This window comes from Canis aureus, chromosome 26 (assembly GCF_053574225.1).
Source record: "Canis aureus isolate CA01 chromosome 26, VMU_Caureus_v.1.0, whole genome shotgun sequence".
In the NCBI taxonomy this organism is placed as follows: Eukaryota; Metazoa; Chordata; class Mammalia; order Carnivora; family Canidae; genus Canis; species Canis aureus.
This window is the reverse complement of record NC_135636.1, coordinates 47679902-47960899: the sequence shown is the minus strand read 5'-3', so window position 1 is coordinate 47960899 and position 280998 is coordinate 47679902. Positions and strand designations below refer to the sequence as shown.

Here is a 280998-nt window from a genome sequence, read left to right as displayed (position 1 = left end):
TTAAAACAAAAATCTAGTATGCAGAAGATGCCCAATAAAGGGCAGTTAATATTACCCCTATTGGCAAAGATGCATTAACATGCTGCCTCTCTGTTTGGATGTGCATCAGAATTCCCGAGGGAATTTTTTAAATTCTTCGAGTCCAGACCAATTGCACCAGAACCTCTGGGGTGGGGCCCAGCTCAGTATTGCTACAGCTCCCCAGGGACTCCAGCCAGCAGCCGGGTCGGAAAACCAGGCCATTTTCAGACCTACACTGGCTGTCACAGCTCAGGCGACCTCCAATGGTCCCCGGTGCTGCCACGGAGCAGACCTCTCTCCCCAGCTGTCCCTCTCAGAGAGAAAAAGAGGGCAAATGTGAGCATTGCGAAACCATTCATGAAATGCCTGAGCTCTAACAATGAGCCTTTGCTGCCTGAGCATTGACTTCCTGCTATAGATACCTGAAGGCTGGCTGGAAGCTTCTGGAAGCTTCCAGCACTCAGGCACGCAGCCCTTCAAAGTGACTGGGGTGGACTCCTCAGACCAGTGAGGGGCCAGTCCACTGAGGGTGGACTCCTCAGACCAGTAGCTCCTTTCTGTCCTCATCACCGACCCCTGGATGTTAGAGCCTGGGCGTGGGCCCCTGACACCCCCGGAGGCCCGTTCTGGCTGCTTTCCCAGTGATTACGGGTCCTTTCTGCTCCTCGTTCTGGGGGTGGGAAACCCCGGGGCTGCTGCTTCCTTGCCCGCTCTGGGGAGACACCGATATCTCAAAGCCCCAGAGGCAAGATCAGAGGGTGTTTTCATCATTAGCAACGACAAAGAAGCACACCATTTATCAGGTGGGGCAATTGTGTCCACAGACATTTATGGAGCACCTACTGCATGCAGTCTGGGGACAAGACAGGCTGAGATCTGACCCCGGGGCAGAGCTTACAGCCTAATGGCAGGAACAGACCCCAAAGAAAGAAGCCAGGGGCCTGCCCGGTGGGGCGGGTGGTGGTCGTGGCGTGGGAAGAAATAAAGCATGCATGGGCCGGTGGGGAGAAGCGGCCAGATTGAATTTTTTTTTTTTTCACTTTCCAAAAAACATTCTAACATTAGTTCCACGGAGAAAAAGACTTGAGAGACAGAGTCCATTTGAAGGAGAGGCATATGAACAGGAGGGAGAGCTCTCAGCGGGGCTGCGGCGGGGCTTGTCATCCGGCTACGACGAGGGCCGCCCCCTGGACAGCCCGGGATCGAGCCCTCCCGGGGCCACAGTTCACATACCTTCCAGGCCGGGAGGCAACCAGGATGCGCAGCAGAGAGCGGCAGGCCGCGTTGTCATGTCAACATCGCCCAGGAGCCGCACACGCCGGCCGCTAATTTGCAGTTTTTAGAAACATCCCTGTTTGCTAGAAGCGTCATGTGCGCTAGCTCTGCCCGTAGACCTTCGTCCTCCCCTCTCGGCTGGCTGCTCTGGGTGCCCTCTTAGTCCTCCTCAGAACACGGTGTCTCCCCGAGGCTTCCCATGACCCAAAAGAGCCACAGGCAGGCTATTTTTTCCAGGACTCTAACAGCACAGATCTGATGGGCCCAGGAGCCAGGCCGGGGCCAGGGCAGGAATCCTTTATTATCCACTTTCATCCAGCACTGCGGGGACTCGGGGTTGGGGTGCTGGAGTCATTCAAGGAGCCCAGGAATGGTCCCACTCATGACTGCTGGGGTGGGGGGGTCCAGGCAGCCTTTGGTGGCTATAACGAGGACACCCCACACGGGCGGAGCCCAGCAGGTCCCTGCTCCACGTCCACTCAATCTGATCCTCTCCTGGGGCCCAAGGGAGACATTTCCCTAAACATTTGCATGGCAGTTGCCTGGGTCCTCAGTCAAAATGCATGCAAATCCAAGTGCTGTGCCCCAAAGTTAATCCTTGACGGGCATTGTCTCTGAGATGCCCTGAACTGAACGCTCCAGGGAGAGGGAGCTGGTGTTCTTTCAACCCCTCAAAGCAAGCTAAGCCCTGGCTTTGCGCAGGCGACAGGGGCGGCCGTGCTGGGTGACCAGAGAGGGCAGAACGGCCCGGGCCCCCACGCCTACGGGGGACGGCCGTGCAGAACAGTCGGTGCCCCTCGCAGTAACTGGTGTTGTCTGTCAAGTGTGAGGGTAAAATCCAAAGCAGGAGCATGCCAGAATATTCTGTACAGCTTTATTCATAAGACCCTCAGACTAGAAATGCCCATCAGCCTGGGATGGGGAAACAAAGGGTGCCCTATCGTGATGGAATATTCTAGATCGCTGAGAACAGATGAGGCACCCGGCCACAGGGATGCGGCTCGGGACGTGGTGTCAAGAGAAAGAAGCCAGGCCTCGAGAGCATACTATGTGCTTCCTCACACCGATCTCCCAAAGCAGTTCGGGCCATGTATGGGGCTGGGAATAAAGACGGTGCTTAGCTGTGGGGGGGTGCGAGGCCCGGAGGGGCACGGGGGTCATCCGGGGTCACATCCCATCTCTAGATCTGGGTGCTGGCTACCCGGGGTGTGCGCTTTGTGAAATCCCACGCATCCGGTCGGTTACGATTTGCGCCCTTTTCTGTCCGCGTATTTCACTCCTCAATAAAACGTTTACACGAAATAATAAAGCGGGGGGCGGGGGGTGTCCAGGAAGTAGCGCTGAGATAAGACACAGGACATTTGAATTTCAGGTAAACGAGGGATCACTTCTCAGCATAAGGATGTCCCGAGTGTCGCCAGACCCCGCAAGCCTGTGCGTGGGCGAGGAGCGTGTCCCCGAACCGGGCCCCTCAGGCCCATCTCGCAGCCTCTGGGCGGAGGTTTGCAAACAGCACGTCTGTTCCCCAGAGGGGCCGCCTGGGGTGCTGCCCATGGACCCCAGGGCTTCCGGGGGCCCCGGGGCAGCCCGGCTCTACGCAGACACCTAGAGCTTGGGGGAGCAGAAAAGCACAGCCCAGCGCCGCCCCCGAGGACCTTGCTGCCTCCCGAGGAAATGTCAAACGGGGATGACACACGGTGTCGTGGGACCGCCAGGAGAGGTCCTGAGTGCTCCGCAGGGTCGCGGGCCTCGGCTGTGGTCAGCAGCGGCCCTCGGGGGGCGGCTGGGTGCCAACGCGAGCCGAGGGGATCCCAGCACTGACCCAGAGAGGACGTTTGGAGAGTGTCCGTCAACGGGACGAGCTGGTGGTCTGTTACCATCACCGTCGCGGGGCTGTCACAGGCGCCACATACCACACGGGCCCGGCTGCAGCAGCCTCCCCTCAGCCTTGTTCCTTCTCTGCACAACAGGTGATGACCAGGCAGGTGTCTCAGCCTCGCCAACAGCACCTTGGGCTGACTGACTCTGCTTGTGGGGCCGCCCCGCGCTGGACGGGGTGCAGCCGCGGCCTCCCCGGCCCCTACCCACAGAGGCCAGCAGCACGCCCCTCCCAGGTGCAACAGCCAACAGTCTCCAGACATCACCAAGCGCCCCCGGGGGGGACAGAAGGCCGGTTTGAGGGCCCCTGGGTTGTAATGAAGACTAAGGGGATGGGCTGATGTCCGTGAAGGACTCGGCAGGAGCCCCAGCACTTAACAATCGCTGTCAAACTGAGCAGGCAAGAATGCTGGGGCGAGGATTCGAACCCAGGGCCATCCGACCTCATGCCAGGACTTGCTTCGAAGCCTCACTGCATGCTTGGAAGCCCGGGGCCTGTCGGAGTGCAGGTTCTGAGGGGCGCATCGGGGGTGGGGGGACTGCGCCCCTGCACCTGGGGCTCCCCCCCCACTCCTGCAGTGCCTGAGTCCTTGAGGTGCTTCTGGTCCAGAGGGAGAGATAAAAAAAGGCACAGGCCACACAGGTTTTCACTGCATTAAATTCTTTCACCTTTTCTGCTTGCTGGGAAATTTACATAATAAAAACTGGCAGGTGGAGTCGGAAGCAGCACATCCACGAGAACCTTCTCTCTGTAAATTCAAATCAATGAACTATAGCCCAGGGCTGCCTTCTGTTTGTGCTAATGATGTTTACTGGCACCATCGGGTTTAGGGGGGTTTAGGGCACCGTGGGTGAGGCAGCACTGGGCCAGGGCACATCTGTAGCCTGGCTTTGTTTTATGTCTTCCTTTTTTCTACATCGTGGGGAGAAAGTAGAGCTTGGTTTTTTGTGGGGGGGGGGGGGGGGTTAATTTTTTTTTTTTTTTTGCATTTTTTTCTTTTTTGCATTTTGATTTTTTTTAATTGCATTAGAATACTATTTGTCTCCATGAGTATTTTCTGTGCCCAAGGGAGTGCCTCCCTGGCCTCACCCTAGTCTCAGCCCTGCTGGAAGGGCCCCAGATGGGCTCCGTGTGGCCACATGTAAAAAGCATGAGCCCAGAAATGACACTGCCCTGAGTCTACACCCCACTTGTGTTTCCTCCTGGCTCCGTGGCTTTGGGCAGCAGCCTGAGCTCTGTGGGGCCTCAGTCTCCCCACTGCAAAATGGGGCCGATGGTTCTCATACCGCCAGCTGGCAGGGGTATTGTGGGAATTAAGTGAGATGATATACACAGAAGCTTTAGGGAGGGTTGGTAAATAATAGTTATGGTCAACTAGAAAGCAAAGTCATATTCAGATCCGTGGTGCGGAGGCGGAGGAGACGAGGGGACAGCCGGGGATGGACTGGGTGGAGTTGTTGACCGTTACTCTGCAGTGCGTCTGGAGGATAAGGATGGGCTGAGAAAATCCATGACACTCAGGTGCAGGAGCCCCTGGAGGGCAAGGCGTGGAGAAAGGAGGAAGGAGCTCTGGAAGCAGACAGCCCACGCAGTGTGGCCGAGAGTGCAGAGGCCCTGGCTGGGGAGGCCGCGCGCCCGCACCCCAGCACGGAGCTCCCCTCTCACCACTCCGGTGAGAGAGAAGCCCCAGCCCGGCAGGGAGAGCAGCTGAGAGCAGTCACCCCGCCAGCAGCCCCCTCTCCAGGCTGCCCAGCACCCCTTCCTCTGGCACCCACGCTACACGCCGTTTTGGAGGTGACAATCTGCACGTAGGGTGGTCTAGGCCTGGGGGGAGGCAGGTACTGACTGCAGGGTGGCCTGGACGCAGGAAACCGAATTGAAAATAGAAAGCAGAGGATTTGGTGAGGGCATGGGGGGGAAGGGGGACAAGCAGCCAGCAACCTCAGAGATTTTGGCTTCGGACATGCTGAGTTTCCGGATCCATGGGGACCCCATGCAGGTCCTGGTCAGCAGCAGGACGGAGCCGGGAATGGCCAAGTCGTTCTCTGGCCTGGACAGCAGCAGATTCCTCCAGGAGAAGCAGAGTCTGATCCAGGTGATTATGCTCCAAAGGTCCCCAGGGGGGGTCCCCTATACCATAGCAAGTCACCCCAGCTCACAGGCATCACCTTCGCACACATTCCTTTGGTGTCTGGAGCCATACGGCGCACAGCCACTGAGGCAGCAACCTGTGGCATCCGTAGAATGTCGGCTTCCCACCTTGATCTGTGCCGTCAGCACCAGGATTAGCCCCTCTGGCAGGTGAGTAGGGTAGGGGTCGGAGAGGTGACAGGTGGCGCAACCTGCGCATTGGTCACCAGCCATACACGGTAGAGGGGCACCGACAGCCAGCTCTGGCCCATTCCAGAACAAACGACTCCCTCCCCACTGGCCTCTTCCCCAGAGGACTCATTTTGGCCAAATTCATCTCAAAAGATGCTCCTCAAAAGGTCTGTGAGAGCTGGAGGCTGTCGTGAGGGAAGACCCAGGCCTCAGGGCTCCTTGGAATCGGAAGAAATTGCTTCCCCCGGGACAACACACCTCCACCCACCAGCCTTCTGCCCATCGGTCCACCCAAACCCACCGGCTTTCCAAAGAGCCCACGGCGGGGAGGCGCGGCCTCCGGGAAGTCTGCGGCCCGGGCTTCAGTGTTGTGATGAGGTCTGATTTCAGCAAGGAAATTGGCCAAGTCAGATTGCAGGATGTCCGGGAAAGTTCCTCAAAAATCATGTAGCAAGGGAGGTGGGGAGGAGGGTGCTACATACCTCCCACACTTGTGGTTGAAATATGCCTCTGCGTATCTCTGTAGATACATCTCCTACAGCCGACATGCAGTCTGGACATTCTTCCAGAATTTTACTTGAACGTACAAGCAATGCCACATGGAGATCATGTGACAAAGACCACCTCACCTCTATGGTCTTTTTCCAAAACCCCAAAGCCCTGGACCAGCCATGAAAAACCTTCAGGCAGGGATCCCTGGGTGGCGCAGCGGTTTGGCGCCTGCCTTTGGCCCAGGGCGCGATCCTGGAGACCCGGGGTCTCCCGGTGCATGGAGCCTGCTTCTCCCTCTGCCTGTGTCTCTGCCTCTCTCTCTGTGTGACTATCATAAATAAATAAAAATTTAAAAAAAATAAAATAAAAAAGAAAAACCTTCAGGCAGACCCTGATTGGACAATGTGTCACCAAATTCCCGAGCTGTGCTCCCCCCAAAACGGCCAGATCACCAAAAACAAGGAATAACGGAGAAAGTGTCAGGACCCAGAGGAACAAGGACTCGGGGGCTTAGATGCACTGCATCCTGGGCCAGGCCCCGGAGCAGAAAAGCAGGGACAGGCCGGTGAGCTGCAAACAAAGCCTAGAATTTAGTGGATAATAATGTGCCAGTGTCAAGTTCTTAGCTGGGACAAATGTCCCCTGGTCATGGAGGATGATAACACTACGGGAAATCCAAACTGACTGAGGAATAGATGGGAACTCTCTGTACTGTCTTTGCAACTTTTCTTCAAAGTTCAAGGGCATCCTTGAAGTGCACAGAGAGCCCCGGGGAGCTTGGATATACAGAAATGGGCAAAACAAAACATTCTAACGTCCTTTTCAGCCCTTCTGCCCCAAATCCATCCCCTCCCTAGTAGCTCAAATGTGACGTGTGGCTTTTCCTTGCCTTTGGGAGTTCTTTTCCTTCTTTTTAATTTCTTTAAAGATTTTTTTATGTATTTGAGAGAGACACAGAGAGAGAGAGAGAGAGCATGAGATGGGGGCAGAGGGGCAGAGGAAGAGGGAGAAGCAGGCTCCCCCACTGAGTCGGGAGACATGGAGCTCGATCCCAGGACCCTGAGATCATGGCCCTGAGCCTAAGGCAGATGCTTAACCCGCTGAGCCGCCCAGTCACTCCCAGGAGTTCTTTTAAAAGACTCTTCCAATGGCGGATGACCTATCCTTGTGGAAGAGTCCTAAAGTGGGGTGGGAGGTGTCTCTGGAAAGATCCACACTTGGTCATATTTCAAATAACATAAAACCCACATGGTGTGAGACTCCCCCTGGTGCCAGCCCCTCTGCCTCCTCACGCCACCCCATCAAGCAGAGCCTGTCCTTAGCCCCATTTCCAAGAGGGGGAGACTGAGGGCCAGAGACACAGCCAGCCCGGATGGAGCTGGGATTCAGGCCTAGAGCCTGGTAGCCAAACCCAGGCCGGTCACACATCGCAGCACGTCCTGGGGCTTCTCTCCTACCGGGGTACATGCCCCGCTCCCGCTCCGGGTGCCCACACACCAGCAGCATCAGTGGCACCTGGGAGCTGGCTACAAATGCCTCCAGCTGCCCCAGGCTGTGCCTCCAGAGGAGCTTCTGGAGCACGGGTGGGCACATAGAGTCTGAGAAGTGCACTCGGACCCTCTCCCCTTGAAAGGGACTCCAGTGAGAGGCTCTGTGACTCCAGGACACGTGCTGAGAGCAGGGACAGCCGTGCCAGGAGCTCTGTGACTCGGCTCAAGGACGTTCGGGTCTCACGCTTCAGCCAGGCACTTAATTGGCATCTTCCTCTTTCCGGCCCAGGAAATGCCTTTAAAAAGCTCCCTTAGAACCCAGCCCTGGGAACCCTGGCATGGCCAGTGGCTCGAGTCCCTGGGGAGGCCACTCTGCCAGGCCGGGCAGGGCCGGGGGACGTGTGCATGCAGAGGCCCCGGGCTGCCTCTGGTACTACCACACATGGCTCCCATGCGAGTCCCGTGGGCGGCTGATTCCCCACCCCCAGCCCCCCACCTTCCCAGGGATGCAGCCACAGACACCCAGGGCTCCGGGGACTTATGCCACCTCCAGCACAGAGCAAGCGCTGGGACGGAGCCGACTGGGGAGGAGGGTGTGGACCCTCCCTCTCTCCTGTGACCCCTGCCCTTTGAGGGCTGGGAAGCTTCAGGCAAGGGTCTGGGGAGACAAGTGGAGACAAGTGCTCTTCCCACCGTGGGGGCAACCCCCAGGGCCGCCGACAGCTCCCGAATCCAAGGGCAGGGCCCAGTGACAAAAAGGAAATTCAGGGCACTTGTTTGAAAAGTTCTGAGAAAAAAAAAGTTCTGAGAATTTCAAGACCGTGAGTGCAGAGCACGGAACCGAGTGTGGGGGCCCCCGGGGTTCGGGCCCTTAGGCACCCTGCCGGGTGGAGCCGGGCACTGCCCAGGGGACCTTCCCGGAACCGCCCTGGGATGCCTCTGGCGGGTGGCAGCCAGGAGAACACACCTTGAGCCTGCAGACTGGGGGGATCCACACAGGCAAGGGCCCCTGCCTGAGACCCTGGGACCTTCTGGAGGCCTTCGGAGGGGGGCACATGGGGAAGGGAAGGAAACAAAGCAAAAAGGTTCTGGGGGTGCAGGGCTGGCTCAGTCGGGGGAGCATGTGACTCTTAAGCTCAGGGTTGTAGGTTCGAGCCCCACAGTGGATGTAGAGATTACTTTAAAAATAATAATAAGATCTTTAAAAAAAAAAAGAAGAAGAAGAAGAAGAAGGATTCTAGTAGAGGTGTCACCACAGCAGCGGGCAAGGGCCTGTGGGTGCAGAGGCCAGGTGGCAGGAGGAACATGGGAGTGCAGGCTCAGGGATCAACTCCTCACCTCACACCGGAAGCGGCGCCAGCAGAGGTGGCCACGGACAGAGACCAGGCCCCGTTCTCAGGGTGTCCAGACTCTGGGGCGATTACAGACAGCAGCAACCCCCCCCTCCAAGCATGCTCCATGCCATGCAACGGTTCTCCCCACGGGCACGGAGACCAACCACAGAGCCACCCCCGATGCTGTCCCGCACGGTCTCAACTAAGCTGGCAGCAGCTCTGTGACATGCCACTATCAATAGCCATGCCCTACAGAGGAGGAGACTGAGGGTCGGAGAGGAACCTGCTCTCTGGGCTCACACAGCTGGCCAATGGCAGCAGCAGTATAATCGCCCAGATTGAATCACACTCACTTTCCCCCTCCAGCTGCCCCCGGCGTACACAGCAAAGTCCCTCTTCCTACTCCAGCCGAGAGGAGACAGGGGCCAGGGCAGAGCCTGGGGTGACAAGGACGCAGCAGTGGGGGCAGGAGGCATCACTCGACTCAATTCTTCGAAGTCAAATGACATTTGGGTTTTGAGGGAACTGCTTGGCTCCCTCCCCCATTGTAGGTGAGCTTCCAAGGTGGGCTGTCGTGGGGGGATCACATGCCCCCCCCCCCACCGTGTGCACCCAGAAGGGCCTGCCCTTGGGTTTAATGCTCCGCTGTCAGCATCTGGGAATTTTTCTTCTTTCTTTTAAGAATTTGGGTGGTTTTTTTTTAAAGCTTTTATTTATTTATTTGAAAGAGAGAGCACAAGCAGAGTGAGGAAGTGAGGGTCAGAAGGAGAAGCAGACTCCCCGCTGAGCAGAGAGCCCGACATGGGGCTCCATCCCAGAACCTCGAGGTCAACCACTTGAGCCAAAGGCAGACACTTCACTGACTGAGCCACCCAGGCGCCCGTGGAAATTGTTAATGATTTTTGAAAGCAGGCCTGCATTTTCATTTTGCACTGGGCCCTACAAATTCAGCTCCCATCCTGCCCCACTGTCCCGGGTGTCATGCAAAGGCAGGGTCCTGCCCAGGTGGAACATTCCAGGTGCTGGCTGGCCAGACCACATTCAGTGCCTGGGTGGGCTCATTATTGGAGCCCAAATCACCCCAATGGGGTGGATCTGCAGCCTCTGGCCACGCCGGAGCTGGGAACTTGGCTGCAGACTGAGCTCCCCAAGATGAGTTGGGCCTTACTAGGTGCCCCGGGATTATGGTCCCCCCAAACATCCTGCTGTCTACCCCTCAGCCCCCCACTTCAAGGGGAAGCCAGTCGCCCTACCCTTCTCAGGCTTGAGGCAGTGTTGCTCTTCCGGGGATGTCTGCACCTCCTTTGCCCACCAGGCTTGTCCCTTGACCCACCCACCTCAGGGAGGGCCCACCCATCTCCCTCTGCACACAAGCACGCACATCCTCAGGCCGTAGAAGTTCCCAAGGTGGCTGCTTGCCCCTGGGAGGTATTTACACTCCTCCATTTGTCTCACCAAATGCAGAGACAACTGTCACCTTTGCCACCACTGTCTGCCCTCCTTCCCATCTCCCAGTGTGCATTCCCACATCTTCTGGAAAGAGCACTTAGAATGTTCTTACACGATGCCAACCCCACTTGAATCCCTGTGGCCTGGGCAGAGAAAACCCCACTCCCAGAATCCAAGGGTGGATATGCAGCCAGGCCTGGCCAATTAGCTCATTCTACCCTCTGGACCTCCATGACTGGTTCAGGGTGAAGAGCAGGACCCAAGTTGATAGGATCTGAGTTAATTCTGTGGAAGTGTTGGGAAGAAGGAATCTGACTTTCTATTGGAAAGGGAAGTGGGGAGATGTAAACCTTGAGCCATCAGGGGCCAACTGGAGAAGAAGACAGAGCCAGGGCTGGAGAGAAATCAAGTCCTGATAACAGCCCCTGGATCCAGCCATGCCTGAAGCTAGCAAAGACCATTTCAGTTATGCAAACATTGTTTTTCTTGAGTCAGCTGAGTCAAGTTTTGTGCCACTCATGCCAAAAAGAGCCTCCCTCTGTTGTGAAGGACACAGCTGTGCATGACTAGAACCCACAGTTGGCTCCCCAACACAGTTGCCAGGACTTGCAGAAATTCCTAAAGCTGGCCAGAGGAACGCTTTGGAAAGTAGTCTGCGCCTCACACTGGCTTTTCTTTCTAAGGCGGTTCGGCCCACAGTCCTTCCAAAGAGTGCTCTCGTGTTTTCTTGCAGCACAGAAGAGGCTACACCCCTCATAGCAGGGAGACTCTGGGCCCCAGGTGCGGGCCCCCTGCAGAATTCCCCTCCCTTGAATGTGAGCAGGACTGTGGATATAACTGAAGGTCACTCCCACCAGTAAGGTACTGATTCAGTGACGTGGAGCGCACCAAAACGGAGATTATCCTGGATGGGCCTGACCAAATCAGGTGAGCTCCTAAAAGGAACCAGGCCCTCCTGAAATCAGAGGCTGAAAGCATGAGGGAGCCTGAGGAGGGCAGCCACCTGGTAAAGACCTACGAGCGGCCTCTAGAAGCTGAGCACCATCCCCAGCCAAGAGCGAGCGGGACGACGGGGTCTCGCTCCTGAATCGGCAACAGCCCGCCGGAGCTTGGAGGTGGGTCCTTCCCCCGTTGAGTCTCCAGGTGAGAACACCACCCAGCCCGCAACTTGTCTGTGGCCTTGTCAGACCCGAAGCAGAGAACCCAGCTAAAACAGTGCTGACTCCTGGGTGATCTTGGGATAATAAATGGGTGTTGTGTGAGCCTCTGAGCTCATGAAGCTTCGCAGCACCCAGGGCGCCTGGATGGTTCAGTTGGTCGAGCGTCTGACTCTTCGTTTTCGGCTCACGTCATGACCGCAGAGTGGTGCGATCCGGCCCCGTGTGGGGCACTGAGTGTGAAAACTAAAGAAAATTCTGTGAAAGAAAGGAAGGAAGAGAAAAAACGAAAAAAAAAAAGAGAAGAGGACTGGAGAGGAGAAGTGTGCAGCATTAAAAACGAACACACCTCTCCTCGCCTGGCTCTCTCTCCCGACGCAGGTCTCTGCTCAAATGTCACCTCCCCAGAGGCCCTCCTCGACCTCCCCGTGTCAGGTGGGCTCCTGTCTCGTCACCCACCGCCCTGTTACCCGCCTCGACACCCTTCATGGCCCTTCCACCCACCGCCACGTCTACACCACGTGCTTGCTGATTCCATGCCAGCTCCCCTTTGGATCGGGAACTCGAGGGAAGGGGCCTTGCCCTGTCCGTGCCCCGGTGCCCAGAAACAGGCCATGAGACGGCCTCGGTGAACCCTGGCTGAACAAATGAGTGAGTGAGTGAGAGAGTGAGTGAACAAGGAAGTGAATGAAGAGCCACCATCTCAATTGCCCACGAGTGCTGCCAAGTTGCAGCTCTTGTGGGGAGCAGATAAGGCTGCGGTTTCCAAAGTTCCGGTTCCTCTTGAGCAGCTGAGGCACTCCCCATGACCCCTGTGGCCAGGGCCCCACGACTCCTCCTCTCACGGCGCAGGCCTACAGGAGGCTTGGCAGCCTTCTCCCCAGAGGCCCCAGGTGAGCCGAGGCCCCCGCTGCCCCTGCTCTGCACCCTGGGCTTGTTTACCGATCTCCCTGTGCCTTGGTCTTCTTATCTACAAAATGGGTACAGCAAGGGTCCACCTGGCTCCCACAGCTGCTGCAGGACTGATGGAGTCCTACGCGGGCAGGCTGAGAACAGCTCGAGCAAGTGTCCAGCCAGCAGGCGTTGGCACAGACACAAGCGTGCAGCACCATGGAGGAGAGTGGTTTCCCACCAATGCCTCCCCTGCCCGCCTTCTTGAGGCAAGGTGTGGCATGAGATTGGCCTGATGAGGGCACGGCCAGGCCAGAGCAGGGCACACGACAGACGCTTAGCACGCTGATGTCCCAAGGCCACGGGTAGAGGGGCCGTGTCAGCAGTCGAGGGAGTTGGTTCATCATGTTGTGGCCTCACCTCTGTGGGGGGAGTTGCCCAGACAAAGTGCCCCCCCCTTTCCTGTCCCGAGCAGACCCTGAGTCTCTCCATCCCCACTGCCTGTTGGGTTCTGGAAGACACCGCCAGAGACTGAATGCCCAGCCCCCAGCCAAGAGGCGAGGGGACGGCAGCCCTTCGGGGAGGACAAAGCCATGAGTTCCAGAAGAAGAGGGCCCGGGCCACGGGCTGCGGTGGCCGGGCCCCGGGCAGACGGACTGGGTGGCGCTGGCGTGACACCACACCGGTCCCAGCAGGGACGCCAGAGCCGTCGGGGGTGGGGGGCGGCGAGAGCCACAGCGTCGCAGGAGGGCAAGAGGAGCGTGTGCGTGTCCCACAGCGGAGGCCTGTGCGAGCCGCGCCCGTCCCTCGCTGGCTTCCACCCCAGGCCCGGCTGTGCCACCCCTTCCTTGCTCCTTCCAGCCGGTGGGAGCACAGGGCGGAGCAGAGGTGACCTGGAAGCCTTGGACGGCTCACTGCCCCCGGCAGCCCCTGCTGCCTTCCTGCCCCACCGGCCCCAGAGCCAGCCGCCCACGGATCCCGGATTCCCCGGGGACCTGCCAGCGGGCTGACAGCGGCCAAGTACAGTCGGGATCGGGCGACCCGCCAGCGGCCCCCAAGTACGGGGTCTCTCTGCCGGGCGCTGGATGCCCCCCCCGTCTCTGCAGCCCGCTTGTCACCCAGGAGGAAGGAGCGCCACCCTCGATGGAGCGGGGCTGATGGACAAGAGGGGCCCCTGTTCCCTGACAGCCACGTGTTGGCCGGTTGTACATCAGCCCTACGGCTGCCCGACCCCGGGACCCCGAGCCGGGTCACAGCCACACGGGGTGGGGGAACCGGGCCAGTGGGGGGAGGCCCACGTGTCATCGCAGCTGCCAGGCCTCTGTGACGCTCCCGTCCCTCTGTGCTACATGACTCTCTCTCCGGCCCTTCTGGATGGAGCTCCCACCTCGGCCCTCACTTGGAGTCACCCCGGGAGCCTACAAAAAATTGCCTTAGAATCTCCAGAGGTTCTAGGTATGGCCCAGGCATCAGGATTTTGGAAGCCCTTTGGATGACTCCAGGGGCAGCCGAGGTTGGGAACACAAGCTCCAGGTTCAGGAGCAGAGCCGAGGCCCACAGGCTTGAAGGCTGGGCCCCACTCCACTGCAAGGATCACACGGCCTGAGGGGTGAGCAGAGCCCTGCAGTTGTGCAGTCCTTAAGGTGTGCAACTGGACCCGGCAGCCCTGATGGGAGCACGGGAGAGAACGAGCATCCAACCTCCTTTGTTGAGAAATAACTATGCAAAGGTGCAGGTTCGACTCCCGGTCCTACTGTCCGTTCAGGAAATTTGTACTCAGTTCCTCCAACCACCAGTCATGGAGCCTGATGGTCTCAGGAAGGAGACAGACAGAAAACAAAGAATCTCACAAATGAATATATAATAACAAGTTTGACACATGGACGGGATGGAAGATATCAACAAGGTGAGTGTGGAAGGCAGAATAATGGTCTCCCAAACCCGTCCACGCCCCAATCCCCAGACCCTGGAACACCCTAGGTTGTGTGGCATGAGGGAATTAGGGCTGCACGTGGAAGTAAGGTCGCTGAACAGCTGACCTTTATTTATTTTTATTTTTTTATGTATCAACTAGATTCTTTTTTCTTGATTTTAAACATAAGGTACAGTTTAAATATGTGACAATTTTTTTTTAAGATTTTATTTATTTATTCATGAGAGACACACAGAGGGAGAGAGAGAGAGAGAGAGAGGCAGAGACACAGGCAGAGGGAGAAGCAGGCTCCATGCAGGGAGCTCGATGTGGGACTCGATCCCGGGACCCCGGGATCACGCCCTGGGCCGAAGGCAGGTGCTCAACCGCTGAGCCATACGGGTGCCCCAACCCGTGACAATTCCATATGCATAGATTAGAAGGCCTTAAAGCTGCGGGGTCACTGAGGCAGCAGACAGGATAAAGAAAGTCACGGGGAATGACAGAGTGAGAACATCTAGGCAAATTAGAATGAATCCACTTCTAAGGGAGCAGGTTAAAGACGGTGTTCGCCTCCTTTTCAATTTTACATTCCTACCCCCTTATTTTCTTTTATGTTTTCAGTCTACACTGAGGAAATCTTTATTGTTTTAAATATATCTAATTATTAAAATTATGTATTTATTCATCTATCTACTGAGGTATGACTGGCATGTAACATTATGTGAGGTTCAGGTGTGTGACGTAATGATTCGATGCACGTGTGCACCCAAAGCAATCATGATAATAGTCTGGTTAATGGCCCTGGCTATACATTGTTACAAAAAAATGTTTTTTCTTTTTTTTTCCTTGGGGTGATGAGGACTCTAAGGTCTGCTCCCTTAGCGACTTAGCAATATGCAATGTGGTATTGTTAACTCTGGCCACCGTGCTGGGCATTACATCCCCAGGACTTATTTATCTAAACAGCTGACCCAGAGGTGAAGACATTCCCCTGGATTATCCACGTGGGTCCGACGGAACCACAAAGAGCCTTCAAAGTGGAAGATAGCATATATTTAATGTTATACGTCAGTTATGCCTCAAGGAAAAAGACGGGGAAGAGAGAATTAAAAGCAGAGAGACAGCCGAGTGAGGACCTCCTCGAAGTTGCCGGCCTGAGGACAGAGGAAGGGGCCGGGAGCCATGGCACCGCATCCTGCCAACAACCCAAATGAGCAGGAAACAGGTGCTTCCCAGAGCCTCCAGACGGGAGTGCAGCCGGCCAGCTCCTCGCATCTGGCTTTGTGAGACCCTGCGCAGAGCCAGGTGAGACCCTGCACCTGTGACACACGTAAACCGTGGTAATGTGTTGTGATGGGAAGTAGAAAGTGTGTATAGTGTAGTGTGGTTTGGGGGTCAGGGAAGGAGGCTGCCAAAGGAGTGGAGTTTGAGCTGAGACCCACAGAATGAATAAACATCGGCCCAGCAAAGGGAGGAGGCAGAGATGCAAGGGCCCTGGGGCCAGAGGGGACCTGGTCTGAGGAAGGGAGGAAGCGAACGAAGGCCAGTGTGATTGGAGGGCAGAGCACTTGGGGCGTCACCAAGCCTTTGGAACCCCAGATTCCTCACCTGTGAAGTGGGATTACAATGACGTTCCCTTACTGTGATGATGAACTGGGCCCTGGGACCTTGTAGCGAAGTAGCTGGAAGGATGGGCTCTGCAGTCAAACTAGAACTGGTTCAAACCCTAAGTCTTCTGGTTACAGCCTGGGTGACCTTGGCAGACTGTTCCCCTCTCTGAGCCTTAGTTTCTCCATCTGTCAGGCTGCTGTGAGTTTTAGATAAGAATGTGTCAGGCACGCTCAACAAACACTGGGTGTCATTGTTAGGAGACTGCGGGACAGAGCTGGAGAGGAATGTGCTCAAGGTCACACGCCCTGGTGGCTGAGCTGGATGGAAACGAGTCTCCTGACCCTGGCCTTGGACCTGCACAGCTTCTCTGCCTGCAGGGCCACAGCCAACTGAGGCTGGGAAACTCAAACCCAGAGAGCTGTGTGTAGCACATGTGTTGCAAGAGCATGGGGTGTGCTACAGAATGCATGTGTGCAAATGTGCACATGAGAGTGTGCACATGAGTGTGCATGCAAGTGTGAGTGTACAGCAGGGTGTACATGGGCAAGGGTGAGTGTGAGAGATGGCAAGTGTGTCTGCATGTAAACAGGCATATGTGCCTGCGAGTGTGTGTGCACATGTGCATGTGCAGGTGAGTGTGTATGTGAATTCACACACATGAATAGGAGTGTGCATGTGCAAATGTGCTTGGCGGTGTTGAATGGAAAAGTGAGGACACCTACATGGCTTGGGGGACAGACAGACAGAGGCCAGTGAGTCCTTATGTCTGAACAACTTCAGTCCAGCTAAACAAGGGAAGTGGAAGAAATAGTTAACAAAAGGCTCCCGGCCCTGGTGGGTTTCTTGCAACCATAGGTTCTCATTTTGCACAGTGTTCTTCCAGAAAGCAGCTCACCCTCCAGGCATGCTTCACAGAGATGGTGGGGAGGGGCAGGGAGCAATCCTTCCCTCCAAGGGCTTGTGGTGGCTCCAGCCCCGAGCATTCACTCTCCACTGGGCACGATGCTACTGACTTCACGCGCATAATTCACCCAACAGCCATGTCGTTCGCTTTACAAGTAACAGAACTGAGGCTCAAGGAGCTGCACGAGGCTCGGTGTGATATACTGTTTTGAAAAAGAACACTGTAATTATCCAGGCCTCTCTGTATTCAGAACGCTTGGCAAGTGACTTGGCAGCTGCCCCCATCAAAGGTAGTGTTTAGGGGCACCTGAGGGGCTCAGTTGATTGAGCATCCCATCCTTGGTCTTGGCTCAGGTCATGATCTCAGGGTCATGGGATCAAGTTCTACATCGGGCTTTGTGCTCACTGGGAGCCGGCTTAAGATTCTCTCTCTCTCTCCCTCTGCTTCCACCCCTCCCCTCGCTTGCATTCTCTTTCTCAAATAAATAAATAAATCTTAAAAAAAAAAAAAAGTAGCGTTTATGTCCCCACTTCTGGAATCTGGGTTGGTCTTGTGACTTGCTTTGGATTCCATCATTTCTAGAAATGGTGTTGCACCATACCTCAGCTTAGGGTTCAAACAGCATGCCTCTGCTCTCTCTCTCTCTCTCTCTCTCTCTCTCTCTCGGACTCTTGTCTCCATCAGGACAACAAGCCTGCTGGAGAATGAGAGACACACTACCCAGCTGTCTCCATCACCCTGGATGATGGTCAGCCACTCCCCAGAAACAGAGCCTGCAGCAGACCCAGCAGCTGACTACAAGTGCGTGAGAGATCCCAGTTCAGGCCACAAGAACCATCCAGGTGATGGTTCAAGCTAAACTGTTGACTCACCAAGTCATGTTATTTTAAACAACTAAGTTTAAGAATTGGGGGCCCCTGGGTGGCTCAGTGGTTTAGCATCTGCCTTTGGCTCAGGTCATGATCCCAGGGTCCTGGGATCCAGACCTGCATCAGGCTTCCAATGCGGAACCTGCTTCTCCTTCTGCCTGTGTCTCTGCCTCTCTCTCTGTGTCTCTAATGAATAAGTAAATAAAATCTTTTTTTTTAAATTGGGGGGGATCCCTGGGTGGCGCAGCGGTTTGGCACCTGCCTTTGGCCCAGGGCACGATCCTGGAGACCCGGGATCAAATCCCATGTCGGGCTCCCGGTGCATGGAGCCTGCTTCTCCCTCTGCCTATGTCTCTGCCTCTCTCTCTCTCTCTCTCTCTCTCTCTCTCTCTCTCTCTGTGTGTGTGACTATCATAAATAAATAAAAATTAAAAAAAAAATAAAAAAAATAAAAAAAATTGGGGATCACTTGTTACACAGCAATAGCTACCTGACATGCTCATAATTGTACAGCTGTTAAAGGTAGAGTCAGGACCCAAAGCCAGGTTTGTTTGACTCCAAGCTCTATGATCTCAACCCCTATACTCAGCCAGCTCCCCCAGAAGGGAAATAAGTAAGAAAACCCAAAGCTGCTAAAAATCCCACTCTGGCTTCCCAAATGTCAGTCTACACCTTCTTTGGAACATGCCTCATCCCTGCTGTCACCCGCCTCAAGACCTCCTGGCTGGGTCCAGCCCTTTTGCCTCCTCCTCTTCCCAGAGTGCAGGTGGGGACAGAGCATTCCTTTCAGCCCTGCATCCTCCGTGCCCCCCCCCCACCTCCCCGAGCTCCCGCTTGATGAACACCCCCCCCTGCTCTTCTGCAAAGCTCGTTCGGAGTGTTGGCAGAATGAACCCAGGGCTTCTACACGTACATATCAGCAGCTGTGATAAAAACCAGCTGTAAGGTCTAAAAATAGCCTCCCCAAGTTGCCAGAGATGCCAGGTTCTTGGCTGCGGAGAAGAATCACCCCCAAGGTGGGGGCACCGTCTTCTGGGGAGAATAACACCTGCCAAATGCCCAGGAGAGCCCTGGGCCAGGCCCAAAAACCTGCCTGCGGGCAGGCCTAGCAGACCCCCAGTCCCTGGGAGCAACACCCCTCTGAGAGGCATGCACGGGGAGCCAGGCCCTCTCCTCGGGGAAGTCGAGGCAGGGTCCAGAGAGTCCTCCAGAGCAGGGGCCTCATCTTGCCCCCCCCCCCTCCATCAAGGCTCTCTCTCCCCTTCTGCTCTTCTCTTCCCACTTCATTGCCTCCATAAATTAAAGATCAGGCTGTGGAGGGATGCCACCCAGGTCCATCCTCACGAGCTGTGGCTTCACCCCAGGAGCCTCAGCCTCCTTGGCCACCCAGAGCCCACGCCTCGCTGCGTGGTCCTCAGGGTCCAGAAGACAGGGCAGGCGCAGCGACTGGCCGATGAGCCAGTGCCTGGCAGATGTTGCTCCTTCTGAGAAGGGTGGCAATGATGGCGACCCCTCCTTTCTTTCTCTCCCTAATCCTTACCCTCCTTTTGGCCCCCAGTCCTCCGGCTGCTGCCCTTGGGCACCTGTCCTGCCCCCCGCCCGGCAGGCTCGGAGCGGGGGCCGGTCTTACTGAATTCCACCTGCAGCCCAGCCAGTTGCTGGGACTCGCCCCGTGTCCGGCTCGCAGGGGGAGCCCGGGCAGGCACGCTGCCCCCCCCCCACCCTGTCAACTCTCACAACAACCCCTGGGGAGCCGTTTGGTTCCCGGCCAAATCCCGGCACCCAGAGTGAAGTGTGGCACATAGTAGGTGTTCCAGCAATGTTTCTTGAGGGACCAGAGGATCCAGCCGTATTCTCACCATTCCCATTTTACAGATGAGCAACTGAGGCTCCGAGAGGGCAGCCAGCATGTAGCAAAGCACAACCCTCGGAGGCTGAGGGAACCCAGGCTTGGGTAGGTGACAGCTCCCACGGGCAGGATTCGAACCCAGTTTCACTGGCCCCAAAGCCTGAGTCTTAACGGCCGATGATTTGCCCGTTCTCCTACCTCTCCTAGCTGACGTCTCCAGTGCAACGTCCTCCAATCCAGACAGTCGTGCACGCACCGTGTGGCCTTAGGTAACTCCGCAACCTCTCTGAGCCTTGGACTCTGCATTTGTGAAACGGGAAACCAACCTAGCCGCACCCAGGCAGGATTTCCCTCAGCTCATTTTTCATCTGGTTTCTCGGTACCTAGGGCTGGCTGTGGCATGCAGTCGGGGCCAAATAAATCTCTGTCGATTAATTAATTGAAAAGACAAGTTTACTTTAGAGCACAGGAGTCTGCCCAGAAGCTCGGGGCTGATGGTCTCCGGGAACATATTTCTTCTCTCTCCACGTTAAAGAAAGAGAAACGGCAAATGGTAGGAGAGCCACTGGGCACTCGGTTTATGGGGGAAGGACGAGGGGGATCCCTTGTGTGCAGACCCCCCAGACCCGTGGAAAAAAAGATCTTCTTTCTAATCGAAAAGTAGGCAAGTGCGTGAGAAGCTTTCTTTAAAATGAAACATTGAAGGACTAGATGCCACGTTGGTTGTGATCCCAGCTCCCGGCTCTGTGGGGCTGGCTGAGCAAGGTCCCACCATCCTCCTCCACTGGAGGCCGGTCGCTCCTCCCTTGTGCGCCAGCGCAGCGCCAGGCTCTGAGAGACTCCGGTGAGAAGCTGAGCCCACTCCCCCGACCCTGAGGCAGCAATCCAGAAGGTTCAGAGCGGAATTCCTGAGGTTCCAAGAGAACAGCCACGAGTCCCCAGTGAGCACGTTCAAGCACCAAGGTGGGTGCTTTCTGGAGATCCCAGAGTGGATCTTTCCAGAGAGGTGGGGGTGCCTGCAGCAGACTGCACCCCCAGGGCCAGCATCAAAGGTGGCCCCCACCAGGGGGGCCCCAAGTCCCTTGCAGGAACTCACAGGTGGCAGCCTCCTCTTCCTACACCAAGGAGAGGCTGCGGGCTCTCAGGACATCTGGGGCCCCCTACCCTCCACTTTCCAGGGCTCCCCGGCTCGGCTGAGCTGCGCCGTCCAGTGGAGCCCATCCTGGGCACCCAGAGGGTGTGCAGCTCACGGACAGCCGTGCCCGCAGCTTCCTGGCCAGCACCTGCTGGGCCGGCTGACAGCAAGCGCCGCACACACCCACCGGCCTGCAGTCTGTGGGAGCGAGCCTCGCTCTGGGCTCAAACAGGACAGTGGGGAGGGTGCGTGTGTGGGGTGCCATGCCCTGGTGTGCAGCTCCTGGCTGCTGCCATGACTGTGGGAACGAGGGGCACTTTTACAGACTTTACAGACCCTTCCTGCTGATCCTACCAGCGCTGCCAGGCTCAAGGGGCCAGCAGGCCTGGTCAAGGCCCCATGCCCAAGCTGCCAGGGAGAGGGAGGGGACAGGGGCCGGGCGGTCACACAGGCCCACTCATGCTCAGGAGGGCCCCACCCTTGGTTTAATGCTCTGCCCTTGCCGTCTTGAACTTCTTGCTTCTCTCTGAATAGGAGCTGCACATTTTAATGTTGCACTAGGCCCCCAATTCTGTAGCCAGTCCCGGAAGAGGGGGCCCAGGGGCCCGGCAGGTGAGCCCCTTCCTCCTGAGATTCTCAGATTTTATGCAGAGGCTTCAGACACAGGCTCTCCATGATTAGAGATCCGGGTGCCCCCCCACCCCCACTTCTGCAAACCTCCTTGAGTGCACAGCTGGGCTCATGGGGGCTCACACACTCACTCGCACCCATGCGTGCCCACGTGTGCAACAGCAGGTCACACCAAGGCACAAACTTCCTGCTCGGGGGACCTCAAAGTGCCACTCGAGCACACCCAGAAAGCAAATAGGGCAGCACAAAGCTGGGGAGGGGGCATCGGGGACAGAGGGAGAGAGCTCCTGCCTCCCCCAGTCTCCCAGGAAAGGAGGTATCCCCCTCCCTGGCCCAGGATCCCACTCAAGCCCTTTGCACCTTATCCCATTGAATCCCTGCAGCTGCCCCTGATGTAGGTAGGGTGTGTATTATACCCATTTCCAGGATGGAAAAACTGAGGTTCCAAGAAGAGAAGAAGTTGCTTACTGGAACCAAGGCGGGCAGGCTCAGGAGCTCCATGCCACGCAGTGGCTCCTGAAATAGGACAAGCCTCCCTGCCCTCCTCTGTGCCTCTGGCAGGTGTATCCCCTCTTCCAGGTCCCTGTCTGCAGGGTGCCTGTTCCTCAGGGGGCTGCTCAAGCTGGGTCCTCCCTCCAGGGCTCCACTCCCACCTCACCATGGGCACAGGTGGAACCAGGGAAGCAGGGGTCAGTTTTTCCCAGGGTTCCCGGGCCGCCCCCACCCTATAGCCCTTTGGCTGGCCTCGCCCTCGGAACTCACGGACCGGGCCCCAGGAAGGGCTGACGGGTGTGCCTGGTGAGCCACAGGGGAGGGGAAGCAGCAGACCCCCCCCCCCCAGGGGGCAGGGGCAGGTGTGCGCGTGCAGAGCAGGGAGGGGAGGGCAGGCCGCGGCTCTGGCCAAGCTGGGAGGGGGGAGTGGGGGGGCCCCCTGTAGCTGCCCAGGAATTGCAGGAATCTTCCTCTCGAGATCCTAAATGGAGCTTCTGAAGGTTCCAAATGGAACATTCCAAGGGACCTAGTGAACCTCCTCTCCCGGGTGACGCCGGGGGCACCCCCGGCTCCGCTCGGGCCGGGCTCTCCTGCACCCAGGGACAGCGTAAGGACAGGCCTGCGGGCCGGCTGCGTGGCCAGGACGGCGGGGAGGAGGGCGGACGGGGAGGCCCGCCGCCCCCGGTGAGCCTGTCCAGGCCCCGCGGCCCCAGCCTTATTTGGTCAGAGGCTGCGCCGGCCGCTGGCCGAGCTGCTGGGGGCACCGGGGAGGCCCCGCGCCACCTCCCCACTGGGCCCCCTGGCCGGAGGCGGGCACTCGGGGGGTGCGGGGTGGCGAGGGTCAGGCCCAGGCCACCGTGGCCTCCCTGGGCTCCCAGCCGGGAGGGGACAGGGGTTCCCCGGCTTTTGCCTATATATGGCCGAGGAGAGGCGGCAGCGCTCGGCCGGGCCCCCGGGCCCCGGAGGTATTGTCTTAAGAGGGTGTTTGGCATCGGGCAGGGAGGCTTGGATTCTTGTACAATCCTGGCAGGGAAATTGTTTGACAGCTTTGACGGTGTTGGTGTTCTGGAGTCTCCGCGAGGAGCCTGGCCCCGAGGGCCGAGGGCACGCGGCCCATCACCAGGCGGGTGAGCTCCGGCGGCGGGCCTGGGGCTGCCCCACTCGGGGCTCGGGGCGGGGAGGACGTGCAGCGAGTGTAGTGGAGCCCTGAGAACGGGGGGGGGCATGGAGGGGCGCCCGGGAGGTCGCCACCGGGGGGCTGCCGGGCCCGGGGTCCCGCTGCGTGCGGCTGCAGTGAGAGGACGGGTCCACGCCTCTTAGGCCCCAAGGAGTCGGATGCTCCTGTCGTCCCTGCTGACGGACGAGGAAGCCAAGGCCCAGAGAAGGAAGGGGATTCAGGACTCCGGGCTCTTCCTCCAACCCTGTGGGGACCTCATCAGGCCAATGCTCGTTGTTCACAAACGCGTTCACAAGCGTGTCCTGAGCTCGGCTCTGGGCCGGGCATCATCCCAGGCTTGGGGCAACCACAGTGAACCAGCTAAGAAATGGCTTGTCCCCAAGAGAAACATCCTGTCAAGTAAGGTACCCAGAGAAGGTCTCTCTGTGCAGATGATCTTTAAACTGAGGCCCAAAGACAACACAGAGTCAGTCCTGGGAGTAACAGAGGTGGTGTCACAGGCGGAGGAAATAGCACGTGCAAAGGCCCTGAGGCAGGGAGAAGCATGATCAGGCCTGGGCCAGCCAGGAGGCCAGGGTGGTTGGGGCAGAAGGTGCAGTCACAGGTCGCGATCACAGGAGCTTCAAAGGTTCACGTCAGGAGGGGGGTGGGTTTTACCCCCGAGCAGTGGGAAGCTGTGTTTTAAGCAGAGATTTAATATAATCGCATGTGCTACCGTGCATGAGAGTCTGCGCTTGGCTAAGTGCTGTATGTTCATTTTCTCATCTGATCCCCCCACATCCCTGTGAGGGGAGTGGAATCCTTACCCCCATTTTACAGATGCAAGTTGAGGCTCTGAGAGCTGAAATGACTCGCTGTGTCCTTAATACGGATGGGATAGGAATCCTGCCTTCCGTCTTAGCCGGGGCAGTACAGACCCTCCCACATGCCCACCCGGCAAAGCAGCAGGGCCCGAGGGGGGGCCGACCCCGCCTCCTTCCACCTGCCATCCCTCCCGCTGCCCCCTTGCAGAGCCGGGGACCCCGCCTGTTTCCCAGGAAATCCCTCGGTGGCAGGCACAATGGGATGGTCGGTCACCTGTCCTCGGGGGCTCGGGGCCCCACTGGCTGCTTAGACTGGGGCGCAGACATCCAGGGCCGCCGCGCCCGCACACCTGGCCCCACGCCCACCCCCGCCCAGACCAGGAAGGGGCCGCAGAGAGGAAAGCAAATAGCAACCGGTGTGTTCGCAGGCCTCGGCCTCCCACCGGCGCCAGGGCAACACCACCTGCTCCCGGACAGCGGGCGGCAGGAGGACAAAAGCAGGGCTGGGGCTGCGGGCCAGGGACGCGGAGCGCGGGAGCAGGCCCGGGAACTGGCCTAGCAGGGCGGGCTGGTCCCGAGTCAAGGAGGCCTGCCTTGAACCCAGAGGTTCTGTGACCTCGAGCGTCTTCTGGGCCTCAGTCGGCCTGTTTATTAAATGGGAACGCAGGGACAGCAGGCACGGCCGGAGGTTCGCTGAATGCAGGCCCCGTGCCAGGCGGCACCTCCTGGAACGCTCGAGCCGTCCTGGAAGGAAGGGCTGTTAACTCTGTGCAGACAAACAGCAAAGCCCAGAGGCGCTGACACAGCCACCCCAGGCCACACAGCGGGAAACTGGAGCAGGGATGTGAGCCGGGGACCATCTGGCTTCAGACCCAGGCCCAGCGCGGCAGACGGTGCTCTGCAGAGGTGGGGAGCTAAGGGGCTTGACCCTAGGCCCAAGAATCGGCTTCCCGGACACCGGGACTGAGGGGAGGCCAGGAGGGGCCAGGCTGTCGAGACCCACACCATCCGGGCTGATCTTGGGGGACGGCGGTCAGGAAGGGGTCTTGTCGGTGGGTCACGAACTTGTGACCTTCAGAGGCGGGTTCTATGACTCTGACCACCTCCCTCTGACCTTCAGCTGCTTCGTATCTGTATTTAGAATGACTCGCCTTATTATTTTTCTTTTTTTACCTAAATAAGTTTATTTCAAAAGGAAATTCTCTATCACCGAGGTCAATGGAAAACCACTATTACCTGCCACTAAGAGAAGATGCCCCTGAACATGAGCACGGTGAAGACGAACCGGGTCGCTAAATACTGTTGTTTGCCCGTGGTCCTGAGCCGGAGGCTGCTCTTTCTCTGCCACAAAGGGGGTTCGGAAGGGGCTGCTGGCCGTGAAGACGCACCAAGCCTCAAGCTGAACTAAGAAGGATAGGAAAGCCGTGAGACGGGATGGCCTGGGGGTGCCTGGGGGGCTCAGGGCATGATCCCAGTCCCACACTGGGCTCCCCGCAGGGAGCCTGCTTCTCCCTCTGCCTGTGTCTCTGCCTCTCTCTGTGTCTCTCATGAATAAATAAAATCTTGGGGAAAAAAAAAAAAGAAAGAAAGAAAGAAAGGGAATGGCCTCGTCCCCGGGCCCCATGCCCACCCCGTGGCAGCCTGGGTGCCACATTTATCACACACCCATCTGGGCCGGCCCCATCCTTTAGAGATGGGGCGGACGGGCCCCTAGAGCAGGAGCCACTGTTCCCTGAGAGTTTGGGGCACGTCCGCACCCACAGCAGCCTCAAATGTGCCACCAGGATGTGTCCCCTCCTGTCCCCTGCTCAGGAGGCCCAGGGACTCCAAGCTCTGCCCTGTGCCAAGTACATCTCCAAAATGTCATGCCCTCCCTGACGCCGTAGGTGCCTAGACTGTCACTGTGCTTCCAGCATTTTCCGCCCACGAGGCCGCTGGCATTTCTGCCCAGTGGCAACCCTGAGAGGTTCTAGGCAGCGGCTCAACGGCTCAAGTCCCAGGAAGGCGGCGGCGTGAAGGGTGTTGGCTTGGTTCCCTGGGGCGTTCAACGCGCGGTGGGGCTGCCGGCCGGTCCACGGGCTGGGACCCTCTGTCTCGAGAGCAGCCGACCAGGCCGGCCTCCGGGGGGGTGGCTCGCCCACATTCCAGAACCGCAGGCCGGGGCTTGCCTGCCAGGCAGCCGGCTTGCGTTTATCACCGGGCAAAGGCAGAAAGAAGCCCTTCTGCCTTCAGGTGGCATCCCGGTGACAGACGCCCCCACGGAGCTGCGTGTCACCTTCTCTTTGGGGGACAATTCTGCCCTCGGGTTAGAGAACCGTAGCGTGGAGTTGGGACGCCCCACCCCCCCCCCCGCCCCGCAGCCAGGTGAGGCCCGGCAGCCCGCGCTCACACCTCAGCTCTGCTGCAAACCGCCCGAGTGACCGCAGAGACGGGGGCCGGCTCCCTGCACCCCCAGATCCTCGTCTGTGACTTGGGGGCTCATAAAACACACCACTCTCCAAGGACTAAAGAAGTAAAACACGTTCTGCGTTTCAGATAGTGCGAGCCCTCCACGAAGGCTGGCCCAGGCCATCTGGGGTTTTTGGTCTTTGTTTTCCACCCTCTCCCACTTTTAAATAAGGCAACTGTAAATGTTTTTGTCCCCGAGGATCAAAACATTTTGCCAAACAACAGAATGCTGGATCAGAGGGCACGGGCGGTTCCACGGCAGTTGTTCCTTGCACGGAGATTGACCTTCCACGTCGGAATGTGTTTACAGCAAGAGCCGATTGTGTCATTTTCTCCGCATCCCTGCCAGCACTGGGTTTTACCACTTTATAACTGTTCCCTAATTTGATCAAAGTGGAGAGGGGCTTTGTCCGCATTTCTTTCTTTCTTTGTCTACAAGTCTGTGCATTCTTTCATGTTACAATTAACTGCTATTTCCTTGGGAATACACGGTGTGGCGGCCTCCTTGGAATGTTTCTCAAGTGGCATCTGCGATGCCAAAGTCCCCTTGTCAGGTCCACCTTAGAAGCGTCTTCTGAGCAGGGGAGACAGGAGAGGTTGTCGCTCGGGGTGGCAGTGAAAGCCTCTCCCCTGCCTACCCCAACCCGTGCCTTCCCGTCACCTGATTATCCTCAGAGCCTCCCCAATGGAGGAAATCCTCTCCTGGGACTGCGGCTGCAGGCATGGAGGCCGGAGGAGGAAGAGTCGATTGCATTCTTGGAGCTAACAAGTGAGCCAGTGAGGCAGAAGGGTAACAGACGCCACCCCTGTACCTCCCACCACTGCCCTCCTGCACCGCCCTCCACGCTCCTCCAGGGACCCCTGGGTCCCAAGAAACTTTCCTTCCAAACCATGAGGTCAGAGCAAAACCCCTCCACCGAGTCGTGATAAGGTGATGACTCTCTGTATTCCTTTTTTTTTTTTTTTTAAGATTTTATTCATTCATGAGAGACACACACAGAGAGAGGCAGAGACACAGGCAGAGGGAGAAGCAGGCTCCCTGTGGGGAGCCCAATGTGGGACTCGATCCCGGGTCTCCAGGATCACGCCCTGGGCTGAAGGCAGATGCTAAACCGCTGAGCCACCCAGGGATCCCCAACTCTCTATATCCCTTAATCATTTCAGTTCCTGGTGTCCTATTAGCAAGACACCCAGAGCTCCTTCTTGGGTCCTCCCTCCCCCCGAATTATCCAAGGACCCCACAGTCATCCTCAGCAGGTGGAGCTGCCACTGGCTCCCCAGCGAACGTCCCTGCTGTTATGACATCTTGCCACCGCATGGGGTGGCTGTTGGAGACGGCGCCAGAACAGTCCTGCAGACCTTTGCCCATTGGGCAAGGACGTCTGAGCTGGTTAAGCCCTTGCCTGGGGCCTGGGGTCACTCATACTCGAGACTTGAGTTCATGGCTCTCGGGGGTCACCCTTTCAACACTTAGCAGAGTGACGTGCCCCACCCGCACCCTACACACACCCTAGGTCCCGACATCTAGCACCTTGCTGACCCTGCCCAGAGCCCCCTGGGAGGACAGGATGGCAACACGGCCCCTACTTTGATAGAGGGGGACCTGAGGCCCCCAGAGGGTAATTTTTCCAAAGTCACTTGGCCAGTTAGCCCCACTTCAAGCTGAAACCCAAGGTCTGGACTCCCCTTTCACTAGAAGCTCCCAGTGAAAGTCCTCTTCCGGCCCCCCGAACCAGAGCACCCTCACCACCCCCCAGTCGTGACACCAAAGAATATCTGCAGATTGCCCGGTGTCCCCTGGGGAGCAGAATCAGCCTCAGCGGAGAACCTCTGCTCCTAGACTCCAGCAGTGGCCTCTCCTGACCTTGGGAGCCGGGGCCTGTCCTGGTGGCCCCGGGGGCCCTGCTGACCTCAGCCACTCTGTCTTCCAGCCCGGGCACACGCTGTCCCCTCCGTCTCCGGTCACCCTCAAATCTCCGGTCCCGTTCAAGACCCTTCACACCCTGGGGGCCAGCGGAGAGCACCCCTGACCACGCCGCTCGAGTGACCCCCGCCCATCAGCCTCTCCATCCTTCTCCCTGATTTATCAACCTCTTTGCCTTTTCTTAAATCCCTCTGTTTCTGTTTTGTCGTTTACGGATGAGCTTATTTCTGCCTCGGCTCCGTGGGGCAGGGGCCTGCGTGTCCCGTTCGCCGCGAGCGGCCCCGGCTGCACAGCAGACATCAGGAAACCCGAGTTTCATGACTGAATGAATGAGCTGGGTGGACTTCTCTCGGCTTCTAGAAATGGATCCTGTGTGTCCCCAGGGCTGCGAAGGTAGGGAGAGCCAGGAGAGCCAGAGGGGGCCCCTTCCGTGGGCCTCGGGCCCTGCACACACAGCCTTGACCCAGGCTTTCTGGGGTTCTTGGAGACGAGAGGGGAAACCCGTCCCCTGGGCTTAAGGAGCCGCAGGCCCGGCCCTACTCACCAGGGCCCGGCTCGGATGGTGAGGCCCGGGGCCTAATTATAGAAGGCAGGTCTGAGAGGAAGTGGCTGCTCTGATTAACACCCTGAGGTTTGTTCACCCCTCACTGAGACAGTCCCCACGGGGAGAGGAAACCTGTGAAATGAACCCAGCCGCCGGGCCGGGGGGCCTCCGGTTCCTGGCTGAGGGGCGGCCGGAAGCCGGCTCTGCCTCCCGCGGCTTGTCCACGTGAGCGAGCCTCACCCCCTCTGCACCTTGGTTTGAGACAAAGGGACCCGGGCCACATTTGATCTTCGAGGGGGCTGTCCCGCGGGGGTTCAGGCAGGGGCACCACTGTCAGGAGCCCTCTCCAACCTCAGTTTACTCAACCGCAGAATGGGCTGACGGGGACCCCGCCTTGCAGAGAGTCTCTGGGAGGATTCAGGGGGGAGGCTCGTGCCGCCAGCTGGCCCAGGACGGGGTCTGGCACAGGATGAGCGCTCGGCCGGCGCTTCCCGTCGTCAGATTGGCGGGGCCCAGTCAGAATGAGAATGTGGGGCCCCTTGCTCAAGAGAAACTGAGAACTTCGAGATGGAGACAGCAGAGCGTTAAGTGGGGCAGGGCCCTTCTGAGCCCCGCGTGACTGCCCGGGCTGCACACCCCGGGGTTGGGGAGGGTGGCCCGAGGGGTGAGGGGGGTGGGGTGGGAGTAGGGGCAGCTGCTCCTTACAAGGATGCATCCCTCCCCACGACCATCAGCAGCAGACCTCAGCCCGCGGTCAGATGGAAAATCCCGCATCAGAGCGCCACGCACAGCACCAGGCGGCGCGCGCAGGACGATGCAGTAAGTGGACACTCATCATACATATTTGGGTGAAGACCAGGGCAGGAGGCCGAGGCTCCCACCTCCTCTCCCCGTGCGGCTCGCTCAGAGCGGGGGCGGGGTGCAGTTAGAGCAGAATTCACCTGTATCTGTAACATTTTATTTCTTAAAGAAAAAAAACAGCTCAGCACCTACTGTGACGTCATAAGCATGTTAAAAACTGGGTGGCGGTGGTGGCGGTTGTATTCTTTTTCTGAAAGCTTTCCCTTGTCTTTGCAGTTTTAAAAGATTTCACCACTTTTAAAAATGTGGAAACCCTCAGATTAGAAAGTATCTATTCTTTTACTACCATCCGGTGAGTAAGGGGCCTCAGAAACTCTCAAGCATTAATTGAGCACCTACTACGTTGCCTGGCCCCGTAGGCAGGGAGGCAAAACCAAGCATTTTGCCCCTCAGGAGCCCAGGGCCCAGCAAGGGGAGACAGAAAGGAGACCTGCCTGCCCTGTGCCCACACGACGGGACCCACACGACACGGCCCCGACCCTGGCATGGGGCTGCCACTTGGCTACTTTCACAGGAAAGCGGCACCCGGTGTTTTTTGCCTCCTGCAGAAGGAGCCCGGGAGCCTTGCAGGAGCCTGGTAGGTACCGAGGGCTATGGGCAGCAGCAGCAGGTACATTCAGCCCCAGTCTCGGGTGGGTGGAGGGGAGCCCCCGGGGCGGCCCCCACCACTGCCGAGCCCCTTAGGTGAATGAGAGGCATCCCCCTGAATTTTCGGCAGCCTCTCTGGCGCTAATGGGGAAACTGACCCCAGTCAGGGCCACCCGCCCATCCCCCCAGCCCAGGGTCTAATTTTGCCGAGGCCTGGGCTGGTGGTCCCTGCTGGGGAGCAAGGCAGCCCCCGGCCCCCTGCCACTCCTTGTCATTTCTGTCTTCTTGGTTAATTTTTTATTTTGAAATATTTCAAAAAAAAAAAAAAACAAATAATTTCAGACTTGCAGAAAACGTGCAGAGAAAAATGTGCGTATCCCCGCCCCCCAGCTTCTCCTAATAGTAACAGTCTATGTGATGGCACAACTGTCAGGACCAAGAAACTCCACATCGATGCAGGACCGTTAACTGAGCTTCAGACTTTATTTGGAGTTCACCAATTTCCCCCCTCACGTCTCCTTTCTGTTCCGGATGCACATGGCCTTTGGGCATCCACCCTCCGTCTCTAGCAGCGGGGGGGGGGGGGGGGCATGGGGGAGGTTCTCTGCTCCTTTCTGGTCTTTCATGGCCTTGCCCTGTTCGAAGAGTGTCAGTCCTGTATTTTGTAGATTCTACTTCAATTTGGGTTTGTCAGATGTCCCCTTGTGTTTTAAAACGAGACATAATTCACATTCCACAAAATGCACCCTCTTACAGCGTACAACGCCGCGGCTCTGGGTATGCACAAGATTGTGCAACAGTCACCACGATCAAGCCCCAGGACATCTCCCTCACCCCAGGAGGACGGCCCCGGCCCCCTTCCCACCCCCCCAAACCCCCCACCCCCCACCCTCCGCCAGCCATGGCACTTTCTCTGGTTCCCTCTCTCCACGACTCTGTTCCTGCTTTTCTTTCGGTTTCTGTTTGTGTCTCTGCCTGTGAGTCACGCTGTTGCTCTCACACACGTTCTACTTTTCTCTGTGTCTGCATCTGTCTCCCTCTTTCATTCTGAAGGGGACACAGGCAAAGCCAAGAAAACAAATAAAGAGCAACCAGAGGGCAAGCTGGGGGCTCTGGAGACAGACTGGTAGGGACAGAGAATGTCTGAGGGTTCCAGCTAGATGGGGCAGCCCCGGGGACCCCTCCAAGGAGGTGACGATGAAGTCAATCCTACAGGAAGGAAAGCAGCCACTGCTGGGACACATCCAGGCAGGAGGGCAGCTTGAGCCAAGGCCCTGGGGTGGGAAGAACCCCAAGGGACAAGCCAGGGAGATACAGGGGGGCTAGTCAGGGGTCTCCCTATGCACCAGGATCACAGGCTCTGAGGTGGGAACCCCAGCCAGCCCACAGTGCATAAGTCACTGGTGAACCTCTGAGAACCTTCCATAACCTTCCAGGCAGAGCCAGACGATCTGCTCAGCACTGGGGACCCTGGGATAGACATGATCCACCTCTACCTTATAAGAAGCTGCAGGGGGAAGGTACAACCCAGGCTCTAAACAAAGTTTGTGGGTTGATTTGCTCAATATTTACCTCGGAAACACTTAGTGAGCGTTTGCTGCAGGCCAGAACCATAAGTGGGCATGGGCAGTGCCCCGGCCTCACGGGGCTCCGAGTCTAGAAGGAGAAGCAGCTCCCCGCGCCCCCTGACCTGTGCCGAGAAGGCCGCTCACTCACCCAGCACACAGCTGCTGCTGCTCCCTGCACGGTGGACACACACAGTTGACCCCCGAGGGGGATCCCACGTCCACAGTGCAGTTTCTAGAGCAGAATGGCGTGGGTTCCTGTCCGTGTCCTGTGGGGCATGATTCGTTGAGCAGCAGCCTTGGGCATATCAGTCCCCCTCTCTGAGGCTCGGCCCCTCCTCTGTAGAGCGGCCTGGCATGAGCTCAGAGAAAAAGATGTCAAGTGCCGAGCCCCGTCCACCCCTCCACTGCCCACATTCAGAGAGCACCCCCCACCCCACCCCACGCCCTGCCCTTGACCGGCGCTGAGGGGGCAGGCTGGCCAGGAGGATCCCGGGCAGGCTGGAGGGTCCGCACCTCCCTGGGGGAGGGGGCAGCAGGGGCAGCAGCTGGATCCTGGCTCGTGTCCTTAAGTCACCGAGGGCAGCACCAGGCCGGCTGGCTGGAGCCCAACAGCCTGGGTCTCATTTGTGATGCAAATGGCTGGCCGTGGCTTGGGGCCAGGGCACATGTCCCCAGCCAGGGCCCCAGCTTTTATTCTGAGCGGAGCCTGGGGAGGGAGGGAGGGAGGGAGGGAGGGAGGCAGGGAGGGAGGGGAGCCTCCCCAGGCAGCCACGAGAGACCTTCCCAGGTGGGTTAGGGGTGAGCAGGGACCCCAAGGCAAGGGGACCCATTTCCAGAGGCGGACAGGGAAGGCTGAGGCTGGGGCCACCCTCTGATTGCTCAATGGGACGAGGGGGACCGTGGTGGCTGGCAGAGGGCCCCGTCCCGCTGGAACCCAAAGGTCACCCGTCTGGGCGTTCTCCCTGCAATCCCGCAGAAACCAGGGCACCGCTGTGTCACAGCCCGTCATTTCCTGGCCAGTGCGCGGTGGCTCTGCGGCCCCTCCTGGATCCCCTGCAAAGCTGTGGCCACGCAGACCTTCTCCCTCGTCTTTCTCTGGCTCCCGGTCACCGCCAGCCCTTCCCACGAGCTGCTTCTTGCGTTTGGAGGATCTTTGCTTTCACTGACGCCAGTCTGGCTTTGGGTCTCTGCCCTAATGCTCTACGTGTAACTGTATGTAGATTCTTTTTCTTAAAGACGGTCCCACAAAACCCGCATCTCTCCCCAGTGGTGGGAAAATGTCCCCTGACACTCTTCCCCGGTTGCCGGGTCAGCTGAGTAGGTCCCCCGTTAGGTCATTCATTCATTCAACACATACATACTGAGCAGCTCTTCTGTACCGGGCACTGTTCTAGGCACTGGAGACAGACCAATGGACAAGACAGACAAAAATGCCTGCCCCGTGGACCTACGATCCCCCGGGGGTACAGGCAATCGACAGAAAAATAAGGAATATTCGAGTAATAATAACTGACGAATGTCGGCTTGAGGTGTGACGAGAGCTGCAGGGGAAAATGAGCGGGGAGCGTGGGGCTGTAATTTTTAATGGAACAAGGTAGGAGGTGGACACCTGGGGATGAGCGGTCTAGGTAAAGGGAATAGCATGTGCAAAGGCCCTGAGGCAGAGGCTCACCTGGGAGGGCTCAGCACTTCTCTGTGGTGTTTACCAGCCAGAAATTAAACAATCATTCCGGTGATGATTTACACACTTTCTGGCATACCCACTAGGGTCTTGTATTCGGTGCTTGTTCACTAAATAAATGGAGAAAGGACTTACGCGTGTTTTTATTTGAAGGGAGGGGTTGGGGCTAGTGAAGTTGTCGTGGAGCCTCACCCCACCCTGAGGCACAGGGGCAGCTCACAGGCTGGAGCTCTGCGGGCACATGCAGGCCAAGGCACTAGTGGCAGGCGACAGGGACAGCAGGCAGCTTTTTTCAGGAGCCTGGGGGCGGCAGGCACGAGCGGCTGAGAGCAAAGCAGGGAAAAGAAGAACAGGGAAGACTCCACATTCTCCAGGCTTGGCTTGAGGCTTCCGTGAGCCCCGTTTAGACACCCCAGAAGGAACCGGGAAACCACTTGCGGGGGGAGGGAGGGGGTCCAGGTTCCTGCCCGGTCACTGAATTTGGAAAATGAATTTTAAAAATGTGGCCGTGACGCCCCTTGTGTGCGCTTCCAGGTGGCCGCCTAGCAGGGCTGAGCCAGGACAGGGGAGGCGCGTGCAGGGGGGTCCCAGCAGGTGTGCACCGACCCAGACCGCGTCCTCCCCTTCCGCCCACATCCCAGGGGACCGGTGACAGAGAAGCCCCACCCACCTGGCGGGACACCCCACAGCCAGCAAGGGAGCCAGAGCAAGCCGCGTGGGGGCTGATGGGAGCCCTTGGAGAGGGTTCCAGGGGCTGGCGCGTCGTTGAGCGCATGCACGTGCTCCGCCAGGCGAGGACGGAGGGCCCTGGGCGCAAGACGCAGGTGTGTCCAAGCTGGAGGCGCTGATGCTGGCTGTGGGACAGGATGGGTCCGACCTGCCTCCGTGACGCCGAGCCCGTGCGCTGGTAGACACAAGCTGTGCGACTCTCCTGATAAAAATGCCACCATGATTCATGGCAGGGAGGTGACCGCCCAAGCGGGAGGCTGGAGAAACTGCTGGGCTGGGGTGCAATGGAGGCTGGGACGATGCGGCTCACCCCCCAGGGGGACTTGCCTGTCCCCTCCTGTCCCACTAAACCAACCATCCCCGCAACCCGTCCCCACCAGAGAACAGCAGCGCGCCCCCTCCTCTCCGGGGAGGACGGTTGGGTGGAGACAGCCACCAACGGCAGGTGGGGACCTCAGGGAGGTGTCAAATGCTATCCTGGGTGGCCGCACAGAAGCAGGAGGGGAAGACATGCTGGTGATGGGCTCTGGCTGTAGTGAGGAGCAAGTGAAGAGATGCTGGGGGAGTGGTGCCTGGGGGGAGGGGAGAAAACAAAGATGCCAGAGAGTCCTCCCAGTCCGCCCGTGAGTCCTCCCAACCCGCGGGAGGCTGTGCCAAAGCCACGCCAGGTGCCAGCTTTTGTTTGGGGTTGGGGGGAGGAGCGGCTCCATGCGTTCATCCCCACCCAGTGTCCTACCTATATCCCCTGTGCCAACCTCAGCCTCCGCTCCCAGGCTACACTCTTGCTTTGCAGGCCTCCCTGCCGGCCAACCTGGCTGGACACATCCGACCTCAGGCCCTTTGCACGTGCTTGTGACCACATCGGGAACGCTCTTCCCACGCTTGCCTCTGCATAGGATCTCTGTCCAGTGAGCCTTCCGCGGGGCCCACCTCCCACCTGGACCCTCCTGATTCTTCTCCATCCACTCACCTGTTCGTCTCCTTCACAAATTTGTGATTCAGTGATTTCTTTGCTCGCCTTCCTGATCAGGCAAGCTTCAGTCAGGGCACTGCCTGGCCCGGGCATTCGGAGAAGGAGCAAAAGGATCTGGAGCCACCGGGGACCCAGGGCAGGTGCCCCGGAGGAAAAGAAGGGTCGTTACAGGAAGCAGCCCCAGGGCAGGAAGAGCCCCAGGCCAGGCTGGGGAGGGTGATTTAGAACCAGACGGCTCCCCAGCTGAGCCCAGGTCTCCTGCCCCAGAGCCTCGTTCCCAAACTTATGCAAGAACAAACAGGGAGGCCTCTCCTGACTCAGAAGCACGCTTTACTGGGACAAAGAGTAAATAAACTGATATTTATACCACGGCCCCATCGGGTGGCCACTTGGCGCGGAGGCAAATATGGTCAAAACTGCGCTCGGAGGCCCTCGGGGAAGAGCGAGGCTGTCCCGAGAGGAGCCCGGTGGGAGGTGTCCGCAGCCCACACTCCCACAGATGCCTCTGATCGCCCAGGACAGGTCCGGGGTGGGGGGGGGGTCACCTCTGGATTCCTGTAGACCTTTCCCAGGTCAGCTGCTGCCTGGGTCCCGGGCCCGTGGGCAGGGTCCCCATGTCCCCCCTGAACTTTCTCCTGAGGACACACCCCCACGCTGCCTCAGGTGACTTCTCAGCTTGGAAGATGATTTCATTTAAATACTTTAGAATCCATACGTTCAGCAAGAACTATGAGTCACCCTGCTGTGCCCGGCTCCCGCGCAGTGGCTGGCTCGTAGGCGGCTCTGACACGCTCCTGATCCACCCCAGCAACCAGTCTGAGATGGGAGACAGGGACTACATGAGCAAACAACGCCCTACACTGAGAAGCCCCCGCCCAGTGGGTGCTCTGGAGGAGGTGGGCGAGGGCAGGTGGCAGAGAGCGGCCGAGGGTGGGCACACGCAGGAACACGCCCTCCAGGGCAGGGGGAGCTGCTCGTGCAAAGGCCCTGGGACTTCCTTCCCAGCTCCTCCCTGGTTCTCTGATTATCCTGGTTACTCATGTCCTTGTTTACTGTCCATCTCCAGGGGGCACCTGGGAGGCTCACTGGGTGAAGCCTCTGCCTTTGGCTCAGGTCATGATCCCGGGGTCCTGGGATCGAGTCCCACATTGGGCTCCCCACACGGAGCCTGCTTCTCCCCACACATCTCTGCCTCTCTCTGTGTCTCTCATGAATAAATAAATAAAATCTTTGGAAAAAAAAAAAAGAAAACCGGTGAGGTTCCACTGACAAAGTATTTATGGCCGTGTCACCAGGTTCTAGGAGAGAAAGCCAGAGGAGCAAACAGAAGCGTCATCTCCAGGGGCTGGCATTGCAGGGAATCCCTCATTGCACTTTGCCAGCTCCCAGCGTTTTACCGTGAGGTTCTATTTATTTTTAATCTGTTCTGTTTTTCTGTAATTACAGAAGCAACATGCGTCTGTGGCACCACGTTCAAACAAGGTGTAAAGTAAGAAGAAAAGTTCATATTCGCCAGACACAGCGCCTCAGCCTGCCCTGAATTCCCGGAATGCACCTTTCATCAGACCCCCTGACCTCCCGGGGTCACGCCTGCAGGTTGGGGGAGGAGTTTGCCCCCCCACCCGTGTCCACCCATGGGCCACAGAGCCAGGGGCTCGGGGTGGGGGGTGAGTGTGGGCGGGGGCCTGGGAGGGCCGAGCCCGTCCGCAGTGTTGTTAAACGCCGGCCACCTCCCTCCCTGTGCGTCCTGGGGACACCGCCCCCCATGGCAACCCACTCCCTGTTGAGGGCTGGTGCTGCCCCCGGTCACGGCCTCTACCCTGTGACCTTGGGTACAGACATCGAGAAGGACGGGGTGACTCTCCAACACGTCTTCCAAAACAGAAGCGACAGGTAGGTATAAATCAGTGCAGGGAGGGCCCCCAGAGTTCTGGGTTTCCCCCCTGGTGGTTTCTGTTGCTCTTTTCTGGAATATTCTTTCAGTATTTCCTCGTTTTTTCCAGAGCCACTGCCATCCTGGTTTCCGAGGAGCTGCTTGGTGAGCGGCGGACACCCCCCAACCCCCCAGCGCCGGCACCCACCCTGCCCTCTGTGCCTGCAGCCCCGGCGGCCCCAGCCCCAGCAACCAGCACACGACTCGCTGTCTGGACGCTTCGTGGGAATGGGGCGCACAGGACGCCCCCATGGCGGGCTTCTTTCATTTAGGTGCGTCCTCGAGGTCCGTCTGCGTTGTGGCGTCTATCAGAAGTTCATTCCTTGTTATGGCCAAATAATAATATACCTGTTGTGCGGCTGGACCGTTTTTGTTCATCCATTTCTCAACTGATGGACATTTAGGTTGTTCCCACTTTCTGGCCACTAGGAATAGTGCTGCCGTGAGCACTCAGGGTCGAGACTGCTGTGTGGATGTTTGCTTTGACTGGTCTCAGGTGGGCACCTGGGGCGGAATTTCTGGGTCATATGGTAGCTCTATGTTTGATCACCTGAAGCCCCTCCAGGCTGTTTTCCGTCTGACACTCCCTCCAGTAGGAGGCTTTCAACTCTCCATATTCCTACCCACCAACACTCACCAACTTACCAACACCCTCCAACACCCACCAGCATCCACAACACCCACCAACACCCACCAACACCCACCAGCATCCACAACACCCACCAACACCTACCAACACCCACCAGCATCCACAACACCCACCAGCACCCGCCAACACCCACCAGCACCCGCCAACACCCCCCACATGTGGTATCGTCTGGCTTTTCATTCCAGCTATTCTATGGGCGTGAAGTAGAATCTTACTTTTTTTGCTTTGATTTGCACTTAGTGTTATTCTACTTTTTAAAGATTTTATTTACTGATTTGCGAGACACAGAGGCAGAGAGGGAGCACGCACACACGTGGGGGGAGGGGCAGAGGGGGAACGTCAAGCAGACTGTGCTGAGCAAGGAGCCGGACACAAGGCTCGATCTCCCGACCCGAGACCATGACCTGAGCCAAAATCAGGAGGCGGATGCTCAACCGACGGAGCCCCCAGGCGCCCCGCGCTTAGCGTTATCCTCCTAAGCCAGGTGAAGCTGTCCTGGGAGGGAGCCCAGGCTACCCTCAGGCGGACGTTAGAGCCCCAGAAAGGAAAAAGACGGGGCCCCCATCTCCCCAGCTTTAACCGGCTGTTCTCCAAGAGGATTCACAAAAAATATTTTTTAAACTGAACCATCGAGACCCTAAAAAGGAAACAAATTCAAATTTTCCTCTGGCAACAGGGAGCAGAGTCTTTCTCAATCTCTGAAGAAGCTTAAGAGAAAAACTGGGGGGGGGAATGGCCAGGTGGCAACATACAAAATTGACAAGCACTAAACACAGTGGTTCTTGGGCCCAGCTTTACCGTAGAATCATCTAGAAGCTCTTAAACGCATAGCCATGCCCAGGCCCTGCTCCCTGGGATCCCGGGTGGGGTCTGGGCAGTGTTGTTTTGAGAAGCTCCCAGAGGCAGGTCCTGAGGTGCAACCGCGACTGGAGCCCTGATAACAGGGATTGCTTGGGGTGGGGCTGCAAGGGCCTTTCTAGATTCCACGGCTGAGTATGGACCGGGCGTCTGGGCGCCTTACTCCCATCCCGCGGGGTTGAAGCCAGCCAGCAAGCGATGCTGCCGGTGGTGTTGCTCCAGTGCGATCCTGAGATCCCCAGAACTGGAGGGGTGGGAGGCGCTGAGCTCCCCGGAGCTGCCCTGTTTTCTCAGCACGGGGCAGCCAGGACGGCAGCCCAAGCAGCCTGGGAGCAACCAAGGACCCCCTGGGGCTCCTCCCTCAACCCCGGCCCTAAATGCTCCTTCCACGCGTGTCCCATGACGCACAACGAGCTATGACTATCCTTTTTTTTTTTTAATTGATGGAGAAACCGAGGACCAGAGGGGGTGAGTGGCTCGCCCAAGGTCACACAGCGTGTAAGGAAAGGGACTCCAATTCAAGCTGGGGTCTGATTCCAAACCCTTGAATAATCAACCCATGCACCCAGCCACCTCCGGAGGCAAAGCCGACTTCCAGGTGTGGCAGTCCATCTACCTGTCCGTCCCTCCCTCCGTCCACTCAGGGCCAAACCATCCCTAGTTGGACGTCGGGCCGACGAAACCCATGTGGATGCGATGCGGCCCCGGTTGTCCCCCGGCCCCTCTCCCGTGGCTCGTGGCCGACAAGCGGGGCCCCGAGAGCTTGGGGAGAGGCTCGGCAGGGCCTGCTGGAGACGGTGGCAAACCGGGGAGTGCACCAGCTGGTCGCTGTAGGGGAAGGCAGCCCAAGAGATATGCCCCCACCTCATGGTCCCTCGTGGCTGCACCCGGCATCGCGTCACTGCTCCCTCCAGCGGGGAGCCTGCAGCTGGCCGAGGGGCTGGCTTTGGGGTCTGCCAACTACCGGGCCCCTGGCCTTGAGCACGCCCCCCAGCTACTTCGAGACTCAGCTTCTGCATCTGCACAACGGGGACAGGGTACACGCGTCCTGCACAGAGTTGTGTGGATTCGAGGAGCAGACACCGCTGGGCGGTGGGCACAGGGCCTGGCACCAGCTGGGTGCTCAGTAGGCACAGGGTTGTCTGACCTGCCCGCCCCAGGAGGAGGAGCACGGCTGCCCCACACCCCTGCTCACCTCGGACACCTCCTAACACCTTGCCTGCAGATTCAGGGCAGTGGTCTTACCCACAAGCCGCTCCCAGCCCGGGCCCCTGGGAGCCACGCAGCCTCCTGCAGTGTGCACCCCTGCCTTGGCCCAGCAGGGTTCAGGCCGCCAGCTGGTCGGCGACTGGGCCCCACCGGTGCGCTGACCGTGGACGAGCAGGGTAGTGGAAGGCCTAGGCTCGGGCAGGGGCGAGGCCCACCCTCCGCGGGCGGGGGCATCGGGGGCACGCGGCCCAGAGAGCCAGGTCAGCTCCAAGGAGGAGCAAGAGGGGCTCAGGCTCACCCCCCGATGTGCTGAGGCCGGGCCCGGGCCCTCTTACGGGACGCCGCCAACAGAGGAAGAGACAGCTGCTCAGGGGGAATAAAAGAAAGAAAAATGAGAGAGAACAGGGATGGGGGTGGACAAGGAGACCCAGGAAGGTCCGGGGGTCTGGGGGTGGGGGTGACATCTGAGCTGACACCTGGTGACCCCGGAGCTAGGGCTAAGAGACGGGGAGGAGCCAGGGCAGGACATGGGGCAGGAGAAGGGACCTGAGGGCTGGCAGGGCCAGTTCAAGCCCGCCACGGAGGCTGCGACGGGGACCGGGGTTTCTTCCAGGGCAGTGGGGAGCCACAGAGGGCTCTATCCAGCGAACAGCGGATTCGGAGTTACCTTCTCAGACAATCGAGTCCGCTGCTATAGATGAGAGGCGGGAGGGGGTAAGAACAGCCGCCGGACCCCCCCCTCCCCGGCTTGGGCTCTGGCACCCGGATCAGAATGAGCAACTCAGCCGCAGAAAGAACCCCTGCCCGCTAGTGTCTGCAAGAGGCTCACACGGGCTCCATCCCGACTGTCACCCAGCTCTAAGCACACACAGCTCTGCTAGGAACAGGCCTCGGGCGCCCGGGGGCTCAGCGGTCCAGCGTCCGCCTTAGGCCCAGGGCGTGACCTCAGGGTCCGGGGATCGAGTCCCCCATCGGGTTCCCCGCAGGGAGCCTGCTTCTCCCTCTGCCTGTGTCTCTGCCTCTCTCTGTGTCTCTCATGAATAAATAAATATTTTTTAAAAAACCAAAACCAAAGAACGAAGCCTCTCCTGTAGTCCTGATGCCATTAACACGGGCTGTTTCCTTCCGTGTTTCTACATGTGTGCAGAGTATCTTAATACATTTACTTTATTTTAGAATTTTCCCGCAACAGTACTAACTTTAAAATTGAAAAAAAAAAAAAACTTTATTTTTTATTTTCTCTAAAACTACCCCCATCACGGGACGGGGAAGCCAGCAGGCGGCACCCAGCACCCAGCGAAAGACGACCTGGGTCGTGCCTGAGGCCCCGGGCTCAGTGGGCCGCAGGGCCGGGCCTGGGGAGGTTCACCCATCAGGGGCGGCCAGGCTGCAGCGCACCGATGCCCAGGCCGGGCTCCGGCGACAGCGGGCAGGGGGCGCGGCCGATAAGCAGAGCCGGGCACTTATCGGCCGGCGCAGCAGGCCCCGGAGGTATCGGGAGGGCCAGGTGCCCGCCGCACACGTGCCCGTGCAGACGCCCAGCCCCCACCCCGGGCGGCCCCCCTGTCCCCCTGGCTGGGCCTGGGTGGCCCCCAAGCCAGGGGCTCCCGGTCTGCTGTTTATGTGTCTGGGACACAAACACAAGTGTGACTCAGCAGCCAGGGCAGCGAACGGGGAGGTCCCACCCCAGGCGGGCTGTGGGGTGAGGCAGTGACCGGGCCCAGGCCTCGAGCGGGCGGCATGGGGCCTCCTGATGCGGAATTCTCCTCCCGAATCCTGGCTCTGCCCCAAGTGGCTGCGCCCACCCAGCCTTGGTTTCCTGTCTGTGAATGGGGTGCAGTCGACCTCTGGCCCCGCCTGCGGCTAGGAGGGGTCAGGGAGGGAGGAGCCCCAGAGCCCGGGCAGGGGTGCAGTCAACCTCCTCCCCTCACCCACGGCTAGGAGGGGTCAGGGAGGAAGGAGCCCCAGAGCTTGGGTAGAGGTGCAGTCAAACCCCTCCCTGCAGCCAGGAGAGGTCAGGGAGGGAGGGGCCCTAGGGCACAGGCAGGGGTGCAGTCAACCTCCCCCCCACCCTGCGGCCAGGAGGGTCAAGGAGGGAGGGGCCCCAGAGCCAGGGCAGGGGTACCGTCAACCTTCCCCCTACCCCTCCCCACCCCGCCCTGCAGCCAGGAGGGGTCAGGGAGGGAGGAGCCCCAGAGCCCAGTTCTCACGCGCCCTGGGGCTTCAAGGACCCCAGGCCCAGGCTGGCAGAGGCCATCATGTTGGACCCGAAACACGGGGTCCCTCGTCTACACGCACGACGCCGAGGGGCAGGGGGCAGAGGCGTAGCCTTAAGGCGCTTCTCTCACCCCCACCATCCTGCTTGCCCGGCTTCCCTGCGGCCCCCCCGTGAGCGCCCCCCGCCCGCCCCGCCTGCCCTTTGCCCCCCGCCCGTGCAGGGGGAGGCGGCCACAGTCATCCTCCCAGGGGCAGGGGACACAGCCGCCACCCCAGGACAGGCGGGAACCAGGCGGCCGCACAGCCCGGGGTGCCCAAGCACTGGCCCTCCGCACCGCCGCGATGGCTCCCGGAGCAGGGGTGCGGGCCGGAGGGCGCGGGGGGCCCTGGGGCACAGACGGTCCACCACGAGCTTCCAGGGGGCAGGTGGCGGAGGCCGGTGACACGGCAGCCTGGAGCCGCCGGCAGCTGCCCCCTTGTCCCAGACGGGAGCCTCAGTCATCCCTTCTGTCAAACGGGACGTCGACCCACTCTGCGAGGGCACTTCGGGCACCCTGGGCCGAAGCCCCACCCGAGCTCTCCCTGCGTGGAGGCGCTTCGGGTCCCAAGTCCCGCTGAGTGGGGGCGCCCGTGAGACTTGAACACGTCAGTGAGGAAGCCCAGCTGCCCCCAAGGGAGGGACCCAGGCGACCCAGGGCACCCCGGTCCCTGAGCACGCCGAGCCTCAGTTTCCCCGGGGGTGAAATGGGCGCCCAGCGATGACAGGCCCGGCTCTGCCGGGGGGGCCCGAAGGTAGAGAGAGAGGCCCCAGGCCACCAGGGACAGTCTCCGCAAACCCCCATGTGACCCTTATGCCCCGGGATGCGGGGAACCCGCCAGCAGTCTGGGTGAGGGGCTTCTGTCTCCCCTTGGGAATAGTCCGGCCTCCCGTATTCCAGGCAGCCTTGATCCGCTGCCCGCCCAAGCTCCCCACCCTCCCTTGCACTTAGCTCCGGCCGAGTGACTACGTTCTGAACGATGAGGTGGACGAGGAACACGCTGTGCAACGCCCGGGAAGTCTCCTTGGGACATCTCAGCTTGAGGTACTCCCTTCACCTTCCTCTTCTTCCTTTTGCCGCCTGGAACTTGCACATGAGGGCTGGAGCTACTGCAGCTATTTTGTGCCATGAGACGGTCTTGAGAAAGTAAGCCTCGCAGTAAAATAGTTTAATGGGGAGTTAAAAGGAGCATGAGTTCCTGATGACTGCAGCACCATCACTGAAGCTCTGGACCGCCTGCTTCAGATTTTTTTTTTTTTTTTACATGGGGAAAGAAATGAACGTGTAAGTAGCTAAGAACCAGTGTTATTTTGTGGTTTTCTCTTGTGTGTCACTCAGGCTAATTCTAAGTAATGCAGGCACGTTGAGACGGTGTATGTCCAGAGTTCTGGATGCCAGGGACAGAAGAATAAAATTAAATAGGTTTATGCAGAAGGAGGAATTTATTAGTGCTTTTAACAGAAAAGCCCAGGACCTAGCTTCAGGCATAGCTGGATCAAGGGGCCCCCAACGGTGTCACCAAGACCCTCTCTCTTCTCCGCTCCTCAGCTCTCCCTGCCCCTGTGCTGGCTTCCTTGTCAGGCAGTGTCTCCATAAGCACAAATCATCCCTCCCCATCCCCACCGGGTCCCTGCGGCTCTAGGCTTATCTGCTCCCAGCCTGGCTTCCCAGCAGAAAGCGCTTCCTTCCCCAGGAGTTCTAGTAGAAGTCCGGGACTGACTCTCGGTGACCCAAACCACGTCACATGCGTATCCCTGGGAGCCAATCACAGGGGCCCGGCGGGGGCGGGGGGGTCCGTCTGAGCTGTGGGGCTGAGTGAGGGGTGGCCCATCCATCAGGGAGGCAGGCCAGCTCCTCAAAGGAAAACCTGGGGGGTGTTCAGTGAGGAAGGGGTGAATCCTGGGAGGCAGGACCAGCCGGTGCCACCAGGGATCACCTCATCTGTGCAAGAAGCCGAGGATCAGGGAGGCCTGGGGCTGGTGGGCCCCAACCCCGCCCCAGCGTGGAGGTGACGCCGTGCGGCCCCGGCCCTGGCCCAGTCCCTCGTGACTATGCCCCCAGGTTGCGAACAACAAGCCAGTGGTCTCGGAAGCCCTCCCCTCCTCTTTAGCCGTCAGTCTGCTCATCAGGAAAGTGGGATAATGAGGCTCCATCTGGTAAAGGAAGTGCCCCCCCGCCCCCCACTGCTGGCTGGAATCCCCATGGCTCACGTGGCAGCCTGGAAGTCCAGGGGGGCCGCTCCCGGCCTGGGCATCCTGCCCTGGCCCCGCCCCCTGCCAGCTCAGACACCTGCCCACGCACGAACTGCACCTGTGGGCCTCGCACCTGTCTCCACCTCCGGGAGGGGAGGAACATCCCCCCTTCCAGGAGCGGCCGAAGGATTGGTGGGGAGCGGGGGCCCAGGGGATTTTCAGCACAGCCCTGACTCCCCCACTGTGGGGCTCAGGATCACGCTCAGCTGGCTAGATGGGCACCCCCCGTGAGCAGCGTGTCCGGGGCCCAGGACCCCAAGGAGCTGGGCACAGAGTGGGGCCATGTGGGAAGGAAGGTGTGTTACAGAGCCAGTGATCGCTGCGGGCCCCCGGAGCTCCATCCCCAGGGAGCTTGCACCCCAGGTATCCCCAACCCCAGCCCCACCGCCACCCAGCCCTGTTGGGGCCACTCCTGGGGGCTCATCCCCACCCCCGAGGTCAGAGGGAGAGAGCAGGGCAGCGGGCAGTGCAGCCGGTGGCCCTCGGGTGTGCCAGGAGGACACGGTGCCCGGCACATCCTGTGTCCGCAGCCGCAACCTGGGCGCGTCCCCCTCTTCCCCTTCTGCCCCCGGGGCACAACTTCTCTCCCTCTCCTCCCTGCCAGGCTGGCCGGGACAACTCACCACTCACACTTATGGCTCTGCTGTCCCCTGAGCCCAGGCCCGGTCACCACCACCCTCATCCCCGCCCGCACCCCCAAGCCACGCGGCCCTGGTGGGCCAGACCTGCGAGCTCTGCACAAGCCTGGATGCTGCTGACACACTTAGTGTGGCCCTCGGACCACGGTGGCAGCTCCAGGCTTGCCAGCACGCGTGTCTGGGAGCGAATGTGTGCGCACCTGTGTGAGTGGGCACGTTTGTGTGTCCACAGTGCATCTGTATGTCTGTCTCTGCACATACACACATGTGTGTCTGGTGTGTGGAGCGTGTATGAGGTGGCTCTGTGTGCATGAGCGACTGTGTGTGTCTGGGTGTGTGCACGTATACGTGCCTGTGTACACGTGCACGGGGGCCTGTTCCTGTATATACGGGTGTGAGTGTCCGTGTGTAGCATAGAGATGCAGGGGTGAGTGTGTGACTTGTGTGGTGCATCTGTGTGTGTGCATCTCTGAGCGTGTATGTGTCTGTATGTGTCTGTGTGGGGATTGGGGAGAAAAGGAGAAAGTGTGAGTGTGAGTGTGTGTGTACACCTGGCCCTCTAGCACCCAGGATGACGGCACAGGTGCAGCTGAGGAAGGAGCTGGGGCCCCCTTGGCCCCGTACACTGGCTGCTAGGGACACAGGCCAAGAAGGGACAAGGGGTGCCACCCCTGCAGGACGGTCACTGCGCGTCCTCGGAGAGGCAGACGGGGGTGGAGGCAGCCGCGCTCTCCCTGGCGGCCTGGGTGGGGCTGGGGTCCCTCACCCTCGGGGCAGCCCCCCTCCAGGGCAACGCGGACACTCCGAATGTTCCCTGCGAGGGTAACGGAGACCATCCGTGAAGAGCTTCCAGCGCGGTGCCCGGCCCAGGGCAGCCCCCCGAGGTCGGCGGCTGTGCCCATCGTCATTATTTACGGTCCCTGCGGTCCCCACCACCCCGGCTCAGCCGCGGCCGCCCTGCCCTCCCCTTGGAGCCGGTGACTTTGGAAACTCTCTTCCGTGTGCCACCCCCCGGAGCCCTCGGGCCTGGGACCCAGGCGGGTGTTTTCAAGGCCCCAAGGCCTGTCCCCGAGGCTGCCACACGTCGATAGCGACAGGAAGTGGGCTGGCAGCGTGTGGCCCCGCAGATAACCCTGGCAGCGCCCGCAGCCCCTGCCCAGCCCCCAAGCCCTTATCAGCCGCAGCAAATGTGTCCCCGAGCTGGGAGCCCCACGCTGACCTCCCTGACCCCTGGCCGGTGCGGGCAGGGAGGGGGGCGGGGGGGGGGGTGGGTGACGGGGACAGAGCCGGGTCCCTGGTGAGAAAAGCCACCCTGCCTGGCCGGCCTCACCTGACCTGACCCTGGGAGCCCCGACTCCTCCTGGGCAGAGGCCAGGGGTTCTGAACCACAGAAAAGAGGGAATCAGTAGACCTCAAAGTGGAAGAGGCCCGAGGAGGTCACTGGGGGGTCCCAGGGAGGCCCCCTCCCCACCCCAGTGAGACCCCATCTCACTCCCCAGCCCAGAGCCGACCACATGCAGTGACGGCCGCCGGGTTCCGGGGTCGGGCTCACCACGCTTCCTTCTGCCCCATTCCAGCGGACGTCGCCGTGACGTTCTCCGTGCCTCCCTCCGTCCCCTGGCCCAGCCTCTCCGGGCTCAGGTCGACCCCACCACACACTCTACCTGGAATGGGTGGTCCTGAAGCCCCTGCCACAAATCTCTGACGCCCACTCATCACTCCCTGAATCAGATTCAGAACGCTGGCAGGCTCCAGGGTCCCCGAACTCAGACTTTTGGGCTGAGAGCTGAAGGAGGGACTCAGCTGGTGGAGGCTAGAGGACTCCGTAGCACGTGCAAAGGGCCTGTGGTGAGCTGGGACTGGTGATTCCAGCTGACAGGGAGGAGGTGAGCGTGGGTCCCAGTCCACAGTGATGGCACTGGCTGTTCCTTCAAGGCCCACAGGGAGCCACAGGGGGCTCTGAGCTGACAGGCGTGATCTCTCTGTCTGCGTGTGGAGCACGGACTGCAGGACGAGGACAGCAGCTGGGCAGGGACCATAGCCAGGGGCAGAAGAGAAGAGGCGGTGCCTGGCAAGGGGTGGGGGGCAGGTTCCGCATAGGCTTAGCCGGCAGAAACTTCCAGGCCCAGCAGTGGGTCAGATGTGAAGGTGAGGGAGAGAACGGAGGTGAGAGCAACTCGAATCTCTGGCTCAGCCAGTGAGGGAGGTGACACCTGGGGAGGCGATGGAAGGACAAGGGGACAGATGGCATGGGAGGGGGCCTGGCTCTGCTCTGCAGGGTTGACTGTCTCCTGCCACTTTCTCCAGCCACACTGGCCTCCTTGTTCCGTGCACCCTACCCCAGGGCCTTTGCACTTGCTGCTGTCGGCCCACAACTGTCATTCTCCATCCCCCGTGATACCTGCTTCATAGGGCCCATCAGTCTCCGAGATCACCCCATACACATTTGTCACGGTCCCCTGCTACACCGTAAGCCCCAATGGGCAGCATCGTGTCTGTTAGGACTTTCCCCAGTGCTCTGCTTCTATACCGGTCCGTGTTTCTTGGAGTGAACGTATCTCCAGCCTTAACACCTCCTCTGTGAGTCTCCCGTGATTTCTCCAGTACGGAGTCGTGGCTCCAGCCAAGTTCTGTGAAACACCGGGACTATCCCCGGGCCGGACCCTCAGCCCCAGACCACGATCGCCCTTCCTGGGACCTTGCCCCCTGCCTCAGTACCCCTCGGGCAGCTACCCAGGTTCTTGTAAACACCCTCCCTCCTCTTGGGGAACTGACCCTCATCCCATGGGATTCTGGGGAGCCGCCCATCACACCACGCCCACCTCTGCCCCCAGCCGCCGCTCCCAGGACACTGAGTTGGTCAGTCCTCCCCTGGACGTGCAGCGGGTGAGCAGCACCCGGAGTGGGGGTTGGGGGCTCCAGTCCTCCCCTGGACGTGCAGCGGGTGAGCAGCACCCGAGGTGGGGGTGGGGGTGTGTCCAGTCCTCCCCCAGATGTGCAGCGGGGCCACAGATGAGCAGCGCCCGGGGTGGGGGGAGCATCCATCCCTTGCCAGCTTCAGCGATGAGGTGGGTGGTGATGGTGGGGGGGATGGTCTGTCCCTTCCCTCTGGAGGCCCTTAGGCCCATGCGGGGCGGGGGCAGGGGGGCTCAAGGAACTGATGGAATCCCCCCACCCCCAAGCTGTGACACCAGGTGTGACCTTGCCCCAGAGCAACACCCCCGTGATCACCGTGGCAGAGGGCGGGGGACAGTGTTAAAGGCTCCCACTTGACAGAGAAAAACCAGAGACCAACTTTTTCTTTAAAGAAAACAAGTTTTATTTTTATAATCAGAACGTTCTAATAAAAATATTATTATAATATTAGCTACCTTTAACTTCTGGGCCTTGACTCTGTACCAGGCGTGCCGCGAAGTGCTTGCCCACGTCAGTCAGCCCCTGAGACCCCCCACTTCCCTGAGGTAGGTCCAAAGGAATACCCCCAGTGCCCCCCACTCTGCGGCCCGCCCCTCCCAAATCCCTCTGCCAGTCTGGCCCTCGGCTCACTCCCCTCCTCCGCTGAGCGGGGCCCCCCCCGATGGCCCCCGGAACATCTCACCTCCACCCAGGACTGAGCCCCCAGGGGAGGGGTGGGTGTCTCAGCTCAGCCCCACCACCCAGGCTGGTATACAGCAGGGGACACCACACGGGGGGCAGGGCAGGTGCGGCCGTGTGGTTCTGCACTCGGGGACCCCGTCGCTGGCCAGGATGCTGCGTTCCGGCCCCTCAGCCGGCACCACCTCGGGCCCCGCTCCTCCTGCCCTTTGTGAACAAGGAGGGGACCAAGCTCTGAGACGACTTGCCGTCGCCTGCAGACACCCGCCCCCCAGCTGGCAGAGGCTTTATCCCACGGAAACACTGTCACCGGGTTCCTCGGGCGGAGCCATCGACAAAGGTGTCTCTCCGAGTCAAAAATAGGTTCTGGATTCTTGGTGGTGGGAGTTCCGGTTGAAAAAATAGACTAGACATTCTGAAATCATCTTAGTAGCAAAACAACGACGGTAAGAAAAAGAGTTGCAGCTTTGACAGGAAAGGACGTCGCCAGCGGCCCTGCTGTGCCCGGGAGCCCCGGGCGGGGTGGGGTGCGGGCTGCGGTCTAGAAGATGCGGATTCCGGAGGCAGGTGCCCCCCGACACCTCCTACGGCGGCGGCTCGTGGATGCACCTGCGGCGCGGCCTGCCCCCCGTGGTGCTCTCGGGCGGCCCCGGGCTAAGGCATCTCTGAGCAGGACGCGGTGTCTCCGCAGCCCAGCGGGCAGCCAGTCTGTGGAGGGTGAGAGGGCCCGGCCGGGTGCTGGGGGGACAGGCCTGGGGGCACGGGGGGAGCGGGGACGGGCGAGAGGTGCAGGAAGAAGGCTGGCGGTGTGCGCGAGGTCTGGGTTGCATCTTCGAAGACCTTCCAGGCGTTCTTCCTCCCTAAGGCCGCCCTGGAGACGCAGCGGGGCCTGGATTTATAAAGAAGCGGTCTCCAGTCCGTCCGGGGTCCCGCGGGGTCCCTGGAGACACACGTGGGGCCGCGCAGCCCGCAGCTGGCCAGCCGCCCGGCCGGCGTGTGGGTCCCTCACTGCATCCTGTCGGGCTGCAGCTGCGGAGGCTGGTACTGCACGAAGGCGGTGCCCGCGGGGGCCGCGGCCGACAGCGCCTGGGGCAGGGCGGCCGGGTAGCCGTAGCCCACGAAGCCGGCGGCCGTGGCGGGCGAGGCGGCGTACGGGTACTGGTCAAAGGCGGCCGGCGGGTACTGGGCGTAGGCCGGGCTGGCCGGCGTGTACTCGATGTAGGGCGAGGACAGCGACGGGACCGGGGCAGCCGGGATCACCACACTGGGCTGGACGATGGCTTGCGGATAGATGTAGTGGGGGGTCAGCCTGTGGGCCAAACACAGAGGGTCAGGGCCAGGGTCAGGCGGCAGAGCTGGGGACAGCGGGCTCCGGCGGGGAGTGAGGGAGCGGGGTGAGGCTCCGTTCCCCTGCCCGGTCTATTCCTCATCTGTAAAATGGGGACAGCAACAACACACCAGATGTGCTCCTACCCCAGGGCCTTTGCACTGGCTGTTCCCACTGCCTGCCACCCACTTTCCCCGGCTGTCCAGAGCTCCCCTTCTCAAAAAGCCCCTCCCAGACACCCCCAGCCCAACCCAACGCTCCACACTCCCACCATCCCCCAGAGGGTCAGCTATGTGATTTCGAGGGGGCCCAGGTTTAAAAATGACTTCTGATTTTCAGAAGGTGTCAGCAAACATCGAGTCCGGCACGGGCTTCTGAGCCTGGGTCCTGTGGGACCCCACCCCTCCATGTCCCCGATTGTCTCCCCAGTGTCTGCCACCTGCCGGGTGACACCCGCAGGATGTGCGGCCTAGCACGCCTTGCCCCGCACCTGGGAGCCTCACCTGGTCATTGACAGCAGGGCCCAGCCCAGGGCACGGCGAACGTGGCTGAGTGAGCACCACGTGAGGGCGATGCACCGAGGGCGTCGACGAAGACAAAGAGGACAGGAGGGACCCTAGAAGCAAGGCCCCAGGCAGCCCTGGGCCCCAAACACCCTCAACACACTGAGTGGGGACACCTGCGGTCAGGCTGCCCTTCGGGTCCTCATCCTGTCTCATGACAGACGGGGCTCAGGGGTTCGGGGGCTCCCAAGGCCACACAGCCATCCCACACAGGGGACCCTCTGAACCCGTGCACGCCAGCCTTCCAGGCAGGGACGGGGTCCCACGCGTCGCCAGCGGGGAGACGCTCAGGAAGGCAGGATCGGCGCGGCGCGGGCCTGCTGTGCCAACCAGCGCTGGGCGTCCCTGGGCGGGTGGCGGGGCCTCCCTGGGCGTCCCGGCCTGTCAGGTCCCAGCAGCCTCATCGGGCAGGATGGAGCGGCTGTCAGCATCGGCCTCTCCTCACACCCGCACGAGGGGCACAGGACAGGGCCACACCTGGGGCAACAGGGAACCCCAACTCCTCCCAGCACCTATCAGCCACCGCCCCCCGCCCCCGCCCCCGCCAGGAGAAGCAGTTTTGAAAGACCAGGCTCCTGCCATTCCCTCCCGCTCGACACTCAGCAGGGGCGGACCCTGGGGCGGCCTTGGGAGCAGGTGGACAGGACTCAGGCGCCCCCCTCGCCCTCGCTCCGGCACCAAGTACATAGCGGGCCACGGCAGCGTCCACGGGACCGGCGACCAAGCAGAAAAAGCCGAGCGTCCCCCGAGGCCACCGAGCAACACCCCACGTCCCTCCAGGGCCTGCCGCACACGGTGGCGGGGGCGACCAGGCGGCCCGCGCTCGGCCCACGCCTCCGCCCTCCACGCCGTCGGGAGAGCGAACCAGCAGCTGAACAGACGTGCTGCCTCTGCAAAACCTCGACGTGCGTGCTCCACGTGACATCGTGGACGCTAAAACCACCAGATGTGTATCTGCGACCACGCCAAGAGAGGAGAGGCTGACCCGGATGAAACCCCTGCTTTTACGGGTCCAAGAGCTGATGGAACGTTCTCGGCACCGTGTTCCAGGTGCTCAGGGGGATCTGGAGGCCGCCGGAGGGTGCTGCCGGGCCCTGCGGCTGCTACCGGGCGCACGACTTCCCAGGCATAAGCAGGAAAAGGGGCCGTGAAGCAGAAGCCCCGCGGGCGCCCCCCACGGCGGCACAGACACACCAACGGGGTGTGCCCAGGCCGCGAAGAGCAGGGCCGCTGCGCACGCCAGCGCAGTGAGCCAGGCCGCACGCACTGCAAACCCGAGGCAAGAGTGGTTTGTTAACCGCCGGGGGCTCTGCGAGGGGGCCGGGACGGAGAACAAGGGCCATCGGGGCTCCTCCTGGGGAGACAAGGTCCGGAGGAAGACGTGCCAGCGTCCACCCGCGTCTGCAAGCGCACGTTGTGCCTGGAGGTGGTGGATGTTCGGGGACCCGTCCTTCCCCCCAAGGGCAGATCCAGAGGAACGAATCCTGCACCTGTGAGCCCCCGGGAAGGCCAGAGCGCCCACAGGGCCTGGTGTGGGCAGGGCTGCAGCCCCAGGGCCCTGGGGGGAAGGAGGGGCAGGCTGGGGCAGCAACACCCCTGCTGACCACAGGCTGTGCCCCCCGACGCCCCACCCTCTGCTGTGCTTGTCAGGAGGCCTGGGGGACGGACACACCAACCATCCGACCCATGAACCAGAGATGAGACTGCAGAGAGTGGTCAGGGAAGGCCTCTCGGAGGAGGAAGCATCTGCACAGAGCCCGGAAGACAAGACGGAGGTGGCTGCAGGGAACAGCATTCCCAGAAGGGGAAGAGCATGGAAGAGGCAGGTGCGTGCACTGCAGGAGCAGGCCAAGGTGCCAGCCTGTCCTCTGAGGCCGGCCTGTCCCGCCCCAGCGGCACGCACCCTGCGTGCTCACACCGCCCTACCAGGGTCTGTACGTGCCTCTGCCTCCCTGGAGCCCCCACCCCCAGGCGTCCTCCTGACCCCACCTGAGGCCGGCCCATGCCCCTGTCAGGAAAGGAGCAGAACGGAGCCACGACGGAGCGGATCTTGGTACAGTGCCTACCGGGACGCCCCCGGCACCGTCAGGGCCCCTGCTTGGCTCCTGGAACCTCATGAACATTCCTGAGTTTGAGGCCACGGAAGCCTAAAGCCCAGAACTTCTCCAAACATGGGCAGGGACACCCCTGCCGGAGACACCCCCAAGCGTTTGCTAAAAATGTGTCTCCCCTGCAGACGGAGGAGTCAGATGGCATCTGGGCATCTGCAGTTGGCGGCCCCTGGGGACTCTGATGCCCACCCTCACGCCAGCAGCGCTGCCCAGACCCACGCCTCACGCCGCCGCCCGCTCAGAAGGACCAGGTCTCTGGCCACGTGACCCCAAGGTCAGCCGGGAGGGCCGTGGTCACACGATGCAGGTTCCACACCGTCCACTGCCAGGACCAGACCTCTGTCCCGGCCAGCACAGGGACGCTGCCACGTGGTGCGAGCAAATACTGTTTAGGTCGGGAAGGAAGGGAGCCCCCGTTCGCGGACGCGCTGGGACGGTGCACATTGGCATCTGTTCACCCCCTTCCCTGGAGGGCTCTGCCCCCACCGCCCCTGCCCTCTGCAAAAAGCCCGATAACTTAGATTTCACGCCACGAGAGGTGCCCTGTTACCCCATTTCCCAGAGATGGAAGCTGAGGCTCAGAGAGGCCCGGGTGACATGCTCGATCACACGCCGGGGTGTGGCAAAGCTGCCTGGGCCCTGTGCCCCCAGGGACGGGCTGCTGGCTGGAGCCTGCGACCCCGGACCCACCTCGGGGGCCAGCCCAGGTCTCCGGGAGGCCACCCAGAGGGCAGAGCGGCGCCCGTCCTCAACCCGGCAGCCCCCAGTGCCTCTCCCCTGGAGAGAGGAGCTCAGCATCTCCAGAGACTGGGCCCAAGACAGGTGCGTGCGCCCAGACCGGGGTCCAGAGGAAAAGGAGGATTGGCAGGTCCTGCCACACAGCGAGGCCGGGACAGGTGAGTGGGGGAGGAAGCCGCAAGCCCCCCAGGAGGGGACGGACCCTCAGCTCTGCCCACTGGGAGGCCGGGGACGTCCACCCCAAGAGCGGGCTCCTCTCCGCCTGGGCAACTGTGCCCCTCCAGAACATCAGGCCATGCCTGGAACATTCCTGGTTGTCGCTTTCGTGACCAGATGCCCTGGCTGGGTGGAGACGGAGAAGCGGAGCTGCAGGGGTGCAGGTGAGCCGCACACAGCCCACGGGGAACCCTCCGAGCTCCCGGTGGGAGGGCCCCTCCCAGGCCCGCACACGAGCTCCTGGCCGCCGGGCACCCGGGGGAAAAGGGCGGGAGTGTCCAGGCGGCTCCTTGCCGCCCCACCTCGCTGCCCAGAAAACTCGGGGCGCTGCCAACCTCCACACGCCTCATCTTCAGGCCCCTGGAAAGGGCCCGGGCCTCACAACACCCTGTGCTGACCAAGGCTGGCCTGTCGGCCCTGCCCACGCTCCGCCAGGCGCTCCTCACTCCCACCCTGGCCCCCCGAGTTTCCCCACCATCTCTTCAGGTCAAGCCTCCACCCACAACACATCATAGCAGGTCCACTGTCCCCACCTCTGCCCCCATCTGGTGGCCAGAGGATCATCTTAAGAGCATGAAGGAGACCAGGTCCCCCCCCAGGACCAAGCTGTTCGCCCCACGGCTTCCCACGGCACCAGGCCTCAACTTCCCCCAATTATTCTCACTCAGTGTCCTCATTCCCGCCACCTCCAGCTCCCTTCTGTTCCCCAGACTCAACGAGCGCCTCTACCCCAGGACCTTTGCACCTGCTATTCCCTCTCGTTTGCTTCTTCCTCCTTCCCTCAAACCTCACCTCCTCAGAGGCCTTCCCTGACCAAACCCCAGGCCAACACCAGCACACCCCATGCACCACCAGCTCTACTGCCTTCTTGGTTATTTACCGTTATTTACCGTCTGGTTATTTACCGTCTTGTTCTGTTATTTCCTCCACGAAAACATAAGCCCTATGAGGAAAGGGACTGGGTCCCAACCACTGAGCACATCACCTGTCGAGTGCAGAGGGCCCCTCCTGGCACTGCTGGCACCCGGGTGGCAAAGGAGCCTCCCCCAGGATTGCCGACCGTTTCCTGGACCCTCTGAAGGCAACAGAGGCAGCCCTGCCTGGCACAGCTGGGGGACTCTGGGGAGGCGAGACCTGCCGGCTCAGTTCACGGCTGGCCTTGGCGCTTGCTCTGTGCCTGGCGGCCTCAGCTCTGCCTCTGTGGGTGGGATCCCCCCCAAGGGGCTGCCCTGAGGATTTAAGGCTCTGCGTGCCCTAGAGCCATCCGGGGGTCTGAGGGAGGGTGAGGACCAGCCCCTAGGAGTGCAGCCGGGAGCCCTGGAGCGACAAGCGGACTGGCCGGGGGGGACAGTCAGGCCCAGGGTCAGAAGCTAAAGGTCAGGTCACCAACGCCCACCAGGGCTGCTCCTGCCCCGTGCGACCTACTGAACGGGGGTCTCGGGGCCTCACTCCCATCCCCCGGGGGCCGTGAGTCTGCTGGCGCCTGCGGCACCCCAATTAATGACGCTGCTGACTTGGCCCCCAGGAGGCCCCGGGGTCCAGAGGCGAGAACCCTGAGTCTGAGGCCTGGCGTCTGACCTGTTTCCCTCTCTGTAAGCCGAGGCTGCACTGAGCCCGACAGAGCGGCCCTGGGTCCCCGGAGCCCCCATAGAAGGCAGGGGTCTCAGGGCTCCGAGCAGCAGGGCCAGGAAGGCCTGGGCACACGGGGTCAGCACCCGACCGCAGCCAAGGGCAGCAGCGGCGCGGACAACGGCCGGGGACAACGGCCGCACGCCACACACTCAGAGCAAGACTCGGGAGGGAATCGCCAGGGCCCCGGAGGGACCCGTTTCTGAACACAAAGCCACCCCCAAAAATAAAAGCAAGAAAGGCAAATGAGCCCGTTTCACTTTTTCTGCCGTCTGGAGGTTTTCGCCTGCCTCGCCTGCCGTGCTGGACGCGCAGGCAGCGCTGGGGGCGCAGGGAGGGGCCCCAAGAGGCCGCCAGCGCAGGCAGGAAACCGGGCCGTGCAGGAACCCCCACAGGGGACACGAATGCTCCCCGGGGCCATCAGACAGCAGGCCCAGGTGGGGGCGGCAGGTGTGGGACAGTGTCAGGCCCTGGCTCGCATCCCCACCCAACTTGTCCGAACCTGAAATCCTCCCGTTCCCCCAAACCCTCAGCCTCACCTGCCCCCCTTCCCCAAGGCCGAGCCACCCCTCCATGTGCTCAGCCCGGAGCTCTGGAAGCTTCCCGGCTCCTCTTCCACACATTCTTTAAAATGTACTCGGAATCCTGCAGCTGCTCACCCTGGCGCCGGAGCCAGCAGCACCACGGCCTTGCACGGGGACTGCGGGGGGGCGCGGGGGGCCTGCCTAGGAGGGCGCTTTCAGGACACAAGGGACCCAGCCCTCCTCCGCTCAGGGGCCCCCTCAGGCCCGCAGCCCTCAGAACAATCTAAAGGCACCCCTGGGCCCCCACTGCCCACTTCCTCCCGCTGCTCACGCTGGTGCTGCAGCCCAATCGCCGCCCCCGCCTGCTGCCACCTGGTCCCCCTGCACACACTCCTCTGCTACAGGCCCCTCCGCACCCCTAACCTGGCTCTGCTCTCCGTCATCCCCACGGCACCCTCGGCCCTGCCACGGAGCATCTGCTGACCACACTGGCTGAACGCACTCCCGGCCTCCTCCTCCCACCACGTGGGGGTGGGGGCACGAAGGCAGAGACCCCCACAACCCTCCAGGGCCCTCATCACGTCCACACGGACAACAGGGAAGCTGGGGCTCCCCGAGAAGTCACGGCAACGAGGCATCGCACTCGCCAGTTGTGAAGAAGGCCCCCTGGGAAGCCCTTCCCCCCCCAGGACACACCCATGGGGGTGCTCAGACACCCCTCGGCCTCCTCCGTCTGTGCTCAGGCCCCATGCCTCGGCCCGAGCCTGCTGGTCGGGGCTCTCCGGGCCTCAGCAGAAGGCCCTTCCTGCCAGGGCAGTGGGTCGGAGCGAGGGCTCATCCTCCAGGAGCCCCAGAGCCGCCCCGAGGGGCTGGTTTCTGTTCCAGCCGTGGGGCAAACAACAGGTGCGCGCGGGCCGCCCCCGGGGGAGGGCCACACGCCAGCCCACGCCTCGCTCCAGTGGCTGCCAAACAGGAAGCTACAGTGTGGGGAGCAGGGCCACCCCAGGCACCCTGAAAGTAAAAACAAGCCAGGTGACGCCACAGCAGGCACCAGCTTCCTCCCAGCCCCCATGGCCTCCGGCTCTGACCTCACTTCCTGCCGCACCCCCAAGATGCTGACACCCCCCCAGCCTCTCCCACTCCCTCCCCACCCAACCCTTTATTTCCTCCGGATTATGAAATAATGGTACAAGCCCCAGAAGTTGCAAGGACGGCGCTGGGAGGTCCCGTGTACCTCCTGCACTGTCCCCCGGGTGGTGACATCACCCCGCGCGTTACCAAAACCAGGAACCCGATGCTGGCACGCCGTTAGCTAGGCTGCGGGCCCCGGGCAGGTGTTTTCTTGGTGTGTCCTGGTGTCAGCCCAGGACACTCTATCACATGTGCAGGCGGCCCGCCCACCACGACACGCACCACACAGAACCGCTCCCCGATGGGGAACCGCCCCCGGCCAGCCACCCCGGCCGCGACACCGGGCACCGCCTCGGGACCCTCGGGGGCACAGAAGAGTTTTTAATAGTCTGATGTCCCCACTGGAAAGGGAGCGCCCACGAGTGGGGAACCGACTCTGTGTCTCTCTTACATAAAGCATCCTGGACACGGCTCCTGGCGTACAACACCCCCAACATGAGGAGTGAATGAATGAATAAATGAATGACCCTTTACTCCTGGGGACACTGGTACGTTCCCGTCACTCCCCAGCCCCTCTCCTATCCTGGTAACCCAGGGATGGGCTCAGACCCCTGCCTCAGCGTGCACACACACGTGGCCCCGTGATGGCAAGGGCAGTGGGGGCGTCACAAGGGGCGCAGGGCTCCCGGAAAGTCAGGGCACGTGCCGCCCCCAAGAGGATTCCGGGACAGTGGTCTGTCCTGGGGCGCCTGGCTCCCATTTGTTCGGAGCTGGCCAGGGGGAGGCAGCCGTTCACCCCCCTCCCCGCCTGCCCCCGACACCGTGTGAGCTCGGGCAGGTTCCTCACCCACCACCGCCACAGGCCTTGTCAGGGCGCTGCGGGAGACGGTCACTGACAAACCCGGAGTCATCCCGGGAAGGCCAGGCCCCAACTGGCTCTGCCCATGGGGGCCGCTCAGTGCTCAAGGCCGCCCTGTGTGGCTGCAGCATCCTGGTCCCCACCTCGCGGACGGGGAGGTGAGCCCAGGCAGGCCCCGGGATCCTCACTCCAGCACCCGGCGATGCTGCTATCTGGGACCCGGGGCCTGGCCGCACGCCTGGCACAGAGCGGGGCTTGTGGTCAACTGGCACGAAGGCCTCAGCAAGGCCCCCTTAAGAACAGGGGTGGGGGCTGTGCCCAGAGAAGCAGCTGGCCCTTCAAAAATAACCCAAGGAGAGGCTCCAAGTACAGCCAGGCCCAGGACAAACCTCAGATCCTGGCAGGCCTCGGGCCCAGGCGTGGACACAGCCTCTGACACCAGGAGGTCCCTTCCAGGCCAGACCCAAGCTCTGCCTACACATGCGCCCTCTCCCAACAGCCCGGAACCTGCCTGCCTGCAGGCTGCGGACGGTCCCACCAGGGCAGCTGAGCCGTTCGCTGGAGGCCTATGTGGAGGCCGGAGTCCTGTCATTAAGTCCCTTGTCACCTGCCAAGGAAGGACCCTGCAAGCCTCAGGCCTTGGCCCCCCCACGTATAGTTCCGTGACACAGAGCCCAAGGCAGGTCCCAAAAGACCCCGACCCACTTGGAAAAACCGAGGGCAGGGGCATCCCAGCAAGAAGCCTAACGTGTAAAACATCTCGGGCGAACCTTCCGCACCGAGGTGTCCGGCCCAGCGGGCAAGGCTTCGGCCGTGGCCCAGCCCCAAAGTGGGGCCGTGGACTCTTTGGAGCCGCCCAAGGCAGGGGATGGGAGCCAGGAAGGCTGTGGGGAAGTCCAGCCGGGCAGGAGAGGGGTTAACGGGCGCCAGCTCCCACCGTGCCCCCGGGTCCCACGGCGCCCTGGCCAGCGACAGGCCTGCCCCGCCACCAGCCCGCAGCGCACCACGCCGACTGCTGAGTCAGGCCGGCCGCGCTCCCGCCCGATTGTTCTTGTTCCGCAAAGACAAAAGACAAAAGGGACGCTGACGGCCCAACTCTCCCAGCTGAGGGGCGCTGCGGGGAGGACAGCTGACCCCGGGCCGCCCGGCCCCAACCCCCGGGCCAGCACCCCCAGGGCCCCACCCGCCACCCTGCCGCCCAGACTAAGGCCTGGTGGGAGGCGGCGTGACCCGGAGAGGCTTCGGTCCGCTGGCCGCTGGCAACGAGGAGCTGGACGGTCCCTCTGACCCCTTGTGCCGGTTGGGTCCCCGCCCCTTGGCAACCAGCAAACAGAACTGGCCGCCTCCTCGTCACGGGTATCCGGTGCCAGCCAGAGATCTAGTTACAAAACACCGTCACCTGAAGTCGGGAAGACGCCGCGGCAAAAGCCGGGTTGACCCCTGCCCCAACCTCACGTGGGTGGCACTGGGGGCACCATGAGGGCAAGGCCGGGGCACCCTTCCTACCCGCCCACCCCAGAGAGCGGCGGTGCAGTGTGGCCTCGGAGCCAGCCAGCCCGGTTTCAGATCGCGCCACTCAGGGCACCCTGGCGGTCTGCGAACCTGTCTCAGCTTCCTCATCTACGGAGTGAGGACCACGTCAGTCCTGACCTCAGAAGGCTGCTGTGAGGGCAGGAGGGAAGGGGGGGCAGGGGCACGGAGCCCCACGCTCGCACCATGGGACGCACTTGGTTTCGGTCGGGGGAACAACAGACGAGGCACCTGGAGGCTCCAGAAGGCCCAACAGCCCCAGAGGGAACCAGGATTTGAACCCAGGTCTGCAGGCTCCAGAGGCCGAGTCCTGACAGTTACTGGAGCCTTAGAGACAGGCTCAGAGGACCAGTGACGACCTAGAACTTGGGAGGGGAAGGCTCTGCTGCATTTGAAGCAACAGAGCTGCAGGTGCTCCAGGCCTGTGCCCCAGCTCTGCGGGGCCAGCACCCGCCCCACCCCACCCCAGGCGCCGGGGATGGACCTGGGGAACAGAGCCAAGGCTACAGAAAATGAGGAACGCCCTCCCCCTGTGACCTAAACTCCAAAGAGGAAGGACCTAGGGTGATGGCAGGTGTCCCCAAATACCTTCCAAGACGGCTCCAGACACTGATGAAGCTGATCCCGGGGCCAGAAGGAAACCCAGAACCACCTGCTCCCAGCCGCCCCCCGGGCTCCGTCTCCGGAGAACAGACCAAGAGCTGAGCTCCCACACACGCCAATCCACGCCAAGGCCACCACGCAGACACAGATGCTGCCTGTCTGGGCCAGCACCCCCAAATCAGAGGCATGTAGCAACTCCCCGGCCATCTGTCTGACCCGCTCCGTGTCCCCACCCACCCCAGCCCAGCTCCCACCCCTGCCAGCGAGCCAGGTTGCTCCTCTTTCCAGGGCAGACACACACTCCTGCAGACACACACACTCACACAACTTGAAGCACACGACCTAGAGGCTGGGATGTGGTCTCTGACAGCTCAAGTGCTAGTGTCCTGACAGGGGCCACCTGTTTTATAACTGCCCTCATCACCCCCGCCCCCCGCCCCCAACAATCAACCTGCTCCCGGTACTGGGGCACACAGCCGACATCAATCATGGGGCCGGGAAGTCACACCGCATGGCAGGCTCCTTTGTGCCCCTGAAGCGTGTGTGTCTTTCCACGAGCAGCTGCCAAGACTTATTAGAAGTTTAAAAAAAAAACGGCGAAGGGAGGGAGGGATGAGCACTCCTGACAAAAGGCCCACAGGCCGGGCCACTCGTGCTGGACAGCTGGCCCCGGTGCGGTCTCACCTGCTGCAGCTCTCATAAACACCAGACCTGGATGGCAGTGACCTGCCGCCACCATCTGTCACCCACCAGAGCGGGTCACCAGGCACCCTGACAAGAGCCCAGCCGCGGTTCCACGGAATGTGGGGCACACTCCCAGAGCTCACGTGCCCCCAGTAGGCCCATCCTAAGCGCTCCACCCACACAACTCCCAGATGCCATTACCACCCCCGTTTCCCAGAGAAGAACACTGAGGCACACACGGAACCGTGCCACCATGTAAGCTACCAGAGGTCACACAACTCATCAAAGGGAAGCCAGGATCTGAGACCAGGCTGGCAGGCTGTCGGGAGTGGAGAAGTGCCCCCCGCCCTCCCAACCCCCAGAACGCAATCACATTTCTGGAAGATCAGAGAAAGGGATGGTTCTCAGACACAGGAAGGCGGATTTGAACATGACAACCAAAGCTGTGGGGCTGGCGGTCCTGGGGTGAGACTCCCTGGGAACACGGGGCGCCTATGGCCTGCCCTGGCTGGCCTGCCACCCCTCCTCCAGCCCTGCCCCCAGCAGCCACATCCACTCACCCATAAGTCCGCTGGATCAAGGTGGGGTGCAGCTGCTGCACGCCGATGGCAAAGCCTAAAACCAGACACCAGTTAGAGGCTCGGCCTCACCAGGGGAGCAGAAACACACAGCCCTACCCATCCACCCCCCCCACCCCCCAACAAAAGTTGGAGATAGATAAGGGGCTTTGCCTACACTCCCAGGCCACCCTCCTCCCACCCACCGGAAAGCTCCCTGCCGAAGCGAGCCCAGGGAGCAGGGCAGCAGCACCCTCTGGGTGTGGGTCCTCGTCTCCAGCCCCGGGGACCAACTTCCTCCTTCCCTCGGGGACAGCCGATGCGCCCTCCTCCCCCTGCCCCACCGGCCCATGTGCCCAGACGCAGGGGTCCAGCTCCCGAGCTAGAGGATGGCGGCCCTGTGACGGCTCTGCGAGCACATGATAGCTGACAGCCACTCCTGGGGCCGGGCCGGGCGGGGGGGCCTCCTCCACCGCACAGATACCAGCACTGAATATAGCAGTCGAGGCGAGCCAGGGAAGGAGAACACGGGCTCTCTCACCCGTCTGGAGGCTCCTCGGCTTGGCGCCCAGATACGCCAGGTTCACATTGGCCTTGCGGCCGTCGATGTTGGGGTTCGGGTCTTTGCAAGCTCTCTCGGCCGCCGCCCGGTCGGCCATGGTCACCTGCAGGAGCACAGGGGCATCAGGGGTTTCCCTCAGGCGCTGGGAGGAGCACAGGGCTGCCTGCTCCGGGGAGGGGCCCCCACTTCCCCCTGGGGGGGGGCTCTCCCACCCTCGGGGCCCTCCCACCAAGGTGCTCCTGGATTCCTCTGCTCCCTCCGAGCTCAGGCGCTGGGGAACCTGCCTTCAAGGGCAGAGCTCCCCAGGGGAGACACGGCACCCTGCCCCCTCCCCTCCCCTCCCCTCCCCCTCCCCCAGAAGGGGGAGGGGCGGGGCAGCCCTCCTGCCTGCCTGTTGCGGGGGCCTGGGGGGCACTAGTTAGAAGGGGAACAGGACACGAGTCTTCAGGTCGTCTCCGACTTGAGCTGCTGTTTATTTGGGGCCCTGAGCGGAACTCCCAGGACACGGTGAGGGAGGGGGTGCTCGCGGCCTCCAGGGCGCCCGGGGGGGGGGCGGGAGCCTGAGCTCCCGCTTGCTTGTTGCTCCAGGAAGTCCCGGCAGCGTCCGACCGTCCCCAAAAGCTCCCCGCAAACTCCCAAGTGCTAATTGGACGCAGCGGCTCCGCCTCTGAAGCCGGGAGCGGGGTGGGTGGGGGCAGGGCGGCGGGCGGCCGAGCGCGCACCTCGGCGGGGCCCGGGCGGGGGCGGCAGGTGCGGGGCGCGGCGGGGCGCGGCGGGGCGGGGCGCGGGGCCACTTACGAAGCCGTAGCCGCGGGACTTGCCCGTCTGGCGGTCGGTGATGACCACGGCCTCCTCGATGTCCCCGAAGCCCTCGAAGTACTTCCTGAGCGAGGCGTCGGTGGTGTGGTAGGGCAGGCCGCCCACGAAGATCTTGGTGAACGTGGTGTCCTTCTGCGAGCCGTGCATGGCGCCGGGGGCGGCCGGGGGCCGCGGGAAGCCCGCGCTCGGGGCGCACGGCGCGGGCTGCAGCAGCATGGGGGGCGCCCCACCGCCTACGGACCCGGGCCGCGCGGCGCCGCGCTCATGGGCGGCGGCGGGCAGCGAGCAGCGAGCAGGGCAGCGGCGGCGCCGCTCCGGCCCCCGGGCCCGTCCGCTCGCGGGGCCGCTCCCGCCTGCGCGCTGGCTGCGCTGCGCTGCGCTCCGGCCGGCGCTCGGGGCACTCTGCGCCGCGCCGCCCGCCCCCGGGCTTTGTAGGCGGCCCCGCCCCCGCCGCCGCGCCCCGCCCCCCGCCGCCGCCCGCCCCGCCCCGGGCGCGCAGGGGCCGCCGGGAGCCGTAGTCCGGGCCGGGCCCAGGGAGCCCCGCGGCGGGGCGGGGCGGGGCGGGGCGGGGCGGGGCGCGGCTCGCAGCGGGGCTGGGGGTTGCCCTGTGCGCGCCCCCCGGAGTCCGGCCCCCGCCCTCGTGGCGCGCACAGCCTGGTGCACCAGAGGTAAGCGGCGACCGGCATCAGGGGTCCCGAGCCAACGGGACGAGCCACGCAGGATGCGGCAACGTGTATTAAAAGCTGAGATGCGGGATCCCTGGGTGGCGCAGCGGTTTGGCGCCTGCCTTTGGCCCAGGGCGCGATCCTGGAGACCCGGGATCGAATCCCGCGTCGGGCTCCCGGTGCATGGAGCCTGCTTCTCCCTCTGCCTGTGTCTCTGCCTCTCTCTCTCTCTCTCTCTGTGTGACTATCATAAATAAATAAAAGAAAAAAATTTAAAAGCTGAGATGACCCTGGTTTCGTCTACAAGCAAGATTCATTCGACGAAAGCCTCCCAGGGCCCCTCGTGCGGCGGGCACGGCAGGATGGGGGCCGCCTGGATGCCCGGCACCCACACCCTCGCTCCGCGGACCAGGCAACGTTGAGCCCACAGTGCACAACCGGGAGGGACGCAAACCAGGGACCCGCCATCCGGGAGGGTCCCCGGAGGAGGTGGCTCTGGCCTCTCCAGCCCGGCCGGCATCAGGGATTCCTTCCTCCGTCTGCGTGGACGACCCTGCCGCGCGGCAGTCCGGCCCCTCCGTCCCCGTCCCCAGCCGCGGAAGCAGGCCATGCCAGGGCCTCTGTGAGCTCCACACCAGGCAGGACCGGCCACAGAACTTGTTCCAAGTTTTTAGAAATTTCATACCAAACCCAGCGTGGGGCCCTTCTGAGCTCGGGGGGGGGGGGGGGGGGGGGGGAGAGGGTCCCACCTCCACGCGGTGCAGAGCGTGGCTCTGGGCGCCCCAAACACTCCGCACGTCCGTCCGGGCACAGCTGTGCACCCACTTGTACGGTGGAGACCTGCGGCGCTAAGTGGGGTCCCTTCGGGCCGACTCTGTGACCCTTGAGCCTCCTCTGGGGCCGAGGGATACAGGCCGGGGCCTGCGGGACTGGGGGTGGCGCGGCGGGGAGGCGAACCACGTCCCCTGGTCTTTCGGGCGTTACCCGGCACCTGCTGAGTCCAGGCCCTGGGCCCCTTGGCCCTCCTCGCCCGCCTTCAGCAGCTCCCTGTCCCATCTAACTCCTGCCTCGGCCCTGCGGCTCACGTTCCTCCCACACCCCAGGCACAGTCCTGCCTCCTCCAGGCCCTTGGCCTCATTCTTGGGCTCTTCATCCTGCCTTCTCATCCCCTTCGCTGTACTTCTTTCCCGAAGCCCTGGTTGCCTGCACCTGCCTGTACGGCCTCCCCCTTCTGCTCGGAGGGACCTTGGACGTCTTGCTCAAGCGGCAAGGCCTGGCAAGCAGGGGGCCCTCGGCAAGTGTTTGTTGAGTGAATGCACGATGGAACGGAGGTGAGGCAAGCTCTGCACGGGGTTTTCCAGAGCGCCCTCTGGAAACTTTTAAGTGAGGCCCAGACTTCTTTCCGAGAGGCCAGGGAGGGCGGCCAGCAGCCGGCCGCGTGATCTGGGGCGCGCTGAGTGCCTTCGCCGGCCTCAACCTCCCCTTGCGCGGCGGACAGGGCCTCTCGGAGGCCACCCAGCCTTGGCCGGACAGACCCGGGCGGGGCGGGCTGCGCCTTGGCCCCGAGGCGCCCGCCGCCGAGACTCTCCGCCTACAAGTCCCAGAGCCGCCCGCGCCCGGCCCCGCCCCCCGCCCCGGCCCCGCCCCCGCGCCCCGGGCCCCTCCCGGCGAAAGCCCCGCGCGGCAGGAGCGCCGGCCTGGAGCTCGGCTGCACGCGGGGCGGCGGCGGCTGCGGAGCACGTGCTGGCGCCGCGGGGTCCGGGGCTCCCCAGCCGGGGGAGGGGGGGCGGGGGGGGCCTCCCGGGGCGGGAACACGGGCTCGGGCGGGGCGGGGCGGCCGCGTGCACCTCGCGCCCCTGCCCGGCCCGGGGCCGCGTGCGCCCGAGCGCGCGGGTGCCTGGAGTGCGTGGGGCGGGAGGGGGCTTCACCGGTTCAGCCTGCGGCCCCTAGTAGGGCTTCTGCATTCCCCACCTCTCCTCGCGCCAGGTGGCCCCACGGGCTCCCACTTCGCCTTGGGAATCAGCTCTTCCCCCAGCACATCCCTATTAATGGCCCATCAGGTGTCAGGCCAGGGCTCCAGGCCTCAGGACAGGGCGGGCAGGAAACAAGCAGACACCCCCCACCACCACCACCACCTCCAGGGCTTACATTTCATTTCCGGGGAGTGGAGAGACCATGAATGAATAGAATGGTGAATAGTAGGTTTAGGTTTGGGTAGGTTTTTCTAGTCCAGGGGTGGAAGGGGGACACCGAAGAGGAGCAGACAGTGATACCTGTTCTCGAGAGTCAGGGAAGGCCTGTGGGATTGGTGACAGCCAGGGCCCCTGGAGGACAGGGGACGGCAGAGAGAAGGGAATGCAAAGGCTCAGAACACTTTTTGAGTGTTGGGCACACACACCGCCAATAATGATAAAGTTACTTTGTTTGGAGCTGGGTCCTTGACTAGGTGACTTACACAGATTAGATGATTTAAACTCAAAATAATCATTATCATCAGTGGGTACTACTAGCCCAGTGTTAAGAGGGAGGGCGGCGAGGCTCAGAGTGGCTTCCCCAAGGCCACGGAGGGCAGCAAATGGTGGCCAGTCCACTGTCCCATTTATTCTTCGCACAGCCTCTAATGGAAGACTTGTCTGCTCTGGTTGAAGCCTGCGCAGGTGGGACCTCAGAGATGTCAAGTGAAGCGAGAATGAAACAGAAGTCAGGGGGAAGGACCAGACTCAGGACCCTACTCCGCAAATGCCAGCCCTTGTCTGAGAGCATGCCTGGGTGAGGGCCCTTGTTGTGCTCGAATTGTGTCCCCCCCAAAATGAGTTCACATCCTAATCTCCGGTCCTCATGAATGTGACCTTATTTGGATGTAGGGGCTTCTTTAATAATCTAATCTATTTAAGAGAAAGTCATATTGGATTAGTATGGGGCCTAATACCATGACTGTTGTCCTCACAAGAAGCCCACGTGAAGATGCACACACCAGTGACAACAGAGCAGAGGCTGGAGAGATACACGGGCCAGAGAGCGCCGGCTGCAGAGTACAGCCCCACTGAACGCCGTGACTTTGCACTCGTGGCCTCTAGGGCTGCGTTGGGGCAGCCCCACAAGACTCGGCGCTGAAGGGACGGGCAAGGCAGAGCCCCAGCAGATGGAATCCCACAGCCTGTCACTCTTGGGATGGGGAAGCGCCATCAGGGCCTTGGGGGGAGGGGCGGGCCCCCCAGTGTCCTCCCAGGACTCAGGCGTGGGAGGCAGCTCCGCTCCCAGCCTTCCTGCTCAGCTGGGGAAGGTGGGGATCCAAGGGTGCCAGGCGCGAGGAAAACACTCAGGAGAGGTGTGTGGAGGGGGGCACGGAGCACAGCCAGAAGGTGGGGAGCAGGGGGCATGCAGAGGGATCCCCAAAGCCTGCTTATCTTCATGGAGGCCCGAGTGACTCGGGGTTTCTGTGGACTCAGGCCAGGGGTGCATTCACCTCAAAGCCAGGCTGCAAGGTGGAAGCGTGCGGGTCCCCTGCTGCCACCTCAGCCCCAACTGGAGGCTTGGGGGACCCCAAAATAAAACATCAACATGACAAACAAAAAGAGGAAGCGAGGGGGACCTCCGCTGGCCAGCGACTTTCACACATCCCTTAAGCCCGATTGGCCTATTTCGGCCCCCCTCGACAGGTGATGAAAGCCACTTTCTTTGCAGGCTGTGGGGGGCCAGGCGGGGAGAGAGAGGGCAGGCCAAGGCCAGACAGCCCTACTTTCGTGTCCTGCACACATCACACGTCTGCCGGTGACAACCACGTCCCCAGGCCTCAGTCTCTTCAGCTCTAAAATGGGTGTAATGGTAGCAGCTTCGTCACAGGGGCCCATGGGAAGCTGCAGGAGGAAAACACAGAAAGTGCTGAGGTCATCCTCACACTGAGTGGGAACTCAGTAAATGCAGACTCCTGCAATTTTCGGTTTTTTTCCAGCACGCCTCGGCTCCAGCCTACACAGCAGCCTGGGGCCAGGTGGGGAGGTGGGGCCGTGCCAGCCCCTCCCACGCAGGCTCCTTCAGGCCTTCCCATTGCCTGGGGGATGCAGTCCCAAATCCCGCTGTTGGAGATGGCCTCCTGCCCCCAGCCAGCTGGAAAAGCCCATCCTGCCCTTGCAGGCCACGTCCCCTCTCGGGGACCCTGGGCAGTCAGCTGAGGCCTAAGGCCCCTCCTCCGACGATGGTGTCAAACAGCAAAGTGGCTAGAGATGCAAAGGAAAATAATCACATTAAAATGCAGCTATTAGGGACGCCTGGGTGGCTCAGGGGTTGAGCATCTCCTTTGGCTCAGGGAGTGATCCTGGAGTCCTGGGATCGAGTCCCCCATCGGGCTCCCTGCGAGGAGCCTGCTTCTCCCTCTGCCTGTGTCTCTGCCTCGCTCTCTGTGTCTCTCATGAATAAACAAATAAAATATTTTTTAAAAATAAATAATAAAATGCAGCTATTAAAATATTTTTAAAAAACCATAAGCGTGTGAGATAGGAAGGCGTGTGCTCTTTTGCTGATGCATTAAGCCACAAGAGCCGATGGTGGCTGTGAGGGGGCTGTGGTCGCAAAGGGGGTCTCTCCGGATAGAGTCAAGGTGTTGACAGGGCTGGCTCCTTCTGGAGGCTCTGGGGGGCAATCCGAGCCCTGCCCCGTCTCAGCTTCTGGAGGCTGCTGGGTTCGTGGCTCGGGGGCCCTGCCACCAACTTCAGGGCCAGCTGCCCGGGGTCTGTCTCAGGCCACACCACCCGGACGCTCTCTCCCTCTGCCTCCTGCTTCCCTTGCTAAGTGGAAGGTGATCTCCCTGTCTCAAGGTCCGGAGCCTTACTCACCTCTGCGACGACCCTTTGCCATGTGGGCAGCACGGAGAGCAGTGGCCCCCTTTGGAGCTGACGGTGGGGTTTCCTCGGTGGACATCCCAGGGCAGGGCACCGCCTCGGTGAACCCTAGAAAGGTGACCAGTGCTGATCTGAAAACGTAGATCCACTCCCCGGCGATTCCCCTGCTGAAGGCCGCACACTTTCTGGCACTCTACAGGTTAGCGGGTGTGCTGGGAAGCTCCTCAGCCCGGCGTGCATGTGGCTTCGAGAACTCCGTGAGACCAAGGCCAGGCAGAGGCCGATCCTGTCTGTGCCATGGGAGTGAGGGTGCCGGCCTGGTCCCCAGGGAGCCCAGGAGTGTGCTGGTGAAGGTGCCTGCAGGTACGGCGTGGACCCGGGGTCCGTGTTGGGGTGGGGGACACCGTGTCACACAGTTGAGAAGCGAATGGCTACCTGGGAACACTGTCCTGGTCAGCTTGGGCTGCTGTGAAGACCACATGCTGCGGGGGTTAAAGACAGAAATTACTTCCTCACAGGTCAGAAGTCAAGATGAAGGTATTGGCAGGGTTGGTTTTTTATGAGGCCCCTGTCCTTGGCTTGCAGGTGACTGTCCTCCCCGTGTCCTCACGTGGTCTTTCCTGTGTGTCTGTGTCCTGATCTCTTCTTAGAAGCCATAGTGATGACCTCACTGAATTTAATCACCCCTGTAACGACCCCAACTCCCAGTGTGGTCACACTCTGATGCATTGGGGGTTGGGACTCACCACAGGAATTTTGGCGGGGGGGACACAATTCAGTCCATACTGTATACCTACCTCGCTTTTGCAGGCAACTCAGAATTGTGCTTGGGGCCTCCCATGCTGGTCAAGGGGCCCCTCCTGCAAAGTCCCCCGGAGGCGGCCAAGGACTGGGGTCATGTTGCACGAGGTCCCACATGAGATGGAGACCCCCGGCATCACGGGACATGCCTTGAACCTAAAGACAGTGGGGAACACATGCCTCAAATAATTCCCTCACTAAAACTCATCATCTACTGCACTTTTGCTTTAAAGGTCAAGCCCAGTGTCGGAAAGATCCAGAATGGAAATGATGGCCTACCTGGAGCTGGAGGAGGCCCAAGGTCAGGAAGGGTGGGGCTCAGCCCTGCTGGGGAAGGCCCCGGGTTGCAGAGAGTCCCAGCCAGCCCCTCCAGGCCTTGGGGTGATGGTGACACTGCCCATCCCGCTACCAGGGGCCGAAGGGCCCCAAGTTTCCGACCCGTCCTGCAGGAAGCAGCATTGCCAGTGCCTGGATGACCCGAAGGGCAGTGTGGGTTTGGCACGCGGGGTGCTGGTGGCTGAGCTGCTTCTCAGCACTTCCATCCACCCCCCTCCTCACCCCCCACCCCAGGGGGAAACTCCAAGGATAAGCTCGCCTGCCAGCTCTCTTTAGGGGCTGACTCACGTTTTAAGCAAGTAAGCAACAGGCTTTTATTTGCTTTGGAAACAGCCCTCACCTTAGTAGTTCTCTGAATATTGATGCAAAATTCACGACAGACTTAGTTACAACCGGCTCTAAGATGAGTTGCTCAGCATCTACGGGCCTTGTGGGGACCTCACGCCTGTTGTGATAAAAACCCAAAAACAAAAACAAAAACAAAAACCACCTCTCAAAACTACATCCCCATGGTTCTCCTGCCTCCTCCCACCTCCTCCCACCTGGTGCTCGAGCTCTAGGCCATCAGGGTACCTGCACATGCCTCGTGTGCAGGGTGTCCCGCCGCTGAGCGGTGCAACGCTGGCCGCCTCTGGGCCTCCACCCGGCCCCCGTCAAGGGAACAGGATGCTCACGCTGAAACCGCCTCCTCCACCCTGCAGCCAAGATGGATTTCCCACCGACTAGCACGCGTAGGTCTAGAGCATTCAGAGTTACTAAGATTAGTCTCAAGGCGGCCCTGTTGGCCACCAGCACCCATCTGGGATGGAGATTTGCATTTCCTACTCTTTCCTCCCCAAAGCAGGGCAGAGATAATGCCAGAGGGTGAGTGGGCACTCAGAGTTGCCCACACCACGGGCAACAAAACTTCAATGTCCCATAAGGACACTGCGGGGTGGGGGTGGGGGGGGAGGATTAAATTTTAAGTAGAAAAATCAGGAACCTGACCTCTGAAAAATGATTTGACTTCAGTATTTCCTAAGGAGGCCATCAATCCTTGTAAAGATAAAAGTGTATAATGTCAGAGGATATTCTTCCAGCAGGATGAATAATCCCGACTACCTTACAAGCTTAGTAACACCACCAGGTGGAGAGCCCGCACTCCTTTGAACAAGCGCAAGTCCGCGGAGTAGCACCCAGAACACGGTCCCAGGCCTGGCACTGGGGGCGCGGGCGCCATCTGCTGGCGGCCTGGAAACCGCCTCAGGGCTGCGGGAAGCCTCCTACAGACCCCCCGGGGGTCCGGGGACAGCCCAGTCTGGGGACATTTTGGCCACTTCCCACGGATGTCATCCCACCTGGAAGTAGCACTAGGAGCTAGAACGGCATCCTGTTCCCTTGACGTGGGCCGGGTGGAGGCCCAGAGGCGGCCAGCGTTGCACCGCTCAGCGGCGGGACACCCTGCACACTGAGGCATGTGCAGGTATCCTGATGGCCTAGAGCTCGAGCACCAGGTGGGAGGAGGTGGGAGGAGGCAGGAGAACCATGGGGCTGTAGTTTTGAGAGGTGGTTTTTGTTTTTATTTTTGAGTTTCTATCACAACAGGCGTGAGGTCACCACAAGGCCATAGAGCTAGCACTTACTATGGGCCAGCCACGGAAGCACTCTGCAGGCTTTAACTCTGAATACTCCCACCAATCCTTTGGGAATGCTGGTTTTGTGTGTGTTAAGATTTTATTTATTTATTCATGAGAGACACAGGCAGAGGGAGAAGCAGGCTCCCTGCAGGGAGCCCAATGTGGGACTCGATCCCAGGACCCTGGGATCATGCCCTGAGCCAAAGGCAGACAGACACTGAAATGCTGAGCATCCCAGGCGTCCTGGGAATGCTGTTTTTAATGTCTCCCGTTATACAGATGAGGTCCCTGGGGCTGAGAAGTACCAATCACACACTCAAGGCCCCAGAGCAGGGATTCGGAGGCAGGCAGTCCATGTTAAGTGTGTACAATGTTGGGACGCCTGGGTGGCTCAGCGGTTGAGTGCCTGCCTTCGGTCCAGGGCGTGATCCAGGGGTCCTGGGATCGAGTCCCACATCGGGATCCCGCAGGGAGCCTGCTTCTCCCTCTGCCTGTGTCTCTGCCTCTCATGAATAAATAAATAAAATCTTAAAACAAACAGAATAAAGTACGTACAATGTGATGCGGGTATTTCAAACGTCCTGTTATAGTCAGTATCCCTCTCCCATTTGGGGGCAGATGCAAGGGAACACTTATGACTGGTACTCATGGCAGCGCTACTTGTCCTCGATTACGTAGGAGGTAACGGAAAAAAATCCCAGTCCAGGACGTGATTAACATCGATGACATAGATATGTGTAGACACATACACACACGCACACATAATGGTAGCACGATTACTCCGTGTGAGGTAGTGCAGTACAGAAGACATATTTTAATGCGGTCTTGCAATTCCATTACAAAAACACAAGCAGCAACAACCCATGGTCATGTCACAACCATCGAAGGGACTGTGATATAATCTGGAAAATGCCAACTTCTATGTTCCTGACGCGTTTGGCTCATTTCTCACGGAGCACCGCCTTCAAGGGAAAATCACGTTTTGGTTGAATGAAAAAAACTGACTTCCCAAGTGACTCCAAAAATGGCTGGGAGGTTCCTGTATGTGAACGTACGGGATAAGGTCCCGTTTGCAGAATTTTCCAGGGAGGTATTTTGTCCCTCGAAGATGCCAATTAGGTGGTAGAGTTTTAACTTCTGCTGTTTTATTTAGGAGCTTGTTTCTATTGCCTCATTTTCAGTGTGTTAATGTTTACGGTTACTTTCTAACTTTGGACAAAAGAGAAGTTTTCCATATATGCAATTTCCTCCCTTAAGTTTACGGCAGTGACTCATTTTGTGAGGCAACCATGCTTTTTAAAAAGTTGATCGATTAAAAAAAGTCGATCGATTTAAAGAAAAATAAGGAAATCACGGTCGAAATGGAGACCAGATGCATGTGTTTGGGAAGCTGCATGCAACGAGCCCCGTAACACACGACCAAGTGTCTGAGAAGCTGGTCACTCGTCAGACTCCTGCTCCTCGGGAAGGGCGAGGACGTACGGGACATGCTGGCCGCTCGCCCTGTGCTACTACATCCCACCCACGGCACCTCGCAGGCAGGCCCTCGCTTGGATTAGGTGAGAAGGGTTCAGTAGGCCCCGCTGACCGCAGAGGGCTCTGGGAAAGCTCGCAGGTGCGTACAAGCACCGTGAGGTCTGCCCAAACGTGGCAGGAGCAGAGCTGTGCCTTCCTGCATATGCCCCCCCTGCACAGTCCCGCCTTGACCTCTGACTCCTTTCACGCGAGTTCTTGCCGCTGGGCCATGTCCACGGTCACTACCGACTGTGGTGTCACAGGCACGGCGGGGCAGAGGCCTAGCGAAACCAGTTGGAGACATCACGTGAAAGCAACCTGCCGACTTTAGGACCTGGGTGGTAGTGTTCACTGGGAAGCTCTTCCAACTCCCCTACACGTTTGGGAATTCTCATGACAAAATACCCGAAAACGTAAGCGGACAAGACCACCTGCCTTCTCCATGAGGCTTACAGGCCCCCTTTCCATGCAAGCGGGACCTCTACCTCTGGTTCTAACTGGGTGCAAATCTCCAGTGGCACGGAGGCTTGTCGTTTATCCAAGCTATCTGGATTACGTCTGTATCTTTCTGAACTAGAAGATGCCAGCAGCATACGGTATGGGCACCTGCAGGGGTGATGCACCTGCAGAGTCTTTGAGGGGCTCCTCAAAGACTCCAGATCCCTTTAGGAAACATGTAAACAGGTATCTTAAGAAGTTCAGTGATTTTTAACAAGTATTTCCCGGCTCATCACTAGCAAACCCATTGCAGGTTTTTATGCTCTGGGTTCTGGGCGAGTGAGAAATGAGCCCCGGCGCCCCGTTCCAGGGGCTCCCTTGCTCCTGGTTTCCGGGACCCCAACCTGGGTAACCTTGGAAAATGGACTTTGGCAAGTATTTTAAATTAGCCAATGACACAAACTACCTATCCCCTTCGTAATGCGGCGAGGCCCGGTCTTGGGAAAGAACACTCTATAAAGCTCTTGGTTTAGACTCCTTTCAAGGTCACTGGCAACCACTGTCAATCACCAGCTCGTAAAGAGAATTTACAAAACTATGGCTAAACCAATGCTCACGAATCTTGCCTGCCTACCTACCGACAAAGTCAGCTACTGGGATAATCAAATTTGACTCTCAGCACAGCAGTCCTACTTGCTTTATCTTCCCACACGCACAGGGCTGACTCATGAAAAGTGAGGTGTAAATAATTAACTTGAAAATTCACACTTTTTTTCCCCAGTGCACCTGCCTTTCTCTCTCAAAAACTACATTTTTTCATGCAAACAGATAGAGCTGAAGAGTTAACAGGTCTGATGTTACTTCTGCTCTACCAAAGAATTTAAACCACTGAGCGCAGGCAATCTCTTCCAGTAGAAAATTTTATTTTCATTGCTTTTCATGAGTAGGCAAACACAACTTACAGCATTATCAAAGCCAGATTTCCAAACTCAGCAAGTTAGTTTATACACCAGCCCCAAACAGTAATGTATAAAGCAGCATTTGGGATCACAGGGTAAAAACACAGTAAGAGCCTCAAAAGTCCAATGTTAAACTGAATTTCATTTCAGATACTTACCAGTGAAGAATTTTAATGAAAATTTTTTTTTAAATTACCAGTACTGGGGCAGGAGTTAAGAGCACCTCTCATGCGGGGATGCTCAGGTCCTAACTTGCCAGCCACACATCACCCACCTGGGCTTGCCTGCAAAGGCCTGCCCTTGAGCGCACGGGACAGGCCCCGTTCCAGCCACCAGGATCTGCCCCGCAGAGCCAAAAACCACTGGGGATGTTAAAGACAGATGAAGGAAGCAAGAGAAACACACATTCAGACTCTGCCTGCCTGTGCGTGAAGCTGCAGCTAGACACTCCACGTAGTAGAAGGAATCACAGCTCAGGATTCCTTCTCTGCTAAGGGGCAAGACTGCTGCATTTCTAAGGGGGGCTCAAAACACAAATACAACCTGTGACACTGCTCAACAGGATGACAACTTCAGAGCTTATGAGGCAGGCCAGGGGAGAGACACACAAAGGGAGCTTAGTAGGGAATCTTCAAAATATTTTATTACAAAATACAGTACAGCGTTCATAGAATGTTGCCCAATGCTCTCTAACACGTACGTGGCTGAATGAAGCACTGCAGATACCTGGCAGTCGCCCACAGGAATCTAACTTCTATATGATTTCAGTCCCTGTGGAGTTACAGAAGCAACCTGTAACGGGCAGTGGAATGGAGAGACGGACAGTCACTGTGGCCGTCTGGGCTCCTGACTGCTGGTCAAGACGTCGTTTTCTCCAGGGCTTGAAATCCATGTCCAGGGCTGACAACCTACCAACACTGGGACCCAGATCCGTACAAAGACGAGGCAGAGTGGAGAGAAAACAACTCTGGACAACCCAGAAGTCTCTCGCCACTACTTCTTATTCCTGGGTTTTAGCTCTTCAGCCGCATTACGCAGGAAAATGTAGTTTTTCTTTTGGGGATTATAAAACTCATGTCCCTGAGGGGGGAAAAAAACACAACAATCTTATCATTAAAGAACAAAACTGAGCATCTTGTGGGCATTTTGTATATGCCAAGTCCTACACTATGTGCATGAAACAGAAGGTCTCCAGGGGAACAAAACAGGTTTAGGGAGAGAAAGAAAAGTCAAATGTTAAGTTTAAACTTTGGTTTTAAGAGGAAAGGTTAAGGAGGACTTAGTGGAAATCGGCCTTCGGTGTTCCACTAGGAGGGATGATCTTTTACATATTTTTCAGTGCTAAGACTGTTACCCACTGCCACTTCAAGGCCATGGTGGCCACCCACAGGAGCAAGGCTGCCAGCGAGGGCAGCGGAGCAGTGGCCCAGACTTGAGGGACACATCTGCCCTAGGACTTCCCAGGGATGATGGCAAGGTCCAGGATGAGCCGCCCCACACAGACCCAGAGAGAAATGGAAGTCCATGCGGTGGTCAGTGTCTGCTCTCATGGTGAGGGGAGAGGAGGGGAGCTGTGCAACTCTAGGAGGCCTGAAAATTAAGGACCATGAAGGGGACTGAGGCCTCTGAACACTATCCCCCAGGGAAAAGAACAGCAGCCACGGAAGTTATTAGTGGCATTAATGGTGAGAGGACAGAGGAGCGGGGTGACAGGCAAGGCAGAGGAGTGGGCACCTCAGGTGGTCAGAAGACCTGGAACAGGGAGAGGGGAATGGCCGCTGGCTGCACTCTGCCTCCTGTACCACAGCCATGGGTCTGCTCATCCTTTGACAGATATGCTGAGACAGTTCTAGAAGTTTAGCTCAATGGAGACCATAAGTTCTCATCATAATATACAAAATGCAGCTGTTCTGGGCAGTCACATTTGGGCAGCAAGCTCACGATATTCACCTTATGTGATCACGATTTCATCCCAGAGAGAAGTCTTTAAGAACAGTGTGAAATTCCCAAAGCAACTCTTTTTAAGTTAAAAAGATTATAATTTAAGGGGCACTTGGATGGCTCAGTGGGTTAAGCATCTACCTTCAGCTCACTCAGGTCATGATCTCAGAGTCCTGGGATCGAGCCTCCACTGGGCTCCCTGCTCAGTGTGTGTGTGTGTGGGGGGGTGGGGGTGGGGGGGGGAGGGGGAGTCCTGCTTCTATCTGCCCCCCTCCCTTGCTCATGCTCTCTCTCTCTCTCATGCACTATCTCAAATAAAAATATTTAAAAAAAGATTATAACTTGAACTCCTACTGCAAGCTGACATTAATTGTTCATATGAACTCACCTGGAATAGCATTCACAGCAGTGAGCATTCTCACTTCTTTCATTTACTACTGATTTTTCAATGCTTACAACACATTGCAGCCTGAGTGTGACACAGAGGCAGGTGCAGCCAGAGGCAACTGCTGGAGGAGCATGTGGACAAGGGGAGGCCGGTGGAGAAACCAAGGCCCCAGGCCACAACCTGGCTCCAGCCCCAGCCAGGCAAAACCGGAAAAGTGCACACTTTGCAAAACTGAGTGCGTGGCTTCCACAGGTAGATGGATAAACACGTGGCACACCTGTACCACAGACTGCTCGGCAGCAGCAGAAAGGAACGGATGAGGGACACATTCAACACCAGGGGTGAACCCCAGGATCCTTACTCAAGGTGAAGAAGCCAGGCAAAAAAAAGAGTATGTAGTGTAGGACTTTTTTTTACATAAAATTCTAGAAAATGCAAGCTCATCTATAATGACAAAAAAACAGACTAATGACTGTGTGGGGAGAGGATCAGAGCAACACACACGGAAACTTCTGGGGGAGATAAAAATGTTATCTTAAAACAAGGTTATCTTGACTGTGGTGATGGTTTCACAGGTATATGCAGATGTCAAAACCGCACAACTGCTGCATTTCCAGGATACCTCAGTAAAGCTGCTTCAAGAAAAACACAGCGTGGCTGCCCGACCCAAATCAGCACACACACGGAGAGCAGGCCCAGGTGCAGAGGCCGGGAGGCCTCAGAACTACCGGCCCAACAGGCAAGGGTGCTGCAGGTAAAGCCATCAGAGATTGGGGACTGCCCAGCTCTTCTGAGAAAGAGAGGATCGAAGGTGACACCAAGACCTCTGCCCCAAGTGAACGGACAGTGATTGCCTCAAAGGAGGGACCCAGGCAGGAGAGGCAGCGAGCCTGCAGGACAAAGGACGTATGCGTGGGAGTCACCAGGGCTTTCATCTGGTAAGTTAAGGTACTCCGGGCACACCGTGCATTCATCCTGTCGGGACTGGGCCACTGGAAGAGAAGCGGAGAGCGAGCTCAGGTACCAAGTTAGAGACTGAAGGGTCACTGGCTTGCCCTGGGAGAAGCAGTCAGGCTAGAGCTGAGGGGAAGGGTGGCACCCAGGATGCAGCCAAAGGAGCAGGAGCTAGTGTGTGCGAACCCTACCGATGCATTCATCAGTCGAGGAAAACAAGGCTTCCCAGCTGACTTTGGCACGGTCGAAGGCCTGAGAGTGTGCTTACAGACGGAGAGCAAGGAGCTGGTGGGCAGGGAGAGAAGGTGCTTGCAGAAGAGAACAGAGGGGTGTGAGGGTGTCTCGGGCATGTCTGGGCTGGGAGGCAAGAGGAAGGAAACAGGCTAGGGCAGGTGAAAGGGGAAGTGATTGCCTGGTCAAAGCCTTTCCAGGTGAAGCCAGCGGCCTCCCCAGTCAGGAACCTGGGCAGCAACGACAGAGCAGGGAAAGTCTGGAAGGCTGCTGTGGAGGGGGGTTCGGGGGAGGGGGGTGGCATGAGAAAAACAAACAATCCAGAAGAACCAGCAGCAACAGCTGAGAAGCAAACACACGGGCTGGCCAAGAGACATGACCATTGGCCAGCAGCCTGGAGCCCCAGGTCCCGAGTCTGCTCTCCTTACCGCCATGCTGGGACGCCTCAACAACACAGCCAGAACCCGGTAAGCCAACTCCCCTCCCCAGACAATAAACAAAAAAGCAATGCCTCCAGCAAAAGCCCCATGCCCTGGCCCTGCTGCCAGTAGCCCTGCCATGCCCCCTCGCTCTCTGGCAACCGCCCCTGAAGGACTTACACCCTCCCTGAGTGGCACCCTCTAGGTCACTTCTGCTTCTGAGCGCACAATGACCAGACCTTCCCCAGGAACAGGTTCCAAGGAAAAGGCTCCAGGGATATGATGTCACTGAGTCCCCACACCTTGTGAGGAAGGCTGGCTATTTCCCTGTGAAGTGATGTGATGGTGACCTGCCAGGGTCACGAGCAAGTCCAGAGAAGAGTCACAAGTCAAGCCCAGGCCTTCTGATTCCCAGGGCTTGGCACTGCTGCCTTGGCGCACCCACAGCAGGCCTGGTAATTCTCACCTTGGACCAGTCGTAGCTGGAAGCATAGGCAAATATGTTTCCATTGTGATTGAAGCAGCAAGCTGATATGGGTTGATCTAATTGTTCTGAAGTTTTTAGTTTTGTTCTGGCATCTTTGTCCCAAAAGCTGAATCTACCATCAGATCCCACAGTTGCAAGGGTGCCATGGACAGGATGGAACGCGATCCCATTTACCTGCAAGGATTAACAACGCACAATGAGGGGTGGCAGATGAGGGAGGAGACATCAGGTACTTACCAATACATGCCTCCTGCTTCATCAGGAAACAACACGTACGCACAGTAAATTCATGAGAGCTGACTGTCCCCAGACTGGAGACACTAGCCTCGCTTCCAGAATCAACTGCCCGCCCAGAACTGAACTGCGTCTCATTATGAACACAAGTCAGCAGAAGTTAACAAGTATGCAGCCAGTGACGGCAAGGAGGGGACATCAGGAAAGGGCCTTTTTCCTTTTTCCAGCAATCAGCAATTTCTCAGTTTTAGCTAAGTGTATGAACTGTCTGGCAGCACTCAGGAGGTGGAAGGCCCCTGAGAGAGCCCTAAGTTTGCCCTCAGCAGCAGCAGCAGTCAACGTGTCACAAAAACAGACAAGGGGGACCCAGAGCAGAAGCCAGTGATCTCTGCCCATGAACATGCACAACAACACGGATGACCTTTCCCGGCCCTGTAATGAGTCAGCCATCCACCTCCAAGTCTAGTTTCTAGAGGCGTTCTCAAGATTAAAGTTTCTTTAACCTACCGCGTAGATGTCCTGAGGAGCTGAGGTATTGGTTCCGTTCGAGCGGTGACATTTGAAGGTAAAGTTATCTTTGGCACTGAAACGCAAAGGCTCAACTAAGTTTCCCTTTCCGAAAAAGTCTCAAGTGAAAATGTGCAAGCGAATCAAGCCCACTTACGGATTGGGAGGGTTGATGTAGTGAATAGCCACCCTCCCCTCGATGCTTCCCAGGGCAAAACCAGTCGGCTTGTTCTGTTTGTCTTTAAAAATTGCCACGCATCGATGCTGCAGTTTGAAAGAAAAAAAATACTGTTATTATCATGCAAAATACAAGATTTCATAACTAAGTGAAGGTAAATAATGTCCACCTCGTTTCTGGGTTTCAGAAGAACCAGAAACATACAAACATAGTAAATTATTTCTAGTCCTCCAGTAGGCATAATTTTCTACCTTTTGAGAAACTACTTTTATTCAGCCACACGACTTTATGAACACACTGTAGACCATGTGCTGGTGTCTGGTGCTGCTCCTCCTCTGCCACTGGAAGGGCCTGCCATCACTCCAGCAGCACACGCGCCCCTCTGGATCCCATCAGTTCTTATTCTGGTGCTGGCCCCGTCACTTTGATCCACAGTCCTACACTAACCAGGCGGGCACCCTGCAGCAAATCACCCAATGTTTCTGTGCCTCTGTTTCTCCAAATGGAGAAGGGAAATAGCATCTGCCCAAATATCACAAGGTCACGTGGGACAGTGGACATGGCCAGCACTTTCTAAACTGTGACCATACCATGCAGGAGCAACACACTGCACTTGATCTAACACAGGGTCTGGAGACCCAAAGGAGGGTCTCCTGGATTCCACAAAGATCCCACAAAAGAGCCTATGACCCAGCCTCCAGGTGCAGAGGAGCAGAGGTCAGGGCCTGGGTCCTCACTTCCTTCTTCCAGTCATGACAATCTCATCTACCCCAGAGAACCGCCAACCCTACCAAACTGTTGTTTTATATTCCGTGAGTTCAGAAGGCATGGGGGCAGGACTTGAGCCTGGGGGCGAAGCCACAGAAAATGAAGATAAAGAGCAATCTGTTATTATGACACTACAGCACACAAATTTCCTAAGTAAATGGAAAAGTATATACTAGTTCTAGTTCTGTACCATTTGCCTTTTCTTGAACAACAAGCCCATTACTTTTGTGAGTGGAAAAAAGTTACTGAAAAGAGGCAAAAGTCTGTAAGTCAGCAGGAATGATGACTGTGCCTCCCCTGCTCAGCACAGAGACCGGGAACTGCACACCTCTGGGGGGCACCATTTACAAGAATACAACCACACAGCGGCCCTATGCAAAGGCTGATGGCATGCCCCAGCAAATGAAAGGCCAAGGTGCCTGGCACAGGTGGCAGGAAATGAAGCCAGTCAGACTAGGTTTTGTCAAGGAGTTCAGGATTTATCCAAAAGGAAATGAGTCAGAACTGGGTTTTTAAGCAGAAGTGTACAAAGTCAGATGTGCTATTATAAGAAAGAGCCCCTGACCCATGATCAAAGGACTGGATCAAAGGAGAGCCAAGATCTAAGCTCTTACGGTCACACAAGGAGATTTGGATTAGATGTGTGGGAGGGAAGGAGTGAAAAGAATAGATTCCAAAACACCTGGAGGATAGAAGGGAGCCTGGAGATCAGTGAGAGGAGAAAAAGGGAGCAGACTGAGGATGACTTCTAGATTTCCAGCTTAGACAAGGGCAGGTGGAGGTCCCATCTCACGAGGTGCAGAGCACAGAGGGAGGCGGTGGCTGAGGGTGGTAGGCAGGAGCAGGTTAAGATCATTTGTTCACTCAGCAAACATCTGTAGAAGACCTGGCTCTAGAAGCTGGGGATGAGACAGCAACAAACAAAGAGAAATCTCTGCTCTGAGTTGATATTCTAGTGGGCAACATGAGACAAAAATGCATAAAACACATACACATACATCTTTAAGACACACACACACAGTTTTGGGGAAAACAGGCATGGAAAAGCCTGAATAGAGGTAACATCTAAAGATGTACAGAAAGTGGTCCTGGGTTTGGTGTGAGATATTGTTGGGCTGAGATGCTGGGAGATAGGCAAAGGAGCTTTCAGATTGTGGGTGTCCCTGTAGGGATCCCAGAGGCAAGGCTCGTTGGGGATCTGAGTCCCTAGCCCACGAAGTATACCTAAGTGACAGTGAAGTCAGAGATGAGGATTCTGTTTTAGTAGAGAAGGCAGTGGCCTAGAGGAGAGGCCTGGGGAACCCCAACATGCAGTAAGAATGAGCAGGGAAGACAAAGTAGCATGTGGAGAAGCCGGGGGGGCAACGGCTGGGGTATGTAAGAACATGTAAGAACAGCACTGAATGCTGCTCTGAGATGAGGACTGGTCAGCATCCACTGCAATTATGGATAAGGAAGCTGTCTGTGGCCAAGCCAAAACCAGTTTCAGTGGAGTAATGTGGGTAGAAGTGTCAACGGAGTTGGGTGAGAAATGAGTGGGAGGTAAGGAAACCAAGAAAGCTCATGTGAGATGCTTAACGGCAAAGGAAAAGGGGTCCAGGTGGTGCCAGAGGACATGGGGCAAAAGAGATTGTTTTGTCTCCTAGCATGAATGAGACTGGAACACATGTCAGTACTAGTCATGCCAAAAGAGGCGTGTGAGTGTCCAGACACTCCCGGAGGAGGAGTTCCATGGAGTCCCACCACAGAAGCCGCCTCCACAGAGCACAGGCCTCACCTAACTGGCGGGAGAAAGGCAGAGGAAGGTGTGGACACATTCCCTAGAAAGAGGACAAGAAGTTCCCCATCACTGGTTTCTATGTTCTCCGACCAGGAGCTGATCTGATCTGCTGAGACAAAGGTTAGAGGAAAGCCTAAGAGTTATGAGAGTGAAGAAAATCTAGGAGTCTGTGGTGAGTGGGAGCCTGAAGGGAAAAGCCGGGTGCTGTGTGGGCCTGGTGAAGGCAGAGCTGAGGACAGGCGCCAGGACCCCAGATGGAGCCCATCCACGGAGGCACGCAACTGTATGTGGAAGCGTCCAGCTATCCAGCAGCACATCTAGAAAGGACAGAGAAGTCGGGCTCCTCTAGGGATGGACAGTATCTTCCCATAAAATATGTGTGCTTGTATCCTTAAATTTATCCCCTTGAAAATACTTCTAGGCATTTCAAAGTACAACTATATTCCACACATGGGGACTGAATGGCATGTGACACATGCGAGGTACATGCTTCCTTTTTTTTTTTTTTTTTTTTTTTAGGTACATGCTTCCTAATCTGACTGGGGACTCACCTGATGTTTCAGCGGAGACTCTATCCTCCTGAATTCAGAAGGTTGATTCTCTAATTGGTAGACAATCAGTCCTCTCTCTGCAGTTGCCACCACGGCCATAGGGTAGATCTAGGGAATGGAGGGAAGCAGAAACACGCTTAACATGAAGGAATGTGGTTTTGTATACCAAAATACTGGATCCATGTTTTTAGACTCACAAAAATAAGTCTGAATTTTTTTAAGTTTAGAAATCCAATGATAACCACTATACGTTTCATGAAAATCTAGAGAAAAAATTATTTGAAAGTAGAACATCCATTTTTAAAACACCGGTTTTTCAAAACTATAGGATTATTTTAAAAATATACTGAGAAAGAAGACATGAAATCACTTCCAACACCCTTTCAAATGCTAACAGCTGTTATTATCATGCTATGTTTTCCTCTGGGGTTTCTCTGAGCATTATGCATGCATATGTATGATGTATGTTCCCATATAATTCAGGGGCAGCCCAGGTGGCTCAGAGGTTTAGCACCACCTTCAGCTCAGGGCGTGATCCTGGAGTCTCAGGATCGAGTCCCATGTCGGGCTCCCTGCATGGAGCCTGCTTCTCCCTGTGTCTCTGCCTCTCTCTCTCTTTTCTCTCATGAATAAATAGAATCTTTAAAAAATAATAATAATTTATATCCTTCACTCAAGGTGTGTATTCCAATACTAGCAGTTACTGTCCGATATGCCCAGAAATGAACCTACCACCAGGTTCATTTAACCTCATTGGTCTTGTTAGCTCATCAAGCCACATCAAAGCTTTCATCACATTATACACAACGAAGACCATCCATGTCTTTATTTTTCTCATAATAAATTCCTAAAAGTGGAATTACTAACTGTTAGCATAAAACTTCAAGACTTTTAGCCAAATGGACAGAGAAAGTTCTTCAGTTTCTCTTCTACTCACAGACAGCCCCCAAAGATCTAGTACCACACCACAAAGTTATTTGCCCACTTTCCTATAGCCTCCAATAAATGACATATACCAATGGCATGTGGCTGCCTGCACATGTTCAAATGACAAACTTGACAACCACTATTTAATAATCTGGAGACAAATGCAGCATAAAAATCTGATTTAAGATGACTAAAGCAAACCTCTGTGTGTTTATTACTAAAGTTAGAGGAGTTTTTAAATTACCCTCTAATTGCAAGATGTCAGAAAGTAAGAAATTTGTTATTTCTCTTAAAAGGATATATGTTAAGTTAGAAATTCCTCACCACGTCAGCACAGTAACATCTTTCAGGGAGCTGCAAAACCATCATAGGATTTGATGATCGGGTATCCCAAAACTAAAAACAACAACAACAACAAAAAGCCAGTAAGTGACCATTCAGAACTATAGTCTAAACAGCGTAAGAATAAATGTCATTCCTGGTCAGGCCGTACAGTCCCTTCACTGGTATGCCATACCTTCAAAGTCTTATCCCAACTCCCGGTCATCACACAGCTGTAGTTTGGTGCTTTGATCCAATGTATGGTTTTAACAGGAGCATCATGCTTATAAGAAGATAAAACAAGAGAAATTTAACTATGTGCTCAGTTCTGGAAACTCAAAGAGAAAGCACCAATTTAAAAATTGAGGTCATACCAAACACCAAAGGATATCCAAGCCCTTCCCAATGACCATGACATTCAATTTAACCTAAGAACATATATCTATTTTCCATCCTGACAAACATTAATTTTATTTTACCCATAATGAGAGTAAAAATAAGCCCCTCCTTAGGAAGTTATTCAGAAATAATTAGTAGGGAACTCTACCAGTTTTTTTTTTTATTTATTTACTAAGGAGATACAAAGGAAGAGATCAAAGAGATGATTCTGGCACACAGTCACACATACTGTGAGCAGGCAATGCCTTTCTGACCAATGCCTTCTCAACCAGGTCAGACCCTCTGGTTCTTGGTTCTCTGAGCTTCGTTACTTCTCCCCTAGCGGTCCTCACATGCCTGCTGTTCCTGAACAGAGTGAAAGCCCCACGGGCATAGGAAGTGTCGCTTTTACAACGGTTGTGTCTCTACCCTACTGGCAGTGCCTGGCATATAGCAGGCATTCACTAAATACTAAACTGAATGAACAAGTGTCTACAAGCAGTTGGTAAAAGGCAAGCCACACATGGGTGTCAGAATGTCAAACACATGACTGTTGAGGCCCACTTGTAACATCTTTTATAGGTTTTAACATCACAAACTCCTTAGGACGCCCATTCTTATCTATGCGCACAAGGAAGATCCATGACAGACCAACTGTGGAATGCCAGTAGGAATGAGAATGGTTATTACCCTGGTGTTACTTTGATGCTAAAGAGGCTTCTGAAATACTCAAGTCTAACTGAGTTGGTAGAGTCAACTACATTTTTTCTATACTACGGAATTAGAATTTGAAAATCACAACCCCAGGACCAGCTTTTCTGTACAGAGTGTTTATTACCTGTGCAATCTGTATTGCTTGATTACTATTGAGGTCCCACATTTTGGCAGTTTTATCACATGATGCTGTAAATACTTTGCTCCCATCCTAAAAGAAAATAGAGAAAATTGGCTATTCTAAAAAACAAAACAAAAAACAATTTCTAACTGTATATTAGGTTGATCATATTGAGGCAGGTTTTGTTTTGCAATTTTTATTTTTCTAATTATTTACAGGCTAGCGTATTATAAACTCTGCTGTCATATATAAAACACATTTTGAGCTCTTTTATTACGGATTTATTTTTCTAAGAGATATATCAACAGGATTTAAAAAAATTCAAATAACTCATGAAGTTATACAGGAAAATGAAGTCTCCTGCTCCTGACCTCCTTTCTCACGGACCACTGAGTACCTTCTAGGAATAGTCTGCAAATCCTGCATCTATATGTAGTACCAGGCATACTAACACATTGATTTCTTGTTCTGGTTAATTTCAAGCCTTCACAAAAGTTGCAAGAATAAAACGATGAACAACCATCAACCCTTTACCTAGAATTATCAATGGTAACTGATATGTGACATTTAGTGCATCATTTTCTCTGCATACGCACATATGCATCTATAATTCATTATATGTTTGTTCAGTTATATATCTAATAGCATTCTGAAGTGCACACCATAAAACTACACTAATTTTCAATAATCATTGGCCCTATGAAAACTATAGGACAGCTTAACAAATTAGCAATCACTGTGTAGTGGTTTTAAAAATATTCAAATAAAGAACTCATAAATTAGATCAAATATAAAGAAGCACAAGACAATTTTCAGAAAGAGAAAATATTAAATGGAAAGTGTAGACCAGTCGTTAGGGTGATTTATTTAGTGAATAATTTAGTCTTTATAGGTCTCTGCTGCAACTCATTGTCACAATGGATTGAAAACAGCCATACACATTATGTAAATGAATGAGTGTAGCTGTGTGCCAATAAAACTTTATTTATAAAAATAGGCAATGGGCCATACTCTGCTGACCAGATTAACTCATCTCTGGTTCCAAAGCTAAGATTTACTGCCATCCTTCTCCAACAAAAATCTCTTCCTATGAAAAGTCACTATTTCTCTAACTCAAAGAAAAGATAAAACCTGCTTCTTTATCAGTGAAGTTATAAGGAAAACTCTATAAATCCTTAGAAGTGACCAATGTATGCAGTGGGCTACCCTGAGACTGAGTGACACACTGGCCTCCCAGAATCTCATTATAAAATGCACATCCTACCAGCTTTAACCAGCACTATATGGAGCAGCAGCACGCCAGATCCCAGTGGACAAAGAGATATGGAGGCTAATCTAGCAAAAGGCCAGGGCCGAGAAAGAGTATTTGCAAGTGCTCTCCACCCTGCTATGGCCACAGAGCAAACCATGTCCTTACAGGGCTGAAGAATTCATCTTCACCAAGTTTAGTTTATGCCTCAAAGGGAACCCTGGCCCCTTCTCGCTTCTATGCTATTAAATGTGTAGCCTCCTCTCCCGAACACTCTTCCAACCTTCCGCATTAGTCCATTAGTCCATTTCCCTTCCTGTAAGCCTCTGATGGGAGGCTGTCAAGCACATGGGTCCTGGAGCCAGGAAAGTCTAGATCTGGGCCTAGACTCAGCCATTCACTATGTTCCCTCAGGAAAAGTCTGTCAACTAACCCCAAGCTAGTTATTTTACTTAGATGTAGTCTAGCTGCCACCAAGTTCTACTATCTGCAATTCTAGATGTCTGTCTTAAGAGACCAGGAGTTTCATGGCTACTTCGCTTTCCACTCTATCCCCAGGGCTTTAGCATACTAGTAGAGCCTGATAATTATTTATCTGTTGTAATTATTATTACTTTCATTTTACAAATGAGGAAACAAACAGATTAAGTAACCTGCCAAAGTCAAAATGCTGAAGAGGCAGAGCCCATATTTGAACGTAGGCCCGAGCTGGATGACACTATGCTTAAAAAGTTGAAGGCACCTGGTTCATTTCTCTTTTAAGAGTCAGCTCAACTCGTCTCTTCAGTGCGGCATTCATTGCACCCCCCCCCAGTTGCTTTCTGTGTCCCCTACAACCCAGCACCAGGACATCCTCCCCCTCTCAGGACTTGGCTCACTATGTTAGAACTCTTCATTGCTGCGTTTGATTCCTCCACTAGATCATGCACAACTTGGAAAAAGGAAATAGGCTGTCTTCGTTTTTATAAATGCCTACAGCCACTCAGTAACATCTGGGCAACAGAATTCCTGTATCAATTAATTCCACTTCTCGCCCTACTTTATAAGAAACTACATTCTGATCCGTTACCCAATCAGTAAAAAAAACAGGGAAAATAAATCAGAAATATCTTCAACCTACTCAAGTTGCTACTTTTCCACATGTAAATTAAAAATAAGTTGTGAGGGCAGCCTGGGTGGCCCAGCGGTTTAGCGCTGCCTTCAGCCCAGGGCATGTTCCTGGAGACCTAGGATCCAGTCCCACATCAGGCTCCCTGCATGGAGCCTGCTTCTCCCTCTGCCTGTGTCTCTGCCTCTTTCTCTATCTCTCTGTGTCTCTCATGAATAAATAAATAAAATCTTAAAAAAAAAAAAAAAGTTGTGAAACAAAACAAAACAAAACAAAACACAAAAAACAAAAAAGTTGTGGGCAGCCCAGGTGGCTCGGCAGTTGAGCGCCGCGTTCAGCCCAGGACCTGATCCTGGAGACCCGGGATCGAATCCCACGTTGGGCTCCCTGCGTGGAGCCTGCTTCCCCGTCTCTCTCTGTGTCTCTCATGAATAAATAAATAAAATCTTGGGATCCCTGGGTGGCGCAGCGGTTTGGCGCCTGCCTTTGGCCCAGGGCACGATCCTGGAGACCCGGGATCAAATCCCACGTCGGGCTCCCGGTGCATGGAGCCTGCTTCTCCCTCTGCCTGTGTCTCTACCTCTCTCTCTCTCTCTGACTATCATAAATAAATAAAAATTTAAAAAATAAATAAATAAATAAGTAAAATCTTTTAAAAATAAATAAATAAATAAAATAAAAATAAGTTGTATCTGCAATACATGCATCCCTTTTCAAACTGTTTTCAGATCTATTATTAGCCTCATAATAACCCATTCAATATGTCAAGAAAACATTTTTCAGATGACAAAAATGCTCAGAGAAACCTATCACAGCTAATGATGAAAATGGGAGCAACTCTGACTCCTAAACCATCTCAAAATATTTATAAATAGAATCATTTTTTAGTTACAAATTAAGATCACATAAATGTACAGTGTAATTTAAAAATGACAACATAAAAGAAGAGTAGTTTGGCAATTTGTGAAAAGTCCCTTCGTTAAATTCTCTCCAGTCGAACACAAAAGCTCAGAGCCAAATACACTTGGAATGTATCTGCTTGTATTACTGATACTCAGGATTTGGGAGGAAAAAGAGAATTCCAAAAACCCAAAAGATTTCGAATGTCTAAGGATAGAAAAGGATTCTTTTTTTCTCTAGGACTTATTTTCTGGGATACTAAATTTCTAATTTTAAGATGAAATTCATGGTATGAATTTCAAGATAGGAAGGGCTTCCAGAAATTGTTTGCTTAAGGTAACATGTCAATAAAATAATGGAACTTTTTATGCAAGAAAAACTTTCAAATAAACTAAAGCTAATGGTCAATGACTACATTAGGAACATCAATCAATGATTATATTGACAGAAACTTAGAATTCCAACAATGTATATGTGTACATGGTTTCTGTGGTTCAAGTTATATAAAAGTAGAAATATATAAATACTCTGGATAACACATGATCTCACGTAGCAGAAAATATGAAAAATAAGATGAAACTTACATCACTCCAGCAGACATCTAACACAGGCCCCGTGTGCATCTGCTGGGCTTTTGGAATAGTCTGTCCACTGTCCTGAACTTCCCAGCAGCGAACCTACAGTAATGTGACAAATTAATGCAAACACAGCAACTCATGACATATTACATGCATTGAATACCCAGTAACTAATGGAGTACAACTTAATATACACGAACTTCTCCAATCAACCTAATTCTCTAACTTTAAGAATAAAGCAGTCAAGGGCTCCTGGGCAGCTCAGTTGGTTAAGTAGCCTCATGGTTTCAGCTCAGGTCGTGATCTCAGGGTCATGGGATCCAGCCCCGGGTTGGGCTCTATGTTCATCTTGGAGTTGGCTTGAGACTCTCTCTCCTCCTCTGCGTCTACCACTCGTGTTCCCTCTCCGAAATACATAAATAAATCTTAAAAAAAAAAAAAAAAAAAAAGTAGACTCAAGTCACTATGTTCCTATCCCTAAGCCATCAAAATATACAAATTCTTTTGCTTACACCTAAAACTGCAGATACATTTTTTATCAATTTATGAGATTTATTTTTTAAAGTAGAATGTCATCCATTACCATTCAGAGAATCAAGACCAAAGGGGAAACTTAGCTTTCGTCTCTGAATACTGCTTTTACATCATTTTTTTCCTGATTATAAATGTAATGCATTTTACTTAGAGACTTTGTAAATATGACAAGAAAAACACACCACCTAATCCCACCACAGACAACGTTAATGGTTTGTGCCTTCACTGTTCACAGGCACACATACTTTCTTCAAAAAGCTACATTATAGAATACCTTCACTCTTTAACTGAAACATTTCTTTTTTGCATTAACTACCATTAAACATTCTTCTAACATTTTTTAGCAGTTAATCATGTGAAGTCTTTCCAGAAACGACATGTAAAAAACAAACCTGCTCAACCATGACTGCCTTCCTCCCCCTACTGTTCTTTTCTCAACCCTCCAATGCCCCTGTAAAAAAATCTTTTCCAAAACTTCTAATGTGGTATTCCAGCACACAAACATACCATAATGTATATTATTAGATATTACAATTTTCAAAACTTTCACTAGCATGAAAACTTTTAAAAATGAGGCAATATCAGGTAGTAGCTAGGAGTATAGGTTCTGGGTCCTACTGGGTGGGTCAGCATCCAGGCTTTGCCACTCCCTTAGATGTGGGACCTGGGCCAGTTATTCTACTTCCCTAAGCTTCACATCCTGCATCGGAAGGTGGAGAGGACAGTACATTCACAGCACTTTAGCTACTGAGAGGCTAATTCAGTTATGCAGGTTAAGTACATTACCTGAGATCCTCGAGCCCCAAAGTGGAACCACTGAGGTGTAGAGTTTAAACTTAAGGACTTCTGATAACTATTGCCCATTAGCCTTCAGAAGAGCTGTACCAATTTACATATCTACCAGCAATCCATGTAAGGTCTCAGCTTTTCTTTGCTGGAACCAAATGTCATTCTTTGAAACTTTTCATTTTGTTAATACTGATAGAGCCCATCATGTAAGTTTGAAATTATCTGCTTATGACAGTGGCCGAATGGTTCAAGTTCACACTACTGGGCCACCTGTGCTCCTTTAGTGAGGTGCCTCTTCACATCCTTTGCTTATTTTTCTAGCAGAGTTTTAATCTTTTGTGCGCTAGGACTTCGTCTTTCTTTTTGTACACAATAGGTTAAGTGTAATGTCTATGCAGGATCTGTGTTACACCTGAAGTTGAAAAAAGTTTAACATTTGCCTTAAGAACATTTTCAGGATACTTAGAAGTCCATGTCTACCAGCATAGATAACAGTCATTTTCAATGACGCTATATTTGATTTGGAAATCCATGTCAAGTTACTGAACTACAGGAGGAATTTGAGTGATGCACATGATTACGTTTTTTTTAGCAAATATCACTGTAATAGCAGTGTAACAACTGACTCAGAAGGGTCATACCCTCTTACTGAGTTCTTTAAAAAGGCCACGAACAAGCTTTACCTCTGCTTCACTCACTTGGCAAAGAATGGAGTCAAATGGAAAGCTAACCTTACCCTTACAAAGATAAGACTTCTAGAACACACACGTAAGGAGCACTTACATCATTAGCCCATGATCCCGCAATAAGAAAGTTCCCAGGCAAGGTTGGTGGGCTAAAAGATAGACAACCAATGCTGTCATCGGGAGAGGATGTTACTTCAATATCCTAGGGAGGAAAATCAACGTTACAATGTATGCATCATCAATTTCACTCAAAATTGTCTTCTTTCTCAATGAACACTCATGGTGGACTTTCCCTGTGCTAAGAACTAAGTGAACTGGGCCTCTCTTGCTTTGATCCAAAAAACGAGTGATAAAGAAGCTAGTGGAAGGGCTAGCTCTGTGGGGACCTGAAGCAGCACTCTCAATGAAATGCCCACAATGATGTTTCCCACCTGATAGCCCACCGGTTCACCTTCGCCCCAAGTTCTCGATCAGTCACTGCCTGCCCCCCACCCCGATGGAGATTCTATCAAAGGTTGTGGGCTGGGCCCTGGGAACCTACAATTTTAATAAGGACCTTGGTTACTTAAGTATGAAGAAAGTCTGGGAGGACACTAATGCAGGGGACACACAGTTTCTGTGCTTTTGCCCCAAAGAAAGCTCCCAAGCTATCTGGGTATCTCTAACTATGAGAAACCCTGGCGTGTAATTTACAAGTCCCGTGAAACTTCATGTGGTACCTTCATAGGGTTGTGGTTATCTGTGCTTGTGCTGCCAAACATGCTGGTCCCACTAGTTCCAAAACCCGAGGTTGTTCCAAACAGACTCATTTTGGCCCTAAAAAATAATAGAAAATGTTAAGGACAGGTCCTTCAGTAAGTGGTATCATTGAGAGCTCATATAAAGCTAATTAAGTCACAAACGGGTAATAAGAGTCTAAAAATGACTTGATGCCAGGTTTCTTTTTTCTAAAGAGATCGAAATAAGCAACAAGCAAGCACTTTTTAAAAATAAACTTTATACTTTAGTTTTTGATTTATAGAAAATTGTAAAGACAGAGTTCCCATATACCCCACATCCAGCTTCCTTATTTCCCTCTTACATCTGTCACGGTTAATAAACCGATACATTGGGCAGCCCCGGCGGCTCAGCGGTTTGGCGCCGCCTTCAGCCCAGGATGTGATCCCAGAGACCTGGGATCGAGTCCCACGTCGGGCTCCTTGCATGGAGCCTGCTTCTCCCTCTACCTTTCTCTCTCTCTGTGTCTCTCGTGAATAAATAAATAAAATATTTAAAAATAATAATAAATAAACTGATACATTAAAGTGCTTTTCAGTCACCAGCTAGAAAATAAATTCACCCATTTCTTACATAGTCTCAGACACTGAGCTTATTTAGCGCCAGGAATATGATAGTAAACTGGCAGAACGCCCCATTCTTCCAGGTCAGCACTCAGTGAGAGCTTACTTTCTTCTTATCAATTTCTACACTCTGGTTTAGGTCAACATCTCTGCATGAAGCTACTAAGAAAAGCAACCAGTCCTGGCAAAGATTCAGCAATTTCTCTGTAGGAGTTTTTAAAAAAATAACCCACTTTGGTCTAATTGAGTACCAAAAGGTCTGCTACCATGTTCTGGACAACAGAGAATGGGGAAATCGCTAGGGATGCTGGAAAGGCGTTTGGGGTTCCCAACTTCATGAAGAAAATGAGTGCAGATGCTCTGGTCACAGCAACAGCTCCGAGCACATTAATATCCCGGAAAGCAACTTTGCGAGAGGAAGGGTGCATGCGACCGACCTGTGCCTCCGATGCTGGGGGTGCTCGTGCAACACCAGTCGCCTGCATGACCGGGGAGAGGAATAACCAGGCTTCTGCAGTCAGAGTCTAGCTATGTGGCTCTGGGGTGGTTACTGAGCCTCGATTCTCTCATCCACAAAAACAGAGTCACTAACACCCACTTCTCAGAATCACGGAAAGCAAGTGAGGTCGCACACGTGACGCCTGAAAATTCATCCTTCCCTTCCTTCCCCCTCTTCAGCTATCAGATCGGAAGGGAACATTTGTGCCGTTTGGGATGAACCGAGGGAGGGAGCGCGGGTCACTCAGGTATCAGCCTCCGTGGACCACACGTTGTACGGAGCACGAGGAGCCCTGGAGGAGCTCAGGGCACACAGGGGCACCCGAACCACCCTCCAGGCCTGCGCGGCTCGCTGCCTTCCAGCCTCCCGGGCTCTGGGGGCACCCGGTTCTCGGTGACCACAGCAAGCCCAGCCCTGCCCTGCAGCATTCCTACTACCTGTTCCTTCAGCCTGGGAGGCCTCGCCCTCCCCCAAGCCTCCAGCTGCCTCAGCCTCAATGTCCAGGTCCTGAGACCTTTGCGGGGTGTGGGATGGGGGGGGAGGGGCAGTGGAAATGTGTTGTTTTCATGCACTGTCGTGATGTTCCCACAACTGCCTTCAGTTTCCCAAACTTATCAAAAGGTCCGCTTTAAGAGGGCGATCGACAGCAGGGAAGCTGCCCATCCACGAACCGTGGGACCTTCTCTGTCCAGAACGGCCAGCCCCTCAGAGGCTCCCCTGCGCTCCTGCTTTAACATACCCACCTCGCACGAAACCGCCCCCCGCCTTCTTCGCGGCACCGTCACGGCCCGGTGCTGCGTGCCCCCGACCTCCTCCCCAGCTCCGAGCACAGGACGGGGCCGGGCCGGCGGCTAACACTCGCGTAGGGGCGGGCAGAACCAGGGACCCCTGGTCAGAGACGCGCGCCGGAGCCGGGGCAGCGCGGGCGGGGCCGAGGGGACGGCGTCTCCGAGGAGCCGGGGGCCGGGCTCCATCAGCAGGCGTGCTAGGGGGTCGGGCGGAGGCGACGGGCGCGGCCAGCAGCCGGACCCCCGGGGGCCTCGGTCTCCCCAGCGGACGACGGGGTCAGACCCGAGGGGCCCCCAGGGCCCGTCCCGCGGGCCGGAGTGCAGCTCGCTGCCCCGCGCACCCCGCCGGGGGCCCGGCCTCGGAGGCGCCGTGGCGGCGGGGAGGGAGGCGGCGCGGGGCCTACCTGAGAGTCACGCCACGGCCGGGCGCCGGCGGCGGGCAGCGGGAGAGGCTCGGGAGCCTGCGGGCCCGCGAGGCCGCGGAGGAGGCGAGGGCGAGGGCCGCAGCACCCCCACGCCGGGGCAGGAAACGGCCCCAGTTACCGCGGAGCCACTGCGCAGGCGCCCCGGAGCCACTTCCGGTGCCGCCCGGAAGGCAGGGGAGGAAGGGAAAGGCTTCCCCCGCCCACGAGGCGACGGCACATGCGTAGAAGCGCCTTCGACGCCGAGAGGGAGTCCCCTTGCCAGCAACTTGCGGATTGGTCGAAAGTTGGTGGGTCCGCCCCCCGAGTTGCCGAGCGGCCGTTTTCGGTGAATTCGCGGCCGCCGCTGATGGAGGGACGTTAACATTTTCTCTAGAAAATTAGAAGTCGGACCCCTGAGCGGCTCAGCGGTTTAGCGCCTGCCTTCAGCCCGGGGCGTGATCCTGGAGACCCGGGATCGAGTCCCACATCGGGCTCCCTGCGTGGAGCCTGCTTCTCCCTCTGCCTGTGTCTCTGCCTCTCTCTGTCTCTCTTGAATAAATAAATAACATCTTAAAAAAAAAAGAAATTAAAAGTCCAGCAGATTTCTGATTCCCGCCAACTCACGTCCAAAGCCATCCTCGAAGAAGCCGCCGGATCGCTGCCTCGGTGGGCGATGAGCCCGGGCCCTCTGGGCCTCAGTTTCCCTCCGTAAAACTGTCCTGAGGACGCTGACTTCTGGGGAAGTTCTTAATTAGGTGCAGGTGAAGCGACCTGAGAGGGCCGAGCGTCAGGTTCCCTAAGAATGTGAAGGGGCGGTTACGACACCCACGTGCACTCGTGCCAACTCCCAAATATTTCGGCTGGTTGCTGAATTTCTCAAGGGTTAAAAAAGAGGCAGGATCCGCCGAGGCGGTGGGGCAGACACTGAATCTCCCCTCCACTGCCCCTGTGGTTGCTCTGCGTGCAAACAGCGGCCTGGAAATCTGCAGCGAGCTCTCAGACCCGCAGCAGCACCCCTGCGCTTCCAGCAAGCCCCCAGCTGAGCACCAAGAATCTATTTGGAATCACTGGGGGAGCTTTCTGTCAAGGCCCGCTGCCTGGGCCTCACGGAAATTTCTGATTGAGTTGGTCTGCGGTGGCACAGAGGGAATTTAATGCTCTTTGCAAGCTCCCTGAGTGATTTTAAGATGCAGGCGGGATTGAGAGCCCCTCGTGTAGATCGCGACAGTCCTAACTAGCTCTCTGGAGCCCTGGACGTTGGTCTGTAATTTCCAGAGCAGCCCTAAAAAGCAGGTGCTGTGATCTCCGTTTTATAGACAGTGAGGCCGAGAGAGAAAACATACTTGTTGGACATCACACAGCTGTTAAGCAGCAGAGCCGGAGAGGTCTGCCGCGTACCTAACTCTAGCGGCATTATCTCGGAATCATCTGACAAGTACTCCCTCCTCAACGACACCTTTCCCCATTCTTTCCCAAGTGGATCATCTCCTACCATCTTTCTAACCTCTCAGAGCCTCTTCAGTGCTTATCATATCCTGTCTCATAAAACAGTCCAAGTATTTGCCTTGCCCAGCTTCCTAGATTTTAAACATTATGCCTTAACTCCAGTGCACACCCTTGCAGCACCAAGCACAGGGTCCTACGCATATATGCTGCAAAATCAATATCTGTTGAATATTTTCTGTGCCTGAGGAATATCCCAGAAACCTCTATTAGGATACAGATTCTCATATAATACTGGCCATTCAGCATACTCTAAAAACTCTTTCTGCTGTCTAGGGATGTACAACCCACCAGCTTCTTTTGCATATACCATACTGGGAAGAATAGCAGCAGCAAGCACACCCAAATGTAACAATAACTGACATTCTTTGACTTTTTCTGAACTCAATACTTTACTCAAAACACTTTACATGAATTATCTCATTTAATCCTCACAATGACACTATGGGAGTATTATTATTATTATTCCCATCTTACAGTTGACAAAACCAAGGCCAGGTTGTAACTTATCCCACTCATAGAGACAGTGAGTAGAAGAGGAATTGGGAGGGAGGCCTGGGGTGGCTCAGTGGTTGAGCGTCTGCCTTTGGCTCAGGGTATGAATAAATATTTTTTTTTTTGTAAAAAGAAGGGGAATTGGGATGCAAGCATCCTGCCCCGAAAATCAGACTCCACACCTCCACATTAGCTGACTGCAAAAGTCACCTCACTTCTTCCCCTAGAAACAAAAAGGGGGGGTCAAAACAACCTCTATGCACAAGTGTAATTATTGAGCCACAAAATATAAGCAAAAAATTATCAAAAATAAATAATTAAAATTAAATTTCGGTTATGGCAATCATTAGCATTGCCAAACACTTCCGCATTTTTTTTAAGATTTTATTTATTTATTCATGAGAGACACAGAGAGAGAGAGAGAGGCAGAGACACGGGCAGAGGGAGAAGCAGGCTCCATGCAGGGAGCCCGAAGTGGGACTTGATCCCGGGACTCCAGTATCATGCCCTGGGCCAAAGGCAGGCGCTAAACAGCTGAGTCACCCAGGGATCCCCACTTCCGCATGTTTTACCCAAGGCAATATTTATATTCCATTTCTAGATGAATAGAAACAAATTTTGCTCTGGTTTAGTACTAATTCCTTTTCATTTAAAGTGATCTTTAATTTTGAAATTTTAATTAAAAAGTTCTAATATGTAAAGGTTTTATAAAGAGCTTGGTTACCAAGAAACATACACAAAGTGCAGCTTTACAAGAAATTTGGGGCATCCAAAGCTGATGCAGAATGGACTTTTATCAAAAACTAGTATTCAATCTCACACAGAAACCCTCATGGTTCTACTCAGATTCTTTTTGCTATGTCTCAGACTCTTCTACCCCATGTCTTAACGAGTTGAAAACATATTTTTATTTTTATTATTATTTTTTGAAAACATATTTTTTAAAGATTTTATTTATTCATTTGACAGAGCACGTACACAAGTGAGGCAGGGGGGAAGAGGCAGAGAGAGAAGCAGACTCTCCACTGGGCAGGGAGCCCCACCACAGGGCTTGATTCCAGGACCCTGGGATCATGACCTGAGCCAAAGGCAGACGCTCAAACAAATGAGCTATCCAAGTGCCCCAAGTTGAAAATATTTTATTTTATTTTTTTAAAGATTTTATCTATTTATGAGAGGCACAGAGAGAGAGAGCGAGAGAGAGGCAGAGTCACAGGCAGAGGAAGAAGCAGGCTCCATGCAGGGAGCCCAATGTGGGACTCAATCCCGGGACCCCAGGATCACGACCCAGGCCAAAGGCAGACACTCAATCGCTGAGCCACCCAGGCGCCCCAAAAATATTTTAAAGAAATATCCACCCAGCGGCACCCAGGTGGCTCAGTTGGTTAAGCCACCATGACTCCTGATTTCAGCTCAGGTTGTAACCTGGGAATCCTGGAATCAAGCCTCACGTCGGGTCTGCGCTGAGCAGGGAGTCTGCTTCAGGATTCTCTCTCTCCCTCTGCACCATCCCTGCTCTCTCTCCAAAAAATCAGTAAATCTTAAAAAAAAAAAAAAAAAAGGAAAAGAAGTAAATCCCCCAAATAGTGGGAGTTGAGAGAACAGAGCTCCTGCCAGCAGAGGGCGCCCTTGGCTTATGTTTACAGGAATGTCTCCTTGGGATATAGACTTTTAAGGGTGAACCCAAGTCCAAAAAGAAGTAATGTTTCTCAATACTTTGCTACAGAAACACTCTGCTGCAAATATTTTTTAGTGCACATGTAAGTGTGGTTTAGCTCTGACAGTCTCTGTTCTTGGCATCCTTTAGCACCAATAAACAGGTACCATCAAACAGTTCAACCGAGATGCTCTAGTTAAAGGAAGTCAGAGATAAAATCCTGGAGTGTTTTTGCCTATTTTGTAGAAATTGCAGTATGTTTTTTTCCTCTATGAAATCATGACTTCTCAAGTCACTTAGTACCATCAGTGATGACAGGTAAATTTCCCAGAAACCTGGGGATATTACAAGAGCTTTTATGAGGGTGATTATGAGCTCTTAAGAATAAGATTCTCTGAACATCTTGTTGCACCAGTTTTTATTCACTTTCATTAGAAACTAATTCCAATAAAATGTTTTTTAATTAAAATTATGAAAATATTAAAAATAAACACAGTAGATGAGGTAGAGGGGATATCTGTTGTCAGTTGTCATGTTAAATAATTATCTATTTTACAGTAATCCTTTTTAGAAATAAGTCTTGAGAATTAGAATTCTAGATGGTTCCCAAATAGCTACAAATATTAGGTTTTCATCTGTGTCAAAGATAAGTAGCAAAGCCAAACCACAGCGCATTTTGCTCTCGTCTCGTTTTCTTTTCCCAAGTAAACGAAAATTATTAAGTAAATTTCCAATCATAAACTTGAAATGAATGTAATTATCTAAACTAAATGTATCTGCGAGCCCCTCTCAAATTTATTTTCAAAAAATTTTATATTTATTTTCATATTTTAATGACTACTGTCGATTTTTCATTGCTTCTCATTTTGACAGTATGTCCTAATCCAATCTTGCAGCTTGACTTTGTATTTCTAGGTTGGTGATGTTCTCCTTCACAGAACCTGTCGACATTCAAGTGATATTAGATGTAAAGGATGGTAGGAATTCAAAGAAACACTTATGATTTATAAATTATAAATTTATAAAAATGTTTTGGGCAGCCCGGTTGGCTCAGTGGTTTAGTGCCGCTTTCGGCCCGGGGCGTGATCCTAGAGATCAGGGATGGAGTCCCATGTCGGGCTCCCTGCAGGGAGCCTGCTTCCCCCTCTGCCTGTGTCTCTGTCTCTCTCTCTCTCTCTCTCTGTGTGGCTCTCATAAATAAATAAAATCTTTTAAAAAAAATAAATAAAAATGTTTTTACAAAGGTAGGATAGTCACACAAGTCAACTTGATAGTCTCACAGAATATTCTCAAAATGAAATCTGGTTCTGACATGACCAAGGAAAATAACCTAATTGTTGGCATTACAGTCTTGAAATCAGGAGGACCTGATTTGACCCCAAGCCAACAATACGAACTGCAGACCTTTTCAGAGCACTTCATATGTACTAGTGCCATGGTTAAAAGCACAAGCCGTGGATGGAGCCAGACTATGGGTTTAAATCCCAGCTCCACTGCTTAGTGGTTATGTGACCCTGGGAAAAGTTCCTTAGCATCTCTGTGCCTTTGCTGTCTTATCTTACTAACGTGGGGAGGATAAGGAAAGTACCTAAGCTCACAGAGTTTCTGTGAAGATGAAGTTAATGTTCAAAGCACTCAGAAAAATACCTGGCACATAATAGGTGCTATACAGGTATTTTATTTTCTTATTATATTACCTCATTTAATATTTACTAGAACCCCTTAAGTAGGGCTGGCTTCACAGGTGTGCAGTCATGCCAGGCCCCAAGCTAAGAAGAGCCCCCTGTGCATGTTTTAATTCTCGCTATTGTCTTGATATTCTTAGTAACTTCTGAAAGAGGACCCTACGCTTCCTTTTGCACTGGGCCCCACATATCCAGTAGCTGGTCCTGCTCTTGAGGTCAACAGTGTGAGGTGTCCTTCCTCTGCCATGTTCCGGCGATGTGGCTTTGGACAAACAACATCCCCCCTGTTCTCACCTATAACCCACGGATGTGATGACAGACCTGACAGGGCTCTTGGGAGAGTTAAAATAATGTGTAAGAAATAACTGGCTTAGGTACCTTCTCAGAAACAGGACTCACTACTATTAAGGTTTGTCTTGATAAAATAATTCACCACGTTTCTATTCTCCTATAAATACATATTCTTGCTTACCATTACAAGTAACTTCAATGCAGTTAGATGTTTGCTGAAAGTACAGAATAAAGTCATAAAACTCATCTCTGGAAAAATTCAGATAGGGTCAGAAGGATAGAAAATGGAATCTTTACTATTACAGAAAAGCCTTATTAAAATTCAAGGTTTCGGGATCCCTGGGTGGCGCAGCGGTTTAGCGCCTGCCTTTGGCCCGGGGCGCGATCCTGGAGATCCGAGATAGAATCCCACATCGGGCTCTCGGTGCATGGAGCCTGCTTCTCCCTCTGCCTATGTTTCTGCCTCTCTCTCTCTGTGACTATCATAAATAAAAAAAAAAAAAATTAAAAAAAAATTCGAGGTTTCTCTAAGTTTTGAACTTAGAGTATGGTAGGAATACCATAGGTACAAGTCTTGAACCTGTAACTAGAGGGGAGGTCAGGGGATTTGATTTTGGGTGAGGACAGATAAAACCCTGGGGAAATTTTCATATAAATTTCTAATAATAACAAGCATACTCAGAAACAAAATTAAGTGCTTCAGACTGTATCAACCCAAATTTTTATTCATAATAAATTTTACTACTTTCACAAGTGAATGAAGGGGGTACGACCCCTACACCATGAAGGCAAAACACAAAAGGGCAACTAAAAAGGAAATGCTAGACACTGTAATTCATTTGCAGCCTCTCAAATTTAGATTATTAGTTTTGATACTAAAAAGATGCTTTATGGCTTAACATTAGTTGCATTATAGAAATTAAAATATTCCTGCAGACTTTGATGGCATGTATATTTTTTCAAATAAAGTGGTAAAGCCAAAGTAACATATGCTCTTTTATAATTTACTTTAGAACATAGGATACAACTCAGTCTCTACAGAGAAGGATAAAACAAAGTCTTCTAAAGAAAGCTGTTTTGACAAAAAAGATCACCAATGGAAAATTATTTTATCTCTACAGAATCAGGAATATATGTTCTTCCCACAACAGTATCTACTACTGAAAACTAATGAAAAATCTCTTGCAAATCAAAAGATATATTCTGATATATTTTTATATCCATCCTCCAAATTTTAATTTGTTAGGTAGGTACACTCTGGAGAGATAATCTGATGATAGGAAGGTCAAAGCTTGAATTTCTGCCTTCATTTTAGAGTCTGCCATTATTTCCATCTGTCAATAAAAGCAAAGTACACTTGTGACAGAGTCCTGTGCTACCGCTCTGTTGACTCAAACTAGTAAATCTAGACTTATTTTACTCACCCAAATCATGGACAATAGGCTTCAGGTCAGCCAGAACATTCTAGAGCTGTTACAGCAAAAAATGTCAGAATACCACCCAGTTTGGATCTTCGATAACTAGGAATGATCTGGGGTCTTTATGTAATTTCTTTCTCTTCTTTCCTCCCCCTTAAACTGTGCTACAGCCATAGACAATACGCATAGAACTATGATGAGGATAATAATAGGTCAGCTCCATCCATCTGATCTTATCTATTAGCATTCATAATCCAGTGTTTCAACAGTCATTTATTGCCAAACAACACTCACTTTAGTTGAGTTATATAAAATTTCAAGAATATCTTCAAAACATTATGTGAATAGCCACCATGAAAGTTAAAAGCAATAAAACATACAATACTTGAATTTTAGAAAGAAACATACTTCTTAAAAAAAAAAAAGAAAGAAAGAAAGAAAGAAAAAAGAAACATACTTCTTTTCTCCAAAATGGTTGGCAAGTAACATAAGGTCTTTTTAGGACACTGTCAAGTTTCATTTGGTCCCGTTTTGTCAGTGGAATTAAAGTATCTCTAGGTATATTTAACCTGGAAAAAAATATATTTAAAAAAATCAGCAAAAACAAAGTGCTCCTATAACTTGAAGGGCCTGTATTTATTTGTATTTATTATACTATTTCAAGAAATGCAGAAGTAACAGATGGATCCATCATTTAAATCCAGAATTTGGGGGATCTGGCACGTCCTAGACCGGCAAGTATTCAAGTTCACAGTGGACGTCTGTCCTAAATTGTTGTTTTCCTTCACATCACACCCACAGGACAATGACAAGAACACAGACATTGGTTATAAAAACAAATGCAGGTGCCTGGGTGGCTCAGTCAGTTGAGTGGCTGCCTTCAGCTCAGGTCATGGTCTCAGGGTCCTGGGATCAAGGCCTGGGTCCAGGCTCCCTGCTCAGTGGGAAGTCTGCTTCTTACTCTGCCTCTACACCTCCTCCCACTCAGACTCTCTTGCACTGTGTTGAATGAATACATAAAATTTTTAAAAACTAAAAAAATTTTTAAAATGCCAACAGCACTAACATCAAGTATGCGGACACCAACGTGGCTCCCAGAGCACTACAGCCTTGAAGCAGTGAGCTAATTAATATACATGGGCAGCAGCAAGATTCATTGTGGGGTCTCAGGTTCTACTGGGCACTTCATTCCTTGTAATTCACTCAAACTTTTATGGGCTAAGGAAGTTTGTCTCTAACTTATTTTCATTAATATGCACACATACACACACCCCTATCTAATTTTAAATTTTAAAAAAGGTGTAATTTTTTTTCTTGGTGTGTATTTTAAAAACAGAACACAAGATTTTTTCCTATTTATGGAATAGGCTACTTTTTGAAGTCACAAATCCTGGATTTCCCAGGAGAGCTCCAGTTTCAAATAGTCTTTTTCAATTCCTCTCAATTATGATCATTTGCCAGTGGCAGCTACCAGATAGGGTGACAATTTGATTAAAAAGGGTGGGGGCGCAGAGGATTTCCCCTGAAATCGTGTTTGGGTAGCTACCACACTTTAAGAATTTTTCATTGTCCATTTCTTTGGAATGGCTCTGAGGGCACTAATGGAATTAATGAGATGCAGCTAGAGTTTCTCCAAGCCCTCCACCTTAATAATTATGAGATCATTTACCCGAGTTTGTGTTAGGAAAGCTCTTCATACAAACAGGTCACCCCCAAGAGATTTTGGCCATGACACACACACCAAATAGAAAAAAAGTTTAACTCACTAGAGTGTAAATGTTCAAAAATCAACAACTGAATGTTTTCTCTTATGCCCTCATTTTGTCAGAAGTGGCAATCACCCAAAACCTGTTCGTGTTCCAAATGTAGGAAATAAGTCCCAGGTACCGAGGTTTGCTCACTGCTTAAAGATATCCAATAAACACTTTTAAGTGCATTCACACCAGCCAATTAAAACAATAGAATATTTTAAAATAGCACGCTAGCAGAGATGAATAAAAGTGATGATGTCCTGTGCTGAGGGACAGGTGGGCTCTTACTCTCCAGGGAAAACAAAATAATTAACCTATCCAGAGGGCAGTCAGAATCTTAAAAATGTGCATACCCTTTGACCCAGCAATTCTGAGAATTCAGCCTTCAGGACTGTGGGACTAATTAAAGATGCAGGCAAAGATTTGGTTACAGAAGGGCCCATCAAAGCACTATTTATCAGAGATTTGGAAACCACCCAAATGTCGGACTCTGAGGTGCTAGCTGAATAAACACTGGTACATCCAGAATTGGAACTCAGTATTAGAAGACACTAAAAGGAGGTCATGGAACTGTATTTATTGATACGGAAAAGTGATTTCATTGTGTTGTGTGAGAAAAGCAGATTACAGAATAATGAAGTATGATCCCATTTTTGTGAAAAAGTTATGGCTATACATAGAGTAATAACTATAAGAGTAATGCTGTTGATCGGTAGGTGATATTTATCTTGTTAATTATATTTTTTCTATAATTAACACATAGAACTTGCCAAATTTAGATTTCCGAAATTTAAGTCACCTTAAAATGAGATTTTTTTTTTTTTAAGGAACTTAAAAATTTAAGTCTATGATAAAGCTGATTCATATGGCAAATGATGTTGTCAATGATGACCATTTAACTAGATTCAATGTCTTACACTTTGAGTGTAAAAATACTACAAAACCTTAAAAAAATTAAAGACTAAAATTAAAGAATAAAAATATTACAAAATCTATTAACCAAAAGGTAGAACAAAAAATATCCTCTAGCTGAAAATTCAGCTAGCCAAATTCATTTATTTTTTTATTTTTTATTTTTTGCCAAATTCATTTAAATATTTTCCTAATTGAAACAGAAACATCGATGAATTAATTCATGAATCTATAATCTTGAGTCATAGTAACAATATAAATAAAACACCTTCCCCGTGGTGACTTTTTCAGCTTATTGTTACATATTATGATGAGTCATCATTTCAAAACTCCTAGTTTTACTAAAACCAAAATTAATCTAACCGTTTAATATCAGAAGGGAGGAGACCAAGCCATCTGATAGCTGGAACTGTGAGATTATGAGCTTCAAAAGACATTGCCTAAAATAAAGAGCAAAAGTACATTAGGTGAAGCTAAACTGCAGAAAACTAGCATATCTGTTTTTACAGACACATTTTTTACTTATTAAGAAGCATAAATGGGCAGCCCGGGTGGCTGCTCAGTGGTTTAGCGCCGCCTTCGGCCCAGGGTGTGATCCTGGAGACCCAGGATCAAGTCCCATGTTGGGCTCCCTGCGTGGAGCCGCCTTCTCCCTCTGCCTGTGTCTCTGCCTCTCTCTCTTTCAAGAATAAATGAATATAATCTTTAAAAAAAAAAAGCTTAAATACTAAAGACTGCATACTCCCTGAACCCACAGAACTAAGTGAATCACCAAGACTTTTGCTAACCTGGCTTTCAGGAAGGTTTTAAAACTGCTCTAGTATTTCCACATTGATTTTATATAAAGTAAAACTACAAATGAACCTCTCTGACCTACATTTATTGTTGTTTGTGATTCTGTATTTTAACATCTTGCTTCATCATCTGTTTTGTCTAAACATGTATGTCATATAAACATATATGTCAGGAACACTCAAGGTGTATACCAGTGGTTCCCAAACTTTATCATTCATCAGAATCACTTGGGGTCCAAGCCTAGAGATTCCAATTCAGGAGACCTGGATGGGGACTGAGATGTGCATTTTTGGCAAGTGCCCTGGTAATGCCAATACTGCTTGTCTGGCATTTGAGGCCAGAACCATTGATGTACGGTAGTTCAGACACTCTAGTGGTGAAATTTGGTGATGTTTTTATTTTTCCTTACAGTGGGAGGAAAAGGAATTGGCAACGTCAGAATTCAAGGCAATATATGTAACTTTCAGGGTTTATTTGGCAATCAGACCTGTTACCCCCAAGGTCCCACAGTTAGTGCAGCAAGCTGGGAGAGTGGAGAATAACAGTGCCTCTTGTCCACAACTAATCCCACTCTGTCATCCGTGGTCACACTGGTCATGCTGGAAGCTGGAGTCACAGCCTCTGAAGCAGATTGGCCCTAAATTTGGAGAGTAGCTCCCCAGAACACTCTGGGGGTCCTCAGCTAACTATGGGCCATGAAGTGAATGCAGCAATCACTCTGATGAATATAAACTATCTCAATAGTGGAAAAGGAAAAATACTTTTCTGTACTTACCATTGATCCATACTTATAGATGCACATGATTTCTATGCCTGTGAAAAGAAAGTCACCCATACAGTTAGTCTCCTTGTACATTACAGGTCAGGGCCTGGGCACTCTCACATTTTATCTAACATCTGCAACTTTTATTTTCATAGATGCTACCAATAAAAAATTTATGGTTCAGTTTAGTGTGGCAAAAACAGCAATAAATTACCTTGAATGATTACAGTCATTAATTTTAATCTAATAATCATCTTCTTTTAAAATAATTTATGAAAGTGTTCTAAGAGTAGAAAAGCACAACTAGAAATATGATAAACAGGATTTAGGTAGGATGACTGCTTCAAATAATCCAACCACAAATCACCATGTGGATCGGCATCAACAAGAGCGAAAACAGGAATATGAAATGTATCCCACAGCTTCTTGACTAAAAGTCTCGTGTTCAGGTCAGGTACTCCTTTTCCCTAAAAACAAGATTGAAAGAAATTATGCATTTTAATTCTAGCAGAATGAAACTCACAAAACCTTTCCCTTATCTTCTTAATAATTTAGAAGTTAGAAAAGTTAGGTCACCTTCAATTTCAGATGGAAGACCAGCATGGACTGTGAAAAATGTACAGTCTACACAACAGAGTGAAAAAGCCTGCATATTTGTAACTGTGACCCAACTATCCCAGTCCTGGGAAATAATTCTAAGGAAACGTTTCAGCAAAAACGGAAATTATAAAAATCTGACATACACGAAGATGTTCACTGCAGTCTTATTTAAAACGACAAAGGCTATGTAAGTGGCCCAAGTATCTACCAACAGGGACGTGGAGGCAGCATCGCACACATCGTTTGGCCCTAGGCCAGCAGGTCTCCTTGACTGCTCCAATGTTACCAACTCTCCCATACAACTAACCCTGTAGTGGGAAGCTTACTACCCTTTGCTCAAGAGCCTGTAGCTGTCTGGGTGGCATCTCAACGTATGCTTCTGCGTTCTCTGCCCTTCTTGGTGCATATATATGTGAATGTATATATATGTATAGAAAAGCAGGCTTCCTTTGATGGAATTCATGCAATTTTCTGATCTACAAACCTGCGGAGGCAGAACACAAAGCAGCCCTTGTACGTTCAACCCACCCAGAGCTCCAGTGTTACCATATTATGTTTGAGACAAGCAGCCATGGGGGAATGGCACATAGGTGACTCTGAGAGCCCATGTAAACTCACTGTGGGATTAGAAAATGACTGGGGGACCCGGGGACTCAGTGGGTTAAGCATCTGCCTTGGGCTCAGGTCAGGATCTCAGGGTCCTGGGATCAAGCCCCATGTTGGGCTCTCTGCTTAGTGGGGAGTCTGACTCTCCCTCTGCCTCTGCCCCTTCTCTTGCTCATGCAAGCTCTCTCTAATAAATACAATCTTTTTTAAAAAAAAAAAAGAAAGAAAAAGAAAAAATCACTGGTATTTAAGAGTGGGGACCACCACCTTGATTTTAGTCAGACTTGAGGATGTTTATTTTTAAATTTTATTTATTTATTCATGAAAGACACACACAGAGAGAGAAAGAGGCAGAGACACAGGCAGAGGGAGAAGCAGGCTCCCTGCAGGAAGCCAGATGTAGGACTCAATCCTGGGACTCCAGGATCATGCCCTGAGCCAACCAGGGATCCCCAGATTTGAGGATCTTTAAATAAATGCCTTGGAAATTCTTATTCGATCACCCCAAAGGATGCACCATATTGATAACAGAATGTCGTGTAAGCTGTACAGATAATGGTATAAACCCCTCTTGCCAAACACTGAAGTAGTATGTTAGTCTTGGAACTGTAGTAAAGGGAGATAATATACCGTAATCATGATGCATGGGGACATTCTGTTGCAAAAGTTGTCATCTAGGAGTCGCTGAAATGTCGCATCTTTTTCCACAATTAATAGAAATTTTGCATCTGTAATTAAATCTGTGACATTAAGGCTGATAATTTGAAGCCAAGAGTATTTCTGTTTAATCACCAACTAAACAGCAGTGCCACATAAATCAATTCTAAAGCAGCTATAGATACAGTATATTCCTTTTTACCTTCAAATATATAGGTATGTATTTACATATTTAGATACCCATCTTTCCTACTAGAGAGGGAGCCCCTAAAGCAGGACCATGTGTGTTCATCTTGACCACTATAGGGTCTAGCTTGACAGTTACACATTATGAAGGTTTGGTTTATCAAAATAATGAACAAATGAAAATTCTACAGGCTTAAATAGTTTTCCCATTCAAAGGATACTTCGAATTCCTTGAATATTAGATGGCACAGCAACAGCCTAAATGAACAAGAGAGTTTTTATTTTAAATAAAAGCAAGTATAACCACATTTGAGAAATATGTCACAAAAATCCTATGTTTTCATTTTCCTCTGAATATACTAGTCATCAGAGATTTATTCCTCAGTAAGGAAATGCTAGGAAACAGATTTACTCCTCAATAAAAAGACAGATGCGGGATCCCTGGGTGGCGCAGCGGTTTGGCGCCTGCCTTTGGCCCAGGGCGCGATCCTGGAGACGCGGGATCGAATCCCACGTCAGGCTCCCGGTGCATGGAGCCTGCTTCTCCCTCTGCCTATGTCTCTGCCTCTCTCTCTCTCTCTCTGTGACTATCATAAACAAATAAAATCTTTAAAAAAAAAAAAAAAATAAATAAAATAAAATAAAATAAAAAGACAGATGCGCCACCCTAACTACATCCTAACGGGTGAGTATCTCTCAGAAACTTTGTGGATCTGTGGCTTAGGTGGCAGGAAGTGGTAAATTAAAGCCCTCCTATCCTAGAGCACACAAGTGTCGTCTTGCTCATTTCCAAACTGCTGTGCAGGTTAGTGCTGTGGGCTTTCCAGGTGCCAAAGCCCAGAAATAGTTCAGAATTAAACAGATCAATTTCAGAACCAGAAAACTGCAAAAAGATTACATAATTATGCTAATAGACAAGCTACATGCGACCTGAAAACAACAGTATATTTTTCAAAGGAAAGAGTATCTTTGTGTATTTCAATATGACATTGAACAATTGGTGTATTTTAAAACTGTGGCTTGAAAGACCCCCTAAAGCATATGCTTATTCACCCTTCAGTTTTATTTGAAAATCTTAAGGTTGAAACTACGTAAGAAAGCAGGAAATAAAATACACTTCAAGAACAAAGGATCTGAAAGAGAGTAAAAACATCTGAAAACATTAAAATGCTTACTGTTGCACCACAGGTACAGTGTACTCTGGTGCCATCTTCTTCGATGTACCTTAAATTGCCAGCAATTAAACCTTTTGATGTAGATAACTGAAAAAATAATAGCCATATTTGAACACTTCACTAATGTTTTTAAGTTTATTAAAGTAATCTCTACACCTAATGTGGGGCTCAAACTCACAACCCCAAGAGCAAGAGTTCATGCTCCACCGACTGAGCCAGCCAGGTGCCCCCGACCAACATACTCTACAGCTGAGCCAATCCTCGTGTTCACCTACCAGATTACGTATATTTTAACTCAGGATGGAATTTAAGAAGTAAAGGAGAAAATATGTAAGGGTATATAGGGATAAAAAATATTTAGTAATTCAGCCTTTTGGTCCATTCATCCAAGGGTATATATACTAAAAGATTATTTAAATTCATAATGAGAAAAATGTAGTATCAACTAATACGAAAACATGGCACAGATTATCTGTATTTTTCTGTTATGATTTTACACAAATCTTTTATATTAAATGCTACTTACTATATGTAGACTCATCCTCGGCACTTTTAACATACAAGAAATGTCATTGATAATATTGTCCACGACAGTCTGGTTACCGAAGAGTTGGCTGTCAGTATAATATATGTCTCTATGAAAATTAAATATATATTTTTAATTAGCCATATTCTCTTTGACTATGACAAGTATTGGAGTATTATTTGTAGGAAGCTTTGTTGAATGAAATACAACATATAAACAAAGTAACTTATTACCCATAGTCTAGTCTTATGTACCTTTTTAAAACATAATGGGAGTTAACCTAAACAACTCTCACATTGTGTCTTAAAGAGTAATTTACCATAACAAGAATTTACCTTTTGGTTGCATAAGTGTTGCTCTGTACTAGTTTATAAATCTTGGACAGTATTTTAAGAATTAGGGCTGGAAAATAAGATGCGATAAACAAGTTACTCACCATTTCACTCATTAATTCAAAACACCCACTATCAAGGATTTCAACTGCCCCCAGTTACTTTCCATAAGATCAAAAAAAATATCTTTCCAAAATAGAAGTACTGAGTACAGAATAATAATTTCCTGAAGGATCAGATAAAATTAATTGCTTTCTGAACAGCAAAACCAAAAGAATACTTTTCCACTGAATCATGTACCTTTAAAATTTGCTTCCATTGTTATTGACAATGCAAAATTTTGTAACTTTATTTCAGGTGTAAGGGTAGTCTATTATTAAAGAACAACTAAAAATCATTCAACTAGGAACAACTAGACCCAGAAGGTAACCGAACTTACTTATTTTACTACTAAAAGCTAAGAAAGATTAATTTACCAAATTTTTTAACTGATTTTAGTGAATCACTTTTGATTTTTCTTGTGGTAAAGTGAGTTACCATCTGAAGACCCACAGAATCTTCAAACCTGTCATTTTGTTGAAAGGCAAAATAAAAAAGAATTAACTTCTGAACACCAAACAATATGCATGTAATATCCTCTTCTGCACATCATCAAAATCCATATTACTTCTCAACAGAAGCACTGAAGCTTTAGGACAACTACATTTATAATTTTAGATAACTCCAGGTGGTAATTAATTGGCTTTGTGACATATAGAGGCACTAAAAGTGTTTAAAATAAGTGTATATGTGTGTATTTAGTGTATAATGTGTGATTTAGTGTATGTAAACTATTTTAGGCATTTCACTATTTTGTTAGCATTTTTCTCATTTTAATATACTCATTTTGCTCAATTAACAAGTTTTCAAATATTGCATTTCTGATTTACCTCCAAAATTACATTACATGAAATAACAAGTTGCATTAGGTTGTTAAACTGAACTGCCAAGCCTGTCCTAAAGGTGGCAGAAGGCACCAGGCAAATAGGCCAGATATTAGCTGCCTCAGGGCTTCATGAAATCCATCTTGGAAAATGATGCAAAATATGATTCAAAAGTTTACAGTTTGTACTAATTATACTGACCATAAAAGAATAGTGACTAAAGAGACTCAAAATTACTTTTATTCTGCTTCTGCAACTCTTACTGAGAACTACTGTAGTGTTTTTCATTATTTAGGTTCTACAGGCTGAGCATATGAAATACACAAACTATAGGAACAGGTTGGAGGACTTTGACAAAGCTGTTTGCAGATTTTCCCTCCTGGACACATGACTTAGCAAAGGCACAAATCTTCCAGGAGAGAGAGCCTTTGAAATGTGCTGTGTTCTGGATACATTTATTTTCATTCCAGTATCAGGATTGGTTGTAGCTTCCCTGAGCCAAGTGGTTTGCTTTTGTAGTTTCTGCAGAATTCCGCTGGTCGTATTTCCCCCCTTTGAGTGCTAGGAAGCTTAGATCCCAGTCTGGAGGCTATTTTTAGCAGAACCCTAAGACTTTATCATATACATTTTTAATTCTAAACTCTTTTGGCCCTTTCATTTGTTGTTCCTAACATTGTTTTTTTCTCTTTGCCTTATCTTCACACCCACTTCTAGTTTATATGACCTGCCTATGAGATGTGTATTTTGTAAACTTCCTTAAATCCTTCTAGGCAGGGTAAAAGCAGTAAAAAGAATGAAATCAGACTAGAACTCTAACTCGAATAAATTCAAATAATGACATAGATACTCTATTTAAAAATTTAAAAATGCAAAATGCCCACTTTATATTTTCCCAGCTTGATCTGTTGCCTATTGTGAACGCAGGTGCTTCATTCCTTGCCACGCTTGTGATTATGTCTTGGATAACACTTTCTATAGATGCAAGAACCTCAGAACTGAAACAATAAACACACTGTGATTCAGTCTTAATTCTGGATTAGGCCTTTGCAAAATGTAACATTTCACCAGATCAATACAGATAGGTTTTTGTTTCATTGGTTGTTTTTTAAGAATAGGTAATTCGCCTCCATACTGATCCCTCCCACTAAATTTTGACATCAGCGTTGCACTGAAAGAACTGTATTCATAGTAGTTTCTTGCAGAGAAATTTCATTTGCTTGTAATTTTGCTTCTCAATTACCAACTGAAGTAATATCTCCCTTTTAGACAATATTAATAACTAGACAATGATTTATAAATATATTCCAATCTCTTCATATTAACCTACTTAAATTCAAACTTGTTGGCTCGAAATACTACTGATAAATGTTTTAATTAAAAATGATGTAATACTGGCTTTGAATTTAATTTCTTTCCCAAAAATGCAATGCAAGAATATTCCAAAATAAATACTTCTTATTGTAGCACATCACCCTGATTGATCTCATGCCTTAAATCCGCCGTTTTGAATTTTAGTGATACAAAGAGAAAAAAAAAAGTTTTAATCACTACCATGGAAAGACTTGGCAACCATCTCACCACTTTACAGCAAAATATGAAGACTTAGCCCAGTTTTCTGTGAGCTGACTTTTAATTTCACAAGCCATCAGCTTCAAAAAATGCTGCTCAGTTATAAATACCATTAGTGTATTGCCTAAGAAGGGAAATCAAATTAAATCTAGAAAATGCGTAAAAATGCAGAACGTTCTAATTTCCCCCAGAAACTTCAGAGCTTGCTTTGAACATGCACCTCGTCAGAAAGCAAATTTTAAAACGATCAGTATTTTTTCTAACACAGAGAAAAACTGACTCCAAGATCTCATTCATTTTTCCAGTCTGGGGGGGAAAAAACAACTTGCAAGGTGATAGTGTGACCAACTAGAAAATAACAATTAGATTCGTTCCCATCTGAAGCCGAAACCAGGGCCTTCCATTCCCTCCTTTCCATCCCCCTCACGAATTCTTCCTCAAAGCAAATACTTTCATAAAAATCGGTTTGCTTGTAGGCTTTCCACTTTTTTTTTTTTTGGGGGGGGGGTTTGTTTGGTTTTGTTGTTGGTAGTTGGCTTAGTCTTCTTAAAAATAAGACAGCAAGCTGTTTAAGCTGAAATACTTTGCTGATCGGGGCGCATGGGTGGCTCAGCGGTTGAGCGTCTGCCTTGGGCCCAGGTCACGATCCCGGGATCTCGGGATCGAGTCCCGCGTTGGGCTCCCTGCGTGGAGTCTGCTTCTCCCTCCACCCGTGTCTCTGCTTCTGTCTCTCTCATGAATAAATAAAATCCTTAACAACAACAACAAAAGAACTCTTTTAATTTCAAAGTAGTGAGACGTGTGGGTGGCTCTGTGGTTGAGCATCTGCCTTTGGCCCAGGTCATGATCCTGGAGACCCAGGGTCGAGTCCCGCGTCGGGCTCCCTGCGTGGAGCCTGCTTCTCCCTCTGCCTGTGTGTGTCTCTCTCTCATGAATAAATAAAATCTTTAACAAAAAAAGAAAAAAAAAAAAAAAAAAAAAAGGAAACCTTTGCTGATCAACCAGAAAAGCGGATCCAGAGGGGGGAAAAAAAACAGCATTTTAAGTAAAAATGGCCAAGAACACGAACACGTTCCCCGCGGCCGCAGCACCTGCCGCCGCCAGCCGCCACTGACTTTCACAGATTTTCAATAAACCACTTCAAACGCGTGTAGACGCTGTCCTGTTCCAGGTCCGTCGCCGTCTCACCGCGACCGCGTCCTTGCTCACCTCGAGGTCTCTCCACAAGCCTCCCTCTTTCTCTCCTCACACACGCTCCTCAGAGCTTTTTTTAAGTTAAAACTATACAAAAAAAAAAAAAAAATTTTTTTTTCTTTTTAAATTGTGTTTTAAAACAAACACAAAGCCAGAGCGCGCCCCACACTCCCTGACCTCCGAGAACCTGAGGGAACCTGCGAGCGGGGCCGCGGGGGCAGCTCCTGGAACCTTCTAGGCGGGGAACATTCCAGAAGACGCCGGGAGTTGGGGGCGGGGCCTGCCCGCCGGGAAGGGAGGGGCGAGCTGAGGAAGGCCCGGCCTGGGGGTTCGGAGCGGCCTGGAGACCTGGGCCTCGCGCGCCTCCCCCCCCCCCCCCGCCACCGGGACCCGCGCCCTCTACCTCCCGAGCATGCGCGCCGCCCCGGGACCCCGGGGCCCTTCTACCTCGAGGCCTGAGGCGTCCCCCCGCCCGCGGGCTCCCCACCGCCTCTCCTCAGGGCGGCCAGCAGGGAAGCCCTGTGCTGGTCCAGAACCGCGAAGAACGAGGCCTCAGGCCCCATGGGCGCAAAGGCCATGACGGCCGACGGCGAGGGAAACCTCCGAGGGCAGCGGCTCCAGCACCGGCGCCCACGATGGCGGCGCTGCCGCCTGCTCCGCACCACACTCTCCGCGGGCACCACCGCTTCTGCGCATGCGCACACCTTGCCCCCCCCCCCCAGGCATACCACCACCTCTGCGCATGCGCACACCTTGCCCCTAGGCATGCGCATAACACCTCTCTGCGGTGAGGGGAGTGCGCAGGCGCACCTGGGGGCAGGGCAAAGTGATGGACCAGTGGGGACCCGCAGGGCGTGTTTGGGTGTTGGACCCAGTTTTCCTTGAAATGGGTTTATGAGGTTGGTTGATTGGTTGGTTGGTTGGTTGGTTGGTTGGTTGGTTGGTTGGTTGGTTGGTTGGTTGGCTTGTTGGTTGGTTGGTTAGTTGGTTGGTTAGTTGGTTACTTAGGGGTGGTTTTTAGGGAAAATAGTACTAGCGATTTTTCATGAAAATAAATCATTCTGGTGATCCGCCTCCGTGCCAGATGCAGCACTAGGCCCTGGGTTCGGCTGCGGTCAAAGCAAATAAAATTCCTGCCCTTTTTGATATGTTTACAGTAGCCGCTCTCTTAATCCTCATAACGATCCCAGGAGGTTCCTGATGCCGTCGTGGTGATTTTGCGGGAGAGGAGGAGCGTGAGGTGCATGCACAGCTCAGTCAGGCTGGGGTAGCATCCCAGCTGGATGGCCTGGAAGGGTTGCCAGATTTAGCAAATTAAAATGCAGGACACTCAGTGAAGTTTCAATTTCAGATAAATGACAAATACTCTATTATTTTTTTTTATTATTATTTATTAGAGACACCAAGACACAGGCAGAGGGAGAAGTGGGCTCCATGCAGGGAGCCCAATGCGGGACTCGATCCCGGGTCTCCAGGATAACGCCCTGGGCCGAAGGGGGTGCTAAACCGCTGGGCTACTGGGGCTGCCCTTTTAATTTTTTTTAAAGGATGACAAGGTCCCATGCAATCGTTGAGACATTCATTCTCTTGCCGAAAAATGGTTTTGTTGTTTGTCTGAAATTAGAATGTAACTGGACATCCAGTATTTTCATCCAGCAGTCCTGACATTGGATCACATCCTTACCTGGGGTGGGGGCAGATTTGGTGAGCTGCACCCCCATATGCACACTTGGAGAAGAACCTAGGAATTCTGAAGCGCCAGAGAAGGACTCTTGCCTCTGGGGGACGGTGTCCGTGAGACAGAGGACAATGGGGAAAGACTATAAAGCCTGTTAGGTCCAGGGCCTGTGGTGGCCTATGGGGGCTTATGGGGGTCTGGTCCTACAGGAATGGCAGCCCAAGGGCTATGCCCCAGAAGAGCCACCAGATATCAGGCCCCTCCAGAGAACTATTTTGTTCCCTCGCATCCTGGTTATCTGATAGTTTTGAAAGGAAAACTGTGCACTTCACTTTTTTTTTTTTAAGATTTTATTTATTTGTTTATTCATGAGAGACAGAGGCAGAGACATAGGCAGAGGGAGAAGCAGTTCCCTGCGGGGAGCCTGATGCGGGCCTCGATCCCAGGACCCCGGGAATACAACCTGAGCCAAAAGCAGATGCTCAACCACTGAGCCATCCAGGTGCCCCAAGAATTCTTATCCCCATTTCACAGATGAAGAAACTGAGGCTTAGAAAAGTTGAACAATTTGTGCAAAATCGCACTCTGGAAGCTGAGAGAGCCGAGAGGTAAATCTTGACTTGGCAGTTGAGTTGCTGGGGTTAGGAGGCACCACTGCGGGGCTGGCTGGGGTTAGGAGGCACCACTGCGGGGCTGGCTCGGGAAGGTGCAGTAATCTTGCAGCCACTTCTCTAGCGGTGGGATTACCCCTGGAGTCTGAGTTTTCTCCAGGTTTCGGTGAAGGTGGTGCCACAGGTGGGCTCTCCTTTATCATCCTCAACAAAGAAGAAACAACAGACCTTTGAAGGGACAGGGCCAGTCAGTGATATCACCTGGGTGCTTGTCTGCTGGGAAGTGCCTCTCCTGGGACTAGAACCATCTGTGTGGGTGTCTCTGCATCTCTCTCTCTTTCTCTCTCTCTTGGACAGGCCGTTCTGTATCACGTAGTGCAACGCTCTGCAGCCAGGAGCCAGTGGCCTCACTAGATCTGACATGAAATGAAAAGTCCTGAGCTGGGCAGGGGCACAGGGAGGGGATCAAAACAGAGCAGGGAACAACCCATAATAAACCTGGCATTCCTGCAGCGAGAAACCACAGGGGCAGACTTGAAAGGCCTCGCTGTGTTCCCACTGCGGCAGACCAAAGCGGGAGGCGTTAGCCGTCCTTCCAGGCAGCTGTAGTTCTGCCTTCAGGTACCAGGCTGCACTCAGGTAACTTGCAGGCTCTGCGTGCGCCACCTCCACATCAAAGTCAGCCAGCCTAGCCCCAGGCCCGGGGAGGAAGCCAGAAAAACAGATTCCGCCCCTAGCAGCAGATTGCAAATGAAACTGGCAAGTGCCACTTTGCAGGGTAGTCTCGCTCTTGGGTTCTTTCTCCTGCTGGCCGGCTGTGCTGGGCGCGGGGACAGAGAAGGGGCACAAAGCCGTGCTCTAAGCCGCTCTTGGGAAAATGAAAAGCTTTTACCCAAACCCCGCCAGTGGGCCTTTCCTCAGAACCCAACCTGACTTCCAGAAACTTGTCTGAGAGCCAGAGCCCACATGCGGACTGGCAAGGAGCGTTATTTAAATCAGGCACAATTATCGTAGGGGAGGATGGGGAGGCCCTGCCAGCAAACCAGACAGGAGGGGATGCCATACTTGTTACATTTAAGCAAGGTGGTTTCTTAGCAAATGTAAGTGGATTTTAACATATAGATTCTTGGGGGAAAAAGTAAATGCTATAATAATTTCATTTCTTGGAGCTTTAAGTGGTGTTCTCTTTTTTTTTTTATGTGTGGGGCTTTTTAGGTTTTTAAAGCATTGTAAGAGGGATATATGCTTTTTTTTTAAAGATTTTATTTATTTATTAATGAGAGAGAGAGGTAGAGACACAGGCAGAGGGAGAAGCAGGCTCCATGCAGGGAGCCCGACGTGGGACTCGATCCCGGGTCTCCAGGATCAGGCCCTGGGCTGAAGGCGGCACCAAACCGCTGAGCCACCCGGGCTGCCCGATATATGCTTTTTTAAAAAAAAGACTTTATTTATTTATTCATGAGAGACACACAGAGAGGCAGAGACACAGGCAGAGGGAAAAGCAGGCTCCCCATGGGGAGCCTGATCTGGAACTCGATCCCGGGACCCCGGGATCACAATCTAAGCCAAAGGTAGACACTCAACCACTGAGCCACCCAGGTGCTCCTAAAACTTTGTAAGAATGATATATGTTTTTCATAAAATATTTACATAATTCAGAAGATACAAAGTAAGAGTGAAAGAACCCCCCTCCCCCAATGCAGCCCTTCACTGCCCCACCTTCATGTGTCCTACTCTGGACTCTCCCATCCTCTGGACCCTGAGAATTTCTCCTTCTTGACCCCAGGGCCTTTGCACTTGCTCATCCTTTAGTAGTTTGGAATGTTTTGTCCTTTTTGTCTTCTACTGCCTGTCGTCCCTCCACTAAATCCAGCTTTGCTAATTCTCCTGTATCCTTCAGATCTCTGTCTGGACATTTCCCTGGACCACCCCCAAGTCTTGACCCCTGTGTTCTCCCTGTCTCGACATGCCTGCATGTCTTTACCCTGTCAGCCCCAGGCGCTGAGCTCATCCAGTACCCCACAGTTCCCCTGTGTCTGCCACACAGAAGGCACTCAGCAGTGTTTGTTGAATGAATGAATGACCCCTTGTGGGATTATGTCTATTATCTACTTGTAGTATTTCACCTAAGACATCTTTCTGTGCATGCCCAAATAAGCATAATTTTTTATATGAATAAGATGCTACTCTACATTCTTCTGGGATTGCTGCCACTGGTCATAATCAAAACCGCAGTTTGCTGATGGTCAGACACTGAGCCAAACGCTCCACACACAAAATCTCATTTACTCCTTCCCACTGTGTGAGGGAGAAAGTTGAGGCTTGAAGAAGTATAAAGAAAACTTCTGAAAAAAAAAAAAGAAAAAGAAAACTTCTGGGGGCACCTGGGTGGCACAGCGTTTGAGCATCTGACTTAAGCCCAGGGCGTGATCCTGGAGACCTGGGATTGAGTCCTGCATTGGGCTCCCTGCATGGAGCCTGCTGCTCCCTCTGCTTGTGGCTCTGCCTCTGTGTGTGTGTGTCTCTCATGAATAAATAAATAAAATCTTTAAAAAAGAAAATAAAACTTCTGGGTTTCTTAGAGATGCATATGACAAAGCTGAGCTGTCAGCCACTATTCAATGTCACCTCAAAGTCAAGGTAATTTAGCACTGGTGAATTATTTTGCCCATTTTTCATAGCCAGTGATTATATAACAGGATGTGTGATGTGAAGCAGATCAATGAATAGAAGACAAATCAACTTTTAATAATATCAGCAAAATATTTTGTGAGCATTTGTGGGTCATCTTACTGATGCAGGGCATGGTGGTTGTTTTGAGGGAGAGAGTGCTGTAAAATATATACACACCACCGCCAACCCAACACCAGCTTCCATGACTGTCAACTTGCAGCCAAACTTTTTCACCTACATCCACCCCCTTCCCAAACCTCCTTCCAGATTATTTGGGAGCAAGTTCCATGTGTCATATGATTTCATCTTAAGTATCTGAACGGGTAGGGCAGCCCGGGTGGCTCAGCAGTTTAGCGGCACCTTCAGCCCGGGGTGTGATCCTCAAGACCCGGGATCGAGTCCTACATCAGGCTCCCTGCATGGAGCCTCTTCTCCCTCTGCCTGTGTCTCTGCGCCTCTCTCTCTCTCTGTGTCTCTCAGAATAAATAAATAAAATCTTAAAAAAAAAAGTATCTGAACAGGTATCTTTAAAAAATAAGGACTCTTTAAAAGATAACCATAACCCCATTTTCAGAACCAATCTTCTATTCACAATCATCCTTTAATATTCCCCCAATATTCTATCACTGCTCAGTGATCTTCATTATTCCATGAATTGTTTTTATAGTTTCTTCTATTCAAAGTGCTGATAAGATCCACCCATTCAATCAGCTGTTGGCTGATATGTCTCTTAAATTCCTTTATTCTATAGGTTCCCCTCTTTTCCTTCTTTACCATTTATTTGTTGAAGATAACAAGTCATTTGTCCTGGAGAGTTTCGTGCAATTAATAGTTTGTGGATTGCACCCCTGTGGTGTCATTTAACATGTTTTTCTGTCCCTGGTATTTCCTGTAAATTGGAGGTTAGATTTAGGGGCCTGACTGGTCCTGCTTGAATCTTCCTTCCTTCCTTCCTTCCTCCCTCCCTCCCTTCCTTCCTTCCTTTCTTCCTTCCTTCCTTCCTTCCTTCAGCAAAAAATATATCATAGGTAGTTTGAAATACGTAAGATTTCCATTATAACCTTCCAGGACCTCTGTGGCTAGGGCTTCCAGGTTGATAAGCTCAGAGCCAGCTTGAGCCTCCCAATTAGCAGAAGGAGAAACTCACCCCAGGAGGCGAAGTCACACTCAGCAAAATCCCTGCCGAGTTCTGAATCCCTTCCAGGAAGACCAACTCAGAGAAGGAAGTCCACAATTTCCCTCCACTGCATGGAACTGTCCTACGGATTTGCAAGGAAGGTTTCTCCACCTGGCTGCCTCTTGGCTGGCTAACACGCAGAGTCTTCTTGCCACAGCCCAGCCTGACTCATCCTCTCGGCTTTTCATTTCTTCCTCACACCCCAACCGGGCTGCTAATCACTCCCCTCCACCCACCCCGTGTGTCGGAATTGGCGAAGCCCTGGCCTGGAGACACCCTTACCACAACTGTTTTCCAGCCCTGCTCCAACATCTAGTCTCTGCTTTATTCGAAAAATCAGTTGACACTAAACGTCGACTTGCTTTGATTTAAGAGACTTTAAAATTTTTTAAGTAGTTCTCATCCTTCCTCTCTGCCCCTTCTTTTTCTTCTTTTATTGTTTGTCTTCCTTTCTAAAGGCTTCTTGGCAACTGGTTTTGAAGGAAAGAGACCTTTGATGAAAGACCAGAAGGCATATTTGGTGCCCAAAGCCAAGGTGATGAAACTCTCCTAAGGTGATTTCCCCTTCAGTTCCTTTCTTTACTGTGCACAGGCTCACACCAGAAGGGTTTCTGGATTTACATATTGACGTGAATCATCTGGCACACAGAGACAAGCGCCTGCCTGGTGCCCAGGGCTCTTCCTGGCACCAAGATTCAACGAAGAGCAAGATCAGAGTGCCAGGCCCACATTGCTAGTACTTTGGTGGGGGAGACAGATTATAAAGGGGAAAAGCCAGATGCACGACATAATTTCAATAATGTTGTGTTGCTGGGAACACAGATCCCGATGTTAGGACAGGAAAAGCCGAACACGAAGTGAAGTGAACAGAGAAAACTTGAAAAATGAAGAAGGGCTGGGCTCAGGTGGAGGGAAGAGTACGTGCAAAGGCCCTGAGGAGAAATGGGAATCGAGAGCCCGCCAGTGTTGGTGGAGGGTGTGAAGGACAGGAAGGTGGTGGAGACGAGGTGGGCAAGGGTCAGACCATTGGAGGCCTCCCAGCCAGCAGGACAAATTGGGACATTGCTATAAGGCAGTGATTCCAACTGGGGCAATTTTGCCTCCCCAGGATATTGGGCAATGTTGGGAGATATTTTTGACTGTCAGACTTTCGGGAGGTCAGGGTTAGGGGGAAGGAGGTGTTACCGGCATGTAATAGGATGAAGGCAGGATGCTGTTAAATATCCTGCAGTGCCCAGGGCAGCCCCCACAGCAGAGAATGAGCCAATCCCAAATGCTAATAGTGCCATGGCTGAGAAAGCCTGGTCCAAAGGCGGGGGGGGGGGCGGGGGGGAGGTCATCAGAGGGTTCAGAGTGAGGGAACCACACAAGCTGGGTTAGGAACGGAGAACGGAGCATAGGGAGTGAGGGTGGAGGCAGCGAGCCCATGCAGGTGACCAGGGTGCTCCTGGACCAGGGTGCTGTCCTCCAAGGAGAGAAGGCACAGGTCTGGGGATGCATTTTATCCAGGTAAGCCATGGTCATACATGTTTTGGAAATCCAGGATAGTCCACCAAGGCCGCAGTCTAGCACAAATCCCAGAGCAAGGCGAGATGGGTTCAAACCCTGGCTTTGCCACTTGCTAGCTGTGCGATCTGGGGTAAGATTCTGCGATCTCTCTGTGCCTCAGTTTCTTCATTTCTAAAATAAGGAGAATAGTGGTACCCACCTCACAGGGTCAGTGGGGCGAGTTGATTCGTTAATGTGTGTACATGAGTGTGTATGTGCCTGGCACATGGCGGGTACTCGGCCAGCACGACCTGTTTGTAGAGCACGTCCCTCGGGGTGTCACCACGCATATCTACAAATTGAAGGCCCTGCATAAAAATCTTACCCAACCTGTTTAACCTACATTTGCCAAACTTACTTTTTCATGACTTTTCCTCACTGACACTCAGAAAAACCAGAGATCCTTAGAATACGTTTTAACAACAGCTATCCTGAGATACAATTCACCGATCACAAGATTCGCCCTTTTAAAGTTCACAGTTCCGAGGGCATTCACAGAGCTGTACAACCACCACCACTACCCACTTTCAGGACATATTTGTGTCCCTCCTCCCCACCCTCCTCCCCCCGCAAAGAACCCCCTGTACCTATTAGTCATTTCTCGTTCTTCCTTTCTAGAGTCTTGGCAAACTTCTAACTTCATTAATTTGCCTATTCTGGAAATTCATATAAATGCAGTCAGACAACATGAGGCCTTTTGTGACTGCTTCTTTCAATCAGCATGTTTTCGGGGTTTATCCATGTGTATCTGGGCTTCGTTCCGTTTTATGGCCAAGTAAATATCCCACTGTGTGGAAAGAACACTGTTTTGTTTACCCATTCATTAGCGGATGGGCACTTGGGCTGTTTCCACTTTTATGAATAATGCTGCTATGAACGTTCCCATACAAGTTTTTGTGTAGCCATGTGTTTTTGTGGCTCTTGGGTCCAGAGCTCGGAGTGAAACAGCTGGGCCAGGTGGTAGGTGTGCGTTCAGCGTTTTGCAGAAGAGGGCTTTCTTTGAGACTCATTGAAGCCCTCATTGTGTCCCCTCTGCCATCCCCCTCACGTCCCTGCCTCCTCCCCTCTCCACCGTCCAGAGTGCAGGTCAGAACTTTGCCGCTTCCCAGCTGTGTGATCTTGAGCACGTAATGTGCACCTCCCCAGCCTCGATTTTCTCATCTGTAGAGTGGGTGGCTCAGTGGTTGAGCATCTGCCTTCAGCTCAGGTCGTGATCCCGAGGTCCTGGGATCGAATCTCGCAGGGGGCTCCCTGCAGGGAGCCTGCTTCTCTCTCTGCCTATGTCTCTGCCTCTCTCTCTCTCTCTATCTCTCATGAATAAATAAATGAAATCTTAAAACACACACACACACACACACACACACACACACACACTAAAGGAGGTGGTTTATAGAAAGTGCTTGCTCCAGTGTCTGACAGTCCATCAACTGAAGCTGGTAGCATCTATGAATCCGTATTGTGAGATCTTACTGATGTGAACACTATTTCTTGGTAGAGGGGTGGATGTGATTGCAAACCTCTAAAGGATTCCCGGGCTTGTCTCTGGGCGGGACATGGGACACACACGTCCTCACCTCTGCTAGAGTTTGCCAAATGAATCTCTGAAGTGACCACCTCGAGGGACCCTCCCACAGAAGGGCCCATCACACCCATCCTTGTCCATCCGTGACAACCCTGCCTTTCTGAGGGTGTGAAATGGTGTCACTTTATGGTTTGGACTTGGGTGCCTGCCATTTCACCTGGACTATCTCACGCCTACAGACGCCCTTTGAGGTAGGTCGTTAGTATCCTCCCGTGTTGCGGATAAAGAAACCAGCTTTGAGAGGTGAAGCGCTGGCCTGTAAGTCTGGAACTCAGGCGGTCTGGCTCCGATGCCTGGGCTCTCTGCCTCGGTTTTACTATGCCTCCTGTGGAGCCCGGAGCTGGCAGCTAAACACAAGAAAGACCTCACGGTGACTATTTAAGACCATTAAGAAAATCTAAAAAACATGTTCATCCTTCCATTCAACAAATATTTATTGAGCATCTACTCTGTGCCAGGCTGTGCAAACAAAATAAAGTCCCTGTCCCAGGGCTCGCAGTCCAACGGGGGAGGGAGAGCGAATAAATCTGTGATGTCACGTGAGCTCTGTGAAGAAAAACAAAGTGGGGTTAAGGGGCTGGGGAGCGAGAGGGGTGATGTTTCTCCTGGGAGGTCAAGGCAGTCTCCTCAAGGAGGTGCCATCAGTACGGAAACACGAAGTGAGTGATGAGCCACATGGGCACTTGCCAGAAGAGCTCTTTCAGAGGAGGGGACAGCACATACAGGCATCGAGGGAGAGTACAGACGGGATGTTGGAGGAACAGAGAAGCTGCAGAATCCTCAAGCTGCCCCCGCCCCCAGATTCCCATCCTCAGCTTATTCATCCAAACTGGAATCTAGGTGCTGCTGGGCAGGGACTTTGCATCAGTAATTAAAGCCCCGAGCCGGCTGACCTTCAGGTGCAGAGGTGAGCCAGTGCACCTGACCTAATCAGGTGAGCTCTCTGGGAGCAGAAAGTGAGTTCTGGGGGTGCTGGAGGCAGGAGGAAAAGTCAGAGGGGCTGGACGCCAAGAGGATTTGATGTGCTGTTGCTGGTTGGGAGCCACAGGACATGCTGGCCCCTGGGAGCTGAGAGCTGCCCCGGGCAGAAAGCTACCAAGGAAATGGAACTACAGTCCTGCAACCATGAGGAATGGAATCCTGCCGATTATAAGAATGAGCGCGGGAGAGAACCCTCGGCTCCTGGAGGGAGCACAGCTGGCTAACACCTTGATTTCAGCCTGAGCAGAGAACCAGCTCTGCCGAGATGTACTTCCAACCTACGTGACTGTGAGCTAATGGAAAGGTGTTGTTTTAAGCTGGTAGATGTGGGTCATTTGTTATACAGCATAGAAAGCAGATGTGGAGGTGGTGTAGCTAGAACAGAGGGTGCAAATGGGAGAAGAGGTGGTGAAGCCCAAGAGGTGACAGGCCAGATCCTGCAGGGCTTTGCGTGTGTGCCGAGGACACGGGAAAGCACCACAGTTGTGTAACTCTCAGACCTCCTCACCGTCTGTTCACAGACTTGCCTTCTCTCACTTTCCATCCTGCCCAGTGTTCATTCCGTCACCACACCCTACTTCCTTATGTCTACCTACATATGGGTGTTTGTGAATCCACTGGAGCACTGTTAAGTGTGAGTGACAGGACACCACACAAATTACTTAACCTTCACATCCAGGGCCTTCAGGAGTAGCTGGATCCAGGAGCTCAAGTATAACCTTCAGAAATCTGCCTTTCCTTCCCTCCGCTTGGCTTTCTTCTGCCTTGCCCTCATTCTCAGGCAGGCTCTCCCCCACGTGGCAGCTGAAACGGTCACCGGCAGTTGTGAGTCACATCCTATCTTCTTAACAATCCAGAGAGGGCCCCCCCCCCTCCACCTTTCTACATGGCTCCTCTAAAAATCCTGGGATGACCTGGAATGGCCCAGCTTGGGTCATTGACCACCAGAGAACTGCACTGGTTCTTCTTCCCAAAGGGTGGGGGAAGGAGATGCAGTAGGGAGGCCTCAGCCATGGACCTGTTCCTGGATTTGGGGCTCAGGGGATGGGGAGTAAGGGGTCTTCTGGCCTACCTTCAAGCCCCCTGGGCTGAGAAAGAGGAGGGTTGGTCCCTTGGGGTCTTTAAGGGGGTCACCGGCAGGCTGTGAACAGCAAAAGAGGGAAGAGATGCTGGTGGGGCAAAGCCAGCAGATCTACTAGTGCCAGCTCTGCCCACGTCTCTGGGAGCTGTGGGTGCTGTGGGTGCCGTGGGAGCTGTGGGAGCTGTGGGAGCTGTGGGCGATACAGCTTCTGCATGGAGATTCCAGAGCCATACCCTGGGTTCCCCTCCAATTGTGGGGCCCCCTCTTCTCAGCCTCGTTATCTCTGCATCCTATTAGATCTTGGCACAGGCAGCGGGAGTTGTGGAAACACCACACAACCCTGCCTTTGCCCTGGTTGTTTACTGGAGAAATAAATAGGGAAAGAAATTCAGCAGAACAGATGCTTGGAGCCATGGAGCAACCCTGGGAGGCTCGTGCAACAGAGTCATCTTCATAAACAGATGCCGAGAGGAGCAGCTTGGAAGGTCTGTCCAAGCCCCAAACAAACGATGACCTGTAGCCAAGTGTGAGGCCGGCTGGAAGGTCCCAGCCACAGGGGGGAGCCCTGGGATGGGGGTGGTCCAGCAGGATGCCCCAGCCCGTGGCCTGTGTGTGTGTGTGTGTGTGTGTGTTAGGTGGGGGTGGCACCAACAGCTGCATCTTCTCTTTGTTACTTTTCTAAATGCAGTGTTGGAAACAGGTCTGGGAGGACAGGTGTGCTGGTTGGTTTGAAGACCCTCCTCTCCCCAGACACCATTGGGCTTGGCCTACAGTGGCCTACAAGGGTGTGATGGGTCCCCTCTCCCCTTCTAACTCCATTCTGCTGCTGGAGCTACTCCAGCCTCAAGGGTCTCCCTGCTGTTCCTGAAGTACACCAGTACGCTCCTGCCTCAGGACCCTTGCACCTGCAGTCCCCCCCCCCCCCCACCAGCATCACTATCCCATGCATTATCCTGTGGCTGCTCCTTCACTCTCTTTAAGCTCCTACCCCCTTAAGACATACGACTTTGGCCCAATTATGCTGCAGTTAGCAACCCCCCTAAACTCTGCATATCCAATGTCATGGCCTGGGCACTCTGATGGTCCCTCCCTCGGAGGCCCAGGCTGATCCAGCCTCCCCCACTTGCATTTTCATGGGCACAGTGGCGTGAGAAGGGACAATGATACATCACGCAGTGGCTCTGCGCTGCCACTCAGAACTGGTACCTGTCACATTTCATTGGCCAAAGCGAGTCACAAGGGTCCAAAAGAAGAACCAAGACACTTGGGGAGCAGCTCAGTGTTACCCCTCCCCGTAAGCACCTGCATCTGTGAAGCCCGCCCTGCAGGGTGCTCCGCTGCTCCGCTCCCTACCTGACGTGTGCTGCACCTAGCTGTTCATTTCTTGCCTTCTCCCCCTAAAATCTAAGCCCCATGAGGGCGGGGTTTGTCCGGTTTTGTTCACTGCCGCACTGCAGCGCTGAGAACCCTGCCTGCTACGCAGCAGGCCCTCAAGCAACACTGAGTCGAGTGGGTCACTGGTGGGAGGAATAGTCCCCGGCTGAGGATGCTTACCGGGGGTGGGTACTGCGCCCAGGGCTGTTCGTGTGTGGACTCAGCTCAGCCGCAGCTCAACCCCTGAGAGATGGAGGTCTGTCATGACCCCCATTTTCCATATGTGGCAACTGAGGCTCAGTGGGAGTCAGGACACTTGCAGGTGCTGCACAGTGAGGTAGTGGGCAGAGCCCGACCTCCCAGAGGCCCCGCTGGGCCCAGCCCTGTACGACCAGGGTGCAAGGATGGCAGCCCGTCCAGGGTGCGTGGGGACGGGGCCCGGGGCCGTGGGTGGAGGGTGGCGTCACGATGGCCTCATCATTTGTTGCCCGCCAGACACCGTGCGTGGGGAGGCACAGCTTATGTCACGCTGAGCAGAGGGGGAAACTGAGGTAGGGCTAGGTCTTTGCAGGGCACCGTCGTCTCAAGGGGAGCTGGGCCTGGGGACCTCCCCACACAGCCGTGCCGCCCCCAGCACCCCAGCTGGCCCAGCTGCCCTCACCCCAGTTCTCGTCGCCTTGCTGCCTGGCAGGGACTGCTCCGTTTTTCCAGCCCAGGAAAGCCGAGCGCTTGTAACGTTGTCTTCCCACAATGCTTGTCCTGCTGCCCGTGCGTGTCCCTGGCTCCCTTTGGGCTCTGCTTCCCCCTCCCCAGCTTTGCTGCCGCAACCCCACGGCTGAGGTGCAGAGCCTTCCCCCTTCACATGCTGGGATTCATCCCAGCCCCTCCACTTACTAGCCCTGTGACCGTGAGCCTCGCTTTGCCCATCTGTAAAGTGGGGGCGACTGCCATACACACCAGAGAGGGTCGTGAGGATAACAGGCCTCGACACTGTAACGTGTTCAACACGTAGGAGCAATCCTTGCCTCTAAGACCTCTCTGGGCACCCGGTGTCTGTTCTAAAACGTGCAGCGTTTTACGTCCGTAAAAACCGGCACAGAGGTTGCCTCATTGTTCGGAAAAGCCAGCAAGTTGCAAACACTCAAAAATATTCTCCAATACTCGATGGGCTCCACCGTCCAGATACCCAGGGGAAGCCGTTGAGGCTGATAATGGGAACTAGCGCTACCCGGGGACATTTCAGGCGAAAAGCCACTTGTGTTACATAATCCCACTTGAGTAGATTATATGTTCACCTTCCGTATTGTACATTCCTGAAATGTTTGAGTTGTTTTTTAAGGTAGGGATTATTTCATAATCAGGAAAAAGGAAAAGAGGCATGAACCTCCCAGAGTGGAAGTCACTGAGGATCTTGGTATATCTGCGACTTTGTCTCCTTCCTTCCCTGTCTCGGCTTCAGAGAGCCCCAGGGATCTCAAGGTACAAATCCTCATTCCTGCTGCTTCCTGCCTTTTCTTTTTCTTTCTTTTTTTTTTAAAGATTGTATCTATTTGACAGAGAGCGAGCACAGCAGGGGCAGCAGCAGGCAGAGGGAGAGGGAGAAGCAAGTTCCCCGCTGAGCTGGGGGCCTGATGCAGGACTCCATCCCAGATTCCTGAGATCATGACCTGAGCTGAAGGTAGCAGCCCAACTGACTCCAGGGCCCCTGCCCACCTGTTCTTAATCCTGTTATGAGTCATGGTCCTCGGTGGCCTGAGGAGAGTTGGCCCCTGTCCCCACTGTGGACAAGCAGCCATGAGGCCACATCCTCCCTACTGCACATGCTGCTTCCCCTAACTACCTAGAAAACCACACCCAGGGGCACCTGGGTGGATCAGTGGTTGAGCATCTGCCTTCGGCCCAGGGCGTGATCCCGGGGTCCTGGGATTGAGTCCTGCATCGGGCTCCCCTCTAGGAGCCTGCTTTTCCCTCTGCCTGTGTCTCTGCCTCTCTCTGTGTGTCTCTCATGAATAAATAAATAAAATCTTAAAAAAAAAAAAGAAAGAAAGAAAATCACACCCACATACTTTGGCCCTGTTATTAGTTCTATGTGTAGAGGTGGTGCTGGCAGCTGGACAACCCCTTGAACTCAATTATCCCAATGCCACTTGGCACCTGCGCATGGCCCTGCCACTCAGGCTTGTTGGCCAGTGCCAGCTCTTCTGTTGAGCAAGCGGGTTTCACTAAGAAACACTGCCAGTAAGTCAGAGCTTCTCAGCTCATTAGCATGTTGTCCAGACAAGGTAGATTCTGGAAAGAAAAGAGCAAGGAGGCAGGCAGAGGAGAGCCGTCACCAGATCTGTGGTTGGAGAGCCTCTCAGGACTGTCCCACAGCCACAAGCCTTCCAGGGTCCAAGCGCTTCCATTTCTGCTGCGTTTGTGATGAGGAGTTCGTTTGGCAACTCTTTCAAAAGATTCGTTCAAGGCCTGGCAGTCAGGACCAGAAACGAGAACATCACCCTGAGAGCAGCTCGGCTTCCCGGCGGTAGACACACAGTTCACTCTGGTTTTTGTGGCTCAGAATGTGTGCTCTGTGGCCAGAATTCCTGGGCTCTCACCCAACTTCTCCCAGTTATTAGCTGTGTGACCTTGGACAAATGATCTATCCCTCTGGGCCTCAGTTTCTCTACCTTTAAGATGGGGATGATCAGGTGTCTATGCCATAGGCTGTTTGAAGGATTAAGTGAGGTGATACACGTGAAGGGTTTAGCACAGGTCCTGGCACATAGTAAGTACTCTGTAAATATTTACCACTACTATTTATTTATTTATTTATTTATTTGATTTTTATTTATTTATTCATGAGAGACAGAGAGAGAGAGAGAGAGAGAGAGAGAAAGAAGCAGAGACACAGGCAGAGGGAGAAGCAGGCCCCATGCAGGGAGCCCGATGTGGGACTTGATCCCAGGTCTCCAGGACCATGCCCTGGGCTGAAGGTGGCACTAAACCGCTGAGCCACCCGGGCTGCTCCTCTACCACTACTTTTTAAAAAAGATTTTACTTATTTATTTGAGAGAGAGAGAGAGATGGAGAGAGAGAGAGCATGAATGGGGAGAGGGAGAGGGAGAATCAGACTCTCCACTGAGCAGGGAGCCCGATGGGGGCTCCATCCTGGGAACCCGAAACCATAACCTGAGCTGAGCTCAGATGCTTAACCGACTGAGCCACCCAGGCGCCCCACTACCACTACTTTCTGTATTAATATTATTATCATCGTCTTTTGATTGTGATGAAAATGTAGGTCAGTGTAAACACATGCTCAGACTCTAGTCTGGGTTATGCCCCGTCCTGGCCAATGAGACCCAAGGGCCTCCATACCATCAGTTTATGGGAGAGGCTTCCTGCTCCAATAAAGAGAGGCAGGAGCAAAGGCCATTTTCTAGGTAGTTAGGAGAAGCAGCACGGGAGGTAGAGAGGACATGGCCTCATGGCTGCTTGTCCACAGCGGGGACAAGAGGCCGACTCCCCTCAGGTCTTGGAGGACCAAGAACCCCAACCGTGATTAAGAACAGGTGGGCTTCTTTAGAAAAAAAAAAAAAAAGGTAGCCCGGGTGACTCAGTGGTTTAGCACTGCCTTCAGTCCAGGGCATGATCCCAGAAACCGGGGATTGAGTCCCTCATCAGGCTCCCTACATGGACCCTGCTTCTCCCTTTGCCTGTGTCTCTGCCTCTCTCTCTCTCTCTCTCTCTCTCTCTGTGTGTCTCTCATGAATAAATAAATAAATCTTAAAAAAAAAAAAAGGAACAGGTGGGCTGAGGACCAGCCTGCAGGAGGGGACCTTATATATGTCCTTATAACAAGATCACAGTCAGATCCCCGAGACCCATTTACTCTTTTTTATTCAGCAGTAAATCGGGAGTCCCCCAAAACAACAGGCATGAAAATTTGTGCTTTAAGATCTCTCAGGCTCTCTGAAGGATGTTGTCACATCTGTGTGTGATGCCTGGAGCTCCAGGAGCATCCCGTGACCCTGAGGGGATGGGCCGGTCTGAAGTAGATGGGGTGGAGCAAGATGACTCTGGATCCTTGAACAGTTCCCAGGGACACTACTGATCCCAAGTGGAGCCACCTACCAGTGGCCATCACATTCTGGGAGGAAATTCACTTTCTTATTGTTTTTTGTTGTTGTTATGTTGTTTTTGGGGGGTGGGGGGAGAAAGCGAGAATCTCCAGCAGATTCCATGCCCAGTGCAGAGCCCAACACAGGGCTCGATCTCATGACCCTGAGACCATGGTCTGCGCCAAAATCACGAGTCAGATGCCCAACTGACTGAGCCACCCAGGTGTCCCTACTTTCTTACTGTTTGATCTCCTTTTAATTGACCCTCCTGTGACCTGTCAGACCTAACCCCAGGCCCTGTGCCACAGATCCAATGCAACAATTAAGGGAGGTAGCGGTGTTTGTAAAGCACTTAGCCCAGCGCCTAGTCCTGAAGTGTTTGGCCAGCGTCAGCCCTGGGTGGCTGGAACATAAGAGCTCTTCAACATTGCACCTGTGACAGAGTTCGTGGTAAATGAGAGCACTTACGGAGCGCAGACTACATGCAAGGCTCGGGTCTGTGCTCCGTGTGCACTGTTGCACTGAGTCCTCCTAAAGGGCGTTTGAGGTGGTGTTGATCATCTTCATCTCACAGATCAGGGCCACTGAGGCACAGAGAGGTTAAGGAACTTACCCCCAAACCCCCAGCAAGAACAGAGTGAAGCTGGGACTGGGGCCCGGGCCTGTCTCCCAAACTCCAGTGTGTATCCACTGTGGAAGACAGCTTCTCCTGGGACAGGAGCCCTGCTCTTTCCTGTCCCCGGTGGAAGCACCTCTTAAGGATCAACACACCAGAGTGACACTGGCCTCGATTCCTGGGGTCCCAGCTCAGGACCTCCACTCACGATGCTCCTCCTCCCTGTGTCTGCATGGTCCTGAGGTGCTCCCCAGAGAGCACCAAAAACCCTTTGGCTCAGCTGCTTCGCTGATAGAATTAGAATGTTCTTGTGAAGATGGATTTCTTTTGGGGGTGGCCAAGCAAGCCACGTACTCAGTGCTAGAGGCAGAGGACAAACACAATGTGTCATCGGGACGTGGCTATGGCAGCTGATGCTTGTCCTTCCATCCCCAGGGCTGGGTGTGCAAAGACGGGCCGTTCTTTACATGCCAAATCCAACCTCACCGGGGGAGTTTTAGGAATAACGTTGGCCTTATCCCTCTGTCTCTGTCATTTCCTGTCTTCTCCCGAGGTGACGCACGGTGTCGGCTTGCAGACTTCAGCCACTGGGTCTCGGTGTCCTTTCACCTCCTCAGGCTGTTCAGGGAGAGCAAGGTGCTGATCTGGGGAGGGGGCCCTGGTGGTCTGCTCTGATCCCATAACGCCACCTGCTGAAGGCGATTCCACAGACTGAGTGGGAATCTGCAGCAGAAACTGCTTCTGTTTGCTAGTAACTTCCATCTCTGGCTCCCTGTGGATTTCCTCGACTGACCTCATCCAGGCTTCCACACAGCCGGTTCCCTAGGGAGCGCCAGAACTGGACACTGATGCAGTCACCACCGAGCTCCCTGGGGACTTCAGCGGACGGAGAGAAGCAGGGAGGCCATCAGCCAAGGCCGCAGCTGTCATTATGGATGACAGTCCTGCAGGACGCCACTCATGTGCCTTCGGACTCAGTGCCGGAGATAATTGCACACTGATCTGTTTTCTTTTCTTTCTTATCTGGTTATCTGCAACTCGAAGATACCCACCCTCTTTTGTGGGATTTTCAACCAGGGAAGCTGTCCATTTTGTCAGGTGCTTGTAAATCCCTGTCTTGATGAGCTTCTCGCTGTGTCCAGCAGCTGCAACCGGGGCAGGGACTGCATCTGCATTTTTGACATCATCGACCATTCCATCTGGGGGGTCTAGCTTCTTCTGTGCCAGCCACAGATGGATGGCATCAGATGTTAGGTTGTGCTCACCTCCCCACCACTCACTCAAGAGTAGGTGAAATACAGGATTCGAGAGGCACCCTTCCCAGGTCCACTAGGCAGGCTGGTGAGGTGCAGGTGGACGACCTCTGCTGGGGGCTGGTCCCTGCCTTCAACTGGGCCTTAGGCTCTGGAAGCCCAAGCAAGCAGGTGTGCTCCGAGGCTTCCCCATGAACCCCCGCCCCCCTCCCCTAGCCCAACCCCACCAACCACCTCTCCTGCTTGCCATCCCAAAACCCCTACCATTACTCTCACTGCTGTGTGCTGGCACTTAATTTCACCAAAGTGTGACAGAGTCACAAATATATTCCCTTTGGAACTTTTCTCACTGCCCCTCTCTTTCTGAAAAGTCCACACTTTGAAACAAACCATAAGTGATTCCCCTTTCGGCTCCTGTTTTTCCCTCGTCCTTGGGGCTGCTGTGTTTTCCTTCATACCGCCGTTTGGCATTAGATTACATCTGGTTCCGTATCTGACTCTCTGTCTGCTGTGGTTTCCTTCTACTGCAGTGGAAGCATCGGGACAGAGGCCTTGCTCGGCCTTGCTCCGTTCCTGGTGTCTGGAATAGTACCCTTGGCATTGCAGGAACCCCACCAGTACTTGATGATCAACGGCATGAATCCATTCTCTAAATATGAAGGAGTGAAAATCCTGTGGGGTGTGGAGGGTGCTGAGGTCAAATGCTGCAAGTTACAGACGGCTGGACGAGATGCTGTGCTGTGCGTGTGTTGCACACCCATTACGTGCTGAACTGGGGAGCTGTGGGGCATGCAGTCAGTGAGCTGGCTCTACCGTCCAACTGTCCGGGTTCGATTCTGCCCCCAGCACTTGCTACATCTGTGTCCTTGGGCAAGTTGCTCAGGCTCCCTGGTATCAATTTCCTCATCTGTAAATCCCCCTCATCTGGGGATAATGTCAGTACCCATCTCCCTGGGATGTTGTCGGATTAAATAAAGTGAGGTCTGTAGCATACATAGAAAGGTGCTCCATGCGGGGTATAGGCTCAGCCAAGGCAGCCGTTGCTAAGCCTTACAGGAGCCTTACTGAGCAGGAACCACTAGGATCCCCATTTAGCAGACTGGGAAACTAAGCAAGCCTGTCAGCAGACAGAGCCAAACAAGGCCCACCCTGCCTTCAGCGAGTTTGCAATTTAGTGGGCACGAAGAAAACAACTACACCAAAAACTCAGCTCTGCTTTACATTGCACTTAAAAAAAAAAAAAAAAAAAGTCAAATGCAGACAATGTGCCTCAGATCCCATTCCTTACAGAAGGACTGTCCAAAGCCCACACTCGTGTCACGACACTGCACTCCATGGCTTCTGGAATGCCCTGGACTGACGTCTGTGTCACTCCAAGAGAATCCCCAGTTATGCAAAGACATGGACCAGAACATGTTGAATATTTCACACAAATAGCAGGTTGTTGGAATAGTGCTCTGTGAATGGAAGAGGCTTCGTAATAGACCTCACAACCCAGCAGCATCCCCGGGGACGGTTTCGGCTAAGGGTGCTGCTCCAGTTCATTCACAGGCTACACTTGGTGATGCGGTTTCCTAGTGACCTCTAGCTAAGTCTACTCAGTGACCGTGTTCCATTTCCGCTGTAAGGGAGCTGAACCTGGGGACGAGAAGACACGGCAGAGCTCTACGTGACTCTTATTCCCTAAACTCAGATGAAATGCTCCTTGCAAGACAAAGCTGCTTGCTACAGCCTCATCGAAGACAAGCTCCGTGCCCTGCACAGCAAGCTGAAACCTGCCTTAGACTATAAGGGGTAGTCATTACCTGGTCCTGGCCTTTGAATCTTGCCGATGGTGGTATTTATATTCTTAAAATGTGGCTGAGCAGACAGGATTTCTTTGGGGTGGGCCTTGTTTGAAGAGTTAAGTCATCAGCCAACAGTGTCTCCAAATGACTCCGTGGAGACTGCCAGGGAGATGGCTCAAGGCCACCAAAGGCTATGGGCATCAAGGGGCCACATCCTGGGAAAAGGCTAGCAGTGGCAATCAACGTTGATGAGTACTTCCTACAAACTGTGCACAACTTATATATAAGATTCCTCGTGAGAAGGAATTATTATCCTTGTTTTATAGAAAAGCAAACCGAGGCTCAGAGAGGTTAAGTAATCTGCCTAGGTCACACAGCAGGGACACTGGATATCTGAAGTCTGGGTTGTCTTGAGTCCAAATTCCATCCTCTCATCCTTGATTGGCTCACAATTCTTCCTCTTAGAAAAACAGGAAAGAAAAATGGCCTCAGGAGAAGAGGGAGAAGATGGTGAGGGGACAGGAGAATTGGAGGAAGAAAGGGGTGCAGGTGTCAGGGAGGGAGGTTGGATGGCCTTGATGCTTGGCACAGGCCTCCCAGGGGAGCCCAAGCCTGTTGGGCAGGAGTGTCAGCTTGCAGTCAGGCAGCTGCGGAACTCCAAGAAGAAATCAAGGAGGTGTGGCCTCAAGAAGCCACTTCAAAAGCAACTCTGCGTGTTCTGCCTCTGGTGTTAGCAGGACACTTTAGGTTGCAAGTGACAGAAAACCTAATCAAACTGGCTTGACAGAAAAACAGAAAGATAAATATTGGCTCCCTCACTTAAAAGTGCAGAGTAGACGATTTCAGGTGCGGCTGGGTCCAGGTGCTCTAACAGTGCTGCTCTCTGCGGTGTCCCCCTTTTTCAGGCAGGCACTCTCCCGGGAAGATGGTAGCCAGTAGCTCCAGGCTTGTGTCCAGTGCTCTCAGCAACTCCAGTGGGAAGAAGTGCCTCTCCCACAATAGTTCCTTCCAACAGAAAGGCTGGGACGGGTGGCACTAACTCCAACGTTGCCTGAGTCATGTGCCCATCCCTGAACCAATCACTTTGGCCACAGGGGGATGTGACACTCTGATTGGCTCACCCATATACAGCCAGCGCCAGCCCCACCAGAGCTCCCTGGACTCAGAGGAGGGTGTGTCTCCGATGAAATTTTCAGAAAAAAAAGTGTTAAGCATACTGAGGAGAGAAGACAAAAACATCATCTCTACACCCAGCATGGGGTGGGAACTCACAGGCCCAAGATGGAGAGTCACGTGCTCTCCTGCCAGAGCCAGCCCCCAGGTGCCCCAAGCTTTTTCCTATTATAGAAAAATCTCCCATAGGTTCTACTCTTTGCCATTCCCGTTCTCAACCACCGCAGGTGCAGTAACTCTGCCATTACCCCCAGCTGCTCACCTGCTTGCAGGCTCTCACAAACCAAAAGGCAGGAAGCTCCCCCTCAGGAGCTGCTCAGGTGTTACCTGCCCAACCCACCTGTACACACCTTCAACAGTATTTTCTCCTCTGTTTATAAAGGAATATGTGACTGTGTGGAAAAATACAAAACAAACAAACAAACAAACAAACAAAATAACCTATAATCTCACACTCAGAGGAAGCCCTCCATATTACATTCCAGCGTGTTTCCTATGTACTATGAATATTTTTTCCTATAATTAAGGTCATTTTACATATCTAAGTGTGTGTGGTGCTCCTGCACGTTAGTAGTGGCACCATTTCCCTGCCCCATTAAAAGTCTTCATAAGGACGTTGGTGGCCCAGGCTGAGTCTTGTGCCGCCCGTCATGGCCAGGAGGTATGGGTTCAGGGATTGGCAGCCCCACCAGGGCTGTGCAGGGCCAGTTGAGGAAAAGCAGAGATCCCTGCTGGGAGGAGTGGTGGTTCTGCTTCGTGCAGATGAAAGGATAGAGGTTGATACTGCGTGGGGAAGTTGGAGCTGGTGTGCTGAGTTGAGATGATGCAGATTACGACCTGAGCAATGGGGTGGCTCATGCCACCCACACGGGGTTGGCAGGGAGCTCCCTCAGTAGCTGAGCTCCGCTTTGGGGAAGTGAAGGCCGCAGGGTCATCTTCATTGAAGGCAGTTTCAGTACACCTATGCCACGGAAGCAAAATTGCAAGATTTATTGCTTACAGATCCCAGAACCAAGGGAGCGCAATGTACTGGGACAAGAGCCCTCTTCCATCCCAGGCTCGAGCACTTAGTATTACTTAGAAGGTAGTTGGGGTGGAGGTCACTAACGTCACGAACTACTTCACTAAGTAGTTATTTTGAAAGAGGCCCTGGAAAAAGCAAAGCAGGGACTTAGGGCAAAATCCTCAACTCAGTACCTTGCCTAAATGTCCAGACTCGGTGTGAGCAGGGTTGTCATACTGTAAAATACCAGGGCAGCAACTCTGAGAAACAAAAGTTGTTGTCATCGTAGGTACGTAGGATTCAATCTTTCATGCCTCCTGCCAGCCTTCAACCCGGGTAGAGGATGCACTGTCCACTCAGCCTTTCTGACTGTTTGCCCCTGCCACCTTGATTCCTGGCCTTCTCTGAGGCTGGGTCCTTGTGTGTCCCCCATCAGGTGTCCTCTGTGTTTGCTGGCTGGGGGCAATTTTACCTTCCTCTCCCCTCTTACGGCAACATCATATATGGCTTTGGCCTGTCTTGACTTAGGGTTATCTGGACCACATGTCCACCTTCCCCCTTAAGGCTGGACCCTATGCAGTGGTTACTTAATGAGCATCTATCTGGGGGAGACAGTGGAGAGCAAACAGACATGGTCCTGTCCTTGTGAAGTTTACAGTCTAGATGGGTGGGCAGACATTGTCACACAGAGGATTAATGGGAAAAGTGTTTCTGGACTTTGAGGGCATGTTTAGTGGGGCGGGGAGGGATTTTATTTCCTCTGGGGAACCAGAGAAGAGTTCATGCAGGATGTGACACCTGAGCTGAGGTCTGAGGAAGAGTTACCTGGCCCAAGAGGCAGAGAAGAGAGCTCCAGGGGAAAGGAGCATGTGCAAATGGCTTGGGGAAAGCATGGTGACCTCAGAAGGTGGGCAAGGCTGGAGAGCTGGGGAAGGTGGCGAGTGGGGAAGGGGAGCTGGAGAGGACCATGGGCAAAGGCATGCAGGAGCCTGAGAGACCCGTGAGAATTTCCATCCTTTTTCTAAGAACAGGAGTGAGGTAGGGATTGGAATGATCGGAATTACATAGTATCAATGACATATCGTAGTGTATCGATAGGTATTGCACTGACTTAGTGGAGTATCAGTGTATCGATGGAGTATTATATGTACCAGTATCGTAGTTTATCAATAGAGTATTGCACTGTATCAGTGGAATATCCTAGTGTATTTATAGAGTATTATGTGTATCAATGGGGTACCATAGTGTTTCGGTAGAGTATTGTGTTTTATCGATGGAGTTTCATTTCTATCAATAGAGTATTATGTGTATCAGTGGAATATCACAGTGTATCAATAGAATATGGCAGTATCAGAGTGCCCGATCTTTGGTAGCCTACTCAGGAAGTGACATCCCACATCACAGGCCAGGCCCTACTCTCAGGGGAGGGATTCCACAAAGACATGAATACCAGAAGCTGGGGGTCACGGGGGCATCTGAGAGTCTTCCGTCCACACCTCAGCACGAAGATTTAGGGCAGGCAGAAGGATGAGCTCCTTGGCTACATATTTCTAATCTTGGGAAAGGAGACATGCACGGCCCTGTAGAGGAGGACGTCTTAACACAGAAAAGGTTTTCGTGTGTCCTGTGGCTTCCAGTGGCTGGCCCCTAGGCCGCAGGCTGCAACGGCCCCTCAAGCCTTCCTCAGTCCTGCAACCCCAAGAGAACATCTGTTGGCTGATTCCCCAGCAAGGGGACCTGTGCTGAAGTCCCCACAATGGAGGGGTCCTTCCTCCCAATTGCCAAGTGAAATGCAAAGAATTCCCTAAGTCTCCATCAGAAGAACATTGGTTTTCTTCACATGGAAGTTTCTATCTGGCTTTACTCTTGTCAGATGGATTTTCTTCTTTCTTGTTTCACATGCTCTTTGGAGTCACAAGACTAAAACGTAGGTTTTATGATCAGTTAGCTCATTGATAGACATTGGTCTGAATAATTATAGGAATACTCTTTAACATACGGCTTCAAAAGAAGTCCGAATTGTTTCCTTCTTATTTTGGAAACTTTCAGATACAGAGAAGCAGAAAAAATTGTACAGTGAACACCCATATTCCCATTTCACTAAACTCACTTCTTCTCATATCTATCCATCTCTCCTTCCCTCTGGCCACCAATCATTCCATCTGCTTTTTGGCGATCCTTTCAAAGTGAGTTGGAGATATTAGTATAAGGAAGTCCAGTCTAAAAAGGTATTCCGTGAAGTTTTCTATAAATGCTGAAATTCAATGGATTGAGGTTTTATAGGATGAGGGTGGGCAGCCCTATTATTCACTCATTTACATTTTTGAGAAATGTGTTGTCGCCATCTTCTAGGGCAAAGCCTAGCTCTTCCCCCACTAACCCAAAGAACACATCCACCTGATTTTTGATCCAGGAGTCTGAGTGACTTTGCAATGTTAAAAGTGTATTCACTCATTCACTAGCTCATTCATTCATTTAAAATACCGGCTGAGGTCCTCCCTTCAGGTGTCCCTCCTGTTGAAGTCCAAGCAGGCATTTCAGGACTGGAACAGTTGAACAGTGTGCTGCATATGGAAGAGACTCGTCAAACATTTGTTGGACGGTGCAGTGAATCTCTCAAGAGCTTGTCAGCAATGACGTTCTCAGACATTGGTGCTTTATTTACTATGTTGTGTTGTGATGGTTTCAAGGCATCATGAGCTGAAATTTCAGCTTTTACGTTTATTTATTTATTTATTTTTAAAGGTTTTATTTATTTATTCATGAGAGACACCGAGAGAGAGAGACAGAGAGAGAGAGAGAGAGGCAGAGACACAGGCAGAGGGAGAGCAGGCTCCATGCAGGGAGCCCGACGTGGAACTCGATCCTGGGGTTCCAGGATCATGCCCTGGGCCGAAGGCAGCGCTAAACTGCTAAGCCACCCAGGCTGCCCTGCTTTTACATTTTATTAAAACAGTAGCTTGTAGAAAAAAAAAAAAAAGATGTACACATTTCAAAAGTATAAATTCCACCCACTGCTTGTGATGTGTGTGATTTGGCATAAATTATTTTCAAGCGCCGAGCTTCAGGATCTTGACTCTAGAAAGGGGGAGAATGGGCTAGCCACAGTTTGTTCAGAGACGAAATAAAGTGAGTGTAATGCTGAGCGCCCAGCATCTGCTCATGGGAAGCCCTCAATTACACTGGCTCACATGATGCTCATGCACAGAGGGCTGTGAGCCATCTCAGGCACGCGCATGGCTGAGAGCGAAGGTGTGTCCCAGGGACATGGGAAGGAGAGGAGGATTCGACCTCCTTGTCTCCTGTACCCCCCTCTGGTCTTTCCTCTCCCACCTTCAAGTGGCTGCATTCCAAGGTGGGGGATGGCGGGGATGGAGACCTTGCCTGCCAAGCTCCCAGGGCCATCTCCCTGCTCTGAGGCCCCAGTAGTCCTCTCTGGGTGGCCAGGGTGCACTGACACAGGGCACCACCGGGTCCTGCTCCTTGCTTGCCTGCACCTACCTCTGGATAGTAAAACCTCTCCCAGCCACGCTCCCGGATCACCTACGTCAAAGTCACACTCAGTGTACCCAGGTTCCTTTTGCAAAGTGCGGGACAGCCCTTTCCAGGTCACTGCAGTGGAATTTGACCCCCAGAGACTGGCTCAGCCCTTTTCCAGAGTTAGGCGATTCCATGGTTTGTTCCCACCCGCCTCTCAGGAGCTCAATCTCTGTCCTCCCCTGAGGAGAGCAATTATAGCCGTTTTCATTTCCATGTAACTTTACTACTATATTGTTATTTCTAGGTTACGCAAGCCGTATAGTCTCATTTTTTAAATGTTGAAACATGAGTGAATCCCTTTCCCCAGAAATGAGCAGTTTCTGAAAAATTCTTTAGGATTTTTTGGGGTATATCCTGACTACTTGTTAAACAAACATGGGCAACACTATGTGTAATTTAGTCACTTTTTTTTTCTTTTACCTTTAGGCACATCTTTTTTTTTTTTTTTAATTTATGATAGTCACACACACACAGAGAGAGAGGCAGAGACACAGGCAGAGGGAGAAGCAGGCTCCATGCACCGGGAGCCCGACGTGGGACTCGATCCCGGGTCTCCAGGATCGCGCCCTGGGCCAAAGGCAGGCGCCAAACCGCTGCACCACCCAGGGATCCCCCTTTAGGCACATCTTAGACATCATTCCAAATCAAGTCCTTCTTTCTTTCTTTATTTTTTATTTTTAAAAATATTTTATTTATTTATTCATCAGAGACACACAGAGAGAGGCAGAGACATAGAGGGAGAGGCAGGATCCTTGTGGGGATCCTGATGCGGGACTGGATCCCGGGACCCCAGGATCACGCCCCCTCACACTGAAGGCAGACACTCAACTGCTGAGCCCCCCAGGAGTCCCAAATCCTTTTTCAACCGCTGCAAAGAATCTGTTGTAGGGATGATCTGTAATATATCATTCCCACTGCTACAGGTAGGTATTGAGTGGTTTCTAATTTTTTGCTATTACAAACACTGCTGCAATGAACAGCCTTATGCCCATATTGGAAGGCACTGGAGGAGTCATAAAATTGAAAGTTAGAATTCAAACTAGAAAAGCAGAATCAGTGGGTCAGTGAATATCATGGTAGGAATCAAGCACTTACTAGGACTGAGGCATTGTTTAATGCTTACTGTTATTAATTAATTTAATCCTTACAGTGATCTGTGCAATCTTAGCCCCGTTTACAGCTGTAGAAACGGAGTCACAGACAGGTGAAGTAATTGAGATCACAGCTGGTGAGTAGCATGTTTTAAATTTTGGCCCATATTCTATCATTGACCCCCAGAAGGATCATATCCAAGTCTTCTCCTGCCAACTGACCCTCTTTTCCTACTCTCCAACATAAGCAGGTTGCGGAGGACCGGAGCCCACACTTATGGAGCGCTTCCAAAATGCCTTGCGCATCATCCCGTTGGAATCATCACAACCCCATCACTTCACTATTGGGGAAATCAAGGCACAGAGGCCAAATGGTTGTTGCTTTAGATCACCTAGCTTGCATACAAGAGGAATTGGGATTATGACATCTGTTTAATTTTTAAATGAAAGAAAACTCACATGAAAATCTTAGGAAGTCCATGGCTCCTGGCCCCTCAGGTGATCCTTTTCCCCAGTTGTTCCTTGACTACATTGGTAGTAGGCTTGGTGTCATTGGTGGATGGCAGTGGCAGTGCCCTTGGAGGTCTACGGGGACGGCTAGGGATGATTTGGGGACAAAGCTGGGCAGGCTTCCATCCACAGAAGGGCAAGACTCTTCCTGGGCAAGGCTGTGATAGTCCTTAGCGGCCAAGAGTCCCTAAAGGTGAGGAAGCAAGCCAGGAGGGCGTTTGCACTTCCAGGTAACAAGCAGGTGAGCCCCTCTGGGAGTTCCTGGCACTCCTGGGGCAGCCACCTGTGTGCCCCTCCCCATTCGCTGTGGCTGTCGCCTGCCCGGCACACTGTCAGAACTCACCCAGTCTCCTCCGTGGCCCTGCAAACATTCCCCTCCAGGTGAGGCCTATTGTCACTCACACCTTAGTGGCAATTGCTTTACTCAGCTAATTAGATCAGCACCTTGCCTCCTAGATGTCCAAACTTCCCCTGAGGCCTTATCAGGAAAGAGACAGACTTCTTTCTCAGGGAAGCTAACCCAAGGCCGAGTGGGGACAAAGCTACTTTCAGGAACTGCAGGAGGAACAGAGGGGGCCGGGGAGGAGGGGGGGAACTTCCCAGACACTTAGAAGGGGTTGGTGCAGGCGGGAGGAAGGTGCCAGACCTGGGCATTGCTGGGAGGCATGGGAGAAAGATGTAGGGTCCCAGGTAACCGGCCAAGCCCTCTGGTGATAAGGTCACTGCCTTCACCACAGCAGGAAGGCCGAAGGCTGCCCCTGCTAGGAGGTGACTCCATCCCAGGGGGATGGGTCCTGGACACCCTGCTTCTCTGTCTTGCCTTTGACTCTGTCCTCATCCACTCCCTACCCCCTCCCTTTGCTCCCTTGGAGTGAAGACAGTAAACTCTGGGAATGGGGGTGTCCTAAGAAGTGGCCCGGGATCCCCTGTTTGCACATAATCTCCAAAATGCTGGGGTGGCGGCTCTCTCTGCCTTGTGCCCTCGCTGGTGTCCCCACCCATTCCCACCCTGCAGCACCCCCGAGCCTGTGCTTTCTGCTCCCAACCTCCACATGAGCTGTTCCTTCTTCCTGGCATGCCTCTGCCCTGAGGATCAGGTAGGGTCACCCCTCCCTGAAGCATTGGTTCCCTGTCTCCTCCACTCACCCTGGGGGAAGAGCAGCTGCTGGCCCTGGGTCTCTAGTATGAATTTGTAAAGGATGCCCCTGTACCATGATTATGTGAGACGCTAACTTTAGGGGAAGCGGGGCGAGGGGTGTACTGGAGCCCTCTGTGCTGTTCTGGCAATTTTGCTGCAAGTCTAAAATTACTTCCAAAACAAAAAGTTAACAAGAAAAGGGGCCCATTCATCCTGACGGTCCTAGAGGACTTGATTTCAGGCCCCACGGAGGGCGAGACCTCCTTATCCTGTGGGTCAAGGCCTGTCCTTTGTCTATCCACCAGCCCCGTGAGGCTCCACTAATACAAAGCAAAGCCACTCAAAATACACACATATTAGGGCTGCGGGGTGGCTCAGTTAGTTAAGTGTCTGCCTTTGGCTCAGATGGTGATCCCAGGGTCCTGAGATCGAGCCCCGCATGGGGTTCCCTGCTCTGCGAGGAGCCTGCTTCTCCTTCTGCCCCTCACTCTGCTCGTGTTCTCTCTCCTTCAAATAAATAAATAAATAAGATCTTTTAAAAAAGTACACATATTGATGCTCCAATACCCCTGCGTTTGGCTTCTCAGAACTTGAACGCAGTCAGATTGACCCCTAGCCCCAAATTGAAACCACCTTGCTAAAAGCCTCTGCATTAGGTCGAGTCCCCCTGAAGTAGCTGCTGATTCATGTGCGCGTGATTTGCTAAGGATGTGTGCCCGGGGGCAGCCAGACAAGAGAGGGAAGAAGCCAAACTTGGGGGTGGTTTTGGGCACAATGCCCGGCTGGGCCCGATCCCACAGTCCCACGGAAGGTTCTGGAGTGTGAAGGACACTCAGAGCCTAGAGGCTGCTAGCATGTCAACAACCAGGTGCTTCTTGGTCCCTGTACCTGCAAGGCAGAGGGGCCACCGCAGCCCAGGCCACGTCCTCTGAGGAGGAGGGCAGGTGCGGGGGCGTCGGGGTGTTGGAGAGGTGAGCACAGCACAGGAGGGGGATCCCAGGCAGCCTGGACACATGTGGAGGACTGGCAGGGAGCAGGGGTGCATGTAAAGTGGGGGACGACCAGACCATGCTGGGGTTGCGAGCATGAGCTGGAGTCCCTGAGGGTGGACTGGAGCCGGTCCCCTCTTGTTCTCTCTGACTTGGTGCCAGGGGGTCCTGCAACAGCCAGAATGTCCCAAAGCTGAACACAGCCTGGCCCAGGAGCTGAAGGAGGAAGCAGGGGAGAGGAGGAGGGCCAGTGGCAGGCCTGGTGCTACGGAGGTGAGCCAGGAGGTGAGTGGCGGTGAGCCAGAGAGGCTGAGCCCCACGGCGCCCTCCGGGTCTCACACGAGGATCTCTCCCGCTGCCCCCTCTTAGGGGTTGAATTGTGTCCCTGCCGAAGAGATGTTGAAGCTCTGACCTTCTGGATGTTTGAGCGTGACCTCATTTGGAAGTAGGGTCAATGCAGACGTGCTTCATTGAGGTCATAAGATGAAGTCATATCAGAGTAGGGTGTCCCGCTCTAGCTCAGTGACCTTAAAAGGAGGACATTCAGACCCAGGCATGTAGATGGCTGGTGTGACAGAGGAGGCAGATTGGAGGTGGGGGGGGCAGGCAGGCGTAAGGCAGGGAAGGCCTGAGGCCACTGGAAATGGGAAGGGGGAAGAAGGTTCCTCCCCTAAAGGCTTTTTTTGGGGATTGCAGCCCTGCCCACACCTTGATTCAGCCTTCCCGCCCCAGCACTGTGAGAGAATAGAGCCGTGTCCTGGTAAGCCATCTAAGCTTTTGGTACTTTGCTAGAGTAGCCCCAGGAAACAAATGCAACCCCCCCATACACCCCACAGAGAAGGGGGTTCCATGGCTCAGCCTGGCCACATCAGGACATCAGAGCAAGCCCAGCCTCTCAGATGAACGTCACCCCCACCAGGAGCACAGCTGAGCCAGGCCTTGCCCAGTTCCATCCTGGTGGAACCACAGCAGGACAAAGCAGAGCGTCGGGTCACTGGGCATCTCTGCCCAGCTCTCAGCTGCCCATTTGCTCCGTAAAGACAAGCGTGCCATCTGGCTCCTTCTCTTCAGTTGCCCCAGGCCTAGAAAGTCCCCAGCACATGGCAGGGCTTTTTGCACGGGGAGAGAGAAGTGACCATCCCTGTTTGGCATCGCAGCCTCGATGGGCAGGAGTGGGGCCCTCCTCTACCCAGACCCTCACTGATCAGCAGATTAACGTCTCAAAGAAAACCCAGATTTTTCTTCCTTGCTCCTGTGGGCCAGACAGCCCCAAACCCTGGCTTACCGTTTCCTCCAAGTGTTAATTTATCAGGACAATACTAATCTTTGGGATGATTGACGGCTTGGAGGGATTACCAGCCTATAGCGGAGAAGCTGATAGGCATTTATTACCTACTTAACCATTTAAATCAAACAAAAAAGAAAAGCCGCGTTGTACAAAAGGTGATGAATGTTTCTGTTAAAACTCCCTATTAAAATGATTCATTAACATGACAAAGAATTGCCTGGTCTCGGGGCGCCAGGGAGGAGGTTGGAAGATCCCACCAGTCCAGCGCTCTTGGGAGGGCTTTAAGAATTCGGGGATTTGCTTCTTTCTGCTGGGGGCGGGGGTGGGGACACATCCGCACAGGTTGCAGCCCGGCCACTTTGTGGGATTTGAGTTTTTTTTAAGAACCCTGACCCGAGTTCACCTCTGACGGCGAGGCTGCCAACTGTGTCCCGAGGGTGTAGCCACCGAAGAATCCCAGCGGTTTCCCCAAAGTCTTCTTCTCCTTGAGTCCTTTCTAAACAGCTAAGGGGCCCGGTAAGGATGTCGCGATTGTGCTGCCTGGTGAGGCTCTGAGGTCACTCAGCAGCCAACCCAGAAGAGTGGACGCTAGGCCTTTGATGAGTGGAAATGCGGGAGGCCCGGTGCCCGGGGGTGTGATGGGCAGCTGGGGCAGGGAAGGGGCCCCACGGTCTCCTCCTGCCACACCCCTGCGTGGCCAGCCGAGGAAGGGACTTCTCTCTGAGCCTCAGGTCTCATCCCTGGACCTCGCTCCCTGGGCTTTTTGCGCGGTTTAAATGAGAATCAGAGCAAATGTCCTGGGTCAGTTCCTGAGTGGAGCTTAGCTCAGCACCTGGCATAAAGCAAAGGTGCAGAGTCACCTTGGGGCTCCCTCCAGGTGGCGTCCCAGGTCTCCCACCTCCCCAGGCCCCACGGCGCCTGTGTTCTCCAGGTCAAGCCATGCCCTGTAAGGTCACCAGCTGGCTACTGTCTTCTAAAACCACAGGGACTGCCAGGTCTTCCTCCTGTACCCTCGCCGTAGCCAGCCCGAGCAGTAGGCACTGCCCTTGGCTCCATTCTCCAGGTGAGGAAGATTGACGCCCAGCAAGGGTTAAGTGACTCACTCAAGATCACGTGGCCACTCAGTGATGAGTGCTCAAATTGAACCTAATCTGTCTGAATCTTTGTCTTTGGTATTTACAAATGTGTCTTGCCAGCTGGGAGAGGCAGGAAATGGGCGAATGTTTCTTAAGGAATCACGTACCAGAATCTTTCATGCCCTTTATCTCATTGAATCACCATGGCAGCACTTCAAAGTAGGCATTTTATTAGTCTTGATTTATAGGTGCTTGCTCATAGAGCGTTAGTCCTTCGGTACAAGGAGTGACTTTGGGGAGGCAGGCGGCTTGGGAGTCAAATCATGTTCGGGTTCAGCTTCATTGTGGAGCTGTGTGACCCAGGATCAGTTGCTTGACCTCTCTGTGCCTCGGCTTCTCCCTCAGTAGTCCTGGCACCCGCCTCCTAGGGCGGTTTGAGGCCAGTGACTTTATGTCTCCACAAAGCACTCATGGTCAGGGCTCAGTACTCGTTTCCTGTGATTATTTGGTCCCAGTGGGATAGGGTCTGGCAACTCTGGTCCCCTTGTCACTGCTCAGGGTTGCAATGATCTACGGGGTTTCCACCCCTGGAAACCATCCATGCCGATTTGACCACACTGAGAACTACTGCCAACAACCTCCTTTTTTCTCTTTTATTTGAAGATGAAGTTCATATTTCTACTATCTGTTATAGGTGTGTCTGAGAAGGGGGGAAAAAAACCGTAATTTAAAAGCCTGGAATTCGAAACCCGCAAACCTTTGAAGCTACAGCCAGCTGAAAAAATTGCAGTCAACTGTAGTCACTCATGTTTATCAGGGGGAGAAAAAAAAGTTCACTCCAAACAAAAGCGCTTACCAGGGAGAGGGAAAATATGAGAAGTATTTGGTCAAACGCTTCATTTGCTCCAGACCCTGCTTCTGAGCAGCTTAACCAGCAAGGCATTTCACCCACTGGGGGCTCGGCCGCTCCCCCCAACCCCAGGAAGTTAGTAAGTTGAAAATAATTAAGGTTGCTAAGTGATTTCACGCCTGTGAAACCACTAGAAAGGAATCCTGTCATTGTTTAATTAAAAAAATGAAGAAAGAAGAGAGAAGGAAGAAGGAAGGAAGCAAGAAGGAGGGAAGGAAGGAACGAGAAGCAAAGAGGAAGGAGAAGAGGGGGAGGGGAGGAAGGAGAGCGGGTGATACTCTCAGGGGATGGGGCTCTTCTGGGGGCTGGGTAGGAACAACTCTTATCACAGAATGAGCTCATTTCCTGCTCAGCGGGAAAGTGGTTCCTGCCATGGCCCTCCCCCTGTTGCCCCCACCCCTAAATCGTGCCTCTTTCCTGCAACCAGGGCAGAACAAAGGGATTTTGAAGTTCTCTTGGCATCACATGCCAGCTTCTGAAGACTGGAAGGGTCCCAGCTAGAACACCCCGCAGAAGTTCTGGACTCAGACTGGCTCCAGGGTTTCCCAGTTGTGCGGCCTGGGGAAAGGTCCCTGGCTTTGGCCTCACTGTGATTTTACTTACGTGCAAAACAGGATCAGTAATAGAATGCTCCTGCCTACCTATTTGGACCAAACCCTCTGGAACTGCTGTTTTTGTAAGTCAAAAATGGCCAGATATCAGCAATTCCAGATGGTTGAGCCTGAATCGGTTAAAAGGGAAGAGTGCAAGGGTGTTTTGAAAATGGGTACATGTTGTACTAATGCAAGAGGTGAGCTCATCCTATAAGTAGTCGCTGAATGTCTGGGACGTGCAAGCACTAGGCTAGGTCGGCACATAACGTGGGCATCATTTAATCCTTGCAGCAACCCCAAGGTTGGATACAGCTGATCTTCACTTTGTGGATAAGTAAACTGAGGCTTATATGCCCCAAATCATGTACCCTGAGACATTCACCTAGGATGGGTAGCAGCCAGGATTTGAACCCAGGCAGTCTGGCTTTAGAACCCAAGCTCTTCACCATTCATCAACCATCAATTATTTTAAATCAATCTGTTCATTCATTCAAGAAATACTTATTGGGATTTTTTTCAATGGGCCAGGCACTCTTCTAGGCATGAGGAATATAGTGATAAAGAAGGTAAAGTTGCCAATCCCATGGGGAGAGAAAGATAACACATAGCAGATGAATAAAAAATATAGATAATGGTAGTAGCATGAAGCTAAGAGGTGGTTGGGGGAGAGGGGCTGTGATATAATGGAAGATACATATTTGGCCTTCATCCCCAGTTCCTAGCAATAGAGATCCTAAAACCTTTGTGATTTCCTGAGTAATAGGGTGATAGGAGCGTCTTTTGTTATAATATTTGGTCTTTGGCTCTGGTTCATGATACAGTGCTCCCAAATCCTTTGGAATTTAATGAGTGATAGGAACATCTTTTGTTCTAATGAGGCTACTCTCGACAGATCCCTAAATAGCTTCATGATGGGGGCTGGTCACCAGAAAGATCAAATCGTGATTAGAAACTTGGAACATTTAGCTCCAACCCCCAATCTGAGTGGAGGAGAGAGGGGTGGGAGATTGAGTTAATAAATTAAAATTGGTCATATGTATGTGATGAAATCCCCATACAAAACCCTAAATGATGGTGTCAGGGAGCTTCTTGGGTTGCTGAACACATCCACCATAATGTTGGGGGCATTATGTACCCCAATTCCACAAGAACAGAAGCTCTTGGGCTTGGGATGCTTCCAGCCCTACTTACCTCTTCATCTGGTTGATCATTTGCATTCTTTGTAATATGCCTTATAATATAGCAGTAAATATAAGTAGTACTTCCTTGAGTTATGTGAGTAATTATAGCAAATCATTAAACCTGAGGAGGGGTGTCATGCCCCCCCCTCCTCCAGTTTATAGCTGGTCAGTCAAAAGTATGGGAGGCCCAGGACTTGCAATTGGCACCTGATGTTGGCACACAGTCCTATGGGACCGAGCCCTTGTCCTGTGGGGTCTATGTTAACTCTAGGTAATATCAGAATTGAATTGAACTGCAGGACATCCAACTGGTGTCCAGAGAATTGGAGTATTGGTTGGGGTAGAAAAAAAACACACATTTAGAGAAGAAAGAGATCACAGTTGGTGTCAGAAGTGGGATTTGTCCACCTCACCCTGTTTCATGAGAACGTGTGATTTGAAAAGAGAGCAGTGGAAGCCTGAGGATTATGGCCACGCAGTCACCCATCAAACAGAGCAGCTTCTGTACTGTAATCAGTTGCTAAAGGTAAAAGCAACAGAATTCAGAGTTGGATCCAACTCTTTTTGGAGAGTTGGGTCATAGGATACGTAAGGAAAGGCAAACTAACAAGAAAAAAGCAAAATATGTAATCCCTTGGTTATTGTTATGTGTAATAGGAAAAATGAGGTTAAAAGAGAATGCTGGTGTGTATCTTTTTTTTTTTTAAGATTTTATTTATTTATTTATGAGAGACCAGAGAGAGACACAGGCAGAGGGAGAAGCAGGTCCTTGCAGGGAGCCCAATGTGGGACTCGATCCTGGGACTCCAGGATCACGCCCTGGGCTGAAGGCAGGTGCTAAATCGCTGAGCCACCCATGGATCCCGCTGGTGTGTATCTTGATGCTGGACAAAGCTCAGATTTCAGGCAGTCAGAGGTTGACCTCTAGCTTCAAAGGCACCCATAGAGGGAAAAATAGTGGAGGAATAACAGAGAATACCCCTAAACCTCTGGTCACCAGGGAGACAGTCCATGGGAAAGAAGGGAAAAAGAAAGTATTGAAGCCAAGGGGTGTAATGTGAAGGAGTCTCAGTTTGTAGATCAGTGTCACGAGCTTCCTGAAGAACTTTTACTAAAGTGGATTTTGAGAGTGACTGACACGGGGATGGTGGCCTCAATGTGTAGGGCTGCAGAGTAGAAGGCACCATGCCGATAGCGTGGAGGAGGGTGGGTGGCTGGAACGCAGGGCATAGAGCAAGAGTGGTAAAGGCAGCCAGAAGGTGGGGGTAACTGTGGACTGTGGGGCTTTGAAGGAGGCCAGCGGGGAGGCCATGGCCACGGTCCAAGCAGAGGTGGTGGTGGCCTGGATCCAGCTGCAGGTGGGAGAAGTGGGTAGAATTGGAATCTACCTCAAAGGTGGAAGCAGTAGGATTTGTTGATGGCTCAGACGTGCAGGAGAAAAGAGAAGCCTGTTGTTTTTGTTACTCCAAGTCCACAGCTACTGCGTTGTGGAGAAAGGACTAGAAATCCAGGCTCTTGGCATTGGTCAAATACTCTCTTCATCCTTCATTCATCTCACAAGCACTTTTTGAGCTCTTACTGTGTGCTGGGCCAGGTGCTGAGACCTGCTGGGTGCTCAGGGAGCTTCCAATCTCAAGGGAAGTTCAGACTCCAATCACAAACGTCCTAAGGGCCCATATAATTACATGGTGCAGAGAGGCAGGGTACCCCAAGGACACTTGCCGGGGGGGGGGGCCTCGCTGCTCCAGGCTTCTTGCAGAGGGGCAGAGCTGGACCATCAAGGTAGCTAACACCTCCTGGGTCCAGGGCCAGGAATCTCAGGGTCCAGGGAGTGTGCTGAACGATACAATCCATGATCTCATTCTGTCTTGGTGAAAACCCTACAAGGAAGGAACTATTTTTTCCCCCTTTTACAGAGGAGGCAACCCAAGTTTCGGTGGGAGGGGGTCAGCTGCCCAAGGTCACAGCCGGCAGAGCCAAGATGCAAACCATGGGATGTGGACTCTACATAGCATCCAGATCTCCGTTCAAAGTTCTTTGGTATCAGCCCCTTCCCATTACTTCCTGGAGAAAAATAGACGTGATTAATAAATCACTATGTCAAATAATAAGCATGTTCTACCTCCAGACAGTCCCCTGTGATAGAAGCAGGTGTGTTTTTTTTTGAGGGGGGTGGTGAGCATGAGGGAAACTTGATGAAAGTCCAGAATTTTCCCCGTGAAGTCCGCGTGACCTTTAATTACTTACAGATTTAATAGAATATCATTCCACATGATTTATTCCACTGAAAGATTGATTAGTAATATAACTTGAATTGTAGTCCATCGCCCCATGCAATTTTAGATGATTTAGTGCCAAATAAAGACTAACCCCCAAGCCCTTGCTTCAAAGAGCTGCAGTCCCCCTTGTTGTTCTAACGCATTTGGGAGAAATTGTGCCTCCACTGGTCAGAAAGCAATTCGATCTTTCCTAACCTTCAGCTAAATGAGGATCGGGATCCTTCTAACCTGGTGACAGAGGTGGGGGGCTTGACTGGGGTCTGGGTCACTTTCTTCTAGGCCCCGGGTTTCTCAGCTTCGGGATTATGAACATTCAGTTTGGGTCCGTGTCTGTCGTAGGAAAGTGTCCCGGACATGGTAGGATATCGATTAGCACCCTTGGCCTCCATTCCCCGGATGCCAGTAATACTCTCCCCCGGTTGGGAACACTAAAACTGTCCCCAGACATTGACACATGCACCCTGGGGGTGGGGTGGGCAGGACTGCCCCGGGTGAGAACCACTGATCTAGACTTCACTAATATGAGGAACCCACGTGTGTTCTTTAGAAAAGCAAAGAACTCTTAAACACATTTAAAATCGTGCTTACACGTGTACACACATTTCTGTCTTTTCTCTTTTCAGATTCCTTGAATACGTATGAAAAGGTTTGAATTAAAAGGAACAAATCTCTTCGACTTCATGTGTCATTTTTAGTCATTGCCCAATCGTGATCTTTCATTAGTTGATACTAAGTCAATTGTATTAAAGCTAAAAGCGGGGAAACTTTCTCCAAGGGCTAAATCACAGCTTGCATTTCCATATCTCTTTGGTCCCTGTTCTTACGGGGACCATATCCTTCCCATGCCATCTGGGAGACCCTCCCAGGATGGACACTGTGGGTCCTGGGTTTTTAACAAAGGTGCTGAGCGGGATGCACACTGGCGCCGTGGGGGGTGCTCACTGTGTTTCTTCTCTCCTGTATTCTGGATTCTGCGCGAACGAGAGCGACTCCCCAGGCCTCCAGATGAAGAGCAAAGTGGTCAGAATTGTGACTCCCTTAATGCAGTCTGAGTTCTCGGGCCAGAGGAACACATGCTGTTCCATTTAGTGGATAGGCTCCACCAGCTTCTGGGTTTTCAGCTTTTGGGAACCCCTGTCCCTCCAGGATGACTTTTGATGTCACCCTGTATGTGTGTGTGTGTGAGCCCTAACACTTTGCAAGCACTAATTACGGAAATTTGTGGGACCGTCCTGCTCCTGCCACCCCCTCCCCTTTTCCATCTTAGACAACACATAAAATAGCCCAGTTTCCTTTGTGGCAGGACCACCAAGGCTGAGCAAAGGGCCGTCGGCCCCCTCTGAGGGTTCCCCTGTGCTCTGCTCCACTTGCCTCTTTCAAGGACGTCTCAATGAGTGGCCTTGTTGAGACATCCACCAAGGCCCAGACTAGAAGGGACCATTAAAAACAGTTTAATCAGAACAAAAGGAGTTCTGTTCTTATTGTCCTCCCCCCCACCCCCATTGCGGTTTGGATGCAGCAACTGAAAATCTATCTGCACCAAGCAACAAATCTCAATCCAGCCATGCTGCAGAGTTCACCCTCCGCAGAGATTTCTGGATGGATCCTTGGAGGAGATAATTTACAACTAAAGCAAAACACAAGGAGAAGCCCTTTTATTTGGCACAAATGTTTCCTATTAAAAGCCTCCGAAAGTCCCTAGCTAACTGGAGCTCCTCATCCTGCACAGGCTCAAGGTGATCGTATTAATGTATACTGAATTCTTAAAAAAATCCTGGGTTTGGATGCTGATCCCGTCTGCGAGGAATGGTGTGGGACTGGACTGTGAGAAATTATCTGGAGGCAGAAGCCCGTGAAAGAGGAGTATCTTTGGGTTGATTCTAAATGTCTGTCCTGAAAGCTTTGTGGTTAGTAATTTTCTGCTGCTGAGAAGCTCCAAACAGGCAGGGGCCTTTGTGGTAAACCTCCAGAACCTTCCGGAAACAGGGAGAATGGCCCCAAAATGGAGCTTTCCTGTGTGTTGTGGGGGATGGGAACTTTTGTGGCCAGCTTCCTGGGACATCAGAGAAGTTCAGCACCACCTATGCTCTGGAATGGATGCCCCCCTGCCCCCCCACCGAAAAAGGCCATTTTTAAATCTTTGGGTTTTGAAATTAGTTTTTAATTCTATTATTTTATGTGCCAGCAAAGATGAAGTTCTAAGGATGACTAGGTTCGGAAACTCATCTCATGTGACCTGTGGACTCCTCCTCCACATTTCCAGAAGGGTGAGCCCAGCAGGCTGTAGGCTCTCCCTGCTGTGCAGGGCCTGATGCAGCTCACAAGTGTCTTTGTGTACGTAGTAGGCTCATGAGCACATCTAAACACAGGTCAAAGGAACCAACCTTACTGCTTGGGACTCAATTTGGGGAAAAACGTGATCCTCTTGTGCAAATACCCAAGAAGTAGCCAGAAAACTACAGAGCAATAGGAGGACTAAAACATTTCTGTGTGATGTCAAAGAAAAGCCCCAAAGAGAATCCGGTACCGGATTGGTGTTGTGGCCGCTTTCTTATCAGGGCCCAGCAACCAGGAGCGTGCAGGAGCCTGTCTTTTTTTGTCCCCCTCCGAGGAATTCCTGAGAGTGGATTGTGACAGTGATGTGAAGACCAGTACCAGTGACTTGTTGCCCTTTCTCAAGTGGTTCTCATCCGCCAGGCACTTCCACGGACTGCCTCTCTGATGCTTCCAGGCAACGTGAGGCAGATAGATGAGAGGGACGATCGTGCCCATCCTGCAGGTGGGAAACTGGAGACTCGGGAAGGGGCAGGCTCCTGCAGTGAGTAAGCACGTGTTCTGCTCCGCTGGCCCCAGATTCTGTTCCTGGCGATCGCGATGCTGCTGGTCCCCCCACCGCACTTCGAGTAGCCAGGGTTCCTAGCCCGGGTCCATAAACGTTTTCTGTAGAGTTGGATTGTAAATACTTCTGACTCTGCAGAATTGTACAGTCTCCGTCACAGCAGCTCAACGCTGCCGTGACACATGAAGGCAGGCCTAGATAAGATGTAAACGTGCGGCCGTAGCTGTGTTAATAAAACTTTATTAACTAAAATAGGCGATCGCATATGCACGCAGGATGTAGTATGCGGACCTCTGATCTAGTCCCTCGACTAGATGTCGATAGTTGCCACCTCTAGAGGATGTCAGGAGGGTGAACCGAGTCAGGCCATGGCGTACAGGGCAGATGCTGCTGGTTGCTGACCCAGTCTCCTTTCTCTCGCCTTCCTGTCTACCAGGAGCCACAAGGGGCCAGCCAGAAATACTCCCGGGTTAGCCAAGCGTGCCTGTGTGACCCTGTGCCAGCTGATGACATGTGGTCTTCCCTTGCCCTTCCCCTTGACATGTCCTGGCACGAAAGGGGTGTCATGACTCTCTACCCCTCCTGGTCGGCCAACAGCTGGAAAGCGGTGGACGAGTAGGAGGCGCGGTTCTCCCGCCACGGCAGTGTTCACGCCACCACGATTGTGGCTCTCCTTCCCCCCAAGACACGGATGGCCCCTGAATCATCCTCGTGCCCCTGGGTAGTGGTTCCGAAACTCACCCACCACATGCTCGTAGAAGTGTGGGGTGGGGCCGTCTTACCCCCCCCTCCCCGTGATCCTTAATTTTAGGTGTCACCTCGACTGGGCTGAGGGATGCCCAGCTGGCTGCTAGAACATTATTTCTGGGTGTGTCCGGAAGAGTGTTTCTGGAAGAGATTAGCATTTGAATTGGTGGATGGAGTAAAGAAGACTGCCCTCATCAATGTGGGTGGGCGCCATCCCATCCGCTGAGGGCCTAAGTACTGTGAAAATGTGGAGGAAGGGCCAATTCGACGTCTCTGTCTGAGCTGGGACACCTGTCTCCTCCTGCCCTTGGACATCTACGCTGCTGGCTCTCGGGCTTTCAGACTTGCACCAGGGCTTACACCATTGCCCCCCTGATGCTCAGACCTAGACTGAATTACACCCTGGCATTCCTGGTTCTGCCCCATGGTATAAGCCTCCGGGGAAGGTGACCTGTCACCTTGACCTCCAACCTGACTTGGGGGTGGGCAGGTGACCTAGACCAGGAAACTCAAGTGCTCCATTCCCTGGCCCACGACCTGGACGTCCTTTTTTTGGAAGCAAGAAGCTCTCCCTCTCCATCATGGTCACCAGCCAGCACGGTCCATCTGGAACAGTCGGTGGCTGAGTCTCCCTGCCATGCAAAGGAGGCCAGTCTGTGGTGGGAAATAGCGAAGCCAACATTCAGCCAGATGCCAAGTCAAAAGACAGAGCTAGAGAGACAGAGAGCATGGGGCCACGAAGACGAGGTCGCCCTGTGTGCCCCTGGACCCAGCACTGCCTGGACAGGACTCCCTCTTGGGTCTGGGCTCGTATCCTTGGCACCGGATGCACTCCTGACTTAATGCAACAGCCCAGGGAAACACTGTGCTCTAATTAAAGACTGGGAAGCTCCGAAGTGAAGAAACCTGTTTGTCTTTCTCCAGCTCATCATTTCTTGAACTGACCTGACCAGGAAGTCCTTTTTCCAAGTACTGCGTGTGCACATTTGATGAATGGACAGAAAGAGGAAAGGAGAGGAAAGGCGGCCCGGGCAGCGAGATAGCAGAGGCGGGGAGGGGATGTTCACAACATCAAACTCAACTGGAGAATGGAGCTTCCAGGTGGCTCCTCGGAAGCCAGCTGCAGAAAAGGATCTAGCTCCCCCTCATCTCTGGCTACCTCCACCTTCCTGTGTGTTTTCGGGTTCAGTTCCTGAGTGAGGAGATCTGGGTCTACACGGGGCCATTTGGACAAGAAAACCTCTGTGAGTCACATTCCGTTGTTTCATCTATAAAAATTCTGCCTCAGAGACTGACCCCTGTTTAAACACGGGACAGCTTCATCTTCTCAGCCTGTTTATCGCTGAACGCCAACAAGGATTTCAGAAGTCACACATGCCTTGAACTAACCTCTAAGAGCGACTCAGTGTGGCCACACTCAATTGATTTTTTTTTCCTCCTTCAAAAATGGAAACGAAACAACCAAACGTCTGTAATTAAATTTTCTGGTTATAATGAAGCTTTTGAAGCCCTGTAAATCATCCTTTTGTTTCTCTGGCTCCCACCCCCAACCTCCAGCAAGTTCCCACAAGGCATTTGGGAATCAAAGAATATTACCCCATAAAAACAAAATCAGGGCCATAGTGCCAGAGACATGGAGGGACACGGGACCGATGACAGCCGGGACATGGAGGTGGGGGCGGTGGCTTCTACCATTCATGGGAGCCCTGAAGAAAAATCCTCAGACTTGGTATCTAAATAGCAGCTTCCGGAAGAGGTCTAGGTCTGAGGTGACTGCGATCTTTGCAACCTCTTTGATGTCTGGGAACATCACGCTTCCTGGTTTTGAAACTGCAGATAGCTTCCTGGGAGCACGCTCTTCGAAGGTGGCCGGGGTCTGGCCCATGAGGACCCTGAGCTTCAGCCCAGAGTGGACGTACATGCAGCAATGCCCACGTCTGGGCTCTGCTGCAGGACAGGGGCACAGGCTCAGACTTTGGGCTAATTTGGCTGTAAGAATTAAGCACCCACTCAAGCCACCCCAAGAATGTGGTGGTGTCATAAAGACACCTGTGTCTGGGGATCTGGGCACAGGGAACCATCGGGCCCCAGGAAAAGCTGGAGTGAGAAGGTGTTACTGGAGTCAAGTAGACCAGATGCTCTTGGGATTCACCTCAGGGTCTTTGCAGTGGCAGTTACCTCTACCAGGAGCCCCCTTTCCCTGTGGGTCACATGCCTGGCTTCTCAGACCTCACCTTTTCAGAGAAGCCTTCCCACCTGTTGTTCTCAGCCTCTCCCTGGCCACACCTGAACACCTGAACACATGGCCGTTCTCATCTAGATCCAACCATCAGGGCCGTTTTGTCACCTGATCGCCCCAGTGACACTGGGCTATATGATGAGCCCCTCAGGGGCATGCCCACTGTCACTCAGTGCCTCCATGATAGGGTATCAGTGACCATCCCAGCTCCTGATTCTGAGTCAGGCAATGCTCCAGACAGAAACTAAGATGTGCTCTCAGGGAGTTCATTCATTCACTCAGCAAATATTTGTTGAGCGTCTATTACGCGCAAGATGCTCTCTGGGCTCTGTTTACGGGAATGAGCAAATCAGACCAAAATCCATGCCTACTTTCCTGTGAGGGAAAGACAATAAACCAATAGACATGTAACTATATATTTCGGGTGGTGGTAAGTATGCATAAGCATGTCCCACACAATTTGGAACATACTTGTATTTAAAAATTAGTCATTGTTTATCTGAAATTCAAATTTAACTGGGTGTCCTATATTTTGATTTGCTAAATCTGGCAACCTTACTCAGTGGTCAGTCATCGTGTGAGCCATGGAAATAAAAATTGTGGCTGGCTTTATATGGAGAGGTGTGGCTGGAAGAAATAAGGGAGTCAGAAGCAGGTTCCCCAGGGTCTGAATGCTGGCATTGCCCTTTGTCCTGGCCCAGCTCTTTGACTTCTGTGCCTTGATAGCTTCATCTGTGAAATGAGAGACGGAGCATCTAATTTTAGGGCTGTTAGAAGATTCGAGATAATCTGCGGTGTGCCCAGCACCAGATAGCAGCGTCATCACTGCTGACCCTCATTATTCTTTGCATCATATGCAAGATGAGCTCAAATCTGTTCATCTTTCCAAATTATCTTTTTACATGAGTCAAGACTAACTTTTTTTCAGAATGAGGGTTTACCAAGGGGGAGGCAAGAAAGATAAAACTCAAAGTAGAAGAAAGAATGTTAAAAAAAAAAAAAAAGGGGGCAGGAACACAGTGAGGCAAGGGAAAGAAGAAGAAACAGAGATGGAGAAGTGCATGATGTGGGGGAGTGAAGACCTCCTAGACCCTGGGAGCCAGGAGCTCGAATTTGAATGACAGCTCTGCCCTGACTCACTGGGAGACCTTGCACCCCCGCCCATCCCCCCGCCCCCAGGGTTTCTCTGGGTCTCAATTTCTCCATCTTCAAGATGAAGGGCAGGAACCACACATTTGCAGGATTTGAGCTGTAACTGACTAACTCAGTACAAGGTGGCTTCAACTATTGAACATCTTTTTCAATAAACAAAGAAATAAATTTTTATTTTTATTTTTTTAAAAGATTTTATTTATTTATTCATGAGAGACAGAGAGAGAGAGAGAGAGAAAGAGAGAGAGAGAGAGAGGCAGAGACACAGGCAGAGGGAGAAGCAGGCTCCATGCAGGGAGCCTGATGTGGGACTCGATCCTGGGACTCCAGGATCACGCCCTGGGCCGAAGGCAGGCGCTAAACCGCTGAGCCACCCAGGGATCCCCAGAAATAAATTTTTAGCATAAGTATGTCTCAAAGCATAGGACATACTTAGACTAAAAATTATGCATTATTTATCTGAGATTCAAATGTAACTGGGCAGCCTACGTTTTTATTTGTTAAATGTAGCAACTCTAGCTCCATTCTTGCCCTGTTTAACCACAGAAGCTCTGTCTTCTGCACTGAGCATCTGTGAAAACTTCCTTGATCAAAAGTTTCAGCTGCTGAAAAAAAGGGAAGGTCTGTACACTTTAGATTGACAGGATTTCGATGGCCCCTTCCAGCTCCCTATTGCTGTATCCCGCAGGGTTCAGAGCTGCAAGCAACAGAAGCCATCTGGGGCTGAGTGTTACAGGAAAGGAGCTCACCAGAGGATCTTGAGGGGCTCACGGAACTTGTTGGAAGGCCAGAGAAGCAGGCTGGGGGGCTCTGCAGAGTGGTCCAGGCACAGACCAGCAGCGTCTGATGGGCTGGGACTTGCTCACGTGCTCTAGTTGCAAAGCAGGCTGTGACAGTGTATCTCTGAGTGCAGCTCCTGTGGGGGCCGGGGGGGGGGGGACAGGCTCCACTTTCCAAGATGGGAGATTCCCTGGACGCAAAGAAGGGCTCCCAGACGCAGCGTGGAGGTGGGAGACACTTAGGAGCAACATCCATGAAGACTCTGCCTCCTCGAGGAAGAATTCTGGATGTTGATGTTTGTGGGTGAATTTTCCGAGCTGTGGGGAGAGCAAGTTTATGGAAAGATCAGTTACCAGGGCCAAATAGCAGGAGTGTCAGTGGGAAGGGGACCGTGGGGAGGGTTAGGGTCTGGTGGGGAGGGTGGTAGGTCTTTCCCACCTCTCTCACTCACTGAGTGCTCCATGAATAGTGTGTTAAATGGAGCTGCTTTGAAATGCACAGACCTTGGGGTCTTTCGGTTTGGGGGGTGGGGAGGCCTGATACACCCTCCAAGCCCAGCAGAGCCCTTTATAAGGCCGGAGGTACGCTGGAGTCCAGAATCTGACTGGTAGATGGGTTTTCTTTGGTCTAGTAGTTAAACAAGTTGAATTAGTTGCCAACACACGTAGACAGTTGTCACATACGAACAGATTTTCAGCTTCTCTTGAAAATCAGAACTGGGTGGTAACCTTAGAATAGGATTCTTTTTTTTTTTTTTTTTTTTAGAATGTGTTTGTTCCCTCACTTGTTTTGCTTGTTTTCTTTAGAGAGAGAGAGAGTGGGGGAGGAGCAGAGGGAGAGGGAGAGAGAATCCCAAGCAGGCTCCACACCCAGCACAAGAACTGGACACAGAGCTCGATCTCACGACCCTGAGATCGTGGCCTGAACTGAAGTCAAGATTCTATAAGGGTCAGACTGAGGCACTCAGACACCCCTAGAATACAATTCCTGGATGCCATGGGAATGTGGTTTCCAGGTCACCCTCTCCCCAGCCCTCCCTGTTATATCTAGGCCTGCGATCTGTCTCCTGTTGTCATGTCTGTCACAAGCAGGGTCTCCTACAGCGGAAGAGGAGGAACATTAGCTGTGATTTCACAACTTTGCTTCCCCACATGTGGTCCTCAGACCAGCGACATCAGCACCCCTGAGTAGAAGCGCAGAATCTTGGAGCCCACCCAGACCAGACCCGCTAAGTGGACATCTGCATTTCAAGAGCTCCCCAGGAATTTGTGTGCACAGCCGGGATGGAGAGGCGCTGCCTTCTGATCAAGCAAGGGGGAAAAACGATCTGCTCCCAGATGGCTAAACCACCAGGTGTTGAAGAACCTGGGCTGTGTAGACAGCTTCGGATAATGGCTCCATCTCGAATGAGCTGTGGGACATTGGGCAAGTTGCTGTCAGAATCTCGGTCTGCTCCGTGGCCGGAGAGGTCGAGCAGCGCCCTGCATGCGGGAGGGTGATGTGGGCTGAGGCGGTGTAGGGTGCAGCAGGTGCCTGGCTTCAAACTCGTCAGCTGCTCTCACTCACGACTGAGGGAAGGAGGAAAGGGGTCCTTCCGAAGCTGAACCGGGATTAGTAAATGCTCAAAACCAGCTCCTCTGACTGAGGGAGAAATAGAAGCCACGCTCGTGATAAAACCAAGCTTCCTCCTAGCTGTTTCAGAGATCCAGAGATCAGCTTTCTCTGGGGTGTGTGTGTGTGTGTGTGTCTGTCCGTGTCTGTATTTCCCATTTGCAACTGTGGCTACTGCCACATGTATGTAAGACGGATTGAAGAAGTTTAGTATTTTATTCCTCTGCTTAAAAAATTGTGCAAAGAAAACCCCAGACTAAGCAAGTTGGGTCTGTATGTCCAGTGCAGTGAAAGATCTGCATGGAAAGCAACATTTCATTACAGGTGTGCTAAAATAATTTCCTCTCCAGGGCAAGTGGACACGCACACAAGGATTTGCACGTGAGGATTTTAAAGCCAGCGCATGAGGAGGCTCTTGGCCCCCTACTCCCTGCTGGGGTCTGAGGCCCTGGTCGTCAGCTCCCAGACGGCCTCGGCTGGGGACGGTGCCCACAGGGAGCCCCCTGGCCTGCTGAACTTCCTCCAGGACAGGTGGTACGAGAGTCCTGCCGGTGAGGATGGGCTCCCTGCCTCCTGCCGAATGTGAGCGTCAGCAGGATTCTGTTCTTTTTCTTTTTTTTTTTTATTGCCTTCGAGACACATGCTGACTTGGTCAAAATCGCTTCGGCAAGATGTGACTGATGATGTATGAAATGAAAACCCCTGGCCCGGTGCTGGGAGGCCGGCGAGCGCGGGGTGTGGACACTCGGCTGGGCTGGCCAGACACAATGATACCCCTCAGCTTTCCAGGCTGTCTTTCAGCCGGCTGAAGCCGGCCCCAGGTGTGGAGCAGACTAGGGCAGATCGGGTTACGGAGGCCTGGGAGTCCAGCGCTGGGTGCCCCGGTGGAGAGCCACGACCGGGGTGGGGGCTGGGGCGCTGGCTGCTGGGAAATGAGATAGGCCCCGGGGAGGTTCCGGGGCCCTGGATGCACGGGGAGGGGTGGCGGGACAATGAGGGGGACAGAATGCAAGCCCTGCCCTTTCATCTCTAGTCCCGGCCGCCCGCTCACTCTGCTCTCCTGCTCTCACTCCTGCTCTGGACCTCTCCTGGTCAGGATAAATGTGTTTTTCTCCGCGTGGCCAAGAAGCAGACCATCGTGAAGAATTGTCATTTTTAACTTAGAAGGCTTTCCTGTTAACATATTTTCCTTTTCACCCAGATGGTAACAAACATTGACCAGATGCTTTCTCTGTGCCCCAGGCACCTTGCAAAGCACTTGACGCGAATTGATTTAACTTCCAAATCCTCCTGGCAACCCTAGGAGACAGGTGACCCTAGGAGAGGGGGTGCTAATAGCCTCCCATTATACAGATGGGGGAACCGAAGCTCAGAGAGTTTAAATCTCTGAGACACAAGTGCAGGCCAGGGGTGTGAAACCAGACGGACAGGCTCCCAGGGCCTGCCTGCTAGCCCCCACCCAACTTTCTCTTAAACAATCTCGAAGGGTTTGCTGGTGCCCTCAGCTCTCAAAGCAGCATCTGCTGTATTCCCAGCCAGATACTTCTTGCCTGTGTGTTTGCATTCATTCATTTGGTTCGTTCATTCATTAAGTCAAGCAAGCCTTCCCTGAGGGCCTTGTGCAGTGTTGGGCACTCCTGTGGGGCAGGAAGCAGGGAAAACAGAGACCCCTCCTCCAGCATGGATTACAGGAAAGATAAGCCTAAATGGGGCTGTGGGAATTCAAAGGGAATCTTATCTTTTCCATGAATATGGATATGGAGAACAGGTTTTCTCTTCATCTTGCATAAGAAAAGATGGCATCCCAGAGGAAGGGGCTCGGAGTGAGGGGCCTGGGAGGCACCTCAACCTGGCACCTGCCTAGCAGTGCTCTTTAGGTATCTGCTGTGCTTATTGTGATTCATTCAATGGATACTTGTGGAGCACCTGCTGTGTGCCAGGCTCCCATGGGCTCAGGTGGGATGCACAGGGGGTAAACTATAATCCTTGCTTCAGGGCCTTCCCGTGGTTGGAGGGGGTGGGGGATGGGAATAACGTGGATGCTGACCAATCAGCTGTCTTCATATGTAAACTGTTGGCACCAGCCTCCCTTGCCTGACAAAAATCCACTCCAAAAGTCTTGAGAGTGGATTAAAAAGCAGAGAAGGCGGCTGCTTTCCAGAAGCATTTCAGCTGGTGTTGGAAGGGGGCAGGGCAGTTGCAGTGATTTTGCTCCTGGAAGGTCAGCCCCGGGGGCACAGGGCAGCTCAGGGCAACAAAGCCTGGTGTCTGTGCACCTGCTGGTCGCTGGGCCTGGGAGGCCTTTCCTGGGGAAGCTGTGTCCTCCTCATTCTTCCAGGACTCAGGGCAATGGGTCTCCTCCAGGAGATCCCCTTCCCACCTCCTACTCCCTCACCCTGTTGACTTATCCCTGTCGCTTATCACAGGCCATGATGATATGGGTGGCACGCTCACCTGTGGACACAGATGGCCAGCCAGCACCCCTCTGAGTGCCCCCACAAGTCCCTGTGCTATTGGCTTCCCACTCACCATGATGCCCATCCAGGTCTTTCCTCCCTGACCCTCCTGTGCTCCCTATGCTGGGAGCGGGCTCTGGCTGTTGAGCACACCTCCTCCTTCCCTGAGAAAATCGAGGGATAGCATTGCCACCCTTCCCACCCCCAAATCCTGTTGCAGGTTCCCGCTTTGTGTCCTCTGGGCTGAAAGCCAGCTTTGTGATAGAGGCTGCCACGCGGGCCCCCTCACCTCTGTGCTCTCCAGCCCAACATGGTGCTTGGCACCAGGATGGGCCACATAATTTGCAGGGCCCAATGCAAAATGAAAACAGGGGCCCTCTGCTCACAGGCTAGGAAGAATGGCACAGGCTAGGAAGAATAGGGACGCAGCAGAACATAAGCCAAGCATGAGGCCCTTCTGAGCGTGGCAGCCTGGGCGTCCACACGGGTGTCACGCCCATGAAGCCCACCCTGCTTGCCACCCAGGAAGTACTTCACTGATTGTTGCAGAAGGAAGGAGTTAATGGATAAAGGGCAGGTGGACGGGGCTTCCCAGAGTGCCTCGACTGACAGGTGGGCAGAGGCCCAGCCCAGGGTCAGGGCGCTCAGGACCTGCTACATCTCAGAGCTGGGGCCTCAATAACGGGTGGGAGCCTGTGATATGAATGGGCATGACCTGCAAACCTTGCATCCCTCACCTCCTTGCCCACCTTCTGGCCTCACCTATCCACCTCCGTGACCCCTCAGACTGCCATCTTGTCCAAAGCCCCCAGAGGGCTACAGGGCAGAACCAGCTCTGCTCCAGAAAACTCTAGAAGGTCAGGTTTCTCTCTGCCAATCCTGGAGCTTTCTCCTGTTCCCCAGTGAGGCTTGGCCTGACTGCTCCCGCCAACCCTCGTCTCCCCACCTCAGCCATCCACCTTTCATCCCAAGCTGCCCGTGGCAACCCTCCAACTAGCCCATCATCTGGGAACCCCGAGCTGTGGATTTGCCTGGTGGGGGCAGCCCCAGGAGGGGAAGGAGGCGAGGATGCACTTTCACTTGTGGCCTCACTTGCATTGTTTTGCTCCCATTTTTGCCGTGAAGGAATGGGGTTCCTGAAGAGCAGTAACTCACAGGAGGTCTCAAGGCATGCTCCAGGCTGTCGGGGTGCCTGTGTCCATGGCCGGATGTGCTGGGCTCTAGGCAGCTCAGGATGCTGGCGGGATGGACCTCGGGCACAGGCCCTCAGAGGAGGACCGGGATGCAAGGTGACCACCTGCTCCCCAGACACTGCCGGCAGGGCAGGGCCCAGGGGTGGGGTCGGGATCCGGTATGTAGAGTCAAGCTGAAGAGTGCTTGGAAATAAGCCGGGGCCCCCAGGGGAGGAGGTGGGGAGAAATTCTGCAGTCCACACAGTCGTTCCTCAAACACTGCGCAGCTGCAGGCAGCTACGGGGACCTGGGTTCAAGGCGCTGTGGGTACAGAGGAGACCGAGAAAGCGCCAGCCTGTTCCCCCCCTTCCCCAGGCGGCACCTCTGTTTCCGTTGGAGGACACAAGACGGTAAGGGAGGCGCGAGTAACCCCAAAAGCAATTGCAGACCGTGAGGGAAGTCAGAGAAAAGAAGACAAATGTGCACAGGGGTCAGGAGGGGAGGCCACCTTCTCTCTCCCGACCTGGGAGGAAGTGGCACCCAAGTGGCACGGGGAGGTGGAGGCCACCGGAGCTAGGCGCAGATGGGGGTGGGAGGGATTAAAGGGAAGGGGATTCCAGGCAGAGGGAATGGCAAGTGCAAAGACAGCCTAGCGGTTCGTGCTGGGAGGCGCGGCGGGGTCCGCGTGGCTGGAGCAAACGGCGAGTTGGTGGAGCAGAGGGACGAGAGGGGCTCGGGGTCTCCTCCTCCGGGAAGCCTTCCCGATTGCTGCGCTGCGCCCCTCCCTCCGTCCCTCCGTCCCTCCGTCATCTTCTACCTCAGCCCCAAAACGAATCCCACGGGTCGCTCTGGCCTCCTCCCTCCCTGTCCCGACCTCGAGCCCGGAGAGGCCAGGGCCGGCTCGGATTCCCCCGTCCGCATCCCCGCGGCGCTCGGCCGGGCGCCGGGCACCCCGTGGGCACTCGGTAAATATTTGTAAAGCGCAGTAGAAGGAATGAATGAACCCATTGGGCGCAGCTGGGGGGAGGGCGGGGCCGAGGGCAGGTGGGAGGCCGCGGGCGCGGGAGGGGCCCCTGGAAGCCCGTCCTCCGCCTCCTCCTCCCAGGCCCGGGCGCGCACCAGTCTGGGGCTCCCGAGGCGGCCTCTCGTGCGATCCAGGGCGCGCGCGGCTGGGGGAGCGGCCCGGGGCCCCTGCTCCCGGCGCCGGAGTTCGGAAGAGCGCGGGTCGCCGCCGCCCGAGGGCAGAGCGCGAGCGGAGCGGGAGGAAGGAGCGCTCGCCCGCCCGCCGCCCGCCGCCCGCCGCCGCCCGCCGCCTCTCCGGCGCTCGCTCCGCGGCTCCCGGGTCTGCTGGCTGCTCCTCCCACCCGCGCCCGCCTCCTCGCCCGCCCGCCCGCCCGCTCGCTCCCTCCAGCCGGTTTCCAAGCCCCGCGGTGCGCCCGGGCGAGTGCGGGGCGAGGGGCCCGGGGCCAGCGCCGAGCGGGGGGCGGGGGTCCGGGCAGAGCGCAGCCGGCCGGGGAGGGGCCATGTCTGGCGCGGGCGCAGCGGGGCCCGTCTGCAGCAAGTGACCGAGCGGCGCGGACGGCCGCCTGCCCCCCTCCGCCACCTGGGGCGGCGCGGGGCCCGGAGCCGGGGGCCCGGAGCCCGGGTGGCGCGTAGAGCCGGCGCGATGCACGTGCGCTCGCCCTGCGCCGCGGCGCCCCGCAGCTTCGTGGCGCTCTGGGCGCCCCTGCTCCTGCTGCGCTCCGCCCTGGCCGACTTCAGCCTGGACAACGAGGTGCACTCGAGCTTCATCCACCGGCGCCTCCGCAGCCAGGAGCGGCGGGAGATGCAGCGCGAGATCCTCTCTATCCTGGGCTTGCCCCACCGCCCGCGCCCGCACCTCCAGGGCAAGCACAACTCGGCGCCCATGTTCATGCTGGACCTGTACAATGCCATGGCGGTGGAGGAGGGCGGCGGGCCCGACGGCCAGGGCTTCTCCTACCCCTACAAGGCCGTCTTCAGCACCCAGGGCCCCCCTCTGGCCAGCCTGCAAGACAGCCACTTCCTCACCGACGCCGACATGGTCATGAGCTTCGTCAACCTCGGTGAGTGAGGGCAGGAGGCGGGGTGGGGGTGGGGGCAGCGTCTCGGTCCAGGGGCGCTTTGGGACGGGGAGGGGGCCGCTGCTTGCATCTTGACGCTCGCGGCCCTTTGCAGAAGCGCAGCGCCCGCCCCGGGGGCTCCGACCCCCAGCCCCGGCGGACTCCCAGCTGTGCGCGCCCCCCAGGTAGGGCGGCCCGGGCTCGTCCGGCCTTGGGGGGGGGGGGGGGCTCGGCGGACGAGAGGGCTGCTCCGAAGCCCCCTCCGGGTCAGGTCGGCGGCCGCACCTCCGGGGCTGGAGGCGCCGGGCCGGCCGCGGCTCAGTTCAAAGCGCGGGGCTGGGTCATGTGAGCTGTGCCGGCCCGCGCGCCCCGGCTACCTGGATTTAAAGGGCCCCGCGGGGCGCAGCCGCCTTCCCGCCCTTTCGGGGCCCCCCTGGGCCCCGCCTGGACCTGGCACCCCGACGCCGCGCCCCCTCGCCGCCCCGGCCCGCCCTACCTGCGCCCTCGCGGTGCGCCCGCCCGAGCGTGCCGCGCGCCGCCTGCGCCTGGGGGGGGCCCTGCGTGCGGCCCGGCGCCCCCTGGCTCTCAGCTCTCCTGGCGGGGGCTGGGGAAGAAACGGTGCCATGGCGAGCTTTCTATTTTAAATATTTAATGATAGGTCCCGGGCGGGCACAATCCATTTTCAGCGTTTATCACGTGTGGCGCGCAGACCACGGCTTTTGGCGATGGAGTGGCGCGGAGCTCGGAGCAGCCGCCGCGGGGGGCGGCCGGGGGACCTCGCCGACGACCCGAGCCGCGGGGGCCGGGGCTGGGGGGGCCGAGGCGGGGGCGCGGGGGCTCCTCCTCCCTCCGTGCACGCACGTCCGCCAGGCTTGCTCAAACTAACCCCCGGCGGCGCGCTGCAGGGCTGGCGATCAAATATTTGGTTTCCGAGATAACACGCCCCGATAGCGTTGTTTCCTGAGCCGATTTCATTCTACTTGCGGCGAAAATCCGAACGGGATCGAGACCGCAGAGTCACGCCCACGGACGCCGCGTCACCCCGGCGGTGGTTCTGGAGCCCCTCGCTGGGGGCGCGGGGCGCGGGGCGCGCGGGTGGGGGCGCGGGGCGCCGGGGACCCACCCTGATGCTCCCAGCTGCGGAGAAGGTCGCCTTCGTCTGCCCTTCCTAATAGCCGAAAATCAAACAGTGCAACGAGTTTCAGCGAGAAAGGGGTGGGAGGTTCAGATGCCAAAATAACTTCAAGAAAGTTTAAATTATACTAAGCGGCCAGTTAGAAGGAGGCAGCTCCATATGTCCCGATTTAGAACAATCTCCAAGATGTATGAGGTGGAAAAGAGCAAGGTGCAGATCAGTGAGGTTACGTAGGCGCTTGTATATCATCTGTTCCCCCCTGGAAGAAGACACCGCCAACTGGAAGTAGGTTTTACTGGGGGGCGGGGCAGGGCAGTGGGAGCTGGGGTCTGATTTCTGATTTTTCATGGTCTGCACTTTTGTCCGTGTGATTCTTTTTTTTTTTTTTTTTTTTTTTGCAACGTGTATGTGTGACCTATACCAGAAACTAAAGACTTACACACATATATAAATATATATGAATTAATATGTAAATTAAAGCAGGACACACTCTGTAGTGTCCAGAAGCTGGTGGTTAGCTGGGGCTAGGCCCTTTCTCTGGCGAGGGATTTGTGGTATCCTCTGTCCTGTTGGGTACCCACCCACGAGTCTCAGTGAATGCCGCAGGTCCCAGTGGTGGCCTTCAGGGCCAGGCTGGGGTCATTAAAAAGGCATTTGTAAGCCCTGGCTTCTGCAAACCCAGTGCCAAAAATCACCTTGCTGCTTCTGTGGACCAGCGGTGTGGCCGGGGTTCCCCCCACCCCAGAGGAGGAGGAGGCTGCTGACTGGGTGCCTCTGGGAACCTTGGGGCAGAGCTATTTGCTCCCCCTCGGTGGTGGGAGCAAGCCGATACTTGTTTGGGAAGGCCATAGCTGGGTGGTTCTCCTCCTCTGGCTGTACACACCTTTCAACCCGTTAGCCCCATTTCTTTCATCTTGAAAGGACAAAGACCGGCTTGTCTGAGCCTCTTAATCAGTCGGGCTGGCTTTGGGCTTTGTGGGACAGTCCTGACTTTCTCAGGTCGTGCTTTCTGGAACATCACTCCAAATTAGATGGCGCAGTGGCTTTTAACAGAGTGTGCACTGGTCTTGTTTTCTTTCCCTAGCTGTCCCTAAAACTCGAGGTAATTGGTTGGGTGAAGACCTGGCCTGCAGTCTGGCAAGACTCCTCCTGTAGGCACTTTAAGGGTGGCCTTTATTTCTGCTCAGCAGCAGCATGGGACGAGTAAAGCTCCTGTCTCTTCCATTCTGTCTGGGGCTTGGGGATTTCTGTATGGCAGGGGCTTGGGGGTGGTAGTGGCGGTGGAGGGGAGTGCGTAGGAGACCAATCTGGAAGCTAAGTTTGCTAAGGAAGCACAACTGTTTTTCCTTGGACTGCAAATCATAATTGATCTGTAACATGCAAAGTTTTCTAAAGGTGCATTAAGTCTCACACTTTATCCAATAATAAGAAAATGTCATTTGTTCATATCAGACCCTTACTTGGGTAACACGTGGAGGGGGTGGAGGCCTGGGGCGACTTCGGGGGGCTGCTGAGGGAGAGGCCGACTTTCTCTACTGCCCCCTCCTTCCTCCGCCACATAGCGCTGCTGTCCTGCCGTGCCTGGGGGACCTCGGACCAGATTCTGAAGGCTTTTGCAGACCTGGTGCCTTTATTCTTCCTTCTGTCTGCAGCCAAACTGGTTTTTGTTCCTATAAGTCCTCCTCCTTGGAATTCAAGCTTTTTGCCAGGCGGAGCGGGATCTAAACTAGAGAGGGAGCTAGAGGAGAATGTACGACTAAACCAGGTGCTGAGAATGAGGACTTCAGACCCCACCTTGTGACAAAGAGTGGCCCGTCCGATGAAGCCCCGTGTAATGCTCGCCGAGCCACGGAGGGAGACCTACCTCTTCTCAGCCCGGGCCTCTTCAGTTCAATGGCGAGATTTGTAAACTGGTTTGGATTAACAAGCCCCCGACTCCTCTGTGTAGCCTTAATTTTGGAATTCAAAACAGGCTACCCTCTCTGAAATTGTCCCCAGGCAACGTGAGTTCTGCAGACCGAATCAGCTAGAGCCCCCTAACCATTCCCCCCCGCCCCTGGAGAAATCCAGCAGCTCCTTTTGGAATCTTCAAAAAGAAGCCGGCTGGCATTAGGGGTGTGTGATGCATGTTCCTCTCTGGCCCAGGTTATGAAAGAACCAAATTTGTTTTAATCTTCGAAGCTAAATTAAAAAAAAAAAATACGGAGTTGGAAGCCGGTCGTTATTGGACTCGGTGTACAAAAGTGGCTTTTGTTAATGTAGCCGAAGAGCAGTGAGAAGGCTGTGGAGTCTTTGCTTTATACCATCTGGCTGTCCTTTTCGTTGACAAGTGTTTGGCATTAAGATCTCTCCTCTTGCCCCTTTACAGGCCCTACCACTGTAGAGTATTAGAAAAAGATTCTGTTACAGTTTAAAAATTTCCTTCAGGGAGTGCTTCGTGAAGGGAGCATGGGCTGCAGGCATTTGCAGCTGTAACCTGGCTTGTGTTAAAATTTGGAAGGGGCTGTTCTACATTCCAGCACTTGGAGCGCCGGCCCTCACTGGTAAGCAGCCAGAGGTTAATATAGATGTCACACAGGCTTTCCCCCTGCTTTCTTGCTTGCTGCAGAGCGCCTTCGCTAGAGGAGTGCACCAACAGCTGTGTTTTTAGCAACCCTTTCAAAATCACTTCTTTTAAACCTCACTTTCCTGGTTCTTAAATCAAAGATCTGTCCCCCCCTCCCCCACCGCCCCCCCCTCCCTTCCCAAGGATGTATGTGACCCAGATTTGAACTTTTTTGATCTTCTTTATATTTGCCTTCTGGAAAACAGGCAGGTTAAGGCCCAGCCCCGGATGCCAGCCTGCGTGGCTATTTTCGGTTTTTATTCCGGGCCTCTCTGTTTGGTTGCGTAGTGGTCCATCCAAGGTGCAAGGGAGGCGGCCCAGATAAAGATCGATTTCCGGGCAGTAAAGGGATGATTCTGTGAATGCCCCGAGAGAAGAAGGGGCCTGTGAGCCGCGGCTCAGGGGCCTTTCATCGCGTAGTAGGGCTATCAGACCTCCGCGAGATAAACACAGCTGGTGTCCGATCCCCTGACCGCCGGAATGCCTGCAATGTGAGCGAATATCACATGTCCGCTGAACTCAGAGGCAAGTGATGACTTCATTCCGGGGAGAGTCCCATCTAAGTTGATTGATCACCCCTATCGCTTTAATATCTTTTTTCCCTATTGGGTAAGGTCATATTTGGCCCATCGCAAGCATCAGAGTGTCCTAACGCTCCCCCAGTCCCCACCCTCCCCAGCCTGCCCATCCATTTTGCCGGATGAATATTTTGAATGGAGAGCCCGAATGGCTGGCCATGTTAATTTTTTTGCAATCACTCTTCAGACCTAGCTGGGGGCTGTCGACACACTGTTTTTGGCAGGCTGCTGCAACGCTTCGCCTTAATGCACTCTGGCAGTGTCACCGGGGTTAGGGCACAGTCAGGGATGTGTGGGACCTGTCATGTTATTGTCAGAAGGAATGCGAGGATTAGCCTTTAAAACGTGGTGGTGGGAGAGTGCTGCAGCTGTGTACACTTATTATAAAAGACTTAAGTCCCACTGGTAAAATCAATATATTGAATTGCATGACCCTCTGCTTTTAATTAGTTTAAATCAAATGCGCCGGTGCCATTTTGCCTCCTCTCGCCTTCATGGGGTGAGGAAATACCAATATTTACATAGAAACTGTTAATTTGTGGTGAAAATGATAACACATTTAGCTTTACACACCCAAATTGCTCGGACTTGATGGGTCCCAGAGCAGCGTGGGGCTGCAGGGTGACGTCACCGGGGCGCGGGAGCAGGGCGGGGGCGCCTGGAACGTCCCCGGGACCCCGGGTGCCCCGCGCAGGTGGGCACAGCCGTGGGCGAGGGCCCCGGGGGGAGGCTGGGCTGGCCAGCAACCAGCCGATGCTTTCGTCGTGAGCCAGAAACGTCGAGAATCACCCACATCCTCTACGATCTTTCCTCTCAGGCACTCTTACAAAATCGTGAAGCGGGCACTTGCCTTTTTGGTCCTTTTAAGTCCTCGCTCCCGGCGTGCTGGGTCTTTTGCACGGGGCGGCTCAAGGCACAGTACTTTATTTATTCCAGAGCTTCAGATGCTTTTCTTTCCAATTCCTGAAACAGTTTATAGAGGAAGGGGGGGGGGGTTCCTTCGCTGCAAACGATCCCACGTATGACCACGGCTCTTATGTGAACCGTTTGGTATTAGCTTGTGTGTTCAGCTGCAATTGAATTCTGGGGTCTGCAGCGACTGGCACTTGACAAATAATATTTGACAAAAATGGGACTTGGTATTTCTTAATCTGGAACAGATATTTGGTCATTGACCTTCCCCGGGCGAGAGATGGCGCGTACCCAGCGTGGAGTGGCCGCGGGGACAAACCCCAGGGCCGCTGCTGTGCGCGTCTCCCCCCCACCCCAGTGGAGTGTTTATGATTTGGGGGGGATGCGAGGAGCGCATGAAGTTTGACACTTACTTATGTGCAGCTCGGAGACGCCTGTGCGATGCGTCCTTTCAGCATTTGTGGCAGAAGGCATTGTTGGGAGCCGCGCAAAGCCTCTGCTGATCCGCGTGGGGTGGATTGAATTAATGACAACTCGGAGAGCACCAGTTTTAGGGTAATTGCTTTATTGTTTTGGAGCTAGGGTGCTTATAATCCGGTTCCTGTACAAACATGTTTAACGTGTGTTAATGCATTTCCAAACCAGAGCCTCTCAGCACAACCCTGCTTTCCATTAATTGATGTCGGTAGCATGGTACAGTATTTCAAAGGGCTGGCCAAGTATAAACTGTGTTTCCAATTTCCTTCCTTTCCTGTGTTTGGAATGCCAATGTTAATTTGTTCCCATGCAGGAGAGGGGGCTGCCAACTGCGGCTTTCTATAAAGGGCTTCACAGTGAAGGCTTCCAGCCCTCGCTGATGCTTGGGGCTGCCTGGCCAAGTTTCCTGACACTTTGCAGCTAATTCTGGGTGATATATGGGGTGGGGGGTTGGGGGGCTTCACTGCCGTGTAACGGAAGTTCTCGGTGACAGCCGAGGGTGTGACTTGGCGAGGGAGAATGGACCGGCATCTACAGCGATTCTCTTTCGAGGCAGCTTAAATCCATGTGTCTGTTTCCACTGTGGGTGCCTATTAGCTGTGTGACCTTGAACAACTTACTTGACGTCTCTGAGTTTGTCTCAGAGAAAGCTGGATAATAAACTGCTCCCTCATGAAGCCAAAATCATAACATGGGTGCGTAGAGTCTCGCACCAGTAGGTGCACAATAAATCGTAGCTCTCGTTTTTATTGTGGTGGCCACATCACTACTCACTTTGCTATACCGGTCCAAATATCGGTTTTTAAAGTTTCATTTTATTTATTTGAGACACACAGAGAGAGAGAGACAGAGCATATGAGTGGGAGGGGCAGAGGGAGAGGGAGAGACACTCTCAAGCAGACTCCCCGCTGAGTGCAAGGTATATGGGGCTCAATCTCAGGCCCCCGAGATCATGACCTGATCCGAAACCAAGAGTCCAAGTCATAACTGATTGAGCTACCGGGTGCCCCCAATAGCAGTTTTAATTTTTTAAAATTTATCATTATTTTTTCCAATAGCAGTTTTTAAATACTTAATCTTAAAATGTTGAGATTAAGCCACCCACGTTATTTTGAAGATGTCAAAAAAACGGCCCCCAAAATGTGTATTTGCACACACACCTTTCCCTCTTTCAGAGATCTTTGGAATTTGAATGAGAACACTAGGGACGCCTGGGTGGCTTGGCGGTTGAGTGTCTGCCTTTGGCTCAGGGTGTGATCCCAGGATCCCGGACTGAGTCCCACATCGGGCTCCTTGCGGGGAGCCTGCTTCTCCCTCTGCTTGTGTCTCTGCCTCTGTGTCTGTCATGAATAAATAAATAAAATCTTTTTTTTTTTTTTTTTAAAGAGAACACCAAACTTATTTGAGGATAAATAGAGTATAATGCTCCTTCCCTTGCTTTTAGCATCTATAGGTATTTAAAAATTTTACTACTAGGCAAACTGAAACTCAAAGTGAGGGGTACAGAGGGAACTCTCTGTACTGTATTTGCAACTTTTCTCTAAGTCAAAAAGTATTCCAAAATCAAAAGTTTTAATTTCAAAAAAAATAAATAAATAAAAAGAAAAAAAAGCACATGACTGAAGTATTTCTTCCCACCCCTTCTGGAAGATGGTCAAAGTACAAATTGTCTTTTCCTTCAAGGGAGTGACAAGCCCAAAGCATTCATTAACAGAACAGTACAGCCTCCCCACTCTTTATTGGAGCAGGTGCAAGGCTGCCCCCCAACTCCCCCGGCTGGGGTGAGGCCACAACAAAGCCCCATGTGGATTCAGTGCGTTTAGAAGCCTCTGGAGACCCTGGGGGTGGGGGGGCAGGAGGGACGAAAGAGAACGTCTCCAGGGCCCGAGACAAGGGGTGGGCTTAATCACTCAAGGCTTCCCGTAAATTCCCTTCAGCTCTTTCTGTACTGTTTGAAAAATCTGACTCGGTGAGTATTAGGTTTCCCTGCATCTTTGAGGTCACGTGTTATTCTTTCACATCTTTATCTCCCCAGAGTAGCTTTCAAGTTCCAATCTTTTGTTGTCTGGCTTAATTAAATTTGGCTGTGAATGAAAACTTGCACTGTTTCCAAAATCGAGGACTTGCGTGTTTTTAAGCATCAGAGTTAGGCCTGTACTGTCTTGTAATGCCAGCCTCTCTGTTGCTTTTATGTAGTTTGCAAAAAAAATGAAAAAATAAAATCTAAACACTTAGCGTGACAGTCGGCTTAGACCGATTCTATCCCCGTCCCAGTGCTCATCTGCCCGGCAATGTAACGTTGCCAACAGAGGCAAGTGAGCTACTCTGTGGTTTCAATGACTTGTGTTTGGCCTTTGATAAAGGACTCCTTTCTTGACTGTTTTTTCAGACGTTCTTACTATCCTGTTCTTGCACTGCCTCGCCAAATTCTCATGGCACGGGAGGTGCTCAGATATTGGCTATTCATGTGCATGGATGCGTTGAAGGTGTTTGTTCTAAGGCAGCATCTTCTAAATGCTTTGTGATTTCATCCCCGCCAGTAAGTTTGTGGGTCCTTGCCCTAAACAGAAATAAATCCTACTGCTGTAGTCTAGTTTTCTTACTTTATACAATGTAGACTAAAATATAAAACTTAAGGAGGAGGCACTCAAGATAAAAGTTTGAATGTTAATCACATTTTAACTAATTGGTCATTATTAAGACAGACAAAATTATGCTTTTAATGAACAAGACACATTCAATTTTGCTCTCACAGAGGCACCTGGGTGGTTCAGTGGTTGAGCGTCCATCTGCCTTTGGCTCAGGTAGTGATCCCAGGGTTCCGGGATCGAGTCCTGCGTTGGCCTCCCCGTGGGGGAGCTACTACTTCTCCCTCTGCCCGTGTCTCTACCTCTCTCTCTGTGTGTCTCACGAATGAATAAAATGAAATCTTCAAAAAATTTTTTTGCCCTCATAAATGAGTTAATGTTATGGATAGAATTTGGTGTCTTTCAAAATCGTGGTTCGGCAGTGTGAGATCAGTGAGCTAAAGGCCTGGTCCTACGTTTTGATTATTTTCATCCTTCATTTGTCTGTGTGGCACAAATGAAGTCATCATGTGATAACAAAGACCTCACAGTCTTGGTGGGGTAAAGCCACAGAGGTTTTTTCTCTCGTATAAAGTTATGGCTCCATTGTGGGTTCGTAGGGGCCTCTGCACTTTGGCCAGGTGGGAGGGTGCTCAGGTCCCCTGGCTGATGGGGCTGACCCCCTCTCGAATGTCACTGGTCACCGTGTCAGAGGGAAAGACTCTGTGACTTGTGCCTGGGCTTTTAAAATTTCCACCTGGACGTGAATGCCCCACTTCTCCTCCCATGTCATTGGTCAAAGCTAGTCGGGTAGTCACATCTGCCCAGAGGTGGGTGGGAAACTATCAACCTGGGCTTGGAGAGGGAAGCCCCGGAAGGAGCCCTGGAAATGTCACCAGTGCCTGCCACACTATGGTAGGAAGACTGTCTCCCGGGAAGAATATGGAAATGGAACCCAGAGATTGTTGGCTGCAACGGGGTCCTTTCTTTTCAGTCTCATCCACCAGTTAATGCTGAGATTTTTGTCAAAGCTCCATTATGAATTTCCACCTTTCCTGATGTCCATCAGTCCTTGAAATTTATTATAATTATGATTGTAGTATTTTCCCCATATCCCAGCAGATCCCCCCAGCATCCCCCCAGGTGCTTGCCCCTCCATCCTGGAGACCAGTGTTTCTAGAAGTTTCTGCATCACCGAGGTATTCACATAGTTCAGCAAGAATAACCACTTCTCTCTATTCCCACTTGTAAAATGACTCGCCTCTTTGGGACTGGTCTTTCAGCAAAAGCATGCTTCAGCCCTAGTCCGGTTCACTACCCAGAGAATTGAGGAGGCTGACTCTGGTCCTGGCTGGAGAGGTGCGGGTCCTGGCTGGCGTTTGTGTGGGTCGTGCAGGCGATTGCCCGTCATGAAGTCTTGCCCTGAATGGGATTGCTGCCTTTTCTTCCCGGCCCTCAGAGGCAATCCCTGGTCCAGGCAGAAAGAATCTTGCAGGGCTGAATCTAGAAACGGACTTCAGAGAGTCCTTCGTTACCTACATGCGTCGCTGAAATAAATCATAGTGATAAAGTGGGAGGGTTGAGATCTTTCCGTAGCAGTGATGGATTTGTGGTACCCTTCTTTATGGGGCTTCTCGGTTAATTCTCTCGGCATTCTGCAAAGCGAGTGGGATCATTTCCATTTTAGGGAGGAAGGAACTGGTGGGAGCCCAAACTTGCCTAGAGAGGAAGTGGTGGGATTGACGTTCGAATCCAGCTCTTTTTTTTTTTTTTTTAAAGATTTTATTTATTTATTCATGAAAGACAGAGGGAGAGAGAGAGAGACAGAGACAGAGACACAGGCAGAGGGAGAAGCAGGCTCCATGAGGGAGCCCGATGTGGGACTCGATCCTGGGACTCGAGGATCACGCCTGAGCCAAAGGCAGACGCTCAATCACTGAGCCACCTAGGCGTCCCTCGAACCCAGCTCTTTCTGAAGGTAAAGCCATACACTCTTTCTTCCTACTCCCGTGGATGTGTGTGAATGGGGGTTAAGGGGGGGACACACAAGGACAGTGGTGTTGAGGCCATTGAAGCACACACCGAGCCCTTGACCTTGTGGCTTGGGGTCCTGAAGGGGAAGATAGAGGTGAGCAGTGTATACCTTTCTCTTTCTTTTTTTTTTTTTTTTTAAAGATTTTATTTATTCATAGAGACAGAGGGAGAGAGGGGCAGAGCCACAGGCAGAGGGAGAAGCAGGCTCCATACAGGAAGCCCGACGTGGGACTCGATCCCGGGTCTCCAGGATCACATCTGGCTGCAGGCGGCACTAAACCGCTGCGCCACCAGGGCTGCCCTACCTTTCTCTTTCACTCTCCGTCCCGTTTACCATCACTCCCCCTCCGCCATCTCTCTGACTTCAAACAATAGTCAGGGCTGAGGGTCCCGTCCTGAGTGCCATGTCCTGGGGCTCCTGCAGACACCCACCCTCCTTGGATGGGAAAACTCCAGAGGCAGCTGGAGATTGGCATTTTCTTTTTTTTTTTTTTAAAGAGATTTTTTTTTTAATTTTTATTTATTTATGATAGTCACAGAGAGAGAGAGGCAGAGACATAGGCAGAGGGAGAAGCAGGCTCCATGCACCGAGAGCCCGATGTGGGATTCGATCCCGGGTCTCCAGGATCGCGCCCTGGGCCAAAGGCAGGCGCCAAACCGCTGCGCCACCCAGGGATCCCGAGATTGGCATTTTCATAGCAATACCTCAAGACACTACAGATATCCATCAAGACCATGGATATACCAGAATAAATACTGCATAGTTTGTAATAGTATGAAATCATTAATAGTCTAAGTGCCCATGAACAGGAGATTGGAGAAATAGATTTGTAATAAATTTATTTGTAAATTTATAATAAATCAGAAAGGGAATGGAAGGACTTCTTTCTGAGGTATCAATACCGATTCCAGACACTGTCAAGAGGGACAGAGCAAGTTGTGGAAGGACGCTTAGGGTGTAACCATTTATCCCTGTGTCAAAACACACACACTCAGGAGGGCACCAGGTAATATTATATGTCATTCGTGGGCCATACATACGTGATCACACCAGGGGAACGTGACACGGGCAGCAGGACTCAGGCCAGCTGCCTCTAGGGAGACGGAAGGGGGTTGGGGGGCGCGGCGTGGGATGCAATTAGGGAGAAATTTTAAATAAACTCGGACTGTTCCCTTCACGGTTTTCTTTCTTTTACTAAGAAGCCATTAGGAAGTACAATGTGGTATCCTGGATTAGATCTTGGAACGGAACATGGACCGCAGTGGAAAAACTGGTGCAATTTAAAAAACAATCTGGAGTTTAGTTAATAGTAAGTGGAAATGAACAGTGATGTGCACTTCTTCGCTTTGACAAGTGTCCCATGGTTCTGGTGGATGTTGGCGCTGGGGGAAGCTGGCGAGCCTGCTCCTAATCTCTGCGGCATCTTTGCAACTTTTCTGTAAATCTGAAGTTCTTCTAAAACAAGGAGTTTATCGGCAAAGGATACAACCGGGATATTAACTCTCATTAATGCTCAGTTGTGGGCACCCGGATGCTTGTTACAGTTTTCCTCTGCCTTCTTTGTGATTATGTTTTTTTTTCCCCCCAAACCCCAAGGAACCGGGAAACCCTCCGGAGAGCCAGTCTTGGAGTGTGTTCAGGGTCTTGTGCCCCAAGGGCCAATAACCCATCAATCTGCAGACCCACTCGCACGACAGGGACTCGGCTGGCAAATGAAAACCCTGTGCAGCTGAGCCCCGAGACCTTTAAAATGCTTGCTGCCTCTGTTCATAAGATGCCCGGTGTGAAGCAGACATTCGTTTATGAGAGCGCAAGAGACGGGGTGGGGAGGTCGGGTTAGGGCTCTCGGTTTTCCTCCTGGTCCTGAACTTTGTAAAAGGCCCCCATCATCTTCCCCTTTCTCAGGTTCCACCGTCGGACTGACGTGACCTAACATTTGTTGAGAGAGAAGCCCTTAAACATGGCAGTGGGGCCTCAGAACCTTCCAGGGCTAGTAAATGTTTATAGGGTGGAGGCACCAGTTGGTCATTTCCTTTAGGAGGAAACAATAAATGAAGCTACTTGCCTTATACCAACTCGAACCCTGAGCTCCTCATTGTCTTAATATACTTGGTGGGTGGTGGGGGAGGAGGGGATGGGAAAGGGGATCCAGAAGTCTCTGGGTCTCTTGTGGCTCAAACACCCTACGACCTGGGAGATGGCTTTTTAAAGGCAGATTTAGGGCAGGGTTTCCCAGCCTTGGCACGATCACATTTTTAGCCAGACAGTTCTCTGTTGTGCGAGCCGTCCTGTGTGTTACTGGACGTGGGGCGGTATCCCTGGCTCCTACCCATCAGATGCCTGGGGCACCCCAGCCCAACGCTGGGATAGTCAAGGATGTTTCCAGACGTTGCCAGTGTCCCCGGGGTGAGGGAGGGGCGGGGAGCAAAACTGCCCCCAGTTGCAAACAGCCGGTTGAGGGTGACTTTCCTCAAACTTGGCAATTGATTTGAGAGCTTGTGCTTCAAACCCTCTGGCCCATGGCAGTGAACGGGGGAAGCCAGCATTTCTAGACTGATGGATTATTTTCCGGGTGAAAGGAACACAGATCGCGATCAAAATGTGAGCCCTGTCCTGGGATCACGGCCTGCCTGGGTTCGAAACACCCTCGGGACGAAGATGGAGATCCCGTCTCTGCAGAGAAGCATCATGTCCTGGGAACCAAGATGGTTTTACAATGCTTTTTGCTCCCTGATGCTAAAAGATGATTAAAGACACACTTAAAAATGGTCCCTCTTTTTTTTTTTTTTTTTTTGTCAGGAGCAATTAGGGCAATAACCTCTCTTACCTGTTCTCCTCTGTGGGCAGGTAACTCATGGGCGGGGGGCGGGAGGGCAGCAGAGAAGCCTCGTGTTTGCAGGGGCATCGCAGCTAGTGCCAGAGCTCCTCCGAGCAGAGAAAAAAGCTGCTGGCTTCAGACCACGGCCCACGGGCCAAATCCAAACCTCCATCTGTTTTTGCACAGCCTGTGAGCAAGAATGGTTTTTACGTAATTTTTAAAAGGGTGATAAATGATCAAAAGAAGAATAATGTTTCATGACATTTGAAAATTAGATGAAATTCAAATTCCAGCATCTGTAAGGCTTGATTGGGACATGCTCACTGATGTATCATCTGCATCTGCTTTCCCCCTGCAGCGGGAGGGAGGTCACGGCAGCAGAGGCTAGGTTCTCCAGAGCCCTGGAATACTTAGCGTCTGGCCCGTTCGAGAAGTTTGCTGACCCCTGCTTACTGCCCGGCCCCTCTACCTGGGAAGGGATAAAAATTTAAACAGCTTGATTTTACCTGCCCTCCTTACCCCTCTGCGGACGATCAGTGACACAGTGCACCCTGTGTCCTCCTGGATGTGCAGAGGGGCTCCTGTAGCTCGAGGAAACTCTGCTTTAAACAGATTGCTGCTCTGATGGCTTCTCGGCATCTGTAACGTGGGGTGTGCATCGTGTATCCCCACTAGGGTGCTGGAGCTCAGTGCTTGGCTCTTCCTAAATTTGCTTGGTCCTAGTAGCCTCATCTCCATGTTTTGTTTTTTGCTTTTTTTTTTTTTTTTTTTAATTCTCCTAAAACATCTCAGGTGGTAGTTAAGCCTGGCTCTGGGGTCGGACCCCATGACTCTAAATCCTATTTCTGCGACTTGTTAGCAGGTGATTATCTTCTGGGTCCCCGTTTCCTCCTTTGTGTTAATATTGGTGCCTGCCTCATGGGTAGCTGGGGGGTTCCCCTGCGTGGAGGCAGGAGAGCCAGGTACGGTGCCTGCGAGGCGCCAGGTGCCCAGGAACATTGGACCAGGGGGAGTGGCCTGCAGGTGCCAGGCCTGGGTGCAGCTCCTCTGGGCATCCAGGGCAGTGGGACACGCGCCGGCTCGCTCTGGGAGTGACAGTGGGGTGTGCGTGTGTCCCACCGCTGAGCTCTGCAGGGTTGGGGTTGAGGGTGGTCCACCCTTAGCTGTGATACCCCGTGGTGAAGCCGGAAGCTCAACTGTGTTACCCAGACACGAGATAAACCAGGAAGCTGGTTTTCGTACGACCAATCCTGTTATACTAGAAAGTTGCCTCTTGCCGATTACAATCTGTCTTTATCGAGGCAGAGTTTTAAGGAAACACCGAACCATCATCAGGCCCAGCTCTACGTGTGCCCACCAGCTTAGGGCACAAACAACCCCTCAGATTTATAAACTTTACCGGGAACTGGCCTATTCCTAATTAATTAATTAATTAATTAATTAATGAAAAATTCACAGTAAAGGTTTACCTGTTTTTTGTTTTTTGATTTTTTTCCCCCCTGAATCCCATGTATGTCAGTTAGTGGGGTGGCGTTTCCATCTTAGTTTGTTTGTTTGTTTATTTATTTATTTAATTTATTTCCATCTTAGTTTTTAAAATATTTTATTTGCTCATGAGAAACACAGAGAGAGGCAGAGACACAGGCAGAGGGAGAAGCAGGCTCCCTGCAGGGAGCTCCGTGTGGGACTCGATCCAGGGTCCCCGGAATCATACCCTGAGCCGAAGGCAGACGCTCAACTACTGAGCCACCCAGGAGTTTCCCATTTCTTCATCTTAAATGAGGTCCTACCCACACCAGCCGTTAGCATGATTTCACATTTGCTACTACCTGCGAGGAGAGCAGAGGTGGGGCACGACCAGTCTCTTGTCCACCTTTGGGGACAGCAGGTCCATCTGGCTTTGAGTCCCTGGGCACTGATGTGTGACCTCAGGCGGGTGACACAAGGGTGCTCAAGGCCTCAGTTTCTGCCTTGGTCAGCTTGGGCCAGAACAGAGCACGTACCCCCGGGGGCTTACAGCACAGACATGTATTTTCCCACGGCTGTGGAGGCTGGAGGTCTGAGATGAGCCTGCCAGCGTGGTTGGATCTGCTTCTCTCCCTGGCTTGCAGATGACTGGCTGCGTCCATGCTCACAAGGCTGGGAGCCAGAGCTCCAATCTCTTCCTCTTCTTTTTTAAAAGATTTTATTTATTTGACACAGAGAGAGACAGACAGACAGACAGACAGAGAAAACAAGCAGGGGGGGCAGCGGAGGCAGAGGGAGAAGCAGGCTTCCCACTGAGTAGGGACCGTGCTGCGGGACTCGATCCCAGGACCGTGAGATCATGACCTGAGCTGAAGGCAGATGCTTAACTGACTAAGCCACCCAGGTGTCCTCAGTCTCTTCTTCTTCTTTGGGGGGACACTAACTTTTGCAGGGGCCCCTATGCTCATGACCACGTCTAAACCTAGTATCTCCTGAAGACCCATCTCTTAATACCATCATTTTGAGGTTAGGACTTCAACATGTGAATTTGGGGGGCACAGTTCGGTCCATAGCAGTTATCCTGTAAGGCAGCGTGACTCAGAGCTCAGTGCCCCTGGACCAAGCCAGATATAAACAGGGAGCTCTCAGCAAACGGGGGCCGCTCCTGGGGCTGCCTCTGGAGCCCCATCTGCTGTAGTCTCTTCTAGGCCCATCCGTGAACATGGTGATGGGCTAGCCCCTGATGTGCTCACTGGTCTGCCAGCTGCAACACTCTGCGGGGTGTGGGATCGGGGGACTTTTGAATCCCTCTCTCAACCTGGCCTGGGCCCTTGTATCCAAGACGGCATTTCTGTAGGTGGACTCCACAGTTTAAAAATTATACTTCTCTTTTTTTTTACAACTCTCATTACAGATTTTTTAAAAATACTTATTCTTTTTCTATTTGACAGCACGAGTCGGGGGAGGGAGGGAGGGAGGGAGGGAGGGAGGGAGGGAGAAGGAGAGTCCTTATTGCAGACTCCTCTCTAAGTGTGGAGCCCAATGCAGGGCTCGATCCTGTGACCCCAAGATCATGACTTGAGCCAAAACCAAGAGCTGGATGCTCAACCGACTGAGCCCCCCAGCTGTGTCCCACCCCACATTGCAAACTTTGACAAGAGGCCTGTGATGTTGCAGTCACCCCTCCTGTGGGGCTAGGCTGTAGCCAGTGGGTTGGACAGAAGTTGAGCAGAGTAGAAATTACCCTTGAAATCCCTTCAGGGATGCCTGGGTGGCTCAGTGGTTGAGCGTCTGCCTTCAGCTCAGGGCATGATCCCAGAGTCCCAGGATCGAGTCCCACATCAGGCTCCCTGCATGGATCCAGCTTCTCCCCCCTCTACCTATGTCTCTGCCTCTCTCTGTGTGTATCTTGTGAATAAATAAATAAAATCTTAAAAAAACAATCCCTTCAGAAGCCACGTTGGAGCTAGATGGACACACGCTGGCTCTGTGTAGAATCCCGGAGCCAGTTTTCCTTGGGGGTCGGGCACGTTGCTGCTGCTTCCACTGCCCATGAGGTCATGTCCTTGGTTGAGGTTCAGGATTCATAGTGGATCCAAATGCTTACCTTTGACCACTAGCATCACCCTCAGGGTCGGGCGATGCTGTGAGGTATATGCCTCCCAGAGCCTGCTCCCTGCTTCAGACGTCTCCTTTAGGACGTGTTCTACGTCACAGAACACACCTGCCCAACAGTGGCTTCAGCATTAAAAACATATTATCTCCTATAACAGCAAGACTTTGGGGTGGGGGGTGATTCCAAGTTTGGAGTCATGGCGCAGTGATATCACTTTGGTATCCTTGAGGTTTATGTCTCGCTTCCATCCTCGAATTCCTCACGCCCATTACCTCATGGTTACAAGCCGGCTGCTACAGCCCCAGACATCACACCCTCACATAATCGCACCTTTAAGGCAGGAGGGAGGGGGTGGGTTCAAAGAGCTCTCCTTGCTTGCCTAGCTCTTCATTGCCTACAAGTGTCTAGAAAAGTTCTCCTCAAGTCCCGTGAGCCCAGCTGGTTGGTAAGGCCAGCTATTGCTGCAAGGGAGGGTAGGAAGGGATGAAAGGGAGAAGTGTATGGGAGGTGGTCGCAGGGTAGCCACACCCAAATTATTTAGGTTGTTTCTCTTTCTCGTTGTTGCCGAATAGTTGGATTTACATGAGTTCTTTGCACGTGTGGTTTTGCTCCTCTGTACGGCAGAGGCCCTCGGCTCGTTTCTGGTGTCCACATGAAGAGTGCGGCTCGCGAATGTAGGCGGAAGGTTGGTGGTGTGCTGACATGGGTTCAGACCCCCTGCAACCCGAGGAGAGACCCTGAGCTTCTCTTGACACTCAAACCCCTAAGTGTGTACGACCCTCTGGTCCTCACTTCGAGGGCGGCAGAGGATTCCAGCCCAACAGCCAGTTGTTTGCTGAAAACAAACTTTACCAGCTCAGCCCTCCCGATCTCCTTCGACGGGGACCCCAGGTGTTTGAGGAGAGACCCGGGAAGGTCAGGCGTTGTCGTCCCCTGGGGAGGAAGCAGAGGCCGGGCCAGGGCTTTGGATTGAGTTGTGCTTGTGGGACAGGTGGCTCCTGTGCCCTGTGGGTAGGGGACGAATAGATGGAGATCCTCAAGGCGTCACAAGAATGTGCATCTCGTGGTTTGCTAAGCCAAGGGAGGGGGGCTGCCTGGAAGGAAGGTCCGCCGGTCCCGGTGGAACCTCGTGTGCCCACGGACAGCCTGAAACTACTTCTTCCAGCAGGTGGGCTCTGGGGTCCCGGGTTGCTTCTGCTGGTTTGCAAGATTACAGTAACGTGCGAGGGTCTGAGCGCATCCTTGGGTTCACGGTTAGAATGGATGATCAGGGGCACCTGGGTGGCTCAGCGGTTGAGCATCTGCCTTTGGCCCAGGGTGTGATCCCAGAGTCACGGGATCGAGTCCCACATTGAGCTCCCCACAGGGAGCCTGCTTCTCCCTCTGCCTGTGTCTCTGCCTTGCTCTCCGTGTCTCTCATGAATAAATAAATAAAATCTTAAAAAAAAAAAAAAGGATGATCAGAGGAGAAGGAGGTAGAAGGTATTTTCAGGGATAATTTTTTGGGCGGTGTGTGTTTGGTGTGAACAAGAGTACATGAAACAGGATTCTATGGTTGCTGGCAAAATAAATCCATTCAAACGAGCTTAAATTGGGGGGGAAAAGAAGTCAGTGCATTCCCACGCCGGAGGAAAGGGCATGCCGGCAAGCTGCAGGCCCGTAGAGAATCCAAGTATTGTTCTGTCCGTGTCCCTCATCTGTCAGTGAACAGCCCCTCTTGCCTCTCTGCCTCACTGGCTTCCTCTGCTCCTCTGCCGATTGGGAGAAAGAAGGCCACCCACAGCAACTTGTAATTACAACTATCTGGCTAGCCACATACTTGCTTTCCCAACTTCCCTAGCAGGGTGGAATGGCCACAGGATGCGGTCCTAGCCAGTGAGAGACACGAGAGGAAATTTGCTAGAGGAGGAATGGGATAGGAGGTGGTTCTCCTGAAAAATATTTTGCTTTCAGATGAGTGACAGCTGAGCAAACAGAACTCTCTGTACTCTTCTTCTTCTTTCTGCCTTGAGTGTGGTTCTGTGAAGATGTGATGTTTGGAGTCGTGGCAGCCATCTTGTGATCATGAGGCCACAGGCCTAGGGATTAGATATCACGTGGAGACAATGGCAGAGCAAAGAGAAGAAACTTGGGTTCTTCTTTTTTTTTTTTTTTTTTTAATTTATTTAGGTATTCATGAGAGACACACAGAGAGAGAGAGAGAGGCAGAGACAGGCAGAGGGAGAAGCAGGGACTTGATCCTGGATCCCTCGGATCACACCTTGAGCGGAAGGCAGACACTCAACCACTGACCCACCCAGGGGTCCCAGAACTTGGCTTCTTGATGACATGATTAACCTCTTTAACTCAACTAAAATTTCTGGGGAGAGACTCTTAGGCACAGTGAATCACATGTTCATGCCCACATCAGTTCTAGAAGGTAGATCACGCTACGTAAATAAGGTTGCTGGGAGTCAGGTTCTGGTCCCTTACGGTGGTTCGAGGGCCTGGGGGTATAGCAACTATTCAGCTAGAGCAGTGTTAGCCATCACGATGATCGTCTAAGTAGGTAACATTTGTCAGGGGCTTACTGTGTGCCAAGCACCCTTGGTTCTCTTTACCTAAATTAACTTCGTGAATTTTCGTGGCCACCATTTCAGGGGGAGGCCATCCTTATCCTTCCCTATTTTATAGACCAGAAAACTGAGCACGGAGAAGTAAAGTAGCTGGCCTAGGATATAAAGCCAGGATGTGAATTTAAATTCAGAGATCCGGGATCCCTGGGTGGCGCAGCGGTTTGGCGCCTGCCTTTGGCCCAGGGCGCGATCCTGGAGACCCGGGATCGAATCCCACGTCGGGCTCCCGGTGCATGGAGCCTGCTTCTCCCTCTGCCTGTGTCTCTGCCTCTCTCTCTCTCTCACTGTGACTATCATAAATAAATAAAAAAAATTAAAAAAAATAAATAAATTCAGAGATCCAGTTCCTGAGCCCTGCCTCTTAAACTTGATCCCGAAGTGCTCCTCAGGCTCAAAGGCTGGGTTTGGAGCCAGTTAGTAAACAGCCTTGCTAGTGGGCAGGTCCTGTGTGAGGGCAGTAGGAGGCCACATAAATGTCTGCTTCAGGCATCAAACCCCCATTTCTTTGATTATCATTGTTTCTGAAACCAAAACGTCTTAACATTGATAAAGGTAGTTTTTTCCCCCAAAGAGCTGCCATGACATTGATCATACCTCTCACAACAGAGGAGATAAAGGAACAAATACTTTTCATGTTGAACTGAAGGTGGATAAAGCCAGCCGACATTTGCTACTAACACTGTTTATTGACGTGTAAATGTGTACAGAGCAGTGCACAAATCCAGAAACAGGACACAATCGGCTCCCAGAGCCGCCTTTGCGCTCACTGTCCTGTCTTGTAATGGCATAGATGAGCCTCGCCTGTTTTTAAGCTTTATATAAATTTAATTGTACAGGGGGACGCCTGGGTGGCTCAGCCTTTGGCTCAGGGCGTGATCCCGGAGTCCTGGGGTCGAGTCCTGCATGGGGCTCCCCGTAGGGAGCCTGCTTCTCCCTCTGCCTCTGTCATGAATAAATGAATAAAATCTTTTAAAAAAAAGTTTAATTGCACAGGAATTCTCTTAAATTGTTAGTCATTTCCAGTGATTTATAAGACGACCCCATTTAGAACTGCGTCATGCAAGCTGGAGACTCACTTTGCAAGCCGCCTGCACCTCTCCTGATCACATGCCGCAGATTTCGAAGCCATTCTTTGGTTTGATTGCTGATTCTCCTTCCCTTACCAGAAATAGGTTCAGAGGACAAGGCTGCGATGTGGAGGCTATTTCTGTAGTTCGGCTTGGGAATCTGAGTTCATTCAGCTGGTGGAAAATATGAACATCGGGCTGCCTGGCTGGCTCAGTCGGTGGAGCATGCGACTCTTCATCTCAGAGTCATGAGTTCGAGCCCCTTATTGGGTGTAGAGATGACTTAAAAATAAATTAAAAAAAAAAAACTTTGAATATCAAATGCCTCAGGCTCCTGAAGATTGCTGGTTTCCAGCGAACCAGCCCGCCAGCCCCTGGCACAGGCTTTGCATACCTCCGCACCATCCTGAGTGCAGATGGCTCTGTGGTGTTTTGGCCCAAGTGCAGGGCTTTAGAGAAACTCTTATTTTGAAAGGGAGACGGGAGCCCGGCACGGAGGAAACGCAGACCCATCTCTTCCGTAGCTGCACCTGTATAGCCCGGGCCTAATGAGTTTGGGTTTGATGGAACCCAGACCTCAGGAAGGATTATAAATTCTCATTTGGTTTGATTTGCTTCAAAAATACCTTAAACCAGCTGTGCCTGCCAGCTGACCCAGGAATCTCTCTGGCTGCTTTGGGGGGAGGTCTGGAGAGGCACCCTCCTGTCCCGCAGCAGCCCCCTCCCCGCCGCCAGCCGCTCCTGGGGCCTGCTCTGGTCAAGGCACATGTGTCCCCCCTCCCACGCCCCGTGATTGCTAGCCTCTGTGTCCTTGACTTCTCAGAAGGCCCCCAAACTGGAGGCCCCTTAATGTCTCCATTTTACAGAGGAGGGAAGCTGAGCCTCCCCAAGATGGGTAACTTGTCCTGAGTCTCTGCTGGTGATTGGCAACCCAGGCCGTCAGGCCCCTGGCCCACCTGAGGCCCCAGTTTTCCAGCGCTCCTTGAGCAGAGTGAGGCGAGGGGGCCTGCAGGGGTCGTTCCTGAAGGCTCTCCACTGAGATGCTCCAGACTCTGCCAAGTGCCAGGCAGGTGAGTCCAGCAGATGGAACAGTGGAGAAGAACCACATAGTGACAGCTCACGTCAACCTCCCGGGACTCCACAGACAGCCTCTATTCTAGTGATTTTCAGAGTGGGGTCCCCAGGCCATCAGCATCCCCTGAGTGTGTTAGAAATGCTGGTTTTGAAGGCTCCACCCCAGGCCCCCTGGATTCAAAATGCTGGGAGTCAGCCCCAGGGGTCTCTGTGTTGACGAGCTCCTAGGTGATTCTGGACCATGCTGGTGTTTGCAAATCCCTTGTCTGTTTTACCCCAACAACAGCCTGATGAAATAAGTATTATCATCCTCCCATTTCACAGGTGAGAAGTAACTTGCTAAGCCCCCTGGATGGGCCATGGAGCTGGGACTCTCTCACCCCAGCGTAGCTCCACGGCTGAAACCTGCTTTGTTCTATGCCCTTGCTCAGTTTGTATTCTCTTGGAGGTAAAATCTAGAAGAGAAGACAGGAAATAGGTCAGCAGGCCAATCAATAAGATAATCAGAGCAGTTAAGTTCTAGGAGGGAAACAGGACGGGCTAGCAGGGAGGGGATGTTAAGGGACGGCGGCCCTGTGGGGCTGTGACCATGAGGCTGAGCCCAGCCCAGCAAGAGGGAAGGGGCTGGGGTGCTCAGGGTAGACCTGGAGCAAAGCCCCTGCCCTGGGCTCCAGAACTTGGTGTGTCTGATGATTATCCATCGCGATGTCACTCACAAGTGACAGGTTCCCAGGGGTCCTGTAACCAGAGCAGGGGTCGTCATGCCTGTTTACGGACAGAACTGAGAGCCACGGAGTCACCAGCTTCCATCCCAGCCCTCATGCACAGCTCCAAGCTTCCATGGAATTTCTTACAGTGTCTTTGGGGTGGGATGGGGTGGGGTGAACCCCTCTTGTGCCTCTGAGAGCGTGTATTCAGACCCTGGTTTGCAGTAAGCTCTATGTATCATCTTGTTGCTCTAAGAAGCCAGCACATTGATACTGTAGAGCATTGCTGTCCGATAGAACTTTCTGGCATGATGGGAATATTGTGTATCTGTGCTAATACAGGAGCCACTAGCTTCACGTGGCCATTTAGATCCAGAGAATCACACCAGGATAAAGGTGAACACTCCGTTCCCAGCCATCCAAGCCACGTCTCCAGTGCTCATCGACATACGTGGTTAGTGGCTGTCATGCTGGAAGCACAGATATGGAATCCAAGTTTGGAGGTATTAGGCTGAACCATACAGGTCAAGATTGATAGAGTGTTGGTGACTTTCTCTGGTACAACCTAATACAAGTATGGGGAGGGGGCGAGACCAGTTAAATCCATCCCCTTTTTTTTTTTTTTTTTTTTTAAGATTTTATTTATTTGCGAGAGAGAGAACACAAATGGGGAGGAGCAGAGGGAGAGGGTGGAGCAGACTCCCCACTGAGCAGGGAGCCCAAAGTGGGACTCGATCCCAGGACCCCCAGGATCATGACCTGAGCCAAAGGCGGATGCTTAACTGACTGAACCACCCAGGTGCCCCAAATCCATCCCTTTGTTATAGAGGGAAAAACTGAGACCCACTGAGCCTGGGGACCCACCCACCTCGGTGAGAGCCTGGATGGGGTGCAAACGCAGGTTCCCAGGCGCTCTTGAGGTTGATCTGCTTGTCTGCTCAAGGATTCTCCACGTGGCATGATTGACAGTGGGGGCTGGGCCGTTCCCTGCGGTGAGGGGCCGGCCTGTGCACTGCAGGATGTTTAGCAACGTCCCTGGCCTCCACCCACTAGACGCCAGTAGCAACCCCCCCACCCCCGAGTTGTGGCAAACAGAAATGCATCCAGGCATTGCCCAACACCCCTCAGCGGGGTGGCAGGGAGGACGAGATCACCCCGGTTGCCAATGACTAGTTGAGCTGAAAATAGTAGCCAGTTTCCATTCTTCTCCCTCCTTTTCAACTGGCCGCAGATGAGCTGGGGACCCAGGGGGCCCTGGGGTGGGCCCCTGCCCCCGCGGAGCTGGGCGCCCGTGGAGGAGGGAGGGCTGCCTCGGTTTATGGCCGGAGGATCCGCGTGTGCTTACAGCCCATTTTTCTTTTCAGCTCGACCAGCGTCTGGGTCTTTTTAGGCAAACAACTGGCTTCGGCCCTAGAGATAATTAAACCCATCTTTTTTCCCCTCTCTCCACCCCATCCCCTAAACCCTTTGGTCCATTCAATTCACAATGATAACATTGTTCGGGCAACGCGGCGCACATGTTGACACTGAAGCGTTTAATCTTGCGGTACAGTGATTCCCGGCCCCACCCCCACCCACATCTGGGCCGCGGCCCCGATGACAGATGCCTGGCCTGCCAGCCGCCTGGCCTCCGCGCCTGCGTCGCTGGGCATCGAACAAGGAGGCAGTGTCTCCGAAGACCCTCTCGGAGCGCCCGGCGCTGGGACTCCAGGTGGTCTCGTTGGCAGCCCAAGTATTTGGTGGAAAGTTCGAGAGTTGAAGCGGCAGTACGGGGGGCAGGGGAGACAATGCTGCTTGTGTGCCCTCCGCCCGGCAGGGCCCTGCCCCCCGCCCTGATGTGGGGGGCTGCGGAGGGAGGATGGGGAGACAGGTTAATGCTAGGCCGTCTTCAAGCTGTCGCACCTTCCCTCGAGGGCGACTCTGGCCTTGGGCAGGCGCAAAACTTACAATCCGAAGAGGGACCTGAGTCCCGTGCAGTCTTTACGGAGTGCAGCTTTTAAGGAGATTGCTGTTGTCAGTGTGACTTGTGGGCCAAGAGCTCGCTGTCCTTCAGAGTTGTCCTTACGTGATTATCTCCACGGCTGGGATGTTGGCGGTGTCCGGTGTCTGGGAGAGAGTCTGCACGGCCGAGTGGGGAAGACCGTGTGGGGGTTCAGACCCGCCGTGTGGCTCTGGGGAAGTGACCTTGCCTCTCTGAGCCTCAGTGTCTTCATCTGTAAGACGGACACGACTCACGTGCCTGCCTCTGAGCGGGGATTTTATAAGGATTCCACCAGATGTTGCATGTGACGCATGTGATGTGGCTTCCAGGACGGTGGGAGGGCCTTTATAATCGTGACTGTCCGCCTCACCCCCAGGAGAGTGGCTACTATCAACACAAAACAAAACATCAGAAAAAAGCAGGTCGGTGCTTGTTGGTGAGGATGTGGAAAAAACTTGGGGCCCTGGCGCACGGTTGGTGGGACTGTAAAATGGTGCAGCTTCTATAGAAAACAGTATGGCCATTCCTCAAAAAATTAAAAATAGGATTGCCATATGGTCCAGTAGTTCCACCACCCAAGAGAATTGAAAGCGGGGCTCGGAGGAGACATTTGCCTACCCATGTCCACAGGAGCATTATTTACAGTAACCAGAGAGGTAGGAGCAACCGGAGTGTCCATCGACAGATTAACAGATAAACAAAATATGGTCTAAAAGACAATGGAATACTGTTCAGCCTTGAAAAGGAAGGGAATCCTGACACCTGCTACTGCGTGGATGAAGCTGGAGGATGTGATGCTCAGTGACATATACCAGGCCCGAAAAGACCTCTCATACGAGGTCCCTAGACGAGCTGGATTCATAGACACAGAAGACGGAGTGGTTGTCGCCGGGGCTTGGGGTGGACAATGAGGGGCTTGTCTGACGCATACAGTTTCACTTTTGCAAGATTGAAATAGTTCTGGATATTGGTTGTGCAGCACCGCGAGTGTATTTAACACAACCGAACTACTCACAAAAAATGCTTAAGATGGTAAATCTTAGGTCTATTTTATACCACAATTAAGAATGGAATCGAGAGGCACCTGGATGGCCCAGTTGGCTAAGCGTCCGGCTCTTGGTTTCAGCTCAGGTCATGCTCACTGGGTTGTGGGATTGAGCCCCACGTCGGGCTCTGTGCTCAGTGCGGAGTCTGTTTCAGATTCTCTTCCCTCTCCCTCTTACCCAAGCTTGCTCTCTATCAAATAAATAAATAAAATCTTTTTTAAAAAAAGAATAGATTTGAAAACACAGTAGCCATTAGCTAGCTTAGGGGTCAGCAGGTGACAGAGCTGCCATCTAACTGGGCTCTCATCTGTCTTCATCCCCGCTCTCCCTCACAAGACGACGGAGGGCTCTCCCACCTTGCTGGTGGTGGCGGGGGGGGGGGGGGGGTGGTGTCAGGAAGCGCTTGTGGAATGAGCACAGTGGGGTGTGAGGAGACGCGGAGATATTTTCCCGGTGGCATGTATCATTTTAGACTTTTATGGGGTATTCCTCCTTCCCTGTGGGTACAGGACAGCGTCCTCTCTTCTGTAACAGTGTGCAGCAGAGTGTGTCAACACTCCTGTTACCGAGCAAATGAACATTTTCCTGGTAGAGTAGTTGGATGCGTCTTGTCCGTTTTCCAGAGCTCCCAGCCTATGGCACGCCCCTGGCGGCTTTGTCAAGCTCCTGCATCTCGCCATGTAAATCTTTGAAGGAACGAAGAGCCACCGTCGAGGCTCACATCCCCAAAGCAGAGGGAACATAAATCGCCTTCCGACAGCTGCCTTGTCACAGTCCGCTCCCCCGGGTTCTGGTATGTGCATGAATTGCATCCATGGAGAAAAGAAGGGAAGCCTGTGTTGGAGGTTTTAGAGTCCAATCAGGCTGGGGGGTGATTCTGGGATATGGGATCTTAAGCCGTCAAGGGTCCTTGAAAGCTCAGTTCTAGCTTCTGGTTATATTGTGGACCCTGCTTGGCTCTCTTGATTCCCAGAGCCTCATCCTCATGAAAAAGGTTTATAACTGGAGCTCTTCGGGCCAGTCTGTTTCCTCTGCCTTTTCTCTGGGGCTGGGCAACCTCCATCCTTCCTCAGGCCTGCATCCAACATCTTCCCCTTGAAGAACTCCCTCCTACCTAAACAGACGCACTGAGGTTTACTAAAATAAACTAGAATGAACTGTTCCTTTAGGGACTATGTCTCATTTGGCCCCATTCCCTGTTACCATCAAATGCTTGACATGGAAACAGATGCGTACACTACAGACGAGCACACTCCCGCCCTGTGACCAGCAGTCCTGCTTCAAAGTGTCCACCCAATAGAAACATGTTCGCCCAAAGGCATGCTCAGGACGTTCCTCATAGCACAGTTTATAACAGCCCCAGACTGGAAACGGCCCAAAGGCCCATCCAAGAATAGATTGTGGTCTATTCATGCAGCAGGGTTCTATGCAGCAGTTAGAAACGGATGATCCACCTCTTCACGCAACTGCACAGGGGGAGGTTGAGTGACGGAAGCAGACACAGGAGGTTAGCACCCAGCAGGTGGACTGGGTCGGTGGGGTCAGGGTGCTGGGATGCTGGTCACCTTTGGGGAGGTGGGGCCTGTGTTCAAGAGGGGCCTTGTGGAGAGATCTTCAGTTCTAGGAATGAATGTACCATTTCCTGCCAGAGGTGTGTTTGGATTGAGAAAGTTGATCGAGCTTTGTGAACACTTACGATCTGTACGCTTTACAGTATGTATGTTATTTAAAGACTAGAAGGGAATTACACAAAGAATAATATATTCAGTCCAATAGACATGGAGCCCTACTGTGTGTCAGGCTGTGCTGGGCACTGGGGGTTCACGATGGGGTCAGCCATTGCTCGTGCTCCTGCAGAGCCAGATCGGGGGGTCATCTTGTATTTGGAAATTATCCAGATCTGAAGGACGCAGCTTTCGTGGCAAGTGGTCACCTGGAAAGAACCGCTATTACCTGGGTTCCATTTCCGGGTGTGGAATGGTATAACTGGGCTCATGATTATTTTGTTCAGAACTGTTTTGGTTGCAAGGGGTAGGTTGCAAACTGTCAAACTGCAAAACCTGATACCAGCTAGCGTAAAGGGGACTTGTTTGAGGGGTCCCCGCATGACTCACAGATGGGAAGAATTGAAACCCCGAACTTTAGGAAGCATGGGGATCACCGGCCCAGAGGATCAAACCTGAACGGCTTCTCTCCTCAAAGCTGATGTCTGCTCCCCTCCGCCTGGCATCTTCTTTCCCACACACCCGCTTTCTCTAGGAGCACAGCAGTGGCGTGTGGCTGCCCACAGGGCCGACTTATACCCTTAGAGTTCAGGGCAGAGAAAACAAATGGACTCTTTCCCACCAGGGTCCAGTAAAATAAAATCCCATGTTTGGCCCCGTTTGGGGCTTGTTCCCTCAACTCCGCAGAAAGGGGTCAAGGGACATGATGGCAGCTCCTTGGGACCACAAGGCTTGACCGGGGGAGCCCCATGAGACTTTCCAAGAGAAAGACATGGTACGGTCACAGCACCCACTTGTGACATCAACTGAGCTGTACTGCAGCCACTTTGCCCACCGGGGCAGGCTGGGCCCTGGCGCAAAAGAACCCATGGAGGAGAAATAGGATACCTCCTGGGTCTGTGTTCTCGCACTTGTAAGAATTTATTGTATTCTGGGGTGTATTTTTATGTATGGATGTAAGTATAAATATGTTGGGAAGTTCATATGCCTAATTTTATGGTGTCCACCCTGCGCTCAGGTACCATATAAATACATGCTGCCCTTTACAAGTCTACATGGCAAGTTGCATTCGCAAAGGGGTTGCCATGACCCCTTTGTTCCGAGGGCACTGACTTAGTGAGAGGTATGCTTGTGCAATTTGTGTAACGTTGGTGGGAGGACGAGCCCAGATGCTGAGAGGAGGCAAAACACCTCTGGACGACGCAGAGGAGCAGGCTTAGGGTCATGAGAGGGACACCCTGGTAGGCGGCTTCTGGTTGCCACCTGCCTCTACCCTTTATGGAACACTCTCCATCCCAGAATTACCCCTCTGAGGACCCGCTTTGGGGTTATTCCAGGCTTTTGTAAGAGGACGCTAGAATTGGGCTTTGGGGGGCTGGTTGCTGTCAGTCAGGATGGGGTTTTCCGGAATCCATTTTCTTGGGACTTATCTTTTGGTCTCAGGGATTTGGGCGCTTTTAATCTTTCGAAGATGAAAGTCTTCGTTAATGCCTGTGAGCTCGCTTAGCCGGTGGGGTGCTGGAATGTTAAGGGCGGTGCAGAAAGAGCTGGATTCCTAGGGTCTGGATCGCCTTGAGAAAGCTTCTCTTTATGAACAAAGGGATATATCAGCTCTAGACAGTGATTTAAAAACCCGAGTCTTGGGTAATCAAGTATGGTAGCATATGAAGGAAGCGTAAAGCTGTGTTCTCTCCCTAAAAGTACCTGCTTCTGTCTACTTTCTGGTGACCGTTGAACCGTCCTGACCCCTGACCTTGAAACGATGCAGATTCCATGCCGTGGAGAGGCTTCTGGAGAGAGTGGAAGCCTCGGAGACGTGAGAGTGGGAATTTGGTTTGGGCTTCGGATCACGAACTGCTCTTTTTAAAATATGACTCTTCTGTCTTTTGATAAATTACAGAATTATTTTTAGAACCCGCGATGATGTGGTTTCAGGAAGAGCAGGAGGCCGACGCGGTTCGTTTCTGCTCATTGTCTTAAAATAATTAATGAAGGCGATTCCCACAGAAGCCTGTTCCAGAGAGCCCGGAAAGGTTTGCGAGAAATTTAGCTGGCCACTCTCTGCGTAGGTCCTGGTAGCGAAAGAAACCTCATAACCCTGATCCCTTAACTGTCTTAACAGTTAAGATACATTTAATCTTATGCATATACACACCTGCAGGAACAGATTGATTTCTGTGATTATGTATCAGTGTTTTCTTTCTCCACTGGGTGTGACTTCAGTGGTTGCACCTGTGTTAATGTCGTGCTCATTCAAACATTTCTTTATTGTTTGGTCTGACTGTGGTATTTTTCAAATACAGTTGTCACAGCCCAACTATGCAAATACCCACTGGCGCATGAGGCTTCTGCACTGCTTGTCATCCTCCCGCCTCATTGTTTGAGAGGCCCCGAGACAAAGGCAAACATGAACGTACAGTGCCGTAAGGGCCGACTCTGTACAGCTCGGTGAGAAAGGGCCAGTATCATCCTGGGGCGAGGGGAGGCATGAGAGGGCAACCAACTTGGCCAAGACCACTCCAAGAGCGCACCTGGCTCCAGAAAGTGTAAAGGTCAAGAGTGTAAGCTGCAGAGCCCAGCCACTCACTTAACATGTGACCTTGGGCAGGTCACCTGCGTCCCTGAGCCTCAGGCTCCTCATCTGTGAAATGGGGATCAATCCCACCTCACCGGGCTCCGTCAGATGATGGCTGAGAGTGCCCAGAGCGGGACCCAACAGAGAGCAGGTGCTCTGTGAACCAGCTTCTTTGTACTTCTGGGTTCTAAAGCCCTTTTTGCTGTAAGCTGGGGGTTCTGCACCCCTTTCCTCTGGGGGAGGGCAGAGGCAGATGGTTGGAAATGGAGACTTAATTTGTGTGATCTATCAGCACCCCACCCATATCAGGGGGGTGGCCTGTGGAATGCTCCCCTGTTACTCCACTGCTCCGTGGGACTTAAATGGGGCTAGCTAAGGGAACGTTTCAAGGTATGGCCAGAGAGCTGGGGAGAAACTAGCAGTTCACACAGTACAGGAAGCCACAGGAAGACGAGGTTTTCGAAGGCCGGAAGAACCAAGTGTTGCATGCTGCTACCTGGAAGTCTGGCAAGATGGTGGCCATAAAACAGCCTTTCCATTTGGTTATGAGATGGTCTTTGGCGACCTCAGGTTGGGTAGGGTGGTGGGGCCGGGGGGCAGCTCTGGGGTGTTCATGGGAAGCTCACTTATTGAGGGAGTGCAAGTGGGGCCTGTTGCATGGTGCACACCGGCTGCTCGCTGGGGTGCAGGGCCGTTCTCCAGGGGTTGCTGTCTTACTGCCCTCACCCAGTCCACTGCAGAAAAGCACTTGGAGGGTCCCCAGATTGTGCCCCTCTCCTTAATAGGACAGACTTGTATTTTTCCATTGGGATCCTCCTGGCACGCTCTAAAAAACCCCCAGGGCGGTACGTGGGGAGAACTTGGCAGTGTGACCTGACGTGAACACACACAATGCCACCTCTGGGTGCCTAGCCGCATTCTCCAAGATGCAGGGAACACGGGTACCAGAATGCTCAGAGCCGTGCTGCTCTGAGAGCCCCCAAATGCAAACTACCCGAATGCCCACCAGCTGTATAATGGACGTGTGGACTGTGGGGTAATCCAAGTGTGGAATACTAGACAGCAGCAAGGATGGATGAGCAGCCACAGGAATGCGGAGGAACCACACAAACACTGTTGAGTAAAAGAAGCCAAGTGCAAAAGAATATGTGCCGTACTATTTCCTGTTTATGATATTCTAAAACAAGCAAAACCAGCCAGAGGCTTGAGAAGTTGGGGGAAGAGAAGAGAGGGCCTGGCGATGTTCTGGTTCTTGACCCGGGAGGAGGCTCCATGGTAGGTTCGCTTTGACGATGCGCAGACCCGCACGCGTGCAGTTTGTGTGCGCACCGGATGCATGCTGTCCCGCACGCAATGAGAACGTTCTGACAAGCAGAGGAGCTGCTCTTGCAGAGCTGTTGGCTCAGCCATTGAGATGCTAAGTGGCTAAGGGTTGGTGGGGCCTGGATTTGAGTCCCAGCTCTTTGGCCCTGGGCAGGCCACTCAACACCTCTTGGGTTCTCGGGTCTCAGGTGCATCCCCTACGAATGGCATTGCGTTCCCTTCCTAGGGTGACCCGAAGGTTGAATGAGCTAGAAGGATGACAGAGGACTGGCTTCAGGCATTTCCACAGTGACAGAGTCAAGGCTGTTTGCCATGCCCCCTCACTCTGAGGTCCCCTCCTGAGGCTCGCTTGATCCCCAGTGGGCTGCACTTCCTAGAGACTATCCAAAGATGCCTTCCTCCCTGCCTTCTACATAAATCAGAGTGGGGGCATGGGTGACGCCCCTATCAGCATTCTTTGTCCCCAGCTCAGCCTTTCTCTTAGACTGGGTCAGAAGGCAAGTGCTCTGTGTGGGTGTCGAGCACAGAGCAAGTGAGGACGACAGGTGGTGTCTGCAGGGACCACAGGACGGTTTCTGAAGAGGTCATTCCTAGGGCCCTAAGATTCCAGCAGCTGAAGGTCAGAGGTCACCCTCCTGAGATCTCTGCAGAGGCAAGGTCTCTCCTGTGCCCGGCCAGAGTCCCCTGGCCTTGAGGACTTCACCTGCCCCCTCTCTCCCAGCAGGGAACAGCCTGATGAGTGGATAACTTGTCAACGCCACTGCCCTCATCCCAGTATCTTTTGGAACTATTATTAAGGTTTAAAACAGCTTTTTTTTTTTTTTTTTTTTTTTTTTTTTTTTTTTTTTTTTTTTTTTTAAATGAAGGCCCGTAGGAGAAGCCTTGGGGCTGCCAGTGTTGGGAACCCTTTTTCCTCAAAGACGTTCATGTCCTGGTTGCAGCTCTGGCAACCCTGACCCGGCCTGAGAGCCTCTAGGGCTCATTGAGCCGAAGCTGGAACTGAAGCTGAGCGGGTTTCTCCTCTCTTCCAGCAACGCTGTTCCCACTGTTTTCCCTGTGTCTCTGGTCTCCCTCCACCCCCAGGCAGGAAGCAGAGATGGGGCTTTGTCTCCTAGGAGAAGAAAGGTGTCTGCAGATGCCACACACCTGCCTGAACTTGGCCATTCTGCTTCTCTCCAGAACGTGACGGCTCCAGTTTGGACCAGTGGATGCATGAACCTTGGGAACCACAGGCCCCCTCCCAGGAACACTCTTTTTGGGCTTATGTCCATTTCGACATTTATTATTGACGAAATGGGCATAATCTCTTAGTCGTTGCTAGTATAAAGGTGAAGGGCTTATTTTTTCCAGAAGTCACTGTCAAAAGCCACATCCCCCAACCTTGCCATTCAGTCCTTTTTCTGCTTTTAGTCTGAGGCTGTGGTTGTAAACCCCGCTGGCTGTTAGAAACATCTGGGCTGCTTTAAGGAGTAGAGGTCTCTGGGCCCCCTCCCCAAAGGTACTGAGTCAGTCGGTTGAGGGGGGGGTGAGCACAGCCGTGAGCTAGAGCCCCCCCGTGGTAGACTCCCTCCTCCATCGTCAGTGATTTCACGTCGGTAGCTTGAAATCTGCCAAGATGGAAATTGGCAAATGCTACAGACCAGGTCCCAGGGAGCCGCTTACTAAATATTTACCAGCTCACCACTGGGACAGGGCGTCGATACTTTTCAAAGCCCCCACGGCGATTCCTACATGCAGCCAGGGCTGAGCATCATTGGGCCCCGGGGACCCCCTGATAGGCAGAGTGAGGTCTGTCTACACTCCTAATAGCTCCCAGTTGTCGAGCCCCACCAGACGCTGAGCTGCTGATGTGAGTTAGGTTACTTAGCTCTCCCCATAACCCATGCAGGATTATTATCCTCATTTTTATTTTTATTTTTTTAAAAGATGTTTATTTATTTGAGAGAGAGTGAGAGAGCATGAGCTGGGAGAGAGGCAGAGGTAGAGGGAAAAAAGCAGGCTCCCCACTGCACGGGGACCCTGAATGGGGGCTCGATCCCAGGACCTGGAGACCATGACCTGAGCCGAGGGCTAACACTTAGCTGACTGAGCCACCCAAGTGCCCTAATATCTTCATATTTAGATGAGGAAATGGAGGTCCAGGGAGATTACCTCTCAGCTAGTTGGTGGCTGACCCTGGATTTGACCCAGGCCTGTGCACCCACTAACCCGGGTCTGCCCAGCGGCTCAGGATGGCTTGGTCAGTGACCCACTCTTCCCAGTGGGCTGATACAGAGTCACTCCTCTCGATGTCACGGTGACCACAGGGTCTGAGGCCATGACTGTCCAGGCTGCAGTGGGGGCAGCAAGGAAAGGGGCAGCTCGCACTAGGGACCTGTGGCCGCGGGCTTGACTCTGAGCCAGGGCCCTGAAAGGCAGTTACTAATGAGCTCCTGGTGTCGCTGTGTCTTCTTTCCCTTTCTAGTGGAGCATGACAAAGAGTTCTTCTATCCACGTTACCACCACCGGGAGTTCCGGTTCGATCTCTCCAAGATCCCAGAGGGGGAAGCTGTGACTGCAGCCGAATTCCGGATCTACAAGGACTACATTCGGGAGCGCTTCGACAACGAGACGTTCCGGATCAGCGTTTACCAGGTGCTGCAGGAGCACTTGGGCAGGTGGGTACCGTGCCGGGTGCCTGGGAGGCATGCTGAGCTGCCCTCGGCTGCAGAGGAGGAAGGGGCCGATGGCCAGAGGACGGGGCCGGGCCGGGCAGGGGCGGTCAGGGCTGCTTCTGTCATGGTCACCCACCACGGGCCAGGCCCTACACCGAACCTATTTGTTCAAGAACATTGATGGCATAGGTCGCTATTTCTTAAGACTCTCCCCGTCGGGAAACTGAGTTAGAAAAGGGGACAGCCAGCCAGGCGAGCCTGTGTGGGTATTTATGGGGGGTCTGGGTCTGCGTGTGTTCAGGGCCATGGGGGGATGGGGAGAGGGAAGAGGAAGAAACATTTCTTGGTGGAGGGTCTGCCTCTCGCCCATTGCTCGCTTCCAAACATGATGTCAGGCAACCAGGGAAGACGGCCATTGGTGATAAAATGGGATTAAAACTCCCAACCCCAGGGGGAGGGAGGGAGGGAGGGAGGGAGGGAGAGAGAGAGAGAGAGAGAGAGAGAGAGAGAGAGAACTCGGCTTTCTAAGAAGCACAAGGCCAGGAACCCAGATCCTGTGTTGAAAGACTTTACTGTCTTGAGACCCTTTAGTGTCGAGGTCTCCCGAGAGGCCAGGGGAGCTGACCCCCCAGCTGGATGGGCTGGAGCATCGAGCGAGCGTCGTGCATTCCAGAGGCGGCTGTGTTCCCGGCGGTACTGCCCAGCGGCCGGCTCGTGTCATCGCCCGATGCCATTGCTCCGTAACTCATGGCCGGGAGGTGCTGTGGGCGCTTCCTGAGGGACAGTCCTCGCATTGGCAGCCGGGATGGGGACCCGTTCCCGCCCTGGGGACAGAGGAGCGGTCACCACCTCCTTCACGAGCGCCACCGTCTCAGGGGTGGTCTTAAATACTAAGACCACCAAGCCCCACTTTCTGAGTGTTTCCAGCGTTTGCAGCTGTGAGCTGCTTTCGTATTCCCAGTAGCCCTGGGGGGTGGCGCTCATCTGTGACGCGGGAGAGTTAGGAGCTCAAAGCACAGGTGTGTCATCTGCCTGTCACCACCGTCCAGGGAGAAAGCGGCCGAATTAGGACTTGAGAAAGTCCTACAGGAACTATGTGTTTTACAAAGATATTGTTGCATAAGATGGGCTCTGGGCTCCGAGCCCCATCCCCTGCAGCCTCCCCCTACCCCAGTCTTCGGGGTCCCTCAAATCGGCGAACGTCTGTGCGCGTGTGTAGTTTTGCAGGTGGCATCTCGTCACATCCTCCCTCCTGCATCTTGCTGTGAGCACTTGACAGTGAGCCTGGGCGACCCCGTGTTGGTTCACAGAGAACATCCTTTTTCCTTGAACTGCCACACATTCCCCGAGAGGCGGGCCGCAGCCAGTTCCCTGCGTGTGCCCAGTGGGTCCCCCGTGTCTCTGTGTTGCAGGCGGCGGCCCGTTGGTTTTGTCATTATGTCACACTGCTGCGTGTCTATCACATACAGCGCTGGAAATGGAATCGTGGGGGCAGAGGGTGCACGTGTTGGCCACTGATGGATTTCGCTGAACGGCTGTGCTTGGAGGTTAGGTCCGTTTATACCCATAACCTAAGAGAGGCCAATGCCCCGCGTGCTCACGACATCCTCTCTTATCAAACTGTTTTGGTCTTTGTCAGTCTGATGGGCAACAAATGGTATCTTAGCACCAGCTGGGTTTGCATTTCAGAGCCGCCACTCGAATGCGCTGCCCTACTCCCCCTACAGAGAGGGGGGGAGCAGCAGACCCTCCTGGAGGAGAGGGTATCGGGAAGGAGGGTGTGGTGTCGGGGGCGGGGAGTGACACAGGGTCGTGGCAGTCACCTCTGAATCTTACCGTAGGCACTCGGACGCCCCAGTGCACCCTGGCATCTGTGCCTTGGCCCCCAGACCCAATGGTAGGAAGAAGCATCGAGTTCCTTCTTGGGGTGTGACACATGTTGGCTCTGTGCTCTGATAGATCCCCCCGGACTCCTGAACAAAAACATATGTTTGACTTTTCTCCTGAAGGCTGATTCATTGGAGGCGAGGCAGGTGCCCAGAGGCAATCCGTCAATAGCACTCCATCGGCCCGCTGTGCACACCCCGAGCCCTGCTGGCTCCCCACCCCCCTGGCAGGCTCCCCACACCTGCCTCAGAAGTCTCCATCAAGAGGCTTAGCCTCAGGAATGTGGCTGCTCCAAGTGGGTTTGTGGGTTTGGCGGAACAGAGCTGCAGGGTTGGCTGGTGTCACCTGCACGGCCCTCTCCGAGTTCCCACACAGGAATGCGTTTGCCCTGCCTGGCCACTGGTCGCTGGGGTTGGCTGGGCTGCTGCCACTTCTCGTGAGGGGTCCCTGCGCTGGGGACAACACCGGAGACTGAGTCAGGCCAGCCTGGCGGGACAGGCACTGGACCTCCTCTGTGGGGGACAGAGGCCACTGCATCAGGGGAGAGACGCGCGAGCCTGGCGATGTGTGTCCCCACCACCCTGAGCACCTACGTGCCGGCGCTGGCTGGGGAACTGGGCTGTGGGGACGAGCAAGCGCGGGTCATGAAGGGGGGGCCTCATCTAAGACGGTGGCTGAGGAGTGATCTCCCTTTCTGGGGCTGCCCTAACCAAGTGCCACGAGGTGTGTGGCTGAAAACAATAGAGCTGTGCTCTCCCCCGGTCCTGGAGGCCAGGAGTCTGAAGTCCAGGTGTTGGCAGGGCAGTGCTGCCTCTGAAAGCTTTGAGGGGTGGGGGGTGGGGGTCTTTCCTGCCTCTTGCAGCTCCCGGGGGTGGCCATCCGTTATCGGTGCTCTTGGCTTCCAGCTGCGTCGGTCCACTCTCTGCTCTTGCCTCGTGGCCCTGCACTTTCACATGAACTTCTCCCTTGCATTGGAAGACCTCATCTTCCTTCGCCTGTTCAGTTAATCTGCAAAGACCTTCTTTCCAAATCAGGTCAAATTTATAGGTATCAGGGGTGGGACTTGAGCCTATCTTTTTAGAGGATACAATCCAACCCAGAACAGGGGGTGAAGAAGATGGGCAGGAAGCCAGGAGACCAGCTAGCCTCATAAAGCGATTGGTCATCGATGGCCTTGTTGAGCTGGGGATGTTTGAGTGACCAGAAGGATCTGGCAATGGGGCATGGGCTAGAACAGGGGGAGTGTCAGGGGAACTGCAAAGGCCGTGGTCCTAAGGTGGGGACAAGCACGGGTCATAGGGAGGACAGTGGGACATGATGGTGCCCAGACGCGGTGAGCTACTGAGTCCTTGCTTAATGAAACTCAAGCCTTGGCTTCCCCACTGGGCTGCCATCAGCTGCTCGTCTTTCTGCCTGTGTCAACCTGCTGGCATCGTGGGCACCTGTCTCATCATGGTTTAAGGTTGCTGCCCCCTGCTTAGTTCCATGGGGTGGATCCGGAGGCCCTTGGGGAGGGAGAAGGCCTGAGTCACTGTGGTTGGGAGAAGGATGGGTGGGGCGGCTGTTGGCAGCTCCTGGCTGGTGGCGAAGGTGGGCATAATAGGTTGTCCCCAGGGAGCAGCTTGGCCACAGGCCATCTCTGGGGCTGTGAGCCTTGCTTTGGGTTCCTGACTCTGGGGGCATTTGGCTTGCTGGGAGACCAGGTCCATTGTTGGCAAATGTTTGAGTATCTGCCATGTGCTGTGCACCAGCGGAAGTAACCAGACCCACGCCCCAACCCTCCAGCTCGTGTTCAGGCAGAGGAGATAACATGGCAGGAGCAACGTATAAAAGAGGCAGGGAGTGGGGGGGGCGAGGAAGGGGCTGCTGTCTTTAGATTTCTGAATTTCCTTTTTATGCCCGAAAGAAAGAGGCAAGGCCTTTGTTCTCCAGAAATTAAAAGGTCAAACAATTTTTTAAAATTATTTATGCTTTTTTTCTGGGTGGGTTGTTTTGTTTTTTAGTCCAGAAGCAAAATGATTCAGATGCATAAATTCCTCAGGTGGGATAGCCTGGCTATTAAGAGTATGGATTCAAATCCTGACACGGCATGACCCTTGGAGCCTCAGTTTCCTCCTCTGTACAAAGGGATAATAACTGCATCTACCTCCCAGGGCTGTGGAGAGGATAAAATGGGTTAACATGCTTACTTAGAACATAGTAAGTGTTCGGTAACGGTTCACTGTTACTAGTGTCACCACCACCATCACCATCATGGCCACCACCACCACCATCACCACCATCACCACCATAATCACCACCTCCATCACCATCACCACATTCGTCATCATCTTCATCATCACCAATCACCCCCCCCACCATCTTCTTCACCATGATCACCATCATCACAGGGAATGCAGAAACCTTCTAAGGAAAATGGGGGTGGGGGGCTCCAGGTTTTGGCTGCAGCAGTGCTTTCCCCCATCTCTGCTGAATGTCTTCGTGTTGCAGTCTCCGGTAGGGATGAAGGCCTAAGCTTTTGTGGCAGTGGGGCCCTTGTTTGCATTTCCCCAACTTGGGGCAATGGGGGGTGCGGAGGGGACATGCATCTTCTTCAGGCCGATCCCCAGAGGATCCCAGACCCTGTCCCCACTACCCTGCTGTGCGGCCAGCCTGCTCCCCCTGCTGAGGGGTCTGGGCCCTTGCTGCTGCCAGCCGCCCAGCTGTGTGGAGCTGGGACATCTGGCTCTCTGGCGAGCCTCATGCCTGAGCTCCAGGAAGGCTCTGGGGTGCCGGGGATTAGCTGGCTTTGGGTTAGCCTCAGCATCTCTCCCCTTGTGGCAGCCACTTTCCACCAAGTCCTCTTGATCTCTCGGAATCCAGATTAAATTCCGATAATGAGCGGAGCTGGAGGCCTTCCACAGCCCTCGGGCCCTGCGCACCGCGTGGCCCCAGACAGCTGGAGAGGCCGCCGGAGCCGCCCTTGGCAGGCTGTGGGACTAGTGGGGCTGGGGGCCTTGGCTTCTGTGGCCTTGCCGGGGGAGCAGGCGGTGGGGGGGGCGAGGGAGCAGAGGCTTCCCTCCTTTTCTGAACCCCAAGCCTCCGGCTGGACCAGCTCGGGCCTAGTTGCGTTAGTTACCCAGTTTCATTCATGGAAAGTGGACAGGCCTACAGGGCAGCAAAACCTGCTCAAAGGCTGTCAGTCACTGCCAAGGTCGAGGGGCTGTGGGCAGCTGGAAGAAAAATGGCCCTCGGTCAGCGTCGGACTTTGGTTGCCAGGAGGGTGACCTCAGAGTGGTCTCCGGGGCCATGGTTGGATCAGCCGCAGCCTGAGTCACTGAAGAAGAAGGAGCTGTCCCTGTGACGGGCTGGAGTAGGGGCCAAGGGCTGTTTGCCAAGGCAGCCGGAGGCCAGGAGAGGGAGGAGGCAAGCATGTGCCTCTTTGCTGCCAAGTGGGGCTGTGTCACCCCCAGTGGCCCTCCCCGCGACCTCCCGGCCCCCCCAGAACACTCACACCTGCCACAGCTCTTATCTCTTCCTCTCGAGAAGGACGCCCAGCAGCATCCTTGTCCTTAAACACTTTGGTGACAAGGCTCCTGGGGATCTGGTGAAAAGATTGATAGTTCTGGTGAAAAGGTTGAGTCCACCTTTTGCAGGGGTGGGGGTGGAGGGGCCTGAGCTTCTGCATTCCTGACAAGCTCCCAGGGGATGCCCTCATGATCTGCATCTGTGGAAGCAGGGGAGAAGGGGTGTGGGTGCTGGAAGCAGAGATCTACTGGGAGAGCCGGGACGGCTCCAGGGCGCAGGTCAGTGGCCCCTGCCCCAGTCTCCCTCGTGTTAAGTGCAAGTTGAGGACTTGGTAGCGAGACTTGGACTTTTTTCTGACTTTCAGCACTGGGAGCATGTCTGGGCAGAGGGACACGGTCACACAGCAGGACCCCCCCCACCCCCCCCATGCTCTAGGCTTGTCGTCGTTTGGTGCGCTCTGGACGTGACTGTGCCGAGCCCTTCAGCTTCCTTATGTGCCTTGGAAAGGATCCTGGGAAGACTTGTCCCCATTTTCCAGGTGTGGAGGCTGGCTCAGGGAGAGGGAGTAACTTGTCTGAGGTCACGTGGCTGGAAAGTGGCAGAGCTGGATCTTGTCCTCGGGTCTCTGGGATTCCAGGGCTCACGTTCTCGGCCATGGCGGCACCATGGAGCCTCTCACTTGTACCGATTTCCTCGCCTGAGATTCCCAAGCTCCAAGCTCTGGTCAAGCTCTGGTTCTCACCCGCGGCTGTGGATTAGAATCACCGGGGGTGGGATGGCGGGGTGGGGTGGGGAGTGCCTTTAAAGCTCCTGATACGTCAGAGTCTTGGGGGCAGGGCTGGGCTTTCTTTTTTTCTTTAAGATTTTATTTATTTATTCATGAGAGACAGAGAGAGAGAGAGAGAGAGAGGCAGAGACACAGAGAGGGAGAAGCAGGCTCCATGCAGGGAGCCCGACATGGGACTCGATCCCAGGACCCCAGGATCACAGCCTGGGCCAAAGGCAGGTGCTAAACCACTGAGCCACCCGGGCTGCCCGGGGCCGGGCTTCCTTTTACTAGCTTCCAGCTCCCTTCTCCCCCATCTGTGAGCCGTGTTCTATGCCCGAGAGACGGAGGGGGACAGATCCCCTCTAGTCCAGGCCCCCATGGCTTCCCTCTCGCCTGGTCTCTCAAAGATGATTGTTTTTCTCCCCAGGACTGAGCCCAGGTGTAGTCCAGGCCCTGACTGACAATCTCAGCAGCACAGGGATGGGGCTGGCTGAGGGTAGGGGTCCCCTTGGGCTCTGGCTCCAGAGGCTTCCGGAAGCTTCTGGAACCTTTCTGCCATTCCTGAAGGCCTAAGTGCCTGGGTCCCTGTCTCTTGCCTTGCTCGCATCACTGCTACACCTCAGCCTCAGGGTGGGAGCGCTGGTTTTGAGCTGCTTTCCCAGGAGTGGCCGATTCAGCATCCTAGTAGCCTTTTCAAAGGGCAGGGAGGGAGCAGCTGGCTGCCTGGCACCAGCGAATGTTCTGGAAGGTCAGGGGAGAGCATGTCCGGGGCAGCCTGGTCAAGGACACGTTGGCACGTTTCCTTACCGCCTTTGTCAAATCCCAGCTCAGAGCTGCTTGGGCGGGAGCAGAGGCCCTGGTGCCCCTTGGAATCTCTCCCGTGTCCGGAGGGAGCACCCTGCAGGGAGCCTGCAAGCAGGGACAACCCGTTGGGCAGAGACTGTCCAGTCCAGGTAGCGCCACTGGCTTCCGGTCCTGCAGGCTGAGGCTGACTGGTGGGCCTCGGTGGATTTTCTGATCTCTGTGCTTCTGTTTCCTTCCATAATTCATCCCAAGCCTGGCCTCGTGGGGAGAATAGGGTTGTTAGGGAGTCCTTGGTGACAGGTTCCATTGGTCACATGCCTGTGACTGACCAGGTCCATACTCTCCCATTTTGTGGATGGGATCACTGGGGGCACTCAGTGGCTGAGTGACCCTCCTGAGGTCACACGCTGGAGGCAGAATTCAAACCAGGTAATAAGTAAAGATGGGGGACAGGGTCCCCGTGGAATTCTGATGTAACTGCTCCCAGTGTCACCTTGATAGTGATTTTTTTGGAGCTGCCCAGAGTGGACTTGGTCCTTGCCCTCGCTGCTCCTTTGAGGATCTGAGGGACCTTGGATGAGTCGCTTCATCCGCTCCCTGGGGGTGCACATGCCTGTCCTCCCAGGGCTCGAGGGCTGTGGACGGTGCAGCTGAGTGGCGCGGAGGGTTCCCGAGGTGAGTGGATGCGTCCAGCGGTCGTTCTGCGAGAGGACACAAACGATTCCACCCAGGGGCCCTCCTCCGCCTCTGCCCCCTTCTGATCACTCCACGTGGGCTTCACACCTGGTTGCCAAGGTCAAGGTGTGCAACGATCCCCATGAAGTGGTCCCTTTGCAGACCTGCCTGTGGGTCAGGGCTGCTGCTTGTGCATCTGCGGCGATTTGGGCGATGCCCGTCATCTCACGGGCCCGACCTTCACCCTCCCCTCGTGAGGACACTTGTCCCAACGGAGAGAAGACACGGGCCTTCTCGAACAGAAATGATGACAGGGCTAATTTTAGCCTTGAGTACTAGCCATGCAGTCCCTCCCATTATAGCACCCCCGAGGGACGTACCACCCCCCACCTCTTTTCCCAGACAGGGAAACTGAGTCACGGTACCAGCTTAGGGATTAAAGAAAGGAAGCTTGCATCTCTCTCCCATCCCATCTGTTTTTCTTCCTTGGTTGGCAGATACACATCTTCCTTTTTCCTTCACGGCAATCCTGGGAATCAGGTAATGGTGGGGGAAAGGAAACTGAGGCAGAGAAGACAAAAGACCTGGCCGGCTTATTCCACAATCCTGCGTAACAAAGAGGGAAGGACCAGAAGCTGGAGACCCTGGATCCACCCCATTCCACCACTTGGAAGCTGGGTGGGTCGGGGACCCCGGTTGAGCCTCAGAAGATCAGAGTGGGAGCTGCAGAGACGATGACGGTTGCCCAGCGGCAGAGCAGGGACAGGTGCCTCGAAGGGCAGGAGTTGGCTGCGTTTTGCCCACTGTCCTATTCTTTGTACCTGGAGCCTGGCGCACAGTAGGCCCTCAGTAAAACCTCTGTGCGTGTGATTGGAGGAAAGCGTGTGGGCCTTCTAGGGCGTGGGCCTCCTGACGCGTGGGACCAGGCTGCCTCTCGCGTGCAGCTGGCCCCTGGCCCCAGGACGCAAGCAGCAGTTACCTGTTGTCTGAGAGTGCCGGCCGAGGAGCCCTGGTCCGGCCTCGAAACTCCCCCACTGCCTCCAGCCCCGGACGGCTCCGTCCCGGCAAACCTTCCAGCGTGTTCTCTCTTCCAGAACTGAAACTTGAGAATGCCTTGTTTGCAGTCTTTCTTCGGCATTTGAGCCCAATTTCCAAAAAAGTGAAAATTGCCCGTAATTATAATACTTTTCGATCTTAGGGAAGTTTCCCTGTGATGATTATAATTATATTATTTAGAGCTGTGTGCCAGTGGGTACCCAAGGGTGGATTGGTTCTCGTCTGCAAATAAGGGAAATGTCAGCGTGTGTGCCGTGGCCCTGGGTTTCCTACACTGGAATGAATTTCGGGGAGAATGGCTTTCGCGTTGGGGGCTGGCTGTATAACTTGATCTGGCGCTTTAATTCCAAAAGCACTTCATACTTGGACCTCTGCTCGCCTATAGGAGCCTGTTTTTCCAAATGTATTAACATCTGTGTTTCATATCAGGGCCTGTAATTGCTTTAGCCTTTTTGGCAGGAGACAAAGAGAATTAATATTTTTCAATTTGGTCGCGAGCGGTCATCTGTAGCTGGGAAGTGAAGGGCCTGCTCAAATGTGAACTCAGCGAGGATGGGGAAGGAGTCACGATGTTTGAAAGGAGTCACCCGTGCTTGTGGAAGTCCTTGGTTGGTTCAGGTTCACGGCAGAGGGAGGCGTCTGGGCAAACGCTCAAGGTTCTCACAAATGCTGGTTCTTCCTTGCTTTGTCCTCTTGCCAGCCTGTCAGCACCACTCTTCCGCCCCCCTCCCCCGAGCCGCACAATGCCCACGGCTTTCCACGTTGCCACTCCAAGGATGGAGGAAGGAAAGCCGACACCTGGCCTGCATTCCCCCTCCGGGATCCAAGGCAGGCATTGCTCCTGGGGCAGGGCTCTCCCCCCTGCCCCGTGCTCAGCACCGCTCCGCGCCGGGAGGCAGCCTCTGCCGGCCGAGTGAGTGGCCATGGAGCGAAGCCCGCTGGGCACGGGGCTCGGGTCAGGCCTCCTGGAAGCTCAGCCCACGACGAGGACCGTGTGTGCAAGTGAGTAATTAGAAAATATTCCCGGCAGAGGGGAAGTGAAGGCGGTGGGCAGAGGTAGGCAGCTGGGCCGCCTAGGGTCTCAGGAGGGGGACTGTGGCTCCCTCCTCTTGCAGGGCCTTTGGGAGGTAGGTTTGCACCCCTGACCCAGCCAGGGCTCAAGACGCCTAAATGTTAGTGCCTCCACCGCCATCAGTGGGGTTTCTCAGGCTTGGCAAGACGGACACGCCGCGGTGTCACCAGGGATCACCGCGTGAGCTTGGGGGTCCTGTGCGCTGCAGGGCGTCGGGCAGCATCCTTGCCTCTCTGCCCACGATGTCACTGCCAAGTGTCAGCAGCCCAAACTATCTGCGGATGTGGTCACACGTCCCCTGCTTGAGAAGCACTGGAGTGGAGGAGACGGATGGCGGTCCCCAGGCGCTTCCACTCTGGATGCTGACGGGCGACGTGGGTGCTGGCGCCTTGTGGGGGGAAGCTCCCTGGAGCCGTGCAACCACGTCGGAGGACTGCGGTGCTGGGGTTCTGGGGCCTCGGGGGATGGTGTCGCTCTGATGCGTGCTTGCAGTAGGAAGTCCTGACCACCTTCCTGTTTGTCGTGCTGACCGCTGTCCACCCTCTAAAGCACCTGCTCACGGTTTCTCTCGGTCCCAGCATCTGGGATGGTGAGGCCTAAGCTGAGGCGTCATCAGGACCACCTGAGAACAGGTTTAAAGAGAAAAACAGAAGGGCGCCTGGATGGCTCAGTCGGTTAGGTGGCTTCCGCTCAGGTCATGATCTCAGGTACTGGGATTGAGCGAGCCCTGCGTCGGGCTCTATGCTCAGCAGGGAGTGTGTTTCAAGATTTTCTCTCCCTCTGCCCTTCCTCCTGCTTGCACACACTCTCTGTCTCTCTCTTCTTCTCTATCTTTCTTAAATAAATACATAAATCTTTAAAGAGAGAGAGAGAAAAACAGAGATTTCCATTTCCGACCCTAACAGGTCACCAGGTCAGGTGTCAAGACTAGAATTCTTCATGTGTATTCTTTTTTTTTTTTTTTTTTTTTTTTTAAGAGAAGTTTAAGGTTCACAGCAGAACTGAGGAGAGGATATACAGGGTTCCTCTCTACCTCCTGGCTCCGCACATGTACAGTGTCCTGTCCCCCATCGTCAACATCTCCAGCCACAGTGGAACAACCGTCACCGTGGATGAACCCACACGGACACGTCATCATCTCCCCAAGTCCATAGTTTACCCTATGGTTCAGTCTTGCTGGGATCCATTCTCTGGGCTTGGATAAGTGTGTAATGACTTGTATCCACCACTGTAGTGTCATATTGAATATTTGCACGGCCCTAACAATCTTCTGGGCCCCCCCTGTTCATCCCTCCCCTTCCCCAAACCCTGGCGACTACTGATCTTTTTATTGTCTTTATGATTTTGCCTTCTCCAGAGTGCCCTGTGGTTGGAATCATACAGGTTGTAGCTGTTACTATTCATTGTTAAGACCAAGTGCCTGGGACTGGCCACGTCATTAGTGAGACCCAGTGCAAAATGAAAATGTGGCTCTACTTGAATAGCTTGCATCTATACCTTGAAATTCCAATATTTGAGTCCAAGGGCACACCACCCACAGTCCAGCTCCAGCCTCATTTCCAGCTGTCTCCTGTGCAGATACACAGACACACACACACACGCCCACACAGACATGCACACACATAGACACGCACAGTCATGCACACAGACACACAAAACACAGACGTATATACAGACACACATTGATGCACACACACACCTACACACGCGTGCCTGCATGCGTGCCCTCCCATGTGGCCAGGTTGGCATTTGCACTCCCCCTTTTCTCTGGAGACCCCTCATTTTCGGGCCACTGCTTTTCTCACCCTATTTCCCTGTCTGTCCAGTCTTCTACTCTAGTTTAATTCCCACACCTACACCCCCAAACCAGATTTTTAAAAAATACACTTTTTATTAGACTTTTTTCTTTTTCTTTTTCTTTCTTTTTCTTTTTCTTTCTTTCTTTCTTTCTTTCTTTCTTTCTTTCTTTCTTTCTTTTTTTTTTCTTAGTTTCTTTTTTTTTTTTTTTAGAAATTTTAGACATAGGAAAACTGAGTAGCTAGTACAGAGAATTCCCATACTCACTGTAACCAGCTCCTCCCATTAACATCTGACATTAGTAGGGTGCATTTGTTATAAAAAATGAACCCATGATGATGCATTGTTATTTATTAACTAAGGTCAGTAATTTATCCGGACAATTTATCCAGATTTTTCTTTATCCTAATGCCTTCCTTCGGTTGCAGGATCCCGTCCAGGACACCACATGACTTTCCGTGGTCATGTCCCTTTAGGTACTTCTCTCTCTGACCTTCTTAGATGTTGCTTGTTTCTGACGACCTTCCCCAAACCAGCTTTTCACAGAGCGTCTCTCTGTCACCCTCTCCCACTGCTGCTGGTCTGTCACAATCCTACCTACATTATTATTGTTGTTGTTGTTGTTATTATTATTTTTTTTATTTTTATTTTTAAATTTTATTTATTCATGAAAGAGAGAGAGAGAGAAGAGAGAGAGAGAGAGAGAGAGAGAGAGAGAAGCAGAGACACAGGCAGAGGGAGAAGCGGGCTCCATGCAGGGAGCCTGACATGGGACTCGATCCGGGTTTCCAGGATCACGCCCTGGGCTGAAGGTGGTGCTAAACTGCTGAGCCACCCAGGGATCCCTATTATTTTTTTTTAATCTGACTCTTTCTGTATTTTATATTTTCTTTGTATTTTATTGTTTTAAGTTTACTTATTTATTATTTATTGAAGTAACCTCTGCACCCAGTGCGGGGCTCAAACCCCCGACCCCAAGGTCGAGCGCCATGTGCTGTCCTGGGTGAGCCAGCCAGGTGCCCCCACAACCTTGCCTACTTGAAAATCTAGCCCAGATCCCCCCTTGCGTTGGCGTCTCGCTGTCTTCTCAACCCGGACAGCTGGGAGTCAAGATCCCTACTAGGCCCTCAGCCTGGTGCACCATGTAGCCCTTTGGTGCTTTCACCCACCCTCCAGGGCCTGGCATAGAGCAAATGGTTTTGCTTCTTGAATGAAGACTAGATTATAAGAGCCTTTTTTTTAAATAGTAAATTTATTTTTTATTGGTGTTCAATTTGCCAACATACAGAATAACACCCAGTGCTCATCCCGTCAAGTGTCCCCCTCAGTGCCCGTCACCCATTCACCCCCACCCCCGCCCTCCTTCCCTTCCACCACCCCTAGTTCGTTTCCCAGAGTTAGGAGTCTTCATGTTCTGTCTCCCTTTCTGATATTTCCCACACATTTCTTCTCCCTCCCCTTATATTCCCTTTCACTATTATTTATATTCCCCAAATGAATGAGAACATACACTATTTGTCCTTCTCCGATTGACTTACTTCACTCAGCATAATACCCTCCAGTTCCATCCACGTTGAAGCAAATGGTGGGTATTTGTCATTTCTAATGGCTGAGGAATGTTCCATTGTATACATAAACCACATTTTCTTTATCCCAAAGATGCAGATGCAATGAAACACGGGGACGCCTGCACCCCGATGTTTCTAGCAGCAATGTCCACAATAGCCAAACTGGAAGGAGCCTCGGGGTCCGTTGAAAGATGAATGGATATAAGAGTCTTTTAAGGAATGGGTTTTTTTCCAACTCTTCTTTAGGACCTAATTAAGGACTCTTTAAAGATGATACCTGGGTCCCCAAGCAGACTTCTTTTTCCCCCTCGATGTTGTGGGGTTAGAGGTTAGCACTCAACCTTTGACTTGGGGTTTGGGCCCACGGGGTGGGGGGGGGAGTGGAGGAGGGAGGGCAGGATGGTCCGTGAGTCAGATGGGATTGTCAGAACCAGGAGCCTCCAGAGAAACCTCTTGTCAAAGGAAAGGAAATGGGGGTTCTCTTTGGAAAGTTTTTGCCGACAGAACCCGGCTTCAGATCCCTCTCCCATCGGGGGTCCAGGGGGCGCATCTCCAGAGCCTGAATCCCCAGAAAAACCTGTGACGCCCACGGTCTTGCTTCCTGGGCAGTAAAGGGGGGCTGCCTTCCTCTGTCACTGTCTCCTCTCGCTCGTGTCCCTGCCCCGAGTCTTGGAAGCAGTTTCTCCTCCGGCCCCTGCTGGCCACCCCGAGGGCAGTGACTCCTGCCATGTTGGCATCGCCAGCTGTGGCCTCGGACGGAGGCCGTCCTTCCCCCGTGAGATGGCCGGACCTGGATGCTCCCGCGCAGCACTGGCCTCTCCTGCCCCAGGGTCTCCTCTCACCCTGGGAATGTGTGCAGCCCGCGGAGGAGCCAAGGCCCCGGGGAGCAGCCCTCCGTTGCTGGTGGTCAGGGGCCCTGGAGATGAATCCCGCAGCCTCTTGTCACCGTGGGAAGCACCAGGCTGAGCTGGGTTCATGCCGTGTCCTGGGGGCCCGGGGGGGGGGGTGTGAGCCCCAGATGCACACGGTGTCCCGTTGGGCCTTTGTTCCATCCCTGCCTCGTGTTCCCTCTCCCCTCCAGGGGGTTCCTGGGGTCACTTCTCAGATTACTTGCACTTAAGTAACTCAGGATCCACTTTCAGCAGCTGGGGGGGTCCCCAAAATACGATGGAAGGTATGATGGAGGGTCCAGCTGGCAGGGCCGTTGGGGGGCTCAGCGGTGTGGGGCGCGGGCACCGGGCCTGGTGTGGGCTTCCCGAGAGCTTCCTCAGCCTCCCCTCTGGCCACCAGTCTTCTGTGTAAGGGCCCAGGGTCAGACCTTTATGGTTTTTTTTTTTTTTTTAAGATTTTATTTGTTTATTCATGACAGACACAGAGAGAGGCAGAGACACAGGCAGAGGGAGAAGCAGGCTCCAGGGACTCGATCCCGGGACTCCAGGATCACGGCCTGGGCCTAAGGCGGACGCCAAACCGCTGAGCCACCCAGGGATCCCCCGGACCTTTGTTTTTGAAAACCTTGACTTTGGTTGGTGATCGCCCGAAGCTCGCGCCAGGTTCCCTTCCCTTCCCGACGTCGGCCTGCTTCACTTTCCTGCCTCTGGCTTCGGAGTCCTAAAACAGCCTGTGGTTCTTTTAAGAAAAAGAGAGAGAGAGAAGGAGAGAGGAGAGAGGGCGGGAGGCGGGAGGGAGGGAAGATGACCCAGCAGGAAAGCTGTGTTTGTGTTGGTTTGTTTATCCCTTGAGTGTGCGTGAAAGAGGCCGACTTCACCTCGTTCTATTTTGGTCTGGAGCTGGAGGCCGGAGGAAATGGGGCGACCAGGGCAGGTCCGGGAGGATGAGTGTGTCGTCGGCGCGGCCCGCCCGCCTCCACCCCTGGGGCCACGGCCGCCCAGCAGCCCCACAGCGGCCCCCGCTCCCGCCAGCCCTGCTTTCTGGGGGGGACCCCAAGGGCCTTTCTGTTCCACCCCCGAGATGTTCCCCAGCACGGGGGTCACGGGCGTGGCTCGCTGCCGGTCTCCTGATGTTGTGTGGTTTGTGCCCGGGTTGAATGGAATGAGGGGGACACCCCCCCAGTTTCCGGAAACCCTGGGGCCCAGACTCTGGAACCCAAAGCAAAGGGGAATAAGAGTCGGGTCCAGAAGTGAATTTGCCACTGGCTTCCTGCCCGGCTGTGGTTTCCTGTCTCTCAGGGTCCCCCCGCCTGGCGCCCCCGCACTCGTGCCCATAGGGAGCTGTTGCTGATGGTGCTGAGGGTGCAAAGCTGGGGGGCGGTGAAGCCCCACGGCCTCCCCCTGGGGGTCAGCCTGGGTCAGCCGGCAGGGGCGGGTCTGCAGGGGGCACTGCGCAAGGCCTGGGACTGACCAGCTGGTGTGACCAGGGCCCCACAGTGTGCCGAGGCCCCAGGACGTGGGGGGTGAATCCATTGCTGGAAACACTGGAGTCATTAAAAAAAAAAATCGGTTCTCGTCTTTTACTAACGCAGACTGCAGAACGTGATCCCAGAATCGTGCCCCCGCTGAACCCCCAGGCTGGTGGGGTCCTCTGAAGGCACTGGCACCTTCACTCGACGTACATTTGAGACCTCCTCTGTGCGACGCCGTGTGCTGGGGCTATGGCAATAGCAAAGCGGGTTCTTGTGGCCTGGGAGCTCAGGATCTGTAGGAAAAGGGGGAACCCAAATTTAGACACCAGGCTCTGTGCGGGAAGGGAGAGGCCCCGAGCGTGTCCCGTGACAACGTGCCCATCGGGGCGTCGGTGGAGGCTTCCTGGGAGAGCTGGAGGAGGAACCGGCGTGCTGGGCATAAATGGACCAGGAACAGTGCTGCAGGTGGAGTGACGGTGTGTGCGGAGGCTGCACCCCACGAGAGGCCGGGGGGCCAAAGCAGTGGGGCCGGGCAGGCAGCCCGTGGGGTGACAGGGGGCCAGGGAAGTAGGGAAACATGTTAGGGAGCTCGGGCTTTTTATCCTAAGAGCTAATAGATGGTTGAAGGCAGGATTTGAGGTTCTGAGAGCCCTGGCCGGTTGCTGGGGACTGGGGAGGTTGGCTCAGGAAGGGAGGGCATAGGACCCCCCCCCCCGGGGCTCCTCCAGGTGGCAGCCCCCCTCCACCATCAGGAGCGCTGCTGGCTTCCCTGAGCCTCAGCCCCTGCCTCTCGGGCACTGCGGGAATCAGCAAGCTCTGGGGGTGTCACAGAGCCAGACCTCTTGTAAGATCATCTTAAGTGAGGGTCAGATCCCGGTTGTGGGCTCCTTGCTTGAGGGCCGGGGCTGCTTGCATCTGGGGGAGGGGGAGGGAAGATTAACCTTGACTTTGAGGTCTCCGCCCTGCTGTGGCCTCGTGACTCTATCATCCCACTTACTCCATTTTTAGAACAATCCTCCAATCCTCCTAGTCACCCTCACTTTGTAAATAAAAGAACTTGCAGGATAGAAGTTGGCCTGCCCAGGGTCACTCCACCTTAACTCCCCTAAGATCCACAGCCATGGGTTATAATGCCTACGTCCCTGCCCACCCAAGTGTGACCCCAAAAACCCGGGGGCTTCTTCACAAAGAGGATGCTGGGCTCCACTCAGAACTCGTGATTGTTTTCTCCTGTGGTTCTTCCATCCCCAATAGGGAAAAACCTGCTCTTCGTTCTGCTCCTCCTCATCCGCCCCCTGCCCCCCATGACCCAGGTGCACACACACGTTTGAAAGCCTCCTTATCACATGCCAAGGCCAGAGTAGACATTTCTTTGCAGCAGGACTTCTCAGAAGCTTTATAAGGAGCTAATGCACATTATGAGGTCTCTCAAGGAGCACCGATGGTGCATTGCCTCCTTATTTGAATACGGAGCCTTTTGATTTTTGACCCTCTCGTTTTCCTCTCTTGGGTGTCCGATTAATGGAGGCATTTTCTAGAACTTGGTCAACTCCAAACCCTTCCTCGCCAGGTGAGGAACCAGAGGCCCAGACATTGCTGGCTGCTGATTTGCCTCCTGACTTTCGACAACCTGTGGACAGGAGTGTTGTTGACCGTCCAGTGAACGCCCAGGCGAGGGGCAGGGGCGGGAAAGGAGGAGGGAGAGTGACGGACAGACAGACGGTCCTGGGGTGGGGAGCCCGGGGGCTGGCGACTCATGCTCTGGCCGTGGGAGGAGGGCATCTTGCCGCTTTGTGTGTTTTTCCACCTTCCTCCCAAATGACTTAATTTTAGCCTTCCTGGATCTGCGTCGTCTTAAAGAAAGCATGTTTAAAAAAAGCCTCGGACTTCCCCGACTTCATGATCCTGCCCCGGAGAGGCCAGGGGCGGTTTGGGCGACGAAGGAGGAAGGGCAGGGCATTCCCAGAAGCCCCAGGTGAGGCGCTGGGGCCCCGGGGTCCTCCCCAGTCGGGACCAGCTTCCTCCCGGGCCCCGCGGGCCGCTGTTGGGGCAGGTCTGAGCCAGGGGCGCGGCGGCCGCGGGCTTCCCGGCCTGACCCCGCCCCCCCCCCACACACACACACCAGCAGGACACCTGCAGTGCCTCCGCGACATCCGTCAGCCCGGGAAGCTCGGGGTTCCCTGGCACACTCGCTCTTGCTCTGTGTCTTCTGGGCCTGTCCCCGAGGCCCAGCCGCAGTCCCTGGCGTGCGGAGTTTTAGTAAAGCGTCGGGCCCCGCGGGGTTCCAGGGAGCCCAGGGTGAGGGTGAGGATCCGAGCAGGGGTGCGGGCAGGGGGCCTGCTGGTAACCCCTGCGTGGAGCCTCCGCCCGGCTTCCCGGTTCTCTTGGGACCTGAGCCTTCCCGTGGCCGGAGGCCGCCTCGCCTCTGCCCTGCTTCGCACGCCCCGTGCCCTCTGCTGGGAGGCCCTTGTGCCCTCCTGCGCGGGGTCGGCCCGCCCCTCCCTCTGGGCTGCCTCGGGAGACCCTCGAGGCCTTTCCTTCCTCGGCTGCCCAGGAGGGCTCCTTCCTCTCCTCACGCCACCCCATCGGGTCCAACTGCCTTCACTGTGGGGTGCGCTCGGCTCCTGAGTCAGGGCCCCGCCAGGGCTGCCGTGGTGTGTCTGGCTCCGCTCAGAGTGCCTGGCGGGGGTGAGGGTGTCCGGGGCTGGTTTCAGGAATGCATCGGCTGCTGTGACAAATCCCCACGAACACAGTGGCTCGAGACGGCCCCCGGCTGCTACCCTATGTCTGTGCAGGCGGGAAGTTCTCGGACCTCACAGGAGTGACACGGAGGTGCGTCGGGAGCTGTCCTCCTTCTGGGGGCTCCGGCGGAGATTCGCTTCCTTGTCTTTGCCAGCTCCCAGATGCCACCCCCATTCCTTGGCTCACGGCCTCCGGCTAGCAGTCACGTCCCTGTGACTGCACGTCTGTCCTCACACCTCGTCTCTGGTTGGCATGTCACCCTCTTTGCCCTGCAGGGACCCTGGGGATGACACGGAGCCACCTGCAGAGCCCAGAAGCATCTCCCAGCTTCGCGTCCTTAACTGAATCACATCTGCAGAGCCCACTTGCCTCGACGAGTCATGGGTTCTGGGGATTCAGACGTGGGCATCGGGGGTGTGTGTGTCCGTGTGTGTGTGATTCTGCGCACCTAACATCCTGAAATTCATTTCTCTTTCCTTGATGGGTGCCACTTGGCACTGGGCCAGCCACGTTCTCCTCGATTCTCTCCACACCCTCGAACCCCCAGGAGGACTCCTGGCTGGGGGTCCCAATGGGAAGGCTGGCTTCACGTCACTGCCTGTCTGGGGCCTGCCACTCACCGCCTGGGGACACTTTCAGAACTCATCTGTGCCTCCACTGTTTCATCTATAAAGCAGGTTCTTATGGTCACGTCGACCGTATGTAGCCCATTGGAGGAGGGAGGGTTAGGTGAGAGAATGTCACCTGCACTTGGTGGCACAGCAGCTCCCCAGGCCTCGGTGTTGGGGTGCTGGGCACCCTGGCTGCCAGGGGAGAGACCCTGGGCGCCTCCCCATGCGGCCCTTCCAAACCCCAGCTGCGTGGGCTCCCTGAAGGAGACGGGCTATGTCTGAGGAGCCCCTGAGGGACGGTCAAGCTGGATGGCAGGCTAGGATGGCGGGAGTGTTTTGCTTCCTACTCCCCGAGACTGAGGCCCAGACCAGGCTATCCCCGTGTGGCCACAGTGGCCCACGCACAAGGTCTGGCCTCCCAAGCTGAAAATTAAAGCAAGGGCAGTAGATTTCCAGGGCCAGCTCTGAAGGCCTCCATCTGTGGGGACCCACTGGCTGGAGGCGGGAGGAGGCATCGTCCCCACATGGCTGCAGGACGGGGGCTCGGTCCGGGGACAGCCAGCGGGCCCTGGGGGAGGCGCCGGGGTCTGTTTCCCGTGGCCCCTGCTCCTGCCGGCAGCGCCCCGGGCCAGGGAATCCTCAGGCTCCCACGCTGGCCATTTGCCAGCTCCAGGGCCGTACTGTCGGGCGTGCTGCTCTCTCTGAGGCCCTGGTCCGCGGCTGGCACCCCACGTCCCCCGAGGGATCCTACTGCTCTGGGAGTGGGTCGTGGTGAAGGCCCCTGAGATCACCGGCTCTGAATAGTTCCTAAGGAGCCAGAGGGGGGGGGGGAAAAAGGACTTTCCACCTTCCCACGTTGGAGACTTAAAAATACCCACTTTTCCGGTGTGGTGGAACTTTCCAGGGGAGGTGGGCAGTGAGGCGCTGGAAGGCAGCTCTGGTGGTGGCTCCCGCTTCTCTCTGTGGGTGAGATGTCAGTGGTTCTCAGCGCTGTCCCCTGGAGGAGGAGGAGGCCGCAGGCCCCAGCAACACCCTGTTCCCAGGCCGCTGGTTAAACATTAACAGCCCTCAGTGCCGCGACGTCGGGGTCACCGGAGGTTCACGCCTCGCAGACAGCAGGGCTTCAGGGCCGCCTGAGTCTGGGCGAGCGAGGTTGACCTCCGGGGTCTGGCTGTTGCAGCTTTCCTCCGGAGCGGGAGCGGCAGGAGGGGCTGCAGGGAGGCCACGTTCGCATCCCGGCTCAGCCGCTCCTCTGTGGGCCTGGGGGGAGCGGGTCCCGCAGCCACGGAAGGGGGGCCGAGGGCCGGGCCCACTGCCCCACGCGGGTTCGTAGCGCGGATCGGTTAGAGCCTGGGGACGTGTTGCCCGTGTCGATCTCGCTTCCCTCAGAGGTAGAAGGTGCCAGCTGCGCCAGGGCGGTATCCATGAACACATGCCGGGCCGAGGGCAGCAGTGCAGGGAGGAGCGCTGCTCAGACGCCGGGTGTGTGCACGTAGGCCTTTGGCACGTAGGTGTGCAAGCCTGAGCGTATCGTTAGCGTAATGGCTCTGCATTCTAAATTTTAGGCTTACATTGGCTTTATCCGTTTAAGAAAATAATAGATTTATTGAGGTACGATTCACACCATGTAGCCGTCCACCCTTGTAATGCGTACAGTTCAGTGGTTTCTAGTCTATTCCGAGCTGTGTGACCGTCACCACTATTCCACATTTTCATCAGCCCAAAAGGAAACTCCGTGCCCACTAGCTCCCACCCTCCCAGCCACTGGCAACTTCTGAGCTCTCTTGTGTCTCTGGACATTTCCTATAAATGGGATCACACCACATGTGGTCTGGTGTCTGCTTTCTTTTACTCGGGTGATGATTTCAGAGTTCATCCACGTGGTCGCAGGTTCCCTCTTACTCCCAACTTCCCGTTGTGTGGATTTACCGTACTTGGTTTATCCATTTATCGGTTGATGGATTTTTGAGTCATTTCCACTTTTTTTTTTTCATTTCCACTTTTGAATAACGCTGCTCTGAACATCTGTGGATCAGATTTTGTACAGATCTATTTTCTTATTTCTCTTGGGTAGTAAAGTTACCCCAAAATGGTAGCTCTGTCTTTTGCCTTTCGGAGAACGGCCAGACTAGTGTCCACAGCAGCTACACCATTTCACATTCCCGTGAGAAAGGTCCAAGCGCTCTAGCTGCCCTGTATCCCTGCCAACACTTGTTACTGTCTGTTTTGGTTTTAGCCATCCTGGTGGTGTGAGGTGTTACCTTATTGTGGTTCTTTTTGTCTTTGTTTTTGTTTTTTTAAGATTTTGTTTATTTGTTCACGAGACACAGAGAGAGAGAGACACAGGCAGAGGGAGAAGCAGGCTCCCTGCAGGGAGCCCGACCTGGGACTTGATCCTGGGTCTCCAGGATCATGACCTGAGCTGAAGGGAGGCGCTCAACCATCGAGCCACCCGGATGTCCCAAGGCTTTTATATTCCTGTTTAAATTCTTTTTTTATTTTTTTATTTTTTTATTTTTATTTTTTTTTCCTGTTTAAATTCTTAAGGCACATTACGTGGCCTTAGGCTCAGATTTTGTTTCCTTTTTTTTGCCGTTAGCATTTTGCGTTTCTCCAGAAATGTGCGTTACACATTCTGTGTTACAACACCATGTCACTTGGTACCTGATTTCCCCCTCGTCCAGAAGGGTTGGTTTGTACGGTCCTTGGAACAAGCAGCTGTGCAGCACTTGAGGTGCCACCATGTTTTTACCAGTGTCTCTGGTAAAACCTTCTCCCAGGAGATGGTTTTCAGTTTTCCTGTAATACGCAGTGTAACTATGGTTTGGGTTCTGTCCCTGTGAGGGACAAACTACCCACAACACAGTGGATAAATCAGCAGTCATTTTGTTGCTCAGAAATTTGGGCAGGGCTCAGCTGCGAGGCTCTTGTACTTTCCGCGGTGTCTGCTGTGGTCACTGATGAAGCTGGCAGTGTGGCCGGGTCAGAAACACCCAAGAAGGCACCTCGTCTGGGGGCTGGCGCGGTTTCTCTGTTTCTAGACCCTCCTCCCCATGGCCTCTGCCCCCTTCCATGCTGTCTCTCTCTTGAGCACAGCAGTCTGATTTCTTGATCCAGCGGCTGTGGCTTCCCAGAGAGCAAACATGGAACTGCTAAGCCTTGGACGTAGCCGGGCCGCACTTGCACTGGGTCCTGCTGATCAGAGCAAGTTGCAAGGTCAGCCCAGACTTCAGAGGTGGGGAACAGACCCCGGTGATTTATGGGAGGGCTGTAGTTGGGTGCCAAGGTGGGGGGAATTGGGGGCGGCCCTATTTGCAGAAAGTCTATGACTCTGAATGTCCTAGTATACTTGTCTGATGAACTTTGGAGTTAAAGTGAGTGGATTGACGTGAGTCTATTGACGTGTGGATTTTAGGCAGTCATGATACAGCAGAGGCCAGGGCACCTGGGTGGCTCAGTGGTTGAGTGTCTGCCTTCAGCTCAGGTCGTGATCCCGGCGAGTCCTGTATTGGGCTCCTTGCATGGAGCCTGCTTCTCCCTCTGCCTGTGTCTTTGCCTCTCTGTATGTCTCTTATGAATAAATAAATAAAATCTTTAAAAAAAATTGGGGACGAAGACAGATCCACAGCAGGGAACGTGCACCAAGCACTTGCATGGCTCGAGTAACTCCAGAGATGCCCCAGGAAGCCTTGAGAGTTTGCTGCCAAGCTGGCCTTCTCTTGGGTCTCCCCCTTTGCTGAGGAAGGTAGCATCACCCCCATTTTACAGAAGAGGAAACTGAGGCCCAGGAATCCGCTGACTTGACCTACCCTCCTCCCTCCCCCACCACCCAGACCTCGCACCTTATCTAGTATTTTCTCTGCTCCATGCAGTGTCGTGACAGTAACCTGCATCACGCAGGATCTCACCACCTCCCGTGTCTCTTGTCCTTTGGAGAGAGGTGAGGCAGGGAAGTGACAGCGCTCATGGGCTCAAGTTCTGGGGTCAGACTTCCGACGCTGTGCCCGGGTCTGTCCCTTATAAGGCCACTGAGCGTGGACGCTTGGCTTCGCTTCTCTGGAGCCCACTGTGCTCATCAACCGTCTTACCGTTGGGGGCTCCAGAGGATTGACGCGAGGAAGGACCCAGATCCCCAGCAGTGCCAGGGGTGGGAGAATGGGGCCCTTCACCCGGAGTCTTCCTGCCTCCGCTCGCAGCTGGGCTGGGTCCGGGAGGCCAAGGTGTCCAAGGTAAGGAACACATCACAAGGGGCTCCTCTGGTTCCTCCTGGGCGTGTGCACCGCTGTGCTCTAATGAGGTGCGCCAGGTGGCAGCCAGAAGGGCCTCCCCCCTCCCACCCATCCCTGTGGACGTGCTGGCCTTGCGGCCGGACCTTTGGTGCAGAAGCAAAGCCTGTGCTAGCATCCCCTGCTCCCCGGCTGGCTAAGACTGCCCTGCCTCCGTGCCCCGGTGCCTCGGCCTCTTGCAGGCAGGCCTGGGACAACTGCAGACCGTGCCCCGGGGGCGGGGAGCCGTGCGCTGCGCTGATTCACGGGATGAGTCAACGCTGGCCTGTAACATCTGGCGCGCGGTGTCACGGCTGTAATAGGAATGTTTAGTATCGTTTGGCAAGGCGTGCACGGCTCCGAGGCCCTCAGTTACTATTTGTTTTACTGCCCATAAGGGCTTATCCAGATATCTGGTCACATTTTCCTGCAAATAACAATTTCCAGCAAAGCCACCACCCAGGTTTGCGACTTCTGTGCTGCGGTGTGGACGCTTCCCACGAGGGCCCCGGGAGCCTGCCTGCGCGGGGGAGCTGTTTTGATGTGGATCGGGCTTCCTTCCCCGCCTGTTATTGTTGCGAACAGCTGACTGGTGCTCTGACAGTGTTGGCGGCGCGCCACGGCCCGGGAGTCACCGCGGCAGAGCGGAGACCAAGACGGCGGGAGACTCCTGTTTGTGAGTTCGAAACCTGCGTGGACGTCCCCCACCCACGCCAGCTGTCGGGCTGCCTGGCAGGGGTACAGGGACGAAGCCGAAGCGGCGTGGTCGTCAAAGACCGTCTCGCTGTTACTCAGTTGGGACGCGATGGGCCGAGGGAGGGTCCTCAAGGTCCCTGTGGCTCTAACGGGGCCGCCCCGGCGCCTGTCATCTCCCTGTACGGGAGCGGGGAGTGCGCCCATCGGGGACTCGAGTGTGGCAGGCCTGTGCTGTTGGGCTGCGTGCCGTTGGCCAGGTCGGCAGTCGCGGCCCATTCACACACACTGGTGATAGAATTCGGTTTTTTTCTGAATCAGGTTCTGGCCATTGTTGAGTATGACCTAAAAAGCGAGATTCAGGGGGGAACGTGGATGCAGATAACCCTTAGGTTCCTGTCTTGTGGCCCCAGGGAGGCTGTCCGTCACCGTGGGGTGCCCTGCCCTCCCATGGCCACGGGCTGGGCACCAACTTGTCCAAGCCAGCTAGGTTCCCCGCTCTCGGACTCTGGGACGGAGCAATGCAAGAGAGAAATCGAACTCCAGTCCTGCCTTCCACGGCTCTGCTGGATGACACAGCCCCATGTCCTCACACCTGCTGTGGCTCCCATCTTGCTCCGAGGCTGCTTCTCCATCCCTGTGTAGGCTTCTCTGGGTGACCTGTTTACCTCCCCATACATTTCCAGTGGGTTCTGCATTACAGCGAATGTGAGACACTGGCTGAAATTACTGATTTCTCTTCCGTGGGACTTCTCACGAGTCTTGTTCCCGTTAAGGGGACTGGTGGATGTCAGTGTGTTACGGCACACCACGCTGCAGAATTACAGTTCTGCTGACCTCACAAACAAGGAGTGTCCGGGCCATACAGGAGAGATGAATAGGGATGACTGGTAACCGGAGATTCAGGGACCGAGGCCAATAGATGTGTGCCTGGCAAAGGGGGCATCTGCTCCTCGGCGCCAGCTGATGGCTTAATGTCTTATATCACGATGAGTTTGACTTGCTGAAATGACGACAGTTACATCCGAGCAAAGGAAGTGTCCAGAAGAATGGTGTTCATGGGTGGTTGCAAGCTTGGGCTTGCAGGTCGTCTGGTTGGATTTCAGTCCAGCCTTGACTGTGTCTTCACACACGGTGACCCCTGGTAACCCCAGGCAGACAGCCATGCCTTTCTGAGCCTCAGTTTTGGGGTCTGCACGATGGCACAGGTGATACTATTATCCACCACAGAGAGTTGTAGTAAGGACTCAGTGCTGACCTGATGCTGGTCAGGCATTTCAACCCGGAGCCTGACGCATGGTAAGTGCTCGATAAGTTCGAGCGGAGATGCCACTACATCTCACGCCTTTATGTGTGAGCAGAGAGGATTCACCATAATTCCCAGGAAAATTAGGTCACTCCAGATATGATGGAGAATGTCAGTGCCCTGGGGGAGGGGCTGGTTAGGTGTTGTTCATTGTACCCCAGTGTCTGGCACAATGTGGGGGCTCAAATATTTTAACTGATTATTGAAGGACTCCAAATATTGAAACTTTGAATGCTTATAAGTAAAACTGCACAAGATGTTACCTTGTTCTAGAATTCTACTACAACGAAGGTAAAAATTCACCGACCTATCCATCCATCCATCAATCCATCTGCCCACCCATCCATCCATTCATCCACCCACTCATCCACCCATTTACCTATCCATCCATCCATCCATCCATCCATCCATCCATCCATCCATCCATCCATCCATCAATCCTTCTATTCACCCATCGACCTACCCATCTACCTGCCAGTGACTCACCCACCTATTCCATTTGTCTACCCACCCAACCACCCATCCACCTACCCATCCACCTATCCATCCATCCATCCATCCATCCATCCATCCATCCATCCATCCTTCTATTCACCCATCCACCTACCCATCTACCTGCCAACGACCCACCCACCTATTCCATTCGTCTACCCACCCAACCACCCATCCACCTACCCATCCACCTGTCCATCCATCCATCCATCCATCCATCCATCCATCCATCCATCTACCTATTCACCTACCCACCCATCAATCCTCTTATCCACACACCCATCCATCCTTCTACCCATCTATCCACTTACCCATCTACCTGCCCAACCACCCACCCATCTATATCCATCTATCCATCTATCCATTCATTCACCCACCCATCCACCCATCTATCTACCCATCCACCTACCTGGGTATCTACCCACCCAACCACCCATCACATTCCCATCCATCTGTCCACCCATCCATCCATCCATCCATCCATCCATCCATCCATCCATCAATCCATCTGCCCACCCATCCATCCATTCATCCACCCACCCATCCACCCATTTACCTACCCATCCACCTATCCATCTACCCACCCAACCACCCATCCACCTGTCCATCCATCCATCCATCCATCCACCCACCTATCCACCCACCTACCCATCCATCTTCTCATCCACCCACCCATCCATCCATCCACCCACCCATCCACCCATGCATCTACTCATCTATCCATCTTCCATCCATTACAACATCAGTTGTAGTTTTACCCATTTTACTACTGCAAAATATGAGGAAGAGAGTATTAAAGAGTTATCTCTATTCATAAAAATGTGAAGTCTAGGAGTTTACCTCCTACTGCTTTTGAGCTTATGAAGAAGTTGCAGGTCATGGAAATGAAGATCATGTGCACTGGTGCTCAGTGACCTGAGCTCACGCCCCAACTCAGTAACTTCCTGGCTCAATGACCTGGGGCAATCATGGCTTTACCATGATCAATGGAGATGATAATATCACGAAACCATAGGGTTGTGAGGGTTGAATGAGATAATGTGTGTAGAATACTTGGGGCAGTACCTGGCAAATGGTGAGAGATCTAACAAATGTGGGCCTCCGTTCCCTGAGATGCCCAGCAACACAGAGGCTGTGAATTCTGGCCTTCCCGTACCCTGTCCATCGGTGTGCCCCCAACAAGTAGGAAGGTGAGTTTGCCTCGGAGCAGCTCTGTGTCCCCTCTATGTATCTCTTAATGCCACTTCTGTACCCCCTTTTCGCATCACAGCTCTTAGGAGGTCTTCAGGCCTGGATCTTGCTCTGATGCAGCCACTTTTGGGGGCCCAGGGGACCTCCTCCTGCCTCCCTTACTCTACATGCTCCTTCTCTCCAGCAGCAGCTGTCTGGTGACAGGGTGACCGAGCCACGCCCTGCTGACCTGGAGCCTGTGTCTCTCCTCCTCTCTTGCAGGGAGTCAGACCTGTTCCTGCTGGACAGCCGCACCCTCTGGGCCTCGGAGGAGGGCTGGCTGGTGTTCGACATCACAGCCACCAGCAACCACTGGGTGGTCAACCCACGACACAACCTGGGCCTGCAGCTCTGCGTGGAGACCTTGGACGGTAGGTCCCCGGCCGCCACCCCACTGATTCTGATGCAGTCTGTGCTCCTGGATTCACATAGGTGCTCAGCAAGCTCATGCTTGTTTCCATCAAAAGAGTGTCCCCCCCCGCCCCCCCCCCCCCCCCCCCCGCTGCCACCAGTACTCATTGTCCAGCATTTCGATCCCCAGCAAAAGTAGTACCTGCCCCCTTTGCAAGAGATGATTACACAGTTGGCCAAGGCCGGGTTGGGTGAAGCCTCGCTGTGCAGAGTGAGGTCCTGCACCAGCAGGGTTGGCATCCTCTCGGAAAGGCAGACTCTGCTGCATCCCAGGCCTGCTGCGTTACAACCAGCATTTTAACTGGAGCCCCAGGTGGTGCCTGAACGCATAACCATTTGAGATGCAATGACCCAGGTGCCCCAACTGGGAGACAGAGGACACCCTGAGTGTCCCGTGTGTGGCAGGATGTCTAACAGTATCCCTGGCCTCTACCCACCAGACGCCAGTAGCATCTCCCAAAAAAAAAACATCTCCAGATGTTACCAAATGTGCCCTGCAGAGCAAAACTGCCCCTGGTTAAGGACCACAGCATTGGATGAGGCCTGAAGCCCCTTCCAAGAGAGCCTGAATGTGGTTCTGCGTCCCAAATACCTGGAGAATCCAGTGTTCGCCTGCGTCGCCCTATGCCTTCCACTCACCCTCTGCCAGGCATCCACCGGCTCCCACGAGGGAGGACAGAGGATGAGCCAGAGCTAGGGTGGAGCCGCTTGCATCCGTTTCTTCCCCCAAAGTGTGTTTCTTATTAAGTGGGGGATGACTTTGGAGTGGGTAGCTTCTTCCTTACACCAGCGTTCAGAAAAAAAAAAAAAAAAAAAACACCCAAACTAAAAACACATTTATTTTTGAGTAGGTAAAACTTGCCAGTGGCTCAAAATGCAAGCTGCAGATGCGCACAAGAGTGTGGACTCTCCCCGGGGCTGCCTCTGCCGCTGCTCGCTTCCACCCCCAGAGGCAGCTGCTGTTTCCCGATCCGCTTATCTTTTCAGAGCTGCCCTCTGGGTGTTTAAACAACTGTATATAGAGTCTGCCTTCCTTTTTTTTTTTTCCTCCTCCTGTAAGTCGCAGCATAGTATATACGGTGTTGGCCGCCCTGCTTTTTTGTACCTGACAACTTACCTCAAGGGTCGGTCCTTTGCAGCCCTTGAAGAGCCGCCCTATTTGGTTAGAGGCCGCTGTGTTGTCGTGTCCCTGCGGGGTAAGCGTCTGCTGCTGGCTCGCTGTGTGACTTTGGGCAACTTTCCTACCCTTTCGGAGCCTCCTCATCTCCAACACACAGTTGCCATGGGGCGAGTTAACACAGAAGCTTAAAACTTCTGAATTTAAAAACACAGAGTTTTTAAGCTGCGGCCTCGCTAGTGTGCATATGCATCCCCCGGGCGGCTTGTTAAGGTGCAGATTCTGATTCCGCGGTCTGGGGGGCCTGGGGTCGGCAGAGGGTCGAGAAGCAGAGGCGGAGTGTGGCCCCTGATGCCGAGGACACACGCCCTAAACCGGGGCTGTTGCTTTTGGTATTAATGGTGTTGGTGGTGCTTCTACTGCCCCTGCTGCCCGCGCTGACCTCTCCAGGCCCCTGGGAAGGGCGGGGAGGTGTTTTCGGGTCCTCGGCTCTTACCTACGGGGCCCGCAGTGGAGCCTCAGGGCATACGTCGCTGTCCCCGTGAGTGTAGCTCCGGGCCGGATTCCCAAAAGGGCGCTGTCTGTGCGTCTGGGAGATGTTGTCAGTCCCCCCTCCTCGGGGCTCGTCCCATTCACGCCCCCACCAGTGTGCCCGGGGGCACCTGCTGGCCCTGCCTGGACGGTACCCGTGCCCGGACTTGTCCATCTTTGGTGACCAGGGAGACAACAAATGGGACCTTGTAGTTGGGCTTTGCTTTTCTGTCTGTGGTGGGAGGCCGGGCCCTTTCTTGGGTGCCCTCCCCGGAGCTAACCCTCCGTGCCATCCGCTCGTACCCTCTGCCCATTGCTCTGGCGGAGTGAGGGTCTTTTTCTTCTTTATATTCTAAGGATATCTGGCCCTTTGTGATTGGAGCTGCAAATATTCTGCCACTTTCTAGTTTTTTTTGTTTTTTTTGTTTTTACTACGGCTAATGCCAGGTTTTACCAAATGGATATGGACAGAGCAGCTACATTGTCTAACCTTTTGCTTTATCACTGGTGGGCTTTGCAGACTCTTCTTTCCTATCATCAGAGGCCACTGCTTTGGTCCGGAGCTGCCGCCTGGACTTGAGGCTTGCCTGAGGCCAGGTACCATGTGGGAGGTGCCGCAGAGTTTAGGACCATGCTTGTCTCGCTTCCAGGCTGTTCTTTCTACTGATGGAGCATTCAGCCTCTCTCCCCTCCTCTTTCCTCTTTCCATGACACCTAAAGGGGGAGGGAGATCCCAGAAATGCTAGAGTTTTCTGTTGTTCTGTATCGGGTTGGCAAACTATATGCCTGGTGGACCAAATTCAGCCTGCGTCCTGATTTACTGTGGCCTGGGAGCTGAAAATAGTCTTCACATTTTTAAATGGGTGAGAGATATCAAAAGAAGACGACTATCTCATGACGTACAGTTATATGACATTCACATTTTGGTGTCCATAAAGCTTTATTAGTACACAGCCACACTCATTTACACATTGTCTAGGCGTTGCTTTTATGCTGTCGCAGCAGAGTTAGGTAGTTGGGACAGAGACTTTGTGGTCCACGAAGTTGAAAATATTATTTTCAGATGATCATGGGCCAAATGTACTGTCCCTGTTGTATGCCAAAATCTCTCAAACTGTGTCCCATGAAGTGTCGATGGGTGTCCCAGGGGTAAAGGGAATAAGCATTCATGAGTTAAGTGTGAGAAAGTGTGAGAAAGAAAGTGTTAGGTTGGATAAACTAAGCAGGTTTCTCTACAGAACTTATCAGAACCTTTATTTTGTCAACGTCCATTGTGGATTTCCTGATGGGGAACATAGCATAGAGGAATTCTAAACTTATTCGGCAATAGAGTCACTCAACTCTTCTTTTTTACTTACAAGTTCCTGAGGAACATGTTGGAGATGAGGTAAAAAGGAGTCTCGGGTAGACCTGGCTCCTCTCTGGGGAGTGACCATTTCCCTGGACGTGTGGATCTTGTCTCGTTCTTCCAACCTGACCTTAACGGGTCCTATGCTTCTCTGAGCTGTCTGCCCTGCTGGCTTGGGGTGGCCTGAGTTTAGTTTTTCTCTTAAGTGACACCCAACCCGGTTCCCCTGGTGTCAGGCTTGGCATCATTGTTCTCCCCCAAAGTCTGGGGTTTTGTGCCCTCGTTTCCTCCAGCTTCTGCTTCCTCTGCCCCCAGAATGTAGGTGAGGCTTAGCGTTGAGATGGCACAGCCCGATGGTTAAAGCTTGGGCTCAGGAGGCTAGACTCACAGGTTCAAACCTCATCTCTACTGCTTCTACCCACATGATCCAGGGTGAGTCACCTAAATGTCCCTCATCTGGAAAGTAGGGTTAATAATAGTTTCCACCTTCCAGGGTGGTGGTGAAGGATCAGATGAGCTCATGGGTGAAGAGCTTAATTGTTCCACTCGGGCCAGCGACTGAGCCCAGAGTCAGTGCTTTACGCTGTGGTCTCTTGTCATGCCCACCCTGGGGGCCGCAAGGCAGGTGCTGCCAGTAAGATCCTCATGGTACAGCAGAGGAGACAGAGGTGTGTGGCTCCACATTCCGGGAGCCACCCGGGGATCCCCCTCATCTAGGGGGAGCATAGCCTTGCACATACGATGCTGCTCAGGGTCCGGCCAAGGATCGGAAGCTGTACCCCTGACTTGGGACCCGTCTCCTCCCCAGGGGCACCTGGAGCTGGGCAAGGCTGCCGCCGCCACCCAAGGATCTGGGTGTTCTGGCCGGGCACGGTGCATGCCGGAGCAGCAAGTTTGACCTGGTGGCCTGGGTCGGGGAAGGCCTACCCACTCGAGCCATCCGAAAGGCGCAAAGCGTACAATGGCTCAAGGGGTATGAATTTCAGGATCCTTTTGGGAATGAGACAAGCACATAAACCCAACGTTTCTGAAACCACAGGCTCCTGGCGATGCGTTGCTTTCCCTCCGACCCCGGTGTCCATCAGAAGCCCCCGGGTGGGGTGGCTGGGGGCCTGTTGAGTGGACTGACTCCTGGGCCCCCACCCCAGACCCACTGTTGCTGGGTCCCAGAGGACTGGGCCCAGGAACCTGCCTTTTCTCACAGGCTCCTTGAATAACTCAGGGCCTTGACCCAGGGCTGACAACGCCGGCAACGCCTTGCCCTGTGTTTTGGGGTAGCTGCTAATAAGATGATGCCCAGGCTGAGCGCCCCACCGTGCCCGTGGGTGCTGGGCTCCGTGTGCCAGTACACCGCGGCCGTGTGGCCTGTAGGAGCAGCCAGGTCCCTGCCTCCTGCGGCACCTGGGCAAGCTGAGTTCCGGGCGTGGCGCCCGTGCCCAGGCCCCAGGGCCCCCTCTGCGAGGTGACGGGGAGGGGCCCTGAGTCAGGTACAGCGTCTAATCCTCATCCAGACCCCGGCAGCATCTTGCAGCCACTAGATGGGTGGCTCCCAGAATATGGAGCATGTCCCCTCTCGGGGGCCTCTGTTTTCACACCCATACAATGGGCATGCTGACGACGGTTACGCTGCTGAGCTTGCTTCCGTCCTAGTGAGGCTCAGATGTCCCAGATCGTCTTTGAGAAGTTTGGTGTCTGGTGTGAGGCGAGCCTTCTGCTCCGCGGGTCTCCAGATACCTCCCGAGACCACCCAGGAGGCGAGCGTCTGTTCCCTCTGCAGCTGCGCCTTCCTGTCGGGGCCCCTGGGGAGACGCCGGGGCTTCTGCTCCACCAGCGCCGTGCGGGGGAGAAGCCCATAAACGCTCCGGGCACCTGTGGCTCATCGGGAGCCAGCCGGGGAGCATTGTCTCATCGGAGGACAGGACGCTGTGGGAAGGAGGGCTGGCGTCTGCTTGTCTTCTCCTTTGTACAGAAGAGAGGAGAGGCAGCCGCCCCTGAGCCATGCAGGCGGTGCTCCCTGCTGGGTGCCGGTGGGAGACAGAGGAGGCACCCTGAATGGTGGGGTGCAGACACGTTCTGGCTTCCCCGGAGTGGAGGGCTAGCCAGCTGGCAGGGGGGCTGTGGCCGCGGCCCAGGGTGCTGGCTTGGGGCTCCTGTGCACAATAGGGACAGGCCAGCGGCTCCCACCCGGACCCTAGAGCCAACGGCCCAGGCCCTGCTCATTGGGCAGTCGGTCCAGCCTCTCGATGCCTTGTCCCTTCTTCCGTTCTGCGGGTGCATAATGATTGGGAAGAAAAGTGAATTCCCGTGGAATGCTGAGCCCTGGGCCTGGCACCCCGTCTACGCTCACTCATGCTTCCTGTTACCCTCCTGGTTGCCGTCAGCGTGCTCTGTGCTCGCGGGGACCTGCCTGGGAAGCATAGCCATTAGCATCAACACGTTAGCAGATGAGGAAACCCAGGCCGAGAAGGAGGAGCCACATACCTGAAGTCGCCCGGTGCCCTGGGCAGACCTGGGCTTCACCGGGGGTTGTGACTCCAGCCCCCCAACCTCACTCTTCCCTGGAACGCCGTCCGAGGAGTGTGGTCAGCAGAGACCAGGCTTGGGGAGTGGTGTGTATTCTATGAGCCCCTGCTGGGTGCACGGCCGGGCCATCCGGACAGACAGCTCAGGACCCTACAGCACTCTGCTTCCTGCCTGGGAAGGAAGGGGTTTGAGAAAAAAACCCAGAAGACAGTGGGCTTCCTGCAGGGCTAACAGAAGTGGCCAGGGCTGCATTTGACTTTTGTGGGTTCCTCCCTCCGTTAAAAAAAAAAAAAGGAAAACCATGTTTTATGACCATGTTGGTATAAAGATGAACATAATCCTGGCTGGGTTAAAAATTAAAACATTTTCCACAACCCTCAAAAGTTTTCTTCGGATTTTAAGAGACAGTCAAACATTTTCATGGGCCCTTAAAAGTACCGCGGGCCTGGGCACTGTGCCTGCGGACAGGATGGCCCCGGGCCCTGCATCCCGGGCCGTGGAGCGTCGCCGGACTCTCCCCGCCCCACACCCGGTTGTTAGAACCAGCTTCCTACGGTGGAGAGCCTCTCCGCCTGTCCTGGAAACACGTTTCTTCGCTCAACAAACATGTGATCGAGCCAGGGATCGTTGCAGGCCCTGGGGCCCGGGTCTGCAGGGTTTTGCTGTCACAGCGCCCATATTCTCATAGGAAGGTGGACGGTGGCGGGACCATATGCTGCAGGTCAGGGGTGAGGCTGTGAAGACAAGTTCTGGGGTCCTCACAAGGGCTTCCAGCTGCTCCCCAGATCAACATTCATGGTTTTCCTGGCGTCTGTCACCTTCCGTCCCAAAGCTACGGGGAGATGAAGACACCGCTTTGGGTTGAAGACACTTTTGCCCTTGCAGATGTAGTCGTTTGTCCCCCAGACAAGGACTTCAGCATCTTGTCCTAGTTTATAGGGTCCCCCTCCTCCCTATCTCTCCAATCCAAGAGGACAAGCCGGCAGCCTCATTGGCCCACCTCACGCCTCCCTGCGTCGGGCTGCTGCTCGCAGACCAGGAGGGCCCCGTCTCCTCCCACCCACCCTGTGTCTGCTTCCTGAAGTCGGACGCGTGTGTTCTGGACGTCTGGGCGCAGAGGGAGCCTCGGGCTTCTCTCCTCGGGCGCGAGAGCACGTGTCCGTCTCTTGATCATCCCAGATGGGATTGAATGGGATTGCGAGGCATTTAAAGGATCGAGGGTGGATGCTGTGCCAGCGCGAGGCTGGGCTGCAGCGGCTGGGACGGGCCTGGGAGGTGAGCCACTCGCCCACGGCAGCTGGGGAGACTAAGCCCCGTAAAGCCGAGGTTGGCGAGGGATCCCGCCCACGGCGCAGCTGGCTCCAAGGTGCCTTCGCCTTTGCGATTGCTTCACATCCTGTTTGTCCAGAAGCCGAGCGAGAGAAAAGAGGAGGCCTTGATGATGACCCAGAGGCTGGGATGGGTCCTTGCAGGGCTGGGTGGGCCGCCGCGGCTGGGACAACACGGGGTGGCTGGGGCCAAGCAGATGCCCTGAGCGTTAACTCCATTGTCACTTGTCACTTGAGCCTTGCAGCATCGAGACAGGTGGCTGCAATGTATGTGTTTTGCACACTCAGCAAAGTGCATTCTTGTGCTGTGGGCCTCCACGGGGCCTGGAAAATAAACAAGCCCCAAGAAACAGAAATGTCGCCTTCCCTGATTGGGCTGTGCTCTCCTCTCCTGAGGGGCCCCATCTGGGCTCCATGCCTGTTCCTGGGGAGCCCCCTGGGCTGGGCGTGCCGATTCTGCTCACTGCGCTCCAGGGCCCGCCAGCGGTGGCCTGAGGCACCGGCTCGCCCTCCGCCCCCAGTCCCCAGCCACACCGCGGGCCGCTCACCTCTTGGAAGACCTTCCTCCTCACGCCTCGGGGAGTCCCTCCCTGGAGGCTCTGTAGGTCGGCCACATCCATGCCCCGGGAACCTTTCCCTTCCTGTGTTTCAATCCACCTGGACTCAGCGATGGTTTAGTGGTTATGTCCATAGCTCCGAGCCAGCCTCCCCATCTGTAAGTGTGGAGTCAGGAGCAGCCACACATGGAATGGCCTCAGTGCAGCCTGGCTCGGAGCAAACGCTCAGTAACGGTCACTTCTCATCTTTATCGTGAGCCAGCAGTGGCTAGAACCCACTCTGCCAGCAATACTTTCATCGGCAAATGATAGACAATAAAAGCGTCTTATCTCGGGGCGATTATGGTTTCCTTTACAGGTGTGGAGGTATGTGGGTCTGGGGTCGGTTAGGGCAGAGGTCAGCACACTTCCCTGTAAAGTGTCAGCAGGCGTTCTAGGCTTGGTGGGTCAGGCTTCTCTCGCACAGCTCCTCAGCTGTGGCATTAGAGCGTGAAAGCAGGTGGTAAACGTGTGCACAAGTGTGCAAGGTGGCGTTCCAGTAAAACTTTATTTGCAAAAACAGAATGGATTTGGCCTGCAGGGTGTCACCTGCCAATCCCTGGGTTACAGAATCAACAAGTCAAGATTTTTTTTTTCCCTCCTGGCCTCCCATTGTGTCCTGGGACTCATCACATCACGTTTGGCAAGATGCTGGCCTCCACATCCCCAAGCATGGAAGAAGGAAGCAGGGGGGCTAGATCAAGGCTCTTCTTTCCATCCGCCAGCCCTTTTGGGGGAGGAGGACATCTCTGAGAAGCCTGCAGCGCCCATCCTAGAAGGAGCTGCGGGGGGACTGGGAAGGGTCTGTTTGTAGCCTCCTTGTGTGGAGGAGGGCCAGGGACAAAGGGGCTTGGCATGGTGCGTGCATCCACAACCAGCCAGTTCTGCCTCCCTGAGCACTGCAAGGGTTGGGCATTCTCCTCTCAGCTCCGGAGTGGAGCAGAGTCTTGCTCAGACAGCTTTGCCGGCCTCTACAGACAGTAGGTGTGGTGATTTGGGAACAGGCAGGCACGTGGAGTGTGCAAAGGCTGTGGAAATAAGCAGCACGAAGGATTTCACTTCCGCTTTCCATCACAGCAAGGGAAACACAAGTTCACGCAAAACCTGGTGGTCACTGTGCCTCATGTTCATGACCGTCCAAACTAGAAGCAACCTAGGTGTCCTCCACCAGCTGAATGGATCAATGAGCCAGGTCAGATCACACTGCAGACTACTACTCAGTGACTGGATCAAATCCGTAGTACAGAAGGGTAGTCAGCAACCAGAAAGTGGGCCGCTGGAACCTGCGACCCCAGAGGCGAATCTCAGAGACATCCAGGTTGAAGTAAGCTGAAGCGGAAGACAGTGGGAGTCCACATACATGAGATATTGAGAAAATGCAAAGCTATGGGGGTGAGAACGGATCAGTAGTTGCCAGAGGCCGGGAGTGGACCAAGAGCAGGTCTACAAGGTAGAGTTTCTCTACCCTGGCACTGTTGAACCGCTGGGGCTGCCTCATTCCCTGTTGGGTCATCCTGAGCATCGTAGGATGATTAGCACCATCCCTGGCCTCTACTCGCTAGATGGAGATGCCCCTCCCTCGAGTTGTAAATCTCCCAAAAATGTCTCCGGACATCAACACGTGTCCCTGGGAAGCAGAGGCATCTCCGGTTTCGATGCATGGAGGTAACAGGCGGCTCAAAGGAGTTCTGGGGGTGCTGGAGCCGTTCTGCATCTTGGTGGAGGTGGTGATCACATCAGTCTATATATTCGTGAAGACTCACATCTGTATACACATCTGTATATGCTCGTTTAAAAATTAAAATAAAATTAAAAAAAAAAAAAACAGAGGTAAAATCTATCCCTCCAAGAGGCCCACCGTGTGTTCTACTAAAGAAGAAGAAACCAGTGAAGCCATCGCCCTGGGCCCCCTGACCTGCCTCCTGGGTGGACCAGATGCCCGGACCATCACGTTTTGCTGCAGCCAGCAGGGGGATCAGTGCTGATGATCCATCCGGAAGACCTTTCTCTCCTGGCTTGAGGAGCACCTCTTGGCAGGTTAAAATACAGGACCCCCAGTGAGGTTTGAATTTCAGGTAAACAACAAGTAATTACTTAGTGTACGTATGCCCCACACGCTGCCAACATTATTCATTGCTCTGAGACTCCGATAACCAGGCATCCTGTATTTTTACTTGCAAAGTCTGGCAACCCTGTTCTTGGGCAAATCTTCAGGTGAGGTTTTTGGTTTTGGTTGTTTTTCACCTATTAACTCTTAGCTTAGACTGTAGATCTTTCCCAACTTCCCTGAAGATACAGAAGTTACGATTAAAGTATTACGTTTCGTGTTCCTCCTTGCCATGATCTGTTAGCTTCTCCTACCTCGAGCCCTCTGCCAAATGCGTGTGGCCTGGCTCCCTATTCGGTGATACTCGTCCCGGACGTTTAGATACAAACTCTCGACACAGATACTTGCCCTTGCACGTGCTAAGTAAAGCCAATATCCTGTGATGCCATAAAATGAGATGCAATTCTTCTCCCAGACAACCCACATGTCTTCTCCTTCACTAAAACCCTTCTCGGCCCTTTTTGGGGGTATTAAAGCAAAAATAAACCATACACATGTACATACTTGCATGTATTGGCGTAGGCTTTAAATGTCTTTTCTCCCTGATGTGACGTCGCTCTGTCTTGTTCTGTGCTTCCTTCCCGGGGCCTGGCGGGGCCTGGGCCTGTATCGTTCTGGTTGTGACCTTCAGGGTACAGAGTGGTCCTGGGCCCTGGCCTATGCACCATGAATATTTTGTAAAGAGATGAATGAATTATTTAGGTGTCTGGTCCGTTCGTTGTCTTGATAAAAATGCCACATTGTCTCTAGCGTTTTGCATTGAAAACCTTGACTGCAAGGACTTTCCTTCGTGGGTCCGTCCAGGACAGGTGCTCGCTTTAGGGGAGGGTATGTGTAGAGCCCTGGCTCTCCACCTGGGACACATGGCCTCCCAGGGGACACTAAGCAGTGCGTGGAGACAGTTTTGGTCGTCAGAACTTGCAGAGAGGGTGCTCCGGGGACCCCTCTGCACATCCTCTAGTGCCCCTGAGGCCCGAGTGCCCGGTGCTGGGGACGAGCCACTGTGTCGCCACTGTCTGTTTGGTGAAGGTGCTTTGGCCAGTCTTAGAGCCCTGTCCTGTGCTGGGGTGGTGGGTGGAGGCGGCCACCCTGCCCTGAATCCCTGGGCTGTGGGAGGGCGGCAAAATATGTGCAGGACCCAGAGAGGCTGCCCAAAGTGCGGGGCTCTGGGGGAGAGTGTGGTGAGAGGGACCTCGTTTGCCTCACACGCCAGGCCACGTGGGCCTCTCAGCCTGGAATCTGGCCCTGTTCCTCTCTGCAGACCCTCTGAGGCTGCCGCCATACCTAGAATGTGATCCAGAGTCCCCATGAAGGCCCCCAGGGACCCAGCCTTATCACCCCCCCTTTCTGGTCCCCCCTGCCCCATTCTTCCAACACGCTGCATGTGTTCCTATCTCCTGGTCTTGGCATCTGCCCTTCCTCCGTGGGGGACCTTCCTCCCCGGGACTCCTGTGGCTAGGAAGCCTTCCCTGACCAGTCTCTCTTGTCCCTGCCCCCGCCCCGGCCCTTGTTGCTTCGTGGCCATCACCACCATCAGACACGATACTCCGCATCCCCGAGCCCATCTCCTTCCCTGGGGGCCCTTGGGGGGCCGCCCTGGCTCACTGCTGCACCTGTACCTGGCTCCGAGCCCAGCACACGGTAGGTGTCCATCGGTAGTCACCAAATGAACCAATGGATTGGTAACAGGGTGGTCACTCAAGCCTGGGACACATGACCTAAATGTCCGTTGGTGGGAGAGGATGAGGTAAAGGCCATTCCAGATGCAAGGCTCCTCTGTGGCCATGAGGGATGAGGTCAGTGTGTTTCCCTGATGTGGAAAGACGTCCACAGTGTGTTGCGTAAAGGCCGGGTTTATATGAGACAGCGGTCACAGTGCAGTCCCAGTTACGAGGAACTGCGCACACGTGCGTGCAGCTTAGACTAAACAGTTACGGGGGTTTGTTCATCTCGGTGGTTGGGGCAAGAAACGAGCTTCAGGACTGGTTTGATCCAGTGGCTCAGCGATGTCACCAGCGATGCCGTGTCTGTCTCTGCTCTTCCTTCCATTTGAAGGAATCAGCCCCATTTGAAAATGTAACCCTCTCGTGGTCTCCAGTTGGTGGCCATTTCTGGGGCTCCGTCCACTCCTCCTCCCTCCGTCTTGTCCAGGGAGAGAGAAGGTTGCTTTTGAAGGCTGAACGTCCGGGGAACCTCTTCCATTCATTGGCTGCATTGGGTCACGTGCCTGTCCAGCCAGTCACTGCAGCTGGAGGGTTAGTTCTTGTCCGTTAGACCCTGTGGCCAGAGTGGGGTCCCCTAAGGCACAGAGGCCACAATGAAAATTGAGCTAGGTGCCAGGGAACGGGGGCACGGGTGAGACACGTGGCATCATCCCCATTTTACAGATGAGGCCGTGGAGGCCCCAGCATCCAACTTGACCTCTGCTGGCCCACACTGGGTGGGCAGCGGCAGATGTGAGTTTAAATTCCCTGAAGTTCTTTTCCTTTCCCCCCACTCCGTCCTCCCATCGTCACCCAAGGCTGTGGGTCCCTGGGTCCCTGGACCCGGCTGCGCGAGCAGCTGCGAGAGCCGGCCCGACCCCCGCCTGCCGGGCTGCACGGAGCCCTCGCAGCACGTGACTTTACTGTATCTGGAACAGCATCAGGTTTTCAGGCCAGGCATTTTTATTTTGCCCTAAAAGCCTTCCAGGTGGGGGTGGGGGCAAGATACAATTCCTAGGGGCTCAGCTTTAATGGCTTCTTTTATAGAATCGTTCGAATTATAAATGCATGAACTCGAGGAAACCCTTGCTGAAGAATGCAGGCAAGCCGAGAACGTTCAAGGGGGTGAAGGTGAAACCGTGGTGGATGGAGGAAGTTTGCGCTCTTAAACATTAGCTGTTAAAAAACCAAAGCGAACCCCGTGGTGCCGATGAGGTCCCGGGAGGCTGGGTTTCCTGACCTGGGCCTGTCGGGGCCTGGGGGGGTGGGGCGGGGGGCTCCAGGTGAAGTTGATTCCAGATGTGGACGGGCGGCCCGGGGCCTCCCAGAGCACCGTGTTCGTTGGCCTCTGACCCCCTCACCTCACTTGGGGTCGCGCCTCCGTGTCACAGTGATGCGGCCTGGGTTCAAATTCCGCTCTGTCCTCCCTTCGGAGCTGGGCGTCCGTGGGCAGCCTGTTGGGCGTCTCTGAGCTGCGCTCTCGTGAGTGAGACAGGCTTCCTTTGCCCTGTCTCTTGCTTCATCTTTCTTCGGAATTCTCATCACCACGCGCGTGACGTTAACTGCATGTTGGCCGCGGACCCGAGCGGCCGGGCTGTCCTCGGCTCCCGTCCCGCCCCCCAGCCGCGGAGCACAGGACGCGGGGCTGGCTGCGTCTGCTTCCTCCTCGCTGCCGTCTCTAGGGCCCCACATCCGCCGGGGGTCCTCCTTCCTCCTCCCCAAGCACCTTCCCGATCTTCCCAGGTCCTCCCTAACTGGGCTCCCCGGTGCAACCCCTGACCTCTCAGCGGACGGGGGATCCGGGGTGCCCGGGCTCAGCCCTCGCGCGGCTCGTCCAGCTACACGCTGTCCCCAGTGAGCTCCTCCGGGGGACCCCGCCCGCTGCCCCGAGCCGCGTTTATCCGGCGCTTCCGACGTGCAGAGCTCTGCTCTGAGAAGCGTCTGTGTGTTGAGTGGCAGAGGCAGGACTTGAACCTGAGAAGGCGGGCGCCAGGCCAGAGCACGTCTGGTGCCAGGGCCGTCTCCCTCTGGATCCAGGGCCGCACCCAGGCTGCCCACCTGCCAGCTTCCCTCGGGACAGGTGGACGTGGCAAACAGCGGCCGCTAAACCACCCTGCGTTCTGTCTTCCGCCCTTCCCTCCCCGGCTCATTCTCTCCACCCTGCCCCTACCCCTGCCTCAGTTTCCCCACCTGTCTTCTTCCAGGTGCTCAGGCCCAGAGCGTGAAGGTCAGGTGTGACTCTGCATCTCCTCACACCCTCTCTGTCCAGCCCCTTAGCAAATTCGGCCAGCATTTTTTCTCTCAAAGTAGGTCCGGGGCCTGCTGCCTCCCAGCCTGGGATGTACCTGTACCCAGGTCTGTAGCGTGACCGCCAGGTGCAGCTGGGCCCGTCCCTCTACACTTTCTTCTGCAGCTTCCTATGAATCTGTAATTCTCTCAAAACAAACATTCGACATAAATTCCTAGGATGGGGCAGCCCGGGTGGCTCAGCGGTTTAGCACCTGCCTTCAGCCTGGGGTGTGATCCTGGGGTCCTGGGATCGAGTCCTGCGTTGGGCTCCCTGCATGGAGCTTGCTTCTCCCTCTGCCTGTGCCTCTGCTCCTCTCTCTCTCTCAATCTCTCTCTCTCTCTCTCTGTTTCTCTCATGAATAAATAAATAACATCTTAAAAAAAAAAATTTCCTAGGATGCATTTGAAAAACGTAGCACCGAGGATCTGTCTCCGGCCAGCCGCACTCCCCGCCACCTGGGGCCAGCCCTGTTCCTCTCCCGGGATGCCCACTGGCCTCCCCCGGCCCTGGGGCACCTGGGGTGCTCCGTCACTGTCCGCCCGGGACGCCCGCTGCTCAGCAGCTCACCCCACCGTTTGCCACTTCAGGCAGCCGTCTCAGTGCCCCCCCAGGGCAGCTACAAAGGCCCCCCCCGGGAGGCTCACAGCAGCAGGCCTCCATCCTCCCCGAGGACTGGAGAAGTCCCAGGGCTCTACCCCTTCTGAAAGCTCGAGGAATGAGTCCTTCCTTGCCTCTCCCAGCCCCACTGGAGTTTGGCGTCCGTTGGCCCCCTCGGTGTGTATCGGTGTGCATGCGTGTGGGCGGCTTCTTCTAAGGACACTGGTCATTGGGTTGGTGCCACCACCACCCCCCAAGTCCTGTATGACCTTCTCGTAGCTAATTATATCTACAAAGGGGCTCTTTTCAAATAACATCACGTCCTGAGGTTCTGGGGGGACATTGATTTGCGTGTGACACTTCGACTCCATAAACAGAATAAAGCAGAGCGCGTGCTGTTGCCCACAGGACCGTCTGTTATCTGTGCTCCCCGAGGTCCCCCATGATTTGTCCCATGGAGCCCTCCTCCTTCCCCGCTTCCCCCCAGCCTGTGCTCCAACCAGGCGGCCGGTCTCTCCGCTGCTGCTTCAACATCCCCACCTCCCACCCCTCGCAAGCGGGTCTCCCCCACTTCTTGAAATTGGGTGGATCGCATGACCTGCTTTGGCCAATGGGTTGTAGGTGGAACTTCCAGCCCGAGTCCTGCAGACCTCAGCCGGCCCCCTCTCCCCCCTGCTTCTCTCCCTGCACACCTGTCACCAGGGTGGCCCACCTGCCCTGGCTGCACGCACGCCCCGGGGGACAGGAGCTTTTCTCCGTGGGTCCCCCTGCTGTGCTCCGAGCTCCTGAACAACCTGGCCCAGGGTAGATGCCGAAGCAGGCCTCGCTGGCGGGAGCGCGGCAGATGCAGGGGTGAACCACGAGCTCGTGTCCCCGCAGCCCCTCCTGCTAACCGCTTCTCCCGTAATCCATCTGTGCGTTTGGCTGCTTCCGGTCTAGGGCAGAGCATCAACCCCAAGTTGGCGGGCCTGATCGGGCGGCACGGGCCCCAGAACAAGCAGCCCTTCATGGTGGCCTTCTTCAAGGCCACAGAAGTCCACCTCCGCAGCACGCGCTCCACGGGCGCCAAGCAGCGCAGCCAGAACCGCTCCAAGACGCCCAAGAACCAGGAAGCCCTGCGGGTGGCCAACGTCGCAGGTATGTGCAGGGCGGGGTGGGGGCTGATGTGCGGACCCTGGGGACCCCACGGGCCCCAGCAGGACCCCCATAGGGCTGTGACTCCGCTCGGCCAATGATCCCCCAGCTGACACGGCAGGAAGCCAACCCCACAAAATCCCATCCTGCGCCGAGCTCACCGCCTTCACCGTATAAAAGTAGAAAGTTCAGTGAGAAGTGCGCGTAGCAAAGCATCAGTATGACAAGATGCCAGTTGTGTGAATTCCCAGGTAGACGAATTGATGGCCACAAATACCTGAAAGAAAGCTCGAAAGGCGTGGAGCGGAACACGGCACCGCCGTCCCCAGGGAGGCTGCTCTTGGGAGTGAAGAGGAGGAGACATGAGGGGAGTTTGCTTGCTGTGTTTTTCATTTTTGTTCTTAGAGTGAAAAATATTTTAGTACTTGTTAAATATGAGGGAGTGGTGTTGGGGTTTTTTTGTGTATTATTTCGGATACTTTTAGGTTTGTCTGAAATGTCTTGTTACTATAGGTAAAAAAAAAGCACTAGACTTTTTGGTATATTTTGTGGGGATACTTTTAGGTTCGTCACCATGTTGCATTATTATAAGTAAAAACAAATTAAAAATAAAGGTAGAATTTATATAGCAAGCAATTCTAAGATTAATAGAAAATGTTTATTGGTACATTCCTCCAAGGAAACTTCCAGGGATTGAGACGTTTAGGTACTTGTAGGGTGCATGGTACTCTGTGGTTCTTGAGGCTCGGAGGAGGGTGGCCTCCCCAAAAATGAGGCTCAGAGAGCGTAGGTAACTTTTCCAAGTCAGCAAAGCAAGTAGGTGGCAGTCCTGGGATTAGAGCCCTTTTGGTTTTGCCAGGAGGCACCTGCCTATACTTGGTGGGCTCTGGCGTCCCCAGCGATCCTGTTAAATGTCTTCTGACAATTCACCAGGCATTTGCAGAGCCCCGCTTGGGCCCACCTTTGTGCCAGCATCGGGGGTTGACTGGGACATGGTCCTCTTAACCTCCAGGCTGACCAGGCCTCTGGTGTTGGCATCTGGTGGCCTGGGGAGGCTGGGATGAGTTTGGGGACTGGGCTGGCCCGGACCAGCCTCTAGCACTGTGGACACCTGAGGCCTCCATGCCCACACCCTGGCTTGTGCCATGTTCTCCAGCACATTGAGTGCTGCCTCTGCAAAGATGCACTTCGATTCTACCCCAGAACAAAAAGAAAGTTGCAAACAAATGAACTTCACCAGCAAACCAATTTCCCAGTGGACTGCAGAAATGACCACCCAGATGCTAGGAGCTCGGCAGCTGAAAGCCCACCTGCCCTGTCCCCTCACATTGACCGGCTGTGCTGCTCTCTGAGGGGTGAGCCCTCAGGTCCCCAGGTGTCCTTGTCTTAGTCCCTGGAACTGGTGACTACATGGCAAAGGGGACCAAGGGTTCCAACAGAATGAGGGTTGCTATCATCTGACCTGAAAATAGTGTCGGTCTGGATGGCCCAGGGGGGCCCACATCACACTGTAATCACAGGGGTCCTCAAGGGGGGAGAAGCCCTCTTTACTGGGGTCGGACAGGTGGGAGTCCAGAGGCAGGCAGAGAGGGGAGATGTCGCCGGCTTTGAAGGTGGAGGCGGGGTACAGGGCACAAGCTGAGAACAAGGTACAGGGCACAAGTGGAGAACGCGGGTGACTTTTAGAAGCTGGAAGGGACAAGGAAATGGATTTCCCTCGGAGCCTCCAGCAGGGACACGGCCCCACTGACGCCGTGAATTTAGCCTGCGTCAGACTTTGGAACTACAGAGCTAGAAGATTATAACTTGGTGGTGTTTCCAGCCGCCGTGCTTGTGCTAATCCGCTGAAGCAGCCCTAGGAAGCCTGTCCACACGTTTGCCGAGGGCTTTACTCGGCCTGCCCACGCGCGTCTCCGGGCCCTGGGTGGGCGGCGAGGCCAGGGAGGGTCTGCAGCAGGAAGGAGCCCGCTGGCTCAGCTCTTCGGCCCTGCCGGCTCCTAGGCCCGGGGTTGGCCCGGAGAGGCTCACGGGCAGGTGCACGGCGGTGGTTAGAAACCTGGTGTCCAGGTGGCCGAGCAGCCCCCACCCCCAGATGAACCTTCTAACCAGCGTCCTTGGCTTCGTGTAGCCAGTTTTTACATTTTTGTTCTTTTTTTTTTTTTTTTTTGGAAGGAGAAGAAAGGAATGCTTGCTGTGGTTAGTGAAGATTTCAGAGCAGGGTTCCCTGGCCCCAGGGGCCCCTGGATGGATTTCTGTGGCCCTGAAGCTCACGTGCAGGGGTTTTGGTGGGATCCTGTACTGGCAAGTGGACCCATTCTTTTTTTAGGCTTTTTGAAAGGGTCTGAAATGCTCCCTAATAAAAATCCAACTGAATCCCTTAACTTGCATTGGAAACCCTTTCTGGGCTGACTCTAGGGGCTGGGATCCGATGGAGAGAGCCCAGCCATGGTCCGCCCTCGAGGCCTAGGCCGGGTGGGGGTGGCTGCCACTCACAGACACACTTACTAACAGGCCTGAGAGTCAGGGGATGGTGACTAGGAAGTGACACGTGACACATCACAGGGGAGATGCCCCGCCAAGAGCTCTGGGACCAGCAGATGCCCCTGAGGCCCGGCTGGGTCCAGGGAGTGAGACCCACAGGCACAGAAGACTAGGGCAGGAGGCAGCGGGGCTCCTTCGAGGGGAGAGAGAGGCCATGGTGTCTGGGACAAGGGGAGGGTGGGGCCGGCAAGGTGAGCAAGATCAGGAGTCCTCGGAGAGTCGTGCCTTGAGTTTGAACTTCAACCAAAACAAATTTGGAAGCCTTTGCAGTTCTAAGCTATGGTGCGGGGGCAGGGGTGATCGGATGATCGTGGGGCTGCCCTGAGAATGGTGGGGAGCAGGGTGGGGTCCTGAGGAAGGGTCAGAGGAGGGAGACTTGTTAAATGGCTTTCCTTATCAGCCAGGCAGAAAATGCTGGAAGATTCCATGCCAGCAGACTCCAGGGTCTTGGAGGTCTATCAGGTATACCTCAGGAGTGAAGGAAGAGGGACCAGGCCTCAAAATCTTAGAAGTCCACACCCGATTTCCCCCGCTGCATCCTCGCCAAACGCTCCATTTACATAACCCCCAGGATGAGGCTCTCACTACCTCACGTGGCAGCCGTTATGGCTTGTCTGGAATCTGCCTCCCCTCCTGGGACTTTCTACTTCCCAGCCCTTTATGCAGTTTATCTAAACCGTTCCTGGAAATTTAATTTTAAAAAATACCAAGGCCTGAGCCGCACCCCAGGCTTGGTAAAGCAGAATATCTGAACGTGCATGTACACACACATACACACCCTCCCGAAGGGCTTTACCTCATGTGAAGATGGCTGGGGATCCTGCTGCAGGGCCACACGAGCTGAATCCTCTTTCATGTGGCAGCCCTTTATGTGCTGGAGGGACACACGCTCCGGCCTGCCGTCTGCTGCAAAACTCTCTTCCCTGCAGGCCCAGAGCTTTCAGCTCCTCCTAGGTAGTGTGGCTTGGGGTTGAAAGACCGGGTCCCACTTACTTCTCCTCACCCACATTTGCACCCAACCCCCTGGTAATTAGGTGTCTTCCCCAGATGATCTGTGGGGGTTGTAACTTGTGAGCTGCTCAGGCAGGGGCTGGTGGAGGCAGATGGAGCGGCTGGGTGGGTTTCGGGGGCCAGGCCAGAGCGACAGGGGAGCTGTCTGCTTCTCGAGCATCTCTTCTTCCTTGTTGTGGTCTTTCTGCTAATACGAGGCCACTGTGAAACAGGACTTCTGACCCCTTTCTCCCGGAGCAGCCCCGTGATCTAAGGAGGCCCAGAGGTGCTGTGCACAGGTCTGGGTCTCTGGTGGCAGGGCCTGTGTCCAGCCCCCACTTACACCCCCAGCCGGCCTCGCAAGCTGCTCACAGACTTGGGTTTCAACATTAAGCCAATTATCATTGCTTTGCTTCAAGATGGGGTTGGGAAACGTGGCACTCAGGCCGATACTTGCCCTCCCTCTGCTCATGGTAGACATCACTAATCAATGGTGGCATCTTCTTCTCACCGAGCCTCCACAGCTTCGGATCCTTTTTTTACTCAGGACCTTAAGCAGCCAGCGATGTTGGCACTTGATGCGAAGCTTCTTTGCCACGTGCCTGTCCCAAACTAATGTGCTCGATCCTGTCTTGTTGAGGCTGCTCCACACATCACTGGGCCGAGGGGTGCTCCTCGTCCCTCCCCTCTACCTTCCACCTCCCTGCAGTGAAGGGGAGAAGGAGGCCTGCACATTGACATTGCTACCTGTGGCCGTGGGCCTTGCCTCAGCAACAGGGACCATCTTTGGACTTCCACTCGGTGCGTTACGGACAGTATTGCAAACGGTCCGGTAGATTGCTTGGGCTCTTCTCTGATGGCTCCCTTGACCTTCACATATCAATGACCACCTGGCCCTCTGGAGGCCCAGCTACCTCTGTAGCTGGTTCCCTTTCTCAGCCCTTGGGCTGCCAGGCCCAGAGGTAGGGAAGGGGGACCCCAGATTCCCCATTGCTGCTTTGTCCTCCCAATCCCCCCGCAACCCCCCAGCAAGGTAGACCTCCTGCCCCCTCCACTCTGCCCACTGCTGAGCCCCGCTCATGCCTTCTCATTCCTGGAAGGCTCTAGTGCCTGACTCTCTGTCCCTCTGTTAGCAGCCACTGCTGTCTGGGTTCTTGCTGGTCTTCTCAGTCATGAAGGGCACCCTTCTCTCCCTACTTCTATGTCTTCATCCTGGAATGTTCCTCCTTTGGATGACTCTCTGGCTAGCTCTTATTTCCTTTTGGTTCTTACACAAACATCACTTTCTCAGAAGAGCCTTCTGTTGGCATCCTCCATCCCACGGCCTCCTCTCCTACCTTATTGCTCTCCATCTCCACGGGAAAGAGTTTACATTTACTCACTGACTTACTGACTGCCTCTGTTCATACCTGCATCTCTAATACCTACAACAGTGTCTGCAAACCAACAGACACTCAGTAACAGTTTGTATGAATGCATGACGGATGGATGCATGGATGGATGCCAGGATGGATGCATGGATGCATGGATGCATGGATGCTTGGATGGATGGATGGATGGATGGATGGATGCGTGGATGCGTGGATGCGTGGATGGATGGTGCACCAGGCCCCCAGGGGATGAGACTGTGCCCACCCCGCCCTCACTGAGGTCACCTCAGGAGTTCTGAGTGTCCCCAAGGGCCAGGATCCCTCCTATAAAGACACACACAATTCTGTCCTAATCAATTTTTCTCATTTTTCTCATTGGTTGCAAATCTTTAAAAATTGCTTTCCTGCACAATAGATGTAAAACTATGTATAAAATCGGGGATATTCACAGAGGCTGATAGAGGTGGAAGCTGCATTGAACCCCCTGTTTGAGCTGCAAACAGGTGCTCATCTTGGGCCTACACATCTCTGATCGCTGTGCCCTCTGCTGCCCTCCTTCCCTGTCTTCTTCTCCTCCACCCCGTTCTTCTTTCTGTTTCTCCTTCCCACTCTTCCCATTTCTGATTTGTACCTAGCCTTGGGGTAGCCTGGGGGCTGTACCTCCAGGGCTTCTAGGACAGCATAATGTCCAGCAGGCCTCAGAGGAAGCTTCCTGACTTGTGTATGGTCACCACACCACCACTCTCACACCCATTTCATGGATGGGGAAGTTGAGGTCTGGGGAAAGGAATTCAGTAATACCGTTTTTAATCTTACTGTTTCTCATTAACCTAGAAGCCACACAGATAGAAGTCTTATGACTCAGGGGAAAGCAGCAAATGGATGATGGGTGTTTCACTTCTTCCAAACATTGGGTTTGGAAAAAACAGTCATTTACTCCAAATGGTTAAAGAGTGTGTGTAGGAATGAAGTTTGTGTATAGTTTTAACTTTCCCTGGCAGGTGGGCTGGAAGGATAATAATCAGCAGCTTGTTGCTATGAGCTAAGAGGTGTGCTAAACTGATGGGAATGTGCACGGCTGTCCCTGGAGGCACTTCCTCCTCACTCTGCAGATGAGCATCTCAAGGTCTAGGAGAACCAGGGTCTGACTCCAGAGCTGGAGCAGCACCCCCTTACCTGGCCAGACCCCACCTGGGAGCTGGTGTGCTCTGGAGTCTACAGCTGGGCTCCAGCTGACTATCAGCCCCACACTGGGAGGCACCTTTCCAAGTAGGACCCACTGCGTGGTTTGGCTACAAGTCTTAGAAATACCAGTCAGGTGGCTCCAACCACTAGAAAAGCCATTGGCTCACAGTGACGGGGTTGGGTGGACATGAGGGTAGGTTGATCCAGAAAGTCAACAACAGTGAAAGCTTTCAACAGTGAAGGCTTTCTGTCCTTGCTCACCACGTTCAGGCTATGGCTGTAGGTAGTCACCAGGCTCTACTGCTTTTCTATTCCCAGGCAATAGGGGAAAGAGATGAGCATCTTTTCCCATGAGCCTTTCTTAGGAATAAAGAAACTTATTCCGGAAGCCCCCAGCATGCTTTCACCCATGTCCTGTTGGCTTGGATTGTGTCATTTGTTCTTTTTGTTGTTGTTGTTCTTATCTGAACCAATCCTCGCTCTAAGGATAACATATGGGCTGGTGAGCTCAGACCTGGGTTCTGAACTAGTCACTGACAATGGCTGGGGTTGCCATGACCCCCCAGGCCCAAGGAGGGCCACTCACCTGGCCATCTGAGAGATCTGACCAGGCAGGGGGATCTGGGTGCATCTGGATGCCTCCCAAGTGCAAGTCAGGTAGGCAAGCAACCCTGGTTCATTTCCTTGGCTTTCCTCTTCATCCTGCAAAGAGTTGTCCTTGTGTTCCTCACCCACTGGTGTTCATTACCTTCTGGGATGCTTGAGCCTGGAGGGATCACAGCAGGGCACAGAAGCTGAGGCATTGACGTCTCCCGTATTTGTGTGTTACACAAATACTGGTGGACACTGGGCCTTGGGGATCCAATGGTAACCTCCCAAAACCTTTTAGAAGAGGCAACATTTGAGGTGAGGCTTGAATATCCAGTAGAGCCAGACATACAAAGATTACGAGAAGGAGCATTTCAGGTAGATGAAACAGCAAGTGCAAAAGCCCTGATAGGAACAGACTTGACAGTACATTCACAGCACAGAAAGAAGGCTGTGGCCACATAGGGGCTTACAGGCCAAGGGCAGGAGTTGGGACATTGCTCTAAGCATGATAGAAAGCCCCTAGAAAGTTTTAGGTGGAGGAAAGACAAGTCATGAGTAAGGAAAAAAAAAAACATCCCCATAACCCCATAGCTACAGGGTAGAAGACGGTGCAGGAGCACCAGAGTATGTGTGTGTCTGTGTGAGAGTGACAGAGAGACGAAGGGCAGAGCTTTCTACATGTTTACAAGTGCTCAAGCCCTAACGCAGATGCCTGCGAACCTTACATACTTCTGGAAAACCCCAGTCATAGTTTTCACTCCTCAGAAAAACCTAAGTAGTGTGTTTCTCTGGGAGGTCAATGGGATGTGAGTTTCTGCATTTCTTCCTGGCAGTGGGGTCTTTGTCCCAGGCCCTGGCCATGCCCCTTTTGCCCTTTGAAAGAGGGGTGAGCATCGTGAGGTGGGCTGGCCTCAGCAGCTGAGGGCAGACCCCTCTGAGCAGGCTTCTGCAGCCAGCATGGTGGCACGTGGCTATAGTTTGGTTCCTATGTGGAACCCAGGCAGAGGTCAGCCTCCAAACAACGCACGTGTACAAAAAAAGCCAATGTCCACAGAAGGATCCAGAGCATACTAGGAGCTAACATGGCGCAAGAGGGATGGGGACGTTGGTGCCTCTTGCAGAGGCCATTTGCTAGGGATGGAAATGAGTTTCAAGGCTATAGGAACTGGAATGGCTTTCATGTCAGGAAGGTCACATTCTAGCTGAGTTCAACCGTGCTCACACCACTGCCTTAGATGGAGGGAACCTTAATATGTGTGTGTGTTTTCTCTCCCCCGTGCCTCTGTCTCCCACCAATGCAGAAAACAGCAGCAGCGACCAGAGGCAGGCCTGCAAGAAGCACGAACTGTACGTCAGCTTCCGCGATCTGGGCTGGCAGGTAAGGACGGGTGGCCGGATCTGCCCCGATGGTAGGGGCTCTGGTGTGGGCTTCCTCGTGCCCCCCGCCCAAGGCAGTGGGGCTGGGTCCCATGTGTGCACTGAGTCACGTTTCTCATCTACTTCAGTTCGGACTCCAGTGTCAGGTGTCCTAACTAGGGTAGAGAATTGAGGTTAAGGATGCAGGGATGCCTCATGACACCCAGGAGCAGAAATGTGGTGGAGACTCATGCTAGAACCAGGAGCCCAAACACTTTGAACCCTAAGCCCCATGCTACATGTGAACTTCCATCTCCACCCTGCGGCTGGCTACTTCTCTCAGGTGGGGCCCATGCCCTAGAACGCAGCTGCTGCAGGGCCGGCTCCCACCCTCCACCCTGTCTGTCCCTCCTTCCCTTCCATGATTCAGATCCCAGGGCAGGGACTGATTGGCCTACCTGGGGTCAGGGGCTTGATCCTGAACCAGTCAGCTGTTTTGGGGATGGGATCATATCATAGGACCATGACTGCTCCTTCCAGAACCATTTGGATGGAATGGGGCGAAGGGCAAGAGTGAATCCTGGGACAGGCATGAGGGTCATACAGTCTAATGACTGTTTAGGATTATCTGACATTCCGGCTGCTGTTCCAGGCGCTGGAGGTGCCACAGGGAGCATTACCGTGTGCCTGCCCTCGTGGAGCTCAAATAGTCCTAATGGGGTGTTGAGATCACCAAGGCCACTGGTCTTGTTGTTCACTCCTCATTGAGCTTGTGGTTCAGCGAGGGAGTCCAGATGCTTCCCTGGGGATCATGCCCAAGCGCACTATCAGAGCACTTGCGCTCGGGCAGCGTGGAGCCCTCCCGCTGTGCTGACCTCACACTCACGGCTCCCGTGCTTGCATCCTGGTGCTGGAACTGAGCCCCAGACTCCAGCTCCTCTGCGGGAAGAGTCCATGGACTTGAGTCAGGGAGGGGTGGACAGAGTGCTAGAGCAGTATTCCGGTGCTAACCCAGCCCTGACGGCAGACGTGGCCGTGTGCATCCTCCACCGAGCCGCACACGTGCACCAGCGCTGAGCTGGCTCGTCTACATGGGCGCTTAATTCTCGATGTTGTGGGTTATTAGTCTTTCTCCCACGTCCGTGAACTGAGGGGTGGAGCTTTTGTTTGAAGCAAACTGCCAACGCGTAACCACCTAGTAGCGCTGGAGTCGAAGCCACCCTGGTCACACTGGTCTGTGCCGCCTCCCCATAAGGCCCTGCAGGTGTCTCTTCTGGGCCTAGCCCAGCCCAGCCCAGCCCCAGGGTGGTCTTTCCTTCATTTTGCATTCTGTGGGGGACCATGGAAGGGGGTCCTCCATTTCTCATGCTTCTGCAGGACACTCCCCACCCTTGCCGGGATGGTGTGGGCCGGGTCTTTGTCCTCTGTCCTCTGGGAGCACGAGTCTGGGCCGCAGGGTAGGTGGGGGCTTGGGCACGAAGGGTAGGCCCTTGTGGGGCTCACGCTCTGTCCCCTGCAGGACTGGATCATCGCTCCCGAAGGCTATGCCGCTTACTACTGTGAGGGGGAGTGTGCCTTCCCCCTGAACTCCTACATGAACGCCACCAACCACGCCATCGTGCAGACGCTGGTGAGTGGGGCCTGCGTGCCGTCTGGGCATGCTCCGCTCGGTGGGGTGACGGCAGGGTCTGGTGGCCCTGCCCAGCTGCTCCTCCAGGCTGGGGCCCTGACTTTCCGCGGGCCCTGGGCACTCCTCCTGTCATAGGCCCCTTCCTCCGTTAAAAAAAAAAAAAGAGAGATTAAAGATGTTATTTTACAACAGCATTGGCATAAAGATATGTATCATCCCCCACCCTCAAGTTCATGTATTTCTCCCCATTCTGGAAGAAATAAGCACAGTTTCAGGGGCTCCCAAAGGTGTCTTGGATAATGGTCACTGTGGCTAATGGCGAGGTCAGTCCTGGCCCTGCCTCTCTGGGCGGCTGTTCTTAGTTGACCACACATCTGCTCCGCCCCCATAGGTGCCCCCGCATCCCCGAGAGTCGGGGCGTCCCTGGGTTCAGACCAGCCTGAGAGCCTGTCCACTCCCCAAACTCATGTCTTTGCCTCCTAGCCTTAAACTTTGGGGGGTCAGCCACCCAAGGGTGTCTGCTGAGCATCTTCTGCAGGTAAACCTGCCCTGGGAGCTGAGGGCATTGCAGGGAACAGCACAGACCTGGTCCCTGCCTTCAGGGCCTCAGTTTCCAGGGAGAGAAGCAATCAGGTGAACAGAGGATGCGGGAGAGGAGTAAGCAGGACAGCGAGGTGGGGCAGGGCGGGGGCTGTTTCAGGTCGAACTTCCATGGGGTCACTGGAGGGTTCAGTGTGATAAGAAGATAGGCTTTTAACAGGATGCACAGCCCTGGCGACCCTTGGTAGAAGTGGTTTTTACTACTCTACCGAAAATATCAGTTGTAATAAAAATTAGGGACTTGGCTCTTCTCCTTAGAATCTGAGGCTCAGGGATCTTGATTATCTAGCTCCCTGCCAGGAACATTATTGAGGCCTTTCCCTGGCTTGAATGCTCCTGGTGACAGAGAGCTCATTACCCAGGGCCATCCCCTCAGTCCTACAGTTCTGTTTGTTCTGAAACTTTTTTGGCTTCTTTTAAAGGTTTAGTGGTAGAGTTGGTACTGACCCACGTGTTATGTCTTGGAGAAAAAGCTCCCCTGTTCCTTTCATTTGGACCATGCTCTGCCCTTCCGAGGGAAGGCTTCTTTTTTAGCCATGCTTTTCCAAGGCCCTTCCTTGGAAAGGAAGGTAAATTCTGAAGCCCTGCTCAGGATTGAAATGAATAATGCCCCCAACCTGTTCCTTGGGCCAGGCCTGTTCCCCTGTGCCCGCATGCCCCCTCAGGCCCTGCCTTGGTGGCCCCTGGGGGGTGCCAGGGGGGTCTCCCAGGCTACCAGGGCACACCTCTACCCTCCGACCCCTGCTTCATGGCCCATGTAGCGGGAGCCTGGCTGTCCCCTGATCACCTACTTAGTCTGCGTGTCACAAGAGAGCCCTGGGATCAGAACGGGAGTTCTGATTATTCTGAAAAAGAAGTTCTGTGGTCATGTTTAAAAAGGTGGAAGGGAAGAAAAAATAAAATAAGGTAAAAATTGAGAGGGAGACAAACCATAAGAGATGCCGAGCTCTAGGAAACAAACTGAGGGCCGCTGGAGGGGAGGGTGGTGGGCGGCTGGGGTAACTGGGGGACGGGCATTAAGGAGGGCAGGTGATGTGATGAGCACTGGGTGTTGTTTGCACCTGATGAATCACAAAATTCTACCTCTGAAACAACAACAACAAAAAAGCTGATGGGGGTGGGAATCCTTGCCTGCTGGGAGTCCTGGTGAAAAACAGAGGAAATGAGCTGATGTCTGGGATTTGCTTTCAAATTATTCAAGGGTGGAAGAGGCGGTATAGATTTGTAAGGTCTGAAACAGTCCGTAATAAAAAGCTAAAACATGTGCTGGCTTATCTCAGAGGTCACAGGCTAGAGGCTGCCACAGAGTGCTTTCAGTTGGCACACGTTGTGCGTCAGAAACCTGGAAGTTTCACATAAAAATTCAGCAGAACTAGGTCTCTGGCCTGTCCTGGCCACTCGGCACAGCCAACCGCACTGCCTTTGCTTGGCCGCGGTCAGCGGCAGCAGCTGCCCTCCGGGTCGCCCCAACCCCCACTATTCCCTCTTGTTTTATTCCTCACCTGCCTTGCGCACCCAGGGGTGCTTACGCGGCCCCTTCAGGCTTTTTTTTTTTTTTTAATTTTTTATTTATTTATTACAGTCACAGAGAGAGAGAGAGAGGCAGAGACACAGGCAGAGAGAGAAGCAGGCTCCATGCACCGGGAGCCCGACGTGGGATTCGGTCCCGGGTCTCCAGGATCGCGCCCTGGGCCAAAGGCAGGCGCCAAACCGCTGTGCCACCCAGGGATCCCCCCCTTCAGGCTTTTGAGTTTGTTTGCCCCCAGCTCTCGTCCCCTGTAAGGTGCAGAGAATCTTATGAGCGAGAAGGAGCAGTAACCCGAGCGGCTAGCTGGCGTGTTTCTTCATTCCTCCCTTCTAGACCTTCTTCCTTCTTGTTGACGTCCCACCCAGTGTTTGCCCAACTTTGTCCTCCTGGTTTTACTGCTAGAAGAGTCTAGTATAATTTGGATCTGCACTATCCAATATAGTAATACAGTGACCGCTTTTGCACGTGGCTCTTGAACACCTGAAATACGGCCAGTCGGAATCAAGATGCTTTCTCAGTCTAAAATACATGCTAGGTTTTAAAGACTTAATACCAAAAAAATTTTTTTAAATTAAAAAAAAAAAAGATACTTTATGGCAAGTGTGTGTTGAAACAATAGTCTTTTTTTTTTTTTAAATATTGGGTTAAATGAAATATCTTATTTAATTTTACCAATTTCTTTTCCATCTTTTCAAATGTGGCTGCTAGAACATTTTAAATTACACGTGTGATTTGCATTGTATTTTTCTTGGACGGGACAGGTCTAGCCCAGAGGTCGGCCACTTTGTTCTGAAAAAGTCCAGATGGTAAATATTTTTAGCTTTGTGAGTCACAAAGCCTCTGTGGCAGCTGAACTCTGCCATTGGCGTGCAGAAGCAGCCCCAGATACTACAGAGCGAATGAGCGTGACTGGATGCTAATAAAACTTTATTGACAAACCGGCAGGGGGGCAGGATGCGGCCTGCAGGCCCACTCTGTCTAAGCCAGGGCTTCCCCACTCGGGGCAGTTCCGCCTCCCAGGAGACCTTTGACGATGTCTGGAGACATTTTTGGTGGGCACGGTTGGGGGTGGTGTGCCTCTGGCTGCTTGGGGGTAGAGCCCAGAGACGCTGTGAAACACTCTGCAGTGCACAGGACAGCCCCGCAGCAGAGAACCACCTGGCTCCTAGCTTCCCAGCTGTGTGCTGCCCAGACCTGTGTGCTCTGGTGCCCTGGTCTGTGCAATAGCAGCAGAGGTCATGTGTCACTGGCTAGAACTGCAAGTGTCACCTGCAGTCACTGCTGGGGAGGTGGGTGTGTGTGTGTGTCACATGCCACTGTTTTGCCCAAGCAGCTCCCGTTCCTTACAGAAATGAGGCTGGGAGCAGTGACCCAGCGCTTCTCACCACTGCCACCATTCGGTGTGTGTTCCAGGTCCACTTCATCAACCCCGAAACGGTGCCCAAGCCATGCTGTGCCCCCACTCAGCTCAACGCCATCTCTGTCCTCTACTTCGACGACAGCTCCAACGTCATCCTGAAGAAATACAGAAACATGGTCGTCCGAGCCTGTGGCTGCCACTAGCGCCTCCTGGAGGTCAGGCCCTCAGGGAGGCCGCGTTGTTCCCGGATCCTTGGGAACCCCCACCACCCAGCACAGTGACCACCTTTTGGAGACCTGCCCCGCCCCCGTCCCCAATCTTAATGGCGTAGGAGGATTAAGGAATTTGAGAGGCAAATGCCTTTTGATCAGGTTTTCATCGGCCTCCTGTGGACAAGATCCTACATGCTGCTGCAGGCAAAACCTAAAGGAAAAAAAATATATAAAGAAAAATTGCCCGGCCACGATCATTGGTTGTGAAGTCTCAGCCGTGCACTGACTCATTCCCAGGGGTAATTAGGAGCACCCTTCAGCCAGGCCACCCAGCAGCGGGAGGAAGGGGGCACGGCGAGGGGTGGGCACATTTGTGTCTGTGCACAAGGAAAATTGACACGGAAGTTCCTGTAATAAATGTCACAATAAAACGAATGAATGAAAATGGTTAGGATGTTACAGATATATTTTCCTAAACAATTTATCCCCATTTCTTGGTTTATTCTGATTTCATAAACAGAAGCCGTGGCCGGTGGAGGAAGGGGAGGCCCCCCTCTCCGTTCCATTCTGGTTTCATTCTGAGGCTTGCAGAGGCCTGCTGTTTACATAGACTTGCCCAAATCCAAGATTTGACCGGGAAGAGAGAGGGCAAATTTTTGCTCGCAGGAGGGGTTGTGTTGACTTTGAAGGAAAAATACGTTCCATCCTTGCTGGGTGTGTGGTGGCAGAAATTAAAATAGGCGTGTGAAGCACCGGCAGACATTTGGAATTGGTTTTCCAGCCCTCCTCATGGTAGAAAAATCAATGTGGAATGACAGAGTGGAAGGGATAGCAATCAGGAGAGAACCCACAACGTGACCCTGAACTGTAGCTAACACAGCCCTATTTAAAGAAGTGCCAACAAAACCTCACTCTAGATAAGGGTGGGGTGGGCAGGGGTACTGTCCCTCCTCCAGGTCTTTTCCCCTGTTGGTTATTGATGGGCAGCAGCATTCTGAACTCTGGGTTCCAACCAGGGCCCCTGTGGCCACCTATGTTCATTTGCAGACCCCTACTGAGGGCTCTGCAAACAATCAGCTCCTTGACGTAAGGAGCAGATAGCATCGTTGGAGATCTGCTAGGTGCAGGGTATGCTGGATATGAATCTCATATGGAGGGATCTAGAAGCTGCTTTGAGAGTGATGTCCTGAGCATTCTGATTCAAAGGTGCCATCTCTGATGTGGCTCTTGGCATGAGCCTCCCTTGGCCAGCGGGTCCCTAAATGCCGTGCACCCCGCCTCTAGCTGCAACACAGACCTTGCAGAACTCTGAGCTGTCTGGGAACAAAGAGCAGAGTTATCCAGATGAGGCCTGTGCCCCTGGAACCCAGGCCAAGGGGAATCATTTCTTCACTTTGATTGAGTTGGTTCCTAGAAACACTGGGGCCCCATTTTAATTTTCTTTTATTTTTCTTCTTCAGTAGCTTAGGCTGCAGCCTCTACTCTGCCTGGTAAATGGGGAACAGTCACTGTTTTTGCTGAACTTTGTTTTATCTGTTGGCAGATCTGGGGATTTTCGTGTGGTTCACCCTTGTTGTAGATTCTCTCACCACTTACTCCCCACCTGGCTCCTGGCTAGCATCCTTTGTACATTGAAACATGTAAATAATTGTTACAAAACAAAGAAATTATTTATGTCCATCAGAAGCTCATTTTACACCCTCCTTCGGTCCCTTGTTCAGGATGATGAGTTCGCTTACCCCCAGCCTGTTTGTTTTCTTATTTAAGACTATTTATTAATGGTCAGACCAATGTACCTTCAGCTGTTGCATAGAGCAGTCTTCAGCAAATTTTCTGTATAAATAGACAAATAAAAAGGGTTTTGACTTTTCAATAAAAAGGAGACATTTGGTTCTGATTCTTGGGGCTGTGTATGTCTGTGTGTGTCGTTTTTTCTCTCAACTCCTGGACATTAGAGTTCTCTTGGTTTGCTAAGAACTCTCTGCTTGGGCCCCCACCATTAACACGCTGTTTATCATCCAGGCCCTGGGGAGAAAGGGGCGCTCATCAATATTTGGTGCAGCTGTGTGGGGCTCCAGGCAGGAGAGATGGAACCCAACAACAAATGGGAATTTGGTAGGCTCTGCTACAAAGATCCTTGATTGAATTACAGTGCAGCTGTCAACAGCTGTTTCAAAGAGGCAGGGGGTAAATTAGCTGTGTTTACTGCTAACATAGTTTAAAGATTTAGTCATCCCAATAAAATAGAGGCACAAGAAAGAAAGAAAAAAAGAAAGGCGGGGTGGGGGAAGTGTACACCCAAAACTAAAGCAGCCCAGGCCCCAAAGCCAACATTGTCCAGTGCGAATTATTTCAGTGGTTTGGGGGCTGCTGTTGGCTCCCGGCTCAGGCTGTGGAGGGGCCCTGGGGCTCTGGAGGAGGCAGGGAGGGGCCCACCACCTAACTGTGCACAGAGCAGCATTCGGTGGTGCAGCTCGCAGCGACAGCTCAGGTTCCTGCTCGCTTTGAAGCGCACCCTGAGGTCACCTGATGGATGTTAGAACCGCAGCTGTTCCAGGGCCAGACTGTTCGCTCTTCCCCGTTGCCCCCAGTGAAGCAGCTGCTCCTAACCAGTTCCAGCGCCTGTGATTTCCAAACCCTCTTGTCACTGTCCTGATGCACAAATTAGCTTTTGTTCTGTTTCCAGGCCAAAGACCAGAGCCACAAACCGGGGGCGGAAGAGGGGGGCCCAGATGCGGCCTGCAGACGCGTCTTATCCACTCCAGCCCCCACCCCCGCATGGTGTTTATATGTCTTCAAAGAGTGAATTCATGGCCAACGTGTTTTTGAGAACTAGAAGTAGGGGATGAAAAAAAGCCCCATCCTGGCTTCTCTTGAGAAATGGGCAGATCTGGCTACCCTGGGCCCCCTTCCTGCATGGAACTCTCGGCTAGGGCCGAAGAGTGGTTGTTGCCACACTCCCCACTACTCCCAGCTGCCTCTCACGAAGGGGTGAATGTCCGTTGCTGTTACAATCATCGCTGCCCGCTATGTATTTGTCCCGTGTGTCTATGAAGAGCGGGAAGGTACAAGCTAGGTCGGGAGGGCCTCACCTGCAGGAGGAAGCAGAGAGGACAAGCGTTCTTCACCCCTGCCTCACCTCCCCGTCTGGCACCTGTCCGGGCCCCGGTAGGCACGTGTGTTTGTGGCTGCAGCACCACACGTAGCCTCATCTTTTGCCTTCACGTTTCCCTTCCTGCCTTCCACCTCTTGCTCATTTCCACCGTGGAGCAGTTTTTCATCACCTGCTCTCTGAGCTCCAGCATCAGGTACCATTTGCTTCTGTTGCTTGGCCTGACGTCTCCACTGGCCATACAGAGTGGGTGCAGAGAGGTGAAGGCATTTACTCAAAGTCCCAGCTAATCAGGACTGGATCTAGAAACCGAACCCCAAAGCCTGGGCTCCGCTGAGCTCACTGGAGCTGAGATCTGCTGGGGCTTCCCGTGAAAGTGGGAGTTCCTGGACCTCAGCCCCCACCCTCCTAATGTCCCAATCCCACACGTCAGGCCCTGGACCCATGCCGACTTCCTGGACCACAGTGCAGGCCTGGGGACTCCCCACTACTCCCACGCTGCTCGAAGTCCGCCCTTGCCCGACGTGGAGCTCCGTCCCTGGGTGGGGCCTGTGGCCGGGCCAGCTGCTTCTGCAGAGCTGTGCCCCGTGCAGAGGCTTTGGGGAGCATCCTTCCACGTGTGTCCCAGCCTCTAGGGCTGCTGGCTTCCCTGGCTTGTGGCAATTGTCACTCCAGTCTTGGCTCTGTCCTCACGTGGCCTCTGCATCTGCCTATGTGTCTTTCCTGTGTTTGTCTCTTAGAGGGACACTTGTCATTGGATTAAGGATTCCCTGGATAGTGCAGGATGCTCTCAACTCAACAGCCTTAATTACATCTGCAAAGACCTTTTCTCCAAATAAGGTCACAAGTACTAGGGATGAGGATGTGGACAGATCATTTTGAGGCCACCATTCGATCCATTACTGTAAGCCTCTCGTCCTTTTCACAAGGCCTTGTCCTTCTCTCCCACCAGTAAGTTTCGGGGCCTCACAGAACTTTCCAGCCAGCCTCAGATGGTCCACACAACGTGCCTCGTGCCCGACGTGCTGGTGGTGTGAGAGTTGCAGCTTCCTGCCCTATGCCGTGGCTGGCCAAAGGGCCTGGTAGCCCACCCCCGGCTCCCCCTACTCCTACCCATTGCCCACACGCTACAGGAGCCACCATCCTCTGGTTGGGTTCATGCGGCCCAGGGATCCAGGCCAGGTCAGCCCTGGAGGGGCGGGGAGACCACTCACAGGGGTGACCACAGCCAAGGGCAGCCAAACCATGGAGCCCTCTACAGGAGCAGCGATCACTTGGAGAAAGCCCGACCGCCCTCTGGCCAGAAGCATTCCTTCACTCACCTGCTCATGCACTAATTCCTGGTATCTGCTGGATGCCAGCACCGCTGCAGGCACCGGAGATGAGGACCAGGCAAGGCGTCTGCTCGATGAAGCCTGCATCTGGGGAGCACAGGAAACAAACAGCATGGCTGTGCGGACCCCTTCCTTCACGCAAAATAATACAAATTCTGTTTTATGATGGTGTTGGAAAAAAGACAGAGATCAGGCTGAATCACATTCATTTCTTATCTTCTGATTTTATTTTTTTAAGATTTTATTTACTTAGAGAGCACACGCATAAGTAGTAGGGAGGGGTACTGGGAGAGGGAGCAACAGACTCCCCGCTGAGCCGGGAGCCCAATGTAGGACTCGATCCCAGGACCCGGGGATGATGACCTGAGCCGGAGGCAGAAGCTTAACTAGTGAGCCACCCAGATGCCCTTGCCTTCTGATTTTAGAAGACATCAATCCATTTTGTGGGCCCCTGATGGTACCACGAGCCCCGGGCACTGTGTCCACGGTGCCTGATGGACAAGCTGGCACTGACGGCGGGCGATTTGGTGGCAAGTAATGATGTGTATCAGGAGGAAACAGTGGGCAGGGAGAGGAAGTGAGGGTTGGCAGCCACGCTCCTCAGATGGAGCTGTCAAGGGACAGCTTGGGGCCCTTGCAGCTGAGACCCCGAAGGAAGGACAGAGCAGACCTGTGAAAGGCAATGGAGTTACTGTAGGGAAGAGCATTTCTGCCTGAGGGATTAGCATGTGCAAAGGCTCTGGGGCCCCAGTTGAACCTCTCCCGCCTCCTCATCTGTAGAGGCTGAAGGTGGGGTGAGCACTGGTGCCCCTCACCCGGTGTTTGGGGTGAGAAATGACACCTCGTCAAATTCATTGGTGGAGGCTGCAGAGAGGATGCTCACCACCAGCTCACCAGCTCGGGGGAAGACCTCTGCTGCTTTCTTACAAATACCTGTTTGGAATGAAGGAGAACTCTCACGCCACAGAGTCCAGAGACAGCGTGTGTTGGGCAGAGGGGCCTGCGATCGGTTACTTAGCCGTGGGTCCCTCACTGTGGGCAACTCTCTACCATCTCTGTGACCTCGGTTTTCTCAGCTGCGAGATGGTATGGTGCCCACCTAGATTATTTAGAATTAGCATCAGTGGCATATAACAGAGAAACCCGAATAACAGGGGCTTAAATAAGATAAATGTTTCCCTCTCATTTAAAAGCAGTCTGAAAGGCAGCTGTCCTAGGTCAGGATGGCAGCTCCACTGTACCATTTGGGATCTAGTCTCTGCCTTTCTGCTCTGTCATCCTAATTCATGGCTTCCATCCTCAACAATCCACCTCGTAGTCCATCATGGCTGCTGGGGCACCAGCCATCATATCCATATTCTAGGCTGACTGCTCCCTTCAAGCAGCCATCCTAAAGAAGTAGACACAAAATGCCCATTCACTTCCAATTAACAAAATTACAGTCACATGGCCACACCCGGCTGTAGGGGAGACTGGAAACTCTAGTGTTTTATTCTAGGTGGCAATGTACATAGTCAAAAATCAGCAGTGAGGGTTCTATCATCATCGGAATTTTAGGGACGCTGGAACATCCTAAGTAGTTAGCTGTTTGTATTCAAATTCTATCGCTACACACCCATTACTGAAACTTGTTGCCTTAAATCATCTCCCATTTATTATCTTACACCTTCTGTGGGTCAGAAGTGTAGGCAAGGTGTAGCCAGGTCCTCTGCTCAGGACCTCACAAGGCTACAGTCAACGTGTCGTGGCTGCATTCTTACCAGGAGCCTGAGTCTTCTTCAAGTTCATTCGGGTTGTTGGCTAAATTCAATCCCTCGCGACCTTTCCTTGCTGGCTGTCAGCTGAGGTCACTCTCAGCTCCTAGAGGCCACTCTCAGCTCCTTTACATGTGGACCTTTCACAATGTGGCCACTTCGTTCTTCAAAGCCAGCCGGAGGTTCCTTGTTCTGCTAAAGATTTCACCTGCTTAGGCCAGACCCACCCAGAATAATCTCTCTTTGATTAACTCAGAGTCAGTTGGTTTGGGGCCCATATTGCACCTGCAAAATCCCTTCATCTTTGGGGCCAATGATTATATGTCGGGCAGAAATCTGGGGGAGCCGCGCGTTACAGAGGGTGTGAGAGGCACCACGTACACAGAAGGTCCCTGGCAAGTAGCAGGCCCAGAAGAGAGCGATGACTAGAGCTGAATGCAGGGTCCTGCCCCTGAGAAGCCCCCTACCCCACCAAATGAGTGGCACCATTTGAGTTGTGCCGAGAATCATTACCTGTCGTCCCCAAATTCTTTGTAAAGTCACTTATCGCCTGAGCTACTCTCATATGTGCCTGGGGAGGATGATGGACTGACCTGACTGGATCTTTGCAAGACCTGGTAGGAGCTCTGGAGTGCTCCCTCCGGGCCGGGGACCCCACCCAAGGCACACGGAGCTTTGCACTTGAGCTCATCGAAAGCCGGGGCAAGCTGAGAGCTGCGAACGCCAACTGCCCTTCCCACTTTCTCTATGACCCGGGAGGTGGAGAACATTCACGGTGGCTGGATGTTAGTGAACCGGACCCCGCACACCTCCAGGGGGCGCTGTTTACAGGCTGGGGGGTCCATGAAAGCCGCGCTTCCAGATGGGGCCCTGCAGAGGCAGCCCTGCCCAGCCCTGAGTCCAGGGGCATCTGCCGGCGGGACGGACCCTCTCTCAGGGGACCCAGTCCTTACCAGGACTCGGCCTCACCCTCAGGGTGAAGTCTGTCCATCCCTTCCAAGGATACTTACAGTGACTTCTTCCAGACGCGTTTCCCTGCGCCTGTGGATCACTTCACACTGGCTCAGACGGCCTCAGAACTCTGGCACTGGCCCCTCTTGGTCTTAGATTTGAGAAAATAAAAATAGAAGAGGAAAAACACAGAACTCTCCAAAGCCTTTGGAGCTGCGACAGCTGTTTGGACGGAGGCAAAGTGCACCTGGCCTTGGAGAGCGGTGCCTGCTCCGCCGGCGAGCAGGCTCAGGGGGTGGCCCGGGGAGCAGGGGCTCCGGCCCCCCGACTCCACGGGGTGCAAGGCCCAGAGCTGGCCCTGCCTGCCGTGCTGTGAGTACTGAGGTGTGGCCACAGACCTCGTCACCACAGCGGGCACTGTGAGACGGTACAAACTCTCCTGCCGCCAGGGCCAGCCTCGCGGGCCACGCGCCCCAGGCAGCTACGCAGGGCTCTGTGCTCCGAATGGCCCCTTGTCGGGTTCAATGTGTCTTTGTCACTGTCCTGAAATTCTTCCTGCCTCCTAAGCGAGCACCACCACCACCACCACCACCACCCCGGCTGTCCTGTGCCAGGTGAGGAAAAAAGACTTTGGTGTCAGGCCTGGGGTCCAGTTGGGTCCTTGCCACATTGGCTGTTCAGCAAGTACATTTGGAGCACCGACACGCCGTGACCAGTGTTCTGGGCACCGAGGATACCCCATGAGCAATGGGGAGACGAGGGCCCCATGCTCTTAGACCCATACCCCACGAGCCAAGAGAGCAGCAGGGCGAATAGACAACCAAGGGAAGGGGGCTGAGCATGGGACGAGTTGGGTGGGGATCAGTGTGGGGCCCCGAGGGGAACAGAAGGCGCTCAAATCAGGACCAGTTGAGGGGGGCATCAGGAAGGGGGTGTAACAAGGGTGTGCAGAGTGTACAGAATCACCACGTGTAGTGCCCCACAGACCCCGAGGGACAGACACGAGGCCGGCAGACAGGTGACGTCTCAGCCTCGGCACCACCACCATTGGGGCGGGTCATTCTCTCTGCGGGGCATCCTGGCCCCTGTAGGATGCTCAGCAGCATCGCTGGCCCCCATCCTCTCAATGCCAATAGCATCCCCTGAGTTGTGACAGCCGCTTATGTCACCTGACATTGGCGAACGTTCCCTGGGAACACCGATGCTCCCGGCTGAGAGCCACCGATGGTGAGAGGTTCTGGAGAAGCCCCGTGATGTCCAGCCTGCTGGACTGGAGACCGAGTCCGCTCTCTGGCACTGCCTGCCTCGTTGGGAGGGCGGTGAGCACCTGCCGGGGCAGTGAGGGGGCAGTTGACAGCTGGCATTTATTCCAGAGGACGGCGGAAGGAAACTCCTGTAGCAGGTGGGGCCGTGGGACCTTGAATGCCCTGGTAAAGGGAGAATTTGAGTCTCTTACGAGCTGACACATCCCGAAGACCACGTGGTGACCACATAGCTCCCCAAAGCCCCGGCTTCCTCTTCTGTCAAATGGGCATAGTAATGATAACCTCTTAGGGACATTGAGGGCGTGAAATGACAGGACGTAAGCAGAGGACTCACCTCAGGGCCTGGCTTCCTGCCGCAGCCAGAGTGATCCTGTTAAACAAAAGACCTCTGCTCAGAACCTTCCACTGTGAGTCCAATAACCCGAAAGGCCCCACAGCACCTGCCCCGCTCCCGGTTTCCTGGGACTCCGTACCAAATGACCACCAGCCAGTGCCTTCCAGCAGCACGAACTTACCCCTTACGGTTCTGGGGCTCAGGAGTCTTCTCGGGCCACAGAAGGCTGGTTCCTCCCAGAGACTGGAGGGCCCCCCCGCCTTTGCCAGCTCCTAGAGCCCCCTGCTGTCACCCCTCGGCCTGTGGCCCCTTCCCCAGCCTCAGGGCAGCAGGGTGGCATCTTCACATCCCCTCACATCTTTCTCCGATCCGCCTCCTTCCCTCACAGGGACCCTAGTGATGATGTTGGCCTCACCCACCTAACCCAAGATAATCTCCCCATCTCAGCATCCTTCGCATCTGCAAGGTCCCCAGTGCAAGGTGGGATATGATAATAAACAAACAAACAAACAAACAAACAAACAAACGTCTGATCTTTGTTCCCAGTTCCTGGCACAGGGCTTCTAAAACCCTGGGATTCCCTGAGGGATGCAAAGAGGGGTTTTCGAGATGTTCTCCGATTCCCAGAACTAGCTACCTCCAGCCACATCTGAGTTTATGCTAATGAGGTGATGCTTGCCTGAACCGGGTGGGGGGGGTTGGGAGGGGGACCCTGGGATTAGAAGAGGGTTGGAACTTCCAGCCCAATCCCCTGACCTCCGGGAGGTGAGAGGGGCTGGAGATCGAGGGAGTCACCATCGGCCAAGGATTTACCCAACGCTGCCTACTTAATGGGACATCCAATAAAACCCTGAAAAATGGGGTCTGGGGGGCTTCCCCACTGGAGGTCACATGGGGGGTGTGGGGAGGGGGGTGCGCTGGCGAGGGAGAGGGCCTGGAAGCTCTACGTCCCTCTCTCCCCACAAAGATCCTTTGCCCCGGGCATCTCTTCCATTTGGCAATTCCTGACTTCAGAATAAACTGGAAGTTTGTAGTAAACTGTAGTAAAGTGACTCCTGAGTTCTGTGAGCTGCTCTAGCCGACTGTCAAGACCGAGGGGGGGTCGTGGAAACCCCCGACGCACAGCCAGTGGGTCAGAAGTATAGGTGACTCCTGGGGCCTACAGGTGCTGTAGGGGCGTGGGGTGGCCTGCGGGGGAGCTCTCAACCCGGGGGTCTGCACACTCTCCCGGTAACTAGTGCAGGACGAAGGGAATCACAGGACACTCAGTGGGTGTCTAAGGATTTGAAGAATTGGCTGGTGTGGGGGACTCCCCCACTTCACCACCACATTTGGAGTCAGAAGCGTGGTAGGTGAAAACAGCTGGCACAGAGTAACACAGGCCACCTCTTTGGAGGTACCCTACCCACGGATTCCAGAGATTAGGATGTGGACAGCTTTGAGGGGACATTGTTCAGCCCTCTGCGCCTCACCCCACCCCCTCCCCCGTTCTGTACTCCGCTACAGCGGCACACCCTCCGAGCTCAACACCCCAGGCGTGCTCTGCCTCAGGACCTTTGCACTGGCTCCAGCCTGTGCCAGGAAGGCTGTTCCTCCAGACAGGGGCCTGCTGTTCCCTAAGCTTCATCAGTTCTTTGCCCCAGGTCACCTTGTGCATGAGCCCTACTCGTGGCCAGGACTTTGGTCTGTTTCGGACACTGTACTGTCCCCAGTGCCCAGCCCAGGGCTTGGCACACAGCAGAGCTTCCTTGACTTGTTTGAGGAATACATGTCATTACCGTCATTGCCAGGCTTGGAACCAGACGGAGTCTGCCCTCAGTAGCTGCATGAACTTGGGGAGGCCTGGCCCTCTGCATCCCTCCCTTTCAGATCCAGGCTCGGGTCAGGGTCTCACAGTTGGCTTCCCTGGGTGGGTACTTTTTGGGATCATCAGTGAGAAGTTTCCTCGGGTGTGCCCAGCGCGCCAACGGAGCGGTGAACCTTCTCGCTGACGTTCATCCCGGGCAGGTGGCTGTCCTCTCTGCGACGGCGAGTGGCCGGGGGAGTTGGGAAGCACGCCTCTGAACCTGCTCCCCCACATTCACGACCTTATTTAATGCCTGTGAGCAAGCCTCCGAGTGCGAGATGACATAACCCCCAAGGACAGTTTGTGCGTGTGTCGGGTGGGGGTGGCAGGAGCGGTGGGGACCGAGGTGGGGGGGGGGTGCACACGTGGACCAGCACTTGCTGAGGCCTGCACCTTTGTCCTTGACCCTCGATGGTGCATCTCCGACTTAAGTGAGTCATAGAAATGCTGATTAAAAATGGTTTCAATCGTTAAAGCCAACAATTCGAGTTCTGACCCTCTAACTCACACATTCGAGTTCTGACCCTCTAACCGAATCCAGATCCGGGATCTCTCTATTTTAGGAGGTTTTAGCAGAAGCCCTCTTACACTTTCCGTCTAGCCCAGAGCTTTGCCCCTCCGCCCTGCGTCCCACCGTGGCCTGTGGGCGGGTGGGTTGTCCGGAGGGGCTGCCAGGGGGATGGAAATAACCACTCGGAGCAGATTTCTCCCCCAATGGCCTTGGGGGAGGATGGTTTCTCCAAACCAGCGCTGGCTTTTGTTCTCCTCTGTGTAGCCTGTTGATGAAGGACAGGATGACAGACGCCTGTGCCCCATCCCATCCTGTCCCTTTGAGTGGTCCCTAAAATAATACCATTAGTGGGGCCAAGCGGGGGCTCCTTATCTTCGGAGTGGGCCCGCCGATAACGCTGAGCGGGTCTTCTCGGAAGTCCTGGGCTGAGACGGGGACGGCGGTTGTGGGTTTGATGCACCGCAAGGGTCTTTGCTTCCCAGCCAGCCTGGTGACATTCCAGGGGTATAAATAGCCCAGGAACGGAGGCCTGATTGTGCAGGCGTGACATGGGTGGCAGAGTCTGGCACACCCTGGGTCCGTGACACCCATGGAGTCACGTGCGCACAGCAGGTGCCACTGTTCCTCGGCCAGTGTCCTCAGCCAGAGTGGGCCTCTGGGCGCTGGGGATGCTCGGTGGACTCACCTGGGACGGCATGTCTTCTAGCTTTCGCCCAGCTGTGAGCTCCTGTCCCTGCCATGGGCTGCGGGGGGCTCCCCTGCAGCGTCACCCGAAGCCTCCGTCTGGCTGCCTACGTCCAGCTCATCACCAGAACGCGCCTGTGGTTAACACGGATTATTCCTAATCTTAGATTTGGAAATAAACAGCAGCTCATGGGAAGAGGTAAAACATCATGTAGAAACCCAACCTTCTCTCACCGGACGTAAAACACTGTGTGCATTTCCGCTCCTCTGGTCTGTTCATAAATGTCTGACTCGTCCGTTCCACACGCCCGACACCTGTTGTCCTGGAAAACGAGCACGCAGCAGGGAGAGAGACACAGGTTAGACACCATCAACCGATGTCCCAAACCAAGTGACAGCCCACCAACCACGGAAAGAGGCTCACAAGACACAGCGGCTGTGGACAACGGGACAATTATGCGGGGGGGAGGGGGGGGTACTCTGGCCACGTTAGGACAGGTTTCCAGAGATGGCTCCTCTGAGAAGGTGACGTTTCAGCTGAGACAGGATGACAAGGGGAGTTCCCATCAGCCCAGCTCCCCACCACCCCCTGGACAAGGGGAACACAGTCAAGGGCATGTCATTGCATTATTCTGCGCTTCCTACTGAAGTGTGACATCAGTGCCCCAAAGGGCATAAGCTTGCGAGAATGAATATTCACCAAGTGAACCCTGAGGGATAGTCTCTGCGCTGAAAAGAAATCAAGAAATAGCATCATGGCTCTAAGGGGCCTCTTGTGGGACAGCCTCGCCTCCCAGGGGGAACCATTGCCCTGATTCTCACCCCTACCCCCCCCCCAAATTAGTTTTGCCTGTCAGAGAAAGTCAGGCAAACAAAACAGGATGATACGTGTTTTCGGGGGTCTGGCCTTTTTTCCTGAACATTCGGTTTGTAAGCGTCACCCACCTTGTGTCTGGCTGTCAGCTGCTCCTTTCCACCGCTGTGTCGTACTCCATTATGTGGATGCAGCAAATCCTCCTCATCCTTCCATCTGGTGGCTCAGAGTTCCTGTTGAAGGAGGAGCCGCTGCTACGAACGACCTCTCCTCCCTGCCTTTTGGTGAACATTGGCCCACACCTCGGTCAGATCTATTCCCAGGGGACAGCACGGCTGGGTCAAGGAGTTGCAAGTCGTTCGCTTGAGTTGATTCTGCCAAACTGTCATCCAGGGTGGCTGGACACTAAATCCTCACCAGCAGCATGGGGGGCCCGTTGGCCCAGCATCCTTGCCAACGGCTGGTATGTCCACCTTTTTCATTCTGCACAGTCCTGCGAGTTATTCAGTTCAGTTTGGAATATCTTGTTTTGAATCTGTTCATTTGAGGGGGCTGCACAAGCCCTTAAAAGTCTTGGGGCAGGGGCAGGGGCTGGGGCAGGACCAAGACAGGAGGGGGAAATCTCTCCACTAGCTGCTGACCTGTGCACTGTGGCCAGGTGCTGGTCCGGGCATCTCCACCCACTGTCCCAGTCCACCCCTCAAGAGAGATGCTGTGATGGGCCCCCAAGAACATGTGGAGGGCCACGTCCACCGAGAAGGCCACCTCACCCCTACTCACACAGAGGCGTTTGGCAGGCTTGGAAATGGCCCCAGGGAAGAGGATTTGGGCCCAGAGAGAGCAAGTCACTTGCTATGGTCACACAGCTGGGAGCAGGGCTTTGAACCCAGGTCTGTCGCACTTCAGATCCTGCTCTGACTTGCGGCACTCTTCCGGTTTTGAACATCACTGACGTGGGAGCCCACCGTCTGAGAACTTGAACCAGAATCCAGGGAAGCAGCCTCTTGCCCAAACCTGTATGTGGATGAGTTAAAACATAAACAAGTGACCTCACTGGTCACCTACCAAGCACAGCATGAAGAGGGGTTTTGGCAGTGGTCCTGCTCACTGACCGCTCTGTGAGCAACCCTGATAATTCAGGCTCAAGAATCCACTTTGCTCTGGCAGTCCCCACCCCTGGGAAGCCTGGCAGGTCCACCGTGAACGCTGCGCTCGCCAAGGCAGCTGTGGAAAGGAGAGTGATGTGTTTATTTATTTAGGATTTATAGATGGACTGCTTCCCAAAAAAGTTTTTGTGGGAGGCTTGACAAGAAAGCTTAAACATATGAAAAATAGGAAGATTAAAAATAAAATCGGGGTAGCAATTTGTGAAAAGGAGTGGCGAAGTTAATGGCTTGGGCACCTGGCGGGGGAGAGGACCACACAATGTTCGAGGGGCCACCCCGTGGGATGTGAGCACGACACTGACCCCGTGGAAGGCAGGCCGGAGAAACAGAAACACCGGGCCCTTGCTGCTAGAGGGACCAGCCGTCCCGGGTTGCCTGGGACTGACCAGTTTCTTCCGAGGGTGGAAATTTTGGTGCTGTAACTGAGAAAGTCCCAGGCGAACTGACTGGAGTCCGCCACCCCAGCCCTTGGTGACATCACGTGAGCTGCTGAATCCAGCTGTCCTTGAAAGCAGGCCACCACCACCCCTGCTTCGCAGATGTGTATGCCAATACATTCTTCTATTTCTTGTTCTTCCCATAGGAAACTGTGCTTTTGTTACTTTTTACATTTAATTTTTATTATGCAGAGGTAAATACAAAGTTTTTTTTTTTTTTTTTTTTTAAGATTTCATTTATTTATCCATGAGAGTCATAGAGAGAGAGAGGCAGAGACACAGGCAGAGGGAGAAGCAGGCTCCATGCAGGGAGCCCGATGCAGGACTTGATCCTGGGTCTCCAGGACCACGCCCTGGGCTGAAGGTGGCGCTAAACCGTTGAGCCCCCCGGGGCTGCCCTAAGTACAAAGTTAAACCAAATACAAGTTTATAATATAGAGCAGCTGTGGACTGGCCCCAGCTCTAGCACTGCCTCTTGCTCTCAGTGGGGATACAGAAGGGGACCTACCACTCTGGACTTTATTGCACTGGGCACCTGATGAGCATTTGCAATGTGGACATTAGTGCCTTCTAGAAGAAACCACTTTTTTAAAAATTCTTTTGACTCTTTCTTCTCATATATACCTTTGTGTTTCTAAAAAATATGCTCATACTTTTCTTTCTTGATTTCCTATTTTAAGCATTATTCATTGACTTCTCATATGGAACATAAGGATTAAACACATACTATCCTGACGTGTGGACTACTCTCCCACAACTTGTCGATCTATTGATACCAATTCTTAGTGAAATGAATGTTTAGTTTTTATGTAATTATGGCCATGGAAACACTGTTTCCCTTGAGGCCATGTAGTATATTATGGCATCATTTCCTGCACAACCCTTTGTTTTTCCTGAAGTTTATGATTGCCTCTAGAAAATAATCTGCTCAGTTTTCTTTGTGCCTTTAGCTATGTCTTTCTCCAGCTCTCCAAAAGAATTCTAAAAATTTTTCAACACAAAGACATCAGGTAATCTATTGGGTGACTTTCTTTTTGTTTTGGTTTTTCAGTTATTCCTGGTTCCCGGCAGTGGCTTCCAGGCCAGATGCATGCCTGGAACTTCCCCTCACATCACCCAGGGATGAGCTTTTGCCTCCTCCCTGCGGTGGGCCCCCAGTTCCTGGATCCCATGCCTTCATCTTTCAGGGTTTATGCTATTGTATGGTCAGAACAAGTTCTCCAGGAGCTGCTGGGATGAGATACATGGGAGGCAACTTCTTGAAATTTCTAATATATAAAAACATCATTCTATCACACACTTTGATTATTTAGCCCAGTATTAAATGTCTCATTTGAGAATAATTTTCCTCCAGACTTTTGAAGGCCTAGTAAGGCTTGGCTCGTGCTCTTCAGAGTTGCAACATTTCCAGGATTGCTGCTAAGAAGTTTGGGGCTATTCTGATTCCTGTTCATTTGTATATGAACTTTCCCCTCTTTGTCTGGGAAAACTTGGCGTGTCCTTTTTATCTCCAGTTTTCCAAGAATTGTTAATGCTATGATAATTTCTCCCTCCATCCTATCGTCTCTTTCTAGAACTTTTGCTAGTTGTGAGCCAGGTCCCACCATGGAGCCTCTGACTTCTACTTTTCCATCTCCAGGTTTTTACGCCACGTGTAGGGATATTTTTTTACTTTTATCTCTCAATGATTGTATTGACTCTCTCATTACAGTTTTACAAAAGGACATTCTTGCTTCTCCAAAAGTTCTTTTAAGAAAAAAAAATCACATTTCTTTCTTGTACAAATTCAGTCTTTTATCTCTGTGAGGATATTAACTGTGCTTTTTGGTTTTCTTCTCAAGTGAGTTTCTTCTCTCTGCATTGTCTTTGTTTCCTCCATGTTGCATTGTTTTCTGTGTGTGTGCTTTGATTTCTGGTTCTGATGAGGAGGCAGTCCCTGTGGCAGGTGAAGGGGAAGGCCTCCCTCTTCTCCACACTGACTTGCACTTAAGTCTCCCGTTTTCACAACACAGTCGCCCTGTCTTCTCCCTGGTGACATCCCTGGCTATGGCGAGTCCTGAATTTCGTCTCTCTGCAGTGTAGACCTCCCATCTCCTTCCAGAGAAGGGCTAGATCCAGAGCCTAATTTGCTGGGCCTCTTGTCGTTGCCTGCCTTCTGCCACCCCATGCTTCTCAGAGGGCAGCTTTTCTGCTGGGCTCAGTGGGTTGTCTTCATTCATTTGGTTTCCATTTCCGAGAACGTTGTGGGTGTCCTTCATCAGCAGTTGTTCCCCCTTTTATCCCTATTATTCTTTAGGTTCATACCTTTATTTTTTTTTTTAAGATTTTATTTTATTTATTCATGAGAGACACAGAGCGAGAGAGAGGCAGAGGCACAGGCAGAGGGAGAAGCAGGCTCCATGCAGGGAGCCTGATGTGGGACTCGATCCCGGGTCGCCAGGATCAGGTCCTGGGCTGGAGGCGGCGCTAAACCGCTGAGCTACCTGGGCTGCCCAGGTTTATACCTTTATTTAAACATTTGTTACCTTTTTAGCCTAGGCTCTGGATGGAATTTAAGAGAACACACATGTTCGATTCCCTGAGTTCACTGGGAATAAGGTGAACAACTCCTCCTGATGTGCCCAGGACTTTCTTGGTTTTAAGACTCAAAGGCCTGCATCCCAGGAGATCCCTCCATCCTGAGAAACTATCCTTCTCCAGCTTTAGCTTCTGGACATCTTTCCCCCCATAGACTCTCTGGACCCCTCTGAGCTCAGTGTTCCCTGAACAGTCACAAAAGGCATCCCTGCTCATCCAGGGAGTGAGTCCTCCACAGCCTCTGAGAAGGATGCAGACCGAATCACTCATATCACAGACACTCACGAGTGTCTGGAAAAGTCCCTGTATTTCTGGAAACCCCAAAGATAACCAGCATGCATGACTATCATTACTGAAATTGCCGGCTACAGCCGAGACGTGCAAGTCCAGTGGCCTCCTGGCGGCGCAGCCCCCGCCTGCACTACCTCTGTAATTATAAGAGAGCATTTAAAATTGCTCCAGTCCAAACAAGACCTGGAAGTGCGGGGAACAGTCTGGTCGTTAGGGCTGGAGATTAACGGCCGCTGTGAAAAAGCTGGGAAAGACTTACTCACGGCCAAGGGCAGGGCTGGAGGTGATGCTCTCACCGCCTCTGCTGTGATAGGGCCTGTGGATGGGTGGAGAGCGGCAGGTCTTCCTCGGCACCCCCAGCCCACCCCATAGGGACAGGCATAAGAGAGGGGCCCCTTTTATTTGGTTGATGCTTCTCTACATTCTGATTAAGCACGCGTTTGGAAGAACTGGCACTTAAAAAGGCAAATATTGCTATGATGAGTGGAGCTGAGCAGTCACTCACACCTTAGCATAAATTAACTTACACAAAGTACAAGGCAGGTGGAAGGGTAGCAGGTAGAGGGCAGGTGGAAGGGTAGCAGGTAGAGGGCAGGTGGAAGGGTAGCAGCAGAGGAGGAGCTGGGGGAGGCAAGAAGGAGGCGGGTGGGTGCCTTGATGGTGGACCCCCTGCAGTTCACTCCCAACTCCACCCACTTGCTGGCCTCCTTGAGCCTCGGTTTCCTTTCTGCAAAATGGGTATAATCGTAACATCTACTTTATAGGGCTATTGTGAAGATTAAAAAGAAAAACAGGCCCTGGTGGCGCAGCGGTTTAGCACCGCCTGCGGCCCAGGGCCTGATCCTGGAGACCCGGGATCGAGTCCCACTTCGGGCTCCCTGCATGGAGCCTGCTTCTCCCTCTGCCTGTGTCTCTGCCTCTTTCTCTCTCTCTGGGTCTCTGTGAATAAATAAATAAATTCTTTAAAAAAATATTAAAAAAAAAAAAAAGAAAAACAACCCCATGTGCTTGTGGAACATCCTAAGTGTGCAGGACTGGTGTTACTATGGGTGTTATCACCATCTTCAGGCTCATTTTATCATTCTTCCAGGCACCTGCTGTAGGGTGCCACCACCTGAGACAGAAGGCACGGGAAAGAGCAGACCTTCGGCCAGCCTCAGCTAAGTGAGACCACAATTAATTGAAACTCCACTAGCAGCCGGTCAAGGAGAAGGGTGATCAGACTCGCTCATTCTCTCCACCTCCTCTGGGGCCGAGACTTCCGATTAATTGAGCTCTTCCCAGCCAGGCCCTTCTCTGGATGCACTGCGGCGGCCCCTACAGCCATTCCTTTGTCTGAGGACCGTGCAGCATGGGAGCGACCCCCCACCTGGTCCTGGAGGAACTCAAGCTCACGGCGCCAGGGGGAGAATGACGCAGCCTGCCGAGCCCACAGTTCTGTGGGGGTGAGGGAGGGGATCATCGGGGGAAGTGGGAGAAACAATGAACAAGGAACTTGAAGATGCGGTATGGCTGGGCTAAGTGCAGGTGTCGGGGAGGCCCCAGGACTGAGGGACCAGAACCCACACAGCTGCCCAGACTCCCCAAGCTGAGCTAGTCCCTCCCCCTCCCTTATGTGCCTCCAGCCTCTGGGCCCCTGAGCCCCCATGGCCCTGTCAGTCCTCCACTTCCATTTCACAAAAGCCCGGGAACAACCTAGTTTGTGTTTGGAGCATGGAGCACAGGACAATATTGCACAGGCAAAATATAAAATTATTTTTAGTGGTGGTGATTGATTCCGAGGTGCTTAGGTAAAAGAAGGAGGGTTCAAGCATTCACCAACTTGAATGTCAACAACTATCTGGAAACATATTTTGAAGCATTGATTATTGTTCCTTCTGCTTTGTCTCCCTGCCTGGGACAGGGGCGTGATGTCTGGAAGCTCAGCTGCCATCTTGCAGCTATGAGGCGCTAAACATGAGAATCAGGGGAGAAATGGGGAGAGACAGTGAGAGAATCGGAGGGTCAGAGACAGACACACACACAAGCAATGTCAGGAGAGAGAAGGTGAAAGGAGGGAAGGAGAGAGAGAGGAGGAGAGAAGACAACCCCACAGGAGTCACCATAACTTTATTTGAATGCTGACTGCTCTCGGGGGCCCCCCAGCTGGGCACCACGGCCCTGAGCCCTCTGTCATCTGCAGCCTGAAACAAGGGGAGGGGGCTCTTCACCTCCTGGCAAGGTCAGTAAGTGCAAAGGAGGGTCCAGAGGGCCCACATCACATGTCATCCCACCAGGGACTCTGTGACCTCTGTTTCTGCTTCGGAATGCAGCACGGAGTAAGCAGCAGGAAGGAGGGAGTCCCCCTGGATGGTATATTTATTCGAGGCCTCTCCCTAGAGGACTTGGCAGTGGATGTGTTTCCCTAAAGATGAAGAATAAACACGAGGAATACAGCAGGGGAGTGGCGCAGGTCTGGCACATGCGCAGCCAGGACCGCGAGCCTGCGTGTGTGTGTGTGTGCATGCGTGTGATGTGTGTATCCGTGCACATGCGTTCAAGCAGGAGCACTGTGCTGGGATCATCCTAACAGCCTAAAGCACTCTGGAATTTGCAAAAATGTACCCTAATATACCATTCATACAATCAGCCGCTTGAGGAACACAGGTCAGTGTTTCAGGTGTTAGAAGTTGTGCATCCGTGGCAGCGAATCTGCACGTTTTCCTCACCCCGAGAGAAACCTCAGGCTGGTCAGCCAGCACTCCTCAGTCCCTCCCCTACCCCCAGCCCCTGGCAACCACTAATCTGCTCTCAGTGTCTGAGAGGGAAGAGAGCGTCCTCTCTTCTGGACGTTTCTCACAAGTGCAATCAGACAGGATGTGGCCCACGCCTGGCTTCGTTCACCACACATCACGTTTTCTTTTCTTTTCTTTTTTTTTAAAGATTTTATTTATTTATTCATGAGAGACACACAGAGAGAGGTAGAGACCTGAGCTGAAGGCAGATGCTCAACTGCTGAGCCACCCAGGCGTCTCCATATCACGTTTTCAAGGCTCATCCGCGTTGCAGCAGAGTGCCACCACTTCCCTCCTTTTTATGGCTGAATAATGTTCCCTTGTAGGAGAGACCACAGTCCACCTACTCGTCAGTTGGTGGGTAATGGGGTTTCCACTTTGGGCTGCTGTGAATGATGCTGCCGTAAATACCCACGTACTAGTTCTTATGTGGACATGTTTTCGTTTCTCTTGGCTGTGCCCTGGATGGAATCTCTGGGTCATAATAACTCTATATTTTAACTCTTGAGGAACCGCCAGGTGGCCACACCATGAGCCATTCCCACTGGCCGCCCGGAAAAGTCCTGGTTGCTCCACATCCTCATCAGCACCTGCTTTAGTCTTGGATCCCAGCCATTGCCATGGGTGTGAAGCCATCTCCCTGTGGTTTTGACTTGCATTTCCCTGTACACTAGTGACGTGGAGCATCTTTTCATGTGCTTTTTGGCCTTTTGGCCATTTATACATCTTCTTTGGAAAAATGTCTTTTCAGCTCCTTTGCCAGTGTTTTAATTGGGTTATTCGTCTGTTATTAGCAATGCCCTTTGAAATACCCACACTTCTGTCCCACGTCACTGCTGCGGGGTAGAGTTCACTCTGCTGTCACCCCTGCCTGACAGACGAGGAAACCGAGGCCAACGAGGTCTCCCAGGGATGGCTGCCCAACCAGCAGGGTCCAATGGACAAAACAGAATGCTTTGCTCAAAAGTCCTATGAATTTCAAGACGGCGACAGCAGAGCCTGAAACCAGACAAAGGACCTTGGGACTACCTCGCTCTCTCACCCGGAGTGCCGCCCCACGTCTACCTGACTACGGTAGTAACAGCTCATGCTTGTTGAGCAGTGACAATGTGCCAGGGTCCACGCCTAGGGAAAATACCAAGTCTTGAAACGAACCCCGAGGGCGGCTGCCATTCTCGTCTGCATTTTAAAGATGCGCAGTGGCGGCTCAGAGACCCTGCTTGGCTCATCCTGGGTCTCAGCGTGCAAGTGGCAGCACAGGGTTTGAATCGAGGTCGGACTCACAGCACGGACGGTGGGTGATGTTAGCTGTGGTCCATGCCGTGCACTTAGTTCCTCCCAGGGCCCACCCTGAGATGGTGATGACAGTGACCACATGAGGCAAGCAGGGTGCGTGGGAGGCCCAGGAGCGGGGACACCAGGCACGGAGGGGAGGCGGCCAGCACAGGGACAGCTTATAGCTAGCGGCAGGCTGCCAGGCCTCTATCTTGCTGGGGTGACAGTGACACTCCCAGGTGACAGTGTGGAGCATGCACTCCAGAGCCATGTGGATCCTGGGGTGTTTACCGCAGCTGGGGGCTGCTCCCTGGGGGCGCTGACTCCCAGAGCACTCCCTACGTGTGCCTCATGTTGTGCTAAACACATCTGATCCTCTCCACCGCGACTCCATGCTGTAGTTTAGGTATTATGCCCATTTTATTTTATTTATTTATTCATGTGGCACAGAGAGAGAAAGAGGCAGAGACACAGGGAGAGGGAGAAGCAGGCTCCATGTAGGGAGCCTGACATGGGACTCAATCCCAGGTCTCCAGGATCACACCTTGGGCTGAAGGCGGTGCCAAACCGCTTAGCCACCCGGGCTGCCCATGCCCATTTTATAGATTGGAAAACCGAGGCCCTGAGAGGCTAAATAACTGTTGTAAAGTTATAATCCCAGCAACCGATCAGGCTGGGATTCCCACCCACACCATCTGGGTCTACAGCCCAGGCTCTGAAACTCTGCTGGGCCCAGCCCCACCCGTTTGCTGGCAATGGTGCAGCTGCAACCCTGCCATGGCCCTGCTGGCACACCAGCCCACGTTCTCAGCTCCAAGATGTAAGGAGCCCAAATTCTCGGTGTCGCCCTGATCAGGGCTGGCCCCCGCTCTGTGCCTGCAGATGGTGGTGGCCATGAGGGCTTGGGTTTTTATCACCATGCTGTACACTTCCTTGGACCCCTCCCACTCCAGCCTGGGTGCCTGCCACTTTGATGTGGTTCCTGCTTCCCATCCTGCATCTGGCCTGCACATGCAGGGGTGGGCATCTGAGCCGGTCCCCACTCCGTGTCCCCTCTGCCACTTCTCCAAAGCTGTTCGTGTTCCCAACGTCTTCCAGATTCTGTCTTCTAGCTCTGCATGCGGAGGGGCTTTGGAGTTCCGGCTTGGAGGCGGCTCCTGGGAAGATGCAGGAAGCCCTGGCACCCAGCCGGCTCTTGAGGGAAAAGAACAGGGCCCGTGTTCAACGGGGCTGCGGCAAAAAGCTGCAAGTTGGCAAAATGCATTGCTTTGAGCCCCTTGAGGGCCCCCCATTACCCCAGGGCCCCCCTTCAGTTCCTCGTCTAAGGAAGCAGCATCTGCACATGAAGGCAGGCAGCACCATCCTCCAACTGTGTGCTGTTAAACATTTTGAAAAGCATCTTGCAAAGTGAGGGTGATGCAGGGCCATGCCGGGTACCCACAGATCACAGCCGCCAGTCACGGGCTCACAGAGAAGGAGCTCAGAGCTCCTGCCAGCAGGCAGTGAGTGCATCCTTGTGGGGGGATTCTGCAGGCCTGAGTGTCTGGCTCTGAATCCTGGCTTCTACTCGCAGGGCTGTGTGACCACAGCTGAGTGACTGAACCCCTCTGAGTCTTCAGTTCTGCCTCTGAGTACGTCCAGAGTGGTGCCTTCCTCTAAGGGCTGTTTGGAGATTAAGCTAAACAACACGCTGCCTGTGCCAGCCTCAGCACCCAGCATATAGTCAGCACTCAGAAAACATAGTGTTACACGTAAATTTAAAATAAACAGGCCCATCCGTGCTGATTTGTGACCTACTTTTCAAGCTGAACTCATGGAGCTTTCCGTGCCGGTGGATGTAGTTTCACAGCATGATTTTAAGCGATGGTGGCTGAGAACACATGCTCTGCAGCCAAGTTGCTTGGATTGCAAATTCCAGCCTTGGCAGTTGGGAGCTGGGTGACCTCAGGCAAGTCACTTGACCTCTCTGGGCCTCAGCTTCCACATCTATGAAATAGGAATAATGACAGTACCTAGATCAAAAGATTGTTGTGAGAATTACATTAATTAATACAGAGAAAGGGCTTTGCCTGGATTTTGGCACCAAATAAGCTCCTTGGACAAGTTGGCTATTTCTTTGTCATTTCTCCATGGAACACACATGCTTTAATTTCTTTAGTTTGACTTCTCATTAAGCAACTTGCCAGAGCTGGCATTTGAAACCAAGCCCTGTCTGTATGACACCAAAGCCCACCCGGCTAATCAAGGTGGAAACCTAGAAGCTTTTAACACTGTGATGGAAAGCCAAAGAGGCATTTCATGAACACCTGAATTGCAAGAAAACACTTTCTCATAATAAAAAGAGATTCAGATCTGGCATCAGAGTTCAAGCCCGCCTCTATCTTTAACCAAGTGATCTCAGTTAAATCACTCCCTGTCTCTGAGCCTCCGTTTCCCTGGCTACAAAACAAGGGTAATGAAAGTATCTACACTTGGGACTGCTGTGAGTCAAATATGCTAAGGCATATAAAGGCAGAGAGTATATATGAAATATGCGTCTCTGGCTTCCAGGTCAGGAAGAGCTGGGTCCGACTCCAAGATCAGCCCCCTCCTTGTGACTCAGCAAGGCAGTTCACCTGCCTGAGGCTCTGTCTCCTCATCTAAAAAATGGGAGGGAAAAAGGGGCCATTCTCCTGAGAATGAAATGTAGGTCAGATGGTATTGCCCTAAAGTGGGAGGTGGTACTACTGGCACAGGGTCACCAGTGCTGGTGGCTGGGCCTCAGGGGCTGCAAAGGGCACAGAGCTTCCCTGGATGACTTGGCTCAGGCCCCGAGGGTCCCCCTTCTCATGTTTATGGGAATGGCACAGCCCTTGGCTGCTGAGAATCAGTCCTTCCTTCCCAAAGGTTAAAATGATTAGACCTGAGCGTTGCTCTGTGGGCACATCGTGCTGTACAGCATTTATTGATGATAGAAAGAAGCTCAAACATGAGAGCTGCTTGGAAAGAATATCCAGTGTAAAAAAAGACAGTCTCTTCAGCAAATGGTGTTGGGAAAATTGGACACCCCATGCAGAAGAATGAAACTGGACCGTTTCCTCAAACCACACACAAAAACAGACTCAAAATGGATGAAAGACCTAAATGAGAGACAAGAATCCATCAAAATCCTAGAGGAGAATACAGGCAACAACCTTTTTTACCTCGGCCACAGCAACTTCTTGCAAGACACATCTATGAAGGCAAAGGAAACAAAAGCAAAAATGAACTATTGGGACTTTATCAAGATTAAAAGCTCTTGCACATCAAAGGAAACAGTCAACAAAACTAAAAGACAATCTACAGAATGGGAGAAGATATTTGCAAATGACATATCAGATAAAGGGCTAGTATCCAAAATCTATAAAGAATTTATTCAGCTCAACACCCAAAAAACAAACAACCCAGTCAAGAAATGGGCAAAAGACATGAACAGGACATTTCTCCAAAGAAGACCTACACATGGCCAACAGACACATGAAAAAATGCTCTTCATCGGCATCAGGGAAATATAAATCAAAACCACAATGAGATACCACTTTACACCGGTGAGAACGGCTAAAATTAAGAAGACAGGAAAGAACAAATGTTGGTGAGGATGTGGAGAAAGGGGAACCCTCTTGCACTGCTGGTGGGAATACAAGCTGGTGCAGCCACTCTGGAAACAGTGTGAAAGTTCCTCCAGAAGTTAAAAATAGAGCTACCCTATGATCCAGCAATTGCACTACTGGATATTTATCCTAAAGATACAGATGTAGTGAAACAAGGGGTAACTGCACCCCAATGTTCATAGCAGCATTGTCCACAATAGCCAAACTGTGGAAGGAGCCACGATGTCCTTTGACATATGAATAGATAAAGACACTGTGTATATATATGATGGAATATTACTCAGCCACCAGAAAGGATGAATACCCACCATTGACATTGATGTGGATGGACCTGGAGGGTATTATGCTGAGTGAAATAAGTCAGTTGGAGAAAGACAATGATCATATGGTCTCACTCATATGTGGAATATAAGAAATAGTGAAAGGGACCATAAAGGAAGGGGAGGGAAAACTGAGTGGGGCAACTTAGAGAGGGAGCCAAACCATGAGAGACATAAGTTTGGGAAACAGACAAAGGGTTACAGAAGGGGAGGGGGGGAGGGGGGATGGGTTAACTGGGTGACGGGCATGAAGGAGCGCACATGATGAGATGAGTACTCTGTGTTCCACTATACGTTGGCAAATTGAATTTAAATAAAATATTTATTTTAAAAAGTGAGACCATGTGGACTATCAAGTGTATGTTCTTAAATATATTTGCTCTTAAAAATCATTTGAGATGTTGTAATGAGCACAGAACTTTTACAAGGAAATAAAATCACAGTGAAAAATATAAAAGTTAAAATAGAGGAGGATTTGTGTCATGTGATTCATCTATAGTTTCTCCCAAGCCTCATTTATGCTGGGCAGGGGAGGCCAGAGGTTAGGCCCTTGTGGCCTGGGTTCAACTCCCAGCCCTAATGCTTACTACTGAGACCTTGGACAAATGTACACTGTGACTCAGATTTCTCCTCTCTAGAGCCAGCTGGCCACCATACCTACCACACAGTTACTGGTGACCCAGAAATTCTGCTCTTCAACAATACACCCAAGAGAACTGAAAGCAAGTGTTCAAACAAAAACTTGTCTATGAAGGTTCGGTCACAGCAGCATTGTTCACAATAACCAAACCATGAAAACAACCCAAACACCCATCAACAGATGAACGGGTAAGTAAACTGTGGTCTACTCATGCAAAGGAATATTATTCAGCCCTAAAAATGTGGCAAGGATTGACACCTGTTACAACAGGGATAAACCTTGAAAACATGACGCTAAGTGAAAGAAGCCAGACACAAAAGGCCACAGATTTTATAATTCCATTGAAGGAAATGTCCAGAACTGGCAAATCCCTAGAGACAATAAGTGGATTGGCTGTTGCTAGGGGCTGGGGGAGGGGAAACAGGGAGCCACTGCTTAAAGAGTATGAGGCTTCTTTTTTGAGTGATGAGAATGTTCTGGAATGAGATAATGGTGATTCACAAAATCATGAAAAGACACCAAATTGCACACTTCAAAACGGTGAAAGTGCTGAATTTTGTTATACCAATTTCACCTCAATGAAAACCCAAACCAAACAATATGTACCCTCAAAGAGCTGGGTCTGATGTGGAGACACACTCGTGAGGTGTTTGCCCAATGCCCGGCCTGGAACAAGGACTCACTGAATTCAGCTTCCTGGAGGCAGATGCTTGACTTGCATGGTTCTAGAACTCCTTTCTTCAGGCCATCAAACCTGAGGATCTCGCTCCGAGAAGCTGACGACATGTCCTGGGCTGAACAGAAGCCCTCTACGTGAACCCCGCCGATCTAGTTTACATGGCACTTGAGGACGAAAAGGAAATTGAGGCCAAAAGGGAAACTGCAGGTGAAATAACCACAATAAAGGGAATAAGCTGGAACAGCAGTGAGTCCTCTTTCTTCACCAAGACCAAACTCAGGAAAAATAAAAGTCTTTGTGTGGCATTTCCCCCGTTTAATAATGAAAACCATTAAAGTGTGTCCCATAGAAATATACAATCTTACAATTTAGGCTCCCTGCTGTTCTGAGTAACAGCGAAGTGGAGAGCACTGAGCTGTGTGGCCTCCTGCAGGTGGCTTCACCTCTCTGTGCCCCAGACCCCCTGCACCTACCTGATGAGGTGGGTTGAGGATTACCTGCAAAGCCATCAGGCCAGCATTGGGCACAACATGAAGGCTCTATGAATGTTAGCTCTTGATTAAAGGTATTATTCTATGACTGCCATTTGTAGAATATTTTTCTATTTTTTAGCCAAAAATAAAACAAAACAAAACAAAAAACCCACCAGTTAATTTCTGGGCAAGCTTCACGAATACAACAGAGGGACATATTTCTAATCCTTC

The 280998-nt window shown here is 53.5% G+C and overlaps 4 protein-coding genes and 4 long non-coding RNA genes across 37 annotated transcripts; 2 read left to right on the top strand and 6 right to left on the bottom strand.

Annotated features, from left to right (window-relative positions):
• Positions 1-2156: 2156 nt before the first annotated feature.
• On the bottom strand, positions 2157-6544 carry LOC144298579 (uncharacterized). The gene is made up of 2 exons (XR_013365514.1): positions 6368-6544; positions 2157-6177 (listed from the first exon to the last, which is right to left on the bottom strand). It is a non-coding gene; the product is annotated as an uncharacterized LOC144298579 (long non-coding RNA).
• Positions 6545-19838: 13294 nt separating this feature from the next.
• Positions 19839-37320, top strand: LOC144298578 (uncharacterized). Of its 8 annotated transcripts, XR_013365511.1 has the most exons (12): positions 22133-22322; positions 22762-22842; positions 23036-23291; positions 24363-24601; positions 24910-26912; positions 28075-28460; positions 29346-29430; positions 29689-29764; positions 29866-30049; positions 32605-32840; positions 36458-36904; positions 37015-37319. It is a non-coding gene; the product is annotated as an uncharacterized LOC144298578 (long non-coding RNA). The 8 variants fall into 8 exon arrangements; XR_013365512.1 differs by having other exon boundaries at positions 22131-22322; positions 24878-28460; positions 37015-37320; XR_013365508.1 differs by having other exon boundaries at positions 22132-22322; positions 24910-28460; positions 29349-29430.
• Positions 37321-48100: 10780 nt separating this feature from the next.
• On the bottom strand, positions 48101-62515 carry RBM38 (RNA binding motif protein 38). 2 transcript variants are annotated; one of them, XM_077873686.1, is made up of 5 exons: positions 62232-62515; positions 61413-61536; positions 60875-60929; positions 50230-50366; positions 49571-49708 (listed from the first exon to the last, which is right to left on the bottom strand). In XM_077873686.1, the coding sequence occupies exons 1-4, from the start codon at positions 62466-62468 to the stop codon at positions 50234-50236; spliced, it is 549 nt and encodes a 182-aa protein (XP_077729812.1). In that variant the 5' UTR covers positions 62469-62515; the 3' UTR covers positions 49571-49708; positions 50230-50233. The 2 variants fall into 2 exon arrangements, with proteins under 2 accessions (XP_077729811.1, XP_077729812.1); XM_077873685.1 differs by lacking the exon at positions 50230-50366 and having other exon boundaries at positions 48101-49708; positions 62232-62506.
• A 2348-nt stretch (positions 62516-64863) lies between these two features.
• On the bottom strand, positions 64864-68462 carry LOC144298576 (uncharacterized). Its single transcript, XR_013365505.1, has 3 exons — positions 68191-68462; positions 67750-67863; positions 64864-66774 (listed from the first exon to the last, which is right to left on the bottom strand). It is a non-coding gene; the product is annotated as an uncharacterized LOC144298576 (long non-coding RNA).
• A 4901-nt stretch (positions 68463-73363) lies between these two features.
• Positions 73364-93967, bottom strand: RAE1 (ribonucleic acid export 1). 3 transcript variants are annotated; one of them, XM_077873683.1, is made up of 12 exons: positions 93819-93967; positions 90883-90979; positions 90261-90365; positions 88161-88253; positions 84323-84409; positions 83303-83389; positions 83110-83181; positions 81859-81966; positions 78739-78845; positions 78582-78657; positions 77820-78014; positions 73364-74500 (listed from the first exon to the last, which is right to left on the bottom strand). In XM_077873683.1, exons 2-12 carry the CDS (start codon positions 90970-90972, stop codon positions 74414-74416), a joined length of 1107 nt encoding a protein of 368 aa, XP_077729809.1. In that variant the 5' UTR covers positions 90973-90979; positions 93819-93967; the 3' UTR covers positions 73364-74413. The 3 variants fall into 3 exon arrangements, with proteins under 3 accessions (XP_077729809.1, XP_077729808.1, XP_077729810.1); XM_077873682.1 differs by lacking the exon at positions 93819-93967 and adding an exon at positions 93195-93351; XM_077873684.1 differs by lacking the exon at positions 93819-93967 and adding an exon at positions 92746-92765.
• A 3389-nt stretch (positions 93968-97356) lies between these two features.
• On the bottom strand, positions 97357-112914 carry SPO11 (SPO11 initiator of meiotic double strand breaks). Of its 19 annotated transcripts, none has more exons than XM_077873664.1 (15): positions 112680-112914; positions 112248-112319; positions 110351-110464; positions 109023-109111; positions 108550-108616; positions 108215-108323; positions 107689-107775; positions 106735-106771; positions 106301-106410; positions 104832-104931; positions 104477-104514; positions 103270-103346; positions 100701-100812; positions 99007-99040; positions 97357-97790 (listed from the first exon to the last, which is right to left on the bottom strand). In XM_077873664.1, exons 1-15 carry the CDS (start codon positions 112808-112810, stop codon positions 97729-97731), a joined length of 1239 nt encoding a protein of 412 aa, XP_077729790.1. In that variant the 5' UTR covers positions 112811-112914; the 3' UTR covers positions 97357-97728. The 19 variants fall into 19 exon arrangements, with proteins under 19 accessions (XP_077729790.1, XP_077729796.1, XP_077729795.1 ...); XM_077873672.1 differs by lacking the exons at positions 97357-97790; positions 99007-99040 and adding exons at positions 99528-100159; positions 100250-100295; XM_077873670.1 differs by lacking the exon at positions 99007-99040 and having other exon boundaries at positions 97358-97790.
• A 50880-nt stretch (positions 112915-163794) lies between these two features.
• Positions 163795-255798, top strand: BMP7 (bone morphogenetic protein 7). Of its 2 annotated transcripts, XM_077873659.1 has the most exons (7): positions 163824-164544; positions 197828-198020; positions 225076-225224; positions 240344-240541; positions 248517-248593; positions 250091-250201; positions 253743-255798. In XM_077873659.1, exons 1-7 carry the CDS (start codon positions 164127-164129, stop codon positions 253890-253892), a joined length of 1296 nt encoding a protein of 431 aa, XP_077729785.1. In that variant the 5' UTR covers positions 163824-164126; the 3' UTR covers positions 253893-255798. The 2 variants fall into 2 exon arrangements, with proteins under 2 accessions (XP_077729786.1, XP_077729785.1); XM_077873660.1 differs by lacking the exons at positions 248517-248593; positions 250091-250201; positions 253743-255798 and adding an exon at positions 240790-241124 and having other exon boundaries at positions 163795-164544.
• Positions 255799-258581: 2783 nt separating this feature from the next.
• Positions 258582-265632, bottom strand: LOC144298572 (uncharacterized). Its single transcript, XR_013365504.1, has 5 exons — positions 262652-265632; positions 261112-262479; positions 260108-260296; positions 259281-259446; positions 258582-259017 (listed from the first exon to the last, which is right to left on the bottom strand). It is a non-coding gene; the product is annotated as an uncharacterized LOC144298572 (long non-coding RNA).
• Between the last annotated feature and the right edge of the window lie 15366 nt (positions 265633-280998).

What these genes read in the sequence shown, in the direction of transcription:
- RAE1 (XM_077873683.1), bottom strand. Translation starts at nt 90,972, where the DNA reads ATGAGTCTGTTTGGAACAACCTCGGGTTTTGGAACTAGTGGGACCAGC. An exon ending in TAGATGTCTGCTGGAGTGAT is followed by an intron (nt 84,410 to 88,160) that starts GTAAGTTTCATC and finishes ATTTTCTTTTAG; the next exon opens with GATGGGAGCAAAGTATTTAC. An exon ending in GATGTTACTGTGCTGACGTG is followed by an intron (nt 81,967 to 83,109) that starts GTGAGGAATTTC and finishes TCCATTCCCTAG; the next exon opens with ATCTACCCTATGGCCGTGGT.
- BMP7 (XM_077873659.1), top strand. Translation starts at nt 164,127, where the DNA reads ATGCACGTGCGCTCGCCCTGCGCCGCGGCGCCCCGCAGCTTCGTGGCG. An exon ending in CATGAGCTTCGTCAACCTCG is followed by an intron (nt 164,545 to 197,827) that starts GTGAGTGAGGGC and finishes TTCCCTTTCTAG; the next exon opens with TGGAGCATGACAAAGAGTTC. An exon ending in TCCGCGATCTGGGCTGGCAG is followed by an intron (nt 248,594 to 250,090) that starts GTAAGGACGGGT and finishes TGTCCCCTGCAG; the next exon opens with GACTGGATCATCGCTCCCGA.
- RBM38 (XM_077873685.1), bottom strand. Translation starts at nt 62,468, where the DNA reads ATGCTGCTGCAGCCCGCGCCGTGCGCCCCGAGCGCGGGCTTCCCGCGG. An exon ending in AGTCCCGCGGCTACGGCTTC is followed by an intron (nt 61,537 to 62,231) that starts GTAAGTGGCCCC and finishes GTGCTCCTGCAG; the next exon opens with GTGACCATGGCCGACCGGGC. An exon ending in GCCGAGGAGCCTCCAGACGG is followed by an intron (nt 60,930 to 61,412) that starts GTGAGAGAGCCC and finishes GTCTGGTTTTAG; the next exon opens with GCTTTGCCATCGGCGTGCAG.
- SPO11 (XM_077873661.1), bottom strand. Translation starts at nt 112,810, where the DNA reads ATGGCCTTTGCGCCCATGGGGCCTGAGGCCTCGTTCTTCGCGGTTCTG. An exon ending in AACACTTATGCAACCAAAAG is followed by an intron (nt 108,324 to 108,549) that starts GTAAATTCTTGT and finishes TAATTTTCATAG; the next exon opens with AGACATATATTATACTGACA. An exon ending in TAATATTCAAGGAATTCGAA is followed by an intron (nt 106,411 to 106,734) that starts GTATCCTTTGAA and finishes TTAATGTCACAG; the next exon opens with ATTTAATTACAGATGCAAAA.